Source organism: Entelurus aequoreus, linkage group LG06, assembly GCF_033978785.1.
Source record: "Entelurus aequoreus isolate RoL-2023_Sb linkage group LG06, RoL_Eaeq_v1.1, whole genome shotgun sequence".
Taxonomy (NCBI): domain Eukaryota; kingdom Metazoa; phylum Chordata; class Actinopteri; order Syngnathiformes; family Syngnathidae; genus Entelurus; species Entelurus aequoreus.
Window position 1 is genome coordinate 66,231,498 of NC_084736.1, and position 248,544 is coordinate 66,480,041.

Below are 248,544 nucleotides of genomic sequence, written 5' to 3' on the forward strand. Positions count from 1 at the left end.
ATAATGTACACATCAAATTAAATTCAGGTATTGTGGATGTGTGTGAAAGTAAGGGATGGTTGATGGTAGCTGTAGGAGGATGAGATAGGGGCAGCTGCTCTACAGGTGTGACACATCCTTAATCTCTTGCGTTGTGCCTGTAGAGCAGCTCCCCCTATCTCATCCTCCTACAGCTACCATCATCCACCCTTTACTTCCACAGTATGTTGGAAGCCTGGGAGCTTTTGACTTATGAAAGAAACAACTGTTACCTGGTGGACTCCAAACACTTGGGTACTTTAGAGCGAGCGTTGCCTAATGCAGCGTTTCTCAAAGTGTGGGGCCCGCCCCACTGGTGGGGAATAGAGACATGACAGGTGGGGCGCGAGGAACGGGAGGAAATGTCACTTAAATTTCTTTTTTTTAAAAATTATATTCTTAGATTTTTTTTTTTACTATGCTTTCATTTTATATACACACTGTAAATCATTTTGTGATTCTGTCTGTAAAATCCGCTATATAAATAAATGTAAATTACTTATTTTTCCTGTAGGCTTTAATTTTCTAGGTAGGAGCGAAAGTTTGACAGACATAGCAACAGTAACTAATGGGGGCGGGGCAAAGCGGAACAAACTTTCCGATGAGCTGTTCAAGATAATGGACAGTTTCCTCAAAGAACACGACTTTAAATGGGAAAACTGTGTGGGATTTTGCTCTGATGGCGCACAGACCATGGCAGGGTCAAGAAACGGGTTGCAGGCTCTAATAAAGAGGGTTGCGCCAAATGCGCATTGGACACACTGTGTCATTCACTCGCGTCAAGGCAGCTCAGCCCCGAACTCAATGAGGTTTTACCAGATGTTGTGAGCGCGGTAAATTTGATGAAAACACAAGCACTGAAAGCGCGACTGTTCTCTGCACTGTGTGAGGAAATGTGAGCTGATCATACAGCCGTGCTGTTTCACAGTCAAGCAAGGTGGCTCTCCCGGGGCAAAGTGCTGTCGCGCGTCTTTCAGCTCAGAGCAGACATTCTGATCTTTTTGGAGGAGGAGCGCATGCAAGCAAGTTCAGTGATGAACAATTTCTGTTGAAGCTGGCCTACCTCAGCGATATGTTTGGCAAGCTGAATGAGGTAAATCTTCAGCTCCAAGGCAAGGATAAGCACATACCCCAACTGCCAGACAAAATCACTGCGTTCTCCCGAAAGCTCGAGGGATGGGGCAGGCGCCTCGACCAACAAAATATTGATGCCTTTGAGAACTTGGGTGAGGTTGCTGAAACCACCGAATCTGGTGCCACCACAGTGATCCCCTGCACCAAGCAACACATCTCCTCCCTGAGAGAAATGTACTTCCCCATCAACAGTGCTCAGTACAACTGGGTTATGGATCCATTCAATGCAGCAGGTTGGTATTTATTGAATATTATACTCAAATATTATACATGCATTTTATCTGTGTTGCATGCTACTTACTAACTGGAATGTTAGTCCAGATTGTTGTGTCCAGATGATTGTTGTCAAACAGATTTATTTGCATTTATTATGTAATGAAAAATAAAGTAAGCCTATTCATTTATAATCTATCTGCAGCACCTGCTGATTTCATGTCTGCTGAGGAGGACCAGTTTATTGTACTGACATCTGACTCCACCCTGAGGCTGAGGTTCACCACTTATTTGATTTATTATTGAACTTGATGCAAGTTATGACACTTTTTTTTTTTTAATTATTGAACTTGATGCAAGTTATGACACTTTTTTTTTTAATTATTGAACTTGATGCAAGTTATAACACTTTTGTTTTATTTATTATTGAACTTGATGCAAGTTATTTAATTTATTATTGAACTTGATGCAAGTTATACCACAGCTGCACAGTTATTTTATGTATTATTGAACTTGATGTTATTTTATGTTATTGAGTTTGAATGTATACAACTTGATGTTACTTGATGTTCAATAAATTTGAAAATGTTAAGCTTGGCATTAGCATTCTGTTGGGGCGATGGGGGCAGGTGGGGCTTGAAAACTCCCCCTTGTCCAAAGTGGGGGATGACAAAAAAAGTTTGAGAACCACTGGCCTAATGAGTCAAGCACGAGACTCCGCTGCTCTGCTGGATAAATGGCCTGTGAATATTCAGAAAAATCATAGAGCTTCACTTCTATTTCCTCACTGTCAGATAAGCCGATAACAGAAACACCCAGGATTAGGAGATATAAATCTTCACTTACTGTAAAAAAAACCAGTGGCCAGGCTCATAGACAGTTCCCAAAACAACAAAAAATGAATTGGGATCCAGCTGAAAAAAAAAATTGAGTATGCAAATTTGGTTTACATTTAAAAATGCAAAGCACATCGTTATTTGTGCCATGTTCTCATATTAACAAAGGAATCCTACTTTCACTCGTGTTTTTTTTCCTTGCCACATCATTGTCATGGCAAATGAATCAATGTATGCAGCTTGTTTCCCTCCTCGGCTGTTGTAGCACTCGACTAGTTTATGTAGGTATGCATTGATGACCTAAGGGCAAGAAAGTGAAGTGAATCCACCTTATTGTGGGTTTTTTATTTGTCTTAGCCAGATGTAAGTAAAGGAAATGTGTGTTTCAGCTTACCTCGCTTTCAAGTTCCTTGTTGGGCCCTGTGCGATTGATGTCCCAATACCACAATTTGTATCGTCCAATTTTGGACAGAAGAATGTGACAATCCTGTCCTCCCCAAGCTTCTTTGATATCTGCCAGAAAGATTTTATTTTTTAGAAATGCGAGGTAAAAACAGAGGTGGTAGATATGTAAGAGGGGATGAAATGTTGGTGTTCACATTTAAATCAAGTAATGTTTCTAAAAATGGGTTTTTGGTTACTTACATTGCTCTGGATTATGTGAGATGGCAGGGATTCCATGGGATCCTCGGGCAGGTGTCATTCCTCTTTTGGTAGACCCAGAGGTGGCTGAGGTGGTCTCACTGGTGTTTGGGGTGATGGCTGTGGCAGGTGCAGAAGAATCTTCAACTGCTGTGGTGGCAGGTGAGGCTGTATTTGGAGTGGCTTCAGCAGGGGAATCTGTGGAGCATGTCCTCAATTTGGCTGGTATTCTAGGGCCTTCCTCCACATATTTTCTTGAATGATCAGCATTGACCTTATACACAGGCTTTCCATCTGTGCTGACAAGGTCAATACTTTTCCCCTGAATTTTTGTCATGCAAAATGGACCAAGGAAGTCAGGGTCAAGCTTTCCCCCTTTTCTTTGCTGACTTCGGACATTTCGCCGCCACACCATGTCCCCCACCTGCAGAAATTGAGTTTTAGGCCTGTTTTTTGCTGCCTGGGTTCTTTGATGAGCCTTTTCTTGATTTTTTTGTACAATGGCTAATATTTTCTCCTGCCGTTGTAGATCAAACATCACTTCTTCCTCTGTGTATAGCTCCTCAAAAGACTTATCAACCTGTGGCAGAGAAGAAACGGATGCTAGACATACACTGTAATACTGGCAAATTGGATTGAAGTTTTACACAAGGGAGGAATACTGCATAGATGGAATTGCAATGTAGATGAATGAGAGTTAACCTGGAAGTTCTCTGCAACCTCAGAAGGGTATCGCGCCTCCCTTCCGAACATGAGGAAGTATGGTGAACATTTTGTGGTGATTTGTTTTTTGGTGCGTAGGCCGAACATAACTGCGTCCAAATAATCATCCCAATCGTTCGCCTTGTCTTTCACGAGCTTCCCCAGGGCTCTAAACAATCATTTCATAGACACAACATAGATGCTCTAAAAGTTTGGAATATTTTGGGTGAAACTAAGACTTAATGGAAAAAATATCTAACAACTATAATTCTAATCATTAACAAAGCTATAATGACATGTTTTTGTTTGTTTTTTACCTCTGAATGCTAGAGTTGAGTCTCTCTACCAACCCATTTGTCTGGGGGTCGTATGGAGCACAAAGGCTTCTTTTAACCCCCAAAAGCCGGCAAACCTCTGTGTTGATCTGTTAAAGTAGTTTGTAATTCAAGGCTTCAAGTACTTTCACATGTTTAGTCCTTATAAACCTCACAATTTAAGTCAAGCAGTATTCTATCAACAATATTATAGTCATCAATCGTATCTGTGAGAAGTACAACACAATAATTCTAAACTAAATCATAAGTTTGTGTATCTTACATCAAACAAAAAGGTATATGCATACATTGTTGACAAATTATTTGCCCTGGTCAGTCAGGATTCTTTGCGGAACCTCAAACTGATGGAAACATTTGAGGATGCACCCTGTCACTTCTTCTGCTGTTTTAGATTTTAGGGCATATGCCTGTGCCCATCTGGTGCAGTAATCTACCATCACACAAATGTATTGGTTGCCTGTCTTGGTCTTCACCAGCCTGCCTATGAGGTCCATTCCGACCAGCTCAAAGGGGCATTTGGTCTTGAAGAGAAGAGTGGAGAACAATGCAGTGTTTCCCATAAACTGCCAAGATACCTGTGGCGGTGGGGGCGTGGCTATGGGCGTGGTCACCATGACATCGAGTAATTTGCATAATTTACTACAATGATATGATTTTCTCTAAAAAGGCTCAAAAAATGTATACTTACTAATTAATAATAACAGTTTTGTTTTAAACGTCCATCCATCCATCCATCCATCCATTTTACAATATAATTACAAAACTTTATGTACATATTTTTATACAGATTTGAACAATAAGTTATTCACTGAAATATATTTATTAATTGTGGTTCTTACAAAAAATATATCTTATAAAATATAAAAGCTAAAATGTCTCATAAAGCTCTGCCCCTTTAATAAGTGCATACTAAATAATGTAACTTTAGCCTACTACTACAACTATATTATTTACCAGCAACATAAAGTGAAACAGAGGCAGAGGTGTCCTGCCACAGTCAGTAACAAATAAACAAAAAACAGTAGTGGTGGTAGATAGACACAGAGCTTCATCAAACATCTGATCCACTGAACAGAGAGCTCCAAAAATCTTGAACTTTAGACTGCCATCAGTTTTACTCCCTACACTTAACCATGTGTTTCCTACTGCCTGCAGACTTTGCACCCTTTGTTATATACACATGTTGTGTTTCTAATATAAATACATTTAATAAAGTCAAATACAAATAAGGCAACAAGAGAAGTATCCTACACTTCTCTTTTGTAAAGTAAATCTGAACAGCCGATAAGGGCATCTACATCAACTATATGATTTGCCTGAGAAGCTGGAGAGGACAAAAAAATAAATAAAATAAAAAATAAAAATATTTTTTATTTTTTTTTTTTATTTTTTTTTTTTTATTTGTGGCGGACGTAATTCTTTCATGGCGGGCCGCCACAAATAAATGAATGTGTGGGAAACACTGCAATGTTAGCGTGGAGTAAACACACAAAAACTCACACAAACACAGTGTCATGTCTGTGTTCATGTTTTTGTTTGGCCATGTGCTGTTTTGTTTTTTGGACACTTCCTTAGTTCCTTGTTTCACTTCCTGGTTTTGTTTGTCACCATAGCAACCATTAGTTTCACCTGTTCCACGTTTGGACTCACACACACCTGTCTCACGTTTTCACAGTCATGTCACGCACCTGTTCACAGTTAGTCACGCACCTGTTTTCACTTATCATGTCACTATATAGGCTTTTCTGTTTCTGTTGTTCGTCCTGGCGACATCACACATTCATGCCATGTTCACAGTTCCTTGTCACGTAAGTTTTTGTTTAATGTTCATAGTTCTCCGCCATTGTGCGCGCCTTTTGTTTTGTCATAGTCAAGTTTTTTCCTCTGCGGTGAGCGCTTTTTGTTTATACCTTTTTGTTTGAGTTAAAAGATTAAACATGTCCTCACCTGCACGCCACGTCCATTCCAATTTTTGCATCTTGGGAAAACAAAACCCTCTCAGTCCCATTGTTGACAGTATGTCGCCAGCAAAAAGCTATCCCGCAAACGACTGGCAATCGATGGAGGAAGGAAAGTGGGAGGCACTAGGAGCCATGGCGGATCAAGACCTCATGTGGGGTCCAAGCGGAAAACTTATTCCGATAAGCTCCGTGTGGCCCGACGACGTTGGCGCGTCGCTCCATTCCCGGAAGCGCCGGCAAAAGCGGAAGCCATCAGGAAGAGCTTCTCCGAGCCGGCAGGACGCGTTACTCCCGCAAGCTCCTCCCACTCCGGGCGGAAGCAGGCTGCTGCCAGCCCCGCTGCTCCAGGATGACGTCACGCCATCACCAGAAAATGACATCACAGACCAGGATTTTTTTTTCTGAACTCTTTTTCTTTTGATCATCCGCCTCCAGCCAAAGACTCTAAAAACATGATAAGACATTACCAGGACATGTTTTTAGAAATCAGATCCTGTCAATCCAAGCCACCCAAATTCCATGCCCCGCCCCCCAGGACTCAAGCCACGCCCAAGTCACACTTTTTTTTTTCACCCACAAGATCCCAGGTACAAGAAGAAAGACATTTTGGACAATTTAGAGGGGAGGATTCTGCCCTCCTCCTGAACCCCCTCCGCCCACCCCAAAAGACGGTTCCAGACCGCGGGGAGCGCGTCTGGGATCCGCTCCTTGAGGGGGGGGCTAGGGCTGGGAATTGTTCAGGTGGGGTGGGTCAGCATCGTCACGCCAAGCCACAGCCTCCAGCACGACCCCCACCACCTGTCTTTCGTCACGCCAAGCCACAGCCTCCAGCACGACCCCCACCACCTGTCTTTCGTCACGCCAAGCCACAGCCTCCAGCACGACCCCCACCACCTGTCTTTCGTCACGCCAAGCCACAGCCTCCAGCACGACCCCCACCACCTGTCTTTCGACCTGCCAAGCCACAGCCACCAGCACGACCACCACCACCAGTTTTTCGACCATGCCAAGATCCACCTGCTCCACGCCCAGCTCCACGCCAAGCGCCACCAGTACCTGCTCCACGCCAAGCGCCACCAGTACCTGCTCCACGCCAAGCGCCACCAGTACCTGCTCCACGCCAAGCGCCGCCAGTACCTGTTCCACGCCAAGCGCCGCCAGTCGCAGCTTCACGACACCAAGTGCCGCCAGTCGCAGCTTCACGACGCCAAGTGCCGCCAGTCGCAGCTTCACGACGCCAAGTGCCGCCAGTCGCAGCTTCACGACGCCAAGTGCCGCCAGTCGCAGCTTCACGACGCCAAGTGCCGCCAGTCGCAGCTTCACGACGCCAAGTGCCGCCAGTCGCAGCTTCACGACGCCAAGTGCCGCCAGTCGCAGCTTCACGACGCCAAGTGCCGCCAGTCGCAGCTTCACGACGCCAAGTGCCGCCAAGTGCCGCCCGTGGCTGCCCCACGCCGCCAAGTGCCGCCCGTGGCTGCCCCACGCCAAGACCAAGACCCGCCAAGTGACCAAGACCAAGAACCGCCAAGTGACCAAGAACCGCCAAGTGACCAAGACCAAGAACCGCCAAGTGACCAAGACCCGGCAAGTGACCAAGACCCGGCAAGTGACCAAGACCAAGAACCGCCAAGTGACCAAGAACCGCCAAGTGACCAAGACCAAGACCCGCCAAGTGACCAAGACCAAGACCCGCCAAGTGACCAAGACCAAGTCCAAGCACCGCCACGCCAAGACCAACCACGCCAAGACCAACCACGCCAAGTCCAAGACCAAGACCAACCACGCCAAGTCCAAGACCAAGACCAACCACGCCAAGTCCAAGACCAACCACGCCAAGTCCAAGACCAAGACCAACCACGCCAAGACCAAGACCATGACCCACGCTGCCAAGACCAAGACCGCCAAGTCCAAGACCAACCACGCCAAGTCCAAGACCAAGACCAACCACACCAAGACCAACCACGCCAAGTCCAAGACCAACCATGTCAACACCAAGACCAAGTCCAAGACCAACCATGCCAAGACCAAGACCCAGACCCTCGCCAAGACCAAGACCCTCGCCAAGACCAAGACCCACGCCAAGACCAAGACCCGCCACGCCAAACTTCGCCGCCTGCCATGATGACGACGCGCCTGCCTCCTCGTCTGCCACGAAGGTGGCCACAGCCTGGTCGTCCGCCACGCCAAGTGCGCCCACCTCATCGGCCATGGATATGGCCATTCCCGGGTCGCCCACCTCGTCAGGTACAGCGGCGATCTACGCGTCGCCGCCACCTGATCCTGCCCCGGTGGATTCGGGGACACCTGGTCTGGCGACCCACCGCCATGTCCCCCTCCCCCCCTCCCATGACTCTTGATCCTGTTTTTTGTTTTTGGACATCTGGGATCTGTCCGTAAGGGGGGGGTTCTGTCATGTCTGTGTTCATGTTTTTGTTTGGCCATGTGCTGTTTTGTTTTTGGACACTTCCTTAGTTCCTTGTTTCACTTCCTGGTTTTGTTTGTCACCATAGCAACCATTAGTTTCACCTGTTCCACGTTTGGACTCACACACACCTGTCTCACGTTTTCACAGTCATGTCACGCACCTGTTCACAGTTAGTCACGCACCTGTTTTCACTTATCATGTCACTATATAGGCTTTTCTGTTTCTGTTGTTCGTCCTGGCGACATCACACATTCATGCCATGTTCACAGTTCCTTGTCACGTAAGTTTTTGTTTAATGTTCATAGTTCTCCGCCATTGTGCGCGCCTTTTGTTTTGTCATAGTCAAGTTTTTTCCTCTGCGGTGAGCGCTTTTTGTTTATACCTTTTTGTTTGAGTTAAAAGATTAAACATGTCCTCACCTGCACGCCACGTCCATTCCAATTTTTGCATCTTGGGAAAACAAAACCCTCTCAGTCCCATTGTTGACACACAGGGAGAATTATAGCTGTTGTGAGGCAATGGTTCGGGGACATGAAAATTTAGGCAACATTTGCATATTCTTCACAACTAGTTTGACTTTGGTAGTCTCAAATGATTGACCTATAAACAGCGAGGCCTTATCCCTGCCAGAGTTTGAATAGGGCCACATTTTCATGGGAGATTGCCATGCTAGCCACCCCACCTCTCACCAAGGATACATGCTGTGTAATTAAAATGCAAAAAGTGAAGTTCACCTTGATTGGCTTGTACTCTGTGCCTGCCTTTAGGTCAGCCCTGCCCTTCTGTTGACAGGACGTGCATTCAGACACCTGAGTATAAAAAACATTGATCAATACAAAATATTTAACGGCTTAAAAGTTATGTCAGTATGGGTATGTGCAGAGTATGTTATTTAATTGTTTGACAAAGGGGAATGGGGTATATAGGCCAAAATGGTAAAGACTCTTTGATATATACTTGGGAATCAAATTGTTTATTTCAGCAATGAAGGCCAAAATATCTGAATTGTTTGACATTCAGAATTTTTTTTAAATTGCTCTATTATTTTTAATGTTTTTATGACGAGCCAGCAGACTGTCCTTCAAAGTGGACAGTCATAAGTGCCTTTCATAAATAAAATGATGGACTGTATTCCATTTATTTCTGACAAGGCAGCAGTACCTTTCGGTAAGACAGGCAAGACATGTTGTAAAGGCAAAAATGAGGAAAAACCAAATCTTACCCATTTTTCTATGTCACACGTCATGGAGGGCCAGTAACATCTCTTGGAAATTGCATCCCTTGTTTTGATCTGGCCACAATGTGCGCCAATGTCACTTGCGTGGAACTCTCTAAATATGGCATCTGCTTCAGCTGCCCCACACACCACTTTAACTTTCAGCTCTTTGGCCGATCCTTTGTGGCGGTGGTAATATAGCTTGCCATCTATGACAAATCAAAGCATTAATTGAAAGCTTATTTCTTACAATGAAAAGTAATACCGTGAAATACAAATATCTCTGATTTGAAATCCAGAGATTGCAGCAATGGTATTTGTTTATTGTAGAAATTTCAATGCTTTACTTGCTGTGCTCACACCTAACAGAGTGAGCGGCCTGATTCAATACAAATTAAATGCAAAAATCACAAATGGCGTGGGGGCAGTGTATATTCATTCATGAAGGATCTATGTATATTAAGATTTACTCTTAGACTATTAAATTAATAAAATGAAAACATGGCTCCGAGACCGTTTATTTATTTATCAAAAAAACAATACACATGAGTAAATCCGCGACAAAAAATATCTTATCCATCACACAATCAACTCAGAGGATATGGGCACGGCCTCAAAGGGTATGAGTTGAGAACTGCCATCAACCAAAAATATACAGAAAGGGTTTTTTGGAACAAAAAAAGGAAATTAACATTACTTTCACTTTTTCTTAAATTTTCCATGGATTTAGGTTAAAAGGTGTACAATTTCAGACACCATTTATGCACCTGAGTAAAGTTGCGCCGCATTCTCGTGCTAGGTGAGAGTCCATCTTAAGTATGAAAATCTACAAACACTGAACACTGTTGCCCTCTGTGTTTTAAATTTTTTATTTCTATTTACTGTTTTAATTGGTTTCACCTTTAAAATCGTTTTTAATCATATTTATTTTATATTGTTTTTATATTGGTTTTATATGTATTTATTTTTATTTTTTGTTTTTTATTCAGTCATTGGTGGAGGTCAGGATAGTATTTGAATGTTGTTTTTAATATTGTTGTGCAGCACTTTGGAAACATTTTGTTGTTTAAATGTGCTATATAAATAAAGTGGATTGGATTGGATTGGATTGAATTATGCTGTAGTATAATTTAAAACTGTAAATTTAGAAAGGGAATGCTTTGTTTTTCTTTAAATACATTAACACCATCACATTTTGTTATAATAATACTAAGTCGTTGAACCTCTTGAGGCAATTTGGCATTTGTTGGGGCAGTTATCAAGTGCGATGCTAGGTACCATAACTTGCCTTCCACAATGTAGTTTGCCGCTTTTCTTTTCAGGTTGAAGCGCTCGTAGTTTTTGGAATTTGGTGGTACTGATTGATTGATTGATTGAGACTTTTATTAGTAGGTTGCACAGTGAAGTACATATTCCGTACAATTGACCACTAAATGGTAACACCCGAATACGTTTTTCAACTTGTTTAAGTCGGGGTCCACTTAAATTGATTCATGATACAGATATATACTATCATATATACTATCATCATAATACACTCATCACACAAGATAATCACATTGAATTATTTACATTATTTACAATCAGGGGTGTGGAGGGGGGGTAGGATATGGACAGCAAGTAGTGGACATAGAGAGAGAGAGAGTGAGAGAGAGAGAGAGAGAGAGAGAGAGAGAGAGAGAGAGAGAGAGAGAGAGAGAGAGAGAGAGAGAGAGAGAGAGAGAGAGAGAGAGAGAGAGAGAGAGAGAGAGAGAGAGAGAGAGAGAGAGAGAGAGGGAGATCAGAAGGCATAAGAAAAAGTATCTGCATTTGATTGTTTATATTTGATTATTAGCAATCCGGGGAGGGTGTTAGTTTAGGGTTGTAGCTGCCTGGAGGTGAACTTTTATTGCGGTTTTGAAGGAGGATAGAGATGCCCTTTCTTTTATACCTGTTGGGAGCGCATTCCACATTGATGTGGCATAGAAAGAGAATGAGTTAAGACCTTTGTTAGTTCGGAATCTGGGTTTAACGTGGTTAGTGGAGCTCCCCCTGGTGTTGTGGGTATGGCGGTCATTTACGTTAAGGAAGTAGTTTGACATGTACTTCGGTATCAGGGAGGTGTAGTGGATTTTATAGACTAGGCTCAGTGCAAGTTGTTTAACTCTGTCCTCCACCTTGAGCCAGCCCACTTTAGAGAAGTGGGTAGGAGTGAGGTGGGATCTGGGGTGGAGGTCTAGAAGTAACCTGACTAGCTTGTTCTGAGATGTTTGGAGTTTAGATTTGAGGGTTTTGGAGGTGCTGGGGTACCAGGAGGTGCAATCGTAATCGAAAAAGGGTTGAACGAGAGTTCCCGCTAGAATCCTCATGGTGCTTTTGTTGACCAGAGAGGAGATTCTGTAGAGAAATCTCGTTCGTTGGTTAACCTTTCTGATTACCTTGGTTGCCATTTTATCACAGGAAAGGTTAGCCTCTAGAATGGAACCTAGGTAGGTGACCTCATCTTTCCTGGTGATAACAATGTCACCCACTTTTATAGTGAAGTCATTGACTTTCTTAAGGTTGATGTGGGACCCAAACAGGATGGATTCCGTTTTACCCAAGTGTATGGATAGCTTGTTGTCAGCGAGCCAGGTGCAAGCTCTACACAGCTAAGCACTGAGGATTTTCTCCACCTGTGACTTGTCCTGGTCGGATACCAGCAGGGCAGAGTCATCCGCAAACAAAAACAATTCACAGTCGCATGCCGATGACATGTCATTTATGTATATTAGGAACAGTAAAGGTCCCAATATACTGCCTTGGGGGACTCCACAGCTCACCGAGAGGGGGGTGGGGGGGACACGGTGCCGTTCACCTCTACCACCTGCTCCCTCCCCTCCAAGTAAGATTGCATCCAGCTCCATGAGGTTTTGTTAAATCCGATTGCTCTGATTGCCCTTCGGTAAGGTATTCCACCAATTTTCTATAGGTGCTTGGTTCCATGATTTAGATTGGAGTCAAAATCCGCTAATAAATTGGAAGGTGGGCTTCAGACTGGATAAAGCCAAATGTTTCAAGTACCTTGGTATGGCGCCACCTCCTGTTAATAGTGTGAAATGCCATAAGCTTACGCCTAGTTGGCGGGGCAAAACGCAGACGGGCTTATCGGAAAATGTAACCCTAGTGCGTCCTGATTCTGGGGGTCCAAATGAGGAAAAAGTGTAGGGAGTGTGTAAAAAGGGCAGGAAATTGTAATTTAGGTGCCTGGCTTAAGAATAGGGAACATACAGCCATAAAAAACAGAAGAACCGCATGTGCATGTATAGCCTTATCTATATTGGAAAATGTATGTGTGTGAGAGAGAATCAACAGCTGATACAATGGACTCATACTATAATGAAAGTAAGTCATTGATTTCCAGAATATGTTTAATTTATTAATGCTGAAATTCTGACAACTGACTTTTCAGCATTAAGGATAGTTTACGCCATTTATCAATCAATCAATCAATCAGCTTTATTGTCCATTCTTACATGTACAAGACACATAAGAACTGAAATTACATTTTCGGCACAATCCCGCTAAGAGCAGACATACGTTACAGGGAGACAAGACGGGACCGCCAACGGATCAGCCTCACTTAGGCGCTCCTTAAAAAGGTGGGAAAAAGGTGACATTGGGGAAGGGGGGAAGTAAAAAAAAATATCAGTCTGAGGCTGGACCCTCAGGAATGGTCCAGACTGAGTCCGAGGAAAAAAAACCTCACATAGCATGGCACACATAAACAAGGTACATTTAATCACAACAACTCGCAACAGAGTCATCCAACAGGACCTTGGAGGCCAGCAGCTGCTGTTGAGCGCTGCTCAGCCCCCACAACCCCGGAGGAATAAAGCAGTGGTGAAGGCGTTGATTTGGGGAGGGGTATGTGCGTGCATGTATGCCCAATTAACTTGGGTGAGATGTTGGATTGTCTTTATGGGCCGAGGCCGGCCCCAAGAGTTCAAGAGTTCAAGAGTCCGACCCAGGTGCTTTTGAAAAAAAGGGAAAGGTCAAAAGCGTCCATCTTTGAGGAGTCCTCGGGGGAGTGTTTTCAAACAGCCTGTTCCTCAAGGCCATTCGAGGGAGTCAAATCGTAGATTAAGATGTTGTTTTTTCTTCGAGCAGTCAAAACAATGACATTCCTGCTCTATATGCTGGCTCTGACAATTCCAATTTATTCTTTCTGTAACATCATCAAGATGGAATCTACCTTGCGATTCAAATCAGCAATCGCTCCAGTCTGTGATCCCACAGCACGACCCAATCCTTCCATTGCGTTGAACAGCCTGTTGGCCCCTTGAGTGGCTGCCATCGTCTTCCGAATTTGACGATACACCAGAGCAATGCCCAGCCCAATCAGCAAATGCCCTGCGATCACAGCTCCAAATAGGTAGATGTCTTCCACGTCCTCGATGGAAAGGACTGAGAGGCACATGATTCTCCAAGTATTCCAGGAATCTCTCACGTACCCCGCAGCAATGGTTCCATCAGGGCAGCCAGGCTCCCCCGAGCCTCTTTTCCTTGTCGAAAAGACTGTGTCAATTGCGTCGAGAGTCCAGTTGATCAAATTCATTTTGATGTTTAGATTTGAGGACAGCTCAAGAAAAGAGGCTTCAAAATAGTTCAGACAAGACAAAAAACAAAGAGAGCAAGCAGGGAAGGAGGGAGCGGAGAAAAATGCGACCGCCCTCACTAGAGGCAAGACAGAAAAAAAAAAACAACAAAAAAACAAAAACAAAAAAAAAACATTTTTTTACGCGATACAATGGACTCATACTATGATGAAAGTAAGTCATTGATTTCCAGAATATGTGTAATTTATTAATGCTGAAATTCTGACAACTGACGTTTCAGCATTAAGGATAGTTTACGCCATTTACGCAAGCGTTCTTCTTCTCCTCCTCCTTGGGCTTGCCGTTTAACCATCAAACAAACGCTATGGCAACATCGCCCCCTGGAGTTACAAATTCCGATGGGTAACAGATTTCGGTACAACACCGTAACAGACTGCACCCTCAAGTTCACCAAAAGTGGCAAGTTTGGCTTTGTCGGCTTCAAAAGCGAGGAAGATGCGAACAATACCTTGAAACATTTTAACAGGAGCTTCGTGGACACATCGCGAGTATCGGTAGGGTATCTTAACTGTCAGCATTTCAAGGGCTCTTGCTCGCTAAGTGACGTGTATCTCCTCTGCTTCTTTGCAGGTGGAGATGTGCAAGTCGTTTGGAGACCCCACTAAAGCAAAAGCTTGGAGCAAACACACTCAGAGCTCAGCTCCAGACAAACCATCCAAACCAACTAAAACTGACAATGAAAAGGTGGAACATATTAATATTAGCTTTTTATTAACCAGAATACCAGCCTTTTCATTGCTTTTGTTTTTTCCGTCACTGTTTTAGGTGAAGAAGGGTAAAAATGAAGCCATCAGTACACTGGAAAATGTGAGTAACATTCGTAAAAAAATTTTAGGGAAACATTTGCTATGTTTAAATGCGCAAAATGTATCCAATCTAATCTAAACCTTGGTTGACTGGAATTCCAAATCCACATTTTACATGGACAGTAAATGCATTGAACCGATCGTGTTGTGCATATTAGGGGTGTAAAACAACTGTTTTTGATTGAATTGTGATTCTTATTTGTAACTATTCTTAATTGTTTCAAAAATTGTAGCCCATTGGGTTGAGTTTTTCCTTGCCCTGATGTAGGATCTGAGCCGAGGATGTCGTGGCTTGTGCAGCCCTTTGAGACATTTGTGATTTAGGGCTATATTAATAAACTTTGAAATAGATTGTATGCAATGTTCCCTCTAATTTTTCATGTGTGTGAGCAAACGCAAAAACTCCCTGAGCATTCAGTGGAGCCCATGTGAGCAACATCAGACGTGCACACTGTGGCTACACAAGCAGCACACCTGTCCCAAACCTGACTAAATAACAAGTTCAATCTCCATCCATCCATCCATTTTCTACCGCATGTCCCTTTCGGGGTCGCGGGGGGTGCTGAAGTCTATCTCTGCTGCATTCGGGCGGAAGGCGGGGTACACCCTGGACCAGTCACTACCTCATTGCAGGGCCAACACAGATAGACAGACAACATTCTCTTATTATTATAATCAAATGACAGCAGTCATTTCCATGAGATGATTTTCTAATATAAGTGTTTAGGCCCACTTGCAATGACAATAACAAAAAATATTGTTTTTCATGAACTGTGCACTTGTATTGTTTGTCTGGGTGGAGGTCCTGCTTTGGAAATAATTTGTACCCCTTTCAGACATTGCATTTAGTTCCCATTAAAACATTCACATGTTGCACAATGAGATGTAAGCAGGGGATCATGTGTACATTCCTGCAACTTCCTGTTTGTAAAAAATATATTTTTATTAGTATTTATTTAATATACTAACAGCATTTCATGATTAATATTTATAAATTAAGATTCCTAATAAATGACACTAGAATAAGCACACATTTGATTGGTAAATCATAGTGTAACGACCTGGAATGACACTTTATATGTGGTGTTGGAGTTGTCCGACTTTTTGTGTGGCTGTAAACGCATCACTGGCTAAGTGCCATATGTGCACGTGTTGGCGCAAGTGAGAAAGAGCGAGCGGCTGCTGTTGATATAACAAAGTTGCTTTTGGTCTGGTTTGTACTGCAGAAAATGACCACTTTTGCTAGATATCATTTTTTTTACTAATGTTTTGGTGATGTGTTTATGGCCGACAATAAAGAGTTTTGCTCAGTAAAGTGATGGATGGAATTCATGTCCTCAAAGCGTCTCGACAGACATTACAATATTTGAACAATGATGACGAAAACTGTTTTCTCTGTCGTGTCCGTGTGTCGAAAATTGTTATGCGCTTATTTTTTTTATTTGATTTTGTGCGTGGCATAGATTTGCCGTGCGCAGAGGACGCTTGAGCAGTGCGCAATTGCACAGGCGCGCACCTTAGAGGGAACGTTGATTGTATGTATGTTTAGGTAGCATTTTAAAGCTGCTGGTAAAATGGTTAAACAAAATCAGTTTTATTTTATACACACACACACACACATATATACTGTATATACGGTATATATATTTTTATTTATGTGTGTTTGGGTAGCATTTTGTTAAACAAAACCAGTTTATAAAAATGTATCAGAGCTGGTTTTCTATTTTATGGAGGAATGTAGGTAATTATAAATTTGGCACCCAATGTTATTAAAAAAAAAGTATTGATTTTGAATCGAGAATTGGTCTGAATCGATTCTATATCGAATCGTTATGCCCAAGAATCAAATCGTGTGGTGGCCAAAGACTCACAACCCTAGGGCATGTGCATGCGTTTAGCCTTCAATGGGTAACTGCACTTTTTTGGGGAATTTTGCCTATCATTCACAATCCTTATGTAAGACAAGAACACGCTTTTCTTTTTTTTATGCATTGTAACTGTAAGTCATTAAATACGGACAGCCTAAATACTGGTGAAAGTTAATTATAGATTTTAAACCATGTCTCTCACTTGTGTAGTAGAAGGGTGCGGCCATAAACCGAAAAGTTGGTCAACTTGACATTCAATTTACACCCAGAGATGGCGAGAATGATACAGTAAAACGCTCGTTTGTGGCCACCCTTTGTTTTTCCTCCAGGTGGATTATGATTAATTCTTCATCTAAACCTGGTGATACAAACATCTCATCAGTCGGCGTCCCAGTGGGAGCAGACATTGTGCAGTAACTGATTGTTTAATTATTTTCGTAGTTTGTATTTTTTGTTTAGCACTTTGCAATACTGCTGCATGATTCGTAGCTTTCGCTCAAGCTGGATCTGAATAGCGTTGTCTGCACTCCCTCAGCTCATTTGCTCCTTGTATTTTTCATTCTCTGGCGCCGTGTTTATTAAGGTAATTTTTTAAATCATTATTTTCAAGATGACATAGCAAACTTGCGCAGTATGGTGATTTTACCCAAACATAAAGACATTATCTGAATGGCTGTTTAGATGGATGCGGTTCGAAATAGGGTATGGCAATACATTTTTTCCATAAGGACCGTATCGGATTAGAACCTTAATATTGACGTGTTTGAATGTTTTTGCATTTTTCTGACTGGGCATTTATTACGATTATTCGTGTACATGTAAACATGTCTAGTAGTGCACTTAATCCTGCATTACATTAGGTGCACTTGCACAATCTAAGTCAAAAATGAACTCTGTATCAAATATACTACTGTCTACTTTGACTCTTCTGTTGATAAATTAGGTAACCATAATGTTATTATGGTTACCTAAAGCTACTTACAGTTACTTAAAGCAACTGTCAGTATATTGCAATGTTTTTTCCCACTACCTACCACAACATTAACATATTCCTAAATTAATAAGCTGTCAAAGGATTATTTTCCAAATCAGGTTAATCACAGGATTGATGTGGAATAATTTTGATTAATCAAATACATTTTTAATATTTAAAAAAACGTCACTTCCTGTCAATGAGAAAGGACGCAAAGAAAAAAGGCTCCGCTTCTGCTACCAGAGTTTTTGTTAAGTCTGAAGATTTTGACCACTGATTTGCGATCACAGCCACAGGAGAGTCACCTGGCATCTTCGATCTGATTTTGGTCAGTTGAGAGGCACTGATACGCTGAAATAAGGCGAGTTGGAAGAGCCGTTAGCCTCAAGCCAACGGCGCCTCCCGCAGTTCAAAGCGGTTGCCTAGCAACCAAAAGCTACGGCGAGTTTACAGCTGTTTTAAAGTGATCCCGACGTCGCAGAGTGATATAAGTTGACAGTCTGACACCTCAAATTGATCTCTGAACAGCGCAAGGTACGAAATTGTTGAAAAAACAAGTTAAAAGTGCTGCAATTAAGACATAAGAGGCACTGACGTCAGCGACTGCCGCGATGCCAAAAGTTAAAGGATTGACTGGAAAGACTGATTTGAAGCTGGGCACAGGACATGATGGGAATCATGAAGGGATACTACAAAAACTATTCCAGGAATTTAAAAAAGAAATGATAGAAAAATGGGAAGAAATGATGGATGGATGGAAAGAGGATATGAAAGAAATGAAAGAAGAAATGAAAGAAATGAAAAAAGAGAACAACTCCAGAAATAAAGAAGCCACTGAAATGAGCAAACAAATGAAGACCCTTCAAGAAGACAACAACATGCTGAGGAACATCATAGATGAAATGGATCAGGATAAACGAATGAATGATATCATCGTGACAGGGCACCGGATTAAACCAAGATCCTATGCGAAAGCTGTGAATAATGAAGGTGAACCAGATGAAATGGATATGGTCTCAGCAGAACAGCAAGTGGTCAACTTTCTGCAACAAAAGAAATTGAAATTGACATTAATACCATCGAAACATGCATCCCACTGAACGGAAGAAACAACAACGGCACTCCAGTCGTGCTCGTGAAACTCGTAAACAGAAAATCTAAAATGGCATTGCTGAGACAGGGAAAGAAGCTGAAGGGAACAAATGTGTACATGAATGAGCATCTCACAAAACGTAATGCTGGAATCGCCAAGAAAGCACGCGACTTGAGAAAGCAGGGAAAAATCCAGGGAACTTGGAGCGCCAACTGTAAAATCTACATCAAGCTGAATGGAAGTCCAGAAGCAAGAGTAATTGCTGTCCATGACCAGGGCCGGCCCGTGGCATAAGCCGTATAGGCAAATGCTAAGGGCGCCGTCCATCAGGGGGCGCCACGCCAGTGCCACAAATGTTGGAGAAAAAAATGAAAAAAAAAATAGTTGGTACTTTTATTTTTAAATACAAAAAATAATCCCACGTTAATTAAAATGCAAAGTAAAGCCAATTTAATAGAAATATTATTTGTTACAACATTGGTCTGGTTTGTACTGCAGAAAATGACCACTTTTGCTAGATATCATTTTTTTACTAATGTTTTGGTGATGTGTTTATGGCCGACAATAAAGAGTTTTGCTCAGTAAAGTGATGGATGGAATGCATGTCCTCAAAGCGTCTCGACAGACGTTACAATATTTGAATAAGGATGACGAAAAGTGTTTTCTCTGTCGTGTCCGTGTGTCGAAAATTGTTATGCGCTTATTTTTTTATTTGATTTTATGCGTGGCATAGATTTGCCGTGCGCAGAGGACGCTTGAGCAGTGCGCAATTGCACAGGAGTGCACCTTAGAGGGAACGTTGCTGTCAATTCTCTTATATACTCTTTCATTCTAGACTTCTAGAGTGTTTGATTATCACATCACTCTAAATGTATAGACTATAAAGTTCACAAACATAAAGAGGGATGCTAGTGGGCCAGGCCAATCTTTCCTTATCTCTAAACTAAAACTGGGGAAATGTGTAGAGTGTTCTGGGCTTCAGACATGATTTTGTGTCAGAATTCCTTGAGGAAAAAATGCATGGTTAGGCTTTGTGTATGTAGTGTGTGCCTTTCTTGCTTTTCAGCTATGTTGTTATTATGCTGTTTGTTACTTATGTATGTTATGTTGCAGCTATTTAAAATAGTTTTGTCAATTTGTTCTGGCCAAAAACAAATTGACCCTTCGAAACATATCTTTGTCTTTGTGTGCTGTATGTAGACCACATTGCTTAGCAGAGTTCAGTGATGCAAATGCATGTCAAGTTGATCAACACATTGTATTATTCTCCAGTGCAATAACAGTACTGAAATGAAGGCTAAAAGGGCATTAATGGGAGCTTTAAAAAAAAAAGAAGAAAAAAAGAAGTAACTAAATAGTTACTTTTCACAGTAACACATTACTTTTTGGTGTAAGTAACTGAGTTAGTAACTGAGTTACTTTTGAAATGAAGTAACTAGTAACTGTAACTAGTTACTGGTTTTCAGTAACTAACCCAACACTGGTGATAGTAACCTGGCTTTTTAGCATTAAGCTAATGTTACATGATTCGGCAATTGCTCATCAATAAATAGCTAGTTCTGTTTTAACGTTGGGTTAATATTGTGGAGGGGGCTAAATTGTTATGGAAAATAATAATGTAACGTTAGGTAATTACAGTACTCCCACGGTCCCACCTTACATTCCTCAGAGACATTTGTATTAGATATTTTAAGCAGGTGTTTTTTGTTTACATTGTTATTGCCTTCTGGTTAGCTAATGTTTGCCCTGCATGTAATAGTCACTTTTCCACCCCTTTATATATTAGGTATAGTTGTAAGCCTAGTTGTTAAAGTGCACATCATTAATGTTAATTAAGCAATATCACATGAGAGGGAATGCTGTTTTTTAATTTGAGCACTGCTGTGATTCGGTTAAAGATAATCATAACATAACATTCTCATATAATATATTATACTGTTACTTTGCATTCTGCTATTCAGCATTTCACTGTAATGATGACAATAAATTGATTGTTAGATATTCATTTTTTATTTTTTGTATTCATTTATTTATTCATATTTTTTTAAATCTTGTTAACTATTCTGATTGTTAATTTGATTTCTTTAAGTAAAAAAAAAGGTCAAAGACAAAGATATTCGGTTTCTTGTGAGTATATACACTTCACTGCCGATGTGGGGGGGCGCCACCTAAAATCTTGCTTAGGGCGCCAGATTGGTTAGGGCCGGGCCTGTCCATGACATCAAGGACCTGGACAATTTTTTAAGTTTACACAGCTACCACAACAACGATGATAATGGACTCTGACAGAAAACAAGCACCTAAATTCAGCATCGACACTACTATGTTCCAAGGGACGACTAAATAAGAGGACCTACATTCAGGATTGCATCCACCTACACTTATAGAGATTATTGAAACAACATCAAAGATTGTTGAACAAGAAAATATGGAAATAAAAAATTTCTGCAACAAAGATAAAAAAAACCAGGATTTGGAAAATGATATAGATTAAATGAATGATAAATGGGTTATACTTGTATAGCGCTTTTCTACCTTCAAGGTACTCAAAGCGCTTTGACAGTATTTCCACATTCACCCATTCACACACACACATTCACACACTGATGGCGGGAGCTGCCATGCAAGGCGCTAACCAGCAGCCATCAGGAGCAAGGGTGAAGTGTCTTGCCCAAGGACACAACGGACGTCACTACGATGGTAGAAGGTGGGGATTGAACCCCAGTAACCAGCAACCCTCCGATTGCTGGCACAGCCACTCTACCAACTTCGCCACGCCGTCCCTCCAGATACAATTTTTTTCTCCCACATCAGTAATAGTTGTTTTTATTATACAGATGATCAATATAATAGGAACATTGAATGTGATAACAAATTTTCAATTATTCATTTTAATAGCAGAAGCTTGTATGCAAATTACAACATTAAGAACTTTTTGGAACACATTAACGAACCCTTCAAAGTGATTGCAGTCACAGAAACATGGATTGATGATAAAAAAGGAATAGATTTTGATCTGGAAGGATATGAACTAAACTACATCAACAGAACCAACAAAAATGGAGGAGCAGTAGCTGTGTACGTGATGAAGAACCTGAACTACAAAGTGGTAAAAAACTTGTCATTTGCTATAGATAATATCTTACAATGTATAACCATTGAAATATGTCAGGAAAAAAGCAAAAACATATCAGTTGTATATATAGATCACCTAAGTCAAGTATAGAAACATTTGAAGAATGGATCAAGGCAACTAACATGGACAATGGTCAAAGAATAATGTTCTTATGTGGTGACTTTAATATTGACTTATTGAACCCTAACAAGCAAAAGTCTATTGATGACTTCATTGATACAATGTACAGCATCAGTTTATATCCTAAAATCACAAAGAGTTTATTGTGAATAAATTGTGAACAGGAAGTGAACAAAAAGTTTTAGCAACTGTTATGTAAAGAAAATGGGTAGGATTAAATAAGCTCTGCTTCTTCCTACTCCTTTTCGAACATGTTGAAAAGAGAAACTGGAAATTGTGATGTATCATGTTGTAGATAGATCGATAGGTAGTACTTTATTGATTCCTTCAGGAGAGTTCCCTCAGGAAAATTAAAATTCCAGCAGCAGTGTACAGAATTGAAATCGAATTTAAAAAAGTAAATAATGGGGGTATAAATTAAAACAAAATAGAAAAATATTACAATAGAATAAAAACAAAAAGCATCAATGAGAATACAAATATAACAGTAAAATAAGAATATAACAAGAGAAACTAGACAGTAGTGACCATGTTATGAAAACGTATTACACTGTTATTGTTTTGCATCCCCCGTCATTCATTTGTATGCTTGCATGTTCGAAATAAACTTAAACTCAAATATATTTTAATGATGTTTAATTTTGCATGAGCATGGTAGGCGGGCATGACACAAGATGGCATAACACACAAGGCTCTAGGCAGCAGACATAACATTCTCACAATCCATCACAATGTACAGTTGCGCTCATAAGTTTACATACCCTGGGAGAATTTATGATTTCTTGGCCATTCTTCAGAGAATATGAATGATAACACAAAAACCTTTCTTCCACTCATGCTTAATGGTTGTGTGAAGCTATTTATTGGCAAACAACTGTGTTTACTCTTTTTAAATCAAAATGACAAAATAAAATACCCAAATGACCCTGATCAAAAGTTTACATACCCCAGTGACTTTGATCTGATAACATGCACAAAAGTTGACACAAACAGGTTTGAAAGGCTAATCAAGGTTCCAATCCTCACCTGTGACCTGTTTGTTTGTAATTAATGTGTGTGTATAAAAGGTCAGTGAGTTTCTGGGCTTCTGACAGACCATTGCATCTTTCATCCAGTGCTGCACAGATGTTTTTGGATTCTGAGTCATGGGGGAGGCAAAATAATTGTCAAAGGATCTGCGAGAAAAGGTCATTGAACTGCATAAAACAGGAAAGGTGTTGTGGTTACTAAGGGGAGATTCCAAGCCTTCGGTGCTGAAAACCTAAATGCTTTCTTGCCCAGTTCAGTTTTTACTTTGGGGATGACAAATTGCAGATGACGGCAAACAGACACCAGGGGGCAGTGTATACAATATTATATATATATATATATATATATATATATATATATATATATATATATATATATATATATATATATATATATATATATATAACAAACAATACTAATATAATAAACTAAGGAAATGGAGTGTGACTAGATCCAAAATGTAATGAGTGTGTGGTGTAAGACTATGTGTGTAGTTAGCTGAAGTGTGTTACCAAGTGTTGACGAGAGCAAACGAGGTGGTCCATGGGGCAGGCAGGTGATCCGGGGCGAGAGAGAGGCGTCAGAGTCCAGGGGCAAGCGAGTAGTCAAGGAACGAGGGAGGCAGTCGAAATCCAAGGCAACGGAAGGAAAACACTGCGGGCACAAGGAAGATGACAGGAGACAAATCAAACACGGGGAAGAATGACGGAGAGAGAGCAAAAGAGAGCATAAAGTTTCGCTTACGGGTCACCATGTGAGAACTAAGTTCCCGCGCCGATCCTTGGGTCCACCCTGCCTTTATCCGGCACGCCCTCATCAATCTCAGGTGTGCAGATTTCTGGTGAGTGATTGCAGCTGGTGGCTGCTGCAGCGCGGAGACGCGCACGGTGCGTCCCTGGATGTGCGCACCCGTGGGCGTGTCCCGAGGTGCGCACAGACGGCAGGGGTCTGAGCCGTGGCCCGTAACAAAAGGGGTATAAAAAGGTATCTAAGGAATTGAGAATGCCAATCAGCAGTGTTCAAACGCTGATTAAGAAGTAGAAAATGAGGGATTCAGGTAGACCAGCAAATATTTCAGCCACAACTGCCAGGAAAATTGTTCAAGATACAAAGAAAAATCCACAAATAACTTCAGCTGAAATACAGGACTCTCTGAAAAAATTGTGGTGTGGCTGTTTCAAGATGCACAATAAGGCAGCACTTGAAGAAAAATGGGATGCATGGTCGAGTGGCCAAAAAGTTCAAATTTGGTCTCATCACTCCAAATTACTTTGTTCCAGAAGTTTTGAGGCTTGTCTCTGTGCTGTTTGGTTGTAATGTAAGCGGGACACTTTGTGACATTTGCGAAGAAATGGCTTTCTTCTGGCGACTCGACCATGCAGCTCATTTTTCTTTAAGTGCCTCCTTATTGTGCATCTTGAAACAGCCACACCACAATTTTTCAGAGAGTCCTGTATTTCAGCTGAAGTTATTTGTGGATTTTTCTTTGAATCTCGAACAATTTTCCTGGCAGTTGTGGCTGAAATTTTTGCTGGTCTACCTGAATCCCTCATTTTCTACTTCTTAATCAACGTTTGAACACTGCTGATTGGCATTCTCAATTCCTTGGATATCTTTTTCCCTTTCCTGTTTTATGCAGTTCAATTACCTTTTCTTATAAATGATAAATGGGTTATACTTGTATAGCGCTTTTCTACCTTCAAGGTACTCAAAGCGCTTTGACAGTATTTCCACATTCACCCATTCACACACACATTCACACACTGATGGCGGGAGCTGCCATGCAAGGCGCTAACCAGCAGCCATCAGAGGCAAAGGGTGAAGTGTCTTGCCCAAGGACACAACGGACGTGACTAGGAAGGTAGAAGGTGGGAATTGAACCCCAGTAAACAGCAGATCCTTTGACAATTCTTTTGCCTTCCCCATGACTCAGAATCCAGAAACATCTGTGCAGCACTGGATGAAAGATGCAATGGTCTGTCAGAAGCCCAGAAACTCACTGACCTTTTATACACACACATTAATTACAGACAAACAGGTCGCAGGTGAGGATTGGAACCTTCATTAGCCATTCAAACCTGTTTGTGTCAACTTTTGTGCATGTTATCAGATCAAAGTCACTGGGGTATGTAAACTTTTGATCAGGGTCATTTGGGTACTTTCTTTTGTCATTTTGATTTAAAAAGAGTAAACACAGTTGTTTGCCAATAAATAGCTTCACACAACCATTAAGCATGAGTGGAAGAAAGGTTTTTGTGTTATCATTCATATTCTCTGAAGAATGGCCAAGAAATCATAAATTCTCCCAGGGTATGTAAACTTATGAGCACGACTGTATATATACACTGTTGAAAGTGAACGTGTTTTTAACCATTCTTTGGTGTGTCAGCTGGAAGACGATGAGGGATTTAAGGAGTTTGTGTCAGTGCATGACACAAACGACACAGTGGAGAAGCAGCAGCCAGTCGACCCTGACAGTGGCAAGGCAGAGAGTAAGAAGAAGCCGGCTGCAGATGATTACCTCAACTTTGACTCTGATGAGTCAGAAGATGAGAAGGAATAAGAGGAAGACAGTGAAGATGAAGGTAAGAAGTTGTGGGGACCTTAATAGATGATAGATATATCCTTTCTCATTAGTCGCTTTGATGTCTGCTTGAACAAAATCTAATATCAATCTATTACAGAGATGTCAAAACTTTTTGACTCTGGGAGGTGAAGGATATATATATATATCTTCATATATCCATATTGTGTGTTACTTATTAATTTTAATAGTCATATTACATATAGCTAATGTTCCATATTGTACTCTTTGCTTTTCTAATCATCTCATGACAAAGTGCTTGCACTGGGGATGGCCTTGGGGTGGAAGGCAGAGAGAAGGAATCCTCCTTGCTTCCCTTCAGGCCGACTCTAGATAAGGAGCACAATGAGCATGTGTTTGAGGTGAGACAAGTGAGGGCGGGGGGGGAGGGAGATATTGAAGAGGAGACTGTTTTACGGGAAGTTTTCAGATCAACTTGGGCTCCGCATTTATATGTGTTGTTCGAGGCTGGTCTCTATTCTCAAATATTTGAAAATAAATTACAAAATACCTATCCTGTCCTTGGTGGTACTTTTGCGTTCAGTTTATAGTCATCTAAGGAACTTGGGACTGACCAGCGTTTTACATCCCACTTGGAGGAACATCTGGTCAAACGCAACAATTTGGGGGCTTCGTCCGAGATGACACGCTGACAATTGGACCTTCTCTTGCAATCTTCTGGACAGACTCACATGGCCAAAACATAATTCAAGGTAAGCAGAACCTTTCTTTTTAGATAAAATCTGCATTAGGAGTCTGCCCAGAAGTCTGTAAGTTAAACACTGCTTTGTACCCCAGACACAGATTGGTGATTTTGATAGATTGATTGCATTTTTGCCGAGCCTGCCATAAGTGGTCAACTCACGTCATTGTGTCTCGATTACCGTGACGGGCAGTTTCATTGACGAGTGAACTAATAGTTGGGTGTGGCTCACCCTGGGTAGTTGGTCGCCGCCTAAAAGAGTAACGGGTTGGATGCCCTTCATATGGTACAGTAAATACTCCCTGGTTGTAAGATCCCTGTGACATCTTTATGTGCACACAAACTAAGGATGGGTTGGAGGCCATTTTTAAAGTACAGTAAATACTCCCTGGTTGCGAATTCCCTATGGCATTAACGTGTGCGCTAAAATTAAGAATCGTACGGGAGGAGGCCCTTCTGTACCATATGATAAATTCCCGGGCTGGAGGCCATTTGTAATAAATACAATAAAGATTCCCTGGTTGTGAGGTCCCGGCGACACTTTAGTGTGCGCTAAAATTAAGGAAAAATAGACACAATGGACAAGGAGTGTGACAGACAAGAATGTGATGACGGCTGGGGAAAATGTGATGAATCATTACTGTTTGATGATCAATTGAATGTACGGTTGTCGACAATGGAATTAGCAGGTAGAGTTGAAAAAAAATAAAAAAATAAAAAAATAAAAAAGAGAACGTTCCTTGAAAGGGTTAAGAGGGAGTTTACAATACTCGAAAAGTCGTGAACTCAAACGTCTGGTAAAATAAGGAAATAAAAAATAAAATAGAATAAAAAAGTAACTGGAAGTTTTATGGTAGGTGAAACGCAGAGAGAGTGCTCGTGTGTGTGTGTGTGTGCGTGTGCGTGAGTGCTTACGTGTGCTCATGTGTGTGTGTGTGCTGCTGATTGTGTGTGTGTGTGTGTGTGTGTGTGTGTGTGTGTCAAACGACCCGCCCTGACTTTGACTAGGCCACCGCCCCCTACTCCAGTGACAAGAGAAGGAGGTATTAACACGCCCCCTCTAAGATTAATCCTGCCTCCGAAAATTAACCCCTTGTACACGTCTGACCATTTTCTCCGGCAGGCATTTTTGACACGTGACATTAACACTTTGGACATACTACAATATAAGTCTCTTGCCGATGCATACATGCAAGCCATTGTTGACCTTGCTTTCCCACCTGTACCTCAGGGAGGGAACCTTTGGCCAAACACTTTGGACAAAGTTAACCCTGATATACACGGTGCCAAAACCAACATATGGCATGGACATTTTATTAATCCCATGCAAAATAGGGCTAATGACAGAGCAACAAGGAAACGACTACTTAAATTACAGATCGCTGAAGATAAAAGGTTAAAAGAACCAAAAGGTCAAAGATCAGCTAGGGTATATTCAGCAGTGGGTGACCTTGCTTTTGAGTTCCAACAGGTGGAGGAAAGAATCCCCAACAGACGTGCGACCAGACGGTTGGACTCGGGTGGTGGACAACAAGGTGCTTCAAAGTCAATCCGGGGAAGAAACTGTTTTGCCTGTGACCAGCCTGGTCACTGGGCTCGAGAATGTCCGAATATTTCTGAACAGGAAAGGTCCCGGTTTGCCGGCAAATGAACATTATACCGGCCGGGCAAAGGACGCCCACAGCAGGAGCCCCAGCAAGAAATACAGACTGGCTCCCTGCTGGACATGAGTGTCGACGGACAATGTTATCAGTTCGTGATTGACACTGGCGCCACCCATTCGATTCTGAATGCAGAGGTACCAAAGAAACTGTGTGCTTCCTCTTTAAAGGTCGAAGGCTTCGATGGGGTCACAAGAAGGTTACCTGTCACCAAACCACTTCCGGTTCAGATTGCGGGACACACACTAAAGCACCCCTTCGTGATTGACCTGCACACACCCTGCCAAATTGGTAATGACCTCCTTTACAGACTGTACCCTGACATTCAATATCGCACAGAAGGAACCTTCCTGGTGTTACCTGACGGCTCAACAACCAAGCTGCGACACCACTACCAAGGCTCCTCCATGAGCCCATACCACAGCCTGAAACAACAGGAATGGCTGACATCCAACTGCTCTAACAGTGAAAACCCTGGCTGACTGAGATGCTTCCGTGTGTTCTGCCACCCGAGTTGCCATATGTTATGATTATTTATATATGTTGGAACTCAAGGTGTGGCTGCTCATGTTGACCTATCTTTGCAACAGCTAGCTTAGTATAAGATGGACACAATTGATGTCCCACATTGTTCCCTTGCTCTCTGTCTCGCCTACAAAACCAAAGAACTTAGGTGCAATGATAAGACACGGCGTAGCTGCCAAACATTACACCGACACCCAAATACCACATTTTCAATTGTTTAGGTTTAGCCCATGGTTATGTTGAACACATAACTATGGGCTGCACTTTAGACACCTGTAGGCTACGAGGAGGTACCAGCTACACAACAACTGAGCTAAAATGACACATTGCACATTCAAGCATATCAAATAATTATAGTTGCTCATTACATACACAAAGTTGCTATGGCAGAAGTCTGATAGAAAGTATTCAGTAACAAATGTGTCCGCATCATTCGACTTTCTACAACATGAGCTTGAATTAATGAATTATTGGGGGCACCAGGTGTGGTAAAATTTCAAAATACTATTGCTAAAGCATCCGCCATAAGGGTAGTATTTTTCTTGTATTTGTGACAATATAAATATGAGCATATGTTGTTACTTTCACCATATTGAATAAGTTACATAAAAGTTAGGGTTTAGTTGAGTTTGAGTTATTTGTGATATTGCTAAGGGGTCCCCTACCCTAACAACACCCCCCAGTGGACCATAGAGGCTAATGAGACAATCATTGACCTCAAACATGACCTGTCCTCCGCTACTTGATTATTAGCTGACTTTTTTCTTAGATGTTTCTGAAAGTGATAGTATGACTAACACAGTCCTTTTTTCAGAAACAGAAGGGGGTGAGTGAGGGTGGATACAGACTCCATAGTTTTAACATTTTTAACGTGGGTAAGAAGTCATAACTAATTTTAATTTGAAAATAACGATTTTATAAAACAATAGTAGTTTAGTATATCAAATTTAGAATATGGAGGAGGTGAGGGTGAACCAGGTATAGTCTTTGATTTCATTGATATGATCAATACGGTACAAGGGAAAAGGTACGTACTGACTTGTGTTGACGATCACAGTGGTTGGCCGGAAGCAACAACAACCTCAAAAGAGGATGCAATATCAGTAATTAAATGACTTGTGAATGACCTAGTACCCCGACATGGTTTCCCCAAAAAGATTAGGTCAGACAACGGCAACCATTTAAAAAAATACTCACTTAGCCTTGGTCGAAAAGGCTTTCGGACTAGAACACAGGTTTGGGGTACCATCCTGAGTCCCAAGGTAAGGTTGGAAGGATGGACCAGAACATTAAAAACTAATTGGCTAAAATCTGTGCACAGACCAAATTTAATTGGATTGACATGTTGCAATTAGCGTTAATGATCTTTCGAAGGTCCGTGAATAAAACTGTTTTACCGCCCTTTGAGTTTTTCACCCTATGAGCTGCATACAGGTCAGCCCAGGACCAGCAGCCGCCATGGAAGGAGGACTCAGCGTAAAACCAAAATGGTATTTTACACAAAAAATTGCAGAATTTGTGTGCCAGTTCTTCTGTACAGATACGAGGATGACAGCCCGCCACTCCAGATTCCCTTCCACCCGCTGAGAGGGTCAAGATCTAGGTCATCAAACACAAGTGGACAGAGCCCAGGTGGACTGGTCCCTTCAAGGTCGTGGAACGGACGTCTCACGCCCTTCGACTAGCTGGTAAAGGGGACACCTGGTACCACCTCTCCCTCTACACTCCTGCTGAAGAACCTGACAGATTACCAGCGGATGTCATTGCTGACATCGCCACTACATCTGCCCCACTCGACCCCCTAGCGGTGCCTTTTGAGCCTGAGGCATCTGAAGAAGAACGGGAGCAGAAAACGACTCATTTTTAGTGTGTGTGTTAACGAGGTAACACACATAAGGGGTGATTGTGCTAGTAACTTCTCCCCCTCTAGGTCATAGAACAGCGAGGCTTTAATTACACACACATAATCCTACAGCCCAGAAGACGACGCTGAGAGAGAGATTTTCTACCTATATTACTCTTTTCAACTTCTATATTGTATATCCTTATTTGAGACCAGCCTTTATACTCGAAGTTATCCAATTTCTCTTGCTTGTTTTCAGCACAACTATCTGTGTCGTTACATTAAGTGAAAAGTTTGATGTTTATCCCCGTTTCGTTACCTGAATTACTCTGATTTTGATAGACAAAAGGCAGGATGTTACACCCAGTAGTATTCCCTGACGGACTGGTGCTTGGGCGTGTTCTACTGTCTTTGTGTCTCAGTTCTTCCTTCCCGACGAAAGTGACTGACAAGTGTCTTAGAACATACAGCGGACTTTAAATAGACTGGGTCAAAGTGCAGTGTGATTAATTACGGGGGACACAATAGCTATTACCGTGGTAATAACCTCTATATTTGTAACGACTCAACCCTGAACCATTGGTGTCGGATGCAGACAACATACTCTGGTAAGTGGTGCCCATCGTCCCTTTTATGTTGTTTTGGGGGTTGACCTGACTGATACAGACTCTAAAGGAATTATTAAAATGAATGTTCATGAGAGGGCGTTAACTACCTCTACACCCTCTGTAGCACCTAAAGTACCACCCCACCTCGGTGGTGTTTCAAAGGCTCTCACATCTGTGCGTGCTAATGACATCACCACCGAAGGCCTGGTAACTTTGACCTTAGGAGCGGGTGCAGGCAACCTATGGCTCAGGTGGATGACTAGCGTGGCTAAGAGCCAAAACCTGGGTGACTGTGTTGCTTGTTCCGCTGGATGTCCCTTTCCCCACACTTATCCAGCCCCTTCTAAGTTGACTGACACAAATAGCTCAAACTGTCTTATCTCCTTGTTTTCTGAACCGACGCCGCTAGGGTGCGATTTGTTGGCTAGTGTGTACCCTCCTGTTGGCAATTCCACCCGACTTCTTCCATTTGTGGCCCAAAAGCTGAATTACACGTGTTTTCAATTCAAAGGACCCTCTTCGTCCCCCAACAAATTGGGTGACATTAACCCTTCCTGGTGCACCACAGTGATAGATGGCTCAAGGATAGGCCCTTGGGCACGAGCTGACTTATTCTGGTATTGTGGGGAGCACAGATTGTACATTAGAATCCCAACGTTATCCGTAGGGCTTTGTGCTATGGTTAGACTGGTGACCCCACTCACCCTAGTGGGTACCACATTAACTCCCCTTGTAACTCCTGTCTCAGCGGCCTCTCTAACTTCTCGCCGACGCCGCCATGTTTTATCTCGGAGGAGTGTAAAGGGCTCCTTTGATCTGATGAGAAACCCTAATGGTGTTTACTTTGATGCAATTGGACAACCAAGAGGGGTCCCCTCACAACACAAATTGCTCTAGATAAGGAGCACAATGAGCATGTGTTTGAGGTGAGACAAGTGAGGGCGGGGGGGTGGGGGGGGGGGGATATTGAAGAGGAGAGTGTTTTACGGGAAGTTTTCAGATCAACTTGGGCTCCGCATTTATATGTGTTGTTCGAGGCTGGTCTCTATTCTCAAATATTTGAAAATAAATTACAAAATACCTATCCTGTCCTTGGTGGTACTTTTGAGTTCAGTTTTCTAAATTATTAGTTTAATTAATTGAAGCAAGCTATTGTTCATACCAAAGACTATAAAAAATGGGACCCATTACCTCCCTGCTTGGCACTCAGCATCAAGGGTTGGAATTGGGGGTTAAATCACCAAAATGATTCCCGGGCACGGCCACCGCTGCTGCCCACTGCTCCCCTCACCTCCCAGGGTGTGATCAAGGGTGATGGGTCAAATGCAGAGAATAATTTCACCACACCTAGTGTGTGTGTGAAAATCACTGGTACTTTAACTTTTAACTAAGTCTGACTAACCCATAACTTTTACCGGTAACTGTTATTTCCAACTCCCCCAGCCACATCAAATCGTGACGACACTACATATGAAGTATAAACAATAAACAGTGATGGGCAGTAACAAGCTACATGTAGCTAAGCTATCGTAGTTTAACTACGTTTTCTAGTAGCTTGGCAGTAGTTTATCTACTTTTTTAACGAGTAGCTTTTCCTGTAACTTAGCTATTTGTAGCTTACATCCTGTTTGTTTTCATATATGGGTTTTTGAGACTTTTATGTGTGTCCTGTCATGATCGATGTCTCCAGCAATTTTTCGTGAAGATACGTGAATCTGATGGCAGGGGCAAATTTTTAAAAAATTTCAAGGGTGCACTAAGAATCAATTTTGATATGTCAACTTCGGTAACGACAAAATATCCAATTTATCTCCGGACATGTATATGTATGCATATTTCTGGGGGTACGTTCTGGGCCTGCCTGTCGGGTGGGGGTCGGCGCCTCAGGCTACTGTATCCGGACTGCGTGTCTGGAGCTCCTGGGTCCCGCCGTCCATCCCTTCCGGGTGCCCATCTTGGTTGGGGCCTACTGGGTCTGGTCCCTGCGTCTACTGTGGTAGCTTGGTGCTGCAGGGTATTCCGAGGTGCTGCGAGTCGGCCAGTTGTTGGGGTAGCGACCTTGTGTGTCAGCATGTCTGTGATCTTCTTTTAATTCTTTTTTTTTAATTTTTTTAAATAGATTTAATTATTTATTTATTCTTATTTTTTAATATATTTTATTAATATTATTATTATTATTTATTTATTTATTTTATTTATTTATTTTCCCCTACCTCAGGGGGGGGGGGGGGGCTCGGCGGTGCGGTTGCTGGTTGTTCCATCTCCATCGTTGGGGTCCCTGCGGGTGGGGTGGGTGGTTCCCGTGGCCCTGTGCTGGGTGGTCCTGTGGCGGCCGGCTTGGGTGGGGTGGCCGTGGGCTGGCCTCGCCGCGCTCTCCGGGGGTGGGAGGGGGCCCGTGGGGGGCCCGGTTGCCGGTGGGGAAGGGGCGGTCTTCCTGTCCGGTTGCGGGGGGTCTCCAGGCCCCTCCGGCGGGGCTTCCTGCCTTTCTGTCCGTGTGGGGTGTGGTCTCTCGCTGGCTTGGGGTCTGGCTGCCCCCTGCTTTTCTCGTGCCTTGTCCTCTGCCGGGTGCATCTGTCTGCGGCCTGCTGCTGGCCTTTGTGGGCGGCGCAGTGGGCCAGGCTCTGGGGTTCCTGTCGCTGTCCGGCTTGGCTGCGTGGGGGCGGTGGTCCCTGGTTCCCTGGGCACCACACCTACTGTTTGTGGGATGGGCTCTCGGGGAGGCTGGGGCCGTACTCTCGCTCCCGCACACACTGGGAGTCAAATGTATTGTACATGCAAATTCACATATACTCACATACATACATACACACATACATACATAGGTACCTACGCTCCCACATACATATACAAATACAGTACATATTTACACACTCAAAGTTCGTACATCCACACGCACGCTCATTATACAAACATACTGTATACACATACTGTACATAAACATTCACTGTAAAAACATACATATACACATACTGTACATATACACTCACTGTACAAACACACACATACACATCCTGTACATATACATTCACTGAACAAACACACACATACACATACTGTACGTATACATTCACTGTACAAACACACATATACACATACTGTACATATACATTCACTGTACAAATACACATACTGTATACACATACTGTAAATATACATTCACTGTACAAACACACACATACACATTCTATACATATACATTCTCTATACAAACACACTTATACACATACTGTGCATATACATTCACTGTACAAGCACACATATACACATACTGTACATATACAAGTACATATGCACACATACACTCATGCACATAATCATGTTTCATCAAACATATATTAACGTTGTTGCCCTAGGGTATAACACATGGCACACTGACAAAGCTTAACCTATTGTTACTATAACAATCTACAAGGTTAATGTAGGTTGCTTCTCTTTCTTCCCCTCCATTTTTCTGCATTCTTTCGTATCTCAAGTTATCATTACGTATATATGTATTGTTGCATTTGAACAATTGTATTGTTGATAATAAAGGTAAAGTATTGGTATTGTTTATTATCAATAGCACTATTTCTATTGGTATTCATATTGCTCCATTTTTAGTGTAATAATGCTCATTGTCATTTCTGTATTATTTTTTATTTTCGCTAACTGCTTATTTGCTATTACTTTTACCATCATATTTGTACATGTCGTATTTGCTGATGTTGTTGTTGTTGTTGTTGTGTTTGCTGTTGTTGTTTTTGTCTCTCTGTCTAATCCCCCTCTTGTCCCCACAATTCCCCCCTCTGTCTTCCTTTTTTTCTCTTTCTATCCCCTCCTGCTCCGGCCCGGCTGCACCAAATGATAATATAAATACATTTAATAAAGTCAAAATACAAATAAGGCAACAAGAGAAGTATCCTACACTTCTTTTTTGTAAAGTAAATCTGAACAGCCGATATGGGCATCAACATCTACTATATGATTTGCCTGAAAAGCTGGGCAGGACATTATTAAAAAAAAACAAAAAAAACAAAACAATTTATCTTCGGACTAGACGCGCTTGCAAAAATTGCTGAGTTTTGTAAACATTAAAGGCCTTAAAAATGATCGAAATGGGTGAAAAATAATGCATGGGGGCAATTACAACAGGACCTACGCAGCCATTGCTGCCGGGCCTAATTAAGATGAATTTTATAATCAATAATGTAAAAAGCACAACACTTACAGTGTAAACACTTTGTAGGGCGCAACATAACACATTCAGCTTCACGGAAAAAGCTACTTCCGAGTTAAACAACATACCATAGATAGCCTGTACACTACTGCCATTTAATGTCTTGGTAGTGAAACTGCATTGCAAATGAGACTCAAACTTCATAAGAAAACTAGATATGACTACTGGTCAGCACAATTAACATAATTAGCTTATTTTTAAATGTTGCGTTAAAAAAACTATCATCAAACAATTAACATTCATCAACACATACAAAAGTACCAAAAATTGGTACCGTTGAGTTCAAAGGTACCAGGGAGTTGATACCGGTATCGGTTCAAATGCAAACGGTACCCATTCCTACTCTTACTTGCACTTCACCTGCCGTCTCTGCATCCTGGGGTCAAAACAAACACCAGACAGTAACACATACTGAAAACAGTACAAAATAGACTGTCAGGAAAAAACTAATATTTGATTTCATAGGACAAATACTAGAATTTAGGTAAACGGCAGGGAAGGCTTTGCAGGCCCTGATAGCCTAACATTGGTGTTAGTTTGGAAATGTTAGTCATCCACACCAAAATGGGCTTGTTTCACCGTAATACTTTGTTAAAATGATTTACTACAAATTAAAGTCGCAACCTTTGTTCTTGACACGTGAATTAAGGTAATTTACTCAATTCTTCATACTGTACGTCCTGCAGCTGCAACACAAATGCATAAAACGTACTGGCCTGCTTTGACACCAAAAAGAAAATAAATTTTTGTCACTATTTTGTAAGCTGTATAATTACATTTGTGGACTTGATGAATTACTCCAGTCTGATTTTTCTGGGAAAACTTCTTGCAACATCCACATGTGTGAAATTGTTTCAAAGTGGAAATGTGTCGATTCTTCACAGGCCACGGTCATATTGTTATGACTCAAGAACAGTGTTTTGCTGCAGTATAAAACCGTTTTCTCATCAGATTCGGGGTTTTTTTCGAGAGCGAGCTTAAGAAGGACGCTGTGTGGGGAACAGACAAAATGCAGACGGATAATAGGGACGATTATGAATATACGTCTATGTTGATTAAACAGCCGGAAGAAACAAGACAGGGTATAAAGGTATGTTGTGTTAAGTTGTTTTGCAGTGGGGTGAAATTACATTTTGTCTTCTTTGTGCTTGCCTGTCTTTCCTGGAGTTTCCAAAAAAATCCCTTCTTCTGGCAACCTTTGCTGCTTGTATAGGAGGAAGCTTCCAGTATGGATATAACGTCTCCGTCATTAATGCACCCACTGAGGTAATAATGCTCTATTTTTGGGACATTTTTTCATTTTGATCAATGTGGTATATCTATATTTTCCATGTTTGTAGTATGTGCAAGATTTCATCAACCAAACGTGGACAGTCCGTTATCAGACCGGAATTGCAGAGGACGCTCTCACCTTATTGTGGTCCATCATTGTGTCAATATTTACCCTCGGAGGACTAGTAGGAGCGACAGTTGGAGGAACATTGTCAATAAAGCTGGGGAGGTATGGATTTCAATTTTGTAATGAATCACAGTGAATTATGATCCAAGACAAGAGCAATGTGAACAATCCGGCAGCTACTTTTTTATGACGTATTTTGGTTACCTCATTTCATCAGAAATGTTTTTGTCCTTTCAGTAAATTCAGTAATTTCAGTTTTAGTTTGCGTTTTTTCCAATAAGAGTTTTTTAATGTTACATTTAAAAATGTCAATGTCCAATTATTTCACATGTTTATGATACACTTGCACTTGTTATTTCACAATACCCCAAAGCCTAATAGGACATATCAGTAGGCCTGCAGCTATCGATTATGTCAATCGGATAAAACATACTTCATAGCTGCTAAGCTTGTTTTAGGGAAAATTGTTGGAATAAACATCAATTTTTTTGCATGTCAAGACCTTCTTTCTTTTTTTCTAATACATGCAAATCATCATTATTGAAATTGCACTTTTAACATGTGTGTATTAAAGGCCTACTGAAATGAAATTTTCTTATTTAAACGGGGATAGCAGATCCATTCTATGTGTCATACTTGATCATTTCGCGATATTGCCATATTTTTGCTGAAAGGATTTAGTAGAGAACATCGACGATAAAGTTTTGGTCGCTGATTAAAAAAGCCTTGCCTGTACCGGAAGTAGCGTGACGTCACAGGTTGAAGGGCTCCTCCCATTTGCACATTGTTTACACCAGCAGCGAGAGCAATTCGGACCGAGAACGCGACGATTACCCCATTAATTTGAGCCAGGATGAAAGATTCGTGGATGAGGAACGTCAGAGTGAAGGATTAGAGTGCAGTGCAGGACGTATCTTTTTTCGCTCTGACCATAACTTAGGTACAAGAGCTCATTGGATACCACACTCTCTCCTTTTTCTATTGTGGATCACGGATTTGTATTTTAAACCACCTCGGATACTATATCCTCTTGAAAATGAGAGTCGAGAACGCGATATGGACATTCACAGTGACTTTTATCTCCACGACAATACATCGGCGAAGCACTTTAGCTACGGAGCTAACGTGATAGCATCGTGCTTAACTGCATATAGAAACAAACGAAATAAGCCCCTGACTGGAAGGATAGACAGAAGATCAACAATACTACTATTACTATTAAACCCTGGGCCTGTAACCACATGGTTAATGCTGTACCGCCTGGCGAAGCCTAGCAATGCTGTTGCTAACGACGCCATTGAAGCTAACTTAGCTATGGGACCTCGACAGAGCTATGCTAAAAACATTAGCTCTCCACCTACGCCAGCCCTCATCTGCTCATCACCACCCGTGCTCACCTGCGTTCCAGCGATCGACGGCACGACGAAGGACTTCACCCGATCATCGATGCGGTCGGCGACCCGGAGACGGAGGAAGTCAAGGTGAGGACAGCGGCGCAGCGGCGGGCGTTGTAGCTTTCGACGACACCCCGGCCGCCATCAGAGTCGGCAAGAAACATATATTTCCCCAAAGTTACGTACGTGACATTCCATAGCGCCACGCACGTACGGGCAAGCGATCAAATGTTTGGAAGCCAAAGCTGTACTCACGGTAGCGCGTCTGCTATCCAACTCAAAGTCCTCCTGGTTGTGTTGCTGTAGCCAGCCGCTAATACACCGATCCCACCTACAGCTTTCTTCTTTGCAGTCTCCATTGTTAATTGAACAAATTGCAAAAGATTCACCAACACAGATGTCCAGAATACTGTGGAATTATGTGGTGAAAACAGACGACTTAAGCTGGCGACCGTGCTATTCCAAAATGTCTCCTTCAACCCTTGACGTCACGCGCAAACGTTATCATACCTAGACGTTTTCAGCCTTAAGTTTCCGGGGAAATTTAAAATTGCACTTTATAAGTTAACCCGGCCGTATTGGCATGTGTTGCAATGTTAAGATTTCATCATTGATATATAAACTATCAGACTGCGTGGTCGGTAGTAGTGGGTTTCAGTAGGCCTTTAAGGAAAAAATACATTTTAAAGATCTTCGCTGTTCGCTGCCACACAGTTCACAACCCCCCCACAAAACCGCTGTCATGTGCGGAAACTATGTTCATGCATTTTAATATTTCACGTATTCCCTGCACTCCATGCGGTACAAATTGTGTCAATATTAATTAGTTACACTCATTAAACAGTTAATCAAGAATATAAATCAAAGCTTTTTTCTAGTCTAATTAATAGTAACCTAATAATTAGTAATTATTTGATTAATCGTTGCAGCCTTACATAAAAGTCCTTAATTTTTCAAAAGGCATAAAAACATTTGGGATTTTTTTCTTTCTTTCTTTGCTCAGATCTTTTAATCAATTTCAGCCCTAAACAAAAATACCAAACATGTAATTAAAAAAAAAATAAAAAAATAGTGCTGTCAAATGATTATTTAATTTGTATCACTTTTTTTTGTTGGATTAATCATGATTAATCACAAGTTATTACTCGCTTGCATGGTTTAAATCAACTTTAAAAAGGCCCCGATGTTTGGACACAAGTACAATTTTATTGTCAGAATGTCATCCAGTGACATTTAAACATTTTTTTACTCGTCATTCGTTTGCTCAAAACTTGGTAGCAGTTTAATATAAAGTATTATATAATATAAAGTCCCGTCCATCTGGATGTATTTTTGAAGTGAAAATTGGAAGCGAGCACACCAGGTAACCATCCCCAACTAAGGTAAAGGAGCATATGCTGTCAAAATAAACTTGCTTTATTAATCTGCGGTGATAAATGATTCATGCGATAATTTTTTTTGTGATTAATCACATGAGTTAACAAGTTGTTTTTGGCAGCCCTGATTTTAACCCGTTGAAAGCCTTTTGATCAAATGATGCCACAGTTGTCAATTAGTCTACATTTGCGTAATATTAGTTAATTTAGTCATTTTAACCTGTCAAACAAAAAAAAAGCTTGAAATAATTCATATATTTTTTTAGGACTGAAGTCTATTAACAAATTTGAGGCAACATTTTTTTTTTAATACAAAATATTTTTAAGGACAGGATGTCCTGTTTGGCTTTGAATATAATGAAAATTGAAAGTCTCCAGAGCAGGGGTGCCCATAACATCAGTCGCGAGCTACCGGTCGATCGCGGAGGCTGTCAGTCGATCGCCAGCCAGGCATTAAAAAAATACACCTAAAAATTTGCAATCTTCACCAAGACGTCACTTTCGTCACAGATGACGCTGGTTGCTGCAATCTCATTATTTAGAATAAATGACTGACAGGAAGGTGAGAAACACTTTTTATTTCAACAGACTCTCACGCCGTACCTGCTGTCAAAACTCTAAAGACCGACTGCACAGTTCCTGTCTTCACAATAAAAGCGCTGCTTCATCCTGTCTGCGCTAACAAAATAAGAGTCTCAGAAAGCTGGCGTACACAAGCTAGCAAGTTACAGAGTTTGCCGCCAATGTATTTCTTGTAAAGTGTATAAAAATGAATATGGAAGCTGGACAAATAAGATGTCAAAAAACAACGACTTTTATGGTATTGGACAGAAAGGAGGACCTTTTTTTGTCCTCCATTTGAAAATGCGGACGTTATCAGCACTACTGTCTGATTCCAATCAATGCAAATCATCAGAATCAGGTAATACACCAACTTATATTTTTGTCTTCATGAAAGAAAGGAATCTATATATGTTAAACATGCTTGTATTATCATTAAACACTTTTTAACTTGTTAACAAAAATAAATTAATATAAATTATATATATAAATGAGGTAGATCCTATCGACTTGGTTAATTGAAAATTAGCTCGACTGCAGCAAAAGTGTGGCCACCCCTGTTCCAAAGAGTTCACAGAAGACAGTCCACCTCAGACAACCGCAAACCACACACTTTGTTCAATGGATAAACTGAGTTGACAACTTTCTCATTAGATGTGTGGTGTACCTAATGTTGTGGCTTCAGTGTCATGTCATATAAGGTCATACGTCTATGTTGCTGCAGGAAAGGGACGTTGTTGACTAACAACATTCTGGCAATAACTGCTGCACTGATGATGGGTCTGAGCTATGGAACAGGATCGTTTGAACTCCTCATCATCGGCCGTCTTATCATTGGAGTAAATGCAGGTGACACATAATGAAATATGCTCAGAATGTTCAACAAATATTTGCTTACCATATGTGACCATATGTTACTTACATATACGTAGGCATTGGTTTTTGTGTTCAACCTTTGTACTTGGCCGAAATCGCTCCGACTGCCATCCGTGGTCTCATGGGAATGGGGACCTCTGTTTTTCTCACTGGGGGGATCCTGACTGGACAAGTGATGGGGCTCAAGTAAACATATTTTATTTTTATGACTGGAGTAACATGTCAATATTTGGAAGTGTGTGTATAGTACGAGACGAGCTGTGTGGTTCAACAGAGAGCTGCTGGGTAGAGAAGAGTATTGGCCCATTCTGCTGTCCACCACGGCTATCCCAGCGATCATGCAGCTCCTGACCCTCCCCTGGTTCCCGGAGAGTCCTGGCTTTCTCCTCATTGACAGAGGAGATGATGAGGGATGCAAAAAAGGTAAAATGACTGTCTGATTCTGTTCAGTGAACATTATTTTAGCAGAAATCGCCACAGGCAGAAACATATGCTTTCATCACCAGAAGATCAAGCATGTGATCAGACAAATGTATTTGATGCAGTCAACCTTTTTGTTTTTTTACAAAAAAAGGACCTTGTGCCTTTCCGGATATGTGAGGACATCAGTCAACACATAGTCTCTTCTCCCACGCAGCCGTAAAGCAACTCCATGGTGCTCCAAATTGTGAAAAAGAAATGGAGGAAATTGAGAACGAGAGGAACAACCTGGTTGGAATCACGGCCAAAAAGCTGTGGGAACTGTTTGCGGACCGCGACATGCGCTGGCAGCTTATCACCATCATGCTTCTCAATGCAGCTCAGCAGCTCAATGGAATCAACGCCGTATGTGACCACTGTAAACTCATTGGCAGACCTTGGTACCAAACACAGAACACTGGGGTCCAAACTTGTATTTTACATAACTGAGGCATTCCTCAAGGCACCTCTCTAAGTACTCTCCTTTTTGGTAATTACAATGTGATTTATGTAACTAAGAATGTTGCTGTATCTTGTTTACTTCAGATGTAGTCAGCTGTTATTTGTTCAACGTCTTTAGTTATACTAGTGGTGTTCCTTAAGGTTCCATTTTAGATGCTCTCTTTTTCACCATTTGGGCTATTCAACTGGTGGCCTGCAAGTTCAGTTCAAAAAAACTTGTGAGACACTCATATTTTTGCAGCAGATTCTTAAAAACACTTGAGTGCTGTCATAGAGATGATCTTTGACTAGTTTTTTTACAGAAATATCACCTGTAACTCTGACAAGTAGACCAAAATCAAATGTCTACCATAGAGGATGCTGTTTCTCAAAAATATACAAAAAAGGAAAGATCCTTTGCCTACTGGATAAAATGGCCCCCAAAACATTTTAGTTGAATACCCCTGCTATAAATGTCTTCTTCATACTGCAAATCGCAAAGTGGATCGTAAAAAAAAGCCTCAATTTGGTTACTTGGTACATAAATGAACAATTAATTTTAAATCTATTCTCTTCTGTTTTTTCCGCAGATCTATTTTTACGCAGATTATGTGTTCAGAGAAGCAGGAATTCCTGATGACAAAATACCGTATGCAACCGTGGGTACTGGTGCCTGTGAATGCCTCACTGTTTTGACATGTGTGAGTATTTTACATTTCATTTGCTGCAAAGACTATTGGGCATGTGATGTTTTACACTGTAGTAGTGCAGAAAAGGGCTTAAGCAACAATAAGTTGTATGTTTACCATAAAATAGAAATCATTTTTGAAGGTACACTCGCTTGTCGTCATTGCCAGACCTCAGATTACTTTCTTTAGCAACCCTTTTTTTTTTTTTAATCTAAGGCTGGCTTAATTGTTTATTTTAGACACAACATATTAACTTGAAAGTATTTGAAACCATGACATTTGAACTCAATACACAGAAAATAATGCAAATTGGAGTATAAAGTATAAAAAATAAGCTAACTATTCCTAAAAGCAAACATCAGAACTATAAAGTCAGTATTTAATTCAGGGATGCCCACACTATTCACTTTACACTTTTCAATTGACCAAGTCGGGGGGATCTACCTCATTCATATATATAATTTATATTTATTTATTTATGAAAGAGACGTTTTTGTTAACAAGTTAAAGGGGTTTAATGATACTACAAGCATGTTTAACACATACAGATTCCTTTCTTTCATGAAGACAAGAATATAAATTGGTGTATTACCTGATTCTGATGACTTGCATTGATTGGAATCAGACAGTAGTGCTGATAACATCCGCTGATAACCAGTGTTGGGTTAGTTACTGAAAACCAGTAACTAGTTACAGTTACTAGTTACTTTGTTTCAAAAGTAACTCAGTTACTAACTCAGTTACCTACACCAAAAAGTAATGCGTTACTGTGAAAATTAACTATTTAGTTACTTCTTTTTTTTTCTTTTTTTTTTTAAGGCTCCCATTAATGCCCTTTTAGCCTTCATTTCAGTACTGTTATTGCACTGGAGAATAATACAATCTGTTGATCAACTTGACATGCATTTGCATCACTGAACTCAGAAAGCAATGTGGTCTACATACAACACACAAAGACAAAGATATGTTTCAAAGGGCCAATTTATTTCAGGCCAGAACAAATTGACATAATGGCACTTTAACTTTAAGTATATAGGATCTTTGATCCAAGACACAACTTATATTTAACTAAAATGTTATTTTCTATGTGCTCGACAAAAGAAAAGTATTGAGAATGTCTCCATGTTAAGAAACTCGACTTCTGGCTTCACCATGATGTTTTGTTAGTTGTTATGAGAGTAGCGTATGTGTGTGTGGCCCTTTAAGATATGACAGACAGCATGTGAGGTGAGTGACGTCAGTGAGTGAGTGGGCGAGAGAGGTGAGGGACCGGCGACAGTGAGTGCGTGCAGGTGCTCTAGCTTGGTGGATGGCTGTGTCCAATAAAGTCACAAAGTTGCAACAAACCGCCGGCCTCGTCATTCACCCTCAGCTGTAAAGACCCACTTCCGGGTAAAGTGAAGGTTGTTAGCCCCGAAGTACTGGAGGAACGTCTCCCCTGCGCTCCTCAACTACGGTCTGGGAGCCCCCCGCCCCCACCCACACAAAGTACACCTCTTCTCTGCACGCCTCTTCTTTTCCTTGTGACACAGAAGGAAGACACCGCAGCGCTGCAATAAAACACACTCAGATATTCTGTTTCTAGCCGATACTACATAAAAAATCACGTAAAATAACGCAGTAACGCATCATGTAGTAACGGTAACTGAGTTACTGAATATAAAAAATAACGCGTTAGATTACTAGTTGGGCAGCACGGTAGCAGAGGGGTTAGTGTGTCTGCCTCACAATACGAAGGTCCTGAGTAGTCGTGAGTTCAATCCCGGCCTTGGGATCTTTCTGTGTGGAGTTTGCATGTCCTCCCTGTGACTGCGTGGGTTCCCTCCGGGTACTCCGGCTTCCTCCCACCTCCAAAGACATGCACCTGGGGATAGGTTGATTGGCAACACTAAATTGGCCCTAGTGTGTGAATGTGAGTGTGAATGTTGTCTGTCTATCTGTGTTGGCCCTGCGATGAGGTGGCGACTTGTCCAGGGTGTACCCCGCCTTCCGCCCATTTGTAGCTGAGATAGGCTCCAGCTCCCCCCGCGACCCCGAAGGGAATAAGCGGTAGAAAATGGATGGATGGATTACTAGTTACCGCCGAAACTAACGGCGTTACAGTAACGCGTTATTTTGTAACGCATTACTGTACCAACACTGCTGATAACATCCTTTTTGTCCAATACCACATGAAAGTGGTTGGTTTTTGGCATCTTATTTGTCCAGCTTTAATACTCCTTTTTATACACTTTACAAGAAATACATTGGCGGCAAACTACGTAGCTTGCTAGCTTGTGCACAGCAGCTTTCTGAGACTCTTATTTTGTTAGCGCAGGCAGGATGAAGCTGCGCTTTTATTGTGAAGACAAGAACTGTGCAGTCGGTCTTTAGAGTTTTGACGGCAGGTACGGCGTGAGAGTCTGTTGAAATAAAAAGTGTTTCTTGCCTTCCTGTCGATCGTTTTTTCCTAATAATGATCTTGCAGCAGCCAGCGTCATCTCACAAGACCCTCGGGTGCCGCTAATGTCAATCAAGTGACGAAAGTGACGTCTTGGTGAAGATTGATGATTGCTAATTTTTAGGTCTATTTTTTTAATGCCTGGCTGGCGATCGACTGACACATCAGTCGATCGACCGGTAGCTCGCGATTGACGTAATGGGCACCCCTGGTATTGACAAATAACACACTTATAATCGATACTTTTTTGATTGATTGAGACTTTTATTAGTAGGTTGCACAGTGAAGTACATATTCCGTACAATTGACCACTAAATGGTAACACCCGAATAAGTTTTTCAACTTGTTTAAGTCGGGGTCCACTTAAATTGATAACTTATAGAAGAGCATGCAGCTGGTCACACTTCCTCTTACTTTCTGTAAGATTAAGTCAGAAATGTAGACCAGCTTGAAGAATTCCTCAACCATAAGCGCCATGAAAGAGCCCATAACTGTGTTTTTATTTTAATCTATGCAATATATCAGGTTTTCTCACTTGGAAGCCTTATACCCAATGTTTCATGTCATATTATTATATGATAGCTCCCATTCGTCAGAGTGGGCTAGTGACACTATGATGTCATTCAGTTGACATGAGTCCTGTCAAGAGTCCTTTTTATTCATGTATTTTATTGATTTAATGGTGACTGTGATGAAAATGAAAATCTCTCATTTTCACCCATTCCCCCAGAAATTCTGCTTATTTTTGAAATGCAAAAGTTGACAAGTTTGTAGATGGCAGCAGTGCCCAAACTATCGTATTTTTCGGAGTATAAGTCGCTCCGGAGTATAAGTCGCACCGGCCAAAAATGAATAATAAAGAACGAAAAAAACATATATAAAAGTCGCAAAGGAGTATAAGTCGCATTTTTTGGGGAAATGTATTTGATAAAACCCAACACCAAGAATAGACATTTGAAAGGCAATTTAAAATAAATAAATAATAGTGAACAACAGGCTGAATAAGTGTACGTTATATGACGCATAAATAACAAACTGAGAACGTGCCTGGTACGTTAACGTAACATATTATGGTAAGAGTCATTCAAATAAGTATAACATATAGAACATGCTATACGTTTACCAAACAATCTGTCACTCCTAATCGCTAAATCCCATGAAATCTTATACGTCTAGTCTCTTACGTGAATGAGCTAAATAATATTATTTGATATTTTACCGTAATGTGTTAATAATTTCACACATAAGTCGCTCCTGAGTATAAGTCGCACCCACGGCCAAACTATGAAAAAAACTGCGACTTATAGTCCGAAAAATACGGTAATCAGCAGGCTTCCTGTTCTACCCCGTAGAACAGGAAGCCTAAAAAATGCAGCTCAGTAGCCAAAATGTTACTGTAATATTTACTTTTTTTTTTTTTACTGTATATAAAAAAACTGCAATTTTACAGTAAAATCAACCACTGTAGATTTTTCGGTGTATTACTGTAAATGCCAAAACAGCACCACAGTTTATTACAGTAAAAAAGTACTGGTTTTTTCATTTAAAGAAAAATGCTGTAAAAACCACAATAAATTTCACAATTTTACCGTGAAATCTATTGCTACTTTTACATTGCACAATTTGATGAATAACTTGCTTTGAAATAATTGTTATTAATATTTATTTATATTAAAAAAATGGTTTGAAAATATATTTTTGCACAATCAGACAAAATTTAAATTAACAGAATTTGCGATTACATGAAGTACATATATTTTTTTCTCCCAAAATAGAAAGAAAGAGTACATTTAGTAAGAAAAGTTACAGTACTTTATTGATACTTTAATGAAGTGGCGGGCCACGTCTGGCCCCAGGGCCTTGAGTTTGACACCTGTGCTGTAGAAGGAGTAAGTACACTGGAACATGTGTACAGAGCGAATGGAGGTGAAGAGAAGTTTGTGAGTGGAATGAGAAGAAAAAACAGTCGTCGTCAGTGGCATACAGTATGTAAAGAATGTAACTCACACAGTGCTTTGTAGAGATAGATAAATAATTGTACAGATAAATATATGAATATCATCAATATTATCAATATTATCAAGTTCTCAGTAGTTAAATTCAAGGGGTCAAGGGAATTTATGTCCCCAGGTGGGGTCATGACAAAAAATAACTGAGAAGCACCACCATAGTGCAGCACGCATCTTGCTTTTTATTTTCTTACTGTGTAAAAACAAGTTAAGTACTGTTAAAAGTAAAATAGTAAGAATGTGTATGGTATGCAGTCTTCTTCTAGGCTTTTAGGCTAGTAGTAAATACAAATTTAATAAGCACCTGCCCAAAATACATCTTTCGATGCTCGCTGACATGAGCTCTTGTGCAATGTGCTGATGTCACTGAGCTGTTAAGCGTTACGGTGGTTTAACCCTGGTTTTGTGTGACTCACCGGCACACCATAAATGCAGAACACTTGCTGTGCGTAGGGTCCATGATCCATGGGGGCCCCCTTTTTGCATGACGAAGCGCATGGAAAATGTCAATCAATGAATGGCAGGGTGGTTCATATTCATTTTTACCGCAAACTTATTCCCACTCGCTTCCTGCTCTGCCAGATGAAACAGGGTTCAAAACCTGATCCGGACTGATGTAATTATCTTAAGAGGTGGGAATTTTTGGACACTTCACGATTCAATTCCAAATTTTAGGGTGACTGCTCAATTCAGAATCGATTTTCGATTCAACATGACTCCCGTAATATATACAGTACAGGCCAAAAGTTTGGACACACCTTCTCATTCAATGCGTTTTCTTTATTTTCATGACTACATTGTAGATTGTCACTTAAGGCATCAAAACTATGAATGAACACATGTGGAGTTATGTACTTAACAAAAAAAGGTGAAATAACTGAAAAGATGTTTTATATTCTAGTTTCTTCAAAATAGCCACCCTTTGCTCTGATTATTGTTTTGCACACTTTTGGCATTCTCTCAATGAGCTTCAAGAGTTAGTCACCTGAAATGGTTTTCACTTCACAGGTGTCATAGTTTTGATGCCTTCAGTGACAATGTACAATGTAAATAGTCATGAAAATAAAGAAAATGCATTGAAATGAGAGGGTGTGTCCAAACTTTTGGCTTGTACTGTATATTTGCTTGTACATAAATTATAGTAAAACCTTTTCAAAACAGGTTATAGGTTACAAAAGATACTCTGTGCTGCTGACTTATACGCACAGCTTTGGCCTAAAAACTTTTTTTTTTTTAAACAGTTTTTTAAATTGTATTTACAAAAATCACAGAATGTGAATCAGTTTAATAAAGAAAAATAGAGCAACCACAACTCCAACCCAATCCCAGCTTACTTACAGTCGGATAGAAAATTTACAAAGCAATTGAGAAGAAATGCACTAAGTAATACTATAAAAAAAGGAAAACTCAAAATGTATAAAGGCAACAGTATAAATTATAATTATTAATATCAATAGCATTTGTTAAATTTTTTTCATTCAAAAATTGATTCTCAAAAAAAAAAAAACATTTAAGTATTGAAAAAATATTTTTTTGTATCACCCTTACTAGTGATCTTTATCAATGTGTGTTTGAATGATGTTACATTTGTTACTGTTTTACCCCCCAAATAATATTCAGCATTTTTTTCCCACTATAAAAAAGGCAAACCAAAAATGTATAAAGGCAACAGCATAAAGTACAATAATAATATCAATAGCAGTTGTTCAATGTTTTTAATTCAAAAATTGATTATTTAAAAAAAAATGTTTTAAAAAGAATTGAAAAATGATTAATCCATCTAGAATCGGGATAAATAAAAATCGTGATCTGGATGTACATCATTTTTTTGTAGCACCCGTACTCGTAATTTATCAATGTATGTTTGAATGATGTAAAAAAAATTGTTTTAGTACAAAAAGATACATCAAATTACAAACCCCGTTTCCATATGAGTTGGGAAATTGTGTTGGATGTAAATATAAACGGAATACAATGATTTGCAAATCCTTTTCAACCCATATTCAATTGAATGCACTACAAAGACAACATATTTGATGTTCAAACTCATAAACTTTATTTTTTTTTTGGAAATAATAATTAACTTAGAATTTCATGGCTGCAACACGTGCCAAAGTAGTTGGGAAAGGGCATGTTCACCACTGTGTTATATGGCCTTTCCTTTTAACAACACTCAGTAAACGTTTGGGAACTGAGGAGACACATTTTTTAAGCTTCTCAGGTGGAATTATTTACCATTCTTGCTTGATGTACAGCTTAAGTTGTTCAACAGTCCGGGGGTCTCCTTTGTGGTATTTTAGGCTTCATAATGTGCCACACATTTTCAATGGGAGACAGGTCTGGACTACAGGCAGGCCAGTCTAGTACCCGCACTCTTTTACTATGAAGCCACGTTGATGTAACACGTGGCTTGGCATTGTCTTGCTGAAATAAGCAGGGGCGTCCATGGTAACGTTGCTTGGATGGCAACATATGTTGCTCCAAAACCTGTATGTACCTTTCAGCATTAATGGCACCTTCACAGATGTGTAAGTTACCCATGTCTTGGGCACTAATACACCCCCATACCATCACAGATGCTGGCTTTTCAATTTTGCGCCTATAACAATCTGGATGGTTCTTTTCCTCTTTGGTCTGGAGGACACGACGTCCACAGTTTCCAAAAACAATTTGAAATGTGGACTCGTCAGACCACAAAACACTTTTCCAATTTGTATCAGTCCATCTTAGATGAGCTCAGGCCCAGCGAAGCCAACGGTGTTGTTGATAAACGGTTTTCGCCTTGCATAGGAGAGTTTTAACTTGCACTTACAGATGTAGCGACCAACTGTAGTTACTGACAGTGGGTTTCTGAAGTGTTCCTGAGCCCATGTGGTGATATCCTTTACACACTGATGTCGCTTGTTGATACAGTACAGCCTGAGGGATCGAAGGTCACGGGCTTAGCTGCTTACGTGCAGTGATTTCTCCAGATTCTCTGAACCCTTTGATGATATTACGGACTGTAGATGGTGAAATCCCTAAATTCCTTGCAATAGCTGGTTGAGAAAGGTTTTTCTTAAACTGTTCAACAATTTGCTCACGCATTTGTTGACAAAGTGGTGACCCTCGCCCCATCGTTGTTTGTGAATGACTGAGCATTTCATGGAATCTACTTTTATACCCAATCATGGCACCCACCTGTTCCCAATTTGCCTGTTCACCTGTGGGATGTTCCAAATAAGTGTTTGATGAGCATTCCTCAACTTTATCAGTATTTATTGCCACCTTTCCCAACTTCTTTGTCACGTGTTGCTGGCATCAAATTATAAAGTTAATGATTATTTGCAAAAAAAAAAAAGTTTATCAGTTTGAACATCAAATATGTTGTCTTTGTAGCATATTCAACTGAATATGGGTTGAAAATGATTTGCAAATCATTGTATTCCGTTTATATTTACATCTAACACAATTTCCCAACTCATATGGAAACGGGGTTTGTAAATTCAAGTTAGATCAAAGTATAAGAATCATTTCACAATACTACAAAAGTGTGCGAAAAAATGTTTAATAGTTCATATAAAATTCTGCTTATGAGCCCTGCTGTAGAGTCATGTTATTCTCATTAACTTTGGTCAAATTCCTAATTATGTTAGGCTCTAGGTCACCCGTCAGCCTTGTGAGGTCAAACAGTATAAAACAAATGGATGAATGGGTGTTTAAGAACAGAGTTTGTACTGTAAATGCCTTACCTTAACTGTAAAAAAACATAGATACCTTGAGTCTGAAACACATAAAAAAATATCAATAGGATGTGAAATAGCTGGCCTCATATGCTCTTTGTAAGAATGTTTTCTGAAAATAATGCACATTACTGCCATGCAGTGTGATGGAACAAAATGGGCACAAGTAGCATGAAAGATCAGCACCAGATGGAGAGGAAGTGCTTCCATGCAATGTTTTCAGACTTGTCATGTGCTGCATGTCTCGCAGGGTTTGCTCATTGAGAGGCTGGGAAGGAAGGTGCTGATTATTGGGGGATACACGCTGATGAGTATCTGCTGCATTTTGTTCACTCTGACCATCACCTTACAGGTATTAAAGTTCACACGCAAACATAATATATGTACTAGTATATGTTGCATTAAGCACATCTTTGTGTTTTTGCTTCATACTCAGGAAACCAGTTCAGTTTTTCCTTACCTGAGCATGGCATGTATTTTTGCCTTCATTCTGAGTTTTGGATTAGGACCTGGTAAACATTTTTTTTTTTTTACATTTGTTTCACTTCAAAAGCTCCATGTGACAGTGGCGTCTTCTTTGTTCCCTCCCAAGGCGGTGTGACTAACATCTTGACCGTGGAGCTGTTGACACAAAACTCACGGCCTGCAGCCTACATGATTGCAGGCTCCATAAACTGGACCAGCTTCTTTTTAATCAGCATGATCTTCCCTTTTTTTGTGGTGAGTAGAGTATAGGCAACATGATTTTGAGGAAACTCTTATGTAGGGATGATGTTTGATAAGAAATTATCGAGTTCGAGCCCATTATCAAATCCTCTTATCGAACCGATTCCTTATCGATTCTCTTATCGAATCCAGATTGTTGTATATTGAAAAAAACACAATATTTGGTTACACAAAAGCTCACTTTTATTTTATAAGAAAAAAATAAAATAAAATGAATAAATATTGACTGTTGTTGTCCAAAGTATATTAAGTGGGATTTTTCAGAAAAACAAATATATACATTAACACAAAAACAACCTGTCTCTGTGATCACTATAGGTGTATAAATAATAATATAGTGTTAAATAAAATCAGTCCCTTGGGCACAAAACTGATAATAATACAGCTCTCCAAAAAGTGCACTTCTGCTGCTATTGGAACATACTAACTACACACACTATGACACTAAGAACACCACAGTCATCAATCAACAATTCTTCCAAAAAATTATTTCGATGGTGGAAATACACGACTGGCAGCCATTTTAAGTCCTCAAAACATCCATTGAAACAGTGCACAAAAATTGTTTTTCAATAAACATCTTAGTATCAAATTTAACCACTTTCCATCTTAATATTGAGTTACATAAACAAGTTAAACAGTTTACTTACAGACTTATCTTTTCCAAGGCTTGTAATAGCTAACACAACTTGTCTACTTCTCAATTGTCTCATGAACTGAACTGACGTCGCCAACCCGGAAGTGCCCAAACTAATGACGCGTAGTATTTTCATATCACCACAAGGTGTCAGTAAGAGTCTACAATCAAATGGGCATAACATTGCCGTCCCACAGGGCATTTCCTGTGAGACGGGATTTGTTCCCAGGGATTCGAATAAAGAACTAACTATTTTTCTTTACTATAGTGGCCTCGATAATGGGAATCGGTTTTCAAAAAGGGATTCGAGTTCATGGAATCGGTTCTTTTCTTATCGAACAACCGGGAGAACCGGTTTCGAACATCATCCCTACTCTTATGTCCAACTCTTATGAATATAAACATTCTATTGTGTAAATGCTGCAAAGTAACATAACATTCATCTCACACATTGTTTTATTCTCCAAAAATTTCAATTTCCAGGAATTCCATGTTTTCTCTGACATTTGTTCCTATTCGAAATGATTGGGCAGCTTTTTATTTTATTGTATTTTTTATTTTTATTTTTAATTTTTTGTCCTGTCCAGCTACTCAGGCAAATCATATTGTTGATGTAGATGCCCATATTTTCTGCACAGATTTACTTTACAAAAGAGAAGTGTAGGATAGTGTAGGATATTTATCTTGTTGCCTTATTTGTATTTGACTTTATTAAATGGATTTATATTATTATTTGGTGCAGCCGGGGATAGAAAGAGAAAAAAAGGAAGACAGAGGGGGGAAATTGCAGGGAAAACAGGGGGATAAGACAAAGAGACAACAACAACAAACACAACAATAACAACAACAACAGAACTGCATAAGCGAATACGATATGTACAAATATGATGGTAAAAGTGATTGCAAAAAAGCAGTTAGTGAAGTAAATATTAATAACACAGAAATGACAATGAACATTATTACAGTATAAATGGAGTAATACAATTACCAATAGAAATAGCACTATTGATAATGAATAATAACAATCATTACCTCTATTATCAACAATACAATTGTTTTAAATGCAACAATACATACATGTAATGATAACTTGAAATACAAAAGAAAGCAAATAAATGGAGGGGAAGAAAAAGAAGCAAACTGTATTAACCTTGTAGATTGTTATAGTAACAATAGGTTAAGCTTTGTCAGTGTGCCATGTGTTACCCAGTTTGCCCTAGGGGAACAGCATTAATATATGTTTGATGAAAATGGGCAACTTTTTAAACTTCCACACTTCCTACATTTCTCAACCGATTCAAACCATTTCACCATAAACACACAAGCTGGACATTCAAATCAAGAATTTTCAAAGTTACAAAAATTCCTGTTTTCCCATAATTCTCAATTTTCGTAACATTTGTTCTCGTTTTCTTTCTTTTTTTTGTCATTGCCTGTCCAGCCCCATGAACAAATAACATTGTTGATTTATATGCCCGTATCTTCTGTAGAGAACGACTTTTCAAAAGAAGAGCGTGGGATACTTCTCTTGTTGTATTATTTTTGTTTAACTTTAATGAATGCTTTGATAGATTTAGTGTTTGGCGCAACCAGACTGATCGTGTAACATTTATTCTTTGTTAAAAAAGTGTTAGTAGGAAAGTAATTCATATGGCCCCATTTTATCTGACACACGAAACGTGACGATTTGGGGGGGTGTACTATCCACTTTTGCCGCCAAATGGCAGTCGAGTGTTGAATATCTTAAAATGTGTTAAGTGGCAATTCTAACTTTGACCACAGCGTCAGTTGTTATGTAGAGTGGCACTTTTCATCATGTTCAGCAGACTGCTTTGCAAAATTATTAACGCCGCTCTTCCTCTCATGCGAGATCCACCCAGGAGTGGGGCCATATGAATCCCCTCCCTACTGTATGTCCACATTTCTCAACCAATTTAAACCTTTATGAAGTCCAAATGCTCCCTGCTAATATTTGTCAATTGCTAACATGCTAACATTACCATATTAGCATGCTAACGCTATAGTATACTGTACAAGTTTTTTCACTTTTTTTGCAGGTACAGTGGAACCTCACTTTATTTAATTGGAGAGGGGCAAGCGGTAGAAATGGTTCGTGAACAGGGTTCATAAATAAAACAGTTTGTACTGTATATTGAAGCAAATGTATTCTTAAGAAACAATGTAAACATGAATATTGGGTCCAGCCCTCAACATAAGTCCTTATTTTAGTTAAGGTTTGAACACAAAATAAAGTGCTCTATGGTACTGAATTTCAAACTAACATATAACTAACATAACAATACGTGGTGAGGACCGGAGATCGATTAGCCCGCTCACAATGGGTGTGCTGCCACAAAATGGCTCCTCTGCAGGCACTCAATGGGTGGATGAAACGTTAGTACAAGACATGGTTTGTACACCAAAGCATATTTTCATTCGGCCTGCGGTACGTAAAACGAAAAGGGGTTTGTAAATCGAGTTTCAACTGAATACACCTTAGAGTCATACAGTGTTGTACTTGACGTATGCTAACTGTTGGCATGCTAACATTAGCATGTTACCTTGCTAATGTTTCATGCTAGCTTTTGTAGCTCATTTTGCAGGTATACTGTACATCTATAATCATATTTTGTTACTTGACTGATCTGGCTAGCGTGCTAACTTTTAGCATTTCCGTTCACATTGCAGTTCATATGCACATTCTATTAAAAGTGTTTACACAATACTTTTTGGAGGGTTTTTTTTGTACAAAGAAGCTAACCACTGATGAAAGCCAGCATAAATCCAACACACAACAATTTGTGTCAGCGGGAAAAAAAAATAGTGTTGTGCTTTGTTTCCACAGATCCATCTGCAGCAGTACTGCTTCCTGGTGTTTATGGGAATATGCACTATGGTGGCGATTTACATCTTCTTTTTTATCCCTGAGACTAAGAACAAAACCTTCCTGGAAATCCAGAATGAGTTTAAGTCCAGAAACAAAAAGAAGGGCAGCAGCACTGAAGCCTCTGGAATGACACTGTTGGCATCTTCAGGATAAAATCTCAAGATTGTAGTTTTCCAACCATCCATCCATCTTTTTCCGCTTATTTAATTTTATTATTTTTGTTTTCCTTTTTTCTGCTTTGTTTGAATGCTGATCGTTTTTTAATGTGTTTTTAGATAGCTCCACACTAATGCACTGTATGATGTTGTGACATTTCAAGTTTTTGTCATTGTTGTAATCTTTTGTCAATTTTACTGAATGGTCACTAAACTTTTCATGGTCAAAAGCTCTGTGAATTGTTCTAGGTGGTAGTAGAGCCCTATTTTTGAGTGAAACAAAAACAAAAAAAAAGTGTTATTTGAGGATTGAAATGAAATGGGGAGAATGACTGAGCCAGAACCTGCAGAAAAGTGGAGAAAGAAGAGCATACAGTGTTCAAAAATGAGAGAAAAAGAAGGTAATCCGCTAGCATTGGCGTTGTTAGGCCTATTTTAGGGGAGCTCAAGCCTGCCTAAAATATTCTTAAGCCCCCCTAAATAATTTGGTGTTATATTTATTATTTTTTTATTATTATTTTTTTACAAATACATGCCGACATATTCATTATAAAGTGGCCTGAATATGAGTTTAAATAAATAATCATATAACCTGCCATTATTCACTCAGTTTCCCCTCACTTCATAGCGTAAGGAAAAGAGCCCCTTTAGTGCGTCGGTATCCAATCCATTCCACTTGTTCATATAGAAAATGCCCACATCACTCAAAATCCAGTCCAAATTTTCTCTGCGACCTTGCTTGCGGTCCTTGGACTTGTTCATATAGAAAATGCCCATATCACTCAAAATCCAGTCCGCATTTTCTCTGCGACCTTGCTTGTGGTCCTGCAGGTGTACGAAGCACATTAGCACACAGCACTGCCGAACAAGAACGTGAACGGATGCAAAGAGGACATAAGAAAAATTTTCAAGAAAGTAAGTATTCATCACTGCTTGTAGTAAAATGTATTTGTCAGGTTCAAGCACTGATGACATATATTAATCAGACAAGAAGCAAGGAACCATGCAGAGACAGAGTTCAATCTAGCTCATGAGGAGAACGCATGGAGCTGATCACTTGGTCACAGTCTCGCCCTATGCTCTAAGGTTCAGCTCTTGCGTACCTCTATTTATTCAGAAGTTCCACAATCAACAATACTAAGGCCGCATCTAAAAGGAGTGGTCACATTTATTATGCAAAGCAGGTCCAGGACGCACGGTACGTGACGGAATGTTCTGGGGGCCTGGTGATTTCGCCTTGTCCCCGCTTCGTCAGACGTGCTAAATAACTAAAGCAACTGACTTTAAGCATACTAAGGTCAGTGTGATTAATATATACATAATTATTCTAACGTTTCCCTCCTGTTTATCACATAACTTCCCCAGAATCTTCTTATCCCTAATAACTTCTTCTTGCGATTTTCAGTTAATAGTTCATTTCCCTAGGGCCAAGTAATGTTTACACTCAGAGTTCAACATAATTTTCTCCACCAGGGTCTGGAAACAGATCAGGAACACCGTCCAGGTAGGTATCCTCATCATCACATTCAACTTTCTTGGCATCCGCCAGAAGGTGCATCTGAACAGTTCTATCATCTGCTGGGCTAATCGCTGTAGTAATCAGACGGTTAAGCACAGAACGCAGACAGGGAATACAACAACATCCACACAACGTCAGTATTGCTGCAAACACAGCCATAGATACTAGAATTGATGATACCAAGGATTTGTATTTGCCGAACACATCCAACCATCCATCCCACATAGATGTATCTATGCCGGAGTGCTCTTTCATTTTACCGTTGAGAGTGCGCAGGCCTTCCAGTGCTCTGGTCAGGCTATCTTCTGCATCAGTGTAGTTTGGTATGAACGTGCAACACTGTTCACCCAATATTGCGCACTCCCCTCCTTTTTCCGCTAACAACATGTCTAGCATCATACGGTTTTGAAAGGCCATAAGGGAGGTGGCGGCGAGTTGATCAGCGACGGCTTCAAATCCGGCCTGTGTCCAATTTCCTAGTCTCTGTACGTTGTAGTGGACATAGTTTATTCTATCAACATTCTTGTTAATCGTACACCACCAGCAGACGGATGATTTGAATCCAGCTGCAATTTGATTTACCAATTTGTACTCGTCAGGTACACCTCTGGGGACACCTATTGTATCGATATAAGTTGGATCTCCAACACTTTGCCAGTTTACATCACGTGTAGTTATTTTCCAATGTTCGGGTATCAAACTGTTCAGGCGTGTTAACAATTTTCGTACAAATATTGATACATTTACTATGTGTAAGCAGTTGTCTGATGATACGTTTCCTAAGTGTTGTCCAGAGCCTAGCATGTTAATGCAAGTGTAATTAGCTTTTGTCACATGTTTATCAAATATGGTTTCTGCTTTGTTTCTTTGGTTACAGGGTAGATTTTGTCCCATGTAGTGCAATTCCATTCAGGAGTTGTTTTGCTGATTACTTCAATTAAACATTTTTGCCACGAGTAACCACTTAACAGCCAAAGGAGGAGCCAATTATTACACACCAGTTGTTACTTTGAACATTTATCCACATCATCAAATGGTACGCTTACAACTGTGACTCGCGCGTTTAGTATAGGTGTTCACTCTGGGTTGTTCGGTGTTGCGCATGGTTTGATTCATGCAAACAATCACCGGGAAATATGGGTCTAGTCCACTTGACCATGCCCATAATTGGAAACCCCAGCAGGATGTGTTGAACAGTGTGGCATTGGGTGGTCTAATCTGTCTATCAGGGAGTGATATGGTTAACACTAGATTTGGGCCTTGATGTTTCAGAGTTATTTGACTTTTAAATAATTTTCTTCTTCGCTATCTCCCGGGGCCAGTAGTTCATTCATTCATTCATTCATTATCAATAGACAATTAAACTTTAGCAACTAAACACATATTTACACACCTATGCTTGAGAAGGAACAGGATGAAGAAAATCTTATATTTCCTGCCCCCTTCAACATAATAAGTAGTCTTACTTAATGGATAGCCCAGATTCACAAGCATACAAACTAAACAAATACATCCAAATATAACAAAAAAATAATATACACCTCACGGGATGATACAAAACAAATACAAAACCAGACACAAAATAAGTACAATAATAAATATAATATATACTATAGTATAATATATGTAGTGACCAGAGTGTCCCATTTCCCCCGTATTGGATAGCCTGTGAGGTACCACCAGTAATTTGGCCAGTCTGTTCCTGTGGTGGGAATCCTTTTAAGTTTCTTACTGGAAGTAGTGTTGTGGAGGTGGTATTGGGAGCTACCGAAAACATCAGTGATTCATTGTAGGCCCACGAGACTATCCATGGGACACAGGTTCTTATATTTGGACCTGGGTTTTAGGATCAGATCTGTCGAACAGACGGCATAGTCCGTCGTTCTTGCCTTAGCATTTCTTGATTAATTGATTTACAAAATGAGGTCCATTGTCACTGTATAGATTTAGTTATGCCCTATCTTGGCATTATATCTTTGCATAATGCTTTTGCTACTGTTAGCGCATCTGCTTTTCCTTTAGGAAATATTTCTACCCACTTTGAAAATGCATCTACTATGACCAGACAATACTGTTTTTCTTCACTTCTATTTTGTTCAATAAAATCCATGCATAGATGTTGGAACGGGTGTTGTGGTTTTGGGGAATTGGCCTCGTTGTGGGCACATATTCCCTTGTGAGTCATGCATGACCTGTAAAATGTTTTGAATAAGAATAAAAGCTGTAGGTAGTATGCATGAGCATGAGTACAACCATGGCTCAAAACTGCTGCCCACTTATACAGATTTTTTGCTAAGATTGGTTTATTGTCTGGACATACATAGATGTCTTCTTTGTTCAACGTGGCTCCGTTTTTTGTTTTTTTTTTGTTTTTTTTCCATTCATCTTTTTCTTTTGGAGTACTTTGTTGTTGCATGTCTTTTAGTATATCATTATTCATGTCGCTAGATTGTAGTTTAAAAACGTGTATTTCTTCTTCTGCTGTTTTATTTTGCAGTTTTGTCCGCAAACGTGATATTGCGTCCGTTCCGTTGGTGTGTGCCGCACATTTGCATATTGCTATTTTAGCTGGTAACTGTACCGCTCTTAATAATTCTTTTAATAGTTCTCCATGTGTTACAGGTTTTCCTGTTGACGTTATCATTCCTCTATTTTGCCAGTGTTGTGCAAATGTGTGTACTGTTAAGAATGTATATTGGCTATCTGTGTATATTGTAACATTTTGATCTTTCATTAATTTACATGCTCTAGTGCCACTAGTTGTGCAGCTTGCATTGAGTAATTTGATGGTCATTTGATAGCTTTCAAAACTTTCGTTGCTGTAACAACCGCACATCCTATTCTATTTTTATTTTACAGAATGCTGCTTTAGCTTCTAAATTCCACTCTACAAGTGTTGACATTTTTAGATCTTTTTCATACATTAATTTACTTAAAGGAGCTACTATTTCAGCGTAATTTGGTATCCAACTTCTACAGTAATTAGTTCATCCTAGAAATGACATAATTTGCTTCTTTGTTTGTGGTTTTGATGCTTGTAGTACTGCTGTTTTTCTGCTTCCCACAATATTGGGTCCATCTTTGTTTAGACAATGTCCTAGATCAGGGGTGCTCATTACGTCGATCGCGAGCTACCGGTCGATCGCGGAGGGTGTGTCAGTCGATCGCCAGCCAGGCATTAAAAAAATTGTCCTAAAAATGAGCGATCATAAATCTTCACTATGACGTCACTTTCGTCACTTGATTGACATTCACGGCACCCGAGGGTCTTCTGAGATGACGCTGGCTGCTGCCAGCTCATTAAAATTACCGACAGGAAGGCGAGAAACACTTTATTTCAACAGACTCTGGCGCCGTACCTGTCGTCAAAACTCCAAAGACCGACTGCACAGTTGCACAATAAAAGTTCTGCTTCATCCTGCCTGCGCTAACAAAATAAGAGTCTCAGAAAGCTGGCGTGCACAAGCTAGCAAGCTACGGAGTTTGCCGCCAATGTATTTCTTGTAAAGTGTATACAAAGGAGTACGGAAGCTGGACAAATAAGATGCCAAAAACCAACCACTTTCATGTGGTATTGGACAGAAAGGAGGACTTTTTTTCTCCTCCATTCGGACGTTATCAGCACCACTGTCAGATTCCTATCAATGCAAGTCATCAGAATCAGGTAATACACCAACTTATATTCTTGTCTTCATGAAAGAAAGGAATCTATGTGTGTTAAACATGCTTGTATTATCATTAAACACCTTTAACTTATTAACAATATTAACTATATGTGTTAAACATGCTTGTATTATCATTAAACACCTTTAACTTATTAACAATATTAACTCTATGTGTTAAACATGCTTGTATTATCATTAAACACTTTTAACTTGTTAACAATATTAACTATATGTGTTAAACATGCTTGTATTATCATTAAACACCTTTAACTTGTTAACAATATTAACTATATGTGTTAAACATGCTTGTATTATCTTTAAACACCTTTAACTTGTTAACAATATTAACTATATGTGTTAAACATGCTAGCATTATCTTTAAACACCTTTAACTTATAACCAATATTAACTATATGTGTTAAACATGCTTGCATTATCTTTAAACACCTTTAACTTATTAACAATATTGACTATATGTGTTAAACATGCTTGTATTATCATTAAACACCTTTAACTTGTTAACAATATTAACTATATGTGTTAAACATGCTTGCATTATCTTTAAACACCTTTACTTGTTAACAATATTAACTATATGTATTAAACATTCTTGTATTATCATTAAACACCTTTAATTTATTAACAATATTAACTATATGTGTTAAACATGCTTGCATTATCATTAAACACCTTTAACTTGTTAACAAAAACATATTTCATAAATAAGTAAATATAAATTATATATATGAATGAGGTAGATCCCCACGTTTTGATCAATTGAAAAGTAGCTTGCCTGCAGAAAAAGTGTGAGCACCCCTGTCCTAGATATTTTACTTCTGTTTTGCTTACTTTGAGTCCTTCAGAATGTAGATGATTTAATAACGCCAATGTATCTTTTCTACAGGTTTCCTTATCCGGTGATGCTAATAATATGTCATCTACGTATATCAAGACTTTTGTCCTCCTCCTGGAGAGTCAAATTTGGACATGCTTGCATGCATTGCTTGTGAATAGATTGTCGGACTTTCCACATACCCTTCAGGTAGTCTTGTATAGGTGTATCTTTTCCCTTTTATAAGTAAATGCAAACCAAAATTGACTTTCTTTATGTATTGGTACAGAGAAGAATGCATTACTGATATCAATCACTGTGAAATGTGTCCAATCCTGCATATGAAGTTTAAAATTACAGCATTAAATGTCCTAATAAACACTAAATCAATATTCCTAATTCAAATGTTATGCGTATTACTTTATGTAATTTTAAGTAACATTTTAAACCCACTAAAACTGTCTATAAGTTAATTAAACTATCATTTGTGTCCGTCAGTTACATTCGAGCATGCTGTCATGCTACACTTCACTTGTGCACTCTGACTTCCTGTCGTGCGTGATATTCTACAAAATAAAAGCATGCATTTATTCTTGTTCGTTTATTACTCGAATTATACTATCAAAAGTCTATAGCTAACTGATAGCTGTTGTGATTGCCATGCCTCCTTATATATTCTATGTTATGCCATTATCTTATCTTAGCTCACCACCCAGATGTATGGTGTACTGCAAATGTCTAAAAAATATCCTAACCTAAGAATGTTAGACTACACTTTAAAGTTAAACCGACTCTAAACTTACACGTAATGCATTCATTTTCAAACTTCCACTCCCAAATGCGCCACACACACACACACACACACACACACACACACACAAGGTTGTGTGTGAGTGCACATTCTAAGAGATAAGGCGAACAACACTCGAAGAGTTTGCGTTTGAGTTTGAGTTTATTTCGAACATGCAAGCATACAACATGATATATCACAATTTCCAGTTTCTCTTTTCAACATGTTCGAAAAGGAGTAGGAAGAAGCAGAGCTTATTTAATCCTACCCCTTTTCTTTACATAACAGTTGCTAAAAGTTTTTGTTCACTTCCTGTTCATAATTTATTCACAATAAACTCCATAAGTAATCACAATAAAAATAAATAAATAAATAATAGTAATAATTTAATAATAATAATTGGTGAAGTAAGTCATACTTCATATGATGAGATAAGTAAGATTACTTTGAGAATGAATGAATGGATGGATGAAATAAATTGAGAATGTTTGTCATGGTTCTTCTTCTTTGTACTTTGTAAACACTTTAAGTTTGAAGAGTTTCTTGAAGTGGATCATATTAGTACATTGTTTGATTGCTTTGCTTAATCCATTCCATAATTTAATTCCACATACTGATATACTGAAGGTCTTAAGTGTTGTACGTGCATACAAATGTTTTAAATTTCGTTTTTCTCTAAGATTATATTTCTCCTCTTTTTTTGAGAAGAATTGTTGTATATTCTTGGGTAGCAGGTTATAGTTTGCTTTGTGCATAATTTTAGCTGTTTGCAAATTCACTATGTCATGGAATTTCAGTATCTTTAATTCAATAAATAGAGGGTTTGTATGTTCTCTATATCCAACATTATGTATTATTCTAACTGATCTTTTTTGTAACACCGTTAATGAATGAAGTGTACTTTTGTAATTATTTCCCCATATTTCTACACAGTAGCTCAGATATGGTAACACTAGTGAGCAGTAGAGAATATGAAGTGATTTTTGGTCTAGAACATGTTTTGCTTTATTCATTATTGACGTGTTTCTTGCTACTTTATGTTGTATCTTTTTTACGTGAGATTTCCAGTTCAATTTATCATCAATCATTACACCTAGAAATTTGGTTTAATTTACTCTTTCAATTTCTATTCCGTCTATTTGTATTTGTGTTTGACTTTCTCTTCCACTGTTACCAAATAGCATTATTTTAGTTTTACTGAGATTCAACGATAGTCTGTTTTTGTCAAACCATCTTTTTAATTTGTTAATTTCTACTGTTATTGTTTGTATTATCTTCTGTGTGTTCTCTCCTGAACAAAACGCTGTTGCATCATCCGCAAATAATACTAACTTTAAATCTTTTGTAACTTTGCAAATGTCATTTATATAGAGATTTAATAATTTAGGTCCTAGTATTGATCCCTGAGGTACACCACAGGATATATTTAGCGTTGTAGACGTGTGTTTGCCTAGCTTCACGTATTGTTTCCTGTTCGTTCGATAACTTCTTATCCAGTTTAAGACTAACCCTCTGATGCCATATCGTTCTAGTTTTTTGATTAAAATATTGTGATTAATTGTGTCAAATGCTTTAGTTAGAGCGTTTTTCTATTTTTTTTTCTTCTTCCTCAGCCTCTAAACATGTAACTTATTTTATATCACTTTATCATGCTATACATATCGACTCTTATTATAGTTATTAATCTAGTTTTTTATTTGTTCCATTATTTTGATTTTATATATATATATATATATATATATATATATATATATATATATATATATATATATATATATATATATATATATATATATATATATATATATATATATATATATATATATATATATATATATATATATATATATATATATATATATATATATATAATCATATCTTCAGTCTACATTTTCTTCATATCTTATTGCAATACCTCCACATTATCTGGCGTACGCATGAGTTTATTCCATTTTGCATGAAATTATTCTTATTGATTTCTTCCTATTTCTTAATCTATTTTTAAACATTTCTCTCACTCCTCACCTCTATCGTCTTTTTGGAGTCTTTCACCTGTCAGTGTCCAATATTTTATATTTCACTTATTTTTATTTGAACCTATTTTTATCTGAACCTCTTTTATATTCGAACCTTAAGGTTTTTACACAATTTGTACCTGGAAAGATACACATTTAAACAAACAAACAAACAAACTTGCAGCGATCTACCACCAATAGCATACGCTGACAACATGAAAACCATGTTTTTCCACATGCACCTACATTTGTCACTTTCTCATCTTTCTTCAACTTGCTTTTTCCTTTACAACCACATCCTGTATCCATCTCTTCCTTACACTGCAACACAATGTTTCTATGTCTATCCTCCATTCCTAGAAACCATTCACGTAAGGTTACAAACATCCCTTTTTCCATGTTTTCCCAATCCATTCACTTCACTTGTCTATTCTCCTCTCCTACTTGTTCTCTCTCTCTCTCTCTCTCTCTCTCTCTCTCTCTCTCTCTCTCTCTCTCTCTCTCTCTCTCTTTCTCTCTCTCTCTCTCTCTGTTTCTCTCTCTCTCTCCTTCTACACTACTCACAATAAAACTTACATGTAATACATCCATTTTCTATTTTTCTCCTTAACAACACATCAATCCAAAATAAATCAGTCTTATAAAATACAACAAGGTCAACAACAATCCAAAACCATATAATGTCATGCGTCTTTCTTTATCTCTTAACAGTCATTCCTCCTTCATAATCTAATGCTATCGCTAAACCTAGTACAGTTCATCACGTCTCGTCCTTGTAAATTTACTGGACAGACTGCTGCTCTTGCAGAAATGTAGTTTCCACTTAGTTTTATTCTCTACATGTAATTCTACATGCTCCAGTGTCACACAGAAATTTGATTTCTTTGTCATTTATTTCATTTATTATTTCTGGTTTACTTACTGTTTTTTCACTTAAGTTCTCATAACTTAGTATGTCTTATGTTCACTCTGATCATTTTATTTGTCTTATTAGTGGTCTTTGGAGATTTGGATGTCTCCTGTAACCTTGATCGTTGTTTTTTCTTTTTTTTTCAGGACGAAATGTCCTTCTTTCCCACAACACCAACATGCCCTTAGCCCTTTCTTTTTCCTCTTCTTTTCCTTCTTTTTCTCCCTTTCTTCCTGTTCCTTAGCACTTTGAGCCATCCTCATCCAGCACTCCAAGTGTTCCCACCCCATTCTGGCCAGTTTCTTTTTGTAATTTCCGCATTTTTGTATTATGTATTCCCGTAGTTTTAATATACCACCTACTTTAAGGCGTCCAGTAAACTCATGTTTTAAGATCCAGTCATCGAGAAATTTCAGTAAGTCTAGATTTGTTTTTTTTCTACTGCTTTCCAGTCTTTACATTTTACCACGTCTTTTGGACTAACCTTTGGTTTACTTGTCTCTTTTCCCATTTTGAGAAATTGGAGTAATCCGTCGTCCCCTACAGAGCCGAACTTATAAGGACTACTTTTGTCTTTGTTGCAAGATAGTGGTTTGATTTATTATTGTGGTACACGTCGCTTCTGCTGGAGGATTATCCCCCAGTGGAGGTGTCTTGCCTGATGCGTCCACAATAACCCATTATTACTTCTCACAACTTTAGTATCGAGTGATAGCCTAATGGCGATTACTCCCACTCACTCTCACGTTCATACCTTTCACACTTGTTTTACAGCTGTTTCAGTTTTCTTGCGGACTTCGCAGTCCTTCTGTGGCCTCTCCTGTTTTAGAATTTTCGGTTTTTACGTGGACTCCGATGTCCTTAATTTGGCTTATTTTCAATGTTGAATTTTACGGAATTTTCGGTTTTTACGTGGACTCCGCGGTCCTTAATTTGGCTTATTTTCAATTTTGAATTTTACTGAACTTTCAGTTTTTGTTGATTCCGCCGTCCTTCTGATTCTTAGGCATTTTTACCTGTTAGAGCCCAGGATTTACAGGGTTTGTTTTTGCATCGTAACCCTTAGTCACACGCTTTTTCTATGCATCGTAACCCTCAGTTACACGCTTTTTTTTTTTAAATGTGTCGTAACCCTCAGTCACACACTATTTTTCCTTTGTAATTCAAAACGTACTCACTGAAATCTGCGTTCCTTCCTCTTGTCCTCGGTTTCCCGTCAGTCATGAAGATCCCTATATACTGGGTGAAGAAAATCAGGTGCCATGGTCTTCTGATTTTACTCACCTGGCTGGAATCGTCAGACGTGTTGGAATCCGGCTCGAAGGACCAAGAAGATGTCAGGTTCTAACACTGATGACATCTATTAATCAGACAAGAAGCAAGGAACCATGCAGAGACAGAGTTCAATTTAGCTCATGAGGAGAACGCATGGAGCTGCACACTTAGTCACAGTCTCGCCCTACTACGTTCTAAGGTTCAGCTCCTGCGTCCCTCTATTTATTCAGAGTTCCATAGTCAACATCATTGAGGCCGCCTCTAAAAGGAGTGGTCACATATATTATGCAAAGTAGGTCCAGGACGCACAGTACGTGACGGAATGTGCTGGGGGCCTCGTGATTTCGCCTTGTCCCCGCTTCGTCTGCGTGTTGTCATCTTATCTTCGTTGAGGTCCTTGAAGTCCTTGGCTGTTAGCGGGCTAAAACAAAGATAACATCTGTGGCTGAGGCCACCCCTCAGACAAGAAGTTTTGTCCTTGCATAGATTAGAAAAGTCTAACTTGAGCACAATAGCTAATAACTAAAGCAACGGACTTTAAGCATACTAAAGTTAGTGTGATAATATATACATAATTATTCCAACACAATCAGAGCTCAGCTCCAGACAAACCATCCAAACCAACTAAAACTGACAATGAAAAAGGTGGAACATATTAATATTAGCTTTTTTTTAACCAGAATACCAGCCTCTTCATTGCTTTTGTTTTTTCGTCACTGTTTTAGGTGAAGAAGGGTAAAAATGAAGCCATCAGTACACTGGAAAATGTGAGTAACATTCGTAAAAAAAATTTAGGGAAACATTTGGTATGTTTAAATGCGGAAAATGTATCAAATCTAATCTAAACCTTGGTTGACTGGAATTCCAAATCCACATTTTACATGGACACTAAATGCATTGAACCAATCGTGTTGTGCATATTAGGGGTGTAAAACAACTGTTTTTGATTGAATCGTGATTCTTATTTGTAACTAGGGCTGGGCGATTAATCAATATACTCGATATATCGCGGGTTTGTCTCTGTGCGATATAGAAAATGACTGTATCGTGATATTCGAGTATACGTTCTCACGCAGTTGCTTTTAGCTGCTGGCATTACACTACAGGCTCTCCTCGCTCTTTCCTGTGTATCCTTCTCACAGACAGACAAGCGCACCTTCTTACATACGTCACATACTGTCACGTCATACATCACATACGTATACGCCCTGGTAGTAGCATGGGTAACGTTAGCTGTGATGCTAGCGCAGCCGTGCGAGTGGTAATACGAGAGAGAGAAGGTGCGAATCTGGTATCAAATGAAGGAAGAATTAATTCTCCCAAAAAACAGCAGGGGGTCCATCGTCTGGCGGTGGTTTGGCTTCAAGTGGGAATATGTCGAACAGACAACTGTAGTTTGTCAAGTATGGGGCAAAAGCGTTGCTATAAAAAGTAGCATTACTGCTAATATGTAGCATCATTTGAAAAGTCACCTGCTACAGAATGAGGAGTGCTCACTCCGCATGTCAACATCTCCGTTCGGTGCCACACGCCCACACCATCAAAATGCAGAGGCAAACATTTCCAGATCAACACAGTATGAAAAAAATAGTGATTTTTTTAGTTGTGATTTCCTTCTCTGCATGAAAGTTTAAAAGTAGCATATATTAATGCAATATGAAGAAGAATAATTTAATGTAGACACATAGAATCATCATACTGCTGTGATTATATGCATCAAGTGTTCATTCAAGGCTAAAGCGAAATATCGAGATATATATCGTGTATCGCGATATGGCCTTAAAATATTGCGATATTAAAAAAAGGCCATATCGCCCAGCCCTATTTGTAACTATTCTTATTTGTTTCAAAAATTGTAGCCCATTGGGTTGAGTTTTTCCTTGCGCTGATGTAAGATCTGAGCCGAGGATGTCGTGGCTTGTGCAGCCCTTTGAGACATTCGTGATTTAGGGCTATATAAATAAACTTTGAAATAGATTGTATGTATGTTTAGGTAGCATTTTAAAGCCGCTGGTAAAATGGTTAAACAAAATCAGTTTTATTTTATACACACACACACACACACACACACACACACACACACACACACACACACACACACACACACACACACACACACACACACTCACTCACACACACACACACACACACACACACACACATATATATATTTATATTTATGTGTGTTTGGGTAGCATTTTGTTAAACAAAACCAGTTTATTAAAATGTATCAGAGCTGGTTTTCTATTTTAGGGAGGAATGTAGGTAATCATAAATTTGGCACCCAATGTTATTAAAAAAAAAGTACTGATTTTAGATCGAGAATTGATCTGAATTAGGGATGTCCGATAATGGCTTTTTGCCGATATCCAATATTCCGATATTGTCCAACTCTTAATTACCGATACCGATATCAACCGATACCGATATATACAGTCGTGGAATTAACACTTTATTATGCCTAATTTGGACAACCAGGTATGGTGAAGATAAGGTCCTTTTTTTAAAAATTAATAAAATAAAATAAGATAAATAAATTTAAAAAAAATTCTTGAATAAAAAAGAAAGTAAAACATTATAAAAACAGTTACATAGAAACTAGTAATTAATGAAAATGAGTAAAATTAACTGTTAAAGGCCTACTGAAATGAATTTTTTTTATTTAAACGGGGATAGCAGATCTATTCTATGTGTCATACTTGATCATTTCGCGATATTGTCATATTTTTGCTGAAAGGATTTAGTATAGAACATACTTGCCAACCTTGAGACCTCCGATACCGGGAGGTGGGGGGTGGGGGCGTGGTTGGGGGCGTGGTTAAAAGGGGAATATATTTAAACTAGAATTCACCAACTCAAGTATTTCATATATATATGTATATATATATATATATATATATATATATATATATATATATATATATATATATATATATATATATATATATATATATATATATATATATATATATATATATATATATATATATATATATATATATATATATATATATATATATATATATATATATATATATATATATATATATATATATATATACATATATATATGAAATACTTGACTTTCAGTGAATTCTAGCTATATATATATATATTTATTTTATTATACATATAAATAAAATAAATACTTGAATTTCAGTGTTCTGTAGGCTATCCAGTAGATGGCAGTATTGTCCTGTTTAAGAGTGTCACAACATTGCTGTTTACGGCAGAAGAACTGCTTTACGGTAGACTAGACTTGACTGCTGTTGTGTGTTGTTACCGCGCTGGGAGGACGTTAATGAAACTGCCTAACAATAAATCCACATAAGAAACCAAGAACTCGCCCTCGATCATTCCACAGTTATGAAGTCATTGGGCAGGCAAGCTGTTTATATTGTGGGAAAGCGGACGTCAGAACAGGCTGTCCCCCATCAGGTCCGGGGGGGCGTGGCCTCCAGCTCCGGCTGAATACCGGGAGTTTGTCGGGAGAAAATTTCTGCCGGGAGGTTATCGGGAGAGGCGCTGAATACCGGGAGTCTCCCGCTAAAAACGGGAGGGTTGGAAAGTATGGTATAGAACAACGACGATAAAGTTCGCAACTTTTGGTCTCTGATAAAAAAAAGCCTTGCCCCTACCGGAAGTAGCGTGACATAGTCAGTTGTTCGCATCCTCATATTTTCCTATTGTTTTCAACGCAGCTAGAGCGATTCGGACCGAGAAAGCGACGATTACCCCATTAATTTGAGCGAGGATGAAAGATTTGTGGATGAGGAACGTTAGAGTGACGGACTAGAATGCAGTGCAAGACATCTTTTTTTGCTCTGACCGTAACTTAGGTACAAGCTGGCTCATTGTATTCCACACTCTCTCCTTTTTCTATTGTGGATCACGGATTTGTATTTTAAACCACCTCGGATACCATAGCCTCTTGAAAATGAGACTCGAGAAGGCGAAATGTACATTCACAGTGACTTTTATCTCTACGACAATACATCGGCGAAGCTCTTTAGCTACTGAGCTAACGTGATAGCATCTGGCTCAAATGCAGATAGAAACAAAATAAATAAATCCCTGACTGGAAGGATAGACAGAAGATCAACAATACTATTAAACCATGTACATGTAACTACACGGTTAATAATTCTCAGCCTGGCAAAGCTTAACAATGCTGTTGCTAACGACGCTGAAGCTAACTTAACAACTTAGCAACCGGACCTCACAGAGCTATGATAAAAACATTAGCGCTCCACCTACGCCAGCCAGCCCTCATCTGCTCATCAACACCCGTGCTCACCTGCGTTCCAGCGATCGACGGCGCGACGAAGGACGTCACCCGATCACAGATGCGGTTGGCGGCTAGCATCGGTTGGCGGCTAGCATCGGCTAGCGCGTCTGCTATCCAGGTAAGTCCTCCTTGTTGTGTTGCTACAGCCAGCCGCTAATACACCGATCCCACCTACACGCAGCCAGCGTATATCTAAATATCACACAAGCCATATTAACTTCTCACAATTTACGTTTTCTTTTCTCGATTAAACTCTAGAGTAAATTTGAATAAACTGATTATAGTTGATTTTACCTTATTGTGTATCAATGTATGTTGAATTGCAACAATATCATTTAAGCAAGCCATATTACCTTCTCACAATTTACGTTTTCTTTTCTCAATTAAACTCTAGAGTAAATTTGAATAAACTAATTATAGTTGATTTTACGTTATTGTGCATCAATGTATGTTAAATTGCAACAATATCATTTAAATCCCTTTAAAGGTGACATATCACCACGGGTGTTTTTCCATTGCCAGGTATCAATCCGCGGTCGCACTTAATTGATAGCTTTCAGATTTTGAGGAAAATCGATAGTTTGGCAAATGTGCAAAGTGGTTTCAAGATTTACTAGTGGAAATGGATCCTTCGTTGTACAGAGCTATTTTGGACTATAAAACAAAAGGTATTTATTCAACAGCCATTTCCAAAGTTGAAAAAAATTAAATTCGCCGAAAGTCCACAAGGTACAATGTTGAAGGTGAGTGTCATTTTCAGAAACTTTTATATTCAAGAGATTTGAAGAAGTCACATGTCATATTGGCCTACTTTTAGCTATGTAACTGTGCAGGATTGACTCCCCAAGTACTATCCAAGACACTTAGCAAACTACTTAGAGCGATATATGTTGGCGCTAGAGAGTTTTTCTGACAAGTTTGGCATGTTCTTTCTGACATGTGTTTATGTTATTCCCCTGGGAATGTGAAAAAAAACATGAAAACCAGTAATACATTTGCAGATACAGAACTTGCACACTTTGACAATAATGGTATTATATAATTGTGTTATCAATCATTTTTAAAGATGTTATAATTGTTTACTTAACTTCCCTGTCATTGTATATTAAATCCACTTCCAAATCCTTCATATTATTTTATTAGAAGACACTATTTAAAAGTAGGCCCCTAGGTTTGAACGTGTGAGTCAATTGTGTGTGTCCTGTGATGGACTTGTTACCTGCCCAGGATGTTTTCTTACCTTGCCCAATATTTGCTGGGATAGGCTGCAGCACCACCTGTGACCCTGATTAGGGGTAAGTGGTGCCTTAGGTAAGGAAGGACAATGGTTATGCAGGAAATCTTACACAATAATCTCTTGTTGCGAAAATATTTCCTTTGCCTGTGTCTCCATTTTTTTCTTTTATTTTGCTACAGGTTTCTCTGCAAATCATTTTACATGATACAACTTTTCTCCAGGAATTTTTAAACATTTCATGCAGTTGCAGCTGAACATGGAGCCCTCCAAGGCTAATTTTTATTTATCCAATTCATCTTTAACATTGGGTGTCTCAACATGATAGCAAACCCATCTGGCTGTAGCAACCTTCACAAGAAAATGTTTCTTGGGGTTGATATATTTTCCAATGTATTTCTTAGGAGAGGAAATGTACTACATCGGTGTGACCAAATCCCCCAAAAAACGAAGGTTGTGTGTGGACAGAAAAGAGGCCAATGATATCTTCATTGAGTTCCATGCCAGTGCCATAGGAGCCCACACGGGACAAAAAAAGACCAAAGACGCCATTTCCAAGAGATATTTCTGGCCTGGAATGGCCGCGGACATTGATAAATGGGTAATTCAATGACACTTGAAGCAAATTCGCTTTTTATCTAATCCTACTAGAAGTTTCCTTTATTACACAGTTTTATAACTGGTCCTTATATTTCACAGAATATGAAATGACAGTCACCAAATGTTGCCAGCTGATGGTAACGTTGTTCATATGAATTGTGTTGTTTGCAGGTCGCCGATTGTACCGTTTGCCAGGCCAGCCAGCCCATAATAAAAAAGGAGGTGGAATACACACCTATAAAGGTAAATATATTTTATATATATATTTTCTTCCATGGCTTTGCTCTGAGTCCGAGGGTCACAGAGGAAGCTGTAAAAACATGTCAATTGAAATATAAGAGGAAGGTTAATTACTACTACACAACAGCATGTTAACATATTAAAATAGATTTTGATATTTGTATTTATTTACACCCAATAAATTATTAAACTGTCTCCAATGATACTGCTCCTAATCTGATGTTCTTTATTCTACTTTTTTAGGTCAAACACCCTTTTGAGCTTATAGGCATGGACCTGGTGGGAAAATTAACCATGACAAAAAATGACAATCAATATATCTGTGTCATGATTGATTATTTCACTAAATGGCCACAGGCTTATCCATTAAAATCCAAAAATGCGGCAGAGGTGACCGAATGTATTATAAAAAAATGTCATCAGTTTGAGGCACCAAAAAGGATTTTGACGGACCAAGGCACAGAATTTGTCAATGCGGTAAATATGGAAACCACGACAACTATTTGACTGAATTCATGTGTACATTGTAACAGCTTCCAAATATTAGTGTTCCCACATTCATTTTTACATATAAACTTTTTTGTGGTTAATACAAAATGCTACATATCCTAAGACGTACAGTATGTGCACTCTACATTTACAGATTAACAGGAGTGTGTGTGCCAAGCTGGGCATCCAGCGGAGCCTCTGTGCCCCCTACCATCCTCAGACTAATGGTTTGGTGGAGAGGATGAATGGGACCATCCAAAGGTGAAGGAAATATAGCTCCTACCTTTTCTGGGGTCAATCTATTCATTAAATATGATCTATGTGGTCTTCAGTTTACGCTAGTACAATTCAATTGTGGGGTTTTTGACAAATGCAAATTGTAATTTAAAATGTGAATATGTTTTATTTTCCAGGGCGCTCAGCAAACTTGTGGGCACAAAACCTGAAACTTGGGACGAAAACCTTGATGCCATTATGTTTGGGCTCCGAACAAAAAAACAAAGGACCACGTCATACTCCCCTTTTTTTTTATGTTTGGGAGAGAGGCCCGCTACCCATCAGAGGTCCCTGAGCACTACAGGGTTAGTGAAGAAATCCTACCATGATTTAATTACGAGTTTCAATAGAAACTCTGCTCTGTAAATGCAACCGGAAACAGTGTTAATGCAAAGGCAAACAAGCTACACTGTCTCCTGTGAAAAACATTTGAAAAAAATTCCTGCAAAATACTTTTTTGTTCACAGTTGGACAGCAGTGTTGAGGCCAATGGGGGAGAGGAAGCTCTGGGGGAGGACATAGAGCGGCTGGAGAGCGTGAGGGATATTGTGCTCAGCAATGTGGCAAAGCAGCAGGAGCGCACCAGGCGGAGGCTGACAACAGGTGCACCAAAGACAAATATTAAAGTTGGAGAGCAGGTCTGGCGGCAGAACGTCAGGAACCAGCAGAGGAAGGGTGGGAAGTTGGAGGCAAACTTCCTGGGCCTGTACAAAGTAACAGCACTGGAGGGCAAAAGTGCAGATTTGGAAGGACAAAATGGTAAAGTTTTCCGGAGGGTAAACATTGACCACCTCATCAAGGTTAGGCATGAAGTGGCGCGTATACCTCATCAAATACAGTCTTCCACAACCCCTTCTACACCACCTCAGACACCCGCTGCTTCATATCCAGCCAAACCACACCGCCCCACCGTCATTCGTCTGGCCAAATCCACCCTAACAGCACCTCCACCTCCACCAGCCTCCTCACCTCCACCTCCACCAGCCTCCTCACCTCCACCTCCACCAGCCTCCTCACCTCCAGCTGCACAAGCCTCCTCACCTCCACCAGCCTCCTCACCTCCACCTCCGCCAGCCTCCTCACCTCCAGCTGCACAAGCCTCCTCACCTCCAGCTGCACAAGCCTCCTCACCTCCAGCTGCACAAGCCTCCTCACCTCCACCTCCACCAGCCTCCTCACCTCCAGCTGCACAAGCCTCCTCACCTCCACCTCCACCAGCCTCCTCACCTCCAGCTGCTTGTTTTGGAAAAAAGAGGAAAAAACTCCAAAATATTAAAAAACTTCAATCAAAAAATGTAAGTTTTTTGTCATTCTGTGCTTACTCAGTTGGGAAAAAAAGTTATGAGCGTAAAGCTTGTTACTCCTTTGTTGCATTCATGCAAAATGAACACAACTCATAATTTTCAGAAAAGGAAATCGTAACATTTTTAAGAATTGTGGTTTAAATGGAAAATATGTTTTTGAGAAGGGGTTTATGTTATAATAAAAGGTTAATGAATACAGCATGTTTCATGGTTTGATATGGTTCATCTTCTGCAGATGTGAAAGAGGCATTTGCAGGGAAGAAGGCCCATGTCCTTCTTTCAAAGATTGAAAAATTCAAATTGTATTTTTGGGACATCCAGAAGGTTGGTCCCAACCAGGAGCTTGAGAGCGAGGTATTATGCTGTAATTTTTGTCTGATGCCTTTACATCACTTCACATATGTGCAATTCTGGACTATACACATTTTAATCAGGATTATTTTCTATTAATAAAGTCAATAATACATAAATTGCAATTTGGTGACCGGAAAAATTTGTTGATAACTGTTCCTCCATACTGAATATATGTAGCATTTACACACAGAGTCAGTCAACATATGGAACTGCATGTCTCACGCACAATTAATTTATTTTTTAATCTTTCATAGGTAATCAATGCCTACCTCACCTGTCTTGTGAGGAACCACAATAAAACAAGTGCACACAAGTTTGGTGTCATCGACAGTTTTTCGATTGGCTAGGAAAATTACCAAGACTCCGGACAGTATGTATAGGGGACTGTTATGCACATGGAATTTGTTTCTTTGATTATGCAATACATTTTCATTAGTTCCTCTTATTTACAGCTCAATCCAATGGCATTCTCCATCCTTGTGGGAATAATGAATGAACACCACCACTGGATGTTGACGGTGAGATGAGAAGTACTGTGCAAATATTGCTTTTATAAGATCTGTATCAGTGGTTTTGAAGGCCCTATATACTTTCAAGGGTTGAACTCCCTTTCAAATGCCATTTCTGAAGTCTAAAAAATTGTCATGTACCATTTCAATCTTACAGATTAATCTGTCCAATAGTAGGTTTGTGCCTCACTTATCTTGTTTCCATGTTAAAAATACAAAGGTCATCTACCCACATGAGAGGAGATGCCTTTTTTTGGATCCATTGGGGGAATCTAAAAGGAACATTCAGAGATGCCTGGAAATTTTGATGTTAACAAGAATAGCTTGCGTATATTCATATGTTGCTCAAAGTAAAAACATGTATCTTAGCATCTTGCTAGTTTATGTATTTATCATAAGATGCTTGTACGCTAACCTAAGTTTTTTTTAGTTTGCAGAGAAAATATTGAAAGGGCAGCCAATTAACATCGAGACGCATCTTACGGCTGTGAACAATTTGAGACTGGATATTGCCACTGTCCTCCTTCAAGAAACAGGTGAGTTTTATTTTTAGCAGATCAATATTAATTACTTCATGTTTGAGCTGTTTTAAACACATGCCCTTCAGTTGAAATGACAGGGGAGGGGGTAAATCATTATAGAGGAATGTTCAGCACTGTATCCAAATGCTTAGTTCAAACCTGAAATGGCCCATAACCTTGGTACAAGACACTATATTGTATCAATTTATAAATGCTGGATATTCTGGAATTATTTAAGTAACATTAATAGTGCATGTGTGAAAGGGGTCCTCTGGGTCCTCTGGGTCCTACTGTCTCACTTTCTTTTAACCCTCTATGTCAGAGGTCCCCAAACTTTTTGACTCGGGGGCCACATTGGGTTAAAAAAATTAGGCCGGGAGCCAGGCTGTATATATATATATATATATATATATATATATATATATATATATATATATATATATATATATATATATATATATATATATATATATATACACTGTATATATATATATATATACACTGTATATATATATATATATATATATATATATATATATATATATATATATATATATATATATATATATATATATATACATATATATATATATATACTGTATATATAGATATATATATATGTGTATATATATATATATATATGTATATATACTGTATATATACTGTATATATATATATAGTAGTATATATATATATATATATATATATATATATATATATATATATATATATATATATATATATATATACACTGTATATATATATATATATATATATATATATATATATATATATATATATATATATATATATATATACATATATATATATATATATACTGTATATATAGATATATATATATGTGTATATATATATATATATGTATATATACTGTATATATACTGTATATATATATATATATATATATATATATATATATATATATATATATATATATATATATATATATATATATATATATATATATATATATATATATATATATATATATATATGTATATATTGTTGCGTTTGACCAGATGTTCCTCCAAGTGGGATGTAAAACGCTGGTCAGTCCCAAGTTCCTTAGATGACAAATAACTGAACTCAAAGGTACCACCAAGCACAGAATAGGTATTTTGTAATTTATTGTCAAATATTTGAGAATAGAGACCAGCCTCGAACAACACATACAAATGCGTAGCCCAAGTTGATCTGGCATTCCAAAGGAAAAAGCAACTCTTTTCACACAAAGAAAGCCCCCCCCCCCCCCCACACACACACACCTCCCCCCCCCTCTCAACACTGATAAGAAGAGAGACTTGGGGGTTGTGTTCACATTCCTGATGGTTTACGACCCTGTCTAAACAGGCAATCTGAAGACAAAGAGAAACTGGTATACAGAGTATACATGGAAAAATATGAGCTGATTCAAACATGATTATGAATAACAAAAAATAACTCTTAAACATATGCATTATCCACAATCCCCCTTCAGATCTTATCCAAAAGATCTCTCCTACGAGAGCAACACCTCTAAAGCACGCCCTACATTAAAGTAGGTGCTGTTTTGGTTTTCGAGCAAGCTATCGATAAACAATCAAACCATAGTTACATGGGAGAGAGAAGGAGGGAGTCAACGTCAATGTCGTCATTGTCAGGGAAGGAAACTAACAGTCCCTGAAAGTCACCACTATGCTTGACCCCCTTCAGTGACATAGCAAGCCCAGAACCAGACCTTTGACAGCTCTAACAATGATGCGGGTGCATAGAGACCTAGCACAAGGGGCAATAAGGCATCCGCATGAGGTTATGACGGCCAAGAAAACTCCAATGGAGACCAGGGTCGACTTAATTAGGTCAGACCACCTGCCAAAGGTGTTATGAAGCCAATCTTTAAAGGGGTCAGAGACACCGGAAACTTCAGTAAGTTCTTAGGCTCTGAGGCGTTCTAAGGCGCTCTGGACCGAGCCATCGGGGGCAGCATTGTTAGGAATGAAGGTACAGCATTGGTCACCAAACATTGCACACACACCTTCTTCCTTGGCTAGGATGCGGACAAGGGCTATGCGGTTCTGGATGGCCATGAGGGAGGTCGGGGCAAGTTGTTCAGCAAGTCCCTCAACGGCGTCACGAGTCAGGTTGGTCAGTCTCAACAGATTATAAAAAACATAGTTAATGCGTTCTACATTTTTAGTAGCAGTCACAGGGAAAATAGCACCAATGATAGGAAGGTTCTCGAAACCTGCACAGGATTCACACCACAATTTGTGTTGTGAGGGGACCCCTCTTGGTTGTCCAATTGCATCAAAGTAAACACCATCAGTGTTTCTCATCAGATCAAAGGAGCCCTTTACACTCCTTCGAGATAAAACATGGCGGCGTCGGCGAGAAGTTAGAGAGGCCGCTGAGACAGGAGTTACAAGGGGAGTTAATTTGGTACCCACTAGGGTGAGTGGGGTCACCAGTCTAACCATAGCACAAAGCCCTACGGATAACGTTGGGATTCTAATGTACAATCTGTGCTCCCCACAATACCAGAATAAGTCAGCTCGTGCCCAAGGGCCTATCCTTGAGCCATCTATCAGTGTGGTGCACCAGGAAGGGTTAATGTCACCCAATTTGTTGGGGGACGAAGAGGGTCCTTTGAATTGAAAACACGTGTAATTCAGCTTTTGGGCCACAAATGGAAGAAGTCGGGTGGAATTGTCAACAGGAGGGTACACACTAGCCAACAAATCGCACCCTGGTGGCGTGGGTTCAGAGAACAAGGAAATAAGACAGTTTGAGCCATTTATGTCAGTCAACTTAAAAGGGGTGGGGTAAGTGTGGGGAAAAGGACGTCCAGCGGAACAAGTAACACAGTCACCCAGGTTTTGGCATCCACCTGAGCCACAGGTTTACCTGTACCCGCTCCTAAGGTCAAAGTTACCAGGCCTTCGGTGGTGATGTCATTAGCACACACAGATGTGAGAGCCTTTGAAACACCACCAAGGTGGGGTGGTACTTTAGGTGCTACAGAGGGTGTAGAGGTAGTTAACGCCCTCTCAAGGACATTAATTTTAATAATTCCTTTAGAGTCTGTATCAGTCAGGTCAACCCCCAAAACAACATAAAAGGGACGATGGGCACCACTTACCATAGTATGTTGTCTGCATCCGACACCAATGGTTCAGGGTTGAGTCGTAACAAATATAGAGGTTATTACCACGGTAATAGCTACTGCGTCCCCCGTAATTAATCACACTGCACAGGTCAAAAAATAAGTCTTGCTATCCCCTTTGACCCAGTCTATTTAAAGTCCGCTGTTTGTTCTTAGACACTTGTCAGTCACTGTCGTCAGGAAGGAAGAACTGAGACACAAAGACAGTAGAACACGCCCAAGCACCAGTCCGTCAGGGAACACTACCGGGTGTAACATCCTGCCTTTCGTCTATCAATATCAGAGTAATTTAGGTAACAAAACGGGGATAAACATCAAACTTTTCACTTAATGTAACGACACATGTAGTTATGCTGAAAACAAGCAAGAGAAATTGGATAACTTCGAGTATAAAGGCTGGTCTCAAATAAGGATATACAATATAGAAGTTAAAAAGAGTAATATAGGTAGAAAATCTCTCTCTCAGCATCGTCTTCTGGGCTGTAGGATTATGTGTGTGTAATTAAAGCCTCGCTCTTCTATGACCTAGAGGGGGAGAGGTTACTAGCACAATCACCCCTTATGTGTGTTACCTCGTTAACACACACACTAAAAATTAGTCGTTTTCTGCTCCCGTTCTTCTTCAGATGCCTCCGGCTCAAAAGGCGCTGCTGGGGGGTCGAGTGGGGCAGATGTAGTGGCGATGTCAGCAATGACATCCGCTGGTAATCTGTCAGGTTCTTCAGCAGGAGTGTAGAGGGAGAGGTGGTACCAGGTGTCCCTTTAACCAGCCAATCGAAGGGCGTGGGACGTCCGTTCCACGACCTTGAAGGGACCAGTCCACCTGGGCTCCGTCCACTTGCGTTTGATGACCTAGATCTTGACCCTCTCAGTGGGCGGAAGGGAATCTGGAGTGGCGGGCTGTCATCCTCGTATCTGTACAGAAGAACTGGCACACAAATTCTGCATTTTTTGTGTAAAATACCATTTTGGTTTTACGCGGAGTCCTCCTTCCATGGCGGCTGCTGGTCCTGGGCTGACCTGTATGCAGCTCATAGGGTGAAAAACTCAAAGGGCGGTAAAACAGTTTTATTCACGGACCTTCGAATGATCATTAACGCTAATTGCAACATGTCAATCCAATTAAATTTGGTCTGTGCACAGATTTTAGCCAATTCGTTTTTAATGTTCTGGTCCATCCTTTCAACCTTACCTTGGGACTCAGGATGGTACCCCAAACCTGTGTTCTAGTCCGAAAGCCGTTTCGACCAAGGCTAAGTGAGTATTTTTTTTAAAATGGTTGCCGTTGTCTGACCTAATCTTTTTGGGGAAACCATGTCGGGGTACTAGGTCATTCACAAGTCATTTAATTACTGATATTGCATCCTCTTTTGAGGTTGTTGTTGCTTCCGGCCAACCACTGTGATTGTCAACACAAGTCAGTACGTACCTTTTCCCTTGTACCGTATTGATCATATCAGTGGAATCAAAGACTATACATGGTTCACCCTCACCTCCTCCCTATTCTAAATTTGATCTACTTAACTACTATCGATGTGTAAAATCGTTATTTTCAAATTAAAATGTAGTTATAACTTCTTACCCACGGGAAAAATGTTAAAACTATGGAATGTGTCAGAGTCGGATTATTGTCGATTTTGTTCCAAGGAGTCTGTATCCACCCTCACTCACCCCCTTCTGTTTCTGAAAAAGGACTGTGTTAGTCATACTATCACTTTCAGAAACATCTAAGAAAAAGGTCAGCTAATAGTCAAGTAGCGGAGGACAAGTCATGTTTGAGGTCAATGATAGTCTTTTTAGCCTCTGTGGTCCACTGGGGGGTCTCTTTAGCCTCTGTGGTCCACTGGGGGGTGTTGTTAGGGTAGGGGACCCCTTAGCAATATCACAAATAACTCAAACTCCACAAAATATGCTTATATTTTATATTGTCACAAATACTAGAAAAATACTACCCGTATGGCGGATGCTTTATCAATAGTATTTTGAAATTTTACCACACCTGGTGGCCCCAATAATTGATTAAGTCAAGCTCATGTTGTAGAAAGTCGAATGATGCGGACACGTTTGTTACTGAATACTTTCTATCAGACTTCTGCCATGGCAACTTTGTGTATGTAATGAGCAACTATAATTATTTGATATGCTTAAATGTGTAATGTGTCGTTTTAGCTCAGCTGTTGTGTAGCTGCTAGCTCCTCATAGCCTACAGGTGTCTAAAGTGCAGCCCATAGTTATGTGTTTAACACAACTATGTGCTAAACCTAAACAATTGAAAATGTGGTATTTGGGTGTCGGTGTAATGTTTGGCAGCTACGCCGTGTCTTATCATTGCCCCTAAGTTCTTTGGTTTTGTAGGCGGGACAGAGAGCAAGTGAACAATGTGGGACACAATTGTGTCCATCTTATACCATGCTAGTTGTTTCAAAGATAGGTCAACATGAGCAACCACACCTTGAGTTCCAACATATATAAATATACAAAGGAGTCAAAGGTCTCCTGGTATGAGTGTCTAACTGGTGATCATAACATATGGCGAGTCGGGTGGCAGAACACACGGAAGCATCTCAGTCAGTCAGGGTTTTCACTGTTAGAGCAGTTGGATGTCAGCCATTCCTGTTGTTTCAGGCTGTGGTATGAGCTCATGGAGGAGCCTTGGTAGTGGTGTCGCAGCTGGGTGGTTGAGCCGTCAGGTAACACCAGGAACGTTCCTTCTGTGCGATATTGAATGTCAGGGTACAGTCTGTAAAGGAGGTCATTACCAATCTGGCAGGGTGTGTGCAGGTCAATCACGAAGGGGTGCTTTAGTGTGTGTCCCGCAATCTGAACCGGAAGTGGTTTGGTGACAGGTAACCTTCTTGTGACCCCAGCGAAGCCTTCGACCTTTAAAGAGGAAGCACACAGTTTCTTTGGTACCTCTGCATTCAGAATCGAATGGGTGGCGCCAGTGTCAATCACGAACTGATAACATTGTCCGTTGACACTCATGTCCAGCAGGGGGCCAGTCTGTATCTCCTGCTGGGGCTCCTGCGGTGGGCGTCCTTTGCCACGCTTTTGTGTTCGTTTGTTGGCACTACGGAACCTTTCCTGTTCGAAAATGTTCGGACAATCACGACTCCAGTGACCAGGCTGGTCACAGCCGAAACAGTTTCCACCCCGGACTGGCTTTGAAGCACCGTGTTGTCCACCACCCGAGTCCAACCGTCTGGTCGCACGTCTGTTGAGGATTCTTTCCTCCACCTGTTGGAACTCAGAAGCAAGGTCACCCAGTGCTGAATATCCCTAGCTGATTTTTTACTAATTAGTTCTTTTGACCTTTTATCTTCAGCGATCTGTAAATTAAGGAGTTGCTTCCTTGCTGCTCTGTCATTAGCCTTATCATCCTCATCTTGAGGAAAGAGACTGCGCATAGCAGTAGCTATGTTTGTAACGTATGGTGTTATCGGTGAGGTCGAAGATTCAGCCATTAATCCTGCTTGTTGTTCTGTATTTTTGCCATCTTGTGTGGAAACACAACGATACAAAATGCTTCTAAAGTCTGCTACGGAGAGAGTGTATCCTGCTGTTAGCTTGTCTAATGTGTTGAGCCAAAGACTCCCACCTTCAGACACAGGTGGAAGTTTGTCAACAATGGCTTGCATGTCTGCCACAGCAAAAGGCTTATATTGAAATCTGCCGCTTTTATCAGGAAAAAGTGGATATGCGTGTCCCTCCAGCTTTTTTGAGCGTGTGTTGTATGCATGTGGTTCATGTGGGTGTTGGTCAATGTAGCCTTCCAATGAGCCATTAACAGTTACAGGAGACCACAAAGTCTGGCTCTGTTGTGTGTTGTTCAAGAATGTCTGATGTGCACGTGAGAGGCTGTCATCTACTGGGGGAGGGCATTTGTTTATGGCAACAAAATGGTCTGGCGTGTAAAGTGAGGAGTTTTGCGTTGACTCATGCATTATCTGCTGTCTAGTAAGATTAGGCATATTCGGGAGGTTTTCCGCTGGGTGGATGTTATTTTGGGGCTTAGGCACCAGAGGTGATTTACACTCAGGAGACAGCGTTAGTTTTGGAGGAGGGTTCAATCTTAGCAAGGCTGTGTGAGCACCGCCCTCATTTGTCACAGGAGTAGGGGGTGAACCAGAGAGCTTTGATTCTGTTTCGACCACCAGGGCTCCTCCTGTGACTGTCAAAAGTGGGTATAAAGACGCCTCCGGCTTTACGTCATAGGGCGGTGGCTTAGTCAAAGTCTGGGCGGGTCGTTTGAATTGTCTTACGCATGCGCGGCAGACAAAAAAACACTCAGTCAATTCTGTCATTAATCATCGGTTCTTTTTTTGCATTTCGTTTTTCCACGTAATCCCCGTTTACTTTTATCATACGCCAAACTCTTAAATTCTCTCCCTGAGTGTTCCATTTTCACCAGCGCACACACACACACACACACATGATCATGCGCATCCCAGCACACACACACACACACACATGCACGTGTAAGCACTCACGCACACACAAGCAAGTGCCTACGGCCCTACGCACACACACACACACGCACACGTAAGCACTCTCTCTCTGCGTTTCACTTTACCATAAAACTTCCAGTTACTTTTTTATTTTATTTTTTATTTTACCAGACGTTTGAGTTCACAACTTTTCGAGTATTGTAAACTCCCTCTTAACCCTTTCAAGGAACGTTCTCTTTTCGACAACCGTCCATTCAATTGATCATTACAAAGTAATGACTAATCACATTTTCCCCAGCCGCCATCACATTCTTGTCTGTCACACTCCTTGGCCATTGTGTCCATTTTTTTTCCTTTTTTTCAGGGGCCTCAAACCCCTGAACCATACGACGGCCTTTAACCCCGTACTTTTATCATACAATACGCAGCTAGAGCCTCTAACTCTAACCCGTGCAATTTATCGTACAATACGCAGCTAGAGCCTCTAACTCTAACCCGTGCAATTTATCGTACAATACGCAGCTAGAGCCTCTAACTCTAACCCGTGCAATTTATCGTACAATACGCAGCTAGAGCCTCTAACTCTAACCCGTGCAATTTATCGTACAATACGCAGCTAGAGCCTCTAACTCTAACCCGTTACTATTTGCTTACTCGTCAGTGAAGCAGCCCGTCACGGTAATCTTGACACAATGACGTGAGTGGTATTCACAACTTTTATGCAATGGTGGCTACGGCAAAATGCAACCAATCTATCAAAATGCAATCAATCAATCAAAATCACCACTCTGTGTCTGGGGTCAATTCTGTGTTTGACTTACAGACCTCAGGACAGACTCCTAATGCAGATTTTATCTAAAAAGAAAGGTTCTGCTTACCTTGAATTATGTTTTGGCCATGTGAGTCTGTCCAGAAGATTGCAAGAGAAGGTCCAATTGTCAGCGTGTCATCTCGGACGAAGCCCCCAAATTGTTGCGTTTGACCAGATGTTCCTCCAAGTGGGATGTAAAACGCTGGTCAGTCCCAAGTTCCTTAGATGACATATAACTGAACTCAAAGGTACCACCAAGCACAGAATAGGTATTTTGTAATTTATTGTCAAATATTTGGGAATAGAGTCCAGCCTCGAACAACACATACAAATGCGTAGCCCAAGTTGATCTGGCATTCCAAAGGAAAAAGCAACTCTTTTCACACAAAGAAAGCCCCCATCTCCCCCCCCCCCCCCACCCCCCCCCCCACCCCTCCTCTCAACACTGATAAGAAGAGAGACTTGGGGGTTGTGTTCACATTCCTGATGGTTTACGACCCTGTCTAAACAGGCAATCTGAAGACAAAGAGAAACTGGTATACAGAGTATACATGGAAAAATATGAGCTGATTCAAACATGATTATGAATAACAAAAAATAACTCTTAAACATATGCATTATCCACAATATACTGTATATATATGTATATATATATATATATATATATATATATATAAATATATATATATACACAGTATATGTGTATATATATATATATATATATATATATATATATATATATATATATATATATATATATATATATATATATATATATATATATATATATATGTATGTATATGTATATATACATATATACATTGTTTTTATAATCTGTTTTGTCATTTATGTTAACATTGATGTTCATCAACATTTAACATTGTCACGTTATCGATGGGAAAATTCATTTTTAGACAATATGATTTGCCTGAGCGGCTAGGAGACATCAAGAGTAACAAGCGGTAGGAAATGGATTAGAAAGGAAAGATTTAAAAAAAATTAAATAAAAAAATAAAAACTAAAAACTTTTTGTTTAACTTGGGACTTCCTGTGGGCCGGATTTTGGATGCTGGGGGGCCGGATCCGGCCCGCGGGCCGTAGTTTGGGGACCCCTGCTCTAGGTAATACAAGACAGTCTTGATTTTAAGCATTTGAAAATTGGTTGACTGCTTAACATCTTGCTTTACTTTAACACATTTAAAAACAGATTCTAACATGTAAATATTTCTCGGTAAATGATGACGTATTTCTAATGAGGTTTGCCACTAACATTTTTAAACCATAAAAAATATTGATGGCACAGATTAAATCAAATAATCAGGACAGCCTAATACAATTACATATTACTGGAGTTTATTTTAATTTCAGCAAGATATTTGAAGAAATTTGAGAGTGAATATTGATACATACTCTTTTTTGGAAGATGATCTCAGCAATGTCTGTCACAGCTGTGGGATGGAGGAGAGCGATAACCCTCAATGGGTATGTTTTCACTGTGCAATACAGTCAGGCTGTGAAATAGCAGGGCGTAGATAACATAATTATTGTAGTATATAGAGCTGTAACAGTGATAATGATGAATTATTTAAATCCGGAATTTATATAGAGTACATTTAATGGCCCAACTTATCTGCCTCCTCACCTCCATCCTCTCTCACCTTAGATCTGCTGTGACATCTGTGACAGGTAGTTTCACCACAAGTGTGTCCTGAGGCCAGATGTGGATGGGGATTACCTGTGCCCTGCATGTTCATGATGAGGGATGGGGGGGGTTGGAAGTATTAAACTATATTTATGTTATGACCTTCTGCCCAATATCTAATAATATTTCTGTTTGTAGATGTATAGTTACTTCTGAGAAGTTAAATTTTGTTACAAATAAGTGTTCTATTTTGATTGTCTTTGGGTTTACTTTATTTGACGTTTGACTTTGAATATTGTATATATAAATTATTTAACTATGTGTGGATTTTGTTATTTGTTTGCATTAAAAGAAATTGCATTATACCTTGTTTGATAAGAAATTATATTTCTTCTCCTCTGACCTGAAGACTGGGGACACTGTACATACCAAGAAAAACATAGGGGGTGCATTCTCAGGCAGCAGGCCTGAACGTCCTGCCTGAAAATGCACCCCCACCCTAACTCCACTTCTGGTGGTCCAATTTTCACATGGTTTTCACTGTGCACTGAGGGGGCTATGATGAGTCACCAGGGTGAGTGCCAAGTCTCTATGACCTTCCTAGCCAGAGATAGATAGGGGGTGCATTCTAAGGCAGCTGTGGAAAATGCACCCCCATCATAACTCCACCTCTGGTACTTCGGTACTTAACGTTATTTGTGAATGTTCAATTTGAAACTTCTTAAAACCAAATCAATGGTAGATATCAGATGCATTCATTTATTTATTCATCCATCCACCCATGAGCTTCTTAAAGTTAAAGAAAATGTCATATTTTTTAAAATACGAGTATTGGATCACAACAACACGTCGAATGAAGCAGCAAACATTCATTCTCCTTGATGTCTCTAAAAAAGTACATAGTGAGGTTTACTTTGGTGTATATATTCTTTACAGTAAGCTGTCAAGTTAGACAATTAATACTACATTTTCGGGACAGCAAATATTCCAATATTAATTGGTTATTGTTTTCGCCTTATCTGATCTAATGACGGCGAAATCATTAAAGGCTCACAATTTTTAATCCATCCACAAGTAAAGAATATGTGGATTATTCCACTTTATGTACTTTTTTATGCCGAAAGAGGCGATTTCAGCCACTTGAATGACGGCGAAATCATTAAAGGCTCACAATTTTTAATCCATCCGAAGTAAAGAAAACTTGGATTATTTCACTTTATGTACTTTTTTATGCCGAAAAAGGCGATTTAAAAGAGGCGATTTCAGCCACTTCGGTGATTACAGCCGAGTTTAGATATACTTTTCGAGACGAGTGACGTAAGCGAGTGACGTAAGCGGGCTCTCGCGTCAGGGGGTGCATTCTATGGCAGGGGTGCGTTTTCAGGCACAACACCGGCGATTTGTCACAGACAGCGCCACAGCGGGCAAAGCGGAGGGGACAGCAGTATGCCTCAAAAATCAGGCAGCCAAAAAAGAAAGGAAAATAAAATAAGAGAGGAGAAGGAGTTGAAGGGTCGACAATATGTCACAATATTTCCAAAGAAAAGTGGGTTTGTTAGTTGTGGTGGAAAGTTATGCATATTAACTTTGTCCCTGTCTGTGGTAATAAGCTAGCTCACTTTTCTCACCATGTTAGCTCAAGAAAACTCTGGATTTTTACATTTTACTGCTATATTAGTTAAATAATCAATCCCGTCAAACATTTATCAAGCTGTTCTTATTCAATAATAGTTGATCTCCCCTCTGTCAAAATGATGCCTCATTCTGTGTTCAGAATGAGGCATCATTTTGACAGTCAAGTGCAGCAGCAGCAGCAGCTGTCTGTCAGCCCCCAAGTCCCCCTGCGCCTGAATCAGCCCCAGTGCCCCCACATGAGGAAGGAGGTGAGCAGCTGTGTGTGTTGAAATAATAATAATAATAATAATATAATACAAAATATAATACATTTTACTACAGTCTCAAGAATCAGTGGTGCAGCAAATATATGACTCAAAATGAATTCCATTGTATTCAGAGTGCTCAGTTCTTCCCCTACTGTACATGTCAACTGTGATGCTGTTCTTCTTTCAAAAATATGGTAATGATAGTCAAGAATACCATTAAAATGCATAATTGTATGTAAAATAGCATCAAAAAATGTTGCCGCTGTGTTGGGGGCCCTGTAAAGATTATTTTCATGGGGCCCAAAATCCCTAGCGGCGCCCCTGCCAATGATTGTCACACACACACTAGGTGTGGTGAAATTTGTCCTCTGCATTTGACCCATCCCCTTGATCACCCCCTGGGAGGTGAGGGGAGCAGTGGACAGCAGCGGCGCCGTGCCTGGGAATAATTTTTGGTGATTTAACCCCCAATTCCAACCCTTGATGCTGAGTGCCAAGCAAGGAAGAATGCTGGTATGAGCTTTTAAACATAACCCGTTAACTGCTGCCAATCAAATGGTGAATAAGATACTCTTTAGGGTTCATATGTTTGTAAATCTGACTGTGATGAAGTCAGTGCCTCACCTGACATGAACCTCACCGCACGCCACTGGTTTGTATATGACTTTAAAGCATAACCAAGCATGCATCAACATAGCTCTTGTCTCAAAGTAGGTGTACTGTCACCACCTGTCACATCACGCCGTGACTTATTTTGAGTTTATTGCTGTTGTCTTGTGTGTAGTGTTTTAGATCTTGTCTTGCGCTCCTATTTTGGTGGCTTTTTCTCTATTTCTTTGGTATTTTCCTGTAGCAGTTTCATGTCTTCCTTTGAGCGATATTTCCCGCATCTACTTTGTTTTAGCAATCAAGAATATTTCAGTTGTTTTTATCCTTCTTTGTGGGGACATTGTAGATTGTCATGTCATGTTCGGATGTACATTGTCTTTGCTCCACAGTAAGTCTTTGCTGTCGTCCAGCATTCTGTTTGTTTACTTTGTAAACTAGTTCAGTTTTAGTTTCGTTCTGCATAGCCTTCCCTAAGCTTCAATGCCTTTTCTTATTGGCATTCACCTTTTGTTTATTTTTGGTTTAAGCATTAGACACCTTTTTACCTGCACACTGCCTCCCGCTGTTTCCGACATCTACAAAGCAATTAGCTACAGGCTGCCACCTACTGATATGGAAGAGTATAACGTGGTAAGTCTGCCGATCTCCAGACAGTACAGAAACTCAACAACAACACATCATTTGCAGACTATAATTACTGGTTTGCAAAAAATATTTTTAACCCAAATTGGTGAAACTAAATAATCTCCCACAGCACACCAGACTGTATCTCACGGCACACTAGTGTGCCGCGGCACAGTGGTTGAAAAACACTGGTATATTATGACTAATGAATAACTGTGATGATATATTCATAAACTGTGTCAAAATACAGTGTTTTCAAAATCCGATATAATCGATGAGAACATATCAATCAATCGAAGTTTATTTGTATAGCCCTAAATCACGAGTGTCTCAAAGGGCTTCACAAGCCACAACGACATCCTCGGCTCAGATCCCACATCAGGACAAGAAAAAACTCAACCCTGGGCGACCGGTGCAATGGACGTCGAGTGGATCTAGTTAATAGTGTGAGAGTCCAGTCCATAGTGGGGCCAGCAGGAGTACATCTTGAGTGGAGACAAGTCAGCAGCGCATAGACGTCATCAACTGATGAACAGATGAGTGGTCCACCCCGGGTCCCGACTTTGAACAGCTAGCGCATCATCTATGGTCACCTAATAACCTCTCCACGCAGGAGAGGGGGGCAGAGCAGAAAAGAGACAGCAGATCAACTGGTCTAAAATGGGGGTCTATATAAAGGCTAGTGTATACAAATGGGTTTTAAGATTGGACTTAAATGCTTCTACTGAGGTAGCATCTCTAATTGTTACCGGGAGGGCATTACAGAGTACTGGAGCCCGAATAGAAAACGCTCTATAGCCTGCAGCCTTTTTTTGGGCTCTGAAATACCTTTAATATAACATTAATATAAAATATTTAGTTAAGTTTTCATATAATATTGGTTTGTGCAGTTACTGCTTATGTTTGAGTTCATACTTGTGTGACAATTTACTAGATTTGATGAATGAATTATCGTTAATTATTAATTAGAAGTATCAAAGTGCATATAGGAAATATTTGAAATAAATGAGCTCCAGACTAAAATGACCTAAACACAGAGACCATCAGGCTAAAGTACAGTAGATCTATCTATACACTACAATGTAGCCCCACCCCCTCATATGTTCTGGTTGGGCTAAGTACAGTAATGCATGAAGGACATGCAGACTGGAGCTGGGTGGAGAGGCAGAGAACGTAGAGGAATATATCAATGGAAATTTAAAGATAACAAATCAATTTTTGGGCAAGTAGGCATTTTATAAATCAATTATGGGATTTGTTGCATTTTTAAAAGACTATTTTCTTGGTTTCTGGGACTATGAGACCCCAAAGATCATGGTGGTTAAAAACACAACTCTTGGAGTCATATACAGAGGAGTTCAGTTCATTGTCATCACCTACTTTGTCTGGTAAGCCTTGTATTTGTGTAATAATCATTTTCTGATCGCATGCAATGCAATTAACTGCACAAAATGCCAGACAATAAGACATTTTTTGCACTATTTAAACATTTTCTACATTTTTAGTCATCTGTTATTGTTATAATGATGCCGATTGAAGCTGTTGCAGGTCTCAGATGCACAGAAATAATAGAAGAGTGTCATGATTATCATCATCATCAGAAGTGTTGTTGTTTGTGTTCTCAAGGTACGTGTTCATAAGTCAGAAAGCGTACCAAGAGAGCGAAACACGTCCTGAAAGCTCTGTTTACACTCGCATGAAAGGCTCAGCGATTCGTGGCGATCAAATCCTGGACACTGTGGAATATGTTCGACCATCAGAGGTGCAGAAGCTACAGTATACCACACATATGTTGCATCATGGATGTTCACATAATCTTATTGCGACCTCTCTCGTGTAGGGTGGTGATGTCATCAGTACAATACTGAGACGAGAAGTCACATATGACCAGAAGCAAGGAACCTGCGCCGAGGTAGCTGTCCTTGTGTCAAAGAGTATAACTCAATGATATCATGTGGTAAAAACACACTTTTCTTTGGTTGCAGTATTTTGATGTTGCAAAAGCCAACTGCTCAAGGGACTCAGACTGTGTCCAAGGAGAGGTGGACTTTGATGGCCACGGTATGCTCTTCATTTTTAATTATGAAGTATTTCAAGAAACTTCTGTATTTTTAGTTATGTTGGTCACACAGGTCGGCGGACTGGAAGGTGCATTCGATATTACAACCGCACCTTTAAAACCTGTGAGATCCAAACGTGGTGCCCTATTGAGGAGTATGCTGTGCAGCGGTAAGGAGGGTGAAGCTTCCACGCCTACACTATAATTTGGTTTGCTATATTTATAGTCAATAAAGTGTTGCGTAAAAGTGGAAAAAATGCACATGGATTAAAAAATAATGCAATTCGTAATAAAAAAGATCTTTCAATATGATATATTGGATTTATCTTCACCTGTCTGCCATCATTGCAGACACAATTTGTTTTAGTGCACAAAACTCAGGTCAGTTTTTTTTTGGGCGGACATTCAATCTTGAAATTTTGAATTTGTTTCTCATACAATAACGTCAGGGGGGCACTTTAATTTACATTTTGTTCGTTAAATATGCCATAACCAACCAGATCTGAACAAAACAACATCTTCAAATCAAGTCAGTGTTACGTATATACAGTATATACATGTGATAATAAATTGCATTATTAATGACTCAATTTAAAAGAAAATAGCTGGGGGATATTGTTGCGTGATATAGATGATATACAATATAAATGACAGATATTTGGTCGACGATACAGCTTTTAATGCTAATGTTACATCGTGATGATATGCATGTAAATGACACATTCTAGCTCTGTCCCGCAAATTTGACGGCGACAAGCGAACAAACGCATCCTTAATCCTAATGTCCCTCCACAGTGCAAAGCCACTTTAAAGTCAGCAATCATTGCCTCCAAGTATCATCATCACTGGAGGACGAGGAATAGCAAAACATGCTACACGACACTGCGTAGGAGGATATGCTACCCGCACGCTAGCGCTCATGAATGTAAACAAAGGTGGGAGAATCTATACAAATATCGACAGTCACAATATCAAGTATATTAGCAGTATATAATCGATACTACAGTGGTTAGATTTTTTTTTTTTATTATGAAAAAATCTTTTGTTGATGTTTTTGTTATTTACAATCTCAGGAAATAGTCTGAGGAGGGCTTTACGGGCAAAAACCAAATGATTTAAATCAGAGCCAATAGTAGGAAAATAATGTAAATATTGAATTGATATTGTAACACCGCCATTTTGTTTTTAATTTATCCTAAATTATATTTGTGATCAAAAATGTTATCATTCAATGATATTGAACATTTTAAGTTTTAGTATCATCATTTTTACTGCCGCTGTAACTTCTTGGTATTGGATCGATACCTACATTTGTAGTATCGACCAAAACTAATGTTAAGTATCCAAATAACAGAAGGATATGTGTTTATTACATTTGAACAGAAGTGTAGATAGAAACATGTTACAACAGAAAGTAACCAGATAATGACCATACATTAACAAGTAGATTAATAATAGCTTTGACAAGTAATACAAACACAAATTATAGAATATGTAAGCAGCCAAATTGTGCCAAATTGTGAGCCTTTGTAACCCATTTTGAAATGGTTCTATTATCGTTTACATGCCAAAAAATATATTGTGATATATATTGTCAGGAGGCTGCATCGTGTATTAAAATATAGATTTTAGACCACATTCGCCTATCCCTACTTGGGGCCAATATGTAACGAGCTACTGTACAGGCCAAAAATAGTCCCTGGCTGCACTTTGGACAGCCTTGTTGTGAAGTTTTAAAATCAATTAAAATACAAAAGGTATTGTTGTGGAACTTTTGGAGGTACCTCTAAATACAGGATCATAAATAATTTCAGCAGTGTTTGCCAAACCAAGAGTTGAGACGGGTCATTTTTTGGGGGGGGGTCGTTGGTATTAAGAGTACATTCATGTTGCTTAGGTTCTTTTTTTTTAGTTTATTGTATATTTCAGTATGTCTTAGTAGGATTGGCTCTGACTCTGAGGAAGAAACCACACTTTTAGTTGGGTCAAGTTTGGCATATACTGGATTGGAGGATGTCCGGTGGGATACATTGTGGCCGTTTACGACCATGCATTTCTAGTTTTGTGGCTACTTTCACTATTGATTTCCCATGCAAAGTAGCACTTTCCTCTGTTGTGACACATTGAAAGGGATTTCACTTAGTTTTTCAGAAAAAAAATATTCTCCAAAATTAAATATTTACGGAGCACTCAATGCAAAACTTGAAAAATACAAATCACAAACTCAAGGTGTTTTAGAGTAAATTGCACGACAGTTTTTGTGATCCCAGGATGCTGAGAAGGCAAGCGAATTGCATGCAGAAGGTCAATAAATTAGGTACCAGGCAAAAGAAACGTAACTGGTCTAGCAGGAGCTCAGAAAGCAACAGAACACTTTGCCAGGATATTTTTTAATGTTGATTTTGAAAATAAGTATGTGTAGTTAAAACATGTATGTCTTTGATGCTCTAAAGCTTGTATTTTATTCCTCTTATGTGGGACTACGACCTTTGTTATTGCATTAATCATCAACATGAATATGGAGGACTAAACAAATTCGAAAATCAGCTTTCAAGGATTCTTGAAATAGCAATGGAAAGATCAGACGCAGGCCTGAGACTTCAAAGTGGCCTCTCTTAAATGAAAACAATGACCTACATTTATGTGTGTTCTTACCATTAGTCTGAGTAAATTATCAAGTGAATTGAAGTAAAATAAAATATAGAGGAACAGGGTATATATTATAAAATGTACTGTTTTGCACACTCTTGGCATTCTCTCGATGAGCTTTAAGAGGATCAAGACTGTTGGAAAACCATTTCAGGTGACTACCTCTTGAAGCTCATCGAGAGAATGCCAAAAGTGTGCAAAGCAGTAATCAGAGCAAAGGGTGGCTATTTTGAAGAAACTCGAATATAAAACATGTTTTCAGTTATGTCACCATTTTTTGTTAAGTCCATAACTCCACATGTGTTCATTCATAGTTTTGATGCCTTCAGTGACAATCTACAATGTAAATAGTCATGAAAATAAAGAAAACACATTGAATGAGAAGGTGTGTCCAAACTTTTGGCCTGTACTGTATTTAAGATGAGTGGTATTGACAGTTTAACTATATCAACACAATATTTAAACTAAGGTACACTGTAAAAAAAAAAAACTATTTTTATCGTTAATTTACTCTAAATTTCTACTGTAATTTTTCTATTTTTTAAAAATAGTTTATAAAACTGTAGAATTGAAGACATTATCTGTAAATAAACTATCCGCCTGTTATTTTAAGTAATATGCCAGTAATGACAAACTATGTATATTTCTATTTTTTTTACAGAAAAATACCAAATTAATTATACATAGCATTTTCTGTTTTCTTAAATTGCTTTCAAATCCATGTAATATTACAATATTTTTCCGTAAAACATTTCATGAAAATTTCTGTAATTATAATGTTTTGATCATTATTTGGTTTACAATGTTTTACTTTAATTTTATGGTTTTCGTTTGGCAGCCGTAGCTGCCAGTAGATGACCGTTTTTTTAGAGATTTTATTTTTTTACAGTGTAGTTATTTATTCTCTTCTTCAATGTGTAATATTTTGAGCTTCATCCTCCAGTGATAATGATATTTGATGAAGACAAAGTACTTGACGTTGTACTTAACTGCAACGTACAAATGCGCAGGACTAAATTTGGCCAAATGGTGGGGTCTATCAGTCATGGAACAGGCTGCCAGCCCATGTCAGAAACTGTGACACCTATTTAACATTTAAAACTGCACTGAAACAGTGGTTGAAAACTAATCAGACATGCACGCACAATTAGATTATTCACTTGTTTTTGTTGTTTGTTTTGTGTTTTTTTATCCATGGTCTGTGCTTGTGGTATGCTTGTAATGTATAATGTCTTGTGATTTATGTATTCTTTTGTATCATGACCTGTTGAATGTTTACTGTATTAACCTGCCTTAGGACAAAGGATGAAAATGAGCTATTGTGCTAACTCCAGCATATTTACATTGTTGCTCTATGTTGATGAATATGCATTGTCCTAATTCAAATAAATAAATAAATAAAACACGAAAAATTTACTTTATTTGCCATAATGGAGGTAATTATTGTTAGCTTAGAGGAGCGGCTCCGTACTAAATTTGGAGACACATGATCAGCTGCTAGTTGCTTGTCAGCTGGCAGACTAAAAACAAATACACTATCAACCAGAGGGGATCGGCAACTTTTTTTCCAGAGAAATTGTCTGATACTGATCAATCTGCACATCCCTAATATTGCAGCTGCAGGTGTTAACAGGGTGGGTGGAGGAATGCATTTCACAGCTCGATGGTAAAAACTGTTTTTGAGCCTGTTGGGTCATGTATTGCAATATGGAATATGTAAATAAACATGTATGTAATTCTTACAGAGAACCAGCTTTGGTGGAAGCCATCAATTTCACAGTATTCATCAGAAACTCCATACGCTTCCCAAAGTTTGGAGTGCTGAGGTACACACGCACACACACACACACACACGCTGATCATAGGAGTGACTTTAGAATCTTTCTTCCCTTCCGACAGGGGTAATATTAAAGATGCTTCAAACAAGCGCAACATGCACAAATACCTCAGCAGATGTCAGTACGATGAGGAGAAGGAGCCCTACTGTCCAAATTTCCGACTAGGATATATTGCCCATCAAGCCCGGGAGAACTTCAGTGAGCTCTGCAGGACGGTTAGTGGTTGTTAGGGGTGCTCCAAAAAAATTGATTCACATTCAAATCGTAATTTTTATTTATTTTGATTCTAAATCATAATTTTCGAGAATATATATATTTTTTAAAGACAATATTTTGGGGCACTTTTTCTTAAAGAATCAAGTTTTAGATTAAAAACATTAAACAACTATTATTGATACTGTTGTTTTCATGAATTTGTGTTTTTTCTTTTTTTAGTATTGTATTTAATAGGTATTGTATTTGTATGTCTTCTCAATGACATTTCTATCCTAAGGGTTGCAAGGCTGGCATTGTGTTGGTGTTGCTCTATTTTATTTGACTAGATATATTAACATTCTGGGATTTTTGTAATTTTCAAAAGCTGTTTTCATATCGCGTATAAGTCGTAGGTCAGCAACCAACCTGTTACCTGTTTTGAAAAGGTTTACTTACATTTTATATAGCAAGTAATATATTACAAGAATCATTTTGAATCGAGAATTGATTCTGAATGGAGATGTCACCCCAAGAATCGGAACCGAATCGAAGCGATAGCTGCCCAAAGATTCCCACCTCTAGTAGTATCTAACTGTTCGCCTCCATTAGCGCTGCATGTGTTCTTGTGTACATACTACTTCTACTGGGTAGAACAGGGAGCTTGTTGATTAGATTGAACACTGCTGCAGGCTTAGACACAAATAATGAGCTTTAGAAATGACTGTAAATAGGTGCTTCAGCTCTTGTATTGGATTGTGTAGAATAAATAATAAACATGATTTCCACAGATACATACAGTACATAGTTTTATGGTGATTTTTCAGGGAGGAGTGATTGGTGTTTTCATAAATTGGAACTGTGACCTGGATCTGGATCCTTCCCGTTGCAAGCCCAAATATTCCTTCAGGCGTCTTGATCTCAGAAAGGATCAGGCCAACTCTGGATACTATTGCAGGTAATTTTAACCTTTACTTTAGTTTTATTATCAGTGTATGTTGGGGACTTTTTCGTGCTTTCGGGTAAAGTTTAGCGGTTTTTGGCCACAGCTTTTTTTGTGTTACTCTAAATGGATTTTTTTTTCCCCCAAGAGGGTTTTTTTTTTTAAATTGTTTCTAATTATTCTATACATCAATAATACACTGGAAAATCATGTTAACACAGTAAAGTACTTCCATGACAAAAAAAGGTCCTCAGGGAGTCAAGAGTGAATAAAAAAATTGAGTCCTAAGCAGAATCTTTTTGGAGCCTAACCCCATTGCAAAATGTTTTCACACCTTTTTTTTTATGTGAAACCATTTTTATACTTTTTAAACCCCCACTGTATAGTTTCGTCCTTTAATGTAAATATTTGCACTATTTTTGGCCATAACTTTTGTTGTGTTACTCCAAAAATAATTATTTTACCTAAAAGAGTTTTGTTCATGTCCACTAATAATATATTTTTTTCAAATTATTTCATATATCAATGATACACTAAAACATTATTTTATCCCGGTTAACCAAGACAAAAAAAGTTCTCAGGGAGTTAAGAGTGAATAAAAAATCTGGGCCCCAAGCAGTAGTTTTTTGGAGCCCAACCCATGACAAAAGATTTTTACACCTTTTTTTTTAATTTTCTGACCCTCACTGTATAGTTTTTTCCTTTTATGTAAGTATTTATACAATTTTTGCCATAACTTTGGTTGTGTTACTCCAAAAATAATACTTTTTCCTAACAGGGTTTTTTTCATTTTCAATTTTGTTGTTTTTGTATAAATTCTTTCAAATAGCAACAATACAATGGGAAATACCTTTAGCCCTTTTAAGTACCACCAGGACAAACAATTCCTCAAGAAGTTAAGAGTGTTTACATTTTTTTGACCCTAAGCAGAATTTATAGCTGCCCCACTATAGCAAAATGTTTTCACACTTTTTTAGTTATGTACAAAGATTTTTACACTTTTTAAACCTTCAGAGTCTATTGGAGACTTTTTCGCCCTTTCATGTAAATTTTTGCTCTATTTTTGGCAATAACTTAGGTTGTGTTACTCAAAACATTTTTTTTTTTTTCATTTTTCATGTTCTTTAAGAGTTCATATTTGAGTTTGAGTGGCCAACCTGAAACTTGACGGTTCCTTGTTGCGAAAGGCCATGTTGTGAGTTGTCCAGTGAAAGGTTGTACAAATACTTTCAAGTTCAAATCCTCATGTACTGCGCACATGTCTTGTAAACACAGGCATTTTGCAGATACTAGTATTAGAGTGGAACAGTGGTTAGTGCTCGTACCTCACCATGTGAAGGTCCTGGGTTCGATTCCCAGGATTGGGGTCTTTCTGTGTGGACTTTGCATGTTCTCCCTGTGACTGCATGGGTTCCTTGTGGGTACTGCGGCTTCCTCCAAAGTCATGCACCTGGGTATAGGCTGATTGGCAACACTGAAATTGGGAATGATTTGCTTTATGGTGAATTCCTGGCAACTACAGCTGCCAGTATTTTACCGTAATTTTTTTTTTTTTTTGTAAACAGATTAACAATACCTCAGTTTTTTTCATTGTAATTTTCCATAAGCAAAAACAGTTATCAACTGTAAAATTAACAGATTCAACATCAACATATCGTAATGTTCTATACATCTTGACTGTATTTTTTGGCTGTGTTACTCCAAAAATAATTATTTTTTTCCCTTTGGGTTTTTCTTCATGTTCAGTTTTAATATTTTCAAAAACTTGTAATTCTTTTACATAACAACGATACATTGTAAACAAATTTTAGGCCCAGTTAGGTACCACCAGGACTAAAAGTCATGGGATAGTGTGTATAACAATTGGGGCCCCAAGCAGAATGTGATCTAATTATGTCAGTTTTTATTTTGAAAAATATGCATAAAATGAGCTAACATCCATACAGTAATTGTTAAAGGGATGATTTACTTGGGAAAGATCAGGCCTGAATATAAAAACATATTTTGATGCATTGTTGTTGTTTGTCTATGGATGTTGTCCTTCATCCAGGTCATTGACATCTCAGGGCATTCAATCGATCACAACTGGACTGTTTGGTTTGTCTTAGAAGACGTTTCGCCGCTCATCCGAGTAGGCTTCATAAATTCAGGCTCATAGACTTAGATTGCCTGCTCGGATGAGCGGTGAAACGTCTTCTGAGACAAACCAAACACTCCAGTTGCGATTGTTGCTGTTTCTAATTTCAGGGTTTCATTTCGGTGAACAATATGTCATACTTACTATACGTTCACGTTTCATTCCCTGATGATTTTTTTGTCCTGGTAGCACTTAACTGCTGTAGCATTATCCTAAAATTGGAAGATTGTGGTTGTGTATTTTTACCCTAAATGTCTTCATCACCAAGGTTTGCAAAATACTACCGCAAAGACGGAATAGAGTCTCGGACGCTTATCAAAGCCTACGGCATCCGCTTGGACATCATTGTTCATGGACAAGTAAGAAAAATTTGTTTAAAAAAAAAATCAAATTCCAGTTATTTCTGCATTAATTACTATGTTACAATTATTACAGGCAGGTAAATTTAGCCCAATCCCAACCATCATCAGCACAGTGACTGCCTTGACTTCAGTGGGAATTGTGAGTTAATCCATTTTTTCCTCATTTATCAAAATTATGAAAAATATTTTGTGACACAAACAACGTTTTCTTGTCGTTCTATTAGTGCACCATTTTTTGTGACTGGATCATGCTGACATTTATTGACAAGGATGACATATACAGAGAGAGAAAGTTGGATGACGTGAGTAAACATCAACAACATTCTACATTATGAATAAGAATTGGTAATATATAGTAACACAACTCTTTTCTCAATAATTGTAATAATTTATGTTTGCATTTTCATATAACATCATTTAACAACCATTTTAGCTTCTGAGTTTGTTGGAATAACCTCTCAGTGCAGAAATATTTTCATACCAATCTCAACACATTAGGCCTTTCTGCACAATCTAAAAAGAACAAAAATACATTACTATCTCATTATCTGCTTTTGTAAAATTTAAATTCTCTGACATTTAAATGTGTCAGTTATAAAAATTAAAAAAAGACGTCATAAATGTTAATATAAAATTAATATAGTTGTGAAAGCTAAATAATAGGGTTGATTGAATCAAATGAAGAATGTGTAAGACTTATACCCTCTATCAAAAATACAACAACAAAATAACATAATCATAATAACAATGATGTATTATTGTGATTCATATTGGCCACTGATGATAGTCCTAATCGGATAATCTCTATTTTACACTCTAAAGTAGAATAACATTTTACAGATTTATAATGTTGTATTAGTAAATAATAAGTAAATAATGACAAGTTATATGATTATACAAATTCTGGCCACTTTATATTGAATTTGTTCGCACATTTTTGTAAAAAAGCAAACAAAAAACAAAAACAAAAACGTTTTTTACATTTGTTTTAAAAAAGTTTCCTTCTAACGAATTTTTGCAACTATTTGTTTTTTTTAGTGCATGACGTAAACATACCAAACTTTTGTGTAGTGGGCAACGACATTTAAAATATTCATTTGTAAATTCACAGCAAATTACTGGCTAATAATTGCATTAGTTTCACAGTAACATTTATCGTTACAGCAATTTACTGCAACTGCAGAGCTATGAGTTTACAGTTAATTACAAGAAAGTTACAACTAAATAATTTAATTTCACAATCTTAATGTTATAGTTTATTACTCTCCCGCTTTACCAGCAAAGAACCACCTACTGTTCAAGAGACAAATCACTGAATTTGTTTCAATTGTGTGAAAATACAGAGGACCATGATGACAGTTTTTTTGCTGTGAAATGTAATGGTATTGTAATTTTTTACAGTCATTTGCTGTAATATTACAGTCAATTTTGATTATAATGTTTTACTGTAAAATATATACTGTTAAATCATGGTAAATCTTTACAGTGTCAGTTTAGGGTGGTATGGGGGCCCAGATTTTGGTGCTATGCCCCTGCCAGTCTGCACAATAATAAACAATAACTCTGGTATTAGATCATAGACCAGGGGTGTCAAACTCATTTTAGCTCAGGGGCCGCATGGTGGAAAATCGATTCCCACGAGGGCCGGATGGGTAAAATCATGGCATGATAACTTAAAAATACAACTACGACAACTTCAGATTGTTTTCTTTGTTTTATTTCGGCCCAAAATGGAACAAGCACATTGTGAAAATGTACACATCACAAATAATCCTCTTGACAAAACACTTTAAGTTAGTTGAACATTTTAAGGAAGAAATTGGTGCAGGTGCAAAAACACCATGAAGAACGCAATGAATTTAGATTTCATCTCAGTGTTTCTACAAAGCAATTCAACTTTAAGTCACAGCCCATCTAGGATTGAACAAAAAAACTATATAAGCATAAATAAAAATGCTTCTATGTATCAACAACCTCATTTGTCATTTCCACTCTTCACTCTCTTTAAATCTGCTACAGAAGACAGTCATTTTCACAGAACTATATCAGGGTGCAGCATTTTAAATGGGGTTACCAATCCTGTTTTTTTTACGTTGGGTCGAGGGGGAGGAGTCGCAGCCCCGCTTCACCATCAGAATCAGAATCAGAATCAGAAATACTTTATTAATCCCAGAGGGGAAATAAAAATTTTCAGCACAATCCCATTCAAGATCAGACAAACATTACAGGGAGATGTACTTCTTGCTTGGTATACTTTCTCGCCCTGGTATAAACTATTTGCTTGCCTCACAGAATTGCTATTGCAACATCCAATGGACATATTTAGAACAGCAGTTTCTTTAATTAAAAAAATGCAGCTCAATTTTACACTTAGCAAACTCATCTGGCGGGCCGGATTGAACCTGATCGCGAGCCTGATCTGGCCCGCGCGCCGCATGTTTGACATCCTTGTTATAGACAGTCAAATGGGACAAAAATAAATAAATAATCTTTAAATAATTACTCAAATCTGTCAATAAATAATTATAATTGGAATTAAATACATAAATGTGTTGTTAAATGTGTCATTAATTGATTTATTGTAGAATTATATGAAATTATTAAATCATTTAATCGAGGATTATTTTATTATTTAATGCTTTATTTCATGACCCAATTATTTCTTGATTTCATGAACATGTGTGTTGGATCGCGCAGGCCTACCTATTGTTGTGGCTCATGAGTGAATAGTAAAACGGTTGAGCTGAATGGATTTGAAAATATTTCAAGTTATGATAAGGTGTAATGTTTTGCTTTGCACACATCTCACGAACATGGTCGCCATGCAATAAGGATAAAAAGCGTAGAGTAGAGGAATGTCAAGACAGCTTTGCTACTGACATTATCATCATCATCATCATCTGCAAGGTGGCTGCAACTGTCATTTATTTTCCCTCCCCAGGTTGTTAGTGAGCCTCCAGAGTCAGTTCCTCCACAGCTCCTTTACATCACCAGCTTCAGCTCCTACCATTCAGACTTGTCAGACGGTGTGCCGCTTTGATGCGCTCTCCAATCATCTTCTTGGACTGTGGCTACAACGTTCTCTCAGGGCTTCTCAGCAGCTTGTTCTCGCCAACCGATCTACCGGTTCAGTCGTTTTCTATGTTGTTGTTGAGATAAGGACACGGTGGTTTTTTATTCACCTTTTGACTGCACCTTTCCCAAACGACGGCGCGTATCGCAACCGCAGCAGTTCACGCAAATTAAACCAGTCCCTGGCAATTTTATTCCATTTGTTTTTAAACAGAGTGCAAAAATTACTAAAGCAGTGATTCTCAAACTGTGGTACGCCAAATAATCACTTGATTAAAGTACAGTGTTTTATTTTCCTTTATTCAAACACAGTGTTACTGTTCAAATTGTGTGTAATGTATTATGTTACAGTGGCCGAAAATATTAAACAAACGTGTTAAATAAAGCCTCTGCCTTGTTTTTAATGAATACTTAGGCCTACTGTGCAACTGTATTTTACTGTTGGTTATTATTATGTTGGGGCGGTATAGCTCGGTTGGTAGAGCGGCCGTGCCAGCAACTTGAGGGTTGCAGGTTCGATCCCCGCTTCCGCCATCCTAGTCACTGCCGTTGTGTCCTTGGGCAAGACACTTTACCCACCTGCTCCCAGTGCCACCCACACTGGTTTGAATGTAACTTAGATATTGGGTTTCACTATGTAAAGCGCTTTGAGTCACTTGAGAAAAAGCGCTATATAAATGTAATTCACTTCACTTCACTTCACTATTATGTTGGTACTAGGAGAGGCAAGTTTTTTCTGAGGTGGTACTTGGTGAAAAAAGTCTTATGTTTGTTTCTTGTGTAAATGAAGCAGAAATAACGTGTAACAATGTAGGAGCGAAGTGAATTATATTTATATAGCGCTTGAGATACCATTATCCAGGTTGAAGCTACCTTTTCTATTCCATTTTCCTTCATTTAACCAGCTAAAAACTCATTGAGAATAAAATATATCTTGCAAGAGTGCAATTTAAAAAAAAAAAAAAATCTGCACAATTTACAGTAAAATACCGGCAGCTGTGGTTGCCAGGAATTCACCGTTAAAAATACAGTCACGATGTATAGAACATCACGGTATGTTGTTCTTGAATCTGTTAAGTTTACAGTTGATAACAGTTTTTACTTATGGAAAATTACTGTGAAAAAAACTGATGTATTGTTAATCTGTTTACAAAAAACCTAAAAAGAAATTACGGTAAAATACTGGCAGCTGTGGTTGCCTGGAATTCACCATAAAACAAATCTAAATTGTTGCCAATCAGCCTATCCCCAGGTGCATGACTTTGGAGGAAGCAGCAATACCCAGAAGGACCCAATGCAGTCACAGTGAGAACATGCAAAGTCCACACAGAAATACCCCAATCCCAGGAATCAAACCCAGGACCTTCTCACTTTAAGACATGAGCACTAACCACTGCGCCCTTTCACCAATACTAGCAGTTACAAAATGCCTGTGTCTACAAGACATGTTCACGGTACATGAGGATTTTGACTTGAAAATATTTGTACAACCTTTCACTGGACAACTCACAACATGGCCTTCCGCAACATTTTCCTTCAAGTGAGTTATTAAAAATTTGCTTTAAATGCTCCGTAACTGGAACTGGTTTCAAGCAGTTATTTAACAGATACGGAGCATTTAAGGCAACTTTTTAATAGCCCACTTGAAAGAACATGTTGCGGAAGGCCATGTTGTGAGTTGTCCAGTGAAAGGTTGTGCAAATACTTTCAAGTTCAAATCCTGTGCAGAGTTCATGTGGACCATCTCTGAGTGAAAACAGACAGTATATTTGCAGGTAGAGCCCTTTGTGAGGCCATAAACATAACTTGAAGGCTACTGTATTGGATTATATCATGTAGTTTAAGAAAATTACTCATTATGAACAGATCATTGGTATGAGTTCTATATGGGGCATAACGTATAATTCTAATTGCCTTTTTCTAGAGCTTAAATAGCGGTTCAATAGTGTCCCCGTAGGTACGCAACACTGTAAATGCGGCAATAAAAGAGCTAAGTAAATCGTTCTAAGTGAATTTTGATTTAGTAATTGTTGCATTTTCCAGGGTTATGATTAAATAAAACAGTTAAGTAATCTGACAACGAGTTCTGAGTATAAGCTTTTACTGCCATCTTATTTCTACTTTTGAGTGTGCGGTATAACACACAGAAATCACAATACAGTATTTGTTTTCCATTTTTTTGTGAAATCTTGTGCTTTTTCTAGATTAAGGTTACCAGGAACACTTAAGATATTGATGACAGATTCATAAAATCACAAGTAGCCTCAAAACATCGCAATTTATGATGTAACTCCCTGAAAACACTTCCGCAAATTCCTGCATTTTAGGCCGCAACAATCGCAAAAGAAGTCCAGAAAATCCTGGAGAGACTGGTATATTCACAATAACACTTATATATTTGATTCAAATTATTAATTATTATCAACTCACATCAGACATAATGCAACTGAACATTCGTAATATTTCATAACACCTTTCACACAAAAAATACATCTCTGTAAATCCCGTGGCCTCATCGTCCCACCTGATGTGTTGAAAACAATGAGCGGATGCAGCAGATGTGCAAGACGAGCAATGAGCAGTAGTAATCCAATAAGTCAGTCACTTCCCATAAAATGCCTCTCTAACAAGATTCTGGGATTGGATGCATAGAACAAAAAAGCAGGCAGTGGTGAAGAGTGAAGTCATGGATCAATTCCTGCTATGATGGAAGATCATTTCAGTTTGGACAATTGCTGAAATCCATTGCGGTTGTGCAGAATAATTCATGGGTTAAGTGTTCTCAAGTCAGCTCAGAAAATGTGTTATGTAAAAGTTGAGGTCATTAATTTTTTGTTTCTTCTTGTAAATATACATGCCCTTTAGAATCCTCTAATTATGCCTTAGTAGTGCAATAGGATTATTTGTTTATAAAGGCAGCTAACACAGCTAACACCGACAAGTGGCCACCATCAGTGATGCTATTAAGTTAATCTTATGGACCAGAATGTATGTATGTATGTATGTATATATATATATATATATATATATATATATATATATATATATATATATATATATATATATATATATATATATATATATATATATATATATATATATATATATATATATATATATATATATATATATATATATATATATATATATATATATATATATATATAATATTATGTATATATTACTAATATATACATATATATTATATATGTATGTATTAGTAATTTTAGGTTTATTTTGTAATGTTTCAGCACATTTCGGAACACCCACTTTCAACTCCAAAATGTGGGCGGGTCTGCTTCAGCCTGCTAACGTCACCTACAGCAGTGGTTCCCAAACTTTTTGTAGCTGCGGACCGGTCAACGCTTGAAAATTTGTCCCACGGACAAGAAATACAATCATGTGTGCTTACGGACTGTAGCGCAGGTTGTAGCAATACGACTAAAGAAGGGGTCGGCCTGCATGCATTTCCAAATGATGGGAATATGAAGAAAGTATGGACCTCTCTGTAAAATTGACAATGAAAATTGGAACAGATGAAGCGAAGAGTGTATTTTGCAGCAATCATTGTAATGACTCTGACTTTGAAAAAAACATTTTTTTTGTCAGAGTTTGGATGGAAAAAAAGACTCAAGCCGAATGCGATACTAAAAATGAGGAGCACTCTAGAGGGGAGGAAAAACTGACCTAAAGAAAAACTGAGAAAGAAGAGCAGCTTTGCTACTCAAAAATAAGAGAAAAAGGTAATTTGCTTGTATTCTACAAACCCCGTTTCCATATGAGTTGGGAAATTGTGTTAGATGTAAATATGAACGAAATACAATGATTTGCAAATCATTTTCAACCCATATTCAGTTGAATATGCTACAAAGACAACATATTTGATGTTCAAACTGATAAAACATTTTTTTTGTTCAAATAATCATTAACTTTAGAATTTGATGCCAGCAACACGTGACAAAGAAGTTGGGAAAGGTGGCAACAAATACTGATAAAGTTGAGGAATGCTCATCAAACACTTATTTGGAACATCCCACAGGTGAACAGGCAAATTGGGAACAGGTGGGTGCCATGATTGGGTATAAAAGTAAATTCCATGAAATGCTCAGTCATTCACAAACAAGGATGGGGCGAGGGTCACCACTTTGTCAACAAATGCGTGAGCAAATTGTTGAACAGTTTAAGAAAAACCTTTCTCAACCAGCTATTGCAAGGAATTTAGGGATTTCACCATCTACGGTCCGTAATATCATCAAAGGGTTCAGAGAATCTGGAGAAATCACTGCACGTAAGCAGCTAAGCCTGTGACCTTCGATCCCTCAGGCTGTACTGCATCAACAAGCGACATCAGTGTGTAAAGGATATCACCACATGGGCTCAGGAGAACTTCAGAAACCCACTGTCAGTAACTACAGTTGGTCGCTACATCTGTAAGTGCAAGTTAAAACTCTCCTATGCAAGGCGAAAACCGTTTATCAACAACACTCAGAAACGCCGTCGGCTTCGCTGGGCCTGAGCTCATCTAAGATGGACTGATACAAAGTGGAAAAGTGTTCTGTGGTCTGACGAGTCCACATTTCAAATTGTTTTTGGAAACTGTGGACGTTGTGTTCTCCGGACCAAAGAGAAAAAGAACCATCCGGATTGTTATAGGCGCAAAGGTGATAAGCCAGCATCTGTGATGGTTTGGGGGTGTATTAGTGCCCAAGACATGGGTAACTTACACATCTGTGACGGCGCCATTAATGCTGAAAGGTACATACAGGTTTTGGAGAAACATATGTTGCCATCCAAGCAACGTTACCATGGACGCCCCTGCTTATTTCAGCAAGACAATGCCAAGCCACGTGTTACATCAACGTGGCTTCATAGTAAAAGAGTGTGGGTACTAGACTGGCCTGCCTGTAGTCCAGACCTGTCTCCCATTGAAAATGTGTGGCGCATTATGAAGCCTAAAATACCACAACAGAGACCCCCGGATTGTTGAACAACTTAAGCTGTACATCAAGCAAGAATGGGAAAGAATTCCACCTGAGAAGCTTAAAAAATGTGTCTCCTCAGTTCCCAAACGTTTACTGAGTGTTGTTAAAAGGAAAGGCCATGTAACACAGTGGTGAACATGCCCTTTCCCAACTACTTTGGCACGTGTTGCAGCCATTAAATTCTAAGTTAATTATTATTTGCAAAAAAAAAATAAAGTTTATGAGTTTGAACATCAAATATCTTGTCTATGTAGTGCATTCAATTGAATGTGGGTTGAAAAGGATTTGCAAATCATTGTATTCCGTTTATATTTACATCTGACACAATTTCCCAACTCATATGGAAACGGGGTTTGTATTTTGTGTCCTCTTCTACTGAGGTTTTCCTCAAAATGCTTGAGGAAATGCTAAAAGAGCATGAGGAAACAGAGGCCACGGTGTCTATGGAAGAGGAGGTATGTCTATATGGGAATTTGTTTTTGCTCTAAATGTTAATCATATCAGTTTTTAAGTAATCACAGACCGGGGTGACAAAAACATGCAATTAAGTGATTAAAATAATATTTTGACATGCCTTTGTCCACACTATGTGGGGTAATGGGCTGTGGTTCTGTATATGACATCACACCAGGAGGGGGTGGTATATTGAGTCTGGCATTCCAAGTACAGTTATCTACCCATAACTCAAAAACTAATATTATGGGAAATGACTGGCAGGAGCAAAATATACATAAAGAAAACATGTTAGTGAAATGTGAGTCCTATGGGTCCTTTAAGGTGTTAGAGTGTGGGCGCGGCCACCGCTGCTGCCCACTGCTCCCCTCACCTGCCAGGGGGCGACACACATACTACTGCACAGCCCACACTAGCTGGCTTCTGTTACATAAACTCACCAAACCTTAAAATAATAATTGCTTTGGTGAATTATTGAAGGGCATATTGGAGGGCTCAGTAAAAGTGTGGTTACAAAAGGATGACGATCCCAAGAGATGATGGAATACAGGACATAATGCTACTTTCAAACTAGACAACTGCAAGGGAATACATTTTTCCAGTAAAAATATTTATTAACAGTCAAATTGAATGCGCAGGTATACATAATGATCATACTGTCACAACCAACATATCTACAGCCCACATAAATTGCATACAATCAGTCATACAAGTATACACACACTTAAAATAAGTGACAGTCCTTAAGATTGATGAACGTGCCAGTCTAATGAGACAGATGGTTTCCTGTGCCTTCAAGGAGCACTCTGACTCATATGTGGACTCATCACGGCCAACCAGTCAATGGTCTCCTTCAGGAAGCTCATGCTGTAGTGGGACGCAATGTTCCGAAACACTGTGATCTGCTCTGAGAAACTCTTTAAAAAAATAATGAGGCAATACATAAATTAATACATGAACAATAATACAATGCAACACATTCAAGAGTACAAACCTTTGCTGGAAAAGACAGGTCAAAATCTCCTGCACATTTGCAGTAGAGAGGCATGTTTGCTTCCTTTACACCTTTACATTTGGTACACACCTAAAAAACAGACAATGAACAGTTGTGGGGCTTAGGAGTTACTGCAACACTTGGATATAAATATTTTGCTTTGTATTATGGACAGTACCGTAATCATTTCACAATTGAATTGCCATTGGCTTTCATCTGAAGCAGGAACCTGTGACTCTGGCCCCAAAGCCTAATCCAAACCAACTAAACTGGACTTTCACAATGTTATGTCAGACCCACTCGACATCCATTGCTTTCGGTCTCCCCTAGAGGGGGGGGGGGGGTTACCCACATATGCGGTCCTCTCCAAGGTTTCTCATAGTCATTCACCGACATCCCACTGGGGTGAGTTTTTCCTTGCCCGTATGAGGGCTCTGTACCGAGGATGTCGTTGTGGCTTGTGCAGCCCTTTGAGACGCTTGTGATTTGGGGCTATATAAATAAACATTGATTGATTGATTGATAAACTAGTCGCCCATGCATTGTAATGAAGAGTATGTCATGGTCTCACATGACATTTTGGATTTTGTTCTTTATTTTCCTGTGTTTGGTATCATTCCCTGTTCTGGTACGCTTGTTTCAGTAGTACTTGGACTCCTTGTTTTGCGCTACCTTCATTTTCTGCTCTTTTTCCTGCTAGGGCACCTGTTTTCTATTGGTTGATCAAGTCTATTTAGGTTCACCTGTTGCTCCTGAGCCCAAATACTGCAGCACCACGTAGTTCATTTACATTTTCTTAAAGCATATTCTACAACATTTTTGCCCTAAATTAAGCATTTTAAAGCATAAACATGGCCAAATTAAGTAAAATATCAATAATGCAGTAGTATTGGCCACTAGATGAGACGAAATCACACGAGACGCACCCTTTGAGAAAAAAAAGAGGAAAATTAAGGGAAAAAAAGCAACATTTTTATCAGCACAAAGTGCTGCTAAGCAAACTCCGGAAGAACATTTTGAAAATCAAGACTACCGGTACATTTTCTGCAATTGGGTGCATTTCCACTTTTTTTTTAACTTATAGATGTATTCTCATCTACCAACCTCTTTTGGCTGTCTTTTTGACGTTTACATGTCCCATGCAATTTTATGTTTTTTAGTAGATAACTTACTAACATTATTACCATTGAAAATGTAATTGTTAAATTCTATAGCATGCATGCAAAGAACTCTATAAACGTTTCCCATTTGGCAAATCTATTCTGGCCATGGTCTGATGACCTCCTGGTGCAGATGGCTACTGTGATAGTGTTTACTCACATGTCTCCTCTGTACCCAGCCATGCAATCATTGGTCCATATAGTTGCATATATGTGTATGTTGTGTGTTTGTGTTTGGTATCTGTGTCCGTGCATACGTATGTGATAATGGGGGATATGGGTGTGATAATGGGGGATATGGGTCACTGGGGTATTGTTTTTAACTTTGTAAAGCACTTTGCGTTGCATTTATTTTATGTATGAAAAGTGCTTTATAAATAAAGTTTGATTTGATTTGTAGCCCAGCCCCATTGGGTAATATACTTCCGGTGTTGTGACCTCGGTTTACTTCTGCATGTTAAAAATGTACCTTCGCGCTGGCAACTACGGTAATAAATACTCTCAAACTACAACTGGTTCCGAACTAACAGTATTCGGATTGTAATCATCCAAATATGATTAGTAGCAAAGTAGACAGCTGTCAACGTTGTGGCTAGGAGAGCGAAAGAAGGCAACAACAAATAAGCTAGCTAGACGGTTGGCTGACTAGCAAGCTTGTTTCGGTGCTCCTGATATTCTCCCCGTCTTGCAACTCAGTGCGGCGTTTAAGCAAGAGGAACAGCTATATTGTACCTGCGGCAGAGGCGAGCGTTCAACACATTTTATTTAGATTGTATTTTTATTGATTATTCATTCAAAAAAGACAGAAAACTAATGTTTAAAAACGCGGATTTCCGGATTTTTGTGGAAATTTCACATGTCTGACACCAATCACATCACACTGTTCAGTATTGTGGCCACTGATTGGCTCAGCCTCAGACAGCATTACTATATTGGATTGAAAATAGTGTAAAGGTAACTAAAAGGATATTTTTCATGTTGGATGGCTCTCATAATGTTGAAAAATATATTTAAAAAAAGGTAGTAAACAGGTTTTTATGCTCTAGCTATGAAAAAATTGGATTTATAATTATTGATTCCTTGTGAAGTGAATTATATTTGTATAGCGCTTTTCTCTAGTGACTCAAAGCGCTTTACACAGTGAAACCCAATATCTACGTTACATTTAAACCAGTGTGGGTGGCACTGGGAGCAGGTGGGTAAAGTGTCTTGCCCAAGGACACAACGGCAGTGACTAGGATGGCGGAAGCGGGGATCGAACCTGGAACCCTCAAGTTGCTGGCACGGCCACTCTACCAACCGAGCTATACCCCCTAATTTCCTTCTTCATGGAAATTAATTTACCGCGGTCATGACCGAAACCAAATTAACGTTGATAAACGAGGGATTACTATATCTCACAAATTGATGTTTGGCCTCGCTGGCTTCTTGGTTCACCATCAAATATATTTTCTAGGTGATGGATGGTCAAGTGGCTTCTCATATTACTCCTATTCCTCAACTTGTTGCTTGTTGATGATCCTTGCACACTTGTTGCGGAGTGTTCACAAACTTTTTTTTTTTGCATGTCCATGCTCCCCTATTAGGAGTTACACCAAAAGGAAATAACAGCTTTATTACTCATTCATTGGACCGACAAGAGACTCCAACAACATGTTTTCTCCCTGATCGTTTTTGTGTTCACCGTAAAACCAAAACCAAAACCCAATGACGAGTGATGATTGCTCCTGTGTACAGTATCTTACTACTTTTGACTCACCAGATCCTGCAATGTGAAGCTCATCAGCTTTTTCTGCAGGGCCCCCACCAAAGCCATTTCTATGGACTCTGTCTCATACTGGGTCTGACAGTTGGAGCAGAACCACTGAGGCAAGACGGAGCCGTCCTAGATGGAACGGAAATGACAATTGACTGGATCAATAAGAAGTAAAACTAGGACTAATACAACAGCCTCTGTTGGAGTTTACTTGTGCAACAGATGGGTCTTTGCAAAGGTCGAGGTCACGGCAGAAATTGCAGTTGTGGCAGATGACTTCAGGCAATATGTAGGAGTTGCAGGGGTCGCGAAACTGGGCTTCTTCCGAGAACTCCCCGACATCCACAAGGCGCAGGAGGTCCCTTTTAAGTTTGTTCACCTGGTTCACAATGTTGCTGTCCAGTGAGAGGACCTAAACACAATAAGGAAAATATTAATACGCTGGTTAAACATTTGGAATGTACTGTTTTAGGAATGTTACCTGGCAGACATATTTGATGAACTCTAGAGCCGGGTTGTTCAGAGGTAAGTGTGAGCCTGGCAAGACGGGGAACATATCCGAGGGCTGAGCCACGTTCCTGCTGCCGGTTATCTTCCTTTGGATTTTTTGTGTGATGGTGAAAATGTTCTGAGTCAGCTCACTGGACACATACTCCTGAGAGAAAGTGATCATTCCTACGGCAGATATTTGAAAACCATGAGAGATCTAACTATTCATTACAAGAATATTTTTTTAAGAGGCAGCATCATACCTGGAAGAGCGATCAAATCCCCGACTGCCTGCTGGGAAATCTGGCTGCAGCCACGTCTCTTGACCGGCGTTGCACCAGGAGTGTTGCGTCTCAGCTCCTCTTTCATGCTCTGGTACACTGCTGCAATGTAAGCTGGGGTGGGGGGAGTGATTGACATCGTATTGAGATGTAATACCATTGTTATATCTCCATATCTGCCATGTACTTCATTTAACAATATGTTTTCCTGCAGCCACTGCTGTGCAGTTTTACAGCTCTGCAAACTATACTGACAATATTACTCTCTGAATCCCTAATAGTATTAAACTCCAAGGACTTGGCGTCCACATATGTGGACATCACATTTTTGGTTGTGCAGACCACAATACCGCACAGTTGTTTTCTCTTCAAGATCCTGGTTTCCACTTACGGGGATAATATACTTTCGATGAGTGGTGGAGGAAGAGTGTACCACAATGTTTTTATACTCATTGGGTTCCAAAGAGCCCAAAAAGACAAAAAAAAAGAAAGAAGCATGCCATACAAGGGTTTGGGTTTTAAGAGGCTACTCAATGCGTATAATCTGATAAATGTTTTACATTTTTTTAATTGGATCTAACTGGCTTGTGAGTAAACAATAACAATACATGTGAACCAGTAATAATTGTCACATATGAATTTGTATTATGCATTTGGTACCTGACACAATCATGAGAAAGTAGTTCTGGCAGGAGGCAGTTTGCGGCAGATATTGCATGATGTTCCAGTTGCTCTCAATCAAGTCCTCCACCTCATCTGTTTGTGCATCTCCCTCATCATTTGCTTCCTCCTCCTCTTCTTCTTCATCTTCACTGCCATCCTCTTCTCCCTCTTTTTGTTTCTTTGGTTTGGTTCCTTCCTGAGAAACCACCACAGAATGGCGGCAATTAGATGCCTATACAGCAGGGGTATTCAACTAAATTGTTTTGGGGGCCACATTTCCAAAACGCAAAGGAATTCACTATTGGGCTTTTTTTGTACAGTACAGGCCAAAAGTTTGGACACAACTGATAGTCCCAACCCCATTGATAAAGCAAGACATTCCACTAATCAACCCTGATAAGGCACACCTGAGAAGTGAAAACCATTTCCGGTGACTACCTCTTGAAGCTCATTGAGAGAATGCCAAGAGTGTGCAAAGCAGTAATCAGTGCAAAGGGTGGCTATTTTGAAGACACTAGAATATAAAACATGTTTTCAGTTATTTCGCCTTTTTTTGTTAAGTACATAACTCCACATGTGTACATTCCTAGTTTTGGTGCCTTCAGTGACAATCTACAATGAAAATAAAGAAACCGCATTGAATGAGAAGGTGTGCCCAAAATGTTAGCCTGTACTGTATAATTTGAAGAATCAACATCCTCAACAGTAGACATTTGAGATTGGTCAATTTATTTTGTCAGAGTTGAAGAAGCGCTATGCTGCTTTTTTGGACCTTTGGCAAAAAAGCTTGCCAATGATCATCTCTATGACAGCACTCTAGTGGTTTTAAGAATCTGCTGCAAAAATTTGTTTTTAATTGAACTTGCGGCCCACCAGCTGAATAGCCCAAATAATGAAAGAGAGAGGACCTAAATTGGAACCTTGAGGAACATCACAAGAAATTGAAGGAATTACTACGGACTGCATCTGAAGTAAACAAGCTACAGCAACACTGCAGTTACATGAATCACATTAAGAAAAACATTTGTAACTGCCAAAAGAGAAGAGGGCTTAAAGGGGTGCCTTGAAGAACCACTTAGTTATGTAAATCACAAGTTTGGACACCAGTGTTTGCTAGCAAGGAAAAACGTCAATGCAACGGTCTGTCAATGTGTTTACAGTGGTCCAAATTCCTCTATACAACAGTAGCACTCTAGAGTTTACAGCACAGGTGACAAACTCAGGGCCCAGGTGCCAGATCTGGCCCGCCACATCGTTTAGAATGGCCCTCGAAAGCTTGGAAATAATATGCATCAATTTTAAGTACCGTTACTTTCTTTCTTTTTCTATTTTGACAGAAAAAAAGACATGTACGGCATGCAGTTATATATCTATTAAACTTTATCCATCTAATAATAACCTACTCAGTGGCTTAGTGGTTAGAGCAGGGGTAGGGAACCTATGGCTCGAGAGCCAGATGTGGCTCTTTTGATGACTGCATCTGTCTCTCAGATCAATCTTAGCTGACATTGCTTAACATGATAAGTAATGAATAATTCCGCTGGTAATCACAGTGATAAAAATAACGTTCAAAATATAAAACATTCTCATGCATTTTAATCCATTTATCCGTTTTCTACCGCACCTGTTCAAGAAGTCGCAACGGTAAGAAGTATTTTATTTATCATCGGTTAGCTTCAGAATAACAATGTTATTAAAAAGAATAAGAGACTTATTATACTGTAAGAATGTTGGTCTTACTTAAAAATGCGCACATTTAGTTGTATTCAGTGTTAAAAAATATGATATGGCTCTCACGGAAATACATTTTAAAATATTTGGCTTTCATGGCTCTCTCAGCCAAAAAGGTTCCCGACCCCTGGGTTAGAGTGTCCACCCTGAAACCGGTAGGTTGTGAGTTCAAACCCCGGCCGAGTCATACCAAAGACTATAAAAATGGGACCCATTACCTCCCTGCTTGGCACTCAGCATCAAGGGTTGGAATTGGGGGTTAAATCACTAAAACTATTCCCGGGCGCAGCCACCACTGCTGCCCACTGCTCCCCTCACATCCCAGGGGGTGAACAAGGGGATGGGTCAAATGCAGAGGACAAATTTCACCACACCTAGTGTGTGTGTGACAATCATTGGTACTTTAACTTTAACTTTATTGCAACAGATATTATATTATCATACATTCGAAACATTTTTGGGGTAAAAACATACATAAATATTTACTTAGCCTTATGAATTCAAAGCAAGTTATCCATTAAATTGTACACTGTAAACACTGTAAACTGTAAAACAGCTCGGTTTTCAGAATCCTACCGTAAGAAAAACACTGTGGTACCATTTTTACATTGACTTTGAAAACAGCAACCACATTTTTTATGCAAAACAACAAACAAAAAACTGGCAGCTCAATCAACAGAATTTTACAGTAAAAAAAGTGAGACCATTTTATTGTAAAAATTCTGCCATTTTTTGGACAGCAGAATCCACAGATTATTTTTCCTTACAGTGTAGGTAAAATATACATTTACTAATCAAATGCATAGGTAATCGTGTGACAATATTATGCGGCTAATATTTGTACATGTATGTTTCTTTTATTAATGTTACAAAAGGCCGGCCCTATGAGTGGTTACGTGGCCCTCAATGAAAACAAGTTTGACACCCCTGTTTTACAGGGATTTTCTGCAAAAATGTATACAATATATACTATATAGTACAGTATGTTCCAATAACAATTAACTGTAGGTATGACGTACCTCTCCATACAAGATGTTAGAGGGAAGCTTTCCCTTCACGCCGCCATAATTGGCCGGGTCCATCCACACCAGGAACTCCCAACATCGGGAGAAAGAGACAGACAAAGAATGGAAGATTTCTCTGGAGTGTATGCTAAAAAACAGAAATATAAAAGAAATATAAAAGGAGTTAATGGTTACTGTAGTTAGCTATGTATACTCACTGCATCTACACCAAAGGCCTGTTGTTCTAAGAGCCAAAAAACACATGCTGTTAAGCAAGTAAAAAATTGTGTCTCTTGTTAGTGGTCGTGTTGCGGGTGATCTACTAAGACCGCGTGTACAATTGATAAGTGCAAAAGTGGTGCAGACCGCCTTATTTAAATTACTTTTTTTGCATGTAAATTGTTTATTGAATGGATCCCCATTAGCTGACGCCAAGGCGACCGCTAGTCTTCCTGGGGTCCATATAGGAGCATACAAAATAAAAATACAAATAATATATACATTACCAAACATTATACAAAAGAAAAGTACAACATAAGATAAAAAAGGTAGTTAAACCCAGTATTAAAATTAATGTCATGTGGGCAGCTACAATAGGTGTATCCAGTGTTTCCCACACATTCATTTATTTGTGGCGGCCTGCCACAAAAGAATTAAGGCCGCCACAAAATTATTATTTTTTTGTCCTGTCCAGCTTCTCAGGCAAATCATATAGTTGATGTAGATGCCCATATCGGCTGTTCAGATTTACTTTACAAAAAAGAAGTGTAGGATCAAGATTTTTGGAGCTCTTTGTTCAGTGGATCAGATGTTTGATGAAGCTTTGTGTCTATCTACCACCACTACTGTTTTCTGTTTATTTGTTACTGACTGTGGCAGGACACCTCTGCCTCTGTTTCACTTTATGTTGTTGGTAAATAATATGGTTGTAGTAGTAGGCTAAAGTAAATTATTTAGTATGCACTAATTAAAGGGGCAGAGCTTTAAGAGACATTTTAGCTTTTATATATTTATAAGATATATTTTTTGTAAGAACCACAATTAATAAATATATTTCAGTGAATAACTTATTGTTCAAATCTGTATATAAATATGTACATAAAGTGTTGTAATTATATTGTAAAATGGATGGATGGATGGATGGATGGACGTTTAAAACAAAACTGTTATTATTAATTAGTAAGTATACATTTTTTGAGCCTTTTTAGAGAAAATCATATCATTGTAGTAAATTATGCAAATTACTCGATGATGTCATTGTGACCACGCCCATAGCCACACCCCCACCGCCACAGGTATCTTGGCAGTTTATGGGAAACACTGGTATCTTGAATGACAATTTACTTTGTGAGAGATAATGTGAGTATAACGGCTGTCACAATGGAGACACTCATTTCCCTCTACATTTATGACACCATTTAGTCCAACCTCTGGCGTTTTGTCGTGTTGATAAATATGCAGCGCACAAATATAATATGAACCACCTTTTCTGGGCTATATAGAAGTGTGATCGAGACAACATCACCTACTTTTAGCACGTCGGAGGGTGCGCTTTGGGAGGCGCTGCGGTGTTGTGAAGTGCGTCTGGAATTATCCAGGCACAGGAAAATGCATATTGTAAGAGTTTTAGTCATAAGATAAACACCATTTTAAAAAAAATCTAAATAGCCAATTTGTCTAATATTTTTTATGACAGTCCAAATATGTTGACACACACACAGACGGAATATTGTCTCTCTCAATCGACTTTCTTTGTAAGGTGAATAATAGTTCTATAGCCCCTTTTCTCTAGAGACTCAAAGCGTTTTACATAGTGAAACCCATTATCTACATCTATTGGCTACATTTAATCCAGTGGGTGTGACAGTAGGAGCAGGTAGGTAAAGTGTCTTGCCCAAGGACACAACGGCCGTGACGAGGATGGCGGAAGCGATATCAAACCTGGAACCCTCAAGTTGCTGGCACGGTCGCTTTACCAACCGAACCACGCCTTTGCAGCGCGATCGCCTCCTTTCTCACAGGCATTTGTGCTAAAACTGTGCCAGTTTGTACGCACATTACTAACGTACTAAATATGCACAGCAGTTTCAGTTTTGATAAATCACATGTTGCGCCCTAAATGATAATATTTGCATTTTCTCCTCCCAGTATCGCGGCCGTTCTGATAATCAGCATATATTCTGTATAAACATGAAGGCAGACACGCTAAATGGATTGTGCTCTCTATTTTAAGAGATACAATCCCTTATGCATGAGCTTTGTTGATCAGCTTTGCGTGTGCTATAAAGTTTGCACGTTTTAAAAACATGCAAACTTTTGGTAGATCAGGCCCTATATGGACAAGTATCGGGACTCTTAACCATTACAGGAAGTGAAAATGAACAATTATTTTCTAGAAAAACAAGCTTTAGGAATGTAAACATTGATTGATTGATTGATATTGGTACTTTTTTATGTGTATTTCTTGCTAAATATTGATAATTAATATCAAACCTGTTGGTGATGTACTCCACATAGCCAATGGCATCGTCTATTCTTCGTTTTTTAGTACACAGGATGATCCTGTTGAAGTTTCCGTATACCACAGTGGAGCCAAGACGTTTGAACTCTGCAATCAACCTGTCAGCAGAATGAAAGATGGATTAATAAGGCAATTACAGTCAATGTAATGGTAACATTCTATTTTACCCCATCATAATAGAGTAGTAGTACCTCACAAAAGCGTGTGCAAGCCTCACATATCTACAAATATTTTTATTACAGTATTCCCTCGCCACTATGTGATTCACTTACTACGGTCTTAGTGCATTTTTTTTTTGTTTCATATACCTTTATCTATAAAGTTCAACATTTACAAACAAATGAAAACACAAAATAACAAGGACAATTAAAACAAGTACAAAAACAGTACAATACAGCGCCAGGGGGTTGTTAATTCAATAAAGTAATTATAGTAGAATGTAAAATATATATGTATATATAGTAATTTGTATAGTTATAGGTTCACACAAGTTCTGTAAATATTTTAAATTTGGAGCATAGCATTATAGTTTTCACAGCTTTTTGGTTGCTAGAGGTAGATAGCGTTTTAAAGTTACGTTCTAACTCTTTTTTTTAAAGGCACAAAAAAAAAGGTTGGGTATTGAGAACCTTACATTTATGAATGAAACTTAGCCAATAGTATGATGAGGTTGCAAAGGTAAAATTCATCTTCAAGTTTTTTCTCCATCTTCTTCCGCCTATCCGAGGTCGGGTCGCGGGGGCAGCAGCCTAAGCAGGGAAGCCCAGACTTCCCTCTCCCCAGCCACTTCGTCCAGCTCTTCCCGGGGGATCCCGAGGCGTTCCCAGGCCAGCCGGGAGACATAGTCTTCCAGCGTGTCCTGGGTCTTCCCCGTGGCCTACAACCGGTCGGACGTGCCCTAAACACCTCCCTAAGGAGGCGTTCGGGTGGCATCCTGACCAGATGCCCGAACCACCTCATCTGGCTCCTCTCGAAGTGGAGGAGCAGCGGCTTTACTTTGAGCTCCCCCCGGATGGCAGAGCTTCTCACCCTATCTCTAAGGGAGAGCCCCGCCACCCGGCGGAGGAAACTCATTTTGGCCGCTTGTACCAGTGATCTTGTCCTTTCGGTCATAACCCAAAGCTCATGACCATAGGTGAGGATGGGAACGTAGATCGACCGGTAAATTGAGAGCTTTGCCCTCCGGCTCAGCTCCTTCTTCACCACAGCGGATCGATACAGCGTCCGCATTACTGAAGACGCCGCACCAATCCGCCTGTCGATCTCACGATCCACTCTTTTTTCTCATAAAGTGTAAATCCAAATAGCACATCTTTAAGACAGAGCACAAATTTCTCATAAATATTGTCCAAGATGAAACACCAGATGCCCTGCCATAGTGATCGAGTGCTTTCACAAGTCCAAAACAGGTGGTAAACAGTCTCTGGATGCATGTTACATAAGGTGCAGCTAGCATCAATGTCCTTCTTGTATCTAACCATCACAGTCTTTACAGGGTAATAACCATGAAGGATTTTGAAATAAATCTCTTTTGACTTTGTTCGTAAGTAAGTACCTGTTAGGAAGAGACCATGTTTTGACCCAGCAGATGTCCTTCACAACATTATTCCACGACACAATCATTTTGGAATAAGCTGCAGATTTTTTCTGATCAAATCAAAGTTTCCCCACAAGAGTGTCAAGTGGATCAGTCACACTTGTTACAGCAGAAAGAGGAAATTAATAACCCCTGTACAACATACAGTCTCAGTGCATTGTGTATTTCAAAATTGTAAAAAGGTATCATTATATACTGTACATGTATTATAACATCTATTTGATATTACCAGCCGTCCGAGGAAGCCTTTTCCCACGTGACATTGTACACGGCACACTATTGGCAGACCAATCACAGAGCACCGTGTCTTCTCCTTGCTAGGCCTGGGCCGATAATTAATCAATTAACATACAATAAATTAAAATGAACTCGACAACACAGGCGAACGAGTAGTATGTCAGTATGCCAAATTTTACAGTGGCAAACAGGGGAAAAAAAGAAACAAACACTCAACCCCGTTTTTTGGGGGAAAACATGCACTTCAAAATGTTCAATATTTAAGTGTAATTTCTGCTAATAGAAATTGAGATTCCATTCAAGCCTATTTTTGGTTTACTTATTTGAAAAGTATTTAAAAGTTATTGAGCTTCCAATTACAATGGTGAAAAATACTAACGTTTGAAAGGGTTACTTGCTTCATCATTATTATCATACATTATGACTGCATTAGTGCTTAAATTGATCATACAATAATGGTGACAATAATATTGTTTATCGAACATAATTTGTGGGACAATATATTGTCCAGAATGTTTTTTTTTCCAGGCTTATACCTGTCAGCTGATTGGCTTTGCCACTTGAGCCTCCTCTTCGCTTGAGCTCTCTGTACTACAGCTCTGCTTTTGTGTTTGCTCTACAGTTTTTCTGGTAACATTTGAATTTATTCAAAGCCCAATGATGCCGTCCAAAAGTTTCTAGTACAGAACCGAAGCCCCAGAGGAAGCAGAACACCATCTGGGAAAAAAGGAGCTAAACTAGCCATTTGAGATTCTGCTTGAAAAAACAAAAAAACAAAAATACTGTAAGAAATAAGATTTGCATCAGAAAAATAATTTATCAAATATCAAAATACATGAAAGTGAGAAATGAAAACAAATAATTTGTTGGTCCTAATTTAGCTCTAAGGCTATAAACTAAGACAAAACAAAAGACTAATATTCCTGCCATAAGTCAAAAGTATATTTAGTTTACTTGATATAACTTAGAAGTTCAACTAGGAAGTGTGTGTAACTCACTGTAGGAAGACCTTTTTCATCATGTTGTGCAGGGTGCGATGGAGAGCGGGGTCATAGAGCAGCGAACTCGGGGAGTGCAGCCAGCGGTAGAAGTGCATCACCTGGTTGTCAGCATAGACGTTGTGGTACTGCGTGATCTCTCTAACCCAGCCCACCACCATGCTCTTCAAGATCCTACTCGTGCCAAACAGAAAATGCTGGAGTAAATGGGTTATACTTGTATAGCGCTTTTCTACCTTCAAGGTACTCAAAGCGCTTTGACACTATTTCCACATTCACCCATTCACACACTGATGGCGGGAGCTGCCATGCAAGGCCCTAACCACGACCCATCAGGAGCAAGGGTGAAGTGTCTTGCTCAAGGACACAACAGACGTGACGAGGTTGGTAGAAGGTGGGGATTGAACCAGGAACTCTCAGGTTGCTGGCAAAGCCACTCTCCCAACTGCGCCGCGCCGTCCCAAGTGTGGAGTTCAACATATGTTTATATTACAACTGTGTACACACCTGAAGGTGTTGGAGCAGAGTGCAGTCTCATCGTAGCTAGCTAACGCATTAGCTCCTTGGTTTCCTGACATCATGTCCTCCAAAGAGGCCTGTTGGATCACATCAAAACTAACACCCAGACTGGCTCCTCCCTCCATGTCGTTGACGTGCTGCGACTGGAGGATTGTGTTCACGGCCAGGCTCTGCAGGTCTAGCTCGACACACACTGACAAACAGAACATTGGAAAATTAACATTCGTTCCTCCCATTGAGGGAAAGATTGTATCCCAGCGGAGACATCAGATTCATTGGCTTTTGTCTGATCTTAGCAAGGGCCAAAAATTGTATCGCCCTTCAAATTTCAATAGTGTATACTGGATTGCATGAAGAGATGTTAGGGTGAGGATACATTGCAGTCACCTACAGCAGTGTCTTCTTAAATTGGGTTGTATGAAAATATTATTGTAGCAAATGCCTCTCTCAATCTGTGTTCGAATCGTTTTCTAATTTGTGTGACTGTAAAAACAATCTGTACGTTTGTGTTGCGATCTGTCTTAAGATTTGTGTATGTGTAAAAAAGTCTGGATGTCCGTGTTGCAATCTTTGTGTCTGTGTTTAGATTTCTGTTTGTGTAAAAACAATACATAAGTCCTTGTTCAACTCTGTTTGAAGCATGAACCCTAGAGTGGCAGTTTTTTTTTACACGTGACTTTTGCAACACTCCTACTGTGGCAGGTCTGTGCGTGCGTGCAGCGATCCGTATAAGTAGAAAAGATTTGTTTGTAACTTCACCTTTTGTTGGCGCCTAGAACCCAGTGATCGATAACTAGGCTAAAGTTAACTTCCGATTAGAATGGTGGGTGATACTAGTAGTCGATACCAGACTGATACATATCCTCTTTTTTTTTTTTTTGACAAAGCATAAAAAACAAAAAACTCACATGTCTATTTTCATGCAGAGACTGTTGCTATTAGTTTAATATCTCACATTCCAGTTATATACTGCTGAAAACGCATCCAAGATCAAGCCAGCCATATTTTTAAAAAAAACAATTATCATTCATTTAAAACTAAGATAGACTCAAAGTTTCACAAATCAGAAATGATGCTTTAATCAATATGTGGGATAATCAAATCATTAATCAGATTCAGATTTTAGCCTGGACCTGAACCAATGTGGTCTACAGCAGTGGTCCCCAACCACCTGGCCACGGCCCGGTACCGGTCCGTGGATCGATTGGTACCGGGCCGCACAAGAAGTAAAAAAAATTTTAAAATTTAAAAATACTTTTTTTTTAATTAAATCAACATAAAAAACACAAGATACACTTACAATTAGTGTACCAACCCAAAAAACCTCCCTCCCCCATTTACACTCATTCGCACAAAAGGGTTGTTTCTTTATGTTATTAATATTTCTGGTTCCTACATTATATATCAATATAGATCAATACAGTCTGCAGGGACACAGTCCGTAAGCACGCATGATTGTATTTTTTATGACCAAAAAAAAAAAAAAAAAAACCCCCGGTCCGTGGGACAAATTTTCACGCGTTGACCGGTCCGCAGTTACGAAAAGGTTGGGGACCACTGGTCTACAGTACATGGTGAAAAAAAGGTTAAGTGTGTCTTTATTTAATTTTCAGAAATAGATGAAAGGTTTCACAAACCATAAACGTTGTTATAATGAGTCTTTACACAACATTTATACTTCTTTTTTTTCACATTGTTTTCTTTTGGTCCTAATATTTCACTACAGCATTGATAAAATTATACAATGATTATGACATTGCAAGTAAAATGTATCAGTCTTGTAGCGACTATCAGTATCGCCCATCATTCAAACCGAAAACTAACTTCAGCCTGGTTAACATCACTGCAGAGGCACGTATAGAGAGAGTAGGGTCAACTCGGTTTCAAAATTGGCCTGCAAATGGCGTCCTTTAGTCACGTGAGGAGCTTTTGACTAATCAGGAGTGAGTATGGCCAGAGGCTCTCCTAAATGATTGGTCAAAAACCCCTCACGTGACTACAGGGCGCCATTTTGAGGCCAACTTTGAAACAGAGTTGTCCATACTCTCTCTATACGCCGCTCTGCATTACTGGGTTCTGGGCACCTACTCGTGGTGAGTGTAGGCAAAGGGAAGGTGAAGTTACAGACAAATCGTATCTACACTTACAGGTTGCAAAGGTAGAAGTGTAGCAAAAGTCACATGTAAAAAAATGTTTTAAAAAAACTACCTATGAAGGTTTCCTGCTTAACACAGGCAGACTGATTTTTAAACACCTACAAATCTGAACAAAGACACACAGTTGGCAAGATGGAAGGACAGATTTTTTTTTACACACACAAATCTAAGCAAAGACAAAAATTAGAACACGGACACGTGGATCTGACTACGCACACACACAGACTGAGAAATGCATTTGCAAATGGTTTTACTACAATAATACATTTCCATAGGGTTGGGGTTTGTTTGTATTGTGTGCGTATGTTTGTTGAGGTACCTGTGGAGTAGCATCCTTGTGCATTGATTTCAACAGAACACCGGTCATCACTTTCCATAACCAGACGGCTGTCATCTGCCTCTTTGCCCCCCATGTCTGGCCTTGCAGTGGGGGAGAGCCAAAGCAGGTGGTTGTGTTTCCGCAGATGTCTGGCCAGGAATAAGTCAGAACCAAAGATAGACACATCCTGGGGCAGGTTCCCTACAGGTAAATGGTAGTACCTGAAATGGGGAGAGTTAACAGTTTTGATTTATAATTAAATAAAGTGTTATTCACTACGGACACGACATATTAGTCAACTTAGCATCCTGCTTTGGTGATATACAGTATAGTAGTTAGTTCATATGTAGAGTTGGTACCTACCTTGCCATGTCAAACGCTTGTGAGAGACAACTGTCCAAGTTCAGATAGTGGCGGATCATACGCCGGGCACCATGGCGCTGCCAATCAAGCACATTATAGCTGATTTCATCGATAACATGTACTGGCACGACAGGGAATTCTTCCAGCACGGGCATCCCTGCAGCCAGTCGCCGCAAGTCCCAGTTAGACTGCACAGCGATAAGGGTTGGCCCCCGGCGCTCCTCCTGAACACAACAAAGCATATAATTGTCCAAAGGGGTGTCCCGAGCCGGTATTGATATTGGTCTGATATCAGCAAGTAAAACACATATCAAATAAGCACAATAAGCACACAAGTTGGATCTTTTATTGTATTTAAATGTGGTCACTTACAAAAGGTAAACATGGTAGGCTATACTGTAGGCCAGGAGTGTCCAAACAATTTAATTAGCGAGGGCCGCATTCAATAAAATTGAAAGTTGCCGAGGCCACTTTGATACATTTTGTACATTAAAGATGTTAAAAGCAAACCGATGTATCGATACATCAATATATGCTATGCTAGTTGAACAAAACAACCCCGATAGCTCTGTGTTACAGGTGACAAAAAATTGGTGTATTTAATAACTAGGGCTGTCAAAATAATCTGTTGATTAGTCACAAAAAACATTGCATTAATCATGTATATACGCAGGTTAATCACACAATTTATTTTGCTCATTTACCTTCCATCTATTCTAACAATACATTTGCATTTGTGACCAAGTATTGGGGTCTTTTTCAAATGTAATTCAAATGATTCAATTAATCAAAATCATGCAAGCAAGTTTATGCAACAAGTAATATTTAATCCAAATTCAAAAGTGTGATTCATCTGATGTTAATAATGTATTGTTTGACAATATTACATTTTGATAATAAATCTATTTCAATTTCTACGATCTGCCAAAGGCCAATAAAAAACAAGCAGCGGGACGAAATTGGCCCATGGGTCGCACTTTGGACAACCCTGCTGCAGGCTATTAGGAGCTAGCAGCTACTGTACACCACAGCTAAGCTAGATAAGATAGACATGCGTGATGTTTCCTTAATTGAACAACACTGCAGTCTAAAACACAACATTTGTCAATATACACAAGTATCAAATAATTATATTTGCATATTACTTACAGACACAAAGTCTGCAAGGCAGAAGCGTATTAGAAAATACCTAATAAAAAACATCTCTGGATCATTTAACTTTAAGCTGACATGCACTTGAAAAACAGAAATATGTCATAAGGTATAGTGTTTTCATACCTATCATTGTTATTTGAGTATTTTAACCTAATCAAACCTTTTTTTTTTTAAATTTTGTTTCAAACCTGTTCAAACATTCCACACTACAAAATAATAAAAGTATGTACCATAAGGTTACTGTGTTTCATACCTACCATTGTCCTCTGTTTGACTAATTTCAGTTGATTAAACCCTTTTTTTTTGACAATAATTACAATTACCGTAATTTCCGGACTATAAGCCGCACCTGACTATAAGCCGCACCAGCTAAATTTAGGGGAAAATACAGATTGCTCCATATATAAGCCGCACCCGACTATAAGCCGCAGGGTTTTGATGTGTAATTACCGTAGTATATAGGAGTTCCTGCTACCACGGAGGGGATTGTCGGGACAGAGATGACTGTTTGGGAACGCAAAGCGCCCCATTTATTAACAATAAATCTTTTAATCATTCAATCAAACTTTCGCATCTTTGACATGGCGAACAGCATTCGTGCAGAGTACAAATAATACAACGGTGCAAAGTAATACAAAGTGCTCGCCTGTACGTTATCAAAATAACCAGCCTACCGGTATATGAAAAGTCAGTCTTTAATCATTGTGTCATCGTCTTCCTCCTGCGTACTAAAACCACCGAAATCCTCTTCGTCTGTGTCGGAGAAGAACAGGCCGTAAATAAGCCGCACCCTTGTATAAGCCGCAGGGACCAGAACGAGGGGAAAAAGTAGCGGCTTATAGTCCGGAAATTACGGTATAATACCGTAATGATAATAATAATGTACAGGTAAAACTTCAAAAAATTTAATATCGTCCAAAGCTAGTTTATTCCAGTCAATATATTTAGAATGTGAAACTAATAGGCTCATAACGTGCAACTCAAGATATACGTCATGCCTTCTTTTGATATAATTTTGACTATTATGGTTTACAGTTTATGAAAACCTTGAATTAAAAATCTCATGAGATTTTCAAAAACTGGAAGCCATGATCCTCAAAATAATAACAAATAAAGGCTTGACATATCTCACTTTGCTTTTAATGAGTTTTTGTCATATATTCACATTTCATGTTAAATTGCTGACATGAATAGATAGACCTTACACAATATTGAATTTCATCTGTACTATGATTCCTGTAGTTAACGTATCGGATTAATATCGATATCGGCCATCACACAAGACTCCGATATCGGTATCGTATCGGAAGTGAAAAAGCTGTATTGGTACACCCCTAAATTGTACACTTCTGACATCATTCGTATCACTTTCTATGCACGACAAATTGTGTCCAAAGTTTTGACTGGTATTCTCATATCAAGGGATAATTTAACATTGTTTTTACCTTGTAGCTTAGCAATGTGCGTTGTAGTGCACGGTAAATAGCCTTCACATCATTCTCAGCTCGGACTTCAAAATTGTGTTTCTCTGGAGGCAAGAGGTCCTCCGTTGTCTTTTCCAGGAGGGCAGTGCGCTCAGCAGTGTAGACATTACCCAGATTGGGCATTTGGTTGCTTCTCACCTGCACGCAGAGAAAAGACTATGGAGGACTGTATTCTAACATAGGAAATGGGACTAAAAAAGCACTTATAGAATTGCGGCGTGTCATCATCAGAAAGATGACAAAAACAAAACAAGCAGTGTGTTGCTCTTACAGTGTCCAGAACAAAGATGTTGGCTTTGCGCTGAGAGGGGATGAAGAGACCAAACAAAGCCTTGTGACCCTGACTGTGATGGTACAGGTACATGTGGCGAACACTGCCTGAAAGCAACACAAACATAACAGAACAATTGCAAAACATCTTTATGCAAGGTCCAGTTGAATTGGTAAATCAAATTACTACGCTGATGAGTGCTAATACCTGGCTCCAGGTAGCTGAACTGGGCCAGAGACCTCATCTCCAAATGCTCCAAATCAAAAGTGTCGGCTTCTCTGCCCCCCAGATCTCTTCCAACACGCTTGTTTACCATGCAGACACATCCCAGCTGCACGAGTGCACGAAACAACAATGGCACCTAAAAAAATGGATTGTCAAAATGGACAATAGTCATAATCAAATTATTTAAAACCGGTCTGCGCTTCCAAATAAGGTACAATACATGAATTCTATTAACAACGCCTTTACAAATATAATATTGCAATTTTATTTAGCTGAGTCAGAGAGGTATACATTTAAAAATATGTTTCACTAATGTGGTTGTAGTTAGGAACAGTGTTGCATTGGACCTGTGCATTTGGCCTCTGATGAAATTTGTTTTTTCTGACTTACAAATGTTACAATGTTGGATACTCGTGTATGCCAAAGCGTCAAATCCTAAGGTTCATGCATTCTGGCGTAAGATTGCACGCAGTTTTGGATTACTCTGTTTGCAGGGTTTTGCAGTCTGGTTACATCGTGATGCCAGAGCACGGTGGAAGCACTTATTTCGACGTTAAATCAAGCTCTACCCCCTTTGTCACAGGCTACGAAGAAACACAAAAACAGTAAGCTAAAGTATTATTTTTATATAATCTTGGCATGCCCATAACACCAACGTGCAACATGCAGTAACAAATTCTGCTGAAAGCAGCTTTTTTAATGCAGAGTCTGAATCGATCTCAAAGTGTGGAGGTGTACCTAATGTTGTGACTGGCTGAAACTATGTTTATGCAGTTTATTTTCGATTGTGTCTGGGAAAAAATATTGGTGACGACTTCAAGATACACATGTACATTTACACAGTAATCATTTTCAAAAGATAAATTTAACTCATTTTGGAAAGGGTGAGACGTGGTTTCATTTGCAATCTGGGAACGCCAGAGTCGAACATCTTGCAGACTGACTCGAAAAAAGGGTGACCATGGAGAAAAAATGTACATCAAAGAAAATGCAATACATATTATCTGGGCCACAAGAAAATGTTTTAAATGTAAATTAAAATCATTATAGGTCCCCTTTAAAAAAGTGGCCAGCCAGTATAAAACCGTTGGTCTGCGTATGATACCTGTGTTTCATAGACCCCTTCGATGTCTGGGGCCGAGAGGTCAGCGTTGATCTCGTTGATGTGCTCCTGGTACATGTCCTCTGGCACACAGTACTCATAAAGGTAGTACACTATGTTGGAGCGAGGGAGCATGCGGTTCACCTGAAACCAATTCAAATAAAAACATATTTCACACGATCCCTTAAAATCACAGGCCGCCCTTACTGTGTACCTTTTTGTATGTGGGTCCCTCCTCTTGTTTTGGGACTTTCTGGTTGACATAGAAGATGCGAGGGATGTTGAGCTTCATGCAGTGGAGGTCATTCCCAATTACAGCCCACAGCTTGTAAAGGCCAGGGTGGCTAGTTTCTGCAATCTGAAAGACACCATAAGCATCAACATATTCAACTACTATGATTTAGATACATAGGGTGTTGTTGGTGAGTTCACGTAGGCCCACCTGCACTATTTGCCAGGGCATGTCCAGGATGCTGCGAGCCGTTTTGCGGAGGAAGCTTCCCAAGCCCGTGTTGGGTCCATCTCTGATGACTCCCCCGCCTACAGGCTGGGACTCGCCATCCAGCAGCCGCCTCTTCTTTTTTCTTTCCTTCCTCTGCCTCAGCTGCAGCTCCCATTTTTTCTTATGGTAACGCAGCCACACAAGACGCTCCTCCTGTACGCAAACATATTTAAGACGTTTTAAGGTTTGAACGACGACGTTAGGCGTAGTGTTTTGTGTGCAATATCCAGTCCCGCCAGGATCTTGTCGGCTTTCATTGTGATTGCTGTGCCTTAAAATGCCGGTATTTGGAGCAGTAATGTTTTAAGTGTCCCTAGTAACCTTTATTTAACAAAGCACAAAATTGGAAAACAAAGACTGTATTAGGGCTGCAACTAATGATTTATTTGATAATCGATTAATCTGTCGATTATTACTTCGATTCATCGATTAATAGTCGGATAAAAGAGACAAACTACATTTCTATCCTATCCAGTATTTTATTGAAAAAAAAACAGCATACTGGCACCATACTTATTTTGATTATTGTTTCTCAGCTGTTTGTAAATGTTGCAGTTTATAAATAAAGGTTTATTAAAAAAAAAAAAAAAAAATTAATTAAAAAAATAAATAAATTAAAAAAAAACTGCGCATGCGCATAGCATAGATCTAACGTATCGATGACTAAATTAATCGGCAACTATTTTAATAATCGATTTTAATCGATTAGTTGTTGCAGCCCTAGACTGTATAGATGTTTTAGCTGTTTTATATGACAGACTTATACTCGTAGCTCATTGTCAATATCGTACTGTTTTGAATTATTAAAATTAGTGCTGTCAAATTATTCATTATTTAAATCAGATTAATCACACTTTTCAATCTGGATTAATCATGATTAATACTAGTTTACTACTCGCTAGAATAATTTAAATTACATTTAAACAAAGTCCCCAATATTTGAACACCAATGCAATCATATTGTCATCTAGGGAGATTTTTGTAAATGTTTTACTTGAATACACATCATTTATTTAATCAAAACTTCATAAAGTTTTACAGTAACTAAAGTCCAGTCAGGGTGTATTTTGGAGTGAAATTCACCAGTGAGCTCACTGACCGCAGAACAACCCGTCCAGCCTTTCATGTACCCATCCGAAGTTAAGGTAAAGGAGCATGTACAGTCAAAAGAAATTGCGTGATTAATTTACGTATGTATACACGATCTATGCAATACTTTTTTTTATGATTAATCACATGACTTAACTAGTTATTTTCACAGTCCTAATTATAACTAATAACAGTAATAATTTCAGAAAAAAACATCACCAAAGACTTCCTTATTATCGGCTCTCTGCTCTGTCGTCTACGAGTTGCAAACATTCTCTATGCTTGTTTTATGCTTGTAAAGTGTTTGTCCATCTTTAACAATCATTTACATTTCAAAATATTTTAATCCACACATTAAGAACATTTGTGAACTGTTGAGAGCGATCTATAGCGCTAATTTTTGTTGGTAAATGAGAGATGAGGGATTATCGTCACACGTCAACATCTCTAAAATCTTTGTTAGGTCGGCATCGCAAATAAAAATCTGTTCTTGATTGCCTTACCTTGGAAAGATAAATACTAAATAAATAAATACCTAGGTAATGAAATGTTTATATACTATAATAATAATAATGATGGATTAGATCGGGGGTGTCAAACTCGTTTTCTTTGAGGGCCACATCGCAGTTATGGTTGCCCTCAGAGGGCCGCGTTTAACAATGAGTAATATATGAATATACATGTATATATATATAATACATTAACAATATATTTTTTTTACATAAGCTGCAAAAAAATATTTACATTTTACTTTAAAAACTGGGAGCTCAGTCGCCAGAATTTTACAGTAAAAGCAGTGGGTTTTTTACAGCATATAAATATAAATTAAAAAAATTGAATAAATGGAATGGAATGGAAAAACAATACCACTGTTTTTAGCGGTAAAATTCAAGCAACAGAGCTCCCAGTTTTGGGGGGGTTTTAACCGTAAAATCTTGTTGTTTCAATGTTTTTTTTTGTTTGTTTTTTAATGTTTTAGTGTCTTACTGTATATGGAAAAAAACAGTACCAAAGTTGATTTTACGGTAAAAAACTCAGTCGGTGGAATTCAACCGTAAAATCTATTGTCAATTTTACAGTCTACAATTTGATTGATAATTTGTTTTGAAATTATAAGTCAAGCAGATATTTAAGTACAGTATTCACCTTTATTTTAACAAAAAATATTTTTGGAATACATGATAATATAAAATTTTGATAATATTAAATTTTAAAAGATATGCAATTGCATGCAGTACATGATTTTTAATGTCAAAAGGGAAAGAACAAGTATATTTAGTAAGAAAAGAATAAGCATTTTATTAACACATATTATTTCCAGGCTTTCGCGGGCCACTTAAAATAATGTGGCAGGCCAGATTTGGCCTCTGGGCCTTGAGTTTGACACCTGTGGATTAGATTTATATAGCGCTTTTCTATCGACTAGATACTCAAAGCGCTCACAGAAAAGTGAGAAGCCATTATTCATTGCCCGTATGTGGGCTCTGTACCGAGGATGTCGTTGTGGCTTGTACAGCCCTTTGAGACACTTGTGATTTAGGGCTATATAAATAAACATTGATTGATTGATTGATTGATTCACTCCACATTCACACTTAGGTTGTGGTAAGCTACTACATTACCCAGAAGGCTTAGCGGTGTATACAGGAACCGGAAGTATGTCTGAGCTATGCAGGAGTACAACAATTGTGCCGTTTGAGTAATAAAGACTTGCTATACTGCTTCCTTTACACAAAAAAATATACGTTTTGCTTGGAAAGTTGACGTGTGTTTGAGCGCTGCTCAGAAACAAATTCTATTGGCAAAAATGACGCTGATAGGTCAAACTGCGCGGGGAAGTTGCAGCATTGAACAAAGTAGCGAGACTGCGCATAATTTGCCAGAGTTGGTTGAATTTGTGTCGCGTCGCAAATTCCTGGAGCGACTAAATATCCTGTATAGTCATTTGAATTTTTTTTATGATGGGTGAGTATTGTCCATCTTATTATTTATGTATTGTAACTCAAACATTGATAATGACAAAGCAAGTTTAATTACAATCTGATCTCGAATGGAATTTCACAGTGGTTCAATTTACTTGGAAAATGTAGTAAATTGTCTACCTGTGTTGTGCCCGTAGTAGTTGGCGGCGGCCCCAGGACCTCTCGCCAGGATTGAGTGAGCTCAAGATCCTGAGACTCGACCTGGCTGTTATCCCCCTGAGTCGCTCGCTTCCTTTTTGTGCTGATGGGGATGGCGGGCTGCAGAGGTCTGGCTGGCATCCCAAAGTCCTCCATGTCAGAAACTGGATGGCTCGTGAGGGGCTGATGAGCCACCTGAAGGAGAACCACAAATATTCAACCCCCAAAGTATTTCCTTTACACATACTGGGAGCATACTAGACTTGTATTTACTGTTGATGGCTCAGTCTTTTGTTTAACTCCTAACAGGATACCTTACCCAATAAAGATTTAAGGAGTTTTCTTGCTGTGAGGTAACCTACCTGCCTCTTGCCCTCACTGGTGAACAATTCGCTGATTTTCTTTTGCTTGTAGATGTCATTTTTCTCAAGAAGTTTCTTGTGAAGCCAGTCGGGATGTTGCACTCGTGGAACCGGATTCTTCACCTAATCGTTAACAGAAGGTAAACAGATGATACCGAGATGAGAAAACAAATGTTGTTGTATTTAAAATGTAAATAAGGTAGTTAAAACATAATTCCTTTCAGTGTTACCCACAGGACGGGAATGTATATATGATGCAAAATTATATAATTGTGTCATAATTGCATAACTGTCCTTGGGGTAAAACTCAGTGTGTGTGGACTAGGAATGTAACGATAAACTGTTTTAATGACAACCGCGGTAAAACTCCCGCCGGTTAGTATTACCGTTTTAAATAAAAAATTATCGAAAAGTGTCTATGTTACACATTTCGGGGGGAAAAAACACCCTGTGTTACAAAACTCAAATGTCCACTGCAAAGGATGCTGCTTGTTTTAGGTCTTTTTTAGTGTCCGAGTTACACATTTTGGGACAAAAACAAACCCTGTAACGCAAAACACAAATGTCCACTGCAGAGGACGCTGTTTGTTTTTGGTCTTTTTTTAGTGTCTGAGTTACCCATTTCAGAAAAAACTAAACTCTTAAATACAAAATACAAATGTTTACTACAGAGGACACTGGTTGTTTTTTTGTTTTTTTTATAGTGTCCGAGTTACAAATTTGGGAAACCCCTCCTCCCCTATAATGCAAGCACAAATGTCCACTGCAGAGGACTCTTGTTGTTTTTGGTCCCTTTTTAGTGTCCGGGTTACAGATTTCAAAAAAATAACCTGTTAAGCAGGGGTGTCCAAAATGCAGCTAAGTTTTTAACAGCCCGCGGCACAGTCTAAAATATTGTTACTAAAAATAACAAATAAAAAACATAAAATCGTTAATAACACAAAGCAGACATGCATGCTGTTTCTTTCCTTTAAAAAAAAGTCTATATATCGCATTTGTTTTGAAAATGAAAAATATCAAATGTTTTGAAAATGAAAAATAATAAAATGGGCAACGCATCCTTTGATTTATCAGTGTGTGGCTCTCAGTAGCTCTCTTGTCCTGGGCATGACGTTAAAGTGCATCCGGCAGTGGAGGCTCCTCTAAGGGGTCTTGGGGCACTAGGAGGTTAACCCCTTTACTACTGTTACCCCAGGTGGCCCTTGGCAAAGGACTAGTACCTGACTGCCCCCTAGCCAGGGATACGGTGAAGACCTCAACGGCGGAGCAGGCGGAAGACGGTAAATGTAAGAACCGCCACAATGGCTGCGATGGCGGAAGAAGGCATCCCCACATCCATGTGGGCCCAGTTAAGGGGAAATAACAACCCAAGACCTCAACGGTGGAACAGGCGGAGGATGATTGCTAAACCTATGGAGTGTCACAACGGCTGGGATGGCGGATGAAGGCTGCAGCAGAAAAGGGTCCCCAGTCGTCTTGGACTCCATGCCACTGGACCCTGACCCGGATCTGTCAAGGATCGTGTGGTGACTGTCTGTGCACCAGTCTCCCCACGTTAAACAAAGTCACGCACAGGCATCCTCCATAAAGGGATACCCCCCTACCAGGCGGATCGTCATACTCGCTTCGAGTGACCGCCGATGATGATGGCTCTCAGTAAAAAAAAAGTTTGGACACCCCTACTGTAAAGTTAAACACAAATGTCCACTGCAGTGGCAGCTGGTTCTCAGAAGCTACGGACAGACAAACATCACTTTCCCTAAGTGGGGATTGAACGCACACTGCCAGCATGGAGATCATGCAAGCCAACTATGAGATCATCAGTGACTAGAGGAGATTCATTTTTCAAATATTACCTGTTGAAGAGCAGCAGGGATGGTGATGATTTTCTGGATAGCACTTCCAAGCCTTTCTATGTAGTAATTCCAGTCGAGGATCTGCGAGGACCAGACAGGACAGCGTGATGCAAGACAAGAATACTTTGCACAAAAACTCAATTTCCTTCCATATACTTACAGCACGAATGTCAAAGTCATGCAGACTGGGCATCTTCAGCCATTTACGCAGGAAATGTTTGGTCACGCTGCTCTCGGCTTGGAAGATGGCCAAAGGAATAGCTCTGATAGCAGACACACAAATTAGCCAAGGAATTGCTGAACCCCATGAGAGCATAGTTTCTATCTGAATATTTCCCTACCTCTCTGTGACAGGAGAGCCCTCTGGCTTTCGTGAGATAACGTAACGACAACTTAAACCAGCGTCCTTCACCATCTGGTCTCCCAAAAACTCTGCCAGTCTCTTTGCTGTGCTGATAGAAGTGGACTTTTGCTCTCCGTAGTCCTCCAACTTCTTGGACATGGAACGATTCTCTGAAATCAGTTCAAACAGCTCGGCGTCCGGCATGTTGGCGGCCTGTGGGGAAAAAATTAAATGACCCATCAACATGAGGACTCTATTTATTTTGGAACGTGACAAGTTGACTTTCAAAACTTGTGTGAAAGTGCCATTACCTTGCTGTACAGGACATCCAGCCAATAGTCAGCCACTTTGGCTACAGACGCATAAACCTCCTCCAGGGAGGTACCTTTAAGGAAAGCCTCAAACACGGAAGACTGGAAAATTTTAATAAGCTGTAGCTCCCCTCTTCTTTTCACTTCAAAACCCTTCAGCTCAGCCAGGGACCCATCTTCATTGAACACAGCGTACCTAAAATGCAAAGTTAACTCTTAACAAAAGTAACAATGCTGATTGACACTAAGTTTTATTCATTTGACATTTTATTTTACACTTTATTATAAGGGTGCTCAAAAAATTTATTCACATCCAAATCGGAATTCTTACTTATCCCAAATTTAAATTGATTTATAATTTTAAAAAATGCATTGAAAATAATAAAAAAAAAATTAAGAATTTATTTTCAAAAACAAGTTTTTAGGCCATCTACATGCTTACTAACTGCGCGTGTACGTCAGATACCAAATAATACATTGCGATAATCGGTTTGAATCAAGAATCGTGTTGAATCAAATCGTCACCCCACAAATCGGATTCGGATCGAATTGGGAGGTGCCCAAAGATTATCACCTCTACTTTATATATTTTATACATTTATATATTTACATATAGTATTTTACGTCAAAAATTCAGAACTGTTTTTTCGCAACACTTATTTTCTATCAAAAAGGTGTTACTACCACATTTTCCAACCAATTTCAACTGTTCTAATGTCAAAATGCTCTTTGATAATGTTACTTGAATGCTGGCATGCTATTTTTTTTCCAAAGCTAATTTTACAGGTATACACCTTAGGGTCATCTAATTTGTTACTTGACACATGCTAACTTGTAGCATGCTAACGTCAACATGTTAGCTTTTTAGCTAATTTTGCAGGCGTGCACCTCAGAGTCATAGAACTTGGTACTAGATACATGCTAACTGTTGTCATACAAAATTTTATAAATAATTTTGCAGGTATACAATCGGTCATAAATGTGTTAGCTGCACTGTCTTCTCATCTACGAACATCAAACAATTATTTAGTTTTTTACAAACTCCATTCATCCATCCATTTTCTACCGCTTGTCCCTTTTGGGATCGCGGAGGGTGCTGGAGCCTATCTCAGCTGCATTCGGGCGGAAGTCGCCACCTCATCACAGGGCCAACACAGATAGACAGACAACATTCACACTCACATTCACACACTAGGGCCAATTTAGTGTTGCCAATCAACGTATCCCCAGGTGCATGTCTTTGGAGGTGTGAGGAAGCCGGAGTACCCGGAGGGAACCCACACAGTCACGGGGAGAACATGCAAACTCCACACAGAAAGATCCCAAGCTCGGGATTGAACTCAGGACTACTCAGGACCTTTGTATTGTGAGGCACATGCACTAACCCCTGTTCCACCGTGCTGCCCTTTTTTGTTTTTTTACAAACTCCTATTGGATAAATTCTGAAATGTTTAGAAGTTTTTGCATGCTAATTTTATGCAGCTTTCCAGCAATGTCTGTCATTTATTATGACACGTGGTGATATCAGTCATAAAATAGGTAATTGCAGCATAATAGCACCACCTGTTATTTTTCCTGAGGCCATAATGTCTATTAAAGGGAAGATCACTATTTGAAATCTGGTATTTTGCCATACCTTTTCTTTAACTTCTTCCCTTCTTCTTTAGAGGCAGGCAGAATCATGGCTAGATATGGCCCGTCCACCTCGAAGAAGATGCTGTTTTCTGCCTTGACGTTGTATGTGAGTGACGCGGGGTCAACCAGCTCGTGATATTGTTCATTGGTGAAGCCCTCCTTCACCAGGATGTTCAGCATGGCACCTGGGTAGGAGATGGTCACCTTGGGCTTCTTCTCGTTACTTGTCTTCACTACAAAGTTCTCCGGAAAGGTGTTGGGCAGGACGCACCAGATACCGTCTGTATCCAACTCAAGTGGCCTCCTGAGTCACAACAAAGTATAATGTCACATCAATTATTGCTACTTAGGTAAAATAGCAGCCATTACTCACCCAATTTGTTCAATGAGCTCTCTAGCTCTAGTGATGATGTTGGCACCAGTGTAGCACACGATGCCAGCCATCTCCATAGAGTACCAGCGTGCCCTAGTGGCACAATAAAAACAGCAGCAGTTGAGATCGTTTTCCACATAGGCCAAATTTTGTTTGATGAAAACAGAGTTAACTCGCACCCTTTCCTCATGACGTAACCATAAAAGGAATTGAGGATACACTTGTGAGCCAGCTGAAGAGACTCGTACAAAATCTCCATGTTCTTGCAGCGCTTAACCTCAGCAGCGTCTCCATTATCTTGAGCTGCAGACAGTTTCTTCTTCCATACCTTAAGGGACAAGACGTACAAATCGCATTTGAAGAAAACATTTTTGTGTGGATAAGAGGTGAGATTATGAAATTCTGCAAACAAAAAAAAGGCCCACTTTTATAATTAAATCAGACTTTTTTTCTCCAAATAAAGCTTACATTCAGGATTAGCTCAGGCTTGTCCAGACTCATGCATTTGAGACGCTGCAATATCCTGTCTATGTGACATGATTACTATTGGACAGTGATTACAGTATAGTTACATTAGTAGAAAAAATTGAATAATCAAGGTTTGTTTATTCCAGCATTCTAAGCACAACTAATATATGACATAGGCTCATAACATGCAACTCAAGATATTTCAAGCCTTCTTTTGATATAATTTTGATAAATATGGCTTACAGCAGACCTGGGCAAATTAAGCTTTTCAATCTAGCCCGCCGGACATTCCCAAATATTTGTTTTAGATCTTTTAGAAACTATAGCTGCTATTATGATGTGCAGTGATGTTTTCAAATTACCGTAAGTCTTGAACTATACAAAGTATTTAAATGGTTGTAATCTGCGCTTTTGCATTATTTACTACTTACAATTGTAATTTAAGTCACAGCAGCTCAGATGAGGCACCAAGCAATGTGGGTGGGGAGCGTTTCCACAGAGGCCAGCCTGAAATGCGGGTGTCAGGGACAGACGCGGAAGGAGATTTTTACAAGAAAGTTCTAAAGCTTAGTGATGTTTCAGATATATCAGATTTTAGGTGGGTTTTTTTTCCCCCTTAGCGTTCATATTTCGCTGTGTTGGTTGCATTTTTGTTGCGTTTCGCTTGATTGTAAAATATGTCGATTGAGAGGGGGTGTGACGTTCATATGTTGTCAATATTCAGTGTTTTATTGTTCATAGTTAATAATGTAAATCACACATTCTTTATTTTTATGTACATTCTGGGTGTCTCATTCAGTAAAAAAAAATAAAATCCCATTCCGTTTTTCAGGCAGTCTGTCATAACGTTTTTAGCATTCAATCAGACATTATTGTGAGTGTTATTGTGAAAGTGAGTGTGAAGAAAGAAAGAAATAATCAAAAAATACGACAGAGGGTGTAGTGAACTTGGTGAAGGAATTCAAGCTTATCGCTGCTAGTCTACATCATACGGAAGCAGAATGAGTCTAACACCAGCCGAAAATGTTAAATTAATATCTAAACGGCGACCATTTACCATTGCAAATATGGAAAATATACAAAATGTGCTCATGGTGTGTGACAGAGAAAGAACTGGAAAGAGATACACTCTCCAAGGTGAATGCTGTACATTATTATTACATTACTTCATAAAACTACTGTAGTTGTTTGTAGTATGTTATATTGTATTGTTTTCATCTATACGTTTTTCTTTTTAAAAGGCAGGTTACATGTTAAAATTGTGCTGTTTTGAGGTTCGAAGCACCGATTAAACTGATTTCAATTATTTTCAATGGGTGACATTGATTTGAGATACAGTACAAGGGTTTTGAATTAAGAGCTCCGTCACACAACCAATTAAGCTTGTATGTTGACGTATTACTGTATGTACTACTATAAACATTATATGCAAGGTAACATATGGTTTTGATAGCCATTTGTTCCTACTAAGCCTGTTTGTTAGCTGGCTGTATTATGCAAAAACAAATGGATGGATGGAAAACGACAACCAAGCAATGTGGTCCAAGACCTGCACCACAAAAGGATTGTGATTCGGTGTTGCTTAATTTAAAGTGAGTCAGATGTCTTTAGTGGAAGAAAGTAAACAGCCAACATGATTGTGTGTGTTGCAAAGGCATGTACCTTGTGCAGCCCTTTAAATTCATATCGTCGATCCCTGAAGGCTCGAACAGTGTCCACATAGAAAGAGTTTTCCCTCTGACAGATAGTGGTGACTCGCTCCTCCAGCTTGGTGATGTGCGTCTTCTTATAGGCCTTCTTGCAGTAGTCTGACACACAAAAACAACCTATGTCAGGACTGGCTTTGGCAAAGAGAGCTTAAAAACAAACCAGTGAAAAAGAAAGAAGCACCCGCAAGACGTTTTTTCTCATGCTTGGCCTGTTCCTCCCGGTTGAGAGTGTGGAAGGCCCGAGGCGGTCCATTGGGGTAGAACGGGGGGAACTTCTCGGATTCCAGTTGCTGCTGGATGCGGTGGAACTCACTGCGGCTGGCGGGCACTACGGGAGAAGGGTGTGACATATTTTCGAATAATCGCCAGTGGTTTATTTTCCATACATCCATTTTCTACCGCTTGTCCCTCTCAGGGTTGCGGGGTTGGCTGGAGCCTATCCCAGATGCATTCAGGCAGAAGGCGGCGTACACCCTGGACTAGTCGCCACCTCACAAACTTACTGATTTCCCCTCTCCAGCGCCAGGCCATCCTCCTCTGACATGTTGCACCTGGTTTATTAAAGTCACAGGCGGCACACGTGGCTTCATCCACCATGGCAGAAGGCTAAATGAGATATCAGAACATGTAGTTAGTTTTAGTGCATGGTTAATTCGTATCTGTCCTTTTACCTGTAGGCGGTTGGTTAGGATGATATTAGGGTACATTGCTCCAACATCAAGATGGTATATGAGTGGGCATTCAATCCTGTTCGGAACCTCTTTCAGGAGAGTCAGCTTTTTTTTGATCTCATCACAGACCTGGAAACATACCAGAGAACTTTACTTCAAACTGGAACGGGAATCAATCGAGCAGAGACCACGCAAACTTCCCTTTTTAAAAGCGTACACCTTCATAGAGACGCATCTACTTCATACAGTTAAACCCTAAAATTATTCATATCATGGCAAAATTTTTAAGCAGAATTTACTTTTTTATTTTTTGAATGTGTATCTTGTGTTTGGAAGTGACACAAAAAAACAAAACACTGTAATAAATTGTGTAAGAGATACAGCATCAATGAAAATATTTACAAATGTGTTTTACGTTTATTGAAACTTTTTGTTTTGAGGAAGTATTCAATTCTAAAAGGATCTGGTCAATCTTAGCATAATCTATTCTGTAGCAGTAGTTGTCAAACTTTTTTCACCTAGTACCACCTCAGAAAACACTTGGCTCTCCAAGTACCATCATAATAACCAACATTAAAACACAGTAGCGTACTAGGCCTGAGTATTCATTAAAACAAGACTGGAGTTTTATTTAACAAGTATATTTAGTATATATTTTTAATTTAACAGTTTGAACAGTAACACTGTGTTTGAAAATGTTAAGTGATTCTTTGGCGTACCAATAGATGGAGCCCACCAGTTTGAGAATCATGTTAACTATGCTGCACGTTTAAAACATTATATATACTTATATTGAGAAAGGGAATTAATCATTTTGAACATTAAACTTTTTTTCAAAAACTAAATGAATTTCTATCCAATTTTATGTCCAACAAAGTCTTACGTTTTTTTTGTCACTTAATGTCGTAATTTTTCCTTGAAATTTGGCCATGATATATTGGTATTTGGTTGTTAATATGTGATTCATTAGAAAAGAACATTACAAAACTAAATACTTCCTACTTCCTGTATGAAAACCATGTTAGTGTTTTGAAAATGAGTTGAGTTGATTTTGCACAGCCTACTAACTCACTAGGATAAAGAAATAAAAAATAATCAATCGATTAATACAAAAATGTTTGTTTTTTTGTTTTACTTCATTAAAGTTGGTGACTTGCTCCAGAGGTATTTTCTCCTCTTCCTCGATGGCGTGACGTATGGTTCGCTCAACTCTTTCAGAAAGGAAGTCAAATGCGGCTGGGTTCTGTCAACAAGTCAATCACTAGTTAAAAACATGTTTTAGCAGAAAATAATTAAAGAGAGGCGGTGGGCTGTACCATTTTGAAACGGCAGGGGATGTCACTTCGGAACACACCGGACTCCAATGCCTCCACATGGCCGCCCACGTACGTCTCAGAGTCTAAGACGTGGCCGCTATCTGTTAGCTTGTTGAATACCTGCTCCTGCTTGTTGGGGAAGACAATGTTGGCGTGGAAGGCCTGCACCATGAGCAGAGCTTCGCATAGTGTACCAGAACCCTTGCGTAACACCTGCATTTAGAGGAATAGAGTCAGTGTCTAACTAGAAGTCGAGACATGTAATACATTATGCCAAAATTGAGTAAACAAACCTCATCGGGCTCCATAGGGATGATGGTGCACAATGCAAAGATGAAGGGGTGAACGTATTTCATGTAGAGGTAATATGTAGCCACTGCATCTGACACAGAGTAGGTGGCTAAAGTCTGACAAGAAAAAAAAGGTTGCATTTCTTCATCATGAGCTGAAAATGTCAGATGCATTCCCATACCTGTGGTTCCTCTGTTGCCATGCGGCACATCTCCTCTGGGTCCACCTCCACGGGGTCATAGCCAAGTTTAGCCTTTGCTGCAGCCTTTAGATTTTGACTACCCATGGGTAGGTAGCTGTCTCTCTTAACCCACCTAACACATGAGAGAAACAGGCTTATAAATCAGGCCCTTTGCTGTAACTCTACCTCTTTTCTAGCATTTAAAGAAACAAAAACACAACATATTGATGCATCAAATGCTGAAGAAATATTATGGGTGATTAGAATTAGTTAAACTCAAAATGTTTGTTAGATTCAACACTTAAGGACAAGTACCCGTAGTGCAAAGTTTCACATCACCTCAACTTAAGAGTGCCTCAACTTAAAAGTGTTTGAGGTAAGAGCTGTCTCTCTGCTAATTGTTATTTAAGTTGCAAGCAAAAATTTGACTTACAAACATCCCTGCCATTAGTTGGCGTAGCAAATATCACAGTGAACCCCGTAAGATCCGCCCAAAACCTCTGATCTTACGTGGTAGTATTAGCTTATAGCTTAAGATAACTTCGTTCTGTTGATCTCCAGGAAGAAAGTGGTGGTGAAGGAGTGTGCTCAAAGAAGAAACGGATGATATTCTTTGAAATAAAGAAATAAATCATCCAAAACATGACTAAATGTGTCACCAACATGGCAAAACAATTGTAGTGTATTACTGCAAGTCTGCGTAATACTTAAGTAAAATGAGTCTAATGGCAGCTAAGAATGTAAAAACAATATCTAAATAGCAGACATTTTTTGATGAAAATATGGAAAAGCTGCTGATGGTTTATTTGACAGATAATAAAAGCACACTCTCCAAGGTAACTGCTGTACATTATTATTATATAACTTCATAAAACTACTGTGGTTGTTTCTACTATATCCTACTGCAGGGGTTATTAACCCTTTTGACCTCGGGGTCCAACTTTTCCAATACAGAGGGGCCCTGGGCCCACTCAAATATAACTCTGAATTACAAATCTTATTCTTAAGCCTAGGCCTTAGGCCTAGGTCAGGCCTATTAGGAAAAATAAATATGAAAAATTAAGCGGCAGAAAATGGATGGATGGAATTTACATACAATTTGTTTTGCTAAAATAAATAAAGTTAATTATTAATGAGTATGTTTCACTGAACTGTCAAAAATCAAGCGCAAATGAAAACTCAGCTTCACCAGTTTTATCATACTTTTTGCATTTAAAAAACGTCTTTAAAGATACTTTAGCTCTTACTTCCCTGGTGTGTTTGATGTTGTCATTATTGACATAAGTGGTGGAAAAGTGAATTACAACTGAGTACCTCTGCGGCTTGTACAGACCACAGCTGAGAAACACATCTTTTGTAGCAGCTCATACGTGGCGCTTGTGGCCCAAGAATAGGCCCTGGCACTATGGTTAAGAAACACCGTCCTATTGTATTGTTTTTCATACAATATTTCTTATCTAAAAGTTAGTTTTTCTTATTTAAAAGGTATGTTTCATGTTGAAATTGGACTGTTTTGAGGTGGCCAAGAACCAAATAAATGTATTTAAATTCATTTAAATAGGACACGTTGATTTGAGATAGAAGTGTATTAAGTTAAGAGCTCCGTCACAAAACCAATTAAGCTCGTAAGCTGAGGTATTACTGTATAAAAAAATTGATATTATACTGTTCAAAAGTCTTTGTCCACCGTTTGATTTGTTGTTTTGTTACAATGACAAACACTAACTAGAGTGTCACTCAGTACAGTTAAATATAAGCCAAAGCTGGACTGATAACAAAAGTAAAAACAACAACAAAAAACTTTGGTGGTTTCTGTGAAGATGAAAGATGTGTGAGGTCTTCTTAAAAAAGAACTTTTTGCACAGTTCTGTCAAAATCTTACAACGTAAAACGTCAACACTAATCAGTCTAATTTATCGACTTGCAGTTTTGTGCTTTAATTTTTTCTGTGGTGTCATATGGTGTCAAACCTGTAACAGTCCATGTGGATGGCCTGACTGGCCTTGTACTCTCCCTGGCTGTCCTTCTGGAAACCAATCTCCCTGTGCATGCTCAGTCCGTGCAGCGATGCTCGCGTTTCAATAAAAGGCCTGCAAGAATCGCAGTAAAAAATCAGATAGAATGCGTGTGGCGACAGAAAAAGGAAATTGCTCACCAATCGAAAAAGTCTCCATTGTAGGTGACAAAGATGTTGGGCTTGGTTTCTTGAACGTGATCAAACCACCTCTGAATAAGCGCCGCCTGATGTTATTAGAAAACATCTTGTTACAATGACGCCTACCACTTTGTTGTTATAATAAATGTATCATGCAAATAAACAGACCTCATTATCCTCATTAAAAACAGTGAAAGGACCCTCATATTCAGGTTTGGGGGTGAACTCAAAGTCCTCAATGTTCTCAGAGACAATCTCTCTGTTTGTGATCAGAAACCCCTTTAGGAGGAAATCAGTAAGTTATAACAATGCAAAACACAACTTTAAATATAAGTAGGCAAGATATTAAACACACCTGTCCATCTATCATGTATGAGATCATCATAATTTGGTCTGTCTCGGCATCTGGGAATTTTAGTGGAAGTTTGGTCGTCTCAATGTCAAAAGCCAAAACAACTGGGTCCTAAAAAAAAGAAAGATAAGTTTTTATATATTACCGTACATAATTATAGGATGTCAATCCAAAACACGACAATCTTACAGGTCGTTCTACAAGATCATCCCTTCGTACAATCTCCGGTGGGTAAGTGTTGCCTCTATATCGAACGTTGTACCAGTGAGCCTGAGAAAGAAAAAAATAGATATGATAAGCTCTTGCAAGCATGCTGTCATATATTCAGAAGATCTACAGTAGTCGTGTGTATTCACCACGTGGATCTTGAGGTCGATGGACACGCGCACGTGGTAAGGCACGTCGTACTCCCTCATATCCACAATGTTGTCTAATTGGTCAGAAATACTCTTGAACATCCCGTCTTCTTCAGCTGAGGTCACGTTCCCGCCTGATAGAGCGCTGCGAAGCCAGCAAGGGCGCATGAACCCATCAAAATTACAGCATTAACAGCACACAACTATTTTCTTGAAAGTTTGTAATATTTTGTTGTTGCAACTCTTGATTAAAATATATTTTGGTGTTTGAGTCATTATGGAACCATTCCCTCTGCCACAGAGTGCAAATAGTGTCCTCCCTAATGTCTTACAATCATTTTCTGTGAATGAGAATATAGTATTTGTATTAATTGCAGTCACGAATGAACGGTTTGTTCCCTACAGAATCAAAAATGGTTAAAATACTGTATTTTTTTTTGTAGTTTCCTAGTTGTTATGCTTTAAGTTACAAGCAAAAATTTGAGTTACAAGAATCCCCGCCATTAGTTGGCATAACAAATGTCACAGTGAACCCTGTAAAATTCAACCAAAACATCTTGTCTAACTCGCTATCGTTAGCTTATAGCTAGATATCAACATAAATTTGTTTTCCACCCATTAGAAAAAAGAGAGTGAGTGTGAAAGACAGTGCTGAGAAAAAATAGGTGATATTTATTGAATTAAAGTACAAACCCAAAACCAGTGAAGTTGGAACGTTGTGTAAATCGTAAATAAAAACAGAATACAATGATTTGCAAATCCTTTTTAACTTATATTCAATTGAATACACTGCAAAGACACGATACTTAGTGTTCGAACTGAGAATTTTTTTTTTTTTAATAATCATTAACTTAGAATTTAATGGCAGCAACACATTGCAAAAAAGTTGGCACAGGGGCATTTTTACCACTGTGTTACATGACCTTTCCTTTTAACAACACTCAGTAAACGTTTGGGAACTGAGGAGACCAATTTTTGAAGCTTTTCAGGTGGAATTCTTTCCCATTATTGCTTGATGTACAGCTTAAGATGTTCAGCAGTCCGGGGTTTCCGTTGTCGTATTTTAGGCTTCATAATGCGTCACACATTTTCAATGGGAGACAGGTCTGGACTACAGGCAGGCCAGTCTCGTACCCGCACTCTTTTACTACGAAGCTATGCTGTTGTAACACGTGCAGAATGTGGCATGACATTGTCTTGCTGAAATAAGCATGGGGGCCATGAAAAAAATGCCATTCCAAATGAGCTAATATTTGCAAAATATAACAAAGTTTACCAGTTCGAACTTTAAGTATCTTGTCTTTGCAGTGTATTCAATTGAATATAGGTTGAAAAGGATTTGCAAATCATTGTATTCTGTTTTATTTACGATTTACACAACCTGCCAACTTCACTGGTTTTGGGTTTTGTACGTAATCATCAAAAATATGACAGCATGTAGCAAACTTGGTGAAGCAGTTTGAGCATATCACTGCCAGTCTGCACCATACAGAAGCAGAATGAGGTGATAATGTCAGCCAAGGATGTTAACATACAATCTAACCAGAAAACATTTATCAATGAAAATATTGAAAAGCTCGAAGTAGATACCGGAAGTAGATACTACAACACATGTGTCAAAATCAAGGCCACATAATTTTATGTGGCCCTCGAAAGCCTGGAATTAATATGCGTCTTCTTACTGAACGTATTCAACTTTCCATTTTGACAGAAAAAAATACATGTAATGCAAGCAATTTTATATATTTTAAAATTGATCTAATATTACATTGCAAACACTTTGTTGTTAAAATCAAAATAAGTACTTAGAGATCAGCTTGACTCATGATTTCAAAGCAAGTCATCCATCAAATTCTGCGTAGTACATGTTGTCGGAAAAATACACAACAGTTAAAATGTAGGGAAAAAAAGAGTAAAAAGACTAAATATAATGATGAAAAGCTGAAAATCTGTTGCAAAATTTGAAAAAGTGTCATTATTTAGAGGACATTTTACTTTGTAAAAAAAAAAGGCTACAAACAGATTTATATATCAAAATGTTGTGTCAGCTTTGTGTTATAAGTGACAAATTGTATTGTTAATAGTTATTAGTATCAACATTTCAGCTTTTTGTCATTACATAAGTGTGTTTGCTCTTTTTCTTAAATTTTTACTGTTTTTTTTTTTTTAATCAACAGCTGGTATTCCGACACGTGACTTCTTCCCGGAAGTGAAAATCAGTGGTGGTCGACAAATCTAAGATGGCTGTTGTACAGCAAGCAGCGCGCAAACTATCTGAGTACACAAGAGGCCTATATCTTCCTGCAAAAAGCAGATATGAGCAAAAAATCTAACATATACTTGATCCTGAAATAAAGTAATCTTAAGCTTAATCAAAAAAATATTTTTGAGTGATACTGCATTCTCAGACATATCAAATTATTGTGCTCCAGACGCCATTCTACATGACAAAACCGATAGAAACTTGGAAAAGCATGAAGGTCTACAACTTCTCTGTGTGTGGCTGGGTCAAGGAAATTGGTATCAAGACTCTACCAGATAAATATGCCTCGTTTATGCACGGGTAAGGTTGCATTTCAAGATTTAACTTTGCGTCTACTGATGTTTGTTGCTGTTGCACGTGCCGTTTACGAATAGCGTGTTTTCCATGTCTTTATCAAAATACAACTATAGATGTCAACATTGTGTATGTGCTGAAAGCTTCATATACGATTGTTGTCTTAGGTAAAAACTTAACTCCTTTAGGTTTTTCTCATATTTGCTTTCTTTTATGCAGACTCGCCGAGTTGGTGCTTTGCGGAACACTCGTAGAAAACGTGTTAAAGAAATACAAATAATATTAAAATAACACTTAAATGGGAAATCATAAACATTAAAAGTACAGTATATCAAACAAAATTTAATAAATTGATCACGGTTTTGTCAAATATATGTAATGTCTGTTTTCAGCATTTTTTTATTTTATTTTTTTTTACAAAATAATTTATTTTCGAAATGGTTACCGCATATTTTGACTTTTCGTTATGTGGGCCTTGGTGGACAAAGATTGAACACACCTGAATTAAATTGAGTTCAGTTAATTTCAATGGGCGACAGTAGTTTGACATTCAAGTGTTTTGAGTTAAGAGCTTTGTCAAAAAACATGTATTAATTTTTAAAATGGTATTTTAATGTCAAGATGTTATGTTGCGCCTAACTGGCAGAGAATATAGTCTGTTGTGTTTGTGTGTGGCCTCACAATAAAAGATAATTGCCATCTGCCACGTTACTGCCAGAGCACATGTTGCTGATCCAATAAAATAAGCACTTTTTCCACAATTAAAAATCATTACCAACTCATTTGTATAGGTATTAAAACATATACATAGGAAGTTGCACAAAAATAACAAAAAACATCCCCAATACCTTGATAACATTGAAGTGTAGACATCATTGGACTGCTCTTTTTCTCGGTTTTTTCGCACTGCCGGGGAAATCTCCCGCTTTACCTTCATGAGGTCATCTACCGTGCTGAATGACAGCTTAATGTATCCTCGCTTTAGTCCAACTAGGTGGTTCGGCTGGGCAACAAAAGAGAAGAGCAGTTTAAAGATATTTGTGAGAGTGAGGGCTTTTTAGACAGCAAAAATCCCTCTCACCAGATCAAGATCCTCTTTAGGGACAATTTCAAGCTTGGACACTTTTCCTTGGAACTTCCTTGACAGATATGAGATAACTTCTCTCTCACAGTTCTGCAAAAGTGTTCTATGAGTCATCACACATTTTGGGCTTTGACAAAAACCCTATTTCATGCCCAGACTTACCTTTTTTGTGGCAACATAAAAATAAGGCTTGAAAGGGAGCGCAACCTATAAACAGACCAGATACAATTAGGTAACAATTAATGTACACAGGTAAGTAAAAATACATAAAATGTAAACTGCTAGACCCCAAAAATATTGATAGACCACCTTTAGCTTTGAATAGGCCACACTTCAATGTCACTATTTATTTCTGTCCAGAGTCACATCATTTTTTTCTCCAAGATAATAATGATTTGAGATTTAGTTATCTGCAGCCAATCCAAAATACCCTCAATGGGGTTCAGGTCTGGACTCTGTGGTGCAAAAATTATGTCTCATGCTCCCTGATGCACTCTTTCACATGCACATACAGAGCCTGATTGTTATCTTGGACACTATGTAGTTGTTTAGGGCCACATGATTATGGCGACCGGGCACCTCAGTAGCTGATCATCACCTGGTCGTCGTGCTCTGCTTGTTCTACTTCTATGCACAGAATGACCAAATGGAAACAATTAAACTTTGTCTCTGCTAAACTTTTATTCAGTGTTCTTTTTTAAGTTCTTTGTTATAATTTCAATTTAGTTCAGCAGCATTGCAGTCGCGTGCAATCAAAAGCCCATAGAGATAATTGCTCTTTTAGCATTGCTTCAAATGCCGTCCTCGTGATAGATCTACAAACATATTTCTAAAACGACCGTACTATTTAAGTTTATATTGTAGCCAAACCTTTTCCAAAAATATATAATGTCTAAAGAACATTTCTTTTGTCATAGTTTATGCCCATTTATTTTGTTTTGCGTACTTTTTCAAATAATGCAGAGGCAGTATAGCAGTTTTCAATTGGCTTCACTGCGGCAGGCGATGTCAAATACTTTTCTTCACTCTTGGACGTATCAATTTTTTTTTAACCGTTTCATATAGATTTTGGACATTATCTGAAATTTAAACACATTAATTTTGAACTGGACTGAATTGTTAGTATCGATGTAGTCTAGTTACTGTTCATTTGTTATTTAAAAGGTAGTACAAATCTTTATATAACTTTTTAAATATTAATAATACATTATTTCCTAATACCTAATTATAAATGTACTTGAACTGCATTATTATTGGTTGCGTCTTTTATATACACACTATGACTCCCGTAGCCAAATCTACTTCTGGTCGCTAAGAGTACAGTAAACCCTCGTCTATCACTAATATTTAGTTCCAGGCATGGCCGTGGTAAATTAGTTTCCGTGAAGTAGGAATGATTATAATATTTTTATTACCAGATCATAAAAATGTGTTTAGAATTCCTTAATACATTTTTTAACGTGAATAAAGCCCTCTAGACGTTAAATACCACCCACATAGTCACCTTTACAAGCCGCAAACTTTGAGGCACAATGAGGCAAGGGACGGTTACTGCAAGACTCACTAAGCTGCAGTCAGCTTTATAGACCCTAGCGGGTTCCAAAAATAATATAAAAGACCGAAACGGGGTCACAAACTAAATCTTGTTTAGGCACAAAATGGTCTTGGACGATACCGTTGCCATTAGGGAGGGAAAAAATCAACTGATAGAACAACCTGTCCATTTGGTATATTCACATAATCAGCATTCTTTGAGCACATACAGTTGCTAAACTAACACCTGACTTGCTGACTGCAGCAACCCCTACCCTACAGTATCTGTAGGGTGTGAATCGATAAGCACCTAACGATTTGATCCGATTTTGATTCCAGGGTTGACGATTTGATTCAGAATCGATTCTTGATTCAACACAATTCTCTATTCAAACCGATTCTCGCAATGTATTATTTGGTATAATAATTATAATGAAACGTTTTCAAAACAGATTAGAGGGTATAAAAGCTCCTTCTGGTTGCCTGGAGGTTGGTCTTGAAATTTATTTTTAAAACTGGTTTCTTATTTAAAAAAATTCAATTTTGAGTTGACTTAGAATCGAGATGATTAAGAATTGCGATTCAGATGTGAAACTATTTTTTTTGTGCTTCCCTAATATTTAAAGTAGACCTACGCAATCTTTCTTTAGTATGCCGCCCTTCATGGAAAAATGACTGCAAATAAAACTCAAACTGTAACATAACCTCATGTTAGACATAAGCAATATTAATGTACTTATTAGACATCCCAAGTGCAGCTCCGGGGCCATTTTATTGGTGTATACATCACATTTGTTTTGTCAGCTAGAGCACAAAGCTAAATACAATAAATCTAGTAGGTGTGTGAATATTTCAGCGCCTGACGATCCGATCCAATTACGGTTCCTGGGGTGACGATTCGATTCAGAATGGGTTCTCGATTCAAACGGATTTTTGCAATTCATTATTTGGTATAAAAATTATAATGAAACTTTTTCAAAACAGGTTAGAGATTAGAAAAGATCCTTCGAGTTGCATGGTATTGTTCTGAAAATAGGGGTGCACAAAAAAAAAAAAAATTCACATCTGAATCGCGATTCTTTTTCATCTGGATCCTAAATCGATTCATCATTTATATTCATTTTTATAAGAATCTACTTTTAAAAAGACGTTTTAGGCTCTGTCCATGCAAGCCGATTAAGCTATTATAACCGGCAACTTGTTTCGGAAAAGTTTCGTTATGAATATTACACCAACTAACACATTGCGAGAGTCGGTTTGAAACGAGAATGGTGTTGAATCAATTGAATTTTCACCCCAGAAATTGGATCGAATCTTTAAGTGCCCAATGATTCACACCACTACTAATAACTGATTCTTATTAATATATATACAGTACAGGTCAAACGTTTAGACACACCTTCTCATTCACAACACAACTGATGGTCCTAACCTCATTGATAAAGCAAGAAATTCCACTAATCAACCCTGATAAGGCACACCTGTGAAGTGAAAACCATTTCAGGGGACTACCTCTTGAAGCTCATCAAGAGAATGCCAAGAGTGTGCAAAGCAGTAATCAGAGCAAGGGGTGGCTATTTTGAAGAAACTAGAATATAAAACATGTTTTCAGTTATTTCACCTTTTTTTGCATAACTCTACATTTGTTTATTCATACTTTTGATGCCTTCAGTGACAATATATAATGTAAATAGCCAGGAAAATAAAGAAAATGCATTAAATGAGAAGGTGTGTCCAAACTTTTGGCCTGTACTGTAGATTTTTTTAGAAAATTCTGAAGCAATTTTTTTTTGCATCCTTCCCTATTTGTTAGTACAATCTAGGCAATTACCTTTTTTTGGCTAAGCAATGCACTCTTTCTGCATAAGGCTTTCCTCCACAACGCACCTTAAACCTGCTTCCATCCTCCTGATAAAAATAGTAGTCCACAGCACTGATCATTCTTTTATCTTCGTCCAGGATCTCAGCCTGAAAGTGCATATAAACCATGTTTCACTATTTCATTGCAAGTTCTAAGTGACCAAAACAAGACAAAAGTTCACAAAGAGGTGTTTGTTGACCTACAGGATGCATGTTGATCAACCAGCCAGTTTTCTCTCCAGGTTCCTTCATTCTCTCGAACCCGAAACGGCTGTCCATCTCGTCTGTGAACTGGCTGCGCTCCAGCCTCTTGAGGGCCGACATGGACGCACCATCGTCCCTGGTTTGGTTAAACACATTGATGTCCATCCTCCACTTATAAAACGTCAACAAGCGAGCCAGTTGGTATTGTTTACATCCCGGTGTTGTGCCAAAATGTGAATGCCTGCCAAAAATGTATTTCCTGTCGCAGGAGCTCGCAGCGCTCGCTAAACCTGCATCTCTTGGCTTCGTCTGTCCACAGCGGATTACTAGGTGTAAGACTAACACGTTATCTTGGTGGTTATTGTAACGCTACGCGTTTGACATTATTTAAGCCTTTATCGTGTCCGGAAAATGACAGTTTGCCTTTTCTGTGGTATTGATGAGTTTTAAAGGACTGTTGTTAGTCCGATGTTGATGTGATAAAACCTCTTTCTTTTTTGGAAGATGCATAAAATTGTAACTGTTATTTCTTCATGCACATAATAAATATAAAGTGTTTGGATGTATTCATTTATGTAAAATTTGCATTAAATGTCGCCGGTAATGTCTATTCAGGTGTACTGGAGAGGAGGCTACGCCGGATAGTCGAACCTCGGATTCAGGAGGAACAGTGTGGTTTTCGTCCTGGTCGTGGAACTGTGGACCAGGATCGGATCGCAGCCGAGTGTGAAGTGACTAAGATGAGAATCAGCACCTCCAAGACCGAGCCCATGGTTCTTGCCCGGAAAAGGGTGGAGTGCCATCTCCGGGTTGGGGAGGAGACCCTGCCCAAGTGGAGGAGTTCAAGTACCTCGGAGTCTTGTTCACGAGTGAAGAAAGAGTGGATCGTGAGATCGACAGGCGGATCGGTGCGGCGTCTTCAGTAATGCGGACGCTGTATCGATTCGTTGTGGTGAAGAAGGAGCTGAGCCGGAAGGCAAAGCTCTCAATTTACCGGTCAATCTACGTTCCCATCCTCACTTATGGTCATGAGCTTTGGGTTATGACCGAAAGGACAAGATCACGGGTACAAGCGGCTGAAATTTGTTTCCTCCGCCGGGTGGCGGGTCTCTCCCTTAGAGATAGGGTGAGAAGCTCTGCCATCCGGGAGCTCAAAGTAAAGCCGCTGCTCCTCCACATCGAGAGGAGGCAGATGAGGTGGTTCGGGCATCTGGTCAGGATGCCACCCGAACACCTGGCACGTCCGACCGGTAGGAGGCCACGGGGAAGACCCAGGACACGTTGGGAAGACTATGTCTCCCGGCTGGCCTGGGAATGCCTCGGGATCCCCCGGGAAGAGCTGGTCGAAGTGGCTGGGGAGAGGAAAGTCTGGGCTTCCCTGCTTAGGCTGCTGCCCCTGCGACCCGACCTCGGATATGCGGAAGAAGATGGATGGATGGATGACAAAAAGTGATTCAACGTAATATTTTGATATTTACACATCGCATATTTACACACACATATTTTACCACAATACCCTTATGAGCATTACAATGATCAAAATGAAGTACTTACTGTACTGTTTACTTATTGAAATACCCTTTACAAAGCTAAAATATACCCAAATGACCACTTTGTTGCTGCCAAAAATTGATTTCAAGTAAAATTTTGATACTGACACATCTTATCTCTGCATATTTTACTAGCATACCCTTATGGGCATTACATATATCAAAATCAAGTACCTACTGTACTGTTTACTTGTTGAAATACCCTTTTTAGAGCAAATATCTACCAAAATGGCCACTTTGTTGCTGCCAAAAATGTATTTAAAGTAATAGTGAAGTGAAGTGAATTATATTTATATAGCGCTTTTCTCTAGTGACAAGTGGGTAAACTAGTGTCTTGCCCAAGCTGTCCTAGGACACAACAGCAGTGACTAGGATGGCGGAAGCGGGGATCGAACCTGGAACCCTCAAGTTGCTGGCACAGCCACTCTACCACATCTTATCTCTGCATATTCTACTAGAATGCCCTTATGAGCATTACATATATCAAAATCCAGTATCTACTGTACTGTTGACTTGTTGAAATACCCTTTTTAGTGCAAATATCAGACACGATACAGGCTTAAATAATGTCAAACACGAAATACATTTTTGGCAGGCACTCACATTTTGGCACAACACCGGTCTGAATGTGGATAATGGACGCGGAACTACTTACTGGTTCTCCTGGTCTCCACCTTGACCTCGGCGGTCCGACTTGTACCTTCCGTTATTTTGCAACACCATTTTGCGCGGTCGGGTTACAACCGGTAACGTGGTCACCTGCTCCGATTTGATGTTATATATGAGAAAAAAAGCAGCATTTGTAAATATCCGAGATACTGAAAAACTTCCGCTCGTTTTCCTCAGACAGTATTTAACTAGTTTGGCGCGCTCTTTCTGTCCAGTTCCCGCGAGATCACCACGTCAAAGGTTCGAAGCAAGATCGTTTATTTACTTCAACACTCACTCTTGAAACGCTTCAGAGTGACTTTCATTAAACATATTTGAGCGAGTGTGTCGCATAAAATGGCAACGCCGTAGCATATGAGGAGCTGCAAGCGAATAAATATCAAACTACGGATGGATACGTCCATGTTATTTTACACCAAAGGGACAAGCGGTAGAAAATGCATGAATGGATGCTGATCTACATGAACTTTCTTTCGCAGATTTGGATTTCTTGCATATATACATATATCGCAATAAAGCGATTCTGACGTGCTTTAGTTGTACACGCATGAAACATTAAAAGCTTTCATGTCACAAACATATTAATTCATTGTTGGATTTTTTTGGACCGGCATAGAAATCTTCTGTATAAACAATCTTTGAGCTTTGTCTCGTGGGGGAGGAGCTTCGCTGCCATGCACATGTTTACTATGTAGGGGGGAGGGGTGCACTGGGGAGAGACTGACAAGGAGCAAGCTGCTGGTAGGTGCATTTGACACCTGTGACATTACTTTATTATGAAATGCAAACTGAACTCAAAGTGAATGATATTAAGGGGGAGTTTGGAGCTATGTAAAGCTGTCTTACTCATTAACCGTCGGGGCTTGTTAAGCACGGAGTTTGTCTACTGCTAGCTAGCCTGCTAGCATCACTGTGTGTGAAACCTTGCCCGTTATCTTTAACCCTGACTACAAATCAATGCTTTTTTCGGACCACAATCGGGACAAACATGCTACATTTCCTTAATTAATTTTCTTTTGGATTATAAAAATAACTATTTTGTCAACGTAAACTTTTCTCTACGAAAAAGTCATATTGCACATCAATGCATTGCTGTCTGTATTGTATACAGTTAGGAAGCTATATTTTTTATTTATTTACTTAATTTACAATACTTGGAATTATTTTTAAAGGACACTTTGAAATGGTCAGTGCTTATTTATTTACTTAAGGTGACAAGAAAACTTAATTTACAATACTTTGGAATTATTTTTAAAGGACACTTTGAAATGGTCAGTGTTTATTTATTTACTTAAGGTGACAGGTAAACTTAATTTACAATACTTTGGAATAGTTTGGTCAGTGCTAAATGATGCACAGTAACTAAAGCACATTAATTTGGAGCTTTTTAATTTAATTTAGCTGTATTTTCCTAATTACCATTTCTTGCAGTATTCTGTAGTGTTATTTTCTTCTTATGTCATCCTTCTTCATACCCTCAGTGCTGACCTTTGCTCCATTTGAAGTAGCCACACTTGGCTCTGATGTCAGCTGTTGCAGACCGCTTACCAGACACTGCCTGAGAAATGTTGTGTGCAAGCATACATTCTTGTTTTACCACGTATTATATGGCTCATACTTCAGATAGATTTTTTTTTTATATATATATATATATATTTTTATTAATTATTTTCCAAAAATAACACCAGCCAAAACATATAACAAGGAAAAACAAAACACACAAGACAAAGCAAATAAAACCAATCCAAACAAAACAATCCCCCGCCCCCACTCACACACACATTCACACATCCATTGAGAGAAGCTTACAGGAACTAGAGAAAATCCAAAATGAAAATTAATTAAAATAATAATAACAAAAAAAAAGATAATAATAATAATCAATCAAAGGTTATTTATACAGCCCTAAATCACGAGTGTCTCAAAGGTCTGCACAAGCCACAACGACATCCTCGGCTCAGATCCCACAACTAAGTTGTGACTAGTGATTAGATGTGTAAGTTTGTGGTACATAATTTGGAGTATTTGTATAATACAGTATATTATGACTACTGAATAACTGTAATGATATATTCCTGAACTGTGTCAAAATACGGTGTTTTCAAAATCTGATATAATCGGCAAGAAAATATCAATCAATCAAAGTTTATTTATATAGCCCTAAATCACGAGTGTCTCAAAGGGCTGCACAAGCCACAATGAATTCCTCGGCTCAGATCCCACATCAGGGCAAGAAAAAACTCAACCCAATGGGATACAATGAGAAAGCGTGGAATAAACCGCATATGTGGGGCCTTCCACCCCTGGGCGACGGGTGCAATGGACGTCGAGTGGATCTAGATCAGTGGTTCTTAACCTTGTTGGAGGTACCGAACCCCACCAGTTTTATATGCACATTCACCGAACCCTTCTTTCGTGAAAAATAAAATGTTTTTTTTTTTCAAATTCAAGAAAAAGTTATGTTTTTTTACTGGTGCACAAAATGAACCGTGCATGAACATCACCTTGTTCAAAGAACAAAACCAACACAGTACATGAACTCACAACAAATTACACACCTTACACACATTACCATGAATTGATTAACGTGGACCCCGACTTAAACAAGTTGAAAAATGTATTCGGGTGTTACCATTTAGTGGTCAATTGTACGGAATATGTACTGTACTGTGTAAACTGTACTGTTTCCTATAATGTATTCTCTTCCTTTGCAATCTGCTAGTAAAAGTTTCAATCGATCAATCAAACAACCTGCAAATCAGATGGAAAATTAGAGGGAACATTGTTTGGGGGTATCCATAATACGCCGATAGGGAGAAGTTTTTATTTACACGATAGGTCGGATGTGTCTTTACCTCCGTGGCGGAGGCTCCGCCGAACCCCTGAGGCCGACTCACCGAACCCCTAGGGTTCGATCGAACCCAGGTTAAGAACCACTGATCTAGATCATAGTGTGAGAGTCCAGTCCATAGTGGGGCCAGTCGGAGATCGTCTTGGGTGGAGACAAGTCAGCAACTGATGCAAAGATTAATGGTCCATCCCGGGTCCCGACTTTGAACAGCTAGCGCAACATCTGTGGTCACCTAATCTGAGAGCAGAAAAGAGACGGCAGATCAACTGGTCTAAAAGGGGGGTCTATTTAAAGGCTTAGAGTATACAAATTAGTTTTAAGATGGGACTTTAATGCTTCTACTGAGGTAGCATCTCTAACTGTAAAATAACAATAATTCATACATTAACCATCTGACCAAACCAGTCTATTGACTTTTGCAGTCAAGATATTTCATCACAGGGCCCCAGAAGTCCTCCCATTTTCTTTGAGTGGATTGTCCGCTGTATTACAGTTTCTCCATATGTATAACTGAAACAAGTTCATGCAGCCAATGTTGAAAGGATGGAGGAGTTGGTGTCTTCCATTCTGCCAGTATGAGTTTCTTGGCCAGCACTGTACCCATTAAGAGTGCAGATTAGGTGTAGAGGGGAAGAGTTAATGAGTCCACTGAACATCCAAACAGGGCTAAGTCTCTGTCAGGAAAGAATGGGCTTTGGAAAACTTCAGAAAAAAAGAGAAAATCCTTGACCAAAATGTACTGATGACTGAACAGTGTATGTAACATAACCTTAGAATAATGAAACCTATGTATAACTTTGAACTGAAGTAACCTGTGTCTACTGTTTATTGAACATTTATGAATGCATGAAAGTGCAGTTGTCCATACCTCGTTAGGGAGACCATCACCCATTTCTTTTTCCCATGGTCTCTTAATAGATAATTAACATCTGGTTTGAATATATTGGATTTGGAGAACTTCATGAAAGGATATACAGTATAGGCCAAAAGTTTGGGCACACCTTCTCATTCAATGCGTTTTCTCTATTTTCATGACTATTTACATTGCAGATTGTCACTGAAGGCATTACAACTATGAATGAACACATGTGGAGTTATGTATTTAACAAAAAAAGGTGAAATAACTGAAAACATGCTTTATATTCTAGTTTCTTCAAAATAGCCACCCTTTGCTCTGATTACTTTTTCGCACACTCTTGGCATTCTCTCGATGAGCTTCAAGAGATAGTCACCTGAAATGGTTTTCACTCCACAGGTGTCATAGTTTTGATGCCTTCAGTGACAATCTACAAGGTAAATAGTCATGAAAATAAAGAAAACGCTTCGAAATGAGAAGGTGTGTCCGAACTTTTGGCCTGTACTGGACGTATTCTCCACTTAAATGGTTTTCAAACGTTTTCCACCAAGTACCACCTCAAAAATACTTGGCTCTCCAAGTACCACCATAATGTCCAACGTTGAAATACTGTAGCCTGATAAGCCTAAGTATTCATTAAAAACAAAGCAGAGGTTTTATTTACCAAGTATATTTAATATTTTTGGCCGCATTGCACACAGTTTGAACAGTAACACTGGCTTGAGTCATAGCATTATAATATCTAATTGACTATTCGGCATACAACTTGTGATACACGTACCACAGTTTGAGAATCACTGTTCCACTTGATATCTACTTGCAGTCATTATAATCTGTTGTACTGTTTTGCATTCTAGAGTTGAGTCTGATCCAATTAAATGCTAACCCTAATTATCCAGCATAACCTCTGACCACTTCAGAGTGAGGGTTTGCTGGTAACGTCTGGCAGAGTCTCCTGTCAGAGAGAGTTTCAATTCCCACCTCTGGAAGAACTTTGAACATGTCACGAGGGAGGTGCTGGACATTGAGTCTGAATGGACCATGTTCCGCACCTCTATTGTCGAGGCGGCTGATTGGAGCTGTGGCCGCAAGGTAGTTGGTGCCTGTCGTGGCGGTAATCCTAGAACCCGTTGGTGGACACCGGCGGTGAGGGATGCGTCAAGCTGAAGAAGGAGTCCTATCGGGTTCTTTTGGCTCATAGGACTCCTGAGGCAGCGGACAGGTATCGACAGGCCAAGCGGTGTGCGGCTTTGGCGGTCGCAGAGGCAAAAACTCGGACATGGGAGGAGTTCGGGGAAGCCATGGAAAACGACTTCCGGACGGCTTCGAAGCGATTCTGGACCACCATCCGCCGCCTCAGGAAGGGGAAGCAGTGCACTATCAACACCGTGTATGGTGAGGATGGTGTTCTGTTGACCTCGACTGCGGATGTTGTGGATCGGTGGAGGGAATACTTCGAAGACCTCCTCAATCCCACCAACACGTCTTCCTATGAGGAAGCAGTGCCTGGGGAATCTGTGGTGGGCTCTCCTATTTCTGGGGCTGAGGTTGCTGAGGTAGTTAAAAAGCTCCTCGTGGCAAGGCCCCGGGGGTGGATGAGATCCGCCCGGAGTTCCTTAAGGCTCTGGATGCTGTGGGGCTGTCTTGGTTGACAAGACTCTGCAGCATCGCGTGGACATCGGGGGCGGTACCTCTGGATTGGCAGACCGGGGTGGTGGTTCCTCTCTTTAAGAAGGGGAACCGGAGGGTGTGTTCTAACTATCGTGGGATCACATTCCTCAGCCTTCCCGGTAAGGTCTATTCAGGTGTGCTGGAGAGGAGGCTACGCCGGATAGTCGAACCTCGGATTCAGGAGGAACAGTGTGGTTTTCGTCCTGGTCGTGGAACTGTGGACCAGCTCTATACTCTCGGCAGGGTCCTTGAGGGTGCATGGGAGTTTGCCCAACCAGTCTACATGTGTTTTGTGGACTTGGAGAAGGCATTCGACCGTGTCCCTCGGGAAGTCCTGTGGTGAGTGCTCAGAGAGTATGGGGTATCGGACTGTCTGATTGTGGCTGTCCGCTCCCTGTATGATCAGTGTCAGAGCTTGGTCCGCATTGCCGGCAGTAAGTCGGACACGTTTCCAGTGAGAGTTGGACTCCACCAAGGCTGCCCTTTGTCACCGATTCTGTTCATAACTTTTATGGACAGAATTTCTAGGCGCAGTCAGGCGTTGAGGAGATCTGGTTTGGTGGCTGCAGGATTAGGTCTCTGCTTTTTGCAGATGATGTGGTCCTGATGGCTTCATCTGGCCAGGATCTTCAGCTCTCGCTGGATCGGTTCGCAGCTGAGTGTGAAGCGACTGGGATGAAAATCAGCACCTCCATGTCCGAATCCATGGTTCTCGCCCGGAAAAGGGTGGAGTGCCATCTCCGGGTTGCGGAGGAGACCCTGCCCCAAGTGGAGGAGTTCAAGTATCTCGGAGTCTTGTTCACGAGTGAGGGAAGAGTGGATCGTGAGATCGACAGGCGGATCGGTGCGGCGTCTTCAGTAATGCGGACGCTGTATCGATCCGTTGTGGTGAAGAAGGAGCTGAGCCGGAAGGCAAAGCTCTCAATTTACCGGTCGATCTACGTTCCCATCCTCACCTATGGTCATGAGCTTTGGGTTATGACCGAAAGGACAAGATCACGGGTACAAGCGGCCGAAATGAGTTTCCTCCGCCGGGTGGCGGGGCTCTCCCTTAGAGATAGGGTGAGAAGCTCTGTCATCTGGGAGGAGCTCAAAGTAAAGGCGCTGCTCCTCCACATCGAGAGGAGCCAGATGAGGTGGTTCGGGCATCTGGTCAGGATGCCACCCGAACGCCTCCCTAGGGAGGTGTTTAGGGCACGTTCGACCTGTAGGAGGTCACGGGGAAGACCTAGGACACGTTGGGAAGACTATGTCTCCCGGCTGGCCTGGGAACGCCTCGGGATCCCCCGGGAGGAGCTGGACGAAGTGGCTGGGGAGAGGGAAGTCTGGGCTTCCCTGCTTAAGCTGCTGCCCCCGCGACCCGACCTCGGATAAGCGGAGGAAGATGTATGGATGGATGGCACTTCAGAGTAATGTCAACACATACCAGAATAGTATGTAGCAGTCAGTCCTAATCAGTGCTGTGTATGGTCCTAATAACCCTGCAATGCCACCCAGTGGACAAAGGGGAGTTTTCTTATTTCACTTACTTCAAAAGGCAAGGACAAACGATAACATTTGTGTATAGTATTACAAGTATGTTTTTGGTACACAATAAGATCCAATACTATAGTTGGTGTTGCATTTGCTCCTTGCAGCGATATAGAACTGATCTGCATCATACAGTGTATGTATTATTTTCTCTGTTTAGCTAAGTGATGTGACAGGATTAGCAGTAAAGTAAAGGAAAATAGGGCAAGTGAATATAAACGTGTGTACAGTCAGGGCACTAGCCACAACATTAGGTACTCATGCACAATCTAATGAGACTTTATACAAGAGATGCTTGGATATGTTCCTAGCCCAGTTCAACCATGACAAGAAAAATAAATAGCAGGACTGTCTTCAAATAAGTCGAAGATCTGACAATTCGATTTGGTGGAGTCTGCGTCCACTATCTTTGCAGTCTAACCGTCAGATATTAAACCTGGCGTGACTTCACGTAAACAGCTGGGTGTGTTTTGCCCTCACGTATCTCTTAAATCTGTTTGTCTGCAAGCAAGAACATTTCACCAATAGTGGTGGGGAGATGTTTCTACATGTGGCACGTAGTCGAGGCTCGTCGGGATGAGCTGCTGTTAGACACGGAGTTTGCAAGCCTTTTTTGCAAGCCGAAACCCGCCGTCGGCCTGCAGAAAATCGGGTTGGGACGAACCACCTCGCCACGGTGGTTTCGCGCTCCTTTTGCAAAGGTAATGATCCTTCCGCTGGTTTACTTCCTTTATTTAGTCAAATTTGGTGTCCCTTTGGTGCTGCGGTAGAGCCGAGAACACCATAAACTGTGCTTTACTTTTTTTTGAGGTGTAAAAAGTTGCAAATCAGATCTTTGTTTAGTTCACTTTATTGAAAGACTATATTAATTTTTATAAATATATTTAACTGGGAATATTCCCGTAAATGTGCTAGAGCACACCCATGTGACGTTACTGAAACTTAGTCAGTATACACTACTCCATCCATCCATTTTCTACCGCTTGTCCCTTTCGGGGTCGCGGTGGGTGCTGGAGCCTATCTCAGCTATCTGTTTATTTCTCTTAAAAAGAATGCCAAAGATTCGACTGATCGTTGACTCTGGGCAAAATGAAAATCCTTAAGGTTGAAGACAACCCTGAAATATAGTGTCATTTAGTACTTCTGTGACAGTGCCATTTTAAACTGAATTACAATAGCTTTAGGATGGCAGAATATCTGTCGTAGCTCTTGTACTGGATCTCATTAGAGCAAATGTACCTAAGGTTGTGTATTTTAATATTTATTTGTTTAATTGCAAATAGTTGTAAACATTATATTTTGCTCTCTGAATATTTGCTCACATTTTAGATGGACTTTTTAAAATGTATTCATTCTTTTTTCCCCCCCTTTATTGTCAGGAGGATGTCTGGGAATGCTCACATTAGCAGTTTTAGGATTAATCCTATGGATTTTTTTTCTCCTGCGGAGGATTAATATCAATACAGCATCAATGCCCGAGAAAGGAGAGGAAATGTCATCAGGCAGCGGTCCTCCTGCACTACCGGAGGATGTGCCTGTTGCACACTCCCCTCATCCAGACAAACTGTGTGTGTCAACACACCAGGAGAATAACAATCTCCAGGCTCCCGGATCATCTGTAGGACCTCATGTGAATGAGCCTATCATCACCCCAAAAACTTCAAGAACCAAAGCGCCAATGCTTAGATCCGGGCCCGAGGCGAGGGAGCGTCTCAAATTTATTCTGGGAGCATCGGAGGATAATTCTTCAGACGACGAGCCGTTGGTAGCCAAACCACCGAGTGGAGCGTTTCAGCCATCGAACTGCACCGCCAAATCTTCTCGTCATCAGGCATCCTCTGAAGATCCACAGTCCAGTTCCTCAGGCATGAAGTAAGATAGTTTTGTTTAATGTTTTATATAGTGTGTTGAGTCAAACATGTAAGTGTAAACTTGCACACCTCAGTAGACGTGGGAATCTTTGGGCACCTTACGATTCGATTACAATTACGACTCGGGAGCTAGTATTCGATTAAAAATCGACTATTGATGCATCTTTAATTTATGTACAATAATGCAGTTTTACATTTCTTTTCGTTTCACTAAATAAGCGTTTATCACTTGTAACTTTTAAAAACCGTGGTTTTCTAATGAGAAACAATTAAATAATTCACATCACATTTAATAAATTAATGGAAATGTGTGCAAAACTGCAAAATAAGTGCCCTATAATAAAGGAGCTGGTCGGATCTTTTGGTGAGGTGGCTCACTGTAATCAGCCAAAATATAGAACTGTCTTTACTTTATTTACCATAAATAAATCGATTATCCATTGTTGACGTTTACTAATAGATTTTATAATATTATCCTTCATGTCCGAATTGCGATGCATCTAGAAATTGATTATTTCTCCCACCTCTACATCTCAGTAACAGTTAGTCTTGATTAGTGTGTCCTCATTTTGTGGGATGTCTGCCCTCAGCCAGTGAGTGTTTTTATGGTCCTGCATGCCATGTTTACAGAAAGTGCCCCTTATCACCTGACCGCAACAAACTGACCTGTGCTATTGTCGGCCACTGCACACCCCCTCGCACTATTATTGAAACCAGAGCGTCTTTTAAGTTTGTCCTGTGACTACAGGTCAAAGCACGGCCAATCACGGGGCAAAGGACACCTACAAATACTCTTTGTAATTAATTTAATGTGGTGCATGATAGTAATGGTACACAAAACATCCAACATATTAAGAGCTCAGTTCAGCAAGTAACAAAAGGCTAGTTTTGACTTTGTGCAACCCTTCTTGAAAGATAGGAAAATAAGAAAATTATAGTTTGAAAGTTAAGTGAAGTAAGCAGATCCACATTGAAATAAGTAAAACTCTAGCATTACTTGTTGTTAAGTGGAAGGCTTTATGATTTTGATAGCCAATTTCATGCAATTAAACACACATCACCTTTGCAATACACTTTCATAATTAATATTTATTTGTTTTAATTAGTGCTGTCAAATGATAAATTGTTCTAATTAGATTAATCACAGGGTTGCTGTGGATAGATTTTGATTAATCACAATTAAATATAATTCATTTAAATCCATATTATTGATTGTGTAATTTTGATTAATCACAATTAAATATAATTCATTTAAATCTATATTATTAATTATGTAATTTTGCATGAGCAAATATTCTTAAGAAATAAGGTGAATATAAAGGCATCTAATGTGTTTATGGAACATCATGTTCATGGTAACATAAAACCTGTCTGTTTTTCTGAGCAAAAGTATCCACAATAATGTAAACTTGTTACTACTTCTTTTCACTAATTATTGTGCTATTTTAAAGGGGACCTATTATGCAAAACCAATTTTTCTCAGTCATTGGTACCTGTTTTTGTGTATTTGGGTATTGCATAAGTCCCAAAAAATTGAAATCAAACCATGGAGGCATAGCGGACATATTGAACAGTTTAACAGTCTTGCCTTTATTTCATAGTTCCTCTAAACCAGGGGTGTCAAACGTACGGCCGCGGGTCGTACGTTTGACACCCCTGGTTTAATCCGGCCCGTGGCCCGCAAGAAGTTTGCTAAATATAAAAATTAGCTGCATTTTTTTAATGAAAGAAACTGCTGTTCTAAATGTGTCCACTGGATGTCACAATAGCAATTCATGTGTATCCCACGTCACACATGACACTGTTTAAAGATGACGTGTCAACTGACTTTAAGCGCCCTCTGGATTGGCTGCCGCTACTCCAACAGCGCAGGTGCAAGCAATCAGCTGCTCCTTTTGTGGTGGGCAACATACTAATGCAGTATCGACGCAAAATACCTTCTTTCATTGTAAATTATCCACTCAATGGATGAAATAACAAAACTGAAAGATGCAAAGACTTAAGTCAAATTGACCATCATCTTTGTAGTCAGAGTTCCATGCAGCGCTTGCTGAACTCCATTGTAAAAATGTGTTTTTCTATATATGTTTTGTTTGTTCTATTTTATTTTGTACTTAAATCTACTATGTTCATATTGTTAAAGTTTGTAGTTATGTTACTATGATTTTGACTATGGTGTCATTATGATAAAATAATTTTTCATCATTTGAATGATGATAAATTAATGTGTTGTGGCAGTTGCGGATTTCACTATTGCGGCGGTTTTAGGAAACACTCGATTGCTTTTCCAAACGTTTTTAATGAACAGGAAGTTCTTAAAGTTAAATGACTTGAACAAAAAAAAAACACTGAGACAAAGTCGAAATTCATTGTGTTCTTCATGGTGGTTTTGAAACTGCACCAATTTTTTTCCTCAGAATTTTTAACTAACTCGAAGTGTTTTGCCAAGAGGATTATTTGTAATATGTACATTTTCAGAATATGCTTGTTCTATTTTTGACGAAGTAAGACAAAGAAAACAGTCTGAAGTTGTCTTCATTTAAAAGTTTTAATGCCATGATTTTACTAGTCTGGCCCACGTGGGAATAGATTTTCCTCCATGCGGCCCCAGAGCTAAAATGAGTTTTGAGACCTTTGCTCAGAAAAGAATAATTTGGAATTTGCCCCATAAGTGCCTTTTTTCCATTAGTGACGTCAGGGAATATCTCCATATATGGTCAAAATTTACCTGAAGTGCTTTGCGTACGTCGGCCATTGTAGCCTGACGCTGTAGTCAGCAAGTTCCTTTTTTCTTCTTCTATCCTCTTATTGAGCATCCTCCGTTGTTGCCATTTCTAATACAAAGTAGTGTACAGTTCGAACTTCGATCTGTCAGGAGACTTCATATGGAAGCGCTAAAAACTACAAAATGGATGACGGGGAGAAGACGCAGTGGAACTAGAAGCATGTAAATAAGTCCGCCCACAAAACGGCGCATTCTGAACAGATTGTCAGAAAGCAGCTTTAAGACGGTCTGTAAAACATGATCTATGCAAAATGTTGACCAAAGAACCACCATTACATGTTATGTAGACCAGTTGTCCCCAACCACCGGGCCGTGAATCGATTGGCACAAGAAATAAAAAAATACAAATAAAAATTTAAAAAATTAAATATATTTTTTTATTAAATCAACATAAAAAACACAAGATACACTTACAATTAGTGCACCAACCCAAAAAACCTCCCTCCCCCATTTATACTCATTCACACTCATTCGCACAAAAGGGTTGTTTCTTTTTGTTATTAATATTTCTGGTTCCTATATTATATATCAATACAGATCAATACAGTCTGCAGGGATACAGTCCGTAAGCACACATGATTGTATTTTTTATGACAAAAAAACCACACACAAAAAAAACAAATTTTCAAGCGTTAACCGGTCCGCAGTTACAAAAAGGTTGGAGACCACTGATGTAGACCACAAGGAAGTGTTATAAATATAGAAAAAGAATAATAATATGACTCATGGTTCCAAGCGTCGACTGTTCCGTCATGTCGAGGAGGATGATTCTAATATACATTTAAACCACTTCCTTGTGGTCTAGGTCAGTGGTCCCCAACCTTTTTTGGGGGGGGGGGGGGGGGGGGGGGTTGATTTAATAAAAAAATTAAAAAATGTACCGGTAATTTATTTTTATTTTTACCAATCGATCCACGGCCCGGTAGTTGGGGACCACTGGTCTAGGTAATATGTATTGGATATGCATTGTGTAAATTCTTCGTACGTTTTTGCTCAACAGTCCCTTTATATCCTGTTTTTTGAGTTTGTCTGCAAGATCTTCGTTTCTGGAGGTGTTCCCAGATTGCAAATGAAACCACGCCCCATCCTCCCTAAAAGTACCAATTTATCTTTAAAAAATGTACACTGTTTAGATATAAAGTATATCCAGAAGTCGTCGCCACTGTCTTTTTTCCAGACAGCATGGAAAATAAACTTAAACGTTGTATTCTCTCGGTCATGACTCAGAACATTAGGTACACTGCCTGAAATGCATTGCCTGACACATTTCAGGGATTTAGACTCATTCTGTGCTGAATATGGGTTAAATGTGTTAAACTTTTAATCTGATTCATAACGATATTGGAATTAGGACAAATTCATGCATTCAATTGGATAGACCTAGTTTTAATATTAGCAGTGGTTATCTTATTTTACTAGGACTGTCAAATTTTAACGTGTTAACGCATGTGATTAATATAAAAAAAAAATTGCAATAATCATGAATAAATCACACAATTTATTAACTTAACCGCAGATGTTTTTTTCTGTAAGGTGGCGTAGGATGCTATATGCAACGGAGGTTGCACATTTTACTTCCAAATACACACCTGACGATAAAACCAAGGTAGTTTGCATTTGTTATTGCACCACAACAAGTTTAAGATAGCATATTATAAACAAAACACGTTTTCAGGCAGCCGCTAGCAAGAATGCTACAGCACATTGGCAACAAGCAGTGTTGTCAACAAAAGTACCACAAATAAGTGAAACACTTTTGTAGCAACTGTGATTGATCGTCCATCCATCCATTTTCTACCGCTTGTCCCTTTCGGGGTCGCGGGGGGTGCTGGAGCCTATATCATGATTAGTCCAAATTCAAAAGTGTGCTTAACTTGATTTAAAAAAAATAATGATTTGATAGCACTACATTTTATACTTGAATGACATGCTCATAGCTTCAGACCACACAGGAACAGATTATGTCTATGATGGAGGAAAATGGTTTAGAAATCTAAACAAAATGTTTCACTAGCTTTGTGGAATGGTTTGTGTTTACTTTAGTGGTTCCTTTTGAATATTCAAATAAGACCAAAACTTGGCCAGTCTTACAAAAACTCAAGCCGCCCTATGTCCAAGAGCAAATATTTCCCATGTGCTTAAAGTAGTTCCCTTCTTCAAATGAACAAACGCTTTGTTCTCTCCCACTGTTGGCCCTGCTCTGTCTCAACTCGTAATGAGCGGCTTGTGATCGGTCCTATCTTTACTTGTGGGAGGGCGGAGAAGCAAAAGGCACAGCTTGACAGGAAGTGTAACTAATCTTACCGTTAGAACACACAAGGTTACAAAGGGTTGCTACAATATGGAAGGAGATATTTGTCAAAGTGCCACCTGGTTCCCGTATCTCCAAAGGTCAGTCCATTTTGAGTGTGTCATTTGACACCGTATATGGGTGTTTTGTGTTAAGTTTCAACATTTTATACATGTCTGCAATCAAAACATCTGCAGGCTTGTTTCAACAAATATTGCTCATGCTAGGTGTACTGTAGTTGGAGCTTATATTGGTATTTGTTTAGTTATAGCAACAAGCTCCGTCTGCAGGAGGGAAGTGTACAGTACAAACAGTTGTTAACTGCTGTGTGGCGTCACCGCTTCTGTTATGTTGCTTTTATCAGTAAACACTGTAAAGAAAAACATCAGAGAATTGATATTAACATTGTTTGACAACTGAAAAGGGAGCAACAAGTACAGTCACTCGCAGTTTAGGGATGTGTACATGCAGATTCTACTGTTTGCATGCACTTCAATGCAGAACTGCGTGCCAATTTCATTGATGGTGTCCTAACCGGTCGGGGTAAGCAAGCATTTCAACAACAGTTCCAGTCACTAACGGGCCAACTGCTGTGATCCTTTGGAATTGACTGTGCTTAAATGCCTTTTCCTCAGAGGTGTGTCATATATTTATCCCTTCAGATTTAGATTTAATCTATGTATAAAGGCCCAATACTTCAGAGACTTCAAGGACTTCAAAGACTTCAGGGATTGTCAACTCCATACGCATAAAAGAGAATAAAGACCATTTTTCTCTCACCCTATACTCTGGAGTAGATTTCTAAGCTTCCAAGTGTTTTCTGAGAAACACTTCTTTTTTTTTTTTTACTACTCACTATCATAATGTAAGTATAGAGGAGTCTCAATGCACTTTTAGAACATTCCTATACTTTGACAATTTAATGGTGTAAATCTCAACAGTATCACTCCCATACTACTGTTAAGAATACTTCTACTTCTAGCATGTTATGGCTAAAGTTGCACTTGACAACAGCAGATAGCAAGATAAGGCCCGAGATTGGCTGGTTCAGACACAAACTGTACTTTGACTTTTGATTTTCATAGCCTATTTTCTTCTTGTTGACTGGTACCGCTTCTCAGCTGTTTACCTGTGTGGCTTTATTTGGGGAACTTCATCTACCTGGCTTATGGAGGGAACATAGGGCAAGACAATTCATTCTAAGGTTTTCCTCCCCAGGCCCAGCATGTCTGGTCTACACTTGGTGAAAAAAGGACGTGAACACAGAAAGATGGATCTACAGCGGGACTTCACTGTTGCCTCGCCTGCTGAGTTTGTCACTCGCTTTGGTGGCAACCGTGTCATTGAAAAAGTAAGATAAAGAGAAAACTGTTGTTTAACGTTGTTATTAACATGGATTGGTCTGTGTGTTTGTCTTTTGATGAATCACTCTGTATTTTTTATAAGTGTGTGTGTGTGTGTGTGTGTGTGTGTGTGTGTGTGTGTGTGTGTGTGTGTGTGTGTGTGTGTGTGTGTGTGTGTGTGTGTGTGTGTGTGTGTGTGTGTGTGTGTGTGTGTGTGTGTGTGTGTATATATATATATATATATATATATATATACATATATATATGTATATATATATATATATATATATATATATATATATATACATATATATATGTATATATATATATATACAGTATATATATATATACAGTATATATATATGTATATAAATATATATATATATATAAGATTATATATATATATGTATATATACATTTATGTATATTTATAGACATTTATATATATATATGTATATATATATGTTTGTATACATTTATGTATATTTACATTTATATATATATATATATATATATATATATATATATATATATATATATATATATATATATATATATATATATATATATATATATATATATATATATATATATATACACATTTATGTATATTTACATACATTTATATATGTATGTATGTATGTGTGTGTGGGTGGAGGGTGTAAGGGTGTAACAAATACATGTATTTGTATATCAAATCGGTTCTCATTTGTATTGAAAAGAACGCAACGCACTGATTTCCCACTTACAAGTACAGTAGTATTAAGAAGTGTACCTTCAGCAGAGTGACTAAACAACTACATTTATGACTATATTTTTTATTTTTTATTGGAGAATTACCTGCCAGCAGATGGCAATTGCATTTTCATGCTTCATTTTAAAAATCCTTGAACACAAAAGCTAAGAAGTCTGTTTTGCATTTTTTCTCTCTCACTGTATCGAAAATGAAGGGGACCTTGAGGATGCCGTACAGTTACACCCCTGATATAAATGTATTCAAATTAAAATCATGTACATGTATCTTTTGGCGGCCAAAAATTCAACAATGACGTCAAAGTAAGCTTTTGGTTACAGTTTGGCCTTGGCATAGGTCTGCAAAGTACTGATTGTCCTTGTAGTTATAAGGGCTGAGTTTTTTGCCCAGTAATGTGTCAGTAAATTGTGTTTTACACATATTTAGGTGTCTAACAATAGGAAAATGTCATATCACTGCTGTTGTGACCAAAATGTTTACAGTTATCATTATTATCGCTGTATTGTTGAATGCTTAAAATAGGTAAATGGATTATACTTGTATAGCGCTTTTCTACCTTCAAGCCTTTAAATTACTCAAAGCGCTTTGACACTATTTCCACATTTTCCCATTCATACACACATTCGCACATTGATGGCGGGAGCTGCCATGCAAGGCGCTAACCATGGCCCATCAGGAGCAAGGGTGAAGTGTCTTGCCCAAGGACACAACGGCCATCACTAGGATGGCGGAAGCTGGGCTCAAACCTGGAACCCTCAAGTTGCTGGCATGGCCGCTATACTACCCGAGCCACGGCGTACATGTACACACACGGAAATCTATTGATTTTTTTTTTTTAATAGACCCACTATAAGAAAGCTGTTTTGTGTTTCTTATGCTTATGCTTTACTTCATGCTATTCTGTTCAGCGATCCTTGAAGGCACTGTAAAAACACTTTTATGTCATAGTCCTCCGAGTATATATTGATCACTCTGTACTTAGAGGCCACAGTTTGTAAGTTCAATGTACACAATTGAATATCTGAGTTCCTCACACATTAATGTGTTTATACAAGTTTAGATTAGAGTATGGCGTTTCTTAATAGAGAATGACGTTAATGTGTCTTGTATTCATTTTAGCGTTTAATCTCGTCAGCTATCACCAGTCTGTCTGTGAGTTTATCAAAGTGTGGCTATGAAGCACGGTTTTTCAATAATTTTTACTAAAAATGGTAATACTAACCGTCAAAAGTTTTACCGCAGTTACGATTAATACCGTTTATCGTTACATCCCTATATATAATACATTGATAAGTGACCTGATGCAACTAACTCTTCTTAGCTTTATTTTTGCCGTTCTCTTATTGTTCTAACTAGTGTCATGTTTTTTTTGCTGTGTGAGTCACTCAATGTTCTGCTAGCCAATCGAGTGTTTCTACAACAGGTGTTGATCGCCAACAATGGCATTGCTGCAGTCAAATGCATGCGCTCCATCCGTCGTTGGTCCTACGAGATGTTTCGCAATGAGCGGACAATTCGCTTTGTGGTCATGGTCACCCCTGAAGACTTGAAAGCTAATGCAGGTGTAACTTGACCCTCACATTTGAACATTTCATCAACGTGCTGCAAAAATGAATCATTATCTCACTGTTTTTGTTTTCAGAATACATCAAAATGGCAGACCATTATGTTCCTGTTCCTGGTGGGGCAAACAATAACAATTACGCCAACGTTGAGTTGATAGTGGACATCGCAAAAAGAATCCCTGTGCAGGTAAAACTGTCTACGTAATTTTTTGGCTGGTTTTCTCTTCTGCCTGTTTGACTTGCTGATAAAAAGTGCAATAAAATACTATTGTCTGTGTCATGATTAACAGGCAGTGTGGGCGGGCTGGGGTCACGCCTCAGAAAATCCCAAACTGCCCGAGTTGCTGAGTAAAGCAGGCATTTCATTCTTAGGTACAACATATTTTTTGTATCTGTATGTGCTTGTGCTTTTATTTTAATGAAGTGTTTATTCTAGGGCCATCCAGCAAAGCTATGTGGGCTCTTGGCGATAAGGTGGCTTCTTCCATTGTGGCCCAAAGTGCAGACATTCCCACACTACCATGGAGCGGATCAGGTGATGTTTTCACCTGTTCTCCTTGTCTCATTTTAGACAATGTAAGCAAATGCTCCTGACGCCTAGACTGATATTGTTTGGTAAATTTGGAAATATAGCAGAACCTCCTCAAAGGTTAAATGCAATCTCTGATAATTATGATCAAATTATGCAAGTCATTGAATTTCAATATTTTTAATTCAATTGATAAAGGGTTTGTATGGTCTCTATATTCAACATTATGTATTATTCTAATTGATCTTTTTTGTAACACTGTTAGTGAATGAAGTGCACATTTGTAGTTGTTTCCCCATGTGTCTACACAATAACTCAGATATGGTAACACTAGCGAGCAGTAGAGAATATGAAGGGATTTTTGGTCCAGAAGATATTTTGCTTTATCCATTATTGATGTGTTTCTTGCTACTAGAGATGTCCGATAACCGATAAATGCTTTAAAATGTAATATTGGAAATTATCGGTATCGGTTTCAACCTCCCGATTTTCCCGGGAGACTCCCGAATTTCAGTGCCCCTCCCGAAAATCTCTCAGGGCAACCATTCTCCCGATTTCTACCTGGACAACATTATCGGAGGAGTGCCTTAAAGGCACTGCCTTTAGCGTCCTCTACAACCTGTCGTCACGTCCGCTTTTACTCCATACAAACAGCGTGCCGGCCCAGTCACATAATATATGCGGCTTTTACACCCACATAAGTGAATGCAATGCACACTTGATCAACAGCCATACAGGTCACACTGAGGGTGGCCGTAAACAACTTTAACACTGTTGCAAATATGCGCCACACTGTGAACCCACACCAAACAAGAATGACAAACACATTTCGGGAGAACATCCGCACCGTAACACAACATAAACACAACAGAACAAATACCCAGAACCCCTTGCAGCACTAACTCTTCCGGGACGCTACAATATACACTCCCCTCCCCATCTCCCGAATTTGGAGGTCTCAAGGTTGGCAAGTATGCTCTAGTATACTCTGGACTGAAGCTGTGTGCCTTATTTGTTTTTGTAACTGTTGTTTTGAGGCATGTTTAATTTTTTTTTTAAATAATGCACTTTGTGAAACTCAAAGTATAGTATTTCCCATAGTTGTAGTGGGTATCAGGATTATCTCAGGGAGAGCATGTCCCAAATTCCAAGCTGCTGTTTTTAGGCATGTTAAAAAAAATGATGCACTTTGTGACTTCAATAATAAATATGGCAGTGCCATGCTAGCACTTGTTTCCATAACTGGAGTTGAAGTTGTTCTCTTATTTTGGAAAACCTTATTTTTGATTGATTGATTGATTGAAACTTGTATTAGTAGATTGCACTGTACAGTACATATTCCATACAATTGGCCACTAAATGGTAACACCCGAATAAGTTTTTCAACTTGTTTAAGTCGGGGTCCACGTTAATCAATTCATGGTAAAGTTACATTGTTTAATGCATCCAGCGGGGCATCACAACAAAATTAGGCATAATAATGTGTTAATTCCACGACCGTATATATCGGTATCGGTTGATATCGGAATCGGTAATTAAGAGTTGGACAATATCGGAATATCGGATATCGGCAAAAAAGCCATTATCGGACATCTCTACTTGCTTTTTTATGTTGTATATTTTTTACATGAGATTTCAAGTTCATTTTATTATCTATTATTACACCCAAAAATGTGTTTTCCTTTACCCTTTCAATATCTACTCCGTCTATTTCAAGTTTTTTATCACATATACTGCTACTCCTCCTCAGTTCTTGTTGGTTCTGTTGATATAATTTAGTTCATATTCTTCCGATCAAAATCCGCTCCTTTTTTAGTGCCCAAATTGCTGATATCTTGTTGTCTGGCCATAAGCTGTTGTCTCAATGCTGCCTTCTCCTCCCTGAAGTTCTCCAAATCAATTTTATCTGTCTCCTTTTTCATGTTCTCCACAACATTGCTGTTGTCCCAATGGGTGTTGTCTTGCTGCTTGGTATCCAACTCTTGGCTCAATGTTGCATTCTCCTCTTTCAGCTTATCCATCTCCTGTCTTAATGCTGTGTTGTCTTCACTGAGAATCTTCATTTCTCTGAACTTTTTAATTTATATAATATCCTCACAATATTATTTTCTTTCTCTGACAATCAGTTCTTGGAGATTTTCGACATCTTTTTATACACCATTGATGTAGTGGATTGAATGACATTTATAGCACTTTTCTCTAGTGACTCAAAGTGCTTTACATAGTGAAACCCATTATCTAAGTTACTTTAAAACAAGTGTGGGTGGCACTGGGAGCAGGTGGGTCAAGTATCTTGCCCAAGGATACAACGGCAGTGGAAGCGGGTATCGAACCTGGAACCCTCAAGTTGCTGGCACGGCCGCCCTATCAACCGAGCCACACCGCCCCGATTACTTATTCTTGTAGATTTACGACATCCTTTTGTACACCCTTGATAATCTGTTAATGGAGATCGTCGCTTTGTATCTCATTGACATTGTTTTGTAGAGTTCCTATTAACACTTTTAAGTCCGGTTTCAATGCTGTATTGCTCTGTTGAGTTTGTCTTATCGGGCTCATGGTTGCTCTTCAGCGAAGTGAAGCCGTTGGTGTTAGCCTCTGCGGAAAGCGGCGCAACTAATGTGTTTTTTCACGTACCTTGCACCAACCAGAGCTGTGTCAGCCTTTCTTGTATATCATTTGTGTGGTCAGCAACGCTTAAAATACTCTATTTGGCCACCCATCCAAATGATCAGAATCAGGTGTCGTAATCACTTGGCCCGGCCACAGGTGTATAAAATCAAGCACTTAGACATGGAGACTGTTTCTACAAACATTTGTGAAAGAATGGGCCGCTCTCAGGAGCTCAGTGATTTCCAGCGTGGAAATGTCATAGGATGCCAACAAATCTGTGCAACAAATCCAGTCATGAAGTTTCCTCGCTCCTAAATATTCCAAAGTCAACTGTCGGCTTTATTATAAGAAAATGGAAGAGTTTGGGAACAACAGCAACTCAGCAACAAAGTGGTAGGCCACGTAAACTGACAGAGGGGTCAGCGGATGCTAAAGCGCATTGTGCAGAAAGTCGGCGACCTCTTTGCACTGTCAGTTGCTACAGAGGTCCAAACTTCATGTGACCTTCCAATTAGCCCACGTACAGTACGCAGAGAGCTTCATGGAATGGGTTTCCATGGCGGAGCAGCGGCATCTAAGCCATACATCACCAAGTCCAATGCAAAGCGTCGGATATAGTGGTGTAAAGCACGTCGCCACTGGACTCTAGAGCAGTGGAGACGCCTTCTCTGGAGTGATGAATCACGCTTCTCCATCTTGCAATCTGATGGACGAGTCTGGGTTTGGAGGTTGCCAGAAGAACGGTACATTTCGGACTGCATTGTGCCGAGTGTGAAATTTGGTGGAGGAGGAATTATGGTGTGGGGTTGTTTTTCAGGAGTTTGGCTTGGCCCCTTAGTTCCAGTGAAATGAACTTTGAATGCTCCAGAATACCAAAACATTTTGGACAATTCCATGCTCCCAACCTTGTGGGAACAGTTTGGAGCGGGCCCCTTCCTCTTTCAATATGACTGTGCACCAGTGCACAAAGCAAGCATGGATGACAGAGTCTGGTGTGGATGATTTTGACTGGCCTGCACAGAGTCCTGACGTGAACCCGATAGAACACATTTGAGATGAATTAGAACGGAGATTGATAGCTAGGCCTTCTCGACCAACATCAGTGTGTAACCTCACCAATGCACTTTTGAAAGAATGGTCGAAAATTCCTATAAACACACTCCGCAACCTTGTGGACAGCCTTCCCAGAAGAGTTGAAGCTGTAATAGCTGCAAAAGGTGGACCGACAGCATATTGAACCCTATTTGTTAGGAATGGGATGGCACTTCAAGTTCATATGTGAGTCAAGGCAAGTGGCCAAACACTTTTAGCAATATAGTGTATGTAATATAATATAAAATATGTACATAGTATATCTCTTCAGGATGCGCCATTTTGTGGGCAGTCTTAACAGCATCAAGGGTTGGAATTGGGAGTTAAATCACCAAAATAATTCCCAGGTGCGGCCATCGCTGATGCTCACTGCTCTCCTCACCTCCCAGGGGGTGAGGGTGATGGGTAAAATGCAGAGGATAATCTCACCAAACCTAGTATGTGTGTGACAATAAAAAAAGAGAAAGATTTACGTGCTTCTACTTCGAATGTGTCTTCTCCCCGTCAGCCATGTTGTAGTTTTAAGTGTTTTCATATCGAGTCTACTGACAGATATGTTAGAACTATACGCTACTTTTGATCAGAAATGGCCACAGCACAGGATTTTAGCATGCATGTACATGTATATGTACATGTATGATGAGCCTGTCTGTCCCACAACAAAAGGATATGGAAAAAGAAGGAATTTAGTGACTTGAACTTCGGACTACAATGCTGTACTTGTCAAAGCTCTTCGGGTAAACCTCTACCATGTATGCAGAAATCCACTGACGTCACATCTTGTTCAACGTCACAAGTCAGGGCAAATCTAAAACGGCTTGTTTGGAACAAGACAAAATTGCCTCCATGATTTGAATTCACATTTTCGTTTCTTATGGGTATGCTCAATCCACAGAAACAAGTGCCAACCGCCAAGAAACAATCAGCCAAAATATTTTAAAATACTCCTAGGTTGGGATAATCTTAAATTGAGGTATCCCTGCAATTTATTTTCAGTTGAAAGATTTGCAGGAAAATTGTTTAGACGATCATTATATTACTTACAGTGTATATTCTTACCTTTCTGCCCTTTCTTTTCAAGAAGGTTGGTCCTTCTTTTATAGTGATTCATCAAAATGCCAAAAAAAGCAGAATATCTTTGTCAAGTCAAGTCAAGTCAAGTCAACTTTATTTATATAGCACGTTTTCAACAACTTTTAAATGTGAAGTGGTGTAGAACTGCACTAAGCAGATTTTTAGACAGCGTTTGTTTTGGATACCTGCTGTTTATGCACTGAGAAAATGTGTAACTTTACTCTGCCTGTTCTTGTACTTCAGGTTTAAGAGTGGACTGGGCAGAGGATGACCAAATACCTGGCAACATAATCAGTGTTCCTCAAGAGGTCTACAGACAAGGCTGTGTTCTTGACATAGACAAGGGTTTGGCGGTAAGCCTTTTGAACAATATTTTCTACTGTTGTACCAAATAACTCAGGTAATTGCATCTTTCTGTCTTTTTTTCCAGGGAGCAAATGAAATTGGTTATCCAGTTGTCATCAAGGCCTCCGAGGGTGGAGGGGGAAAAGGTATCAGGAAAGTAGAATGTGCTGATGACTTTCCAAGCTCCTTTAGGCAGGTTTGTGATTTCTTCACTTACAGTATGTCCATTCTGTGTAGTCCATCTCCACTTCCGCAGTCAAGGTGACTCCTCTAAAACATTTTGCAGTCTGTTTTATGACAAACATATACGTTTGGCGCAGGTTCAGACAGAAGTACCCGGCTCGCCTATTTTCATCATGCAACTGGCCCAGCATGCAAGGCACCTTGAGGTTCAGATACTGGCTGATGAATATGGGAACGCCATCTCTCTGTTTGGCAGAGATTGCTCCATCCAAAGGAGGCACCAGAAGATCATAGAGGAAGCTCCTGCAACCATAGCTGCACTATCGACATTTGAGCAGATGGAGCAGGTCAGTTACTTAATGTATATTTTCGCTCCAACTAATATTATCACCTGCTTGATTTGAGAGATGGCATCTTATATTTTGCCCCCGACACAGTATGCCGTACGACTAGCAAAGATGGTGGGCTATGTCAGTGCTGGGACTGTGGAATATCTTTTCTCCGAGGATGGAAGCTTCCATTTTTTGGAGCTGAACCCTCGTCTGCAGGTGGAACACCCTTGTACAGAAATGATCGGAGATGTAAACCTTCCAGCTGCCCAGCTTCAGGTAAAACTCACCCTACTGGCCGAAGAAAAACAGATGAGACACACTATAGGGGAACTTGGTTCTTGAAGAGGGTTCATAAATAGAAATGTATGTACTGTATATTGAAGCAAATTTTACCATAAGAAACAACATTAATAATGGGTTCCGGCCTCGACAAAGTCAATTTTTTAGTAAAAGTTTGTACACTTTGAACATAATATAAAGCGAACAAACATAACAAAAGGGGTTATAGATCAACTTTATGTTGATAAATAAAGCCAAAACAACAACTAGATTAACTGTCCTCCTAATATGCGTCACTGGCCTGTGGTGCACAGAAGCACTCAAAGTTTGAAATCACAAAACTCCTTAACTTTAAGAGCCAGGTCGCTACCATTATTAGGTATAAGAAATTAAATCGACTTTACCTTGTCTATTACTCTTGTTTGCGTGCAGCAAAAGGGAGGGAGACGACAAAGCTGTGGATACCTCCTGAACCACCCATCGCTTGTCCTTTACTTTCTTTGGACTTATATTGAGCTAGTAAAATTAGAAACATGCTGTAAAAAGGCTAAAAAAACATTTAAAAACTACACAAAGTAGCACACTTAGCTAACAGCAGTACTGTGCTCAGCTGACTGAATGAGCACCGGAGATCGATCAGCCCGCCGACAATTGCTGCGCTGCTGGGCACAAAATGGCTGCGCTGCGAGACATAAAATGTGTGTATGAAACGTTCGTACACGGAGACAAGGTTCCTACACCAAAGCATATTTTGATTGGGTTTGTAGTTCGTACAATGAGAGTTTCGTAAATCGAGATTCCACTGTATAAAAGTATTGAGACATTTTCATGTACTGGAAGCAAAATGGAATGGGGTTGTTCTTCCTTTTTAAATATATGGCATATTGCACTCTTGGGAATATTTTTTAGAAATTTGCTCTATTCATTTAGAAGAATAGTCATATTAGTATGAACATTTGAAAGCGTATATAATTGACTAAAATGCCTTTGACAGATGTAGACTACAAATGGTCTAGACCAGCCTCTGATTGATAAATTAATTTAGGTGTATCTTAACGCTTATTAGCTAAATAGTGTATCTTTTACAGGTTGGAGGTAAAAAACAACAATCATTTTTACACATGGTGTTGTCTCCCACAGATTGCCATGGGGATCCCCCTTTACAGGATTAAAGACATCCGTATGCTCTATGGAGATACTCCATGGGGTGACACCATAATTAACTTTGAGACTCCAGAATGCCCGCCAAGTCCAAGAGGCCACGTCATAGCAGCCAGAATCACCAGTGAAAACCCTGACGAGGTAAAACTGCGTCTCATTAGTTGTCATATCATCCTATTTTTATTTTCTGTAGTAATAATAATAATAATAATAATAATAATAATAATAATAACAAGGTGATTTTGCAAACAGGGCTTCAAACCCAGCTCAGGCACCGTGCAGGAGCTGAACTTCCGCAGTAGTAAAAATGTCTGGGGTTACTTCAGTGTCGGAGCAACTGGCGGTCTGCATGAATTTGCTGATTCACAGTTTGGTCACTGTTTTTCCTGGGGCGAGAACCGAGAAGAAGCAATTTCGTAAGTCTCTTTTTGGTTTAGGAATACTTTAGCCCCTCAAACACTGTTGCTTTGACAAAAGGACGCTTTTACTAAGCAGTACGCTTCAGTTTTGCACCCTTGCTTTTATTTGCATTTCATTATTTTATTAAAAATTGTGCAGAACTCCAAAAAAAATACTACTTATTAAAGACTGGTTCTACAAAGAGAATAACTCAAAATATGCCCTTTCTCAAACAAAGCTTGTATTCCTCTTATATGTTTCACATGCCATTAAGAAATAATACACATAGGATCTTCTCAGTTGCTGTCCTTTGCATACTATGTTGTGTTCCTTTTTTAATCTGGACTGACACCAAGGTTGCTATGTGGTTCAGGAACATGGTGGTAGCTATGAAGGAGTTGTCAATCAGAGGTGACTTCAGGACCACAGTTGAATACCTCATTAAGCTGCTAGAAACAGAGAGCTTTCGAAACAATGACATTGACACAGGCTGGCTGGATCACCTCATTTCGGAGAAAGTGCAGGTAAAAAAACACTTTGATATTGATACTGTATCAACACCAAGGAACTCTTCAGCATCAACAGACTATTTTACCTTCATGCAGGCGGAGAGACCAGACACCATGTTGGGGATTGTCTGTGGGGCTTTGCATGTTGCTGATACAAGCTTCAGGAAGAGTATGTCTGATTTTCTGCATTCTCTGGAAAGGTCAGTACAAATCTATCAGTTGTTGTCAAAATAAAGGAAATTATTAATGCAGTAGATGGATGGTAAACAGTGTGCAGCTACAGTATATGTCAGGGGTGGGCAATTAATTTTTACCGGGGGCCGCATGAGCAACCCGAGCACTGCTGGAGGGCCACACTGACAATATTTCAATTAAATTTTGCTCAAATTATTTTTGATATACCGTAAGATAGATAATAATAATAATAATATTTTCATTTAACCTAACTTATCTTTATACAAAAGCAGATGGCTTTTGATGGTTTTATTTTTAACACTTTCTTACACAACACTTCCTGATGTATATTACAATACAAAAATGTCAATTTCTGTCACTTCATCCTGCATCCTCTTTGTTGTAGAACCTTTATTTAACCAGATAAGAAAACGTTGTGAACGTAGCACGCCTGTAAGGTGATTGGCGAAGAAGGAAGAAGCGTTGCTGTTGCGGAAATGAGGAGTGAGGATTGGTTTTCCTTTTGGAAAGAACGATATAAGTTGAGCTGTGTTAGTATAGCATGCTCAATAAAAGTTTAAAAAGTGCATCAGACTTGGTGTGCACTTCTTCTGGACGCTACAATTGATGTCACAAGTTGGATGAAATGCCTGCCAGTTCGCCTTGCCATCAAACCTGGGAGTCTTCATTGAGGGCGGAATTCCCCCCGTGGCAAGCAGCGTGGCTGCACCTGTAAACGCTCTCTCTCTCTCTCTCTTTGCGGCGAGCTCCTCACGTGGCACGTACCTCCCGATGACGTAGCACACAAACAGTGCAGTATGCGCAAAGTTTTACTTCTGACACCAATTGTACAGTCCAGAAGAAGTGCACATCAAGTCTGACGCTGTTTTTAAACTTTTATTGAGCAAGCTATACTAACACAGCTCAACATATCTCGTTCCTTCCACACGCACGTCTCCTCACTCCTCATTTACGCAACTCAAGAAGACAACATCTACTTCAGCAGGTCGTTACACTATATTCTTTAAACACAGCAACGTGTGTACCACAAATAAGCACACGGCTTTACCTTTACTTGGCAGTCTGTCTTGTTGAAAACACGCCATTCGTCATCAACTTTTCTCTTTTTAGTGTCGCTGTGCGCCTTCCCTCACAGGACATATGCACATATAACACTTTTCAAAATAAAAGCAGCACAGTTGTATTGCACGCACGACAAAGATGTTTTTTTAAATTTATTTTGTAATTTGAGATTGCCGCTGCGCGCACGAGCATACGTCCACACGGAAGTAATACAAATAACGCTTTTCAAAACAAAAGCAGCACCGTTGTATTGCACACTCGAAATAGATGCTTTTTAAAATTTATTTTGTAATTTATAATTGGCCTCACGCGGGCCGGACAGGGACGTACAAAGGGCCGGATGCGGCCCGCGGGCCGCACAATGCCCAGGTCTGGTATATGTGGATGTAACAAAAGCATTTGACACAAATAATCATAATGTCTTAATTAACAAATTTGAACGACATGGCATCAGAGGATTGGTCTTAAACTGGGCAAGAAGCTACTTAACCAACAGGAGCAGTATGTCAACAGCGCTAGAGATGGCGTGTGCCATACCCCTTGGATCAACACTGGGACCAAAATGGTTCAATCTTTAAGGGATGTCAGAAAATATTTGTTTTAATGTAACAAGTCTTAATCGATTCAAATCTCATGTAAAAAATATACAACATAAGGTGGCAAAGGAAAAAATATATAATGAACAAAGCAAAATATGTCCTAGACCAAAAATCACTTCATATTCTCTACTGCTTGCTAGTGTTGCCATATCTGAGTTGTTATTATTATTATAGTTATTTATTTCAGACCCAGTGGGATCCATATCAAAACAGGAAGTGAACATATGTGTAAGTAACTGCTATGAAGTGGAAATGGGGTAGGATTAAATAAGCTTTTCTTCGTCCTACTTCTTTTCGGGCATTTTGTAAAGAGAAATGAAAAGTATGTGATGTGTCATGTTGAAACTGCATAAATGTTGGAAATAAACTTCAACCAAACAACTTGCACGCTGGCAGTATAATTATGGTGTATCCAAACTCTTCCTTACCCACAGAGGCCAGGTTCTGCCTGCAGACAGCCTTCTTAATTCTGTCAATGTGGAACTCATCTATGAAGGAGTCAAATTCTGCTTGAAGGTATCTTTTATTCCCATTTTAAGCTAAACTTTGATTATTGTCATATTCCTAAAATCACCTTTACGGTCGCCTGCAGGTTGCTCGACAGTCCCCAACAACATATGTCATTATAATGAACGGCTCCAACATTGAAATCGATGTCCATAGGTTGAGTGATGGTGGACTTCTGCTCTCCTACGATGGAAGCAGTCACACCACCTACATGAAGGAAGAGGTGGATAGGTAAGACTATTTTACTCATTAGAAACAAACACATTTTCTTATGCTACTTTATTCTGCAGCTACCGCATCACTGTTGGCAACAAGACATGTGTGTTTGAGAAAGAAAAGGATCCCACAGTGTTAAGATCTCCCTCTGCTGGTAAACTCCTGCAGTACATTGTCGACGATGGCGCTCACATATGCGCTGGAGAGACCTACGCAGAGATTGAGGTGCATTTGATGAGAGACACATTTTAATATCCACAATCCAGTTTTTTATTTGACCTATTTTTACTGTTGTGGACTCAGGTGATGAAGATGGTGATGACGCTGACTGTGCAGCAGTCAGGGCATGTACATTTTGTGAAAAGGCCCGGTGCGGTTCTTCAGTCAGGCTGTGTGGTGGCACATATGGACCTGGATGACCCAAGCAGCATACATCGGGCAAGTTACTCAGCATGAATGTACATCTTAATTGATTGTGTAGGAATAGAATAGGAATGCAAGATTTTTCTTTATTACTGGAGTTGTCATTTTTCAGATATGCTATTGGAATTAGGGATGTCCCGGTGAACATTTTTGGCCTCCGATTCCGATCCAATTTTAGCCTCAGATCCGATCTTATTTTGTGTGCTGATTTGATGAAAATAGATTAGGACTTTTCTTACACATAGTGCTGGGTATTGTGGCCAATCAGCTACATTTTAGTTTCATCTGACATCACATGGACAAGATCAGACCTTCTGGAGGAAAGTTCTGTGGTCAGATGATACAAAAATTTAGCTGTTTGGCCACAATACCCAGCAATATGTTTGGAGGAGAAAAGGTGAGGCCTTTAATCCCAGGAACACCACACCTACCGTCAAGCAAGGTGGTGGTAGTATTATGCTCTGGGCCTGTTTTGCTGCCAATGGAACTGATGCTTTACAGAGAGTAAATGGGACAATGAAAAAGGAGGATTACCTCCAAATTCTTCAGGACAACCTAAAATCATCGGCCCGGAGGTTGGGTCTTGGGCGCAGTTGGGTGTTCCAACAGGACAATGACCCTAAACACACGTCAAAATTGGTAAAGGAATGGCTAAATCAGGCTAGAATTAAGGTTTTTAGAATGGCCTTCCCAAAGTCCTGACTTAAACATGTGGACAATGAAGAAACAAGTCCATGTCAGAAAACCAACACATTTAGCTGAACTGCACCAATTTTGTCAAGAGGAGTGGTCAAAAATTCAACCAGAAGCTTGCCAGAAGCTTCTGGATGGCTACCAAAAGCGCCTTATTGGAGTGAAACTTGCCAAGGGACATGTAAACAAATATTAACATTGCTGTATGTATACTTTTGACACAGCAGATTTGGTCACATTTTCAGTAGACCCATAATAAATTCATAAAAGAACCAAACTTCATGAATGTTTTTTGTGACCAACAAGTATGATGAGGTGGCGACTTGTCCAGGGTGTACCCCGCCTTTCGCCCGAATGCAGCTGAGATAGGCTCCAGCACCCCCCGCGACCCCAAAAGGGACAAGCGGTAGAAAATGGATGGATGGATGGAAGTATGTGCTCCAATCACTCTATCACAAAAAATAAAGTTGTAGATATTATTGGAAACTCAAGACAGCCATGACATTATGTTCTTCACAAGTGTATGTAAACTTTTGACCATGACTGTATATACATTAGGGCTTTTCAAACAGCGGCCTGGGAATGACATCATACCGGCATCTAAGTTCAGTTAAAAACTTGGGAGACAAACATTTTTCCAGAAAATTCCTAAAAACACTACAGTGCTGCTGTTGTATAGAACAGTGGTTCTTAACCTTGTTGGAGGAACCGAACCCCACCAGTTTCATATGCGCATTCACCAAACCCTTCTTTAGTGAAAAATACAATTATTCTTTTTTTCAAATTCAAGACAAAGTTACATGTTTTTTTTATTGGTGCACAAAATGAACCGTGCATGAACATCACCTTGTTCAAAGAAGAAAACCAACACAGTGCATGAACTCACAACAAATTACACACCTGCAAATCAGATGGAAAAGTAGAGGGAACATTGTTTGGTGGTATCCATAATACGCCAATAGAGAGAAGTTTTTATTTACACGATGAGTCGGGTGTGTCTTGACCTCCGCGGTGGAGGCTCCGCCGAACCCCTGAGGCAGACTCACCGAACCCCTAGGGTTCGATCGAACCCAGGTTAAGAACCACTGGTATAGAGAAACTTCAACCACTGTAAACACGTTGGCAGATACTTGTGTTGACATTTTAACCTTGCTAGCAAACAGAACACTGGGGTCCAAACTTGTGATTTACATAACTGAGAAGTTCTCAAGGCACCCCTTTAAGCCCTCTTCATTTTGGCAGTTCCACATTTTTTTTGTAATGTTATTTATGTAACTTAACATACAGTATTTCTATAGCTTGTTGACTTCAGATGCAGTCAGTAGTCACTTGTTCAACTTCTTTAGTTATACTAGTAGTGTTCCTCTAGGTTCCATTTTAGGTCCTCTCTTTTTCATCATTTGTGCTGTTCAACTAGTGGCTTGTGAGTCCAGTTCAAAAAACTTGTAAGAGACTGACATTTTTGGCAGCAGATTCTTAAAAACAGTAAAGTGCTGTCATATAGGTCAGTGGTACCCAACCACTGGTCCGGGGACCGGTACCGGTCCGTGACGCATTTGCTAACGGGCCGCAGAGAAACATTAAATAATTTGTAAATGACTGCATTTTCTCTGACTTAACTTTAGCCTGTCCCCCTAAACACACCAATAAGCTTGTTTATAGATGTACAATAAAACTCCTCATAGTAAGGTGCCATTTGTTATATTTGTTATACCTTTGTGACATGATACAATGCACATTAATGAACATATCAAATATAAATGTGACAGATTGTAGCCAAAGGCTGATTTCCATCTGCATCTCATTTCAAAGAAACAAGCCCTGGGCTCCCACTAATTCAGCGTTATAGTGAGTTGTATTTTTCATGCACTTATTTTTGCTGTATTTTTTATCTGGCACAAGTGGAAAGCCCTGAAAATAATGACTACAATAAAGCGGTCCCTGGTGCAAAAAAGGTTGGGGACCACTGATATAGATGATCATTGACTAGCTTTTCTGCAGACATTCCTTAAAACCAGCAGAGTGCTCCTGTAAGGCTGACAAAATAAATAGGCCAAAATCAAATGTCCACTACAGAGGATGCTGGTTCTCTGGAATATACTGAAATAAGACTAATATTGACAGAAGAAGTTTGGCCCCCGGTCCATAGCTTTCAGGACATATGTGCCCCAAAACAATTTAGTTTAATATCCCTGAAATAATTATACAAGTGAAAAGGTTTTGTATCAAGTAACTTAAGTAAACACAATAACACATTTTTACAAGGCTTATCTTAGAATAGAATAGAATATATCTTTATTGTCATTGTACGTTGTACAAACCCCGTTTCCATATGAGTTGGGAAATTGTGTTAGATGTAAATATAAACGGAATACAATGATTTGCAAATCATTTTCAACCCATATTCAGTTGAATATGCTACAAAGACAACATATTTGATGTTCAAACTGATAAAACAATTTTTTTTGCAACTAATCATTAACTTTAGAATTTGATGCCAGCAACACTTGACAAAGAAGTTGGGAAAGGTGGCAATAAATACTGATAAAGTTGAGGAATGCTCATCAAACACTTATTTGGAACATCCCACAGGTGAACAGGCAAATTGGGAACAGGTGGGTGCCATGATTGGGTATAAAAGTAGATTCCATGAAATGCTCAGTCATTCACAAACAAGGATGGGGCGAGGGTCACCACTTTGTCAACAAATGCGTGAGCAAATTGTTGAACAGTTTAAGAAAAACCTTTCTCAACCAGCTATTGCAAGGAATTTAGGGATTTCACCAATCCACGGTCCGTAATATCATCAAAGGGTTCAGAGAATCTGGAGAAATCACTGCACGTAAGCAGCTAAGCCCGTGACCTTCGATCCCTCAGGCTGTACTGCATCAACAAGCGACATCCGTGTGTACAGGATATCACCACATGGGCTCAGGAACACTTCAGAAACCCACTGTCAGTAACTACAGTTGGTCGCTACATCTGTAAGTGCAAGTTAAAACTCTCCTATGCAAGGCAAAAACCGTTTATCAACAACACCCAGAAACGCCGTCGGCTTCGCTGGGCCTGAGCTCATCTAAGATGGACTGATACAAAGTGGAAAAGTGTTCTGTGTTCTGTGGTCTGACGAGTCCACATTTCATATTGTTTTTGGAAACTGTGGACGTCGTGTCCTCCGGACCAAAGAGGAAAAGAACCATCCGGATTGTTATAGGCGCAAAGTTGAAAAGCCAGCTTCTGTGATGGTATGGGGGTGTATTAGTGCCCAAGACATGGGTAACTTACACATCTGTGAAGGCGCCATTAATGCTGAAAGGTACATACAGGTTTTGGAGCAACATATGTTGCCATCCAAGCAACGTTACCATAGACGCCCCTGCTTATTTCAGCAAGACAATGCCAAGCCATGTGTTACATCAACGTGGCTTCATAGTAAAAGAGTGCCTGCCTGTAGTCCAGACCTGTCTCCCATTGAAAATGTGTGATGCATTATGAAGCCTAAAATACCACAACTGAGACCCCCGGAGTGTTGAACAACTTAAGCTGTACATCAAGCAAGAATGGGAAATAATTCCACCTGAGAAGCTTGAAAAATTTGTCTCCTCAGTTCCCAAATGTTTACTGAGTGTTGTTAAAAGGAAAGGCCATGTAACACAGTGGTGAACTTGCCCTTTCCCAACTACTTTGGCACGTGTTGCAGCCATGACATTCTAAGGTAATTATTAGTTGCAAAAAAAATGAAGTTTATGAGTTTGAACATCAAATATCTTGTCTTTGTAGTGCATTCAATTGAATATGGGTTGAAAAGGATTTGCAAATCATTGTATTCCGTTTATATTTACATCTAACACAATTTCCCAACTCATATGGAAACGGGGTTTGTACAACGAAATTGCAAGCAAACTAATTTAGTGCAAATTAATAATAACACATAAAAAACATAAGAACATGGTACTCAGATAAATAGATAAAAATACATAAAAATACCAAGCACACAGCTCACATGCACAGTCATTCTTTTTTATGGCTTGTGTTCAGCGACACGATTGCACACTTAGTTATCTTATTACATTTTGAATTTGTTATTGTTGTTGTAACTCAAATGATATATTACATTTGTGTTATTGAATGCTACATACAATTATTTGTAACACAACTTTGTAGTTTACATTGAAGCTTTAGCGGTTACCTCCTTGAGTTGTCGTGCTCTGTGTTTGTGCGTGCGTACGTGCAAAGTGCTTAGCCATTCCTTTTCCTGTAGTCCTCCAGTTGATACTTAGAAGAAACGTAGTTTATTTTCCACTATGGTGGTGAGAATTATTAGTACCTTATAAGCGGCTTCTGTGTTTGAGGCAGCTTGCTCTCAAATTGAAACCAGTGTTCTAGCAAGACACGCACCCTTCTGGAATTCATCAAACTTCTGCATGCGTATATCAAGAAATCCATAAATATAATTGTGTCTCCCTTTTGCGTGCATCTATTTTGAAGGAACCTTTGACATGATTACAATCTTTAGCCAATTAAACACTGGGACAGAGCTGTGGTAATGATGGCAGCTCATCAGTCGATCAGTTAAAAAGGCAAATATTGGCCCCTGTTTGGGACATCTCTAATTGCAAACATTCAATGTTGTGTTGAAAAATTATGTGAAACTTTTGGAAAACAATCAAATTGACTTATATGTTCTTTTATGCAATTTTTGGGCTCCCTACTATTTGCAAAAAAACATCTTAACCCTGTTGTTGTGTTACCCTGTAGGTGGAGCTCAATATGGCCACTCTGCCACCACAACAACCATTGCCAATTGTTGGGGAAAAGCTTCACCAGGTGTTCCACAATGTCCTTGAAAACCTAGTTAAAGTAATGGATGGCTACTGCCTTGAAGAACCCTACTTTAGCACAAAGGTACATCCTTGCAAGTTGGCCAGCCACAGGATTTTGCTTAACATTGATTAGTTTTATTAAAACTCTGTGTGTGTGTGTATGTGTGGATTTTCTTCTATGTAGCTGAAACAGTGGGTAGCAACACTCATGAAGACTCTGAGAGATCCCTCTCTGCCACTGCTCGAGCTGCAGGAGATCATGACGAGTGTAGCGGGCCGTATCCCACCTGGTGTTGAGAAAGATATCCGTAAAGTCATGGCCCAGTATGCCAGCAACATCACCTCTGTCCTGTGCCAGTTCCCAAGCCAAAGGGTGGGAACCTGAACTGTTCTTATAATCAGTGCTCGGCATTAATATGTACAGTCTGTTCAGTCAATCCAACGTTTTTTTTAATTTTCCCTAAAGCTGATGAAGAAAATGTACTAAAATTTACTAAAATTTAATAAGCATCTCATTTGGGCTTAGGGTTACCCTATTTAGCTATGTGATAAGGGTAAAAACACTTCTCAGTAATTACTCTGTACAGTTCTACATTACCGCAATCTACGACCACAATAATACAGTAAAGTGTCTTTAATTGAACAATATTGCAGTCTGTTTTTTCTGACAAATGTATTGGGTTGTACTTACTATTGCTGAGCACTGTAAATTAATAAAAACATTTTCTGACTAAACAATGCTGAACAAAAACACTTTTTTTTGGTAAATCCAGATTGCAAATATTCTCGACAGCCATGCAGCAACTTTGCAGAGGAAGGCTGATCGGGAAGTGTTCTTTATTAACACTCAAAGTGTAGTTCAGCTTGTACAGAGGCAAGCGTCTTCATCATATTAATCATTACTGTACTATTAAAAAATATTACAGTGATATGGATTGTTTTGACTCGTCTCTTACATGTTGCAGGTATCGTAGTGGAATACGTGGTTACATGAAGTTTGTCGTTCTGGATCTATTGAAGCGATACCTGCAAGTAGAGATGCAGTTTCAGCAAGGTGACAATAAAATGTTTAACATAACTTTATATTGTGTATGATTTATATTTTGTCCCCCCGATCCCTAAGCAGCTCATTACGACAAGTGCGTAATCAACCTGAGAGAGCAGTACAAGCCTGACATGAGTCCTGTGTTGGAATACATTTTCTCTCACGCTCAAGTCTTCAAGAAGAATATCCTGGTCACAATGCTTATCGTAAGGTCATCATAAATTAAAGTTAAAGTTAAAATACCAATGATTGTCACACACACACTATGTGTGGCGAAATTATTCTCTGCATTTGACGAACTTTCACCCAAAATTTAATTTCTTTGATTCTATGCAGGATCAGTTATGTGGAAGGGATCCGACCCTTGCAGATGAGCTCATGGCCATTCTCAATGAACTTACTCAACTCAGCAAGATGGAGAACTCAAAGGTCGCCTTAAGGGCCAGACAGGTAAGACTGAATGCATAGTAGTTTAATATTGCGTCTATGTTGGCATATACTACAAAAGCCCTCATTCTGTGTAATACTGGGGTGTAGGTGCTGATTGCCTCTCATTTACCATCATATGAACTGAGACACAATCAGGTGGAGTCCATCTTCCTCTCAGCCATTGACATGTACGGCCATCAGTTTTGCCCTGAAAACCTAAAAGTAAGTGTCATGAATGCAAGTCAGGCAATGTTTACCAGCTTGGATATCACATAATTTATATTATCTTTGATTTCTGCCAGAAACTTATCCTGTCTGAGACCTCCATTTTTGATGTGTTGCCCAATTTCTTCTATCACGCCAATCAAGTTGTCTGCATGGCTGCTCTTGAGGTATGCATTTTTATGCACACTTTATATCTGAAGTATTGAACGACAATTGAAAAAAGGTCCAAGAACCTTTTCAAGACAAGGTCTGGAACAAACTCATGATTAGCATGAATTATGAAGCACTGGAATCAGTGTATATTTTCAAACATAAACAGTCTGAACTAATACAACTAATTCGTGTGAATCTTTGGGCATCTAACGATTTTAGCTGATTCCTGGGGTGACGTTTCGATTCAGAATTGATTCTCGATTCAACACAATTCTCGACTTAACCGATTCTTGCAATGTATTATTTGGTACAATAATTATAATAAAACTTTTTTAAAATAGGTTACAGTTCAGAAAAGCTCCTTCTGGTAGCATGGAGATGGCCTAAAAATGTATTTACAAAAATGTTATTCTTATTAAAAATAAATTAATAAATTATTAAAATATTTAGAAAATTATGAACCAATTTAGAATCGGAATAAATACGAATCGCGATTCAGATGTGAATCTTTTTTTTGTGCCCCCCAACTAATTAACACGTTTAGCATGAGCTTGCTTCCTTTGACTTCTGTTTCCCTTCTCGCCCACTTACTCTAGAACTCGCAAATCTTCTTTGAAAGATTTTGATTGGCTAAGTCAGTCTTTCTCAAATATTTTCTGTTACCGCCCCAGGAAGAAAAAAATATTTCACGGCCCTCCACTCTCCAACGCGACTATAAATAGTATCATTTGTCAATAAAATGGTTGCAGCCACACCTTTGCATAACATTGTATCCTTATTACAGCACGCCAGTCTTTCATCGTCTTCCGCCGGAGTCACAGTGAAGCTTAGCGCTACATAGACTTCGACATATTGTAGTACAGCAACAAAGCATGTTCTCCGAGGTCACATGCACCCCCCTTGGCATCGCACTGTGGCCCCACGGGGGGCCCGCCTTACTATTTGAGAAGGACTGGGTTAAGTTGAGTCATGTTGGAGGAGTACGTCTCATGCAAATGATCAGAAAAGCTGAGCAGATTCAAAGGAGTAAATGTAAGTAAATAGGGCAATATGAAAATTAACATGCATCTGGTCTGCATGGCGAATGTCATCAAATACTGTACATACCTTGTCCATCCATCCAATTTCATATACCGTACATCTTAACATCGGAGGGCATAGTTATCATAAAACTATACATTTCACTAACCATTCAATCAATCAATCAAACATTATTCATATAGCCCTTAATCACAGGTGCCTCAAAGGGCTGCACAAACCACAATGACATCACTGGTCTGAACTGGTCGGAATCGACATTAGGTCTTTTAAGCACAGGATAAATAACTGCTGTTTTGATTGCCAAATGAACAGTATTGGAGCATAGTGATAGGTTCATAATATTTAGCACTGATTGTCCTAATATTGCAATAGCTCCTTGATGACTTTCCCAGGAAGCGGGTCAAGTAGACATGATGTTTGTTTTGTCCGATTAACGAGTTGTGAGAGTTCCTCTAATGTTACCATTGTTACTTCCTACCACCAAAGGTAGCAACGACACCACTTTATCCATAAACCCTGTCTGTACGAAATAACACATTAAAGATACATGAGAACACAGTCAAAAGTGCTAATTGTAAAGACAACAAGATATACTGGGAAACGCTTGCTTCTCAGACGCATGTTAAGATTTTTTACCTCTTCCGGATTCTGCAAAACACTCCCGGAAATTGTCCCTGTCTACTGTTACAAACCTCCTGGATTCTGCTGTTTTTGTGTGCACGTAAAACATTGTAGCTTTTGCATTTTTCATTTTAAAAAGATGATAACATTTTTTGAAGATGGCTCGGTCTCATAGTATTCCCCCTTTGTTTTACCCAATGCATTTACAGACTTTCAGACTCTTGGAAAATAGAACTCTTCAAGTAGAAACAAACTTTTAAAAACGCATATTTCCTCCACACCTGTTTGCTTAGAATTTTGCCACCTTTGTGATTGACTTTGATGAGTACCCCTAACTTATAGGATGTTCTCATTTAGATTTTTTTGTTTTGTTTTCAGGTGTACGTGCGTAGAGCTTACATCGCCTATGAGCTCAACAGCGTACAGCATCACCAGCTGCAGGACGGAACGTGTGCTGTAGATTTTCAGTTTATGCTGCCTTCATCTCATCCCAACAGGTAACATCACTAAAACGGCTAACTGTCCTCTGGTGGTGAAAGATGCATGTAGCCTGAGTGAATATCCAACACACGCTATTTGTGTTGTGAATGAAGTGGTTATTGTAACGGGACCTCCTCTGAGGCAATTGTGGAGTCAAATAATTCCACTTGCTGTCTGATTTTAGAAATCTGTAGGCAGCACTAAGCTATTTTTCGATGACATCATTGTAAATAAAATGTTTCTATTATGATTTTATTCTTAACGTTGTTTTTTTTTTTTATATAATAGTTTTTCCTGCTGAACTGGAATGTGCAGTATAATTCGTAATGCCTAGAGTTAGAGGAGGATGTTAAACCTCCACTGCTAATATTCACCTGTCAATCATCTTATTTCAGAGGGAGCAGCCCTACTCTGAACAGGTAGAGTATAGCTTCTCCTAGCCAGCTACACCTGATGGTGTGGTCTGTTTGTCTCACAGCTAAGCATGACAGTTGTTCTATGTTGCCTTTTTCCTGCTCATTTGAAACCAGAAACTTTTGCTCGAGAGGACTGACCTAGAAAGTCCTCCCTAATTCACCTTTTTAGCTGTGCTTCTCTATATGCAACGCTTCTTTCATCTCGCTCTTTGAGAGGTTCAACCTTCATCTCGTTCGTGTTTGTTATGTTCCTCTTAAGATTCTCAAGCCTGAATTGTTATTGTCACAAAATTGTAATATTAAATCTTTCAATTCTTTGTAACAAATCATAATAATTTCAATAAAATGGAAATACATGGGGAAAAAAATACAACTACTGTTGCCCCAAGTAATTGTAGTGTTCTGTAATTGTCTGTCAAAATGCACACATTTATCTCTACAGTAATTATTCAGTGGCGCTATCTGCTCCTCAGTGCTCATGTTTCATTCTTTTATTAGGGTCCCGGTCCCAGTAAATGCTTCAGGCCTGTTGAAAATGCGGCGGCAGAGCAGTGAACTCTTCCTAGATGGAGGTCTGTCTCCACCTTGTCAACGCATGGGCGCCATGGTAGCATTCCAGTGTTTTGATGACTTCACAAGGTGCCTTTATTGTTTTTAACTTATGAAATGTTAGTTATACGTCAATAGTAAAATAACGAGTTAATATTGTATTATCTTAGGAACTTTGATGAAGTTCTGTGCAGCTTTGCTGAGCCTCTTCTCGAGAACGAGTCATTTTTAGAGTCCTGTTCCAGTTTTTATGAAGATGAGAACTTCAAAGTAAGTGCTTTTGTTTTGATTTTGATATTTGTATGGATATAGAAATTATTCCTCCCCTCTCCAACAGAACACTAGCGAAAATCCAATCCACATCATTAATGTATCAATAAAATCAGCAGACACTGAGGATGATGATGTATTAGTTGCTGCCTTCACTTCCTTCACTCAGTCAAAGGTCAGCTCATGTAGCAACTATGAAAGTGTTTATATGTGTACTGAATAGTGTTTATTTACATTTTTAGAGAACATCTCTTTTTGAGTACGGAATCAGAAGAATCACGTTTTTGGTTGCACAGAAGGTAATTTTGTCCAAACCTCTAAATTTTATTTCAATTTAAATTACTGTCTGAAGCCTCTTTTTTTTAACAGAGGGAGTTTCCCAAGTTCTTCACTTTCAGAGCTCGAGATGGGGTATGTTTTATTTATTTCTTAAATTTAAAGTAGCATGTTGCTGTCTAAGAGGCAGATAAACCACTACTTAAACCTCTCTCTTGATTATGCACAGTTCCAGGAAGATCGTATCTACCGTAATCTGGAGCCAGCTTTAGCCTTCCAGCTCGAACTCAACCGCATGAGGAACTTTGACCTGAATGCTGTTCCTTGTGCTAACCACAAAATGCACCTCTACCTGGGAGCTGCTCGTGTTCAGGAAGGTGCTGAAGTTACAGATTACAGATTCTTCATCCGAGCTATAATCCGCCATTCTGATCTGATAACAAAGGTACAATCGACAGAAAGATCAAACTAATTGTAGAAAGACTTTTCCCAAAGGGGTTATCTGTGACTATAATTTTATGGGGCTTTTGGATGTGAAGTGTTCTTCTTATGCAATCAGGAAGCATCATTTGAATATCTTCAAAATGAGGGCGAACGTCTTCTGCTGGAGGCTATGGATGAGTTGGAGGTGGCCTTCAGTAACACCACTGTGCGCACAGACTGCAACCACATCTTCCTCAACTTTGTCCCAACTGTCATTATGGACCCGTCTAAAGTGAGAATGCTGCTGTGTTATAAGCATTCATAGCAATTGTTACGTGCAGTTTTCAGAATACATAATTTATTTTTGGCCAGAACACACATATCCAGCTTTGTTTTGAAGCATAGTATGTTGGTATTTCAGTGTTTAGAGCATTTTTTTCTGAAACATTCTCTGCTTATGGCTCTCAGATTGAGGAATCTGTCCGCTCCATGGTGATGCGCTATGGAAGCCGTCTTTGGAAGCTGCGGGTCCTACAAGCTGAGCTGAAAATCAACATCCGCCTCACTCCCACAGGGAACGCCATTCCTATTCGTCTTTTTCTGACCAATGAGTCCGGCTATTACTTGGATATCAGTCTGTATAAGGAAGTTACTGACCCAATTTCTGGACAGGTTAGAACCGTACACGCTTGCAGAGTTTTTATCTTTTCCTTTTATTTCCTTCCATTTCAATTGCATGTAAATTTATTTCTAGATCATGTTCCAGTCATATGGAGACAAACAGGGTCCGATGCAAGGGATGTTGATTAACACGCCATATGTTACCAAAGATTTGTTGCAAGCCAAGCGTTTCCAGGCTCAAACTCTGGGCACAACATATGTCTATGACTTCCCAGAGATGTTCCGACAGGTCCTGCTAAGCCCTCAATTACTCTTACTTTTTATTACATTTAATATTTATCAGTGTTCTTAAGGTATCTCTCTTTCACCGATAATCTTTCTATAGGCCCTGTTTAAGCAATGGGGTGCAGAGGACAAATATCCTGAAGATGGTCTGATGTGCACCGAGTTGGTTCTGGACCCACAAGGTCGGCTGGTGCAGTTGAACCGCCTGCCTGGAGAAAATGATGTAAGATATATTTTAGTTTATTTATGTTGAGTCTACAGTGGAACCTCAATTTACGAACTTGATTGATTCTTGAACAGGATGCTTAAATCGAAAAGTTCGTATCGTGAAGAAAATTTCTCCATAAGAAACTATGTAAATAAGAATAATGGGTTCCAGCCTTGACAAAAGTCCATATTTTAGTGAAGGTTTGCACACTTTGAACAGAATATAAAGTTCTGTACAGAACTGTATATCAAACAAACATATTAAGGAGCTGATTGATCAACTTTCTATTTAATTACAAGCCAAAACAACAAGCTGAACAGTCCTGTATGCGCTGCTCTGCCAACACGCGCACACACAGTAGAGTCTTTGGTGCCCTCACAAATGATCAGAAATCCCCCAAATCCTTAACTTTAACAGCCATATTGCTACAATAATAAACATGTAAAATAGTAAAATCCACATACATTAACATTAGCAGAGGAGGAGCTGACAAGAAAGGAGCACAAACAGAGCGAGAATGGGAGGTCGAGGATGAGGGGCCGTCTGCATGTGTGAAAGAGACGCCAATGAATGAGAGGAGCTCTACCTCGCTGTAAAATTAGTCTGCTTTGACATCTTTTTCCAGAAAAGTCTGCTTTCATCACAATTAAAACTTGCTGTGGTATGAAGCTTGCTTCATTGTTTCTTCCATACTCGTGAGCGCCATTATTGTCCTTGCAAATAGTTTTGTTTTTGTTTTTTTACTCCACAGCGATTACCTCTTTCTTTCCAAGCTGGTCTGTTGTCTTATTGCGACTCATATTGAGTTAACTAAATGAACAAAACTTGCCAAAAGGTGAAAAAATACACAAAAGGCTCACACGCTGAAGTGGGTAGTAGTGTATTGGGCAGCAAGTGACGTGGAGGGCTCTGCTTCCCCTAAAATTCTCCAACCTGCTTCTTGAATGTAAGCGGGATAAACAAAATTAATGACTGAATAAAGCATTCGTACACAGACATGGTTTGCACACTCAGGCGTATTTTGGCTTTATCTAAAAGTTTGCAAATCGATGTTTCACTATAGTTGAAGTTTTACGGTTTTATGAAGCCTTCGTAAAGAGAGGTATGGCTCACACACAGAGGCATATTTGGCTCGATCTAAAAGTAAATCGAGGTTCCACTATAGTTGAAATTTTACAGTTTTGGAAAAAACATTAATACTGTTATCTAGTATCACAGTTGGATACATTGTGGTTGTTAGTACATGTACACACTGCAATTGTTAGTGCTTTTTAGTGTGATAATTGTATGATAACCTGTACCTCTCGTCATCAGGTGGGAATAGTTGCTTTTAGGATGAAGATGAAGACTCCGGAGTATCCGGAAGGTCGAGATATCATTGTAATCTGTAACGACATCACCCACATGATTGGGTCGTTTGGACCTCAAGAAGATGAGCTGTTCCTCAGAGCTTCGGAGTTGGCTCGAGCTGAGGGCATCCCTCGCATTTACATCGCTGCCAACAGTGGGGCACGCATTGGCCTCGCCGAGGAGATCAGACACATGTTCCAGGTGGCCTGGATTGACCCCTCTGACCCCTACAAGGTGAGGTTCTGCTGCCATTGTCTTTTGTGGATTCCAGGAGAGCAGGGGTGTTCAATCACACAGGGGTCCAAAATGTAAAGCATACTTATGATCGCGGCCCGGACAGGGTTAATATTGCAACTTCAGTCGGGATGTCATTAGGGGGGGGGAATTTCCGGTAGTCTTTCGCAAAATCCAGAAGACTTGACAAGTCTGAGCGTCCGTTTGAGCAGCAACCGTTTCCCAGCATGCTTTGTTGTTGTTATCATGTGTCTAATATATTATTTTGTATGGACAGGGTTTAATAGATAAAATGGTGTAATTTTTAATCGTGTAGAATTATATTATTGCTACTTTTGCTTGTAATGTGGCACCCTAAGAAAGAATACTTAGTGCAATGCATTCTAATAATACTACTATGGCCACAAGGGGTGCTCAAAAAAATTTATTCACATGCATAATGTGAATCTTATTTATTCCGATTCTAAATTAATTCATATTTTTTAAGAGTATATTTAATTTCTATTTTTTAAGAATTAATTTTTTAAAGACGTGTTTATTCGGAATCAAATCAAATCGTGAGTTGTTTTAGGATTGTTATCCTTAGTAAACACCATTGTTGTTAGTATTTTGGGTGCTTCAGTAATTTGCGGGCCGGATGCACGTTGATTTTTATATGTTCCTGCAATACCTCCCCTGGCCAATAGTTTGACACCTCTGTAGTAGAAGCTCTAACATTCTTCAAAAGCCTCTGCCTTTTCTCTTTAAGTCAGTTAGGACTGTTTTCTGCTGTATCAGATATTCCAAACATAAAGCATAGACTGTTATGTAGCTGGACATTTAGTCGTAGAGCTACACATACTAATGCTCTATATTTCTAATTTATTGAGATGCCCAAGTAAGAACGGCACGCTAGCGAACGACTCGCAACTGGGAATCGATTTTTATTGTTCACTTAAAAGACGAAAATCCACTGAAAACGATGTGGTTGTGACTCATCAGTTGAGAATCACTGGTTTAGACTAGGCATTCCTAATTTTTGCTCTCAGACAAAACCTAATGTTAAAGTGTATGTAATGCCAATTCAGTGCATATGTTTTTGTATTATTTTGTGTATTTAAACCACATGTATTGGTGGTTCAGTAGCGAGTTTAATGACAAGATATACGTTCAAACCATATGCTACTTTATATTAGAAATGGCAACAGCGGAGGATGCATGTGCATGTACGAGCTAGTCTACCCCACAACAAGAGAATAGAGAAAGATTAGGAACTTACTGACTCCAGTGTTGGACTACAATGGTGGACTCGCGCAAAGACCTTAGGGTAAATTTGCACCGTGTATTTATACATCCGCTGACGTCATAACTGGGAATAACAAATCGGGCAAAGTCCAAACGGCACGTTTGGAGGAAATATGAAGGAAGGCAAGATTGTTTTATCAATATCTCTGCCATGCTTTGTTGGTTTGATTTCAAATTTTTGGGACTTAAACAGATCTCATATACACAAAAACAGGTACCAATAGGAAAGAAAAGTTGCTTTTGCATAGTAGGTCCCCTTTAAATTGACATATCCAGACACATCGGTGAAAAGAATGTAGCATTTGGAACAGAAATGGGAATATCGTTCCGCACTTCCAAACTCTTAACATGTAGGTCTCTTGCAGATATAACGTTTTCCAAAAAGTGTTTTCCAAACTAAAATGCATATTTTTTAAATTGTCTGTGTATATCTCTCTGCAGGGTTTTAAATACCTTTACCTGACGCCACATGACTACACCTGCATCAGCGCTACCAACTCTGTTCACTGTCACCACGTAGAAGAAGGTGGAGAGTCCAGGTATATTTAACAAGCAGAACAATCGTATCTTTGTAGTGAAAGTTGATTTGTTTGTCAAACTCATTGTGCCAATTATTTTTTTCTTCCAGGTACATCATCACTGACATCATTGGGAAAGATGAAGGTCTTGGGGTGGAGAATTTGCGAGGATCAGGCACCATTGCTGGAGAATCCTCCCAGGCATATGAAGAGATTATTACAATCAGTATGGTAAGGTTGGATGACAGACACATTTAACTTGAACAAGCCAATAGGAGTTTATTTGACTCAGGTAGTTTATTTACAGTTGTGCTGTTACAGGTGACGTGCCGCGCTATTGGAATAGGGGCTTATCTGGTGCGTCTGGGCCAGAGGGTGATACAGGTGGAGAACTCACACATTATCCTGACTGGAGCCAGTGCGCTTAACAAGGTTTGTTTAATAACAAGTTTTTTTTACCAATACTTATCAGCAGTCACATTTGCTGTTTTGCGCTGAAAACAACACCCAGGGAATGCATACTTTATTCGATTGGGCTGTCTTTGACTGAGGATTTTCATAGTCGAAACTGATTCGTTACCTATTTGTCCATTGTTGACGATCAGTTGAGTCCATAGCGTTTTATTTTTAAAATTTTTGAGAAATAAACAGATGGTGATATGTAGTAGTTTGTATACTGATTGGTCATTAGGTAATGTCACATGGATGTGTACATGAATATTTCAAAGTTAATTGAAGGTACATAAAAAAGGAGTACAGTCTTTCATTTAAGTGAACAAAACAAAGATGTAATTTGCGACTTTATCCACCTTTAGGAAAAGGCTAAACCACAGTTTGTGAGGACTGCTCTGTGGCAGTGCCAAGAAAACATCTGACTTGACTAAATAGAGGAACTAAAAGTCGTAAAAAAAGTTTCTGTTTGTCAACCCTTGAAGAGGAAAGCTACACCTCTAGTGCGAGGCTGTGCGCCCAGGCACCGTGTTCAATTTTTGGCGGGTTTCACCGGGAACGACGGCGGGATTCGGCCAGCCAAAGGCGCGCGATTGCCTGGCAAGTTCCATGTCTGACAGCTGTGCGTCCCGATGAGCCTAGGTAATGTCCCCTATGAAGAAACTTACTCCCAACACTATCGGTAAAATATTATTGTGTGCAGACAAATGCATTTTATAGATCGATAGATGTGGGAGGCCAAAACACAGCCATCTGATTTTAGAGACGTGACGTCACACAAGGAAGCAGACTAAAATGTCTTAATCTTTAAAAATATTTGTCTGCACACATAATCTTTTTCTAATATTTAAAAAAAACATGCTGACGAACGCAGTCAATTTATCCTCCCTACACCCACGCTGTATGCTGAAGGCTCAGCAAGTTTTAACTCACCTCCCTCCCATAAAGGGGGGAGGGAAAATTAATATTCGAATCAGACTCGTCCAAATCGAATCGTCACTGTTCGACAATTTGAAGACAGCCCTAATATACGTTATACTTAAGCAAGTTGAAATGTTACCTGTAGTCATTTAGGCACATAAAATGTCCACAAAAATTGGCATTTTTTAACATTCATTTTTGCATCAAAATATCACTTCCGCATTTAATGTACTAATGAAATATAAAAAAAATAGGATTTAAACAAAATGTATTGAACGCACGCCTCAGCCGCAGGTATTTGCTGTTCCTTTTGCCCGAACACTGCACTGAGTTGCAGGACATGAAGACAATCAGGGGCGCCGAAACTAGCTGACTAATTAGCAAAGTTAGCCTCATCTAGCTACCTTACTTGTTGGCGCATGCGTTCGTGCTCCGCGCCACAATGTTATCGGCTTTCTACTTTGATGCTAATCATATTAGGATTATTACAATCTGAACACTATTAGTTCCGAACTAGTTCTAGAGCAGGGGTCTCAAACTCAATTTGGGTGAGGCTGGGCCGCAAGTAAAGATTTCTTTAAAAAAATATTTTTAAATGTCTTTATTTTTATTTTCAACACAAAATAAAATCTAAATATAAAAGAACAAAATGAGAATTAAGTAAATAAATCAGTCAGTCATAAGTAATAACAATAATAATTTGATTTCTCCAGTCAGCAACAATGTATACACATACACATAATGTGCAACTCGGTTCAGTCTTTCATCTCCGTGGTATTTTGCATACTCCTCAGCATGTCTAGTGGTATAATGACGTTTTAAATTGTATTCCTTGTGCACGGCAACTTTCTCTGTGCAAATAAGACACATCGGGGTGCCCTTGTGCTCAACAAAGAAATATTGCATCTCCCACTTTTCCTGGAATTGTTTTTGCTCATCACTATAACCTTTATCTTCACTGCACGCTTTGAAAAAGACATGTTTGGGGTTGTGGAATATATTTGTATTTAGCCGACGCACGGAGAATAATGTTATTTCCGCAATGTGTGTCGTTCCGCTTTTCCTCCCGACAGCAACACGGTGGTCGGTGGAAAGTACCGGGAAAAAGTGACGGCTCCCGGAGTGTTATATGGCGTCATATAAAAATATATGTAGTGTTCATCGTGTGAGGCAATGCAAATTAAACAATAAAAAAAACTAATAACGGTTTGAATTGGTCCAGGTTATCAGGGACTTTATTACTGACAGGTGTCGCCGTGTGACTGCAGCCAGGCACGTAAGACAACCCTCGTCTCCATGGCAACGTTTCTCTCGCTTTCACTCATTTGCCGCTTTTCCACTAACACAGGGGTATTTTGGACCCAAATAACAAAAATTGTCTCTGTCTGGAGCCAACGTGAGGGGGCGGAGAGTTTAAAGTCACGGTAGCACAATTAGCCCCGAACGGGCTAACATCACGACTAACGTGTTACACGTCTGATTCGCCCAGCGACTCTCTGTCGGAGTATCAGCGCTGGGGTCCAGTGCACCACACTTTTGTATTGTCGCTCGCTCCTTCGGAAGCTACCGGATCGCTCGTCTCCCCTGCCCGGACCGGCGGGAGCGAGAAAGACACACACAGTGACAGAGCGAGAGAGAGAGAGTGACAGAGAGCGAGACAGAGAGAGCGAGGGAGGGAGGGAGGGAGGGAGAGCGCGAGCGGGTCTCGTGGAAAAGCAGCAAAATGTTTCTCTGCTTGCATCACACAAGTGACGTCAATGTTCGGCCCTCGAGAGCCATATACCACACCACACCGGATTGCTAATAATCAAATGTAAACAATCAAATGCAGATACTTTTTCTTATGCCTTCTGATCTCTCTCTCTCCCTCTCTCTCTCTCTCTCTCGCTCTCTCTCTCTCTCTCTCTCTCTCTCTCTCTCTCTCTCTCTCTCTCTCTCTCTCTCTCTGTCTCTCTCTCTCTATGTCCACTACATGATGTCCATATCCCCCCCCCCCCCCCCCCTCCACACCCCTGATTGTAAATAATGTAAATAATTCAATGTGATTATCTTGTGTGATGACTGTATTATGATGATAGTATATATGATAGTATATATCTGTATCATGAATCAATTTAAGTGGACCCCGACTTAAACAAGTTGAAAAACTTATTCGGGAGTTCCTATTTAGTGGTCAATTGTACGGAATATGTACTTCACTGTGCAACCTACTAATAAAAGTCTCAATCAATCAATCAATCAAAAAACCATGATTGATAGATCCCTTGTAGCCCGGAAGAGTTAGGGCTACAAGGGATTCTGGGTATTTGTTCTGTTGTGTTTATGTTGTGTTACAGTGCGGATGTTCTCCCGAAATGTGTTTGTCATTCTTGTTTGGTGTGGGTTCACAGTGTGGCGCATATTAGTAAGAGTGTTAAAGTTGTTAAAATGGCCACCCTCAGTGTAACATGTGTGACTGTTGACCAAGTATGTCTTGCAGTCACTTGTGTGTCTGTAGAAGCCGCATTCAACATGTGACTGGGCCGGCACGTAGTTTGTATGGAGAAAAAGCGGACGCTAAAGGCGATGCCATCACGGTATGCCCGCCATATTATTGATATCCTCAGTATTGTTGACGGGTGAAAGTCGGGAGGGTTGGCAAGAATACTTCAGCTCCGCGCACACAGTGCTGTAAAGCGCCATTCATATAAAACTTGCGGGCCGCACTAACATTAAACGTTCATATTAAGGTGGGGGCCGCACAATAACGTCTCGCGGGCCGCAATTGGCCCGCGGGCCACATGTTTGAGACCCCTGTTCTATAGCATTTATTAGTAGCCAGCAAGAAGGTACATTTTTGATGTGATAGATGTAAACAGGTCACAACACCAGAAATACATTACTACTATAATTATATAAATATAATTCACTTCACTAATTCACTACTTGAGTGGGCGTGGCTATAGGATAGAGTTCCCAAATGGGAAATGTTTTTTATGAGTTCTTCGAATGCATGTTATAGAATTTTACATAACATTTTCAATGATAATAATGTTAGTAAATTATCTACCTAAAAAACAAAAACAATTGTGGTACATTACATGTGAAATGTAAGTGTCAAAAAGAGTTTGGTGGATGAGAAAACATCTAAAGGTAAAATATAGTGTAGAAATGCACCCAGTTGCGGGAAATATAGTCTTGATTTCAAAATATTATGTCGGCCCCTTGCATGGCAGCACTTTGTGCTGTTATAAATGTTCCTCTTTTGTCAGTTTGCCTTTTTTTTCCTCAAAGGCTGTCCCGATGCATGGTCATTCTTTCTCTCTGCAGGTCCTGGGCAGAGAGGTCTACGCATCCAACAACCAGCTGGGTGGCATCCAAATCATGCACAACAATGGAATCACACACAACACAGTGTCAGATGATTTCGAGGGCGTCTTCACCATCTTGCAGTGGCTTTCCTACATGCCAAAGGTTTTGCGGAATGTTAGTGAGGCTACTGTTTCCTTTTGGTTCACTAATTAGAGGTTATCTGCTCTCCTGACAGAACAACCACTCACCTGTGCCAGTTGTACCAAGCACAGATCCAATAGATAGAGAAATTGAGTTCACTCCTACAAAAGCTCCATATGACCCCCGCTGGATGCTGGCTGGTAGACCCCACCCCTGTGAGTACCACGGCCTGAAAGTAAAAGTGTGTTCATTAGTTAATGAACTAAAGTTCCTAGTTTTCTGCTATTTTTAGTAGTAAGAGGCGGTTGGCAGAGTGGATTCTTTGACCTGGGTTCTTTCATGGAGATCATGGCCTCTTGGGCTCAGACTGTGGTAGTGGGCAGAGCACGGTGACTCTTCTATTTACGTTCAGAACATTGTATTTTGAACAGACACTGATTTTTACGTACTGACTATAATCATACAGGTTAGGAGGGATCCCCCTTGGTGTCATTGCAGTGGAAACACGAACCGTTGAGTTAACCGTTCCAGCTGATCCAGCCAACTTGGATTCAGAGTCAAAAGTGAGTAGATCTATCTTCAGGACCCATCATTAAAATATACATATGCACTCACCGACAGCTGTACAGTATGTAGGAGAAGCTCCAGTACAAGGGCATGTAAAAAATAAAACACTGTTAAATCTTTCAATTTATGAATATGTTAATCATTGTTGTTCTAGTTTGGTCAACAAATTGAGCTGCATGAAAGGAGTAAAATATAAGGAACAGTAAAAAAATATATTTATGTGTGTGTGTGTATATGCATACTTTGTGTATGTGTGTGTGTGTGTGTACGTATATGTAAATATATATACATATGTGTAAATAATATACACAGTATGTGTGTATATATATATATATATATATAGTGTATGTATATATATATATATGTATGTGTGTGTATATACTGTGTATATGTATACATATATGTATATATAAATACATGTATGTATGTATGTATATATATATATGTATGTATGTATGTATGTATGTGTATATATATGTATATATATATATATACATATATATATATATGTGTATATATATATATATATTTATATATATATATATATATATGTGTATATGTATATATACAAAACCAGTATATGTGTATATGTGTATATACAAAACCAGTGAAGTTGGCACATTGTGTAAATCGTAAATAAAAACAGAATACAATGATTTGCAAATCCTTTTCAATTGAATAGATTGCGAAGACAAGATACTTAACGTTCAAACTGGAAAACTTTGTTATTTTTTTGCAAATATTAGCTCATTTGGAAATTGATGCCTGCAACATGTTTTAAAAAAGCAGGCACATGTGGCAAAAAAGACTGAGAAAGTTGAGGAATGCTCATCAAATACTTATTTGGAACATCCCACAGGTGAACAGGCTAATTGGGAACAGGTATAAATCAGCTTCCATGAAATGCTCAGTCATTCACAAACAAGGATGGGGCGAGGGTCACCACTTTGTGAACAAATGCGTGAACAAATTGTCCAACAGTTTAAGAACAACATATCTCAACCAGCTATTGCAGGGAATTTAGGGATTTCACCATCTACGGTCCGTAATGTCATCAAAAGTTTCAGAGAATCTGGAGAAATCACTGCACATAAGCGATGATATTACAGATCTTTGATCCCTCAGGCGGTACTGCATCAAAAAGCGATATCAGTGTGTAAAGGATATCACCACATGGGCTCAGGAACACTTCAGAAAACCACTGTCAGTAACTACAGTTCGTCGCAAGTTAAAACTCTACTATGCAAATCGAAAGCCATTTATCAATAACACTCAGATATGCCGCCGGCTTCGCTGGGCCCGAGCTCATCAAAGATGGACTGATGCAAAGTGGAAAAGTGTTCTGTGGTCTGATGAGTCCACATTTCAAATTGTTTTTGGAAACTTTGGACGTCGTGTCCTCCGGAACAAAGAGGAAAAGAACCATCCGGATTGTTAAAGGCGCAAAGTTCAAAAGCCAGCATATGTGATGGTATGGGGGTGTATTAGTGCCCAAGGCATGGGTAACTTACACATCTGAGAAGGCACCATTAATGCTGAAAGGTACACACAGGTTTTGGCTTATTTTAGCAAGACAATGCCAATCCACGTGTTCCAACAGCGTGGCTTATAGTAAAAGAGTGCGGGTGGGGACGGCGTGGCGCAGTTGGGAGAGTGGCCGTGCCAGCAACCTGAGGGTTCCTGGTTCAATCCCCACCTTCTACCAACCTCGTCACGTCCGTTGTGTCCTTGAGCAAGACACTTCACCCTTGCTCCTGATGGGTCGTGGTTAGGGCCTTGCATGGCAGCTCCCGCCATCAGTGTGTGAATGTGTGTGTGAATGGGTGAATGTGGAAATAGTGTCAAAGCGCTTTGAGTACCTTGAAGGTAGAAAAGCGCTATATAAGTATAACCCATTTACCATTTATTTACTAGACTGAACTTCCTGTAGTACAGACCTGTCTCCCATTGAAAATGTGTGGCGCAATATTAATCCTAAAATACCACAATGGAGACCCAGGACTGTTGAACAATTTAAGCTATACATTAAGCAAGAATGGGAAATAATTCTACCTAAAAAGGTTCAAAAATGTATCTGCTTAGTTCCCAAACATTTACTGAGTGTAACACAGTGGTAAAAATGCCCCTGTGCCAAGTTTTTTGCAATGTGTTGCTGCCATTAAATTCTAAGTTAATGATTATTTGCCAACAAAAATTAAGTTTCTCAGTTTGAACATTAAATATCTTGTCTTTGCAGTCCATTCAATTGAATATAAGTTGAAAAGCATTTGCAAATCATTGTATTCTGTTTTTATTTACGAATTACACAACGTGCCAACTTCACTGGTTTTGGGTTTTGTACATGTCTGTGTATATATATATATATATATATATATATATATATATATATATATATATATATATATATATATATATATATATATATATATATATATATATATATATATATATATATATATATATATATATATATATATATATATATATATATATATATATATATATATATATATATATATATATATATATATATATATATATATATATATATATATATATACATATATATATATATAGCCCCGAAAGGGACATGCGGTAGAAAATGGATGGATGGATGGATATATATATATATATAAATAATGTACATGTGTTATTCCTCCAACACCGAAAACTGTACAAATACACAATAAAAAAGCGGCAGTGATGTTTGTACATCAAATAAATAGTTGATTAACAAAGGAGGAACTTGAGTTTGCATCAGTGTGAAACACAGCGATAAAAAATTATCGAATTTTAAAAAAAAAGTCTCACAACTCCAACTTGCCCCAAATCCGATTGTTCATGTTAAGAAGCCAGTCAATAGATTTGGTTCGTTTGTAAATGTCACAATCCTCCAGTTTTTTTTATATAGTTTGATAACATTTAACAATGCACAACAAAATATGATTTAAAACTAAAGAAAACAATCAACAGAAAAAAGTTAAGTTGTAGTTTTAACCATACTTAGCATTTTTTTTATACTTACTTTTTGTCTCTCCCACAACCTTAGTCCTCTCTCCAATGGTGTCCATTGCAACCAGTCATGCAAATGAGGCAATGGCGTCAACTGATGACTTTTAAGATAGCCAATAGCTACTTTGCTCACTGAGGAATTGGCAACACTAAAAACAGTATACTGCAGTGCAGTTCACAAATATAAAATACAACAATATGCACTCCAGCCACGATGATAAACAAGTAAAATTAATAGCCCTCTGATCATGTTGATAACACTTGACAGGTATTATCTTTATTAAAGATAAAGAGATAGATAGATAGATAGATAGATAGATAGATAGATAGATAGATAGATAGATAGATAGATAGATAGATAGATGGATAGATAGATAGATAGATAGATAGATAGATAGATAGATAGATAGATAGATAGATAGATAGATAGATAGATAGATAGATAGATAGATAGATAGATAGATAGATAGATAGATAGATAGATAGATAGATAGATAGAGTACTTGTATTATATCTCAGTATTAGATATTATGCTGTGACTATATATAATTTGTTGGCCATGTGTGTTTGTTCCAGGTTCTGCAGCAGGCTGGTCAAGTGTGGTTTCCAGATTCAGCCTTTAAAACAGCTCAGGCAATTTGTGACTTCAACCGCGAGCGTCTGCCTCTCATGCTGTTTGCCAACTGGAGGGGCTTCTCTGGTGGAATGAAAGGTACATAATGTGCAGAAAAAACCCATCACATGCAAAACTTGTTTGAATGAAGCAGTGATTCGTTTGGGTTTCCATTCCTTATCCTAGATATGTACGACCAGGTATTAAAGTTTGGGGCTTACATTGTGGATGCCCTGCGTGGTTTCCATCAGCCTGTGTTGGTCTACATCCCACCATATGCTGAGCTGAGAGGAGGGTCCTGGGTAGTCATTGACCCTACCATTAATCCTCTGTGTATGGAGCTGTATGCAGACAGAGAGAGCCGGTACGTAATGCAAGTGACATAGTGGGAATGTGTGTGTTTGTGAGACTAGTGAAGGAGTGAGTGATGGTTAGCAGTCCAACTCGTTGTCAATGTCCAGAGGCGGTGTGCTGGAAGCTGAGGGCACAGTAGAGATCAAATTCAGAAAAAAAGACCTATTAAAAACCATGAGGAGACTGGACTCTGTCTATGCTGGTTTGGTTGAAAAAATGGGTAAGCTGCTTTTAAAATACGTAAAGCATGGCAAACTCTGCAAATATAAAAAATTAATAAAAAAATTAATAAATGTACATGTGTACTTTTTGTAGCTTCTCTAGATCTGCCTGATAAACAATACAGAGAGTTGGAGGCAAAGCTCAAAGCAAGGGAAGAGTTCCTATTGCCCATCTACCACCAGGTGGCAGTGCAGTTTGTGGATCTCCATGACACTCCTGGGAGGATGCAGGAGAAGGGTGTCATCACTGTAAGTGTGTGCTGTATTCCGATCAAGCTTTTATGCTGCTCACATGTTTCAACTACATTATTAAATGTATTAATGGTGAGTGCTATTGACAGTTTACAGTATAAATTTTTTCAAATTTAGTCGATAAATAGTTGCAGCCCTACTGTATCCAATGAAGTTTTTACTTCTAATTTTAGGACATTTTAGATTGGAAGAATGTACGCACCTTCTTCTACTGGCGTTTGCGCCGTCTCCTGTTGGAGCAAACAGTGAAGTACGAGATTCTCCAGGCCAACAAGGACCTCAGTGACGGTCACATGCAGTCCATGCTGCGGCGCTGGTTTGTTGAAACAGAGGGAACAGTCAAGGTTAGTGGCTGTGTCACATGCAAATACTGTAAACATTACATGCAAAATGCTTCAATGGAACCTAATGAAATAGTAAGTATGACTGTAGAAATTACATTTTATTTTATTACAAAACCCAAGACCAGTGAAGTTGGCACTTTTGTGTAATTCGTAAATAAAAACAGAATACAATGATTTATTCAATTGAATAGACTGCAAAGACAAGATATTTAATGTTCGAACTGAGACACTTAATTTTTGTTTGCAAATAATCATTAACTTAGAATTTAATAGCAGCAACACATTGCAAAAAAGTTGGCACAGGGGAATTTTTACCATTGTGTTGTATGGCCTTTCCTTTTAACAACACTCAGTAAACGTTGGGGAACTGAGGAGACCAATTTTTTAAGCTTTTCAGGAGGAATTCTTTCCCATTCTTGCTTGATGTACAGCTTATGTTGTTCAACAGTCCGGGATCTCCGTTGTGGTATTTTAGGCTTCATATTGCGCCACACATTTTCAATAGGAGACAGGTCTGGACGACAGGCAGGCCAGTCTAGTACCCGCACTCTTTTACTATGAAGCCACGCTGTTGTAACACGTGGCTTGGCATTGTCTTGCTGAAATAAGCAGGGGCGTCCATGATAACGTTGCTTGGATGGCAACATATGTTGCTCCAAAACCTGTATGTACCTTTCAGCATTAATGGCGCCTTCACAGATGTGTAAGTTACCCATGCCTTGGGCACTAATACACCCCCATACCATCACAGAAGCAAGTATTTGAACTTTGCGCCTATATCAATCCCGATGGTTCTTTTCCTCTTTGTTCCGGAGGACACAACGTCCACAGTTTCCAAAAACAATTGGAAATGTGGACTCGTCAGACCACAGAACACTTTTACACTTTGCATCAGTCCATCTTCAATGAGCTCATGTATTAGAATATCATCATCTATTTTTCCATGTGTAGTCCATATCCCCAACCAGTTTTTGTTTTTTCCTCCATCTCCAGGCGTACCTATGGGATAACAACCAAGCAGTAGTTGAGTGGCTTGAAAGACACTGGTCTAAAGAGGACGGAACTCGAACAGCCATCCGAGAGAACATCAAGTACCTAAAAAGGGAAAATGCCTTGAAACATATCCGCAGGTACACACACATACGATAATTTACTTGTAACAACAAACAAATAAATGTCTATATTGTTACAATTGTAATTTGTATAGTTTTGTATAAATTGCCATTTGGCTTGTCAATTACATGATTGGCATTCGTAGCTGTCAATCATGGCTGTCTCACGTGCAGGGACAACATTTTGATTTTAGAAGTGAGGGGGACATAACTGGCTGAAGTACGAAGGCGTGGCTTGAAGGGGGGTACTGTTTAAAGGATTTTTAAATAATTAAGTTGTTTTGTACAAAATTTACGGAATAAAATGAATATCTTTGTTTTAAAGACTGGATGATGATTTGGTGTAGTTTAGTGTTTACTTCTTATGTCCTGACTGAGGATCAAAACAGGTCCTCCCTCAAAAGGCTGAAGCGTAAGCCGTTAGGGATCCACAGACTGACAGTGGAGGTCTAACTTGTGTTCTTATTCTCTCAGTAGTGACAGTTGGGGTGTTTATGCCACAAAGTTGTATTTCAACAACATACAAACCTTTGGGGACGGCGTGGCAGTTACATTTAAAGTTAAAGTCCCAACGATAGTCACACACACACACACTAGGTGTGGGGAAATTATCCTCTGCATTTGACCCATCCCCATGTTCACCCCCTGGGAGATGAGGGGAGCAGTGAGCAGCGGCGGTGGCTCCACTCGGGAATCGTTTTGGTGATTTAACCCCCAATTCCTACCTTTGATGCTGAGTGTCAAGCAGGGAGGTAACGGGTCCCATTTATATAGTTTTTGATATAACTCGGCCGGGGTTTGAACTCACGACCTTTCAGTCTCAGTCTCACTCTAATCACAAGGCCACTGAGCAGGTGAAAATAGTGTAAATTCTTTGAGTACCTTGAGGGTAGAAAAGCGCTAACCCATTTACCATTTAAGTGGAGCACAGGCCTCCTTTTGTTTGTTGTTTATTTTACATGGAGTCCAACATTGGGGAAAATGACTGCTGATTGATTTTTGTCAATCATTGTCACGTTAGCGACAAACTGCTTAGCCAGACAGCCGATCATTTAGTTTGTGGCGGGTCTGAAGGGACAGCTTGAGTGGAGTCTTCCGCTTCGCACTAGTGTTTGACTCGACTCCATTCAGTAGCATAACATTAATTTGGACAATAAAAAATGCAGGGAACAAAAACTGCCTTTTAAAAAAAGTTAACGCAAGAAGGCTGCAACACGTTGATTTCCGACCTATTTCCGTCTTATTCAAAGTTCCATGACGGGATCATGTTGACGGAACGAAGGTATTTCAAAGGTTATACAGGTGCATGCTTTAGCAGCAACAGTAGCATCTTTCAAATCTTTCAATAGATACTATATGTTGTTGCCAGTCAGTGATTAAGACATGATAGGCATTCATTACAATAACATTTTCACCATGCAAAAAGGAGACTTGACGTGTTTGTTTGGTTCCAACTTGTTTCCTTTCAGTCTGGTTGAGGCCAACCCTGACGTCGCCATGGACTGCATCATCCACATGAGCCAGAGCATCACTTCATCCCAGAGGGCCAAGCTCTCGCATCTGCTTACAACCATGGATAACAACAACACCAGCTAGACTGTGGAGGTTTTTTCAAGGCTTTGTGCAGGGTTAAAAAAAAAAGAAACTAAGTGCTCTCCCAAATACACTCGCAATTGTTAAAAGTGTAACCGTGATGAGCTAATTTATGAACGAGTTTGTAGAAAATAGTGAGAATCGCTGTTCTCTGAAATTATAAGACAGTATGATCATACAACCACTAAAGTTTCGTATCTGTGCAAGGACGTTACAGGCAGATCTTGAAGGACCACTAATAGGAATTCCGCATTTGGTTGGCAAACTATCACTGTAATGCACATTGCGCTTGGCGGCATTTATACATGTATCATACTTTTATCAGCACCAGCTTCTCTATATCAGGTAGGAAGTCCGACATTAGCTGGTAAGAATGTGCATGCACAGGCTTGTGTAACTAAGTGCTAACATTTAGCACACATAAAGTATTAGATGAATGTCAGTGGTTGTTAATCATGCGAATCTTTGTGCAGGCATATTTGCAATGAGTTTTCCTCCTGATAGGGCTAACTCCCTAAGAAGGGACAATGGACTGGACGGACGCTTCACTGGTGAGCTGTTTATGTTGAATGTTCTTTAATAAAACAACATATTTCCCATTTAGAGCCATTATAATATAAAATCAGTGTGGTTTACACGCCACATTGATCTAAATGCAAAAACGGTGTAGTACAGATATAGGGAATTTTTTTGGAATGCATTTCTGAATTTTGTAACCTTTTTTAATGTGGTGATAACTTAAGTGGCCCGATTGAACAAGAAACATGAAATACCATTTTATATGAATGTATATTATATAAGCTGTGTTCTATGTCTTCTGTAGTCAACACATCTGTTAATAAATAGCACTGATTTATTTTTGGCAAAAGAAAATTTGTTTATTTACCCATTTTTTAGTTTCTTTTTTTGAAATCATAGAGCACGATACACTTGTAATAATTCCGACACCTGTGTCAGAAATGTATTGTGAAATATCGGAGAACATCTGAATTTTGGAATGAAATTGGGTAAATATAGCAAAACGACAACAACAAAAAAAGCTTTTCTGTGGTAATAGCCATTTGAAACATTCAAATATATACAGCAAAAGGTTGTGGTCACCTTCCCCAGCTGCCTTTTTTTATAAATATAAATTAAACAACACAGCAATAATGTCTAGCACAATACAACAGACAAGCTACAGTATAGAAGGACTTTCAAACACACAGTGATCAGTAGAAAAACTTGACTAATTCCCTCCACTTACACAGGCTGGATGGAGTCTTTGCTTGGCAACGCTTGATATAATTGTAGTCTTAAAAGCGTTCCTCCCACTTCTTTATTTATTAGACAGTTTTCTCCTCAGACATTCTTACTTCGATAGTTCCCGGCTGATTTGTACAAAAGAATGTTTCCAGTGGGCATCTTGTCCCGTGAGCTATCTGGATTTGTGTTGCTTTAAAGCAGGGTGATGGGCTTGCTGCTGGCCTGTGAGCCCAAATACTGAGAGGAGAGGGCGTCCTGCGACGTGTAGGAAGTGTACAGACCCGTCACTTGTACGTCTGACAGCGGCAGAGTGGCCACGGCGGAGGCAGGTGGGAGGCTGCTCCCCAAATCACAGTCTGATAGTCGTAGGGGGGAGTTACTGAAGGTGCCCAAAGCGTCCAGGTTAAAGCTGTCGTCCTTCATTTCCTCCCACAGGTTACCTGAGGTCACATTGATTAAGGCAATGTTAAGGCTTTTTGAAAATGTAACACAAAAAGTAACTTCCAGTAAGCAAGCGGACGTTTCTCTGAAAATCTCCTGTAGGGGTGCACAAAAAATGTATTTACAGCCAGTTCCAAATCAATTCATAGGTTTCGATTTTTAAAAATGTTTTTCTTTTCTTTTCTTTTCTTTCTTTTTTTTTATTTTTTAAATTATCCATTCTTAAAAATACTTTTCAGGCCATCTCCATGCAACCAGAAGAAGCTTTTCTAACTTGTAACCTTTTTTTGAAAGCGTTTCATTGTGTGAATGCCAAGGCATTCGCACAATGCACCAAAAACTAATCTTGTTTGTCACTCTTTCGAAAATCTTTGCCGTCTTTCACATCCCACAATTTTCATCCGGTCGTCCGGGAATCGAGAGTTTACTAAAAAAAAAATTCTCAAATACCCCAGATTACCCAGAATACCAGGTTTTTATGGGAAATTTTTCCCATTGAACTTGCACAACTCCCACATATCTCACCTGATTCGAACCATTCCACCATCCACACTGCACTCACCCTGGACATTCAAGCCAAAGTGTTTCCAGGTTCCAAAATGTTCCTGATTACCAGGAATTACCAGGAACTTTACCCATTAAAAATCAGTGGGCAATTATAAACCTCTTCATACCCCACATTTCTTATCCGATTCAAACCGTTCCACCATCCTCATTCCACACACTCATCCTCGACATTCAAGTCAAAAAGTTTTCCGGGTTCCAAAATTTCCCCAATTACCAGGAATGTTTCCCTATTCAAAGTGAATGGGCAACAACAAACCTTAACATATCTCACATTTCTCAACCGATTCGAACCGTTCCAGAATCCACACACTCCACTCACCCTAGACCAGGGGTCGGCAACCCGCGGCTCCGGAGCTGCATGCGGCTCCTTAACCACTCTGATGCGGCTCAGCTACATACATGCCGACCCCCCCGATTTTCCCAGGAGATTTATGGATCTCAGTGTCTCTCATAGATTACTCCCAGGGAAAAAATAATCCTATTTACACTCTAATTACTAAATAAAAGGCGTGCCCTAATTGCACTGCAGTAATTGTCCTCTATAGCATTTACATACAGCGTGCCAGTCCAGCCACATGTTGCATTTAACATAGCACAAAGCATTTAAGCTTTGTATGCAGTGTTTTTCATTTTAAAAAATTTTTTGTGGCTCCCATTACTTTCTTTAATTTGTGAAACTTGCCAAAATGGCTCTTTGAGTGGTAAAGGTTGCCGACCCCTGCCCTAGACATTCAAGCATTTAAATTGGCCTTACGCATATCCACGGCTTGCGCACATACGAACTTCACACACAATTCCTACTGGGATTACATATTTTAGTTATGATTATTATACAATAAAATACATTGTCAGAATTGGTTTGAATCGAGAATCGTGTTGAATTGAGACTCGATTTTGATTCGAATTGTTAGGTTCCCAAAGATTCTCACCCCTAATCTTCTTGGAAACTACAAAGTGTCAAAACACAACATTTTTATATTTATAATGACTTTAGGCCAACCATACCACAGCTAGGGTCACGATAGCTGCTGGTAGAAGTACGTAACAAATTAAGTGGCGTGGTAAAAACGGAATTCTTGTAGTGAGTACTTTGTACGGTCCTGCTCACTCCGACTCTACCTTCTGTGTTTGAGACCCATGCACTAAATGTAGGATTACAGCAAATTATATGTCTGCGTTATGTTTTGTGAAGTCACCCCAGGCTCTTATTGACTCGGTCAATGGAGAAACTTGGGGAAAAAATCCTCTCTGGGTATATTTTCTAAAACTTTTTGCTCTCCCTTTCACATGTTGCCAAAGTTAGTACAGCAACTTTTTTAAAAATATGGCTGAACATTCCAATTAGAATTAGCTATTTTTCCTACAAAAGAATATGCCCCTAAAGTCAAACAAAACTACTAAAATATGTCTTAAGTTGTTTTTGTTGTTGTTGTTGATGTCATTACAGAAAAGGTACCAGTGATGGCAAAAAAAAAAGGAAAAGTGTGATGATAACCGTAGAGCAGGAAATGCAACTTACTGCGACATAGGAAAGTAAATGTAAAATATGAGCAACACCATTATTAAGCATCAGTTACGTACACACTAGTTTTACCAAGCAGATGTAATATAAATAGCAGCTTAAAGCATAATAGCTAATGACTAACAATAAACTGAAGATTGCCAATTATTACTGCGCAGAAAACGTTAATTTTCTATTCACAACTAACCATGCTGAGTAGCTTTCTTAAACCGACTGATTTATTTCTGCAATGCCTACAAGACGTCAGTAGGGGACAGTATCGCTCTGTTTACACCTTCCTGCTCCATCTCTTTTAGTGTCATGTCAGGTGTCAATTGTAGTTTTACTATACAGCACCAATTTTACTTTATATACTTTTATGACTTACAGGAATGTTTAAAATGTAAATCTTCATGATTAGTTAAAGGTTTTATAAACATTAGCCATCAAGGGACATTTGATTATAATTATCTTCAAGCCAAACAGGACATAAAAGTCCTGACATTTTTGAAGGGTGTACAAACATTTTGGATTTAAATTTCTCAAACTTCAGTCCGAAACAAAAATATCAAGGGTGATGTTTTTATTTTTTTACCCTTTTGAATATTTTTTTTTTATCAGATATTGTCAACTTTTTTCCATTTTTAAAATAACTGTTATGCACATTCATACTAATTGACAACTGTGACATCATTTTATCAAAAGGCCCTCATTAAAAAAACATGTTTGGCATTTTTGTTTAGGGCTGAAGTTGATTGAGAGGTTTGAGAAAATAAAATGTTAATGTTTGAAAACTAAAGGACTTTTATGTCCTGTTTAGCTTTGGGGCATAACTGCCAGTGTGCCGCATGCCTGTGAAAGAATTGGACATTGAAATTAAATATAATTTTTAAATTGAACATGACAAAACACTCTTCATGTATAATGAAGTAACACAATCACAATCATGGCCAAAATAAAGCAAAACATTACTGAAAGAAGAAATAGGTCAACCTTTATCCCCTGAGGGTTAAACAATTGCCATGTGCAGTTAAAGGTTGCACAAACATTTACAACCTCTGGTGACATTTGTAATTATCTCCACGCCAAACAGGACATAAAAGTGGCGATCCTAAAGTTGTTGTTTTTTTGCTCAAATTTCTCAAACTTCAGTCCTAAACAAAAATATCAAACATGTTTTGTTTTTAAATTTTGACCCTTTAAAGGCCCTTTGATTGGATAATGTCACGGGTTTAAATTGATTATATAACTCATGTTATAGAAATGTATACTCATTTAAAAGCATAACATTTGATCAAAAGGCGTTCAAAGGGTTGTTTGGTATTATCATTTAGGGCTGAAGTTGATTGAGAGATTTGAGCAAAAAAAGTTTGATAAAAAAATGAATCCAAAATGTTTGAAAAATTAAGGACTTACTGTATATGTCCTGTTTGGCTTTGGGTACTGTGGAATAACTACCAGTGAACCAATGAAATAATTGGATATTGACATGTTTTAATAAAAAAAAAAAACTCTCAGGTAAAATCATATATAATGGGGTAAAACAACAGAAAAAATATGGCTAAAATACTGAAAAAATTTACGGAAATAACAAAATAGTTTGCCTTTGTCACCTAAGGGTTAAAAAGTGACTTTGCATTATGTGTTAATTAAAAATATAGGAACAACTCAAAAGTCAAGTAGCGTTATGCCACAAGATTTAGATTTTTTTTAGTTTTACTGTATTTCACATTTTAAAAACTGTTGAGTGAAGACTAATGTTGTGGTTTACCTTGAAGGGCAAAGTCCATGATGCTTGGATCCAGCGCATCCACCTCTGTGTGGTTATCCACGTGCATGCTGTAGAAGTCGTCTGGAGGCTTGCTTGGGTGATGCGTGAGTGGGCTGTGGGAGATGTCTGGCACCGTGTGGAGGGGAGGCGTTTGGGCCGGGGCCGGTGACATGGGTGCCAGGCGGGCCTGGACCTGTAGCTGTGCCTGGATCTGATGGTGCTGGTGCATGGGTAAACACGGCAGGGAGAGGGTGACTATGGGCTGAGACTGCTGCATCTGCAGCGAGAGACTAGTTGGACAACTGGGCAGTCTTGTCATGACCGGTTCTATTATTGCCTTCCTTCTGCAGTTCTCTGGGCGATCCGTGATCAGTTTGTCCAGCTCATCTGCAAGAACGACAGATGAATACCTCAATAAGGTGTCTTTTAACATGGTCAGTAAATATTTCCTAGTCCCTGACCTGGGTTAGCCATGCTTCGGCGGATGGCTGGGAGATCCTTGCGTTTCCACTTCTGCATCTCTTCCTCCATCTTGTCAATTTTGGCCGGGTTCAGTGCCCAGAGACAACCCTTCCGGGATGAGCTGCTCGTCTTGTTCTCCACTTTCTCAAAGCATTTGTTTAAGGACAGGTTGTGTCTGACTGAATTCTTCCATCCGTCTGGTGCAGTCTGCAAGAAAAGGGTTTTTGTGACCGACCCACTCTTCAAACTGGTCCGTAATAAACCAAAGGGCCTCACCTTGAAGTAAGGAAAGTGTTCCTTCATAAAGCTATAGATCTCACTGACTGGAAGGCTGCCTGTTTTGCTGTTCTTTAGCGCCATGGCAATCAAACAGCTAAGGAAAGAAATCAAGATGAAGCACGAGAGTTCAAAGGTGATATCGTGTGTGACGTATCACCTGTAGGAGTAGATGGGTTTTGGGAACGATTTGGGCTGCAGGTCCTGTTCTTGTGGTGCCAGACGAGGTTGTGAAAATAGACTTTGGTTGTTGAAGGAGACGTTGCTGTAAAGGCCACCTGTTGAGCACTAAAGGAAGAAGGAAAACATTAGAATCACTGCTTGCTTTGGATGGTATCAGACTCATTTTAGCTCTTTATGCAGGAAACACAAAAGTGGGTGTCATTGCTACTCAGTAATCAGCAAGGACAAGATTATAGTGTTAAACTATCAGATGATGAATCACATTTTTCCATTCATTCCACATAAGAACCGTGATAGAATAGATTATTTTCAAATTTAGGGTTTTATGGCATAGTATTTTGTCATTTCCATGTACAGTATGTCCTATGGCAGGGTTATTCAACCAGCGGCCTGCAGGCTTAATCGGAAATGACATTAGAGTTTAGTTCCACGACTTGGATGACACTAATATTTTTGCAGCAGATTCCTAAAAACACTACAGCGCTGTCATATACATTATCTTTGACTATCTTTTTAGCAGTGATGATTGCTGTCAGTCTGCAGTAGTCTGGTCAAATATGTACTTTTGCGTTTACATTTCATTGACTAAAAAAGCGCTCAAATGCGTTCAACTTTTATTCAGAATCAGCTACTTTGGCAAAAGCTGACCTAATTTTCTTCTCATTCATTGTGGTAGCGTCACAGTGCATTGAACAGTGTTTAAGCTGAGCGTCCATTGACTTCAATGGGGTGGCATATAGTGGGTTGTTCTATTGCAGCCAAACGAGATATTCATTGGAGCGTCTCTGGAAGTGTATGGAAAGTGGGCTCGGCTTCGGCTGGCCTGGACACTTGGCTTCCGCATGATGACTGGATGATCTTTCTGAGGCTGAATCCCTTTTTTGTTGACAGCAAAATGAGCAAACAAAGCGATCTTTAAATATAAGCCACTGCCAGAGCATTTTTCACGTTTCATGCCGTTGTGCCGAGTTAATAAGGCGAATTCTATAATTTTAAGTGACAATTTGTTTGTATAATATAGCGTCTATTATTTGTTACTGGAGACTGTACTCGTGTTTAGAGAGTAGCTGAAAATGAGCTTCCCCCACTTGAAACACCAGCAGCCGCCCCTGCTTCTTAGCAGTAGGTCTTTAAAAAAACAACACCTCGTCCTGGGCTGCCAAACGGTATTAAGTTTATTATTTAAACTAGTGCTGTCAAGTGTTTAATCTTTTTAAAAAGATTAAGCGCACTTTTGAATTTGGATTAATAATAATTCATCACAGACATAATTTGAATGAAATTACTTTCTAAAGACCTCAATATTTGGACTCCAATGTAATTTTATTGTCAGAATGTCACAAGGAACATTTAAAAAATATATTTTACTTGAATACATGTCATTTATTTGCTCAAAACATTTTAATCTAAAGTCCAGTCCAGGTGTATTTTGCAGTGGAATTCGCTAGCAAGCACACCAGTCAGAGTCTCCTCACTCATATTTGCCCCAATGTATGCATTGACCTGATTACTGACCATATAGGTTAAGGTAAAGGAGCATGTACAGTCAAAATATATTGCGTAATTAATCTGCGTATATAAATGATTGTTGCAATATTTTTTGTGATTAATCACATGATTTAACTTTTCGACAATCCTTATTTAAATAGTGCTGTTTTAAATAATTAGCAGTGGTTATTGTCAGGTTCACTTTGACAGCCCCAAAAGAGAAGGCAATTTTTTTTCAGAATAAATAGACAATGTAATGTTTTCTGCAGAGGATGCTGGTTCTCAGTTATATACAAAATAAGAATATCAATCAATCAATCAGTGTTTACTTATATAGCCCTAAATCATGAGTGTCTCAAAGGGCTGCACAAGCCACAACGACCTATAAATAATAGTGAAGGCAGAAGCCCCGGCCACCCGGTCCTTAGCATTCTGGAAATGTACCCCCCTTAAATAATTTAGTTGGCTAACCCTGTCTTAATTCATCATTTTAAGGTGTTACCTGTTGTCCAGCTTGTGTGAGTGAGTACACCTGCTGCGATGTTGGCTGGTACACTGAGGTAGGGCACTGGTACCCGGGTGAGGGCATCCCATTCATGGAGAATGGCGATATCTGTGTGGCAAAAATATGATGTTAACTTCTGTACAGGTGCGCTTCCCCCCCCCCCCCCCCCCCATGTGGTTGCTGCTTGTACTCACACTTCCACTGTGGGTGTTGATGATGCTGATTCCCAGTGGACTGTGCTGCATGTTGCTCTGCAGGTGAAGCATGGAGCCCTGCCCAGCTGTCATGGACACGCTGCTCAGCTGGGCTTTAGGGGAAACAGGCAAGACTCTTCTTATAAAGGTGGGATAATATCTACCGATAACGTATCTGTCTACCTGTCTGTCTTATCTTGTGACCAGAACCTCAGAGAGGCCTTCCAGTCGAATGTCAACAAGTTGGTTTTGTGAGTATTAGTTTAATTGTGCTTGAAAAGCTGTTTTCTTGTACACCCATAGATGAGTACATTAGGTACACCTGCACTATCTGAGATTTGTATCAACAACAAAAAACAAGAATAAAATGCAGTATGAATATTTTATGATTGATAGTAAGTGATGGTCAATGGTTACAATTTCAAACAAATTAATCGCAGGGATAATTAAACACGATTAATCACGATTTGTATGATTAATCATGATTACATAGGATTGAGTCTTGTTACATAGGATTGAGTCTTGTTCACGAGTGAGGGAAGAGTGGTTCGTGAGATCGACAGGCGGATCGGTGCGGCGTCTTCAGTAATGCGGGCGCTGTATCGGTCCGTTGTGGTGAAGAAGGAGCTGAGCCGCAAGGCAAAGCTCTCAATTTACCGGTCGATCTACGTTCCCATCCTCACCTATGGTCATGAGCTTTGGGTTATGACCGAAAGGACAAGATCACGGGTACAAGCGGCCGGAATGAGTTTCCTCCGCCGGGTGGCGGGTCTCTCCCTTAGAGATAGGGTGAGAAGCTCTGTCATCCGGGAGGAGCTCAAAGTAAAGCCACTGCTCCTCCACATCGAGAGGAGCCAGATGAGGTGGTTCGGGCATCTGGTCAGGATGCCACCCGAACGCCTCCCTAGGGAGGTGTTTAGGGCACGTCCGACCGGTAGGAGGCCACGGGGAAGACCCAGGACACGTTGGGAAGACTATGTCTCCCGGCTGGCCTGGGAACGCCTCGGGATCCCCCGGGAAGAGCTAGACGAAGTGGCTGGGGAGAGGGAAGTCTGGGCTTCCCTGCTTAGGCTGCTGCCCCCGCGACCCGACCTCGGATAAGCGGAAGAAGATGGATGGATGGATGGATGGATGGACATAGGATTGATTTTTACAGTACAGGCCAAAAGTTTGGACACACCTCATTCAATGCATTTTTTTAATTTTCATGACTATTTACATTGTATATTGTCACTGAAGGCATCAAAACTGTGAATGAACACATGTGGAGTTAAGTACTTAACAAAACAAGATAAAATAACTGAAAACATGTTTTATATTCTAGTTTCTTCAAAATAGCCACCCTTTGCTCTGATTACTGCTTTGCACACTCTTGGCATTCTCTCGATGAGCTTCAAGAGGTAGTCACCTGAAATGGTTTTCACTTCACAGGTGGGCCTTATCAGGATTAATTAGTGGAATTTCCTGCTTTATCAATGGGGTTGGGACCATCAGTTGTGTTGTAAATGAGAAGCTGTGTCCAAACGTTTGGCTTCTACTGTATATTAATTGCTTAATTTTACATGAGTAAAGGAACTCACAAAATAAGGGGAAATAAATGCACATAATGTGTTTAGAGAAACACTTTTCAACATCAAGTACTGTACATGTTAACATGTTTTCAAAACAAACATTTATTGACATTAATGCTACTATAGGTAGGGCCAAATGGGACACAAGTAAATATTTTCTTAATTATATAAATGTGTCATTAATTAATTATAATTGGAAATACATACAGAAATGTGTTAGAAGTACATTCAATAAATGTATTCCAATACTATAATTATTTAACGATTTAATTCATTATTGCATGATTTAATGATTTATTTAATTATTTCATGAACCTGTGTGTCAGCGCTTCATGAATTGTATCTGTCCAACTCACACATCAGAGCCAGTGGGCGAGGCTAACAGGAATTTAGTCTAATGAACTTTGGAAGTCTTTCAAAACATGGCGACTTAGGAGAATATAGTCATAGTCTCTTTTGGGAGTTGGTGGTAGATATGTTAGACCTTGCGGAGCATGTGGAGGCAACACCTGCTGTCCCACAGCACGTAGCAGTTAAAGTCGAGGAATTTATTCAAGTTATCAGTTATTTCCGCACTTTCAAACCCAGCTATGGACCAGTACTCCTTGGCTTCTCTGGTCGAAGTGTCCCACAGACAGGTCTTAGGTGCCAGCCACTGACTTTGATGGCTAAGTTTGACAGATCAAATAAATTAATAAAGTTCAAGAAGTAATTAAATAAATTAATAAAGCATAAAAGAACGTATGAATTGATCTGCTCAGTGGCCTTGTGGTTACAGTGTCCGCCCTGAGACTGGAAGGTTGTGAGCTCAAACACCGGCCGAGTCATACCAAAGACTATAATACCAAAGACTATAAAAATGGGACCCATTACCTCCCTGCTTGGCACTCAGCATCAAGGGTCGGAATTGGGGGATAAATCACCAAAATGATTTCTGAGCGCGGCCACCGCTGTTGCTCACTGCTCCACTCACCTCCCAGGGGGTGATCATGGGGATGGGTCAAATGTAGAGGATAATTTCACCACACCTAGTGTGTGTGTGACTATCGTTGGGACTTTAACTTTAATTTAATAAACAATGACATCATAAAATAAATAATGAAACAATTAAATTAATAATGATTTAATATTTAATTTAGTATTGGATAATTAATTCAATGATTTAATAATAAGTAGATTTATGAAATAATTAAATACTAAATAATGTAATTTTTCTTTAAATTAATGACATATTTATATATTTTATTCCAATTATAATGAATTCAATTTAAGTAATTTGACCCTCTATAATTTTAAGATGGAAGAGCTGCGGTGAAAGGGAATCTCCTTACTGCAGAGTGTGCATAGTATGTTATGTTGGTCGACTGTTTCATTATGGGTTTTTTTTGGAGTCTAATTTTCCATTGAGTTTAGCTTCTTCCGCATTGTTTTGTTTTTTTGTGGCCCTAAACATCTGCGTTGAGTGCTTATGTCACCAGTTGGCCTTTTTGTTACTGATTTAAATGTAATGGGGTGTACCTAATGCAGTGACTGCATTATCAGTGTGTTTTGCTCCCTGCAATTGATAAAAGTGTTATGCTCAAGCTTCCAGTAGGAGACTGCAAAGGTTGTGATGCTTCCAATCCGTGACGTGATTATTTTTTTCAAAACATGTCACCTCACCTGTCTGTTGGTCCAACAAGCTGCCCTGATGGGACGGCCCGTTACTGTGGCTGCGGCCATCAACCATCTGCTGCAGTCGGGGCACATCCACCGAGGTGAGCCATGACAGGGACTGCAGGTCCCCAGGGAGGTCCTCCCTCAACTGGGAGGGGTCCGTGGTCAAAAGCCTTCAGAGGAGGAGTGGGAGGGGGGAGGTTAGTGGGACAAACCAGTGCAGGGAAGGGCCCAACATGGCTGTCAGATCAGACTCAAAAAGCACAGGTGGGATTTACATGCTAATTTCAAACAGAACATTTTTATCTCTCCAATTCAGAAGCAGTGCAATGAATGTGGATCTGTGCTCAGCTGCATAGTGGAAGTGTGTTATCTGTGCCTGCCAGGATTTATAAGCAGATTAGCTGGTGGTGTTAATTCATCAGGGACTGTTTTAATCAACAATGAGGGAGTTAAACAAGCCTCCTATTCAGAGTAAATCATCTGTCCGTATTGTTGTTGTTGTTTTATACGAATAGTACTAACATACATACTTTAAACACATCAAGTGCTTTTATTGGATGATAGTTTGTCAGGCCCTTACAAGAAAACTTGAATTTGAATATTTTTAACAAATTAAAAAAATAATAATTGAAAATAAATTATTAATAATTGAATAGGATTAACATTTTAAAATGCAAGTTTTTAAAAAAATGTTTTATCTCAGTAACCTTTTAAAAAAAAAGTTAAGCAATATCCACTATACGGTTTTATTATCGTTTTTTAAATATTATTTTTAATGCATATACATATGACGTATTTTTGTTTAGACTAACCCCAATTTAAATACTAATATTTTTGATTTAGTAAAATAAAATAAAAAATACTGTACAGCAGCGGCGTCCAACATATGGCCCGCAGCTTAATTTTTAATGAAAAAAATCCATATAAAAAGTACAATAAAAGAGCAAACAGTTGTAATGTAATGAGAGGATGTTGAAATGTTGTCGCACATAACACAAAGCTGACATGTTGGCAGTTTTTTTTAATTATTATTATTTTTTTAAACCTATAGTTTTAAAAATGAAAAATATCAAAATGGCCCCTGCATCCTTTGATTTCTTTTTCATGTAGGCACCCCTGCTGTACAGAGTTTAAAATCCTGTACACTGGATTAAATAAGATGACCATGAGTTTGCTTGTAACTACCATCTTGCAGTCATGACGTCTTTTGTGTGTCCGATTCGGATGAGAGAGTGAATGAATAGAGAGGAATCCTCTCGAATCCTCTTCAGTCTGCTCTGTGCACACACACTTTACTGTGTAGGGGTTTTGTAACTGGGGTTGCCATGACAGCACATACTATTGTGGGGACAGTGAAGGAGCTCCCCCCTCCCTTACACACACACACACCGAATCTCCTAATAAAAAAAAATCAACCCTATGTCAGGTGACCACAGGCCAGCCCTCCCCATTGGCTGAATCGTAAGTAAACAAAGCATGAGATCGTTTGAAAGACGGCACAGCAGCACATGTTGCCTGCAACAGTTGGTCTTGTCTATTGAAAAATGATCACCTATTGTGTCCCAAACGACAAATCTGCCCAGTGGCACGTGGCTCTATTGTCTCTGCCAGACCCTTCCTTGATTGTCTCTGTCGTTTCTTTTCTTTGTCCCCGGGGCCTTGCATTAATCTGCCGGAATGACAGGCCTCACATAAGAGGGACAAATAGGATGCCATCTGCGTCCCACTCCCTCCAGCCTCATGAAAACCACGCCCCAACACCCCTATACATAACACCCCCTTACTTGTCTTCTTCCTACATGAGGAAATCAGCACAGGACAAGAAGAGGTGCAAATGCAGTTAGAGGTCAGGCCTTGGTGTGTGTTTGTGTGGTAATGTGTGTGTGCTGTCTGAGTGTGACATCGCTGACACACGTCTTCAAGCCGCTTGTCAATAAGTTAGAGGGTTTTGTTGTTTGGAAGCAGGCACAAGACATTTTCACTTTGACCCTTTTTTGCTCACTCATTTAACTAAAGTAAAATAACCCCAATAATTTATTTCATATAAGTTTTTTTAAATTATTAAATTTAATTTGATGAACTAGTCACACCTGTTAACATTATATGAAGTATTTATTAACATTTTTAAAGTGTAATTTCATTTGTAAATTATATTCATTTTGATTAAATTATTATCATGCACAAAGTAAATTTATTTTTTTCATTTAAATGAGAGAATATGTATAATATAAAGTGTTGTATATTGTAATTTTATTTTTTAAATTTATTATGTAAATTGTATTTAAAATAAATTTATTTAATTTAATGAAATGATATATGAAATATAAAGTATAGTATCTTATCATTGTTGTATTTATTTTGTAAATTAATTTCTAGCTTGTATTCAATTAATTAATTAAAAATCAATTAATTCAGTTAATTAAAGTATAATGTGCAAAGTAAATTTAATGTAAATTAATTTAAATCAATGAAAGAAAATGTACAATATGATGTATATTATTGTTTTATTTAATTTGTAAATTGTATTAAATTTAATAAAATTATTATAATATATACATTAAATTGAATACAACTTAATTACATTTAATGAAGTAATATGTATATGAATTATATTTAATTTAATGTAATTTATAATTCAATCAAATCAGAAGATTAAATACATTCTTTAATTTCATTTTTCTCTTAATAAAATAAATGAAATCAAATCAAATGTATTACAATTCTTACATTTTTAACTTTCTATTAAACTCCATCAACCCTACCCTCCAAATTTTTTTCATAAAATTTTTTTTTTTTTGATAATTGGGAAAATCTTAGTGGCCTCCATTTCGACATACATTACCAAATATGGCTCCTTTCAATATGATAGGCTTCCACCAAATTATTTAATAATGTATTACAATTCTTGAGTTTTAATATTTATTATTGTATTAAAGTGCTTAAATGTTTAATTATATTTACATGCTATTAACCTTTTTTTTTTTTTTTCTTCCCAGAGAAAGCTTTTTTTGTAGATTGTTAGACTGTTGTACTGCCTTATAACAGCCTCCATTTTGACATAAGTTACTGAAGATGAGGTTCCTTTCCATATAAGAAGTTTCCCTGCGCATTATTTATTAATATATAAAAATTGGCAAGTTTTAGATTTAATTTACATTCTATTAACCTTGTTTGATTTTTAGTAAAAAATTTGTTTGCTGAATTTTGTTTTTGTTGACTGTTATAATGTTCCTATTACCTTATTGTGACCTCAATTTTACCATAAGTTATGGTTCCTTTCCATATAAAGGGCTTTAATAACATTATTTATTCATGAGCTAATTCCAAAACCATTAGTTAGTTGATTGTTTGCTTCATAAATGTTGTGCAGTAAAAATCACCCCAAAACCTAAGCACCATAAAACCTTCCCTGCATGCAACATGTCCCCTCTTGTATTACCAGCAAGCATAGAAATTGCTCAGTGATGCACAACATGTTGAGCTGGTGTCTCTGTTTGTCACCCAAGTCTTCCCAGAGGCCGGACAACACTATATTTTCAACCCCCACTACCTCTCTCTCTCCCCCCTGAGCCTTGTCTAATTGGGAGCCACTTGTGCATGCGGGTGACCCGGAGCGCCCCATCTCCCCCTGAGCCGGCGGCCCGAGAGGTTCAAGCTCTCCGTGTGCCGACAGCAGGAGTGTAAACAGAGCTGATGGTTTCTGACAGATCTATTCAGACTGCAAATTATTTATTCTTCCAGACTTTTTTTTTCTCTTCTTTTCATGCCTCCCCCCCACTCCAATCCTCAAAAAGAGCCATCTATCATCTAGATCAGTGATTCTCAAACTGTGGCGTGGGCTCCATCTAGTGGTACGTCAAATAATCACTTGATTAAATATTCCAACACAGTGTTACTGTTCAAACTGTGTGTAATGATACAGTGGCCCAAAAATTAAATATACTTCTTTTAATGAATTCTTAACCCTACTGTGCTACTGTATTTTAACGTTGGTCATTACGGTAGTACTTCGGGAGCCAAGTGTTTTCTGAGGTGGTACTTGGTGAAAAAAGTTTGAGAACCACTGATCTCGGTATCTTGTTGCAGAACTTATTTTGGTAACACTTTAGTATGGGGAATATATACACCATTAATTAGTTGCTTATTAACATGCAAATTAGTAACATATTGGCTCTTAATTAGTCATTATTAAGTACTTATTAATGCCTTATTCGGCATGGCCTTATTATACAACCAGTAAGCCATTAACTAAGAGTCTTCCCTCAATAACCTCAGAATTATTGCTTATTAGTAACCCTAACCCTAACCCTTATATGTTCCCCTAGTGTCCAAATAACTCTAAATTACCTTATTTTTCGGAGTATAAGTCGCTCCGAAGTATAAGTCGCACCGGCCGAAAATGCATAATAAAGAAGGAAAAAAACATAAGTCGCTTTTTTGGGGAAATGTATTTGATAAAACCCAACACCAAGAATAGACATGTGTAAGGCAATTTAAAATAAATAAAGAATAGTGAACAACAGGCTGAATAAGTGTACGTTATATGACGCATAAATAACCAACTGAGAACGTGCCTGGTATGTTAACGTAACATATTATGGTAAGAATCATTCAAATAACTATAACATATAGAATATGCTATACGTTTACCAAACAATCTGTCACTCCTAATCGCTAAATCCCATGAAATCTTATACGTCTAGTCTCTTACGTGAATGAGCTAAATAATATTATTTGATATTTTACGGTAATGTGTTAATAATTTCACACATAAGTCGCTCCTGAGTATAAGTCGCACCCCCGGCCAAACTATGAAAAAAACTGTGACTTATAGTCCGAAAAATACGGTAGGTCTTTGTTACTTAGAATATGCTCCCCATACTAAAGTGTTACCACTTGTTTTAGTAAATACTTAAGCCTATTATGCTACTGTATTTTAACGTTGGTCATTAAGGTGGTGCTTCGAGGGCCAAGTGTTTTCTGAGGTGGTACTTGGTGAAAAAAGTTTGAGAACCACTGATTTAGATTAAAATTAGTCGGTATCTTGTTGCAGAACTTTTTTTTTTTTTTTAGCAAATGCCCACTGATTCTATTATAGTGACTTCTCTAATTTAGTTTCTTATCAATAACATGCAATATATTTCAAACTACTTAAAGGTGTTTATTAGAAAAAAGTCTTACCTGTAATCCTGTGGAGACGGATGATGGCCAGCATTCTCAATGATTCCTGACATCCTGGATGTAATTCCACCTTCTATCATTTCCTGGGTTATGTGGTACCTCATCAGCGGAACAAATAAGATATTAATATTAGCAGAATAGAAGCGATTAAAAAAATGGTTATGTTTACATACACAAAGCTAAATTTATAATGCACAATTTAAAAGAGATGACTTATTTTTGTTGCTGGCTGGAATCATATTTACTGTTTAAATGATTCTAGATCTGCATATATAGAAATGAACATCATACTCTATATTCATATTTACTGCTGACATAATGGCAAGGCCAGATGTTAAAGTCTCTCACTTACCATGCCAACAAAGAGAGTAACAAAAAGGAGGGATTTCCTCCTAAAAATAAGTATTTCCAACATAAACACATAGAAAGCGTGAGAATATGAAAGGAATTTACCTGTTTTTGGATGATATTGAAAAAAACGTGTAAGTCGTTGGGGAGCCCCTGTACTGTATTCCACTGTGCTACACTTGCTTCTCCCCCCCCCCTAAAAAAAAAAACCCTTTTTAAATTTCCCTCTCTGGATGTGTCCAGGGCGCGCTCATGCGCAGTGGAGAGCTGCGCTGCGCTCCCAGGCGGCCGGTGGGAGGCAGGAGGATCCCATGACTTTTGACAGATGCTCCCAATAGTCCTACCAAAGATAAGTTCACTTCTTAACCGTGGCACTTTTTAAAGTTTTGGTTTCCTTTTGCTATGTTTGTGCGTAAAAAGCTGGCGCGTCCGGCATCCATTACAGGTCACACGTGGTTGCTTTTAAAAACGATCCCGAGCTCCATTCTGATATGTTCGTCCTTTAGGAACTTCAAAAATGTTTTTTAAAAAAAATTAAAGTTTCTACTCATGCAAATTGTGCAGTTCGCCGAAATTGCGCGTCATTTGCACGTGAAAACTGTCGGGGTATTCCATGAAGGCTCCCTCATTGAGGTCTAAGACGGTGCGACTGCACTTGTGCTGGCATCTGCTGGGTATGTGAGTGCAAACTTTTTTTTTTTTTTTTTTTGAAGGGATGTACTTGAGGATCATTTGCTTCCCGCCGCCGTGGCCGCGTCCTGCTCCTGTCAGCAGTGGGAAAAGAGCCGGGGAGGCGCGTAAAGGGTTGGCTAGGGGGCCTGTTGGGCTGCTGCAGGAGGAGGGGGAGGACACTTAAAGGGGTTCACTTTAGCAAATACTTTAATGTGAGTGTCTGCAAGGCGTGTAGGAGATTGTCTTTCACTTAGAGGCGTTTAAAAAAATAAATCCTAATTGCTTAACAATCTGCACATTTTGCATTTACTGTAAACTCAAGATGCATGCATGCAATACCTCATTTAGACATTCATGTCGTCATACAGTTTACTTTTGTAAAGTAGTGCTTTCAAAGGTGAATAAACTGCTTTAAAAGTGCAGGCAGGTGTGGTCAAGGTGTGTAGGGGTAGTGGGGGATTCCTCATAGTCTGCAGTGACAGGAGGAGCATCCCCATGAGAGCGTACAGATGGTAAACCGGTGTGTCACAAAGGAACAATCAATGATGACATGCATGGACATAACGGACAAAAAAATAAGACCTCACAGAGCACATCCCCCAGGTCCTAGAGCCTGCAAATATCATCAAGACTGCCTGTTTCTATGAGGGGCCGTTAGGGACATTATTCAGAATTACCTCTTACATACGCCACTGAAATGCTCTCACATAAACAACTGAAATGTTTTTCTCTCACACACACTACTGAAACACTCGTATACACACTACTGCAGTGGTTCTTAACCTTGTTGGAGGTACCGAACCCCACCAGTTTCATATGCGCATTCACCAAACCCTTCTTTAGTGAAAAATAAAATGTTTTTTTTCAAATTCAAGACCAAGTAAAATGTTTTTGGTAAGACTTTAGTATGGAGAACATATTCTAAGCAACAAAGACTTAATTTAGAGTTATTTGGAAACTAGGGGAGCATATTCTAAGTAATAAAGACTTAATTTAGAGTTATTTGGTTAGGGTTAGGGTCAGGGTTAGAGGGTTAGGGTTATAATAAGGCCATGCCGAATAAGGCATTAATAAGTACCTAATAATGACTAGTTAAGAGCCAACATGTTACTAATTTGCATGTTAATAAGCAAGTAATTAATGGTAAATATGTTCCCCATACTAAAGTGTTACCATGTTTCTTTTACTGGTGCATAAAATGAACCGTGCATGAACATCACCTTGTTCAAACAACAAAACCAACACAGTGCATAAACTCACAACAAATTACCAGAGGTGGGACCAAGTCATTGCTTTGCAAGTCACAAGTAAGTCTCAAGTCTTTGCCCTCAAGTCTCGAGTCAAGTCCCGAGTCAAGACAGGCAAGTCCCGAGTCAAGTCCAAAGTCAAGACTGGAAAGTCTCAAGTCAAGTCACAAGTCCTGCATTTTGAGTTTCGAGTCCTTTCAAGTCCTTTTAACCACAGACTAATATTTTTACACAGATTGTGTATGCTTTTAAACCGCTGTATTTATTTATTAAAACAAGTGCATTTGAAATAGCAGGGAAAAAAATAGTACTGACATTGCAATTCATAATAGCACTATTAACCAGTCATTTTAATAGTTTAAACAATTTTAAACATTTAACTCATTCCTTTACAGAATAAACACATTTGCAAAAACAAGTGCAACTGTACTTATTTGTACAAAAGTGTTAACATTGTATTTCCATGGCATATTGCATTGTAACTAGTTCCACAGCAGTTTCTATTCTGTTCTTACCTTATCTCATTGATCTCATCTCATACTGTATGTGTGTTTATGTGTGCGTACATATGAAAAACATAACAAATACATGAACATAACAATGAACAGAGTTTTACTTTTTAGATGTCAGGGCCCTATGCAATATGTACACATTCTTAATATAGTATACATTTTAACTGACCTTTATTTGACTATGTTTGTCTTTTTGTAGGTGGCTAAAATACACGGTGCTGCTGACCGCCGTCTAACGTTATGTTACTGTGTGTGATACATTGACTAACGTAACGTTATGTCTAGGTACCTCATGCAACCCTGCTTAAAAAAATCACTTGATAAAAAGTATGAATAAGGTAGCAAACTGCAGTGGACGCAACAGGTTGCTGTGTTTGAAATGATGTTATAACCATAGACATCTTATAAGTAGACGCAGTATTGGTTGCTGTGACGCGAGCATATTGCATCTTAAAGTGGTGATGAGGAGCCGGCGAGCAGCCTAAACTGACAGTTGACAGGTAGAAAACAAAGATGCCGGGCTGGTGTTCAGCGTTTTCCTGCTCAAATGAGCGGTCTGTTGAAAATAGGAATCGGGGGATTACTTTACACAAGTAAGATTTAACATTAATGTACTATTGGTTGTATTTTATGAAAATAACATTACCACAGAGTTGAGAAGGAGCAAAAATCTTCAATATTTGTATGTGAAAATCACAAATAAATCTTCTGGGGGAGGATGACGACCCTACAGGGGTTTGGTTTACAAACTTTCAGCCACACCTAAAACAAAATTCACCAGCCGCCACTGATTATGATGCATTCTCATTTTAGGCAAAATATAAGACAATACTTTCTTAACAGTATAATTGTAACCAGGAATAAGTCTTCAAGTAACAATATTCAAATACTAACATTGTTGGGTAAGACAGCATTTGGTTTTATTCTGAATCCAGTGAAACAGATTGGTGGTTTTAGCTGATATAAACACTTTCAGGTGTTTATATATGTTTAAGTATTTGGCAGACGCTTTTATCCAAAGCGACATACATAAAAAATACATATATAACAATCACTGTAAACATGATCATTTAAGGGAAGAATGTAATACAAAATATCAATACAAAGTGTCAAGACAGAATAAACTCTGCTGCTGCAGCAACAGAGATACGGTCTATAAGATATATAGATATCTAATGTATTCATACATTGTTTATGTAGGATATACGCATGTATATATAACGTAATTATATTGTTTCTTCAACTTAAAAATAGCTGACCTTTTTTTCTCCCTTCTCTGGGCTTATATTCCCGGTTTTGATCTCGGACGTCTGGTCACTTATAGCATATAAGAATATTATATTACTGTTAAGCAAACTATGAATAATAAAACATGTGTCCGTTACCATAGCTACACGTATGACAAAAAAGCACGTGAAAATCAGTGGTATTCAGTGAGGTAAAATGAATTAAATGCGCTGACAGTTCATTGCTCCTGCCAAATGAATTGCACTGAGTGGAGCGGATCACCACTCCAAGATGGCGGCCCCGCGTCTCGTCTGCGCCAGTAAGCAGTAGCGCTCGATGCTGTGTCTACTTACAAGATGTTTATGGTTATGACGTTAGCAGTGAGTTTACAGCCTCACTGATTTAACTACACAGCAAATAAAAGTCACGTTACTTAGCCAATAAACGTTATCTTACATTCAAAGCTTACCCTTCTTTGTGCAACTTCAAATGTCGAACGAAATTGGAAGTTGTTGCGTCTCCGTCTGTAATATTCGAACTGCGTGATTTGCATATGGCAATTCCTTTTTTGTTGACCAAGTCGTAGTTTTTATACCCGAACGAAACCAACTTTGGTATAAATCTTTCTCACTGGCGTGTTGTTTGACAACTCTTGTTCATTGGTTGTTCTGCAATTTGATTGGCTGAATGCTGTGTGATGAAAACAATCTAGATCTAATTTGATTGGCTGTTGTACTGAGAGCACACACGCTGACAAGCAGCACACATGCTGATAGACAGACACGTACAAAATGAAAGCTACGGAGCGCTCCCAAATAACTTTTTAAGCTTTAGGTTTTGGGGAAAGTAGCAAGTCATGTCAAGTCAAAAGGCTCAAGTCCAAGTGAAGTCACAAGTCATTGATGTTAAAGTCTAAGTCAAGTTGCAAGTCTCTTTACATTTTGTCAAGTGGAGTCTAAAGTCATCAAATTCATGACTCGAGTCTGACTCGAGTCCAAGTCATGTGACTCGAGTCCACACCTCTGCAAATTACACACCTGCAAATCAGTCAGTTGTTGCCATATCCGTAATACGCCAATAGGGAGAAGTTTGTATTTACACAATGAATCGGGTATGTTTTGACCTCCGCCGAACCCCTGAGGCCGACTCACCGAACCCCTAGGGTTCGATCGAACCCAGGTTAAGAACCACTGCACTACTGAAACACTCTTATACACACTACTGAAATGCTCTCAGTGTGTGTGAGAGAAAAACATTTCAGTTGTTTATGTGAGAGCATTTCAGTAGTGTATGCAAGAGGTAATTCTGAATAATGTCCCTAACGGCCCCTCATAAGTTTCCATCCATCCATTTTCTACCGCTTGTCCCTTATGAGGTCACGGGGGGTGCTGGAGCCTATCTCAGCTGCACATGGCCGGAAGGCGGGGTACACCCTGGACAAGTCGCCACCTCATCGCAGGGCCAACACAGATAGACAGACAACATTCACACTCACATTCACACACTAGGTGCCATTTAGTGTTGCCAATCAACCTATCCCCAGGTGCATGTCTTTGGAGGTGGGAGGAAGCCGGAGTACCCGGAGGGAACCCACGCAGTCACGGGGAGAACATGCAAACTCCACACAGAAAGACCCCGAGCCCAGGATCAAACCCAGGACCTTCTTATTGTGAGGCACATGTACCAACCCCTGTTCCACCGTGCTGCCAGCTATCATTATTAGTCACAATAACTGTAATATAGTAAAAAATAATGCATATATATTTGTATATATATATATCCATTAGAGATGTCCGATAATGGCTTTTTTGCCTATATCCGATATTCCGATATTGTCCAACTCTTAATTACCGATACCGATATCAACCGATACCGATATATACAGTCGTAGAATTAACACATTATTATGCCTAATTTTGTTGTGATGCCCCGCTGGATGCATTAAACAATGTAACAAGGTTTTCCAAAATAAATCAACTCAAGTTATGGAAAAAAAAAGTGCCAACATGGCACTGCCATATTTATTATTGAAGTCACAAAGGGCTTTTTTTTTTTTAACATGCCTCAAAACAGCAGCTTGGAATTTGGGACATGCTCTCCCTGAGAGAGCATGAGGAGGTTGAGGTGGGCGGGGTTGAGGTGGTGGGGGGATAGGGGGTAGCGGGGGCAGGGGGTGTATATTGTAGCGTCCCGGAAGAGTTAGTGCTGCAAAGTGTTCTGGGTATTTGTTCTGTTGTGTTTATGTTGTGTTACGGTGCGGATGTTCTCCCGAAATGTGTTTGTCATTCTTGTTTGGTGTGGGTTCACAGTGTGGCGCATATTTGTAACAGTGTTAAAGTTGTTTATATGGTCACCCTCAGTGTGACCTGTATGGCTGTTGACCAAGTATGCCTTGCAGTTTGATTGATTGATTGATTGAGACTTTTATTAGTAGGTTGCACAGTGAAGTACATATTCCGTACAATTGACCACTAAATGGTAACACCCAAATAAGTTTTTCAACTTGTTTAAGTCGGGGTCCACTTAAATTGATTCATGATACAGATACATACTATCATATATACTATCATCATAATACAGTCATCACATAAGATAATCACATTGAATTATTTACATTATTTACAATCAGGGGTTTGGAGGGGGGGGATACGGACATCAAATAGTGGACATAGAGAGAGAGAGAGAGAGAGAGAGAGAGAGAGAGAGAGAGAGAGAGAGAGAGAGAGAGAGAGAGAGAGAGAGAGAGAGATCAGAAGGCATAAGAAAAAGAAAAAGTATCTGCATTTGATTGTTTACATTTGATTATTAGCAATCCGGGGAGGGTGTTAGTTTAGGGTTGTAGCTGCCTGGAGGTGAACTTTTATTGCGGTTTTGAAGGAGGATAGAGATGCCCTTTCTTTTATACCTGTTGGGAGCGCATTCCACATTGATGTGGCATAGAAAGAGAATGAGTTAAGACCTTTGTTAGTTCGGAATCTGGGTTTAACGTGGTTAGTGTAGCACCCCCTGGTGTTGTGGTTATGGCGGTCATTAGACTTAAGGAAGTAGTTTGACATGTACTTTGGTATCAGGGAGGTGTAGCGGATTTTATAGACTAGGCTCAGTGCAAGTTGTTTAACTCTGTCCTCCACCTTGAGCCAGCCCACTTTAGAGAAGTGGGTAGGAGTGAGGTGGGATCTGGGGTGGAGGTCTAGAAGTAACCTGACTAGCTTGTTCTGAGATGTTTGGAGTTTAGATTTGAGGGTTTTGGAGGTGCTAGGGTACCAGGAGGTGCATGCGTAATCGAAAAAGGGTTGAACGAGAGTTCCCGCCAGAATCCTCAAGGTGCTTTTGTTGACCAGAGAGGAAATTCTGTAGAGAGAGTCACTTGTGTGTGTGAAAAGCCGTAGATATTATGTGACTGGGCCGGCACGCAAAGGCAGTGCCTTTAAGGTTTATTGGCGCTCTGTACTTCTCCCTACGTCCGTGTACACAGTGACGTTGTAAGGCTCCAGCACCCCCCGTGACCCGAAAAGGGACAAGCGGTAGAAAATGAATGGATTGGATGAAAACCGATACCGATAATTTCCGATATTAAATTTTAAAGCATTTATCGGACGATAATATCGTCAGTCCGGTATTATCGGACATCTCTAATATCCATCCATCCATTTTCTACTGCTTGTCCCTTTTGGGGTCGCGGGGGGGTGCTGGAGCCTATCTCAGCTGGATTCGGGCGGTAGGCGGGGTAAAATCAGAATATGACCAAAAAATACAAAGTGTTGGCCACATTTTGAACACCCTTACTTTGTGTGTAAAGTCTTAAAAATGTTTAGGAAGCGATTTTTGATAATGAGAAAATAATGTCATTCAAATAATAACACAAAGTAAATATCTATATTTTTCTATTGAATTGTGCCGTGAATGTATTAGGGTTGTACGGTATACCGGTATTAGTATAGTACCGCGATACTAATGAATCATATTCAGTACTATACCGCCTCTAAAAAGTACCGGTCCACCACACCCCCGCGCACCCGTCGTCGTCACATCATGTCATTGCTGGTTTACGAGCGGAGGAGCATGTTCGGCAGCGCACACACACAGAGTACTTACAAGCAGACACAGGGTGTAGACAGAAAAGAGAGAACAGATGCATTTTGGTCTAAAAACTAAAGATAAAGGTGAAGTTATAACACTGAAACGCCCTCAGGAAAGGTGTTTAAGACATGGCTAGCTCGCTAGCGGCTAAAGCCCAGCCGCAGTCGGCAGTGTTGTAGCTACTTCTAAATCACTAATCCTCGCCTCCATGGCGACAAATAAAGTAATTTTCTTACAAGTATCATCCCTGAATAGCTAAACATGCTTCTCTACACACCATAGCTCACCGGCGTCAAAATGTAAACAAACGCCATGGCTGGATCTACACCTGACATCCACTGTAATGATACCAAGTACAGGAGATACTACTATGATTACGTCAATATTTTTTGGCATCACAACATCTTTCGTTTTTTTTTATTTATTTATATTATGTATAAACTCAGGAAATATGTCCCTGGACAAATGAGGACTTTGAATATGACCAATGTATGATCCTGTAACTACTTGGTATCAGACTTATACCTAAATTTGTGGTATCATCTAAAACTAATGTAAAGTATCAAACAACAGAAGAATAAGTGATTATTACATTTTAACAGAAGTGTAGATAGAACATGTTAAAAGAGAAAGTAAGCAGATATTAACAGTAAATGAACAAGTAGATTATTAATTCATTTTCTATCACTTGTCTTTAATAATTTTGACAAAATAATAGAATGATAAATGACACAATATTTTACTGCATACGTCAGCAGACTAATTAGGAGCCCTTGTTTGCTTAATTACTAATAAAAGACAAGTTGCCTTGTATGTTCACTATTTTATTTAAGGGCAAACTTGCAATAAGAAACATATGTTTAATATACCGTAAGATTTTTTGTTGAAATAAAGCCAATAATGCAGTTTTTGTGGTCCCCTTTATTTAGAAAAGTATCGAAAAGTACCGAAAAGTATTGGATAACACTAGAATGTATTTTCTCTATGATTCCAATTGTGGGTTTTCCCAGTATTTTGTAAAATAATCGCTGAATTTTCACATTTTCTGATCAAAACAGGGCACAAACCTGAGACTATTCCCTCTAATTGCACAATCCTTCATGAACTAGGTTGGATGATGTCGTCCTGTTTCGAATAGCAAATTATGCTACCAGAATCTAAAAAGTATCGTATTTGGAGAAAAACGACTGTATTACGTTGCTCAAGACCAACTGTGGCAGTAAAACATTTGCATAGTCATACCTCTATAGCCTTTGTGTCAAAGTCAAGGCCCGCAGGTCAGATTTGGCCCACGGATGAATTATCTATGGCCCCCAGGATGATATTTGATTAGTATTAGAACCGGATCGCAGGCCACAGCCGCCTGCTGCTGTTTTGCACGCACCAATACTCCATCAGTGTTGGCGCTAGGAATTTTTTAAATCTCTTCAAAATTTGTCATTTTGCGGGCAGTCTTATGGACGTGCCTCCACTTCGACGGCGTCTCTTTCGTGTCAGCCATGTTGTAGTTTTTAGCTTTTCCATAGCAAGTCTACTGAAGGATTAAGTTTGAACTATACACTACTTTGTATTAGAAATGGCAACAGCGGAGGATGCATGTGCATGTATGAGCCAGTCTGCCCCATCAGAAGAGGATATGGGACGGCGTGGCGAAGTTGGTAGAGTGGCCGTGCCAGCAATCGGAGGGTTGCTGGTTACTGGGGTTCAATCCCCACCTTCTACCATCCTAGTCACGTCCGTTGTGTCCTTGGGCAAGACACTTCACCCTTGCTCCTGATGGGTGCTGGTAGCGCCTTGCATGGCAGCTCCCTCCATCAGTGTGTGAATGTATGGGTGAATGTGGAAATACTGTCAAAGCGCTTTGAGTACCTTGAAGGTAGAAAAGCGCTATACAAGTAAAACCCATTTATTTATTTATTTATTATATAGAGAAAAAGAGGGAACCTATTTACTACAATGGCGGATTCGCCAAAACTCTCCGGGTAAATTTCCACCATATATGGAGGTATGTGCTGATGAAACCAATGGGAAAAAAACCTCACAAATGGGGCAAATTCCAAGTGGTGGTTTAGAAGAAATATAAAAGAAGGCAAGATTGTTTTATAAATATCGCCATAATGCCTCCATGGTTTGATTTAACATTTTTTGGATGTGGGGAAGCCACAATATTTGAAGCGCGAAGTGGTGAGGCCCAACTGTGTAGTATAGTTTATAATGCATTTTTATCTTTAAACAAAGCAATGTGTTTCTGTAATGCGCCCCTTAGGAAGAAGAAAAACATTTTGGGAGACAATGCCAAGCCATGTGTTACAACAGCGTGGCTTCATAGTAAAAGAGTGCAGGTACTACACTGGCCTGCCCGTAATCCAGACCTGTCTCCCATTGAAAATGTGTGGCACAATATGAAGCCTAAAGTACCACAACAAAGACCCCGGATTGTTGAACAACTTAAGCTGTACATCAAGCAAGAATGGGAAAGAATTCCACCTGAAAAGCCCTCAAAAATTGGTCTCCTCAATTTCCAAACGTTTACTTTTGCCAACTTTTTTGCAATGTGTTGCTGCCATTAAATTCCAAGTTAGTGATTATTTGCACAAAAAAAAAAAAATGTTCTCAGTTCGAACATTAAATATCTTGTCTTTGCAGTCTATTCAATTGAATATAAGTTGATAAGGATTTGCAAATCATTGTATTTAGTTTTTATTTACGATTTACACAACGTGCCAACTTCAATGGATTTGGGTTTTGTATATATATTATATATATATACTGTGTGTGTGTGTATATATATATATGTATATATATATATATATATATATATATATATATATATATATATATATATATATATATATATATATATATATATATATATATATATATATATATATATATATATATATATATATATATACTGTATATATAATTGCAGTGGATATTGCAGCCAGAATGTGAATACTTAAGATTTTGTTCAGGAGTGTAGTAGAACTACATACAGTGCATCCTGAATGCATTCACTGTGCTTCACTTTTTCCATAATTTGTTGTGTTACAGCCTTACTCCAAAATGGAATACATGAATTTTTGTCCTCAACATTCTGCAGACAATACCCCATTGTAGCTTTCTGTACATTGCTGCATTTATCTTAGTATGGTCAGAGAGGTCACTAAAAACCCCATGGTCACTCTAGCAGAGCTATAGCCTTTCTCTGTGGAAAGAGGACAACTTTCCGGAAGGACAACCATCTCTGCAACAATCCACCAATCAGGCCTGTATGGTATAGTGGCCAAATGGAAGCCGTTTCTTAGTAAAACGTTTGCCAAAATGCACCTGAAATACTCTCAGACCATGAGAAACAAAATTCTCTGGTCTGATGAGACAATGATTGAAATATTTGTCGTGAATGCCAGGCATCATGTTTGGAGGAAACCAGGCACCGCTCATCACCAGGCCAATACCATCCCTACAGTGAAGCATGGTGGTGGCAGCATCATGCTGTGGGGATGTTTTTCAGCGGCAGTAACTGGGAGACTAGTTAGGATGGAGGGAAAGATGAATGCAGAAATGTACAGAAACATCCTGGATGAAAACCAACACTGCCCATCCAACCTGATGGAGCTTGAGAGGTGCTACAAAGAGGAATGTGCGAAACTGCCCAAAGATAGGTGTGCCAAGCTTGTGGCATTGTATTCAAAATGTCTTGAGGCTGTATTTTCTGCCAAAGGTGCAAGTATTGAGCAAATGATGTGAATATTTACGTACATGTGATTTTTATTTTTATTCTTAATACATTTGCTAAATTTAAAACAAATGTTTTCACATTGTCATTATGGGGTATTGTCTGTAAAGTTTGAGGACAAAAATAAAGTTATTCCATTCTGGAATAAGGCTGTAATATAACACAACGTGGAAAAAGTAAAGCATTGTGAATATTTTACGGATGCACTGTATAGCACAATTTGCATAATTTTTTCCAACAACATGCGGTTCTTATAATGTCAGTTGTCAGGTAATGAGATTTCTGGACTCTAAAATCTAAGTCAGCTCTGAACTTGACCCAGCTATGTGGGTGATGCATTCAGGGCCACCAGCGCATGAGAGAATGAGGACCCCCTGCCGTTCAGGGACAGGAGTGACAGCTCTCCCTTCTCATGCCTGTTCAGGAGTAATGGGGAAACAATGGGATCGCTGCCAAAGGGCTCGCCTGTGTTTGTAGCCTGTGTTTTTGTCTTGAACCAAGTGTTTACTCAAAACACACCGGCACCTCTGAGAATGAGGTCAGCTCACCCCTCTAATCTGTTCTTTGGGCAGAGACACAGTATCTCCCCCACAAGAACAGGGGAAGTTGCTGTCAACCTTGCTTAGTTGAGTGTCCTGCTGAAGAATGGTGAGCACATGGATGCATCTGCTACTGAAGCTGTGTGACAAACACACACACAGTCAGTCAGTCAATTGGTCAGTTATAGGAAATCGTTTTATCCATAAGTCAGTGGATTAGTTATAGTCAGAAAGAAAGGATGTTAGTCAGTAGGGTGGTCACCCAGTCAGGTACTTAGTTGGTCGTTCAGTCAGTCTGCCAATCACCAAGACGGTTAGGCTTTTTGTCGTCAGAAAATCTGTCAGATTTTCATAGACATAATGAGTCAGTCTGTCTTTCAGACGATAGGTCAGTTAGCCAATCAGCAGGTTAATTAGTAAATTAGTCTGTCAGCCAATAAGCAAGGAAGTTTATTGGTCAGTCGGTGATACAATGAATGTCCATGTAGCTCTAGTAGTTGCTCCCCAACATTCTGCAGACCACACAAATACAGTACTAAATAAAAAGCCAGTTAATTATATCACTGAGCAAAACAATTAACAGTATTAACTGTCAAGGCTCATGCATAGATTGTTTTACTTCTTGCACTCGTTCCATTAATCGTTGACCATAATTCAACCATTTCCATCCACCTGTTCTGCTCCCGGTTTATGTAAGTAGTGCGTGATGAACTAACGTCTTTGTCACTTTGTGCTGACCTGACCAAACGCTCGTATATAAAGTTGTCTGGTACAGTTCCCCAATCTTATATGTCCAATCATTGTGTCCATTCTGCCATACTATCAGACGGTCAGTCATTCAATTACAAATTCAGTTAGTTGGTCATTGGTCAGCCAGTCAGTTGGATTGCCAGGTGGGAAGCGAGCCAATTAGGAAGTGCTTCACTTAGTTAGTCAATTGGTAAGTCAGTTAGTCAGGCAATTATCATTCCAATTTTTTATTTTGTCGGTCAATCATCCAGCTAGTTCGTTACTGTAGTTCTTGGTCAGATAGTGGGTGAGTTTATCCAATCAGACATCAATTCAGTCATTTAGTCTGTTGGTTAGTCAGGAAGAGGTAAGAGTCAGAAGTCAGTTAGCCAATTGGAAAGTCAGTTGGTCATTTGGGCTGTCATTCAGTTGGTCAGATGGTTGGTCAGTCAGCCAATCAGCCATCTTTATGTCCTGAATGTGAGAGAAAAGCTTATTTTTACTTTAGTTCAAAGGGTCAGACTTGGGTGTGAACCTTTGGTTGACATTTGGTCGGAGGCAAGGTCAGTCTAGTTCACTGCCGTTGAAGTAGAAAGTCCTTCAGTCCACAGGTCAATTGGTAAGTCCGTCAGTGGGGCAGTCAACATTCCTGTTAGTCTGTTATTGATCTGTCAGTCATTTAGTCAGTTATTAAGTTCTTGGTCAGATAGTCATATTCATTCAGTGAGTCAATTGGTCAGTCAGCTATACAGTGAGTGAATGAATCCAGGCAGAAATGAATTCTGTCAGTTAGTCTGTTGGTTAGTCAGTCATCTAACCAATCAGCTAGTATGTTGGTCCGTCAGTATTCTAGCAACTTGGTTGGTTTGTCAGTCAGTCACTCAGCCACGTAGAAAGTCAGTTGGTAATTTTGGTCAGTCATCCATTCAGTCAGTCAGCTGGTTGGTCAATAAGCTAATCAGCCATCTGTACGTCTTTATTTTCCCTTTATTTTAATTTGGGGGTTCAGTGAGTCTAAGGTGTTAAGTTAAAGTTAAAGTACCAATGATTGTCACACACACACTAGGTGTGGTGAAATTTGTCCTCTGCATTTGACCCATCCCCGTGTTCACCCCCTGGGAGGTGAGGGGAGCAGTGGGCAGCAGCGGTGCCGTGCCCGGGAATAATTTTTGGTGATTTAACCCCCAATTCCAAACCTTGATGCTGAGTGCCAAGCAGGGAGGTCATGGGTCCCATTTTCATAGTCTTTGGTATGACTCGGCCGGGGTTTGAACTCACAACCTACCGATCTCAGGGCGGACACTCTAACCACTGGACCTTTGGTTGAACTCTGGTCTGAGGCGAGGTCAGTCTGGTTCACTGCTGCTGAAGAAAATGTTCCATTTTTTTTTTTTACTGCTGACTCAGTTGGAAAGAGCCACATTTCCAAAAGAGCTCATGTTAAGTTTTCATGATGCACAGCAGGCTACATGGTGTCCCCAAAAGTGGCACCCATAGATTGCATAGCCAGTCAGCTGCTGAGTCTGTCAGTCAGTCATTCAATTAGAAATTCAGCTAGTTGGTCGGTGGTCAGCCAGTCAGTCGGATGGCCAGTCGGTCAGCTAGCTAATCAGAAAGTCCTTCAGCCCGTGAGTCAATTAGTCAGGCAGTCAACATTCCAGTCAGTCTGTTATTTGTTCGGCCAGTCTGCAAGCTCAGCTCTAACTTGTATTTGTTTATTCATCTGTTGCACTTCCTGTGTTGATTACATTTAAGGTAAATTTCAAGCGTTTCTTAACAAAAGATTCCAAAACCGACCGAATCTATACATATGATCAATGTGTGTTGTTATTAATCAATCAAGCAAAACACAAATGTGATTCAAGTTCATCAAGTAACCTCTTTGACCCAACACTTTAGGACCAACATTCGTTCTGGGCCTCTTAAAAATGACAATAATGGACTATGAAAATAGAAGTGATGGCAAGAAAGACAAGGGAAGAAAGGCTCTTGTGAGAAGAATGCGATAGGAAGAGCGGGAGAACAAAATGAGAGGAAAGCGCGGGGGCAGTCATGGTGTGATGAGTGTTATCATCAGCTCTCATTCTCAGCATGGAATCTATAATGGGAAAATCAACCTCTCTGACTCCTGTGTAATTGGATTTGCCGGGTCTCGTGCTGAATCAGAGCCCAGTGGGTAGCACCAAAGCTTGTTAAGATCGGACAAGCATTGCTGGGCCGCTCAGCCGGGGGAGAGGTGGGGCAACCACCAAGGTATCCTTGACAACTTCCCTTGGACCTGATCATTCAAATACGCCAAATGTTTTCCAAATGTTGATCAATCAATCAATCAATGAGGTGAAATTGGATCTTTTTTTCTCATTTGTGAGAACAAAGAAAGTGGACACCTGTGTTTCCCAGGAGGGTGTGTGTTTAATAGCTGTTACTGGGTAACACTTAACTCCTCCCACACTGTTTCTCCTTGCAGCTTCAAAGAACACCTCGCTATATGTTTATTGTTGTATATGGTAGTTTACACTTGTGTGGAATATTTCTAATAATTTCCAATATGAAATCAACAAAATAGTACAAACTACTTTAAACAGTATAAAGCTACTGCTCTTAATAAGTTGAGCTTTTACATAAATGTCTACAAATTATATATACTCTACTCAGAGGTGGGCAGTAATGTTTTAGCTGCGCTATGCTATTATTAGCCCTGTTATAACGTCATAAGTGACTGTAAAATGTACTCATGCTGTGGTAGGGTCACTCTGTCCCTCAAATAAACAAGCACACATTAAATGGAATTAAATGATGGAATGGATTAACCAAAGAAATCAAACAAAGCACCAATATGATTCAGTTTAAGAGACTGTTCAAACTACAAGTGTTCACAAAGTACACAGAACTAGAATTATGATGAACATCTTGAACCCTTTTTTTCCTTCTTATTTTATTGAGACAAAGATTATTTATGTATTTAATGTTTGTTTGCTGGCTATGGTATATTATTTATTTGTTCACTGTTCTGTTACAGAGAACAAGGAAATTGGATGAAATTTGCTATGGTATGAAAAGGGGTAAATAAGCTATGCTTCTTCCTACTCCTTTTCGGACATGCTGTAATGAAACAACTGGAATTGTGTGATGCATTACATTGTATCGTATGCATGTTCGAAATAAACTGAAACTGCACAAACACACACACACTAACTGTAGTTGTAGTGCAGGTAACATTAAAAAATAACTACAAAAACAAATCAGAAGTTACTCACCAGTTACTGAGTACTTGAATAGATTTTTTCACAAAATATTTACTCTTACTCAAGTGCTTATTTGGATGACTACTTTTTATTTGTACTTTTGTTATATTACTCTAAAGTTCCCGGTACTTTAACATGAGTATAATTTTTGGCTACCTTACCCACCTCAGACTGTACTCTGTTTAAAGTAAAGTAAAGAAAAAGTCCCAACTATAGTCACACACACACACTAGGTGTGGTGAAATTATCCTCTGCATTTGACCCATCCCCATGTTCACCCCCTGGGAGGTGAGGGGAGCAGTGAGCAGCACCGGTGGCCATACTCGGAAAATCATTTTGGTGATTCAACCCCCAATTCCAACCTTTGATGCTGAGTGCCAAGCTTTGATTGATTGAATGATTGAAACTTTTATTAGTAGGTTGCACAGTACAGTACATATTCTGTACAATTGACCACTAAATGGTAACACCCGAATAAGTTTTTCAAGTTGTTTATGTCGGGGTCATAATACAGATATATACTATCATCATAATACAGTCATCGTCATCACACAAGATAATCATCAGAGTATATATATTTAATTATTTACACTATTTACAATCCGGGGTGTGGGATGTAGGGGGTGGGGGTGGGGGGGTTAGGTTTGGTTGATATCAACACTTCAGTCATCACCAATTGCATCATCAGAGAAATGGACATTGAAACAGTGTAGGACTGACTTGGTAGGATATGTACAGCAAGTAGTGGACATAGAGAGAGAGAGAGAGAGAGAGAGATAAGAAAGCATAAGAATAAGTATCTACATTTGATTATTTACATTTAATTATTTACAATCCGGGGAGGTGGGATGTGGAAGGGTGAGGGTGTTAGTTTAGGGTTGAAGTTGCCTGGAGGTGTTCTTTTAGTGCGGTTTTGAAGGAGGACAGAGATGCCCTTTCTTTTACACCTGTTGGTAGTGCATTCCATATTGATGTGGCATAGAAGGAGAATGAGTTAAGACCTTTGTTAGATCGGAATCTGGGTTTAACGTGGTTAGTGGAGCTCCCCCTGGTGTTGTGGTTATGGCGGTCATTTACGTTAAGGAAGTAGTTTGACATGTACTTCGGTATCAGGGAGGTGTAGCGGAGGCAATGGGTCCCATTTTTATAGTCTTTGGTATGACTCTGCCGGGGTTTGAACTCACGACCTTCCAGTCTCAGGGCAGACACTCTAACCACAAGGCCACTGAGCAGGTTTACTGTAAACCTTCCCTGTACAGTTTTACTGTACAATGGTCACGGGTCCACAGAAAATCTGACATGTCAAATACTGTAACTGAAACTGATCAGTTTTCAGGGAGATGAGTCCTCACATGACAACAATGGTGCCCTCCTAGATAGCTTTGTAATGCTTAGTAACCATTCAAGTACAGTATGCCCTATTATGCATCCACCTAATCAAAGATCAGTAACCAGACCTGGAGGGTAGCACCAAGGAGAAGGAGACATTTTTTTTTATTTTGGTGTTTTTTTGGTTGTGATGCAAAGGAGTTTAAAGCATTCAAGAAAGTGCGTGAAAGGTGTGGTGGTTTGAATTTGAGTGCTTTGGATCCTGTTTCTGGGTGGTTACGCTACACTCAGCATAGAAGTAGACACTCAGGTAGGAACTGAATAAGATCTTGGTCCCCTCCACCTCCTACGGCATGAATGATTAAGCAACCGGTGCACTGTGGCCTGAGTGTTGGTCAGGATGAGTGCACAACCCTTCACACAGCAACACCAAGTGCATATAGTACTCATAGAAACAGTTGAAACTGGCTAATTAACTCATTTCACTTATTGTCTCCATGCAAGCAGACACAGGAGGCCCAGTAGAAGGAAGCCGCTGCAAGTTTGGATACTGATAGACTTCCAAAATGCAGGTTTGAGGTTTTTATTTTGTTGAAAATTGCCGTGTTTGTGTGTAAATGTTTTAGTAAGATTCAATGTCTAGCAGGTGGCAGCAAAATGTTGCACGTTTATGCTTGTCGTGCAGGAGAGATTCAATGGGACTGTAGATGCCTAAATGATGTTTAAGTTAATTTACATTTTATGGATATTGCTTTATGTTTATTCAGCCAAAATGGGACTATTTACTTTATTTGCATAATACGAAAATTTATATATTACATGCTTAGAATAATTATAAGGTACACTTTTTTTGTAATTATTATATTTGTCTGAATAATTTGATGATGTACTATTTTATACTGCTTTAATACAGTGAAGATTACGTAACTGTTTAATTGCATATATGGCGGAAGGATCTGTGTGGTAATATGGTTTGGACACAATGTATTGTGGGTAATGGCAGTCAGGTATGGTGGAATTGAGCCACACAGTTTTTTGACCTTACTCTTACTTTTTCCCAACTCTTTCTTACTGAAACAAACTCGCTTTATTTTGCCATTCATTTGTTCCCACACCGTTATTGTTTTACGTTTTTGAAGGATTAAGTTCACAAGTAAACAATACAAAACGAAGCGGAGCGTCTGGAGTTTTGTTTGTTGTTGCCGCAGCAAGCGTAGCAGGAGAAAGTAGAGGAGCGTCAAGCTAAGGCTTCATTAGGAATCAACAGGGACTGCATTGTGTTCAAGTAAAGATGAATTAGCGTTCACCTTTTTGAGATAGCTGCTTCTCACATGGATGAGGTCACTCAGTCTCTGGCAACACTGATACACTAGACCAGGGGTCGGGAACCCGCGGCTCTAGAGCCGCATGCGGCTCTAGAGCCGCATGCGGCTCTTTATCGCTGCCCTAGTGGCTCTCTGGAGCTTTTTCAAAAATGTATGAAAAATGGAAAAAGATGAGGGGAAAAAAATATATTTTTTGTTTTAATATGGTTACTGTAGGAGGACAAACATGACACAACCCTCCCTAATTGTTATAAAGCACACTGTTTATATTAAACATGCTTCACTGATTCGAGTATTTGGCGAGCGCCGTTTTGTCCTACTAATTTTGGCGGTCCTTGAACTCA

General features: G+C 39.3%; 6 protein-coding genes across 9 annotated transcripts in view; 3 read left to right on the plus strand and 3 right to left on the minus strand.

Annotated features, from left to right (window-relative positions):
- The window catches only part of LOC133651631 (uncharacterized), a 4,955-nt gene extending 1,046 nt beyond the window's left edge, over positions 1-3,909 (minus strand). The window contains exons 1-6 of the mRNA XM_062049621.1: positions 3,863-3,909; positions 3,546-3,714; positions 2,847-3,423; positions 2,596-2,714; positions 2,379-2,501; positions 2,212-2,279 (exon numbers count right to left, since the gene is read on the minus strand). Of these exons, the coding sequence (XP_061905605.1) occupies positions 2,212-2,279; positions 2,379-2,501; positions 2,596-2,714; positions 2,847-3,423; positions 3,546-3,653 (995 nt within the window). The 5' untranslated portion in view covers positions 3,654-3,714; positions 3,863-3,909. The remainder of the gene's footprint in view (positions 1-2,211; positions 2,280-2,378; positions 2,502-2,595; positions 2,715-2,846; positions 3,424-3,545; positions 3,715-3,862) is intronic.
- Positions 3,910-36,125: 32,216 nt separating this feature from the next.
- LOC133651632 (solute carrier family 2, facilitated glucose transporter member 11-like) lies at positions 36,126-55,195 on the plus strand. The gene is made up of 12 exons (XM_062049622.1): positions 36,126-36,374; positions 36,452-36,550; positions 36,625-36,785; positions 40,739-40,863; positions 40,947-41,076; positions 41,165-41,313; positions 41,528-41,715; positions 42,381-42,491; positions 50,901-51,002; positions 51,087-51,162; positions 51,243-51,370; positions 54,859-55,195. The coding sequence occupies exons 1-12, from the start codon at positions 36,294-36,296 to the stop codon at positions 55,051-55,053; spliced, it is 1,545 nt and encodes a 514-aa protein (XP_061905606.1). The 5' UTR covers positions 36,126-36,293; the 3' UTR covers positions 55,054-55,195.
- Positions 55,196-90,280: 35,085 nt separating this feature from the next.
- Positions 90,281-102,276, plus strand: p2rx2 (purinergic receptor P2X, ligand-gated ion channel, 2). The gene is made up of 12 exons (XM_062049623.1): positions 90,281-90,444; positions 90,683-90,818; positions 90,897-90,968; positions 91,042-91,117; positions 91,189-91,285; positions 95,510-95,590; positions 95,664-95,817; positions 96,622-96,752; positions 99,143-99,233; positions 99,310-99,375; positions 99,461-99,538; positions 102,178-102,276. Exons 1-12 carry the CDS (start codon positions 90,305-90,307, stop codon positions 102,274-102,276), a joined length of 1,221 nt encoding a protein of 406 aa, XP_061905607.1. The 5' UTR covers positions 90,281-90,304.
- A 6,069-nt stretch (positions 102,277-108,345) lies between these two features.
- pole (polymerase (DNA directed), epsilon) lies at positions 108,346-154,549 on the minus strand. The gene is made up of 48 exons (XM_062051246.1): positions 154,302-154,549; positions 152,097-152,232; positions 151,920-152,000; positions 148,662-148,706; positions 148,497-148,589; positions 148,264-148,418; positions 144,859-145,003; positions 144,692-144,772; positions 144,506-144,613; positions 144,319-144,429; positions 144,151-144,236; positions 143,966-144,085; positions 141,996-142,128; positions 141,817-141,930; positions 141,524-141,736; positions 141,343-141,450; positions 140,208-140,336; positions 140,040-140,142; positions 139,718-139,864; positions 139,490-139,635; positions 137,539-137,687; positions 137,360-137,452; positions 136,988-137,290; positions 135,352-135,547; positions 135,039-135,253; positions 134,858-134,960; positions 134,698-134,778; positions 132,842-132,964; positions 132,462-132,674; positions 129,211-129,423; positions 128,983-129,126; positions 128,772-128,912; positions 127,649-127,802; positions 127,442-127,548; positions 127,132-127,308; positions 124,532-124,755; positions 124,169-124,389; positions 121,682-121,886; positions 121,175-121,348; positions 118,315-118,440; positions 115,837-115,969; positions 113,084-113,282; positions 112,406-112,537; positions 112,135-112,328; positions 111,865-112,065; positions 111,657-111,782; positions 108,738-108,827; positions 108,346-108,660 (listed from the first exon to the last, which is right to left on the minus strand). Exons 1-48 carry the CDS (start codon positions 154,367-154,369, stop codon positions 108,538-108,540), a joined length of 6,882 nt encoding a protein of 2,293 aa, XP_061907230.1. The 5' UTR covers positions 154,370-154,549; the 3' UTR covers positions 108,346-108,537.
- A 441-nt stretch (positions 154,550-154,990) lies between these two features.
- acacb (acetyl-CoA carboxylase beta) lies at positions 154,991-213,027 on the plus strand. 4 transcript variants are annotated; one of them, XM_062051247.1, is made up of 54 exons: positions 154,991-155,056; positions 162,603-163,095; positions 169,388-169,520; positions 171,690-171,828; positions 171,909-172,018; positions 172,122-172,203; positions 172,268-172,366; positions 177,383-177,492; positions 177,570-177,680; positions 177,805-178,014; positions 178,105-178,275; positions 179,419-179,580; positions 179,692-179,855; positions 180,212-180,362; positions 180,444-180,547; positions 182,638-182,719; positions 182,796-182,941; positions 183,001-183,151; positions 183,230-183,364; positions 188,801-188,947; positions 189,050-189,238; positions 189,639-189,739; positions 189,831-189,919; positions 189,992-190,116; positions 190,247-190,360; positions 190,448-190,561; positions 190,642-190,731; positions 192,758-192,876; positions 193,255-193,278; positions 193,774-193,914; positions 193,995-194,094; positions 194,162-194,269; positions 194,337-194,393; positions 194,464-194,505; positions 194,600-194,815; positions 194,930-195,085; positions 195,262-195,465; positions 195,548-195,703; positions 195,800-195,922; positions 197,222-197,491; positions 199,217-199,314; positions 199,404-199,524; positions 199,615-199,725; positions 203,974-204,117; positions 204,191-204,311; positions 204,389-204,485; positions 204,563-204,659; positions 208,252-208,387; positions 208,475-208,652; positions 208,750-208,862; positions 208,958-209,112; positions 209,289-209,459; positions 210,453-210,589; positions 212,041-213,027. In XM_062051247.1, the coding sequence occupies exons 2-54, from the start codon at positions 162,617-162,619 to the stop codon at positions 212,165-212,167; spliced, it is 7,230 nt and encodes a 2,409-aa protein (XP_061907231.1). In that variant the 5' UTR covers positions 154,991-155,056; positions 162,603-162,616; the 3' UTR covers positions 212,168-213,027. The 4 variants fall into 4 exon arrangements, with proteins under 4 accessions (XP_061907231.1, XP_061907233.1, XP_061907232.1 ...); XM_062051248.1 differs by lacking the exon at positions 154,991-155,056 and adding an exon at positions 161,810-161,924; XM_062051249.1 differs by lacking the exon at positions 193,255-193,278.
- On the minus strand, positions 212,848-230,313 carry foxn4 (forkhead box N4). The gene is made up of 10 exons (XM_062051253.1): positions 229,662-230,313; positions 229,209-229,307; positions 224,031-224,197; positions 220,798-220,910; positions 220,601-220,711; positions 218,588-218,715; positions 218,428-218,524; positions 218,151-218,358; positions 217,690-218,076; positions 212,848-213,849 (listed from the first exon to the last, which is right to left on the minus strand). Exons 2-10 carry the CDS (start codon positions 229,286-229,288, stop codon positions 213,602-213,604), a joined length of 1,539 nt encoding a protein of 512 aa, XP_061907237.1. The 5' UTR covers positions 229,289-229,307; positions 229,662-230,313; the 3' UTR covers positions 212,848-213,601.
- Between the last annotated feature and the right edge of the window lie 18,231 nt (positions 230,314-248,544).

Coding starts and splice junctions, on each gene's coding strand:
- LOC133651632 (XM_062049622.1), top strand. CDS start 36,294: ATGCAGACGGATAATAGGGACGATTATGAATATACGTCTATGTTGATT. Junction 36,375..36,451: donor AAACAAGACAGGGTATAAAG/GTATGTTGTGTT, acceptor TCTTTCCTGGAG/TTTCCAAAAAAATCCCTTCT. Junction 41,314..41,527: donor TGATGAGGGATGCAAAAAAG/GTAAAATGACTG, acceptor TCTCCCACGCAG/CCGTAAAGCAACTCCATGGT.
- p2rx2 (XM_062049623.1), top strand. CDS start 90,305: ATGGGATTTGTTGCATTTTTAAAAGACTATTTTCTTGGTTTCTGGGAC. Junction 90,445..90,682: donor GTCATCACCTACTTTGTCTG/GTAAGCCTTGTA, acceptor TGTGTTCTCAAG/GTACGTGTTCATAAGTCAGA. Junction 96,753..99,142: donor AACTCTGGATACTATTGCAG/GTAATTTTAACC, acceptor TTCATCACCAAG/GTTTGCAAAATACTACCGCA.
- pole (XM_062051246.1), bottom strand. CDS start 154,369: ATGGTGTTGCAAAATAACGGAAGGTACAAGTCGGACCGCCGAGGTCAA. Junction 134,961..135,038: donor GGCTCTCCTGTCACAGAGAG/GTAGGGAAATAT, acceptor GTCTGCTATCAG/AGCTATTCCTTTGGCCATCT. Junction 124,756..127,131: donor GCACATTGCTAAGCTACAAG/GTAAAAACAATG, acceptor TGTTGTGTTCAG/GAGGAGCGCCGGGGGCCAAC.
- acacb (XM_062051247.1), top strand. CDS start 162,617: ATGCTCACATTAGCAGTTTTAGGATTAATCCTATGGATTTTTTTTCTC. Junction 193,279..193,773: donor AGCAGCCCTACTCTGAACAG/GTAGAGTATAGC, acceptor TTCTTTTATTAG/GGTCCCGGTCCCAGTAAATG. Junction 194,270..194,336: donor CTTCCTTCACTCAGTCAAAG/GTCAGCTCATGT, acceptor TTACATTTTTAG/AGAACATCTCTTTTTGAGTA.
- foxn4 (XM_062051253.1), bottom strand. CDS start 229,288: ATGATAGAAGGTGGAATTACATCCAGGATGTCAGGAATCATTGAGAAT. Junction 218,359..218,427: donor AACACTTTCCTTACTTCAAG/GTGAGGCCCTTT, acceptor CTTTTCTTGCAG/ACTGCACCAGACGGATGGAA. Junction 218,077..218,150: donor CCGAAGCATGGCTAACCCAG/GTCAGGGACTAG, acceptor TCGTTCTTGCAG/ATGAGCTGGACAAACTGATC.